This window comes from Capra hircus, chromosome 2, assembly GCF_001704415.2.
Source record: "Capra hircus breed San Clemente chromosome 2, ASM170441v1, whole genome shotgun sequence".
NCBI lineage: Eukaryota > Metazoa > Chordata > Mammalia > Artiodactyla > Bovidae > Capra > Capra hircus.
The window spans coordinates 13,222,350-13,510,707 of NC_030809.1; the positions used below are offsets into that span (position 1 = coordinate 13,222,350).

At 44.3% G+C, this 288,358-nt stretch overlaps 2 protein-coding genes across 14 annotated transcripts; both read right to left on the reverse strand.

Annotated features, from left to right (window-relative positions):
• On the reverse strand, positions 45,175-83,815 carry SDC3 (syndecan 3). Its single transcript, XM_018057257.1, has 5 exons — positions 83,663-83,815; positions 55,142-55,259; positions 52,749-53,362; positions 50,192-50,483; positions 45,175-49,245 (listed from the first exon to the last, which is right to left on the reverse strand). The coding sequence occupies exons 1-5, from the start codon at positions 83,798-83,800 to the stop codon at positions 49,079-49,081; spliced, it is 1,329 nt and encodes a 442-aa protein (XP_017912746.1). The 5' UTR covers positions 83,801-83,815; the 3' UTR covers positions 45,175-49,078.
• PUM1 (pumilio RNA binding family member 1) lies at positions 97,007-220,236 on the reverse strand. Of its 13 annotated transcripts, none has more exons than XM_018057310.1 (22): positions 220,012-220,236; positions 215,531-215,904; positions 185,342-185,410; positions 166,846-166,954; positions 165,699-165,877; positions 155,646-155,812; positions 153,386-153,656; positions 143,730-143,823; positions 142,253-142,354; positions 138,452-138,603; positions 133,628-133,766; positions 132,238-132,381; positions 131,028-131,324; positions 129,713-129,949; positions 118,402-118,669; positions 115,920-116,049; positions 113,945-114,079; positions 110,702-110,839; positions 107,809-107,934; positions 106,597-106,718; positions 101,978-102,170; positions 97,007-98,876 (listed from the first exon to the last, which is right to left on the reverse strand). In XM_018057310.1, exons 2-22 carry the CDS (start codon positions 215,891-215,893, stop codon positions 98,745-98,747), a joined length of 3,567 nt encoding a protein of 1,188 aa, XP_017912799.1. In that variant the 5' UTR covers positions 215,894-215,904; positions 220,012-220,236; the 3' UTR covers positions 97,007-98,744. The 13 variants fall into 13 exon arrangements, with proteins under 13 accessions (XP_017912799.1, XP_005676799.1, XP_017912763.1 ...); XM_005676742.2 differs by having other exon boundaries at positions 131,028-131,243; positions 142,253-142,357; positions 219,939-220,166; XM_018057274.1 differs by having other exon boundaries at positions 142,253-142,357; positions 220,012-220,165.

Sequence of the window (288,358 nt, forward strand, 5' to 3'; positions counted from 1 at the left end):
GGCACTCTCACATGCCATGTTGTTGTTGTTTAGTCGTTAAGCTTTATCCAATTTTTTTGTGACCCTCATGGACTGCAGCCTATAGGCTCCTCTGTCCATAGGATTTCCCAGGCAAGAATACTGGCGTGGGCTGCCATTTCCTTCTCCAGAAGATCTTCCCAGTTCAGGGGTTGAACTCACACCTCCTGCATCGGCAGGCAGGTTCTTTACCACTGAGCCACCAGGGAAGCCCCACACATACCAGGCACTATCCTAAATACTTCACATCTAATAATTCATTTAATCCCCATAGCAACCCCATGAGCGGGGTAATAGCATTATTTGGCATTTACATTTCTGTCTAATTGATACAAAGTAAGCTGGGTCACTTGTTGAGGGTCAAACAGCCAGAAAGTGATGGAGAGGGATTTGAAATTCTCAGGCTCCTCACTCCTAACACTGGGCCATAGAGAATTAATTTTTGTGAAGGCTTCCCTGGTGGTTCAGTGGATAAAGGGTCTGCCTACAATGCGGGAGACCTAGGTTCGATCCCTGGGTCAGGAAGATCCCCTGAAGGAAATGGCAACCCACTCCAGTACTCTTGCCTGGAAAATCCCATGGACTGAGAAGCCTGGTAGGCTGCAGTCCATGGGGTCGCAAAGAGCCGGACACGACTTAGCGACTTTCCTTTCCTACTTGGGGAGGAAACCAATTTTGCATCTTCTTTATGCCCTGGAAGACTTTCAGGGACACTGGACCAAATGTGATGTGAGGCAGACTTGTAAATATCTGGCGTTGGCTTACCTTTCCCAAAGTACATTTGCAGGCTTTCTCATATTGCAATGGCAGCTCTCACTACCACCCTTTCCCCAACCCATACTCCAATCAAATAAATTACTTTGCAATTTAATCCAATTAAACCGACATTTATTAAGTGCCTTCCTGTGCCAGCAGCCAGGCTACAGCCTGGGGACACAGGTTTGCTGAGGCTCTGAGGCCCTGAGAAGAAGCAGCGCGTGTGTCCAAGGGCGATTTCAAGGCAGAGCCAGCAACTCCATCCACTGCTCTGGCCTTGAGCTGAGCAAGGAGCAGGGAGGGGAACGTGGTGATAAGGCTCTGAAATAGTGGGCTTTCCTCCCTCGGAAACCCACAGGCCAGGGGTAAACAGGGCCTCTGAGGGCTTCAGGAGAAGAGACTCCGTTTGGCAGCTCCCCTGTTTGGCAGAACCAGGGAAGAGGTGTGAATATCCAGGCTTAGGGCAAGAAGAAGCTGCTGCTCACACCTGGATTTTGACTCAGTATAGCTCCATCGGTAAAGCCTGCAATACAGGAGACCCGGGTTCGATTCCTGGGTCAGGAAGATCCCCTGGTGAAGGAAATGGCAACCCACTCCAGTATTCCTGCCTGGAAAATCCCATGGACAGAGGAGCCTGGCGGGCTACAGTCCATGGGGTCGCAAGAGTCAAACACGTCGCAAGAGTCGGACACGACTTAGCGACTAAATCACCACTACCACCACCTTCCCACCTCTAGCTAGGTGTCTTTCCTACTAAAGAAGACAATTGCTCCAGGCAACATGGAAGGGCCTACCAGGGGTCTAACTTTCCAACAAGACCCTGATCTTTTATCTCCAGGTGAGGTCATACACGCAATCTCAGGATCTTTGTCTGTTCATAATGTTAATTTGTAAATAACTATGGTAATTAACCACCATCTTTGTTGCCCTATTTTGGGCACATCTTCATCTTTTTAAAACCATATCCAGAAGCCTCAAAAAGAGAAGTAGTCCAAGCCTCTCTTCATCTCTGACAGGCTCTGCAGACAGACTGAGGGACAATCGCTCAGAGAGGAAGAGTGACTTGCCTAAGGTCATGCAGCAAGCCAGTGTCAGAGTCCAGACCAGAATTCAGGCCTCTTGACCCCTACCCAGATCTCTCCAAGTTCTAAAGGTCACCCTTACCTGACAAACCTGCTCTTACGTGTCCCAGCCCTCAAGTGGCCTCAGTAGCCACCATTATGCTGGTCACCCTCGCCCAGACCTCTCCACAGACCGCCCCACCTGGACATCTCACAAGCACCTCAGGCTCCGTGGCTCCAACTCTACGTTAACCACCTTTGCCTTGAAATCGTTCCCCACCTGTGACCCTCTTCTCCCATCCTCAGCCACTCAAGATAGAAGCATGGGTGTTACCCTGGGCACCTCCCTCTCCATCACCCTCACAGCCTCTAAGGAGCCAGCAAGGCCCGTCCGTACTGCCCGTCTTCTCCGTCTCTTGAACTGACCCAATTTTCCCATTCCCTTCACTGCCACACGAACTCCGGTCTCTTCCTTTCGCCCCTCATCTATCAGAACAACCTCTCCCCCTCCAGTTTGTGCTTTCCTTCAACAAAAGCTGGAGCGCCTACTGAGGGGTGGCACTGTCAGCCCTGGACATCCTGTGCTGGGATTCAGGGACAGACGAGATCCCGGCTGCCAGCGAAACTGTAGGGAACCTAACTCTGACCACGCCTCTCCCTGACCCAGATCCCTTGCGTGGCTCTCCATCAGCCCTGGGGGTCAAGCGCAAACTCCCCATCCAGGTATTCACATTCCTGGACCCTCTACCCGCCACAGAACCATCCAGGCTGATCTCCTGCTCTTCTGCCCCACCCAAGGCGATCAACAAACTAGCATCCATTCTCCCAAACAAATCAGCTCAAAAGACACCTCCTCCAGGAAGCTGCCTTGCCTGAGCCCTCACACCTGTCAGAATGAGTTTTCCCCTCCTCTGGAATCCCAGCAAAACCCAAGGTGTATATATATATCTGCCTCCCAGACCCCTGGAACCCAGGGGACCAAGCCAATGCTGGCACAGAGCCTGGCACCAAGAGGCACCCATAGGTTGTGTGGATTAGATGGACTAACATGTAAAACGGGAAGTAAGTAAGTAAGTGAAGTCGCTCAGTCGTGTCCGACTCTTTGCGACCCCATGGACTGTAGCCTACCAGGGTCCTCTGTCCATGGGATTTTCCAGGCAATAGTACTGGAGTGGATTGCCATAGAAAAGTCCAACTATCTTTTTCATTCATTCATTCCAGCGCCTACACACTTGTCTTCTGGAAGCTCCTCCAGTTGTTTAACCTAGTTGTTTAGCCTCCAGTTGTTTAACCTAAATCCCTCTGCTGTAATTACTGAAGTTTATGCCTGTTTCTTCTCTGAGTCTACCCTCTGGGCCCCTCCTTGCTCCATAGCGCAGAGCGTTCAGCCTTCCCCTTGACTGGGTGACTAGTCAGCAAAGAACAAAAATCACTGAAGTACATCAAAGAAAGGCTGGCCTGTGGCCTCACCAGCGTCTCAACACCTGGGCCGGGGCACAGAGCTTTCCAACAGTCTCGGGAAGAATGTGCCTCTGAGATGCGCGAGGCAGGCCTTGCGGTTTGAAGCAGTGAGTCACCTTCTGGCTGCAAGTCAAGGAGCTCTCACTGAGCCCTTGTTTGGAGAAGGCACCAGCCAGCAAGACCGGAGGGAGAGACGGCTGGGGAAGCAGAGATGCCAGGAGACACGGAAATGCGCTCAGAGTCAGGGACCCCAGGGCAGAGACAGAGGGTGAAGAAGGAGCCACCCAGCCCTAAGGGAGACAGACAGACAGAAGGACCCAGACAACCTGAGACAGAAACGATGCGCAGAGAAAGAGCAGAAATTCAGGCTCAGGAAAGGGAGAGGAAGAGTGAGCAAAGGCAGAGCCAGGCAAGGAGGAGAAGGCCTAATCGGAGGACTGAAGCAGAGAGGTCCCAGGGCTCCCCGCGCGCTCTTTCCTCCCCATCTCATCTCCCACCCGCAGCCCTGCCCTGACGAGGACGAGAGCGGAGCCAATGAGCTGCAAGACCTGGGCATTACGTCACCAGAACCAGCTGCCATTGGTTGGCCCAGCCACCGGGGCTGGCTGTTGCTATGACAGCGCAGACTGGCGCTGGGCAGGATTTCTAGGCTGAGGCTCCGGGAGGGAGAGCCCGATTTCTCAGCTCTTTCGAGCCCGTGGCGGGGCGTAGGACTCCCTCATCTCTCCCCCACTCCCCCCCTCTAAACCCGAAGGACCTAAACTCCTCCAGAGGCTCTCATTTACACACACAGCCCGTTGTCGCCTGGCCTCCAGTCGGGGAATTGAGGCATGCATCCTGCAAATAGCGGTGAGCACCATCGCCGGCCAGGTGCCGCCTGGGTTCTGCAGATACAGAGATGAGCACACCTCCATCCGTCCCTCGCGGAGCCCCCAGTCTGAGCAAGCCAGTGGTTCAGCTGAAAATCGCAAGATAGTGTGCTGAGGTCTAAAAGGATGGTGAGCCCTCGACCTGGCAGGCTAGGAAGGCTTCCAGGAGAAAGAGACGCCAAGGTGGCACCTGAAGGAGGAAGGGCGGGGAAGGGAATTCCGAGCAGAGGAAACAGCCTGTACAAAGACTGGGAGGCAAGAGAAAGCAAGGAACACTTGGGGTCCTACAGCAAGAAATTAGATGGTTAGGAGAGGGGGATGATTGAAAAGGAAGAGGAGTTGAGGTAAACAGAGGGCTTGCAAGGAATCTTGGACCATATTCCCAACAGGGTTTGGAGAGGAGAAAGTGAAAGTGAAGTCACTCAGTTGTGTCTGACTCTTTGCGACCCCATGGACTGTAGCCTACCAGACTCCTCCCTCCATGGGATTCTCCAGGCAAGAGTACTGGAGTGGGTTGCCATTTCCTTCTCCAGGGGATCTTCCCGACCCAGGGATCGAACCCGGGTTTCTGGCATTCCAGGCAGACGCTTTAACCTCTGAGCCACCAGGGAAGCCCACTGGAGAGGAGAGATTAGGTTAAGTTGCACCGTAGGAAGATCTTCACACTTGCTGCTGTGTGGAGGGTGGGCTGGAGGGGGATATTGCAAGGACCTGGGAGATGCCTAGCACTCCTGAGTGGAGATTGGGAGAACCAAATCCAGGAGGGAGTGTAAAGGAGGTGGCACCACAGGTCCGGTGACTGAATGGATGTCACCACTGCACTTAGGAAGTTGGGAGGGTTCTCCTGCCTTCCAGCAAGACCATCACTCCCCCTTCCATACAACACTGATATTCTGTGTATGCAGCTTTTTGAGTCATGTGCACTGAGAAGATGTCTGTGTGTTTCCATGTCTGCCCCACCATACACACATCTCCAGACTGTTGTTCACCTCTGTACTCCCAGCACTGGGCACAGAGCCTCATCCCAAGCACAAGTTCATAACCCTGATCCAAACCCCCATCATCCCCCAACCCACGACCTGCCCCTGACCACAGCCCCCAGCCCTTATCCATCCTCCTCACCTTCCATGTACTTCTTTCTTAACTTAGAGTCAAGCTGTAGCCACCAACTACAAGTGCCCTCCCCTATCATGTCTCTCCCTCCTCTCAGCCCCCAGCACAAGAGAAAAGTCTCCTCTCTCTTAGGTCCAGATTGTCAAAGACTGATGGGGCCTATTTTCTGGTTAGCAGGGTCATTATAGTACAATCATAGGGTTGTTATTGAGAATTAAATAAGGTTTGTGCCTGGCACATAGTAACTAGCCAATCAATCAGGTAGTGATGACATTATTATTACGGAGCGTTACAGGAGGATGGAAAGGCTAGGACTCTGACATGCCTCAGCTCTGCACTGGGATATGGGCGTTTGCTTAGCTCATCATGAAGAGATGTTTTGACTCCTCGTGTGTCTCACGTACTCGCTATACACTCTCTTGGGGAAAACACAAGACAAAGCATGATGGTGAGACAAGAATCGTGGATTTTTGTCATGATGCCACGTTAATACCATGAGGTCTCACCTACATCCCTAAAAACATGCTTACAGATGATCTCTTCCAAGTAAGACAGGCTAGCAGCTTCTTAAGTGACAAGAGAATCAATCCATATCTTATAATCAATGACTCTTCCAGATGTCAGGGCTGGTAGTGTCTTTAGTTAAAATCCTCTTGTTCAACCTTTGTGGGATTGTATTGTTGCTGTTGTTTTGGTTTGGTTTCGGTTTTGGCAGGCCACTCTGCTTACAGGATCTTAGTTCCACAACCAGGGATTGAATCTCCTGAATATGGTTCTCCCCATCTCTACTCAGGAGTCCTAGCCATCCCATTGGTCCTTGCAATAGCCCCCTCCAGCCCATCCTCCACACAGTAGCAAGAGGTTCAATCCCTGGCAGGGAAAACGTGGAGTCCTAACCACTGGAAGGCCAAGGAATTCCCAACTTTTGGTTTTAGATATGCAGAAATTGAGGGCTAGAGAAGAGAAGCGGTTGCCTGGAGTTGCACAGTTGAGTTGTGTGGCAGAATCAGGAGATTTTGTAGGTGCCCCAGCTTCTAATCCAGTGCATTTTTCCAACTCTTTTCTGACTTGCAGTTGAAAGGTGGTTAGAACTTTCTCCAGCCCAGGGCACATTTGGGGTCTTCACATACATTACTACTTTAGACGTTAATGACAATCCTGCAAGGTGGATATGATTAGTCTCATTTGAAAGTTTCAGAGAGATCAAGTGACTCACCCAAGACTACACAACTTTACTGAATCGAACCCAGGTCTGTCAGATTCCAAAGCCCACAGTCTTGGCACTACAGTATGCTGTCTCTAGGACCACTCGATAGGGTTTGTTTGGGACTTGTGGCCATCAGAAAGAGTTGCCAACATAATCACTGAAAGAAGAAGAGGTGAACCCCTCTATGTGATAAAAATAAAAGAGGCCCTAGAATCTTTTACATGTTTGTGTCTTATATACCCATCCTGTTTTGCAGAAGCACTCCTTAAAATAATCATATGACTCATGAAGTTACATCCCAGCCTAAGGATCTAGCAGGGGACTACCTGAGAGGCTGATCAAAGACTTGAGCACATTTATATAGCTGAATGAGAGAAGGTTGCCACGCAGGGCCACACAGAGGTTTGCACCTGGGGAAAAGGTACCAGCAAGCTGGAAGGTAGAAGGCAAGCAGGATGGGATAGTAGGTCCTGGAATTCCATTAATTGAGTATTTTGAACTGTTCTTATAGCCCAAGGGAAAAAGGGGTCATCCCTCAATGCCAGGCTTCGGAGTCCTTGTTAGTTGGAAGTGTTTTCATAACCCAGGAGCATCGGAACCTGGTAACAGAAGTGACTGGGATGAAGGCTTAGCAAAGTGCTCATAAAGAAGAATTGAGAGTTTTTATCCAGGATCTCAAAACTGAGTCAAGACAGCACTTACGAAATGGTATATTATCGGGATGACAGCTAGGAGCAGTGGGCAGGGCTGGGGTCTGTTTTAGAAGCACAGTTGACAGGACTTATTGGTGGATACTCTGCATGTGGACTTGAGGAAAAGAGAGGAATCTTGAATGACCATGGCCTTTCAGAAGCAGAGAGCCTGGTTTTCAAGAACAGCTCTCCCACTGAAAACAAATAAAGATGCTTGATAAAAATTTAAAAGCCTCTCCGAAGCAATGATGAACTTGCGAGATCATAAGAAATGAGCAGGGCAACTTGGAGGAAATATAAAAACTCAGAGAGGAAAGTGGTCACAGAAGCCACTTTTGCCCTGAGGACATTGACCAAGAGTAATACAGAGCAGACACAAATAAACAACGTCAAAAATAAAAGAGGGCGGGCCATTCAGTGCGGATGTGACAGACATCAAAAAGAAGAGGACGTGGTGAAAATGCTCCTGCCCGGGACGTTTGAAGTTCTAGGTGAGATGGACAAATCCCTAGAAAAATAGAGCTTCCCCATACAGGCTCAAGAGAAAAAAAGAAAATGTTACAACCACTTTGGAAAAGACTTTGGCTTTTTCTGGGAAAGCCAAAAATAGATACACCCTGTGACCAGCAGTAATAGTTCTAGGTACATACCTTAACCAAATTCATGCATTTATGTATCATAAAAATGTATAAGAGTATTTTTAGAAGCACAGAAGCACGTTCATACCAGCTGAAAACTGAAAACGACCCAAAGATCCATCAAGAGTAAAATGTGGCATGTACATTTTGGTGGAATAATATGTGACAATAAAAATGCATGAACCACAGTTACACACAACGATAGGAAGAGTATTGGAAACATAAGTTTGAAAGGAAGAAAGAAGACACGAAAAAATGTACTCAGGGTGACTCCATCAATATAAAGTTCAAATATAGGGAAAACTAAATTATAATATAAATACATATTTTTTTGTGTGTGTTTACAAGAAACTTTTGAGTACTGGCAGTGTTATTTCTTGGCCAAGATGATAATTTCTTGGGTGTTTATTTGTTAAGTTAGTTTTTTGGGGAGGGTTTTTTTTTTTACATACTTTCTGCTCAAAAGAATGTGGCTAGGCACCTGGATGAATAATGGTGCCAACGTCAGATCTGGAAAGTTTCAGGAGAGGGGATGAAGTGAGAAGATGGAAAATCCATTTTTGCCGTATAAAGGTTAACTTATCCATTGGACATTCAAGAGGTGATCTTGAGTGTGCAATTGATTATAGGATTTCAGAAGAGACCCAACTCTCCATTTTGACTGAATGGAAGAAGATAATTATAATAGACATATCTAACAAAGAACTCACATCCAGACTCATAAAGAAGTTCAACAAATGAAGGAAAAGATAGACCACCTTCTAGAAAAATGGGCAAGACTTGAGCACACTTGGTATTCATGTAAGAAATTGCACAATGGGTAGTTTTATGGGGATAGAGTGAAATGCAGGGCCATGGAACCCCCTTGTTGATTTGAGAGACTGTCACTTCCAGGAAAGGACCGAAGATGCAAGAAATTGAAACCTATAGTTTTGGTTAAGTTCCAGTCCAAAGACAAGAGTTCAGAAAGTCCTGAAGACATGGCCAACAGAACTTTCACTCAAGAAGGAGTCCCACCCATCTGATACCTGAAATGTCCACGATGCTTGGACCTCTACTGGTCTTGAGCATTTCTTACTGGTGTCCCATGGCCCAAACTTCAAGATTTAACCAAATAAAGTCACCCCACCCATGTCATGGACCTGGGTCTCCTAGCAAGTAACCTTAGCTTTAATGCAAAATAATAATGTAGTTAATCTTAACTAGGGTGAGAAATTAAGTTAACTCACATGTTTCTTTTAACATAGTAAGGCAATAAAGAAATGAATCATAGTATCACTACTTTTATAAAGCTGTGTTTACAGTTGTAGTGAATTTTATAATCACTGTTTTGTTTTATGGATGTTCTACTTGGGTTTTTTATGGTGTATGAAATGAATTCTGAGCAACTAATTTTATGTCTGATTAGATTTACAGAAGTTGTTTAAGTGCTTAGGAATAATTTGTTCGTCATATTTGAAAGTCTCCCTTGTCAGGTGTTTGAAGTGTTTGAATCAGATAAATTGAATTCGCAATTGTAGTTTGAAATATCTAAAGGAATTTGCTTAATTAAATGTGTAAATGGTGTTAAAAGTCTATGGGAATTTAGTCTATCAAATGTATGAGTTAATTGAATACGAATCAATGAACAAGTAAATGTGATCTTGCTTTTATACAAAAATTGCTAAGTTCATGAGTAAAATATCAAGATCTGTAAGTTGAAAGAGAAAGTTAAAGAAAGGGCTAGGTTTTAGGATCTATAACTTTAATAAATTGAATTGTGATAGGAATGTAAGTGATTGTAATTATCTCATACTAGCTGAATCCTAACACCTAAATGGCTTACCAAAAAAAAAATTTGTGGTAATTAATACACATGTGTTCCTCACTGCCAGAGCATTTGCACTGTACACAAGTCCAGGTGGGAAAATGTAGTGTGCACTGCAGATGAGTCTCCGCTCTTCTCCCATAGGGATCAGCCTTTTGCCTGATTCTTTTCCATACATTTTCCTTGTTTCTGCCAGACACCTGGGGGTACTCCCAGCCCAAGTCCCATTCAGACAGACTCAAGCATCTTAACCTATCCCTGTACTGGTTATTTACAGAAGGAAACGGCAGCCCACTCCAGTATTCTTGCCTGGAGAATCCCCATGGACAGAGGATCCTGGCAGGCTACAGTCCGTAGGGTCGCAGAGAGTCAGACAGGACTGAGCAACTAAGCACAGCACATGTTCACTGTGGCACCGAAGGAAAACCACAGCCTACACTGTGTATATCAAGGTACACAAACCTACTCCCCATTTGTTCACACACGGTTAAATAATTGGGTAATATTTTAACGATAAAAAGTAGGAAATAACAATTTCTTATTGATTTCAATTTTGTAATGCTTTATTTGAGGAAGACATCCTTGAAAGCTTATTATCTAGGTGTTTAACAGTGCTTCTGAAATATTTGGGTTAATTTATTGGGAGTTTGGATGAGCTGTGAAACTGTCTAGTCTTCTTACAGGGTCAGAGTCCATTGCGTGATGAGATATGCTGTACTTCCCTTCCAGGCAGAGTCCTTCTCGAAGAGAGGAGGCAGCCTTCACGTCTCTCTTGTCACTGGAACGCCTTAGTTTCCCATTTGTGTTTCATCTCTGCACACACACATGCCTGGGGAATCTCTAGAGAGGAGGGCTGGTGTGCCAGGAGGCATTTTCCATCCCTGGGTCCTTGGCCGAGTCACCATATTTATACCAGGAGGACCTCACCTATGCTCCAACGAGATGTTGATGGATGTCATTACAGACACTGAGAAATGACTCAGCTCTCCCCGCACAAAGGACAGGCCTTGGGGCAGCTTTCTGAAGGTCAAGGTTCAGTTCCTAGAATGCTAATATGTGTCCGAGCTGCTGTGAGCATGAGTTGTCATCATCTCTTTTAACCCTTGAGTTTTACAGTGTTGGACCTTGAGGGTCAGAGGAGGAAGTGAGCTTTCCCAGGGCACCGCATTAAGGAGAGTCAGCCCCCAGACGGGCCAGTGCTTGCTCCTCCTCACTGCCTGTGTTGCTTCGTACATTGATTAGATTTCTCTATCCTAGGTGCCATGCTGAAGAGCTTCACACACAGGCTGGGCTGTATGGTTGCCATTTGTCAAATGAGAAAACTGAATACAGACTCAGTAAGCAACTTGCTCAAGGGTCCTAACCTGGTTCTGGCAATACCAAAGCCCCTCTTTGTTCCGATATCCAGATCTGAGCATGCATGCTCGGTCACTTCAGTCCCATCCGACTCTTTGAGACCCTACAGACTATAGCCCGCCAGGCTCCTCTGTCCATGGGATGCTCCAGGCAAGAATACTGGAGTGGGTTGCCATGCCCTCCTCCAGGGGATCTTCCTGGCCCAGGGATAGAACCTGCGTCTCCTACATCTTCTGCACTGCAGGCGAATTCTTTATCCACTGAGCCACCCGGGAAGCCCCTATCCAGATCTACTCGTAACTATGGGCACATGGGCAGATTACCAAGAAAGGACCAACATAATGATGAATGGAGAAGGGCTCGACACTCCAGTTGACAAAAGAGGCTCTGAGGTCCTTTATATCCGAGGGTCAATGCAGGGAACTTGGTTTTAGACTTTTCTCCACTGTAGTAAAATGACTCAATGAGCTTTCATGCTGACCTTGAGGGTGGAGAACTGATTCTTCCAGGGAGTATGAACCATTTCCAAGTTGATTTATGAGGCTTTGCCATCCTCTATCAGGGAGCTATAACCACGGACAGTAGGTGTGATGGGGTCTCCATGTGAATGTGGGGATGCTGAAATATTACGCAGCCTGAATGCCAGCCTCCTCTGCCTCTGAGGAGCCGCCATTGTCTACCCTGAACTGAGAGACGGTCGTCCATATTGAACATTTTCCTTGCCTACTGCTGGAGAAGTCTACAACTACGAACTGGAGGCAACTGTTCTGGACTCAAGAAAACTCTGGAAAATTCAATTCCTTGGCCTGAGAAAACTTCTGTCCATGGCTCTGGAAAACCCTCCATCCTTGGATCTGGAAAGCATTGCTTCTTGGGCACAGAAACGTACCTCAGTACAGGCTCTGAAAAACGTTGGTCCTGACCTTAGGAATGACTCCATTGCTGGCTCTGGAAAGCACACCATCCTAAGCTGTACGGAATACTCCCTTCATGACTGAAAACTACTCTGCCTAGGGCTCTAAAAAACACAGTATCCAAAAATCTAGAAAAATGTTCATCACAAGATCTGGAGAGCTTCCCACTCTAAGTCTGGAGGTCTGAGCAGGATGTTGGTAACCTTAGCAATGGGCTCTTGGTGGGAGAGGGGAGCTACTGTTGGAATACTCCCATCATGGCTGATTTCGAATTAGCAGTTTGACATTGCTGAAAGTGGATTTCGGAGGGGACACTGCAGTCACTTCATACAATCACCAGTAAGAGCCAGCTGCCTTATCCTTCGTTTCTAACCCCGGAGGGCGGAGGGCCATAACTGTAGGGTGTAGAGGACTCTGAGTCACTGGGTGTGGAAGACTTGGAGCCTCAGAGCAGAGAAGACTCGGTCTGGAGTCATCACAGCTCAGGGGTCGGAGAGAATACCAGGCCCTGGATGAAGAGGACGCTAAGCCATGCATGTGGCTAGTCCCTTGTCTCTTGATTTATGGTGTTCCTCCGTCAGGGAACCAGTGATCGTTAACCAAAACCACCCACCTCGGCCAGGCATGATGATAACTACTTGCTTGAGTTGTCTTACAACAGGAGATCCCAGTAAAGAACTCAGTGCCAATGAAAACTAACCGGAAGAATTGAGGAGAGGCCAAAAGGAGGAAAGAGGACAGGATATGTCTTGCCCTAACCTCCCAGAAGCCCTCAGAACTGGAATCCAGCTTGGCTGAGCGACGCCCCCACCACCGGGAAGAATCCTGAGTCACTAGATATGGACCGAGCAAGACGATTGGCCAGAGACCACCTGGAAACTAATCCCTTTATCATGAAGCCTGAGACTGCGAGCCACGTGGCAGAGCAGTTCCCCTGGGCCCCCTCACCCTGCTGCTGCCCACCAGGCACCCCTCCTTCCCAGCAGCCTCTTGCTCTGTCAGTACGTGTGTCTCCTCGGACAATTCGTTTCCAAGTGCTAGACAAGAACCTGCTCTGAAGCTCTGGAAGGGGCCCCTTTCTGCCACCCCTCCCTAAACCAATAATTTCAACTCAAAGATTTAAGGGGACATGATAGGCAAGAAAGTTTTGAAAAGCTGACATTCCTAATGTTCTGATATGTCCTGCCTGCGATTAATACGTACATATTGAAGACGTCTCCTCCTGTCTGTGAGGGCTGGACTTCGATCGTCTGGAAGGTGAGGTCCATTTCAGGTTGTCGCATGGATGGAAATGGTTGTTATTACAGGCCCACAGCTCCGTCTGTGTGAGCAGAGACGTGTGGGACATGGCATGGTGAGTTGAGGGGAGGCTACCAGTGTGAATTTGGAGGTCCTACGATGTTGCATGGACCAGTAACAGGGCCTGTGTACATCGGAGTTGAAGTGTCAGGGGAAGGATTGTTGCTCAGTCGCTCAGTCGTGTCCGACTCTTCGAGACCCCATGGACTGCAACACGCCAGGCTTCCCTGTTCTTCACCATCTCCCCAAGCTTGCTCAGGCTTATGTCCATCGAGTCGATGATGCCATCCAACCATCTAGTCCTCTGTTGTCCCCTTCTTCTCCTGCCTTAAATATTTCCCAGCATCAGGGTCTTTTCTAATGAGTCGGTTTTCGCATCAGGTGGCCAAAGTATTGGAGTTTCAGTTTCAGCATCAGTCCTTTCATTGAATATTTAGGATGGACTGGTTTGATCTCCTTGCAGTCCAAGGGACTCTCAAGAGTCTTCCCCAACACCACAGTTCAAAAGCATCAATTCTTCAGTGCTCAACCTTCTTTATGGTTTAACTCTCACATCCATACATGACCACTGGAAAAACCATAGCTTTGACTAGACAGACCTTTGTCAACAAAGTAATGTCTCTGCTTTTTAATATGCTGTCTAGGTTTGACATAGCTTTTCTTCCAAGGAGCAAGCATTTTATAATTTCATGGCTGCAGTCACCATCTGCAGTGAATTTAGAAACCAAGAAAATAAAGTCTGTCACTGTTTCCATTGTTTCCCCATCTATTTGCCATGAAGTGATGGGACTGGATGCCATGATCTTTGTTTTTTGAATGTTGAGTTTTAAGCCAGCTTTTTCACTCTCTTCTTTCACCTTCATCAAGAGGCTCTTTCATTTCTCTTCACTTCCTGCCTTAAGGGTGGTGCATATCTGAGGTTATTGATATTTCTTCTGAAATCTTGATTCCAGCTTGTGCTTCCTCCAGCCCAGCGTTTCTCATGATGCACTCTGCATAGAAGTTAAGTAAGCAGGGTGACAGTATACAGCCTTGACGTACTCCTTTCCCAATTTGGAACCAGTCCATTGTTCCCATTCTAACTGTTGCTTCTTGACCTGCATGCAGATTTCTCAGGAGGCAGGTTAGGTGGTCTGATATTCCCATCTCTTTCAGAATCTTCCACAGTTTATTGTGATCCACACAGTCAAAGGCTTTGGCATAGTCAATGAAGAAGGAGATAATTTTCTGGAATCCTCTGGCTTTTTCTATGATCCAAGGGATGTTGGCAATTTGATCTTTGGTTCCTCTGCCTTTTCTAAATCCAACTTGAAAATTTGGAATTTCTCAGTTCACATACTATTGAAGCCTAGCTTGGAGAATTTTGAGCATTACTTTGCTAACATGTGAAATAAGTGCAATTTTGTGGTAGTTTGAGCATTCTTTGGCATTGCCTTATTTGAAATTGGAATGAAAACTGACCTTTTCCAGTCCTGTGGCCACTGCTGAGTTTTCTAAATTTGCTGGCATATTGCGTGCAGCACTTTCACTGCATCATCTTTCAGAATTTGAAAAAGCTCAGCTGGAATTCCATCACCTCCACTAGCTTTGTTCGTAGTGATGCTTCCTAAGGCCCACTTGACTTCAGACTCCAAGATGTCTGGCTCTGGGTGAGTGATCACACCATCGTGGTTATGTGGGTCATTAAGATCTTTTTGGTATACTTGTGCGTATTCTTGCCACCTCTTCTTAATATCTTCTGTTTCTGTTAGGTCCATCCATACCAGGGGGAGGAGTGGGCCTGACTAAAAGGTGGGGGGCATCTGTATCAAAGATAAATTCACATCTGCTGATCTTTTGTACAACCCCTGGAGGGCTGGCCAGAGACATTGTCCAATTCAGCAGAGCAAAGACCTGCGCTGGGGTCCAGATGCCCACTCTGTGCTGAGCACAGCGTAGTTCCATCCTGCCTGGTCCAGAAGACACCCTGCCTAGGGACTGTGACAGCCCCCCCCCCCCTCAGCTTTGCACAATGCCTGTCATGAGCTCCAGAAAATGCTCCATCTGTGGTTCTTGAAAGGTCCTGCCTGGTCTCCAGAAAACACTTCTTTTCTTCAGAAGGAGCTCTTCACCAACCCTGACCCCAGCGAACTCCCCACCCCGGCCCTGAGCAAGGCCTGAGGGACAGTCCATCCCTGCCCCCAGAGACCATTTGCTCTCTGACTTTGGAGGGCTCGTCTGACAAATGTAGGAAAAAGCATTTTGTAAAACTAAAAGGCTGTGCCTGGCATGCCGCAGATGCTCCATAAACGTGTGTGGAATGAAGGAGTGGTCCTGGGAGATCTTTGCAAACTGCAATGCACAGCACGATCTTCAGATATTATTCTTACTGTGACTAAATAAAGCACTTATCGGAGGTATTATGGGAAACTCCATATTTCTCCCTAACGAGATCTTTTTCCTGTGAGTTCCCACCAGACGGGTTGCACAGGGCCCAGCTCACAGTGGGCATCAATAAACGTTTGATAGATGAATGGACGCATGGATGGATAAATGAGGGATGTAGGGATGGATGAATCGCCGTGTGGATAATGAGTGAATGGCAAGATGGATGGAGCGGCTGACACATTTGCCTATTCAACAGCCGCCTCCCTCTCCCCTTGTCTTCTTCTTTGCTAAATGAATCCCAATTTTATTCAAGTCTCTGGCAGCTGGGGAGGAGACTGGGGCCCCAGGCAGCGCATCTTGTTTAGTTCAAGGCCATCATGATGATATGTTTTCCCTCGCCAGAGGGTTGTTTAGGAATATCCATGTGATGCAATTCTGACCCAGGAGACGCAAGGGAAAGTCTACTGAGGATCCTCCAGGAAAGTTTTCCTCATTAAAGGAACACAGTTCTCTCTCTGGCCTTTGAACACTGATGAGTGAGGATGAGACGCTGAGAGGTGCTGCGTCCATGAGGAGATCCTGTAGCCATGAGATGATAAGACGGAGGAGGGCAAAAGCCTGACATTCTGAGTACCACAGAGCAAAAACAGAGACACAGCCTGGGTCCTCAGAGCTTCTCACTGAAGCATGAATTAACCCATGAGTGTGTGGTGGTAGACGGGGGTGGTGGATGGATGAACTGAGAGTGGACGAACAGGTAAATGGATGGATGGATGGATGGATGGATTGGTTGCTGAATCAGAAGCCTGATTGAAAATGTTCATGGGAATAGGGATAAATGAGCAGATGGATAGATTGATGGATGGATGGTCATGTATGTTAAAATATAGAAGACCATCAGTAGTATTACTGTCTCCCCTTGAAGAGCACTCATTCCAAGGCACTCCAGGTCAGAACTGGCTGAAAAGAACTGAGCTTTTTCACATTTTCCTCCAGACCCTCAGGACTGCTCCCTGCTTGGTGTGCCTGGGGCCACCTGTCAGGGCCAACACTCACCTTCAGGATCAGTTACTTGTCTGGATGGACTTGTCCCCACCTGACCCTTTTGTGCAGGGTCTTACCCTTGCCAGAGAAATGTTTGGTCTATTAAGAACCTCAGGTGAGTTTGGAAAGCAGCCTGGCACAGTGAACTTGAACAGTCCCAGGTCCAAATGCTGTCCCTACAGCTTATGAGCTGTATGTCCACAGGTCAGCCTCCTAATCCTGCCCTCACTGGCACCAGCCTTCTCATCTCTGACATGGGGAATAACAGCTCTACCACAGGGCTGAGATGTGAAACCGAGATCATGTATGAAAGCACCCAGCACCACCATGCATAGCCCCCAGCAAGTTCTCAAAAACTGCTGAGCCCTCCTGGTTCTTCCAGCCAACTCAGCTGCAGCTGGGTGCTCGTGGATGGTGCCAGGCAGCGGTCAGCACATGAATGCAAAGGAGCCCCAGGCAGGAAGAGCGATCTCTGCCTCTCCATCCATCCTGCTGTGTGAACTGTCTCGAGGAATTGCTCCTTGGAGCCAGCACAGGGATTCCGGAAGGACCAGAGGAAACGGAGCAAGCCCAGATTGCTTCCTCCTTTTCCATGCCACGGATGCGGCCGGGCGTGCCGGTGCCCCAGAGCCTCAGTAACTTGCAGGTTCAGAGCCACGGAGTCTGGCTGAGCAGACTGGGGCGGGGCCAGTGTAAGGTCGCAACCTTCCATCCAGTCACTTCCGGTACCCACTCGTGGACCGACAAATCATCGCAGCAGGGCCAGTAAGTGCTCCCTCACCCTGCACAGGGCGTTGTCCCTGGTTCGTGTCAAGTACTCCAGGAAACCTTTCCTGGTTCACCCCAGGTCAAACCACACGCAGGACCCTGAAATTCTGCATTTACTGAACGTGTCGTACTGTCTTTTCCCATCTGTTTCCCCCCCCTAGCCGGGACGTTCCTTAAGTTTAGAGATGACGTCTCATGGATGTCTGTATCGTGCCCGTGTGTAAAACGGTGCCTGACATGCCGTCAGCCTGTCCATTCTTCCATTTCTGAATGCTTATTCTCGGGCATCGTAATACTCCTCTTTTCTGTGGGCATGTGGGTATGCAGTGATGCTGCCAGTGCCTCAGCTAATCCTTGGTCCTGTACGCTTTTCAGAGCATTTGAACTCTCTCCTCTCATTAGTATGAAGCACTCAAACAGATTGATTCCTAATTCTGGGAATTATTAACTCTGTGTCCTCGGGCAAGTTACTGAACCCCCATGAGCTTTAGTTTCCTTGTCTGTCCTTCATTGACTCAACAAACATTTATGGAGACTCTTCTAGAGGCCTGTCCCAGGTGATGGAAATGCCAACATGAGTCTAAAGTTATCCTGGCCTTTGCAGAGCTCACAGTCCAGGCAAAGAGATGAACAACAGTTCAACCCCCAGGACAGTGAAGATCCCACCAAAGTCTGGGAGTCAAAAGACATATGGTCAGCTGGCCCGACCTGAAGGCTCCAGGAGGAGGTGACATCTTGGTCAAGTCCTGTTTGGAGGATAAAGTGATATCCCATCTGTGATACCCTTAAAGGCTCTCACAGCATGGATGAACGGCTGGCCACAGCATCAAACACAGAGAGGAAGGTGTTGCGTCTCAGCTTCCCTTACTTCCCCGTGAAATGAGCAAGGCAGAGAGTTGCCTCCACTCTGTTCCATAGGAAGAGGCTGGGATCAGGGGAAGGAAGTGAGAGACTCAAAACCCCTTGCAAGCCAGCAGCAGGGCAGGAACCAGACCTCACCCTGCTCATCACTGGGACCAGGGAGGACCTCCCCAGACACCTATGCAGGTTGGTCTTCCCTCTGGTGGTCTCTGGGGTGCCAGTCAGACCCTGGACCATCCCCAACTCCTCGCAGTTCTCCTGAGACACTTCATAACCACACATCATTCTGAGTTTGATAAATAAAGGTAATTGTGGGACAATTACACTCTCTTCTCTTCCAGCATCGTAATTGGAGCAAGATGCGTGATTCTGTCTTGCACATGTTTTTGCCAGGCGTGTCTGAGGCTTTTCATCTGGGCCTCTTCCTGCACCGCAGAAGAGTGATAGCCTGGAAGCCGGCAGGCAGCCCCCCCGTGGCCCCTGACTAATCATCATGGATTAGTCCTGTCACATGCCAGGAGGGCTCCCAGGAAGATCACAGCCTTGTAGCCACTGCCATCAATCACATGGTCATGGTGCTCCCCATGGAGCCTGTGCAAGTGAGACGCTAAAGATCTTTAGGACACTAAAGATCCAAGTTCAAATCCTAGTTCCATTACCAATTTGCTGTGTGACCTTGGACAAATTGCTTATCCTCTCTGAGCTCCAGTTGCCCCAGATGGAAGCGGGATCATCCTTAACACTATCAAATGAAGCAACACATGTGACCACACTCCCTAAAGGACTGACCAGACATCACCTCCGTGCAACCTCCCCTCAGAACTGGCAACAAAAAAACCAGACCAAAAGAAGGAAAAGTGAATGTCGCTCAGTTGTGTCTGACTCTTTGTGATCCCATGGACTATGGCCTGTCAGGCTCCTCTGTCCATGGAATTCTCCAGGCCAGAATACTGGAGTGGGTAGCCTTTCCCTTCTCCAGGGGATCTTCCCAAGCCAGGGATCAAACCCAAGGTCTCCCACATGGCAAGCAGGTTCTTTCACCGTCTGAGCCACCAGGGAAGCCCAAAGATAAGGAAGGACAGACATACAGACGGACAGGCCCTACTCTTAGTATTGGCAGCTCAAAACTGCCCATGGTCATGCAGGCGCACAAAGGAAAAGGAAGTGGAGCTTTCTTGGACTTCTCGCAGATGACCTCACCTCGCACTCCAACACCCATCCCAGTGATGATGGGAGCTGGGGAAGAAGGCAGCAACAGCTCTGTTGTTTTTGGCTTTGTTTTGGTTGCACCCGGTTTTAGCTGCAGCATGTGGAATCTAGTTCCCTGACCAGGGATCAAACCCCAGGCTCCCTGAATTGGAAGCATGGAGGCTTAGCCGTGGGCCCACCACGGAAGTCCTGAGAGGGGCTCTTAATTGGCAAGTTCATCACCAATTAAATATGACTCTGTCTCTCTCTCTCCAGTGTAACACGGTGTCTCTTGCGTTCTCAGTTGCCTTAAGGTGAACGCTCAGCGTTTCGGAATTACCCTTTCCCATCTCACCTTCCAAATAATGGCAGCCGGGTACAGACAAGCAGGGAAAGTTGATAGAACTTCTTGGAGGCAGCAGGGTGGGGTCTCCCATCCAGGTGTTGCCCACCTGGTCCACACTGGCACCCATCAGAGGCCCCTCTTCCTGATCCCCTTGGCACTGGCTGTGGTCCACACTGGCGGTCACCGCTGGTGACAGCACTCATCCAGCAGACCTGGACCTGAACCAGCCTCCACTGCCTGGCCGAAAGCCCCCCCAAACTGCCCCAGTCACAGGGTGTCCTTGGCTGCTGGTCCCTTCTGGGGGGCGCTGTGCTGGGTCTCCATTGCAGCGAGGGCTTCTCTCTGGTTGAGGTGAGCAGCAGCTATGCCCTAGTCACGGTGTGCGGTCTCATTGCAGCGGCTTCTCCTGTTGCTGTTCCCAGGCTCTAGAAAATAGGGTCAGCAGTTGTGACACACAGGCTTAGTTGCTCCGCAGCATGTGGGAGCCTCCTGGACCAGGGATCGAACCCCTGTCTCCTGCGTTGGCAGGCGGATTCTTTACCACTGAGCCACCAGGGAAGACTGTCTGCTGGTCTCTTGATCCTGGGGGCATACTGAAATTCTTGACCCTACTCAGGTCACAGGGACCCGGCAATGCTAGCTCAGCCTTGTCAAACCAGACACTCCCTCCCACCAACGTCGTGTCCCCAGCTCCACAATCCTACCCTCTTCCCCACACTGGATAAGTGGCATAAAGGACGGCCAGCACTGATGTTCTCGGACCCTGGGTTTCTAGTATCTCTGGTTCCATCCTCTCTGTAGGCTGATGCCCAGAAGGGTGGGTCCCTGGGTCTTTCTTTGGGACCCAGGCCCTGTCCCCAGCCCTGACGCTCCTCACCAGGTTCTGTCTTGCCCCTCCTATGATGGCAGATCCTGACTTCCTCTCCTTGTCTGGCAGGAATTCCCGTCTCTTTATCTCCTCCATCCTCCCCACACTCCTCTTGTGATCTCAGAAGCAGCCAGACTGGGCTCTTGATATGCAAAGAGGACTTTGGGGACTTAGAAAGCCTTTCCTCTCTCTCAACAAAGCCTGGCTTTCAAGACCATTATCTGGCTAAGGGCTGCAGGATCCTATTCAGTCAAAAGCTGAACATCAATTCTTCCCTTTTGTGCTCTCCATCCGCAATCCTGTTCCTCTCTAAGACCCTGGAAGCCTCTGGCTGAAAAGGAAGGCCGTCACATAAAAGCAGTGAAGAGACACACGGGTGCATTCACAACACGGTATCGTTCCCATTACACCAGACTCCCCAGGTGTCGGAGCAAAGCAAGTCCATGGAGAGAGATTCCCCCGGCACTCGAGAGCCCCAGAGAGGGCCAAGACTGGCCTCAGGCCACACAGCAAAGGAGAGAGATTCCCCCGCCCACTCGAGAGACCCAGAGAGGGCCAAGACTGGCCTCAGGCCACACAGCGAAGGAGAGAGATTCCCCCGCCCACTCTAGAGACCCAGAGAGGGCCAAGACTGGCTTCAGGCCACACAGCAAAGCCATGGGAGGGCAGGAACTGGAAGCCGTGTACCGAAGCTCTTCCCAGCATGTCTCCTCTGGGGATGGGGGTGCTGGCTCTCTTCCCCTATTGGACACTGTTGTCTGAACACTGTTCAGCCACTCTTGGACACACTCATGATACACCCCCAGCCCCCAGCCCAGGCTCTAGAACACAGTGACTGGGACTTCTCCTCCCTTTCCGCACCCCTGCCCAGTTACATCACTGCCCCCTTTTCCCACTCTGTCACGATTCATCCCTCCCTCCAGGTACATCTGAGGCTCAACTTTGCTTTCCCTGCGGCACCTGCATTCACAGGGATGCTTGCTGTCTGGCACAGAATCATCCTTCCCTGCCAGCCCCTTCCTCCTGGTGAGGTCCAGTGAGGCTTCTTCATACCCATCCTGCTCTTCCCCACTGCTGTTCTCGGCTTCAGTCAAGCATTGTCTCACTGAGTTTCAGATTCCCCATGTTTAAACATTAGAATCTGATGAGATGATGGCCTTCAGACATTTTTACTAGTGGAAAAACAGAGTTGCCCTCTTTTAAGCAAAGAGACGGAACCCTTGCATAGGCCTGGAAATTGAGATAGGTGGATGGATAGGTAGAGGATCAATAGACAGATGACATAGATAGATTAGATAGATAGACAGAAAGGTAGATATCCAATCAGTGGTTTTCTAGGCCCCTTAAAGCACAAAATTTGAAAATCCCTGAACTGGATATTTCTTCAGCGTCCTTCTGACAACTTGATTAGAACTTAAGATTCAGAATCTAAATGCAGGAAGTCAGAACTACACTTAACAGCAAGTAATTAAATTACAAAACTGAACTGGGGTTTAAATCCAAGAGGGTGTTCTTGTTCTCAAGTAACAGGAAGTCCTGAAGAAGGCAATCCCAGGCTGAGAGACGCACCCTCATGCCACTGGGCTCCTAACCTCTCTCTTCTCAGCTTTCCTCAGCGTATGACATTATTCTCAGACACATAGCCTCAGGATGACAAAATGACTACTTCTACTCCAACATCGCTTACTCCTTGGAAGGAAAGTTATGACCAACCTAGATAGCATATTCAAAAGCAGAGACATTACTTTGCCAACAAAGATCCGTCTAGTCAAGGCTATGGTTTTTCCAGTGGTCATGTATGGACGCGAGAGTTGGACTGGGAAGAAAGCTGAGCACCAAAGAATTGATGCTTTTGAACTGTGGTGTTGGAGAAGACTCTTGAGAGTCCCCTGGACTGTAAGGAGATCCAACCAGTCCATGCTGAAGGACTGGGTGTTCTTTGGAAGGACTGATGCTAAAGCTGAAACTCCAATACTTTGGCCACTCATGTGAAGAGTTGACTCATTGGAAAAGACCCTGATGCTGGGAGGGATTGGGGGCAGGAGGAGATGGGGATGACCGAGGATGAGATGGCTGGATGGCATCACTGACTCAATGGACATGAGTTTGGGTGAACTCCAGGAGTTGGTGATGGACAGGGAGGCCTGGCTGCTGCAATTCATGGGGTCGCAAAGAGTCGGACACGACTGAGCGACTGAACTGACTGACTGACTCCAACATCTTGTCTGTGTTCTAAATGGGAAGAAAGGGACCGGCAAAGAGCTAAAGTGAAGTTGCTCAGTTATGTCTGATTCTTTGCAACCCCATGGACTGTAGCCTACCAGGCTCCTCCGTTCATGGGATTTTCCAGGCAAGAGTACTGGAGTGGGTTACCATTTCCTTCTCCAGGGAATCTTCCTGACTCAGGGATCAAACACAGTTCTCCCGCACTGCAGGCAGATGCTTTACCATCTGAGCCACCTGGGAAGCCCATACCAGTTGGGTGATCTCCATTTAAAGACTCTTCTGGAAGCCTCAACCAGTAAATCCACTTAGATTTTATGGGATAGAACTTGTCACATGGCAACCCAATATGCTAGGAAGAATAGGAAAAACTGTTTGGGCTTTTTCCACCTGTGCACACTGCCACCATGAAGAATGCCTGGGTCCTGTGAATACAGATAAAGAGGAAGATGGTAAGCAATTAACTGTCAACCACAAGAGGCCTGGGCCCAGTGCTTGCCTGACATTTACATGTGTGGTTTGGAGCATATCTCTTCACCACTTGAGGCCTCAATTTCCCCATTTCAATGACGAGAGGATTGGGTCAGATGCTATAGGACTCTATCCGGCTCCTATTTTTTGCGCTGTATGCTTGGTTGTGTCCGACTCTTTGCCACCCTGTAGACTATAGCCCGCCAGCCTCCTCTGTCCATGGGATTTCCCAGGCAAGAATTCCGGAGTGGATTGCCATTTCCTCCTCCAGGGGATCTTCCTGACCCAGGGATCAAACCTACATCTCCTTTCTCCTGCATTGCAAGCAGATTCTTTACCACTGAGCCATCGGGGAAGACTTTCATAACAGAAGCCCAGTGCCTGTTGCCTGAGTGTAAATCTTGACGCTACTACCCACTATCAGTATGGCCTGGGGTGCCTCATTGTGCCTACACTGCAGGGGTGTGAGGACTGGATAAGCTCTCATATGTAACATATGCAGCTGAGTCTGAATGAAAGTCGGAGACCAAGATCCATTATCAGCGCAGCAGCTGCTGAGCTCCTGAGAGTCACAGGTCCTGAGTTCCACTCCTGTCTCCCCTGGGAGCTGTGTGTCCTGGGGCGAGTCCCTTCCCCTCTCTGGGCCTCAGCAGCCCATCCTATAAAATGGGGCAACTGGATACTCTCTTGGGCTCCAGCAGCTCTGAGAGTCACTCTCAGAAGCTGCACTGGGCTGTTGATGGTACAGCAAGTCCCTTCCTGGGCAGGGATGGGAGAGAAGATCAGCTGGTTTCCTGTGGTTGGGGCGGTGACCTGGGCAGCCTAAACTTCCTGTTTCCCAGAGGGAATCCAGGGCCAGCCCCTCCCATCACTGGGGCAACCGTCCCTACATCACCTCCCGGTGGGGGGAGCCCTGAGGGTGAGGGAGGGGCCAGCCACAATGGTTCTTTGTCTCCTGCCCTGCCGCCTACCCCCAAGAGCCTCTGGCCCCTCTTCCAGATGAGGAAACTGTGGCATGGAGAGGTGAGGTCACTTACCCAAGGACACGAGGCTGGAGAGAAGGAAGGCTGAGATGAGAACCTGAGTCTTCTGAGACCATGGGCTGGCCCCATCTAGGGCCCTCAGCAACGGCTAGATGCTCCTTCAGACCCACGTCCCCCCCCAGACACAAAGAGCCTGAAGCCTGTAGGCCTGAGGACCTACAATGTGACTCACAGGGCACTCCCTGCGCACAAGGCTCGGGGTCTCCGGCTGGACCCCCTTGTCTGCCTTTAGTCTGCCCATACTGAGCAGCCCTTTGACCCAGCCCTGGGTACACAGGACCCATGCTGTGAGCCCTGGGCACAAAGAACCACAAAACAACGTGATCAGGCCAACATGCCCCTGATCAGGAGCAGCAGTTTTGGAGAAAGGTATCCCCAGGTTCAGACCTTGACCTTGACACTTGCCAGCTATGTGCCTTGGGCTGATGACTTAACCTCTCTGAGTTTCAATCTCCTCATCTGTGAAATGGGGCTGTGTTCATTTCCTACGTTTGCTATAAACAAATTACCACAAACTTGGTGGCTTCAAGCAATGGATATTTATTGTTTCCCAGTTCTGGAGGCCAGAACTCTGATGCCAAGGTGTCGGCAGGACTGGTTCCTTCTTGAGGACCCTGGGGGAGACTCTCTTCCATGCCCCTCTCCCAGCTCCTGGTTGTCGCAGCCCTCCTTGGCCTTCCTCGACCTGTAGCAGCGAAGCTCCAATGGCTGCCTCCACTGTCACATGGCCAGCTTCCCTCTGCGTGTGTATCTGAATTTCTGTCTCTTACAAGTTCACCAGTCATCAGATTACAGCCCCCTCTAATCTAGTCTGACCTCACTGTAATGCGATTACATCTGCAAAGACCCTCTATTCAGATAAGGTAGCAGGGGTTAGGGCCTGAACATGTTTTCCATGGAGACATGATGCGCTCTCCAACAGGGTCCTTGAGAACATACTTGTGTTGCTGGATTGTGGTGCAGATTTTATGAGTAATTCCTACAAAATGCCCACTCCGAGTCAAACCCATAGAAAGTCCTCAAATAGTATATGCTATTAGTATTCTTACTTTGGTTCTCCCATCCAAGCCACAAGCTGCAGCTTTGAAACTGTCTGCCTGGAGCCCAGCACCTGTGGGTCTGAAGTCCTGACTTGTACCTGTCAAATGCCCAGAGTCCGCACCAATAAAGGCCATCTTCTGTTGTACATTTACTGTATGCTACCCACTGTCTACACACAAACTGAGAATCATATCATTCTGTCCTCACAATCATCCTATGAAGCAGCAACTACTTCAATCCCCATTGAAAAAGGCAGAAACAGGCTCAGGGAGGTCAAGTAACTGGCCTGAGGTCACCAAAAGGAAGCTAGCCTCAAACCCAGCAAGTCCAGCTCACTTACCTACCAGCCTTCCTGCCTCCCAAATAGCAGTCCTTGTGCCAAGACCCACCGGCCACCTGCCAACAGCCCATCTGCCTGCCTGGTCCTCCTCTTGTCCTCATGGAAACCTTTCCTGAGCATCTTTCTGGGAGGAGGCGCTCTGCCTGAATCTCTGTCCCTGCCCTCCCACTGCTGAGCCAGCCTGGTTCTGGCTACACCATCGCGCCAGGCCCAGGGCCAGCCGTGTAGCTGGATCTTGAAGGATGGGCTACATTTTAAGTGTTGTAGCCACAGGAGAGGACCATCCAAGTGGGAAAACAGCAGTAGCAAAAGTGTGGAGTCTGAAAGAAGGGAGCATGTGGAGATACGGGGGTGAAGGCTAAACAAAGCGCAGTGGGAGTAAGGTCATGTTGGACCTTGAAAGTCAAGCTAAGGTTTCTGGGTGGGACCTAGCGGTGATGGGGCACCCTGCAGGGTGTGGGAGCAGGGCAGGGCTGGGCTCAGATCAATACTACGGAAACTCCCTCCAGCAGTGGGGGCAGGGTGGGGTGGCAGAGAGGGCCAGGAGGCGGCTGCAGAGAGAAAGTTGTTACCAGTGGTCTGCAGATGAGGGGCACGTGGGCTGATGTTTCCTGCAGGTGGGCCCTCCACCCCTGCCTGGGCACAGCCCCCCACGTGCTGCCTTATCACCAGGATGGGCCCCGCCTGGGTGGTCCTATCTGTCCTCACCAGTCAGGAAGAGAGGGCAGGCATACAGGTGACCTGAGACCAAGGCCACTGCCCCCACTCCTGTCCTGAGCTGAGCCCTTGGAGCAGGACGGTTAACAGTAACAGCTAAAAAACAAAACAAGACTTAACTGAGCCGTTATGTCGACTAATTTGTTTACTCTGACAAGCAGCCCTAGGAAGCAGGTGGCACTGTTATACCCACTTCACAGATGAGAAAAACTGAGGTGGAGAGATTTGTTAAGTAAGTGTTGAAGCTGGACCAGGAGCACACACCCAGGGGATGCTGAAAGTGAGCCAAGCTGGAGGACTAGGAGTTGGGAACAGGGGACAGTGAAGCTATGACATCTGAGGGCTGCTCTCAAAGGCCAAGTAGGCAGGAGAGCATCTCAATGGGGGCCAGTGTGGGGTAGTGACAAGCCAGAGGGTATGCCCTCACCCCTTCACCTGCCACTGAAAACTCGTCTGTGCTCTCCCCATTGCAGGCACAGCCCCCAGCGAGGGGCCCCCAGATGACTGAGATTCTGCTTCTGCTACAGTGAAATGGGGGCTCAAAATATAAATCCACATCAGTGATAAAGAGGAAAGTTACAATTCTTATAAGCCAATCTCGTGCCCTCATACCTGATATCCAATTATTCAACCCATTGTACAGACAAGGCAATTGAGACTAAGTAGTGAAGATAGACTTGGAGGACCTCCAGGCCCCTTGGCTTACTGGGGGCAGTATGAACTGCCAGAGAACTCACGGTTTACTCAGTTCAGTCTGAGTAAACTTGAATGAGCAATGAGGCTTGATGCCTAAACTGGGACTTGAGACTCCCACAGTTCCTGGGTTCAATTTCCACCTCTGCCTCTTGGTTGATTCATGACCTTGAGCAAATTGCCTTTCTGAACCTCAATTTCCATGTCTGCGAAATGAAACTAATAGTCATCTCCTTTGTTACTTTTATCCTACATACATTTATTGAGCATCTAGTGTATGCTAAACACTGTGCTAAGGACTGGGGATCCAACCATGAATAACCCTACTGGAATGTGCCAGGATCCAAAAATAAATGGTGGGCCACTTCCCCTTCTCCCCCCACCCCTGTGGGTGTGCCCCACAGCACCTGACCCATGGCCCTGCACCCATACATATAATCCCACAAATGCCTGTCAGAGTGGTTCTGAGAGGCTGTAAGTGGAGTCAGTGGTGCTCCAGCCATGTCGCCTGAGAAGACAGACGGCTGGGTGAGAATTCCTCTCCCAAGGCCCTATTACCTCTGTGTTTTCCAAAACTGCTGGCCTGCAGGGCCAGTCTGCTGTCCTGATGTCAAAGTGCGGCCATGCGGATGGCCACAGGAGCCACAGGACCAGCTGGCTCTCAGCCACTGCTTGGGCACAAGAAAACATTCCCATCCAGGGAGGAAGCCATTCACTCAGCCTGCCAGGTGAGGCCTTCCAGCCTTTCTTCTGGAGGGCAGCCCCATGTAAAAGCTAACCCCATGGCTAGCTCTAGTGGAGCCAGCCGTGGGCAGGGCCTTACAGGCCTCCAGACAGACATGTGTGTGTGTGTGTGTGTGTGTGCGCGCATGTGAGACTACTGTGTCTGTTTCTATATATCTGTGTCTCTGTGTGAGTTTAACTGCGCCTCTATGTGTGTGTGTGTGCATGTGAGACTACCGTGTCTGTTTCTATATATCTGTGTCTCTGTGTGAGTTTAACTGCGCCTCTATGTGTGTGTGTGTGCATGTGAGACTACCGTGTCTGTTTCTATATATCTGTGTCTCTGTGTGAGTTTAACTGCGCCTCTATGCGTGTGTCTGTACCTCTGTACGAGTCTGTGTTTTTGTGCATGTGTGCATCTCAAATTTACCAAGCCCCAGAGGAAAGTGGGGCCTCAATGGCGGCTGAAGGCCAGATTCTGCAAGACTGATTTCCAGGCCTAGGTTTGCAAGGACATATAGGGCAGGCCTCTACAGAGTCCCTTGGACTGCAAGACTGACCGGTTTCCCAGACTTCCGTGGTCTCAAGAAATTGATCGCTGGAGTCAAAAGGGAACTGAATTCCCAGATTTGATTTTTAAAATATCTTGTGTCATAAACAGTTTTTAGTATCGTAAACAGTTGACTTTATATTTTTAGTGTAGTAACTGTTTAACAAATTTTAAATATAACTGTTTAGAATGTCTGTAAATAAATGGCTGCAGAGATTTTAGAGAACCCTGCTTCTGAGCTACACTAACGCAGCAATACTGCCTCCCCCTCCCTCCATAAATGGCCATTCTTAATTGTTCCCTTTAACAACTATCTATTCATTCTTTTAATCACCTCATTCAAAGTAATTCAGTCCACAGATTTGAGGACCAACTCAGTGACTGCTTCCTTTTTGACCCACTACATGGAAAAGTTTGGAGCAGACTGTGACTTTTCCTAGTTGAGCTGCTTTCCCTGCAGTCTTGGCTCATCTGAGAGGGCAGGGTGAAGAGAGAGCAGCAAGCATGTTGTAATAAATATGGTGAAGGGGGGTTGCCGGGGAGATAAAGGGGACATGATTAAGTTACTTAGGGTTGCTATGTTTTGATTTTTTTTTATTTCCAATTGATATAATCTGTAAATATTAACTAGGGTGGGAAAATGATTTCTTGTCCTGTTTAAAATGTATGTAAATAAATCTGTAATCTTTTCAATCCTAAAGCAAATCAGTCCTGAATATTCATTGGAAGGACTGATGCTGAAGCTGAACCTCCAATACTTTGGCCATATGATGCAAAGAACTGACTCCTTAGAAAAGACCCTGATGCTGGGAAAGATTGAAGGCAGGAGGAGAAGGGAACGAGAAGATGAGATGGTTGGATGGCATCACCAACTCAATGGACATGAGTTTGAGCCAAGCTCCAAGAGTTGGTGATGGACAGGGAGACCTGGCGTGCTGCAGTCCATGGGGTTGCAAAGAGTCAGACACTACTGAGCGATGATCAGGCCTGCTCAGGGTCAGACCTGGGTATCTCTGCCCCATTCTAAGGCATCGACACCTTCTCTGGTCTCCTGGCCTCCTGTTTCTCTTCCTTCCAAACCATCTTATGTTCTGCAGTCAGACAGATCTTCCAAAAATGCAAATCTGACAGTGTCAACCCCATTCCTCCTACCCCCGCCACAACCACGCAGAACTCTGACCAGTCTCTGTGTCCTAGGGCATAATAGCCTTTAGCCTGGCTATTAACTAGGGTATAGGTTTAGCTTTTAAGGCAGAGATGCCAAATAACACTGGCTTGAATAAGAAAGTTTATTTGTCCCTCATAACGTAATCATTCATAAACAGTCCAGTGGCTGGTTGCTTCTGTCTTGTTGTTCTGTTTCTCCTGGGCTGTGCCTTGGTTCATATGGTCCAAGGCGAGACAAGTTCACCTTCTGGCCAATGAGAAGGAGAAAAGGTAGAAGAGAGGGCAGACCACTCTCCTTCAAGGGAACAAACCTAAAACTACCTACTGTACTACTGCTTAATCCTAATTGGCCACGTGAGTCACATGGCTCCCCTAGATGCAAAGGAGGCTGGGAAATGTAGTCTTTATTCCAAGCAGCCATGTCTCATTACTGTGGAAAGAAAGGAGTATGGATATTAGAGGACAGCCAGTCTCTGCTACAGGCTGACATTCAGGGCCTTTCCCAGCAGTTTTATTCAGGGGCTTTGTACTTTTGAGCATGCTGTGAACCTTTGCCCACCTCCCCTTTCCTGCCTCCAATTTTGGAAAATCTTCCCTGACCACCACCGCCCCAGCCTGGATTAAGGGTCTCAGTATCCATTGATCACATGGTGTTGTGTTTAAGGGCCCGTCTCCCACCCTAGACTGTGAGCAACTCCAGGGCAGGGGCGACAACTGATTTAATTCTGTGTCCCCCTGCACAACACCAAGCCTGAAAGGGGATGGGCGTCAGGGAATAGAGGATAAAGGAACGGAGGAGAAGGTGAACCATCTCAACTAGAAATTTCCCATTGATAAATGATTATTGATTGAATGAATGAATGAGCCCGGGTGCACCTGTGTGTTGACATGAGGCTGGTTAGGCAGGCGAGGCTTCCTCAGGAGGAAGCCTCTTCAGGAATGCTCCCCACACCCCTCTGTGACAGCCCAGCTCAGGCTCAGCCTGTATGTCTCACCTAGAATGTCATTTCTGGAGAGAGGTCTTCCCTGACTCATCTCCACTCAAGTGTAAAGCAGTTCCTCCATAAGCTGGCCCATTCCACACCCCACCCCCCTTCCACTTGCCCCTGTCCCGCCATTTGGAGTGCTCAGTCCAACTGTAATTTTTAAATGTGCCCACACTGATTTATCCCCAAGACTGAAAATTCCATAAGGTGACTCCATCTCTCTCACTGTGTCCCCAGGGCCTGGCACAGGGCTGGACGCACAGCAGCCTGTCAGTAAGAGTGATTAGTGAAACTGACCTCAACAAGTATATTTCAGGGGGTTGATATTTGGTCCAAAGGAGGGTCAGTATACAGGTTGTCATGTAAGTGAGCAGGTGGCAGCTTCAGCTGCATGGCTGGTGGCACCAAGGATCTGTGCCCAGGACTAAGCCTGCCTGGAGGGCTAGTGGAGACAAGGAGAAAACTGCCCGCCAGACCCCAGTCACAGAGCCCTGTGCTCAGCCTGCTACACGGGAGAAACAAAGCATTCGGGAGCCCATCTTCTCCTCCACTGCTGGGAGGAGAGGGACCCACTGCGGGCAGAGGACACTGGGGCACGAGTGGCGAGTTACTCAGCTGCTGTGTGCCTCAATTCCCCACCACAGAGGACAATCACAATAGTACCTTCCTCATGAGGTCACTGTGAAGATTAAAGTGTTAACCCACAGACAGTGCCAATCCAGGCAAATCGCTCCTCTGTAAATGTTTGAGAGTCATATAAAGCAGTAATGAAAATACATGTGCTCTGGGCTCAGGCTTGACAGGACCCCCGTTCACCCTCACGGAGCCTCAGTTTTCTCATCCTAAAGCAATGAGCGCCAATACCTGCCCCCCAGAGGCTTGGAGAGAAGCAGTGAGGTAAGAATGTCACCTGTGGGCTTGGCATCACACGCAGCACCAGGGAACCCTTTCCTCTTCCTCCAAGACAGAGAGGGACAGGGCGGAGGACGGGGCAGAGAATGCCTGTCTGCCTCGCCAGCTGGAGGCAGGAGGCCTGGGGAGAGGGGAGGCCGCCTGGTGAATAATCTCATTAATGGTAATCATCACCCTGATGCTTGTTAATATAATAACACTGGGCTCCCAGCCGCTGCTTGGCTTAGAGCTGGCTCCTCAGCGCCTCTCATCTCTGCCTGGCGGGGGCTCCGTAAACACTCATTACACTCCCGTCCCCGGGGAGGCCGCCAGGAGAATCAGCTATTCCAGGCATACAGCTCAACTCTGGGGCTGCAGGCTCTGCTTTTAATAAGCATCATCACCCACACACACACAATTTTGCAACACTTTCCAAGCTCCTCGCTGACCACCAATAATTGCTCACAATGGTTGAGGCTCTTACTGTAGCAATGATAGTGGGTACTCATTAAACACTCCCTGCTTGAAGGGCCCTGGTCTAAGAGCTCCACTTGTATTAACCCATTCAATCTAATGAGCATTCCTGTCATGTCCATTTTGCAGCCGAGGAAACTGAGGTACCTGAAGTAACCTTCAGCCTTGGCGGAACCACTGACCAGTGAGCGGCAAAGCTGGGGCCTGATGCTGTCTTACAGAGTCTTCACTCTTTCAGTCCTCCTGGCAATTCAAATCCTCCTTCTCCTCACTGCACTCATGGGGGAATGGGCTCGGAGAAGTGATGCCATCTGCCCAGGAACACACAGCTAGGACCTGAGGGCCATGGGCTGTCTGACTTCAGTGCCTGCCGTACTGTTCCCCCAGTGTTGAAAGCACAGAAGGAAACCCAGAGATTAAGGGACTTGCCCCAAATCACAGAGGCCTTGCTGCAGAGAGTGAGGGCTAGCTCAAAGCCTGGATTCCTGGCCACCTCTTCTCTGCCTCCCACCCTCAGCCCCACCAAGGAGCCTCTTGCTCAGAGACCCTAATTCAGGCACAGAATCAGCTGGCTCCGACACAAGGGAGCTCAGCATCAGAGGGCCCGAGCCCACGAAGGATTCCCTCCAGGCCACGGTCACTGTGTGTCACCAATAACTTCCTAGCTGTGTGCCCCTGGGGATGTTACATCGCCTCTCCAGACCTGAGTTTCCTCAAAATGGAGACACAGCAGCTCACCCCATCCCTGGGTCAGCTGACACTTAGGGAGCATTTACAATGCTCCAGGACTGGTCTATTCTATGTATTGGCAACGTAATATCTCATTTTATCCCCACTGCAACCCTAAAAGGAAGAGTCTATGATTTTTAAGATTCTGTTATCCTCCAGGATTCTATGGTTCCCATAGGGTCTGTTATGAAAGACTGCTCCTAAAAAGATTCTAAAAAGATTCCATTAGTCTAGGATTCTCAGGTGCTAGAAGGTTCTGTCCGTTGGTCTGTGAATTGTAATGTTAAAGGACTTTATGATTTAGTGATTCGATGAACCTCAAGGGCAAGAGGCAATTTATCACTCATCGGTCAGCACTGAAGTCCATCCCCTGCCCCTGCCCCCTCCCTCCGCTATGACATTAGGGCTAGCCAAGGCAGAGCAACCTGCCTCTATGACAAAACTCAGATCCAAGGCCAGCGAGGACCATGGAGGCTGCCTGAGTGCTTGGGGGCTGGGAGTGGGAGGTGGCTTGCAGACAAAGGGCTCCATGGGCCCGCCTCCACTGCCCTGGCCAGGCCTCTCACACAATGGAACGACCTTTAGAGGCTTCATGCAGCTCGCCCCCTCCCTCAGCTCAGAGGCACCCAGAAATGTAGTTCTCCAATTCAGAGCAGTCCCTTCTGTGCTCAGAAGGGCCCCAGCAAGGAGGTGGGGAGCCAAGGGATCAGAAAGGCAGTCGTTTCTTCTTCCTCTTAGCCAGTCTGACCTCTCTGCCTTTGCTGGTGCCATTCCCCTGCCTGGCCTGCCCCTCTTCCTCTTTAAGAATCCTTCAAGGGTCAACTCAAGCCCCACCTCCTCCAGGAAGACCTGCCTGGTTACTCCCTCTCCAAAGTCCTGTCGCATGGCACTGGGTGCTAATGTGGGACTCAGAGATTCCAGAGCCTCCTTTCCTCTCCAGTCCATCCTCCCTGCTACCACCAGAACGATTTTTCAGGGACACAGGTGACCTTGTCACTCACTTTCTACAGATCTTGACTACTCTCAAGCATGGCACGAAGACCATTGCTAACTCTGGTCCCACCCTTTCTGTCTGACTTCATTTCCTGCCCCAGGTTCCTGCACAGCAAGGCTTAATCAGGTGACATGGGCAGATTTTGTGGGCACCCGGGAAGCCCTTCTGAGGCTGGGGCAACTGGGACCCTGCCTTGATCCCAAGAGACAGATATCGAAGGTCTCCTTCCCCACCTCATTCTGTACACACGCACACATACCCCAAGCTGCCACCAGGGAGCCCACTGGGGTTTGCAGCCTTAGAGCTCATATTAGCACCATGGACAGCACCACGAGCAGGCTGTGGGTGCTACTGAAATCCACCAGCATGCACAGGTGTCCTGGGGCATACATGGATTTCATACAGCAGGCATTTGTTGAGCAGCAGCTGCATGCCCCACACCTGCTAGGTGTTATGGAAAAATCCCAGAGGGAAAGATACTGACTTAACGCTTCACCCAAGAAACGTACAGTCCGGTTGGGGAATTGATTGCCCTGGCACCAACTCTCTCCCTGCAGATTCCCAGAGCCATGGTTACAAATCATAAATCTGATCATATCACTCTCTAAACAACTCCATGTGCGCACACACCCACACCAATGTTTATAGGGTTAATTCCAAGCCATTTAGCATGACATTCAAGGCCCTCTGTGTCCCAGACCCAGCTATTCATCTGCCTTTGCCACCTTCTGTAAACCCAACACTTCAGCCTCACTCGATTTCCATCCATCCCCAAACATCCAGAGTGCTTTTCTGACTCTTTTCCCCACATTCAAGGAGTTTTCCCCTCTTCTTTTCACAGAGAGCTCCTACACAGCCTTCAAAACTCAAAGCAAATATCTCCTCCTCCTAGAAGCCCCAAAGTTAATTGCTCCCTACTCTGTACTTGCATCACCTGCATCACTGAATTCTAACTTACCATGCCATCCCTCACATCAGACAGAATTTAGCTAAATTTGTCCAGGCCAGTTAGAAGGCATTGGCGGTTACCGGAGTGTTATGACTTTCTAGGAACTGTATGAAATTAACCACAATGCCAGTAATACTCCTATGCAACAACTTCAGATTTACTTGGAAGTCTAAAAATAATGTCAAAGCTGTGCTTTTTGTGTCATTTTTTTCACTCTAGGAATCTGTCTGCCTTGTCTTTGAGAAGAGAAAGCATTATTTATCACAGAGCTCCAATGCCCAATAATTGTTAGTCTGTGATTAAATAAACATAGCCTCTAATGAAAGGGCCTCCCAGGTGGCTTAGCGGTAACAAACCACCTGCCAGTGCTGGAGACGTGGGAAACATGGGATCGATCCCTGGGTCGGGAAGACACTCTGGAGGAGAAAATGGCAACCCACTCCAGGATGCTTGCCTGGACAATCCCATGGACAGAGGAGCCTGGAGGGCTATAGTCCATGGGATCGCAAGAGTCTGCCACTTACTGAGCATGCACACACATGTACACAGCCTCTAATGAATCTAACACAGAAATGAGGTCAAGCACTATTCCTTTCACACCGTCAATATTCTAAGGTATCTGATTCCAAGTCTGTCTTCTCCACCCCGCCCTGTGAGTTCCCTGAGGGCCAGGACGGTGTGTCTTTAATTCCATATCCGATACCTAGCACTGTGGCTGGCACAGAGCAGCCATCTATCAATATTGGGTGAATGATTAACAAACTAGAATGAATCGCATGAGCTTGAGTTAAGATTGCCTAGGTTCGAATCCCCATTCTACCATGTGTTAGCTATGTAGCTTTAGACATTTTAAAGAGACCTCAATTTTCTAATCTGGAAAATGGGCATGTTAATAGTATTGCCCTCATGGGATTATTATGAAGGACCAGGCATAGAGCCTGACCAAAAGTAAGGGCCAAATAATGATTCATTATTATTATCACTGCTGTTGGGTTGAATTGCATGCTTTATACTCAAGTTTATTGGAGAATACCATGGAGTTATCCAAGACGAGGTTATGAGCTAATATTTATAAAGCATTTTCTACATGCCATGTATTAACTAAACCTCAGGACTACTCTAAGAGACGGGTACTGTGATACCCCCACTTTACCCCCACAAGGAAACTGAGGCATGAGGGGTTAACCTGCTTGAGATTATATAGCCAAAGGACAGAGAAGTCATTATGTGATGAAGAACAGGGAAGCCTAGCGTGCTGCAGTCCATAGCGTCATAAAGAGTCTGACACAAATGAGCAACTGAACAGCAACCGCACAGAACAGATAAGTAGAGGAGCCAGGATTCAAGCCAGGACGGTGTGGCGTCAGTCCGTTTCTTAACTTACATGCCGCACAGCTACCCTCAAGAAAGCTGGAGGCTGAGCTGGGCCTTGGGGGGCAAGCCACAGGACAGAGCCATCCATGACAGGAAGAAGGACTAAGAACTTTCCCCTTCACACCTTCCTGACAGCCAACCCAGGGACTCTCTTGCAAACTTTCTCTCTGATTGTCTTGCTCATCTGACGACCTCCATCAGGCCCTCCTTTCTCTGGATGCTCCACTTTCCCAGGTCTAAATATTTCTCCCTGGTCTCTCTTCCTCCCCTTTTTAGCCCCAAGGACTAACCATGCCTGGAGAAGGCAATGGCACCCCACTCCAGTACTCTTGCCTGGAAAATCCCATGAACAGAGGAGCCTGGTGAGCTGCAGTCCATGGGGTCGCTAAGAGTCAGACACAATTGAGCAACTTCACTTTCACTTTTCACTTTCATGCATTGGAGGAAGAAATGGCAACCCACTCCAGTGTTCTTTCCTGGAGAATCCCAGGGATGGGGGAGTCTGGTGGGCTGCCATCTACGGGGTCGCACAGAGTTGGACACGACTGAAGCTACTTAGCAGCAGCAGCAGCAACTAACCATGCCTAGGAGTTCCCAGAGTGGGTAACGTTGGAGTAGGGCTTTGAAGGACCCATAGGAGTTTGCCAAAAGGGTAGGTGGTGGGGATGGGTCAAGGTTCATTGTACTATTTTCTTATTTACATCCTCAGCCTTCTCAGAATGCCCATGTGTCAGTTTCCTCCTCTGTAGACATGAGAGTATTCAGAGTACCTACTGCCTCTCGGTTATTACAAAGGTCAAAGCCATTACTCTGCCTGGGCTGTCATAACCAAATACAGAAGACTGAGTTTCCTAGCATAAACAAGAGCATATCGCACACCTGCTGACCTGGGGGGCTCATCGTTCAGTGTCATATCCTTTGCCTTTTCATATTTAATAAACACCTGCATATACTTACTAGGGGCCATTTGCCACTTTTCTAAATGCCACACACTTAAAAGTGCTTAGGTCATGCCCAGCACATGCTAAGTACAATCTACCTGTTCTGCGATTGTTATTACCATGAAGACCATCACCCTTACTGTTGTGCACCTACTGTGTGTCAGTCATTGTATTGAACACTTAGACCTGCCTCCTCTGGATCCCCACAAACTCTGCAGGAGCCTTCACTGTGTTTATTATGCAGAAGAGGAAGCCAAGACTCCAGGACAAGCCAGGAGGAAGCCATTTATTTTCTCACAGCTCTGGAAGGTCCAGCTGACACCCCGGCTGGGTTCTAGCGAGGACTCTCTTTCTGGCTTGCAGATGGCTGCCTTGTCACAGTGCCTCACACGAGCCTTCCCTGTGTGCTTGCAGAGGTGAGCGGGGGCACACACGTTTTCTGGGGTCTCTTCTTATCAGGTAAGGACACCAATCCTTTTGGACCAGGGCCTTACTCTTATGACCTCATTTAATCTTAACTACTTAGAGGCCCAAATACAGTCACTTTCAGGGGTTAGGGCTTCAGCATATGAATTGTACAGAGGGGTGGGGAAACAATTCAGTCCATTGCATTAAATATGCTAATAACACAAAGTTCCGATCAGCTCACTCAGTCGTGTCCAAATCTGTGATGCCATGGACTGCAGCACACCAGATTTCCCTGTCCATCACCACCTCCCAGAGCTTGCTCAAACTCACGTCCATCAAGTCGGTGATGCCATCCAACCATCTCATCCTCTGTCATCCCCTTCTCCTCCTGCATTCAGTCTTTCCCAACATCAGGGTCTTTTCCAATTACTCAGTTCCTCACATTAGAATATAATCAATCTAATTTCAGTATTGACTAGCTGGTGATGTCTATGCATAGAGTCGTCTCTTGTGTTGTTGGAATAGGGTGTTTGCTATGACCAGTGCATTCTCTTGGCAAAACTTGGTTAGACTTTGTCCTGCTTCATTTTGTACTCCAAGGCCAAACTTGCCTGTAACTCCAGGTATCTCTTGACTTCCTACTTTTGCATTCCAGTCCCCTATAATGAAAAAAACATCTTTGGGGGGTGTTAGTTCTAGAAGGTCTTACAGTTCTTCATAGAACCATTCAACTTCAGCTTCTTCAGCATTAGTGACAGGGGCATAGATTTGGATTACTGTGATACTGAATGGTTTGCCTTGGAAATGAACAGAGATCATTCTGTTGTTTTTGAGATTGCACCCAAGTACTGCATTTTGGACTCCTGCTGCCTATGAGGGCTACTCCATTTCTTCTAAGGGACTCTTGCCCACAGCAGTAGATACAATGGTCATCTGAATTAAATTCACACATTCCAGTCCATTTTAGTTCACTGATACCTAAAATGTCGATGTTCACTCTTGCCATCTCCTGTTTGACCACTTCCAATTTACCTTGATTCATGGACCTAACATTCCAGGTTCCTATGCAACATTGTTCTTTACGGCATTGGACTTTATCTCCAACATTAGTCATATCTGCAACTGGGTGTTGCTTTTGCTTTGGCTCCATCTCTTCATTCTTTCTGGAGTTATTTCTCCACTTTTCTCCAGTAGCATATTGCACACCTACTGACCTGTGGGGTTCATCTTTCAGTGTCATATCTTTTTGCCTTTTCATATTTAATAAACACCTGCATATACTTCAGTTCAGTTCAGTTGCTCAGTCATGTCCGACTCTTTGCAGCCCCATGAATCGCAGCACACCAGGCCTCCCTGTTCATCACCATGTCCCGGAGTTCACTTAGACTCATGTCCATCGAGTCCGTCATGCCATCCAGCCATCTCATCCTTGGTTGTCCCCTTCTCCTCCTGCCCCCTATCCCTCCCAGCATCAGAGTTTTTTCCAATGAGTCAACTCTTCACATGAGGTGGCCAAAGTACTGGGGTTTCAGCTTTAGCATCATTCCTTCCAAAGAAATCCCAGGGTTGATCTCCTTCAGAATGGACTGGTTGGATCTCCTTGCAGTCCAAGGGACTCTCAAGAGTCTTCTCCAACACCACAGTTCAAAAGCATCAATTCTTCAGTGCTCAGCGTTCTTCACAGTCCAACTCTCACATCCATACATGACCACTGGAAAAACCATAGCCTTGACTAGTCGGACCTTAGTCGGCAAAGTAATGTCTCTGCTTTTGAATATACTATCTAGGTTGGTCATAACTTTTCTTCCAAGGAGTAAGCGACTTTTAATTTCATGGCTGCAGTCACCATCTGCAGTGATTCTGGAGCCCAGAAAAATAATGTCTGACATTGTCTCCACTGTTTCCCATCTATTTCCCATGAAGTGATGGGACCAGATGCCATGATCTTCGTTTTCTGGATGTTGAGCTTTAAGCCAACTTTTTCGCTCTCCTCTTTCACTTTCATCAAGAGGCTTTTTAGTTCCTCTTCACTTTCTGCCATAAGAGCGGTGTCATCTGCATATCTGAGGTTATTGATATTTCTCCCAGCAGTCTTGATTCCAGCTTGTGTTTCTTCCAGCCCAGCGTTTCTCATGATGTACTCTGCATAGAAGTTAAATAAGCAGAGTGACAATATACAGCCCTGACGTACTCCTTTTCCTATTTGGAACCAGTCTGTTGTCCCATGTCCAGTTCTAACTCTTGCTTCCTGACCTGCATACAGATTTCTCAAGAGGCAGGTTAGGTGGTCTGGTATTCCCATCTCTTTCAGAATTTTCCACAGTTGATTGTGATCCACACAGTCAAAGGCTTTGGCATAGTCAATAAAACAGAAATAGATGTTTTTCTGGAATTCTCTTGCTTTTTCCATGATCCAGCGGATGTTGGCAATTTGAACGTCAGGGAGTTCACGGTTCACGTATTGCTGAAGCCTGGCTTGGAGAATTTTGAGCATTACTTTACTAGCATGTGAGATGAGTGCAATTGTGCAGTAGTTTGAGCATTCTCTGGCTTTGCCTTTCTTTGGGATTGGAATGAAAACTGACCTTTTCCAGTCCCGTGGCCACTGCTGAGTTTTCCAAATTTGCTGGCACATTGAGTGCAGCACTTTCACAGCATCAGCTTTCAGGATTTGAAATAGCTCAATTGGAATTCCGTCACCTCCACTAGGTTTGTTCGTAGTGATGTTTTCTAAGGCCCACTTGACTTCACATTCCAAGATGTCTGGCTCTAGATGAGTGATCACATCATCATGATTATCTGGGTTGTGAAGATCTTTTTTGTACAGTTCTTTCGTGTATTCTTGCCACCTCTTCTTAATATCTTCTGCTTCTGTTAGGTCCACACCATTTCTGTCCTTTATCGAGCCCATCTTTGCATGAAATGTTCCCTTGGTATCTCTAATTTTCTTGAAGAAATCTCTAGTCTTTCCCATTCTGTTGTTTTCCTCTATTTCTTTGCATTGATCGCTGAAGAAGGCTTTCTTATCTCTTCTTGCTATTCTTTGGAACTCTGCATTTAGATGCCTATATCTTTCCTTTTCTCCTTTGCTTTTCACCTCTCTTCTCTTCACAGCTATTTGTAAGGCCTCTCCAGGCAGCCATTTTGCTTTTTTGCATTTCTTTTCCATGGGGATGGTCTTGATCCCTGTCTCCTACACAATGTCACGAACTTCATTCCATAGTTCATCAGGCAATCTATCAGATCTAAACCCTTAAATCTATTTCTCACTTCCACTGTATAATCATAAGGGATTTGATTTAGGTCATACCTGAATGGTCTAGCGGTTTTCCCTACTTTCTTCAATTTAAGTCTGAATTTTGTAATAAGGAGGTCATGATCTGAGCCACAGTCAGCTCCTGGTCTTGTTTTTGTTGACTGTATAGAGCTTCTCCATCTTTGGCTGCATAGAATATAATCAATCTGATTTCAGTGTTGACCATCTGGTGATGTCCATGTGTAGAGTTACTAGGTGCCACTTGCCATTTTTCTAAATGCCACACAATTTTAAAAGTGCTTAGGTCATGCCCAGCACATGGTAAGTGCAATCTACGTGTTCTGTGATTGTTATTACTGTGAAGACCATCACTCTTACTGTTGTCCACCTACTGTGTGTCAGTCATTGTTTTGAACACTTAGACCTGCCTCCTCTTTGGATGCCCACAAACTCTGCAGGGGCCTTCACTGTGTCTATTATGCAGAAGAGGAAGCCAAGACTCTAGGACAAGCCAGAAGGAACTCACTGAGGCTGATGGAGAACCAACTTCTCTCGATTCTCTTTCAGTATTTCCAGCAAGGTATAGTAAAGGTCTAGACTTGGCCTGCACCTTGAAAATGGGGAGATGTGACCAAGTCCAAAGTCCTTCAAAGTGGGAGGAGTCATTCCCAACCATCCCACCTCCTGAGACTGGTGTGGACCATAAGCAAGGCCAAGGATTCCCTGGAGAGTACTTCATGAACTGTAACACCCCACCCATCAGGAAGGGCCACTTCCGTTACTCCCTCTGGCAGAAGGCAAGCACCACTGGAGGAAGCCATAGCTGAAGCCACGTCTCTCATCACAGTTTCATGCAAATTCCTTCATCACAGTCATTCATGAGAGTCGGTTTCCATAAAAGAGGAGGGGGCGGGGCCCCTAAAGGAGCTGGCCATCTGGAAGTGGAGGACACCAGGCCACAGAAAATGTGACATTGCAGGAGTCCAGAGCAGGGATGGGTGAGGGCCAGGGGGCTGGACGTGGAGTCAGAAGAGCCAGCTCTGCATTTCCACGGGGGAGTGTGACCCCTGGCAAGTCTTCATGCCCCCTGGGAATCAATTCCTCTCTTTAGTATTTTATTATGAAGAATTTAACATTTAGAGTTGATGGAATAATATAGTGAGCCCCCTATGCAGCCTGCTACTCAACTTGTACAGTTATCAACTCAAGTCCTGTCTTACATCCTCCATTCTCTCACCCACTCCTCCCCCATATTTTTTCAGCCAATTCCAGACATCTAATCATTTCATCTGCCAAAATTTAGTCCGTTTAAAGATAAAGACTCTTTTTAAAAAACATAACTACAGGGCCATTATCACTTCTAAGAACACTGACAATGATTCCCTTATGACAAATATTCATTCAAGATACAAATTTCCACTTGCCCCATAATTTTTTCTTTTCAAATAGAATTTGTTGAAACAGGATCCGAATCAAGTTCCCACACGATTTGGTTAACATGCCTTTTAGGCTTATCTATAAAGTCCCTCTCCATCTCTTTCTTTCCCTTCCTTACAATTTATTTGTTGAAGAAGCTGGGTCATTTGTCCTATAGAAGTGTCCACAGTGTGGATTCTGCTCACAGGGCCAACGTCTTTATCTGTTAAGCAAGGGGATCATTCTCTCCAAGAACTGAGACTATGTCTGCAAATGGGCTGTGACTCTTGCAAGGCACCCACAGTTGTCATGTGTTAATGTCTCTTTTGAGCCTTTCAATACCCTGTGCTTCTGTTTTTCTGATGATATAGCTGAGATTCAGAGAAGCTTAGTAGCCTGCCCACGCTCACACTGTAGAGGGAGGAAAGGGCGGGTGGAACTGTAAGAACACTGACTCCATGTGGAGACTCAGACTCGAATCCCACTGCACCCTTTAATAGCTTAATGGCCTCAGGTTTCTGTAAACTTGCAGTTTCTTCATTTGCGAAAGAAAAAAAAAAAAAAAAAAACCAACCAGCCAGGAGGCCAGAACTGCATGAGGCTAAAATGAGTTAATATGAGAAGAGCCGGTCTCAGGGTGCCTGGCAGTTGGTGCCTCACGCCATCCCTTCTGCTGTCTGCTCTGGCCCAGCCTCCTTCCTCCCTGCATGCAAATAAGGCCCCCGTGATAAATCTGGACCCTCGGTCTGCCCCAAGCACACCCTTAAGCCAGCAGAGACAGGGTGGGCGGCCCTCGGAAGCTGAGCACGCTCTGTTCTTGGGGCAGCTTGGCAAGCAGCTGTGACCTCTTGGGTTTCAGGAAACAATCAGCTATTCTTCCTCCTTCCCCCTCTGTTTGTTGCTCATCCCTGGACCAGGGGGCCCTGAGAGAAATGCTCCAAGTCTCAGCAACTCCCAGCCCATCTGTACATTCTATGTGGATGATTTCCAGGTGTCAGCCTCAGCTCGAACAAGCCTCAGCCTAAATCATCGTTCACTCCAAAGCTGACACCGATATCTTGATTTCCACCCAGATTCCATGTCATCTATTCATTCAATAGGCAGCAGGCTGGACTCTGCAGATAATGACAATAGTAACGACAGCAACAACAACAATGCGAATAATGGCCCCCAGTTACACAGCACCTACTGTGTGTCGGGCATGATTCTGAGCACCATGCCTTTGAGGCCGGTACTATTACTGTCCCCATTTTACAGGTGAGGAGGCTGAGCACTGTGAGTTGGAATAAGCCACCCAAGGTCCCGGAGCTAGTCGGTGGCAGAGTTAGCATTTGAATAAAGACCGACCGTACAAAGAGGGACTGAAGTCCCGCAGATGGCAGCCACATATGGCAGCCGAACTCCATGCTAGTTGCTTTCAATGTTATCTCATTTAATCCTCACAGGGGTCTCCAAATATCGACCTTATTGTTCACATTTACTCGTAAGGAAACAGGCTCAGAGAGATAGAGCACTGTGCCCAAGTGCACACAGCTGGGTCTTCTTGACCCCAGGATCAGACTCTTTGAGAATACAACATGATGCATGTCACTCGAATTGAAATGAGAAGGTGAGGGGCGCACCTGCCGGAAGGGAGATAATTCTAGACTCAGGGAGGATGGAACCCACTTCCCAAAGCTTCCTGGAGGAGGGAACCACATCAGGAGCTGGGACTTGAATGGTGGCAAACTAACCCCTCACATCATAGCGGGCTTCTAACTGGGGCCCAGTCCTCTGTAAGACCGTCAAGTGACATTGCTGGCTCCTTCACCCCAACCGACAACTGCACCGCCCGAGACTGTCAGGGGCCATGTGGTCAGAGATTCCAAAGTGAAGACTGGGCCTTGGAGCTTTGATCCTGAACTGTCTGGCAGTAAGAGGGATGTTTGGCAGGGGGTGGTTGGAGACGGTGGCTGAGCAGGGAAGACACCCCCTGACCAGCATCATTACATAGTCCTGAGACCCTGGCTATTGGCTCTCTCCCCAGTATGTGTAAGCGCTCCCCACGATGGCACAGGGAGGCACTCAAGGAACTTGAGTGAAGGAAGAAGGTGGGATGGGTAGGATCTTGAACTAAATCCAGGCGCCTCAGCCTCTAACCCACCCCAGAACCATCAGGGCCCCTGTGAACATCCCACTGCAAGAGAAGTAAACCTCTGGAGGACATGCAGAGGGCTCCTTTGGAGGAGGAAAGGTTTTGACCCTGACACTCATGCCTAGGGCTATCTCATGGTGAGGGGGCAGAGCCCCGTGTGCCTCCAGAGAAAGGAAACACAGGAGATGCAGATTTGGGCTAAAAATAAAGGACTTCCCAACAGGCAGAGTGACCTGCTGGTCTCCAGCATGCACCAAGCCCCTGTTATAAGAGGTATGCGGGCAGCGCCAGGGAAATCCCCCAGGAGGTGCTGAAGAAAGGATTTCTACCCTGAGGAGCCCAGGGCTGGCTCTAACACCCTCAGCTCCATGACCCTGCAACCCCAGGAGGCCATCTGGGCTTCCAGAACGCCTCCTGGCCCAGGGTTCTGTTCTATTCCAACGCCATTATGCAAGACCCTGTGAGCTCAGACTGATAGTTCCAGTCCCTCTGCTTAATGTTCCTCCTCTCACAATCCCACTACCTTCCATCTAGGGGGGTGTCATTAATGCTTATCCCATTCCTCAGGTGAGAACACTGAGGCCCAGGCCAAGCTAAGGCTCAGGCTAAGTCAGAATTAGGAAACGTCACCTGGGTTTGAAACCAGGCCCTTCAGAACCTAAAGACATCTCACCTCAGCCGACTGATTCCAATACCCTGCAGTTCCAGGTTTCTCTCCTTGTGGCCTGAAACCAGTCCTTCCCCTGGGGGTCGACCACAGAGCCCCCAACGCCAGCACGTCCTGGCCCCTGCCCAACCGCAGCCCCCATTCAGCCTGGCCGCAGTCAGCTCCGTGGTTTCCTGAACACTCTAAAGCTAGAGCAGCTGTTACCATAATGGTTCCCGCGAGGGGTTGTTGGTCAATTTTCTCTGCTTGCTTCTCAATTTCCTTTACAGGGGGATGTGGCTGAGACCCAAGTGGGGCCACAGACTGCCCCTCCCCAAATGACCTCCATGCTTATCTCACACTCTGACCACAATGCATCATTTCAGCTTAATTTTATTTCCTCTTATAAATGGGCACAGCACGGGAAGTGTTAAAAAAAAAAAAAAAAAGGAAACAAACAGTTCCTTCACAAGGCTGGGACAGGGGAGAGCACCCACAGTGGGGCAGGTGCCTTGGTTTCTTTTTCCAGTCTTTTTCCACCGCTTTTTCCTACTGAGTTTTGGCCATGAACTCGGGACAGGTATGGTTAATAAACAGGTTAGGGGGAAGAGAAGGGGCAGAGAAGGCCTGGGGGAGGGAAGGACAAATTCCCCCCACCCCAGGCTGGGTTCTTGGAGGATCTGTACAGGAGAAAGGACATGGTGGGAGGCAGGGGATGGGGGGTGGACACAGTCTTCAGGGGGCTCTCTGGAGCCACACTGCCTACGAAAAATATTTACATGCATTCACCACGCTGGGGCCACCGCGCTGAGCTGCCTGCTGGGCACCCGGGGGATGCTGGGGCCACGAGCCCTTTGATGGCGACTCTGGGGCCCAGCCTCAGTATCTCTGTAAATCTGTACACAGTTTGTGGACTTCTATTTACAGGCAGGAGGCCTGGGGAAGCAAGTCCAGGGCAGTGGCTGGCAGGAGAAGGAATTCAGGAGCGTCAAGGAGGTGGTGGCCCCTTCTGCCCTGTGACGCAGAGGTGTGTCTGCTCCCTGTGCCCAGGGGCCCAGCCTGGAGGCCTGGACAGATGGCTTTGCCAACCCCAGGTGGGTCTGGCCTGAGCACCCCAAGCCACTGCCCACCGACCTGCCCGGCCTGGGCCCCAGTGATCACCCGTCTGCTTCGTATCGAGGGGACCAACCCTTCCGGGGAGGTACCCCTCTCACCCCCTAGGGAGATAAGAGCCTGGGCTCTAGAAGTCACAGTTGGGGGTGGGGTTGACCCCGGCCCGCCTTGTCCTCTCTGGCAGCTGAGGCCCCAGAGAGGCTGTCAATCACACAAGCCCCTCTTCCTTTGGAATCGGCTGTGTTTTCTGGAAACACTAGGCCCCTGCAGGACACCTCCCCAGGAGCACCAGGGTGCCTGGGGACATATTCGGGCAGGCCCTGCACGCATCACACCCTGTGTCCAGGCAGGGTGAGGCCTGCACTCACAACCAGCTCATCCTTTTCATGGCCTGCTCTTGGATTGCCGTGCTGGACTTGGACTGTTTTTAAACTTCATGAAGATAAAGCCTGGACATTTGTCTCAGGGCCAGGGCTCAATGAATGAAGCCCTCAGTCTCTTCTCTCCAACGCTAAGGATGCAGAAAGAGGCATCGGGTGTCGGGTGGCAAAGCCCTAGGCCCCAGGTTAGAGGCTGGCCCACAGGAGGTGAGAAGTCAGGCCTGCTGGGGTCAGGCTGGACCCATGCAGCCCCTCCGAGCCCACTCCAGTCAACCCAGGCCCTGTTCAGCCGTCCTGTGCTGGACCCTGCCCCCACCCCCCAGGGGCTGTGCAGAGGCCATGCCCACTGCTGGGCCTCCAATCCTGGTCCCACCATCCCTGGATGGTCCAGGTCCTCTCTCCTCCATGCTCCCTGGCTTTCCAGCCTTGGCCTGCCCAGGGGCCTTCTCACCAGAGCTGCTGCCCTAAGACAGCAGCCTGCCAAGGGGCAGAGTAGAGGGAGGGGAGGCTGGGGCCGGCTTTGGTCTCCCTCGTCCCCCCGCCCTTCCGCTCCAGAAACGACTGAGGCCAGGTCACCTCCACCAGAGCCTAGGATGCCTCCCTCTGCTCCTGCCCCGCAAAGACTCGTACCAGGGGGGTTCCTCACAAGCCTCCAGGCCTTGCCAAGGTGGCCTATAGGTCTGAGAGATGGAGCCTCAGCCTGGGAAGACGGTGGAAAAGACAGGCTGCAGGAGCTCCCTGGAACCTCACCCTCACTGCCTCAGGCACCCCCGGCCCTCACCCTTCAGAAGCCTCCTGCCAGCAAGTCTTCAAAAGGGAACAGAAATAAAACTCGGCTTTCTGACTTTAACCGGGGTTGTGGGCAAGGGGTGGAGGGGTGAGCCCCAGCCACCCACGACTCAGACCACATCCCTTGGCTCCAAGACCCCGCTCAAAGCACAGCCCCCATGGGAGATTTGCGACCCCACGTTTAAAATATCTACAGAAGTGGCCCCATTTGAAGGGTAACAAAGAAGAGGGAGGCGAGCTGGAGCCTGGGACACCCCCAACCCCGCCTGTCCTCAGCCCTCAGCCAAGGACAGTGTCTGGATGGACTGTTTCTGCTGCAGCCAGCAGAAACATCAGGTTGTCTGGCCAAATGCATGGGCACAGGTCCACCGGAAGGTCCCCAAGAAGGCCCAGGGGTGGGGCTGAGGGGGGCCTGGTGAGGCCAAAGGGAGAGGGTGCAGAGGCCCCAGGCGCCAGGCCCACCCTCACAGGCACTTTGGAGACTTGTGTCCTGGGAGGCAGAGTCGACCCCCTAGCTCAGAGCAAGAAGAGGAGGGAAGGAGACCAGGAGCCTCACCACATGCCCCCTTCCCACCAGGAGCTTTTGGTCCTGGGAGACCCATGCCCCCTCTCCAGCCCAAGACTGAATTCCAGGAACCAGCCTGCCTTCCTCAGCAAGTGGGGAACTTACCCCCCAACCAAGCCCTTTGCAGGCTTCAGAGGGGAGGGGGCAGGTAGGGTGAAGCCAGGCTCAGCGGGTGTGCAATGCCCTGAGGGGGCTTGTGGCCATGTCCCCCACACTACACTTAATTCCAGGAAAGGCAAGTGTCCAAGCGTGACAGCAGGGCTGTGTGGGTGCGGGTGAGATTGTGCACCCACATGGGATTGTGTCTGATTCACTGGGGTTCGGTGGCAATGTGGTTGGTAAGGGGTCATGAAGGCTGAGCGTGACGGGGCAACTTGGGGACCCAATATGGGCTGATTGTTTCGGCCTAATTGCACCCTCCCCAGTGAGCTTGAAAGCTGGAGGCAACATGTGTGGTGTCAGAGGGTATGTGAGTGGGCAGGAGTAGGGGTGGCGGGATGGCAGAGAGCGAGGCAGGCCGCACTGTTACCATTAGGTTATGATGATTAGTGACTTGCATTGTCATCAGCATTTGGGGCGGGGGGGGGCGGGGAGCACATAAGAAACATATGAGAATAAACATCTTTGGAAGCATGTGTGTGTCTGTGACATATCTGGATTGGTTAGGTGGTCAAGATCACGTGTGATTTTGTCATTGCGTGCTTTTCTGTGTGTAACCATGTGAGAGACGGTGTCTGTGCAGAGTCCACTAGGAAGAAGGAGGTGCAAACCCCTCCTCACCAGTGGCTGCCAGAGCACTCTCAGGAAGCTGGGGCAGACCAGGAAGGGAGTGAAGCCTGTGGGTGCATGTGCACTGAGCAGAGGTGAGGGAAAATGACCCCACAACCCCAGAGAGGCCAGGACAAAACAGGCTGGTGGGTGAGGGGTACCGTCTCACCCAGGCAGAGAGTGAGCCTGGGACAGAAGCAACACGGTGCAGTGTCCCAATGATTGCAAGGGCTGGGCTTGCCAAATGCTTGTCCTGGAAACCAGCCGGAGTGCCTCTCTGCCTCCAAAAGGAAACCTCAGCCAGCCCTGTGGGGCCAGGTTGGGGCTGAAGTCCCACCCCTTTGTCCACCAGCCAATCAGGAGTTCCCTTCCTCCTGTCCATCTGATGTGAGGTCCTAAAGCCCCAAGCTGGTGGTGGGGGGAGGAGTATGTGGAACAAGTGATGAGCTCATAAGGGCACAGTCTGGAGCAGACGGCAGTGCCCCCTGTCCCTTGGGGAAGAGCTGCATGAAGCTGGCAGTCTGGGCAGACCTTGGGAGGGTGGCAGAGATGAAGTGGGGCCAGGATGTCTCCTAGGCCCAGTCCCAGGCCGGGGCTGGGGGTGCCAGGCCAGGGACTGGATATAGGGGTGGCGCTGAGGCTACAGGGAGGCACTCTGGCTCCGCTAGGCGTAGAACTCCTCCTGCTTGTCAGGCTTCTGGTATGTGACGCTCGCCTGCTTGGGCTCCTCCAGCGTGTAGCTGCCCTCATCTTTCTTCTTCATGCGGTAGATGAGCAGAGTGACCAGGAAGGCAGCAAAGAGGGCGCCTACAACCCCGCCCACGATCACAGCTGCGGAGAAAGAGGGCAAAGGTCAAGGCCACAGGAAGGGCAAGACATGCTTAGAGCCTGAGGAAAGGGCAGAGGGTCCTTGCAGGTAGAAGCAAGAGTTGGGAAAGGGCTGGGAATCTCAAACCTGAGACGAGAGTCGGAGTGAAGTCTGGAGTCAATGCTAAAACACCAGCACTGGCTGCCATTGATACTCCTCACTTCAGCCTGGCACTGCTCTAATCATATGAACACATGGAATCTTCATACAGTGCTACTAGGGAGGTGCTGTGCTAAGGTCCTCATTAAATGTAAGATGCCATCAATAAGAAGATGCTCCGGTATTTTATATACCCTTAGGAAAGAAAAAACTCTGCCATCTAAACTAGGACACATCCCAACTGTGGAACAGTTAACATGAACACACATGCGCTGAGACTGGTTAAGAGCAAAATGATAACACCCATTTTGTAGATGAGGAAAAAGCGTGCCTGGAAAGGTGAAGGACCTGCCCAAGGCCACGCTGCTCATAAGTGGGGAACAGGGTTTGAACCACAAATCCAGAGACTCTTCAGGAGAGAAGGCCAAGGGCAGGTCCTCGGGGCTGGTATCAAGGGTGGGAGCAGATCAAACCTAGGATGGGGCCCTAGATTAGGATCCAGGGGATAAGGTCCAGGAGAGGTAAACCAGCATGGCCCAGGGAGGTCAAGGGCAGAGTCTGAGAAGAGGTCAGAGGGTGCTGAGGAAAGTGCGGGAGGTAGGACAAAGTCAGGGCCAGACTCTGGGATCAGAAGGGTCAGAAGAAGAACTAGAGAGTGGGTCCTGGGGTCCCCAAACCCCCAGCATTCCCTTCCTAGGAAACCAGGCTCCTAGTAAACCCACACCCTACCCTCCCTCCTGGGTTCCTAGGGGGAAAACTGAGGCCCCACCAGCTGCCCACTCTGGGCTCCTCCCAGGCCCCAAGTCTCACCTACGAGCACCTCCTTCCGCTCCAGGATGCTCTTCTGGGGCAGCTGAGCCGCCGAGCTGCCTGAGTCGATGGCATTGTCCAGGAGGCCAGGGCCTGGGCGGGCACCCTTGGGCAGCGTCCCGGGCGGAGGTGATGGCTTGGCTGCGGCCCCACCCACAGCCACCACCTCATTGGCTGTGTCTGGCTGTGTGGTCTCTTCCTCTGACAGCTCAAAGTCCCCACTGGGTCCCCCGCTCACTGGCATCTCTGGCTCATCCCGGATGGTGGTCAGGAAGGACTCTGGAGTTGGGGTCTGTAGGGAGGGCAGCATGAGCCCAGGAGCCAGGCCCAGAACCCCCGCCACAGGACAGCCATACACACATGCACACTAGCCCAGTGCCACCACTCCACTTCCCTGGGAGGGCTGACACTCACTACGCACTCACCATGGGCCAGGCACTGTGCTAAGCACATCATGGGCCTTTTCCCCTCACAATATTCCCATTAAGAAGGTATTAGTGCCCCTACATTGCAGAGTAGGAAATAGGCTCAGAAAGGTTAAATGACTTGCCCAAGGACACACAGCTAGTAAGTGGTAGAAGCAGAACTAAAATCCAGATCTGTCCAACTCCAGAATATGTGTCCCTAACCACTACACTACACTACCTCTGTTCTCATCCTGGCCACATCCTGGTCCCCATCCCATCTCTATCCCTTCCTTCTCCAGCTGCCTTTGTAATAATCCTTAGCAGATTACGGTCAGGGACTGTTGTCTGGGGACAGCTGGGTGCAGACTTTAAATACTTGGGCCTGATCCTCAATCCATGTGCCTGGGGCAAGGCTGAGTCCCTTAGCCTGAAGGTCAGTCCAGTAAGTAAGTGTAAGTTGCTCAGTCACGTCCAACTCTTTGCGACCCCATGGACTGCAGCCCACCAGGCTCCTCTGTCCATGAGCTTTTCCAGGCAAGGATACTGGAGTGGGTTGCCATTTCCTTCCTGACCCAGGGATTGAACCCAGGTCTCCTGCACTGCAGGCAGATTCTTTACCAACTGAGCTACAAGGGAAACCAGAGATCGAACACAGGTCTCCCACATTGCAGGAAGATTCTTTACCAGCTGAGCCACAAGAGAAGCCCCAAGGTCAGTCCAAGAGCACCACAAATCTCGATGACTCCCAGCACCTGGAGGCAGGATCCCAACTAGAGCTGGGATCGCAGCAAGGATGGAGCTGCTTCACAGGTGCGCATGGAGACAGTGGGTCCAGTGTCCAGGCCCAGGAAAGGCCATGCACATGCCCAGAGGCTGCACCAACGACCTGCTCTCCGTGCCCCAGCACTGCGTCCCCAGCCTGCCTGGCCAAGCATCTGTGAAACACCAGGTTCCCCTAGCTGCTCAGAGGAGCCTGGAGCAGGGATTGTGTTCCGCTGGGGCTGGCTGGGGATCAGACGGGCTGATGCTGACCCAAAGGCAGCTCCACAGCCTGGGGGGTCCTCCTCGATGAGGCGGATGCAAAGGGCTTTAGTACCCCAGTCAGTGTCACTACATCCACTCCTTGCCCAGCAGCGGCAGCAAGGATCAGGCTACTTCTCCCACTTCCTTGATCCCGTCCCCATCCTGGCATTCCTGGTATCCTCACCCTCTTCCCTGAAACACCGCCCCCATCCATAACACCCCAAACACACACACATACACACCATCCATAACACCCCCCCCACACACACATACACACCCTAGAGCTGACTGCCAGGTTCAAATCCTGACTCTGCCACTGCTGCCTGTGAAGCCTTGGAAGGTGGCCCCACCTTAAGGGAGGGTGGTGGCAATGCCCCTCCCCGGCCCCGTAGGGTAGGCATGAGAGGGCAAAGAGGTGGTGGCACAGCTAAGCGCCTAGCACTGTGCCTCCACCCAGGCAGCCTCCATGAACATGGCCTGCAGTATCCCTCTCCCACCACCCAGCTCTTAATCCCCCTCAGATGGACAACGACAACAACGATGATGACGGTGGTGGTAACAACAAAGTGAAACTTTCTGGGTGTTTAGGATCGCCAGGCACTGCTCTAAGAGCCTTGGCCCTGTTGGGGAAGTTAACTCTCACAACCCTGCGATTTGCATTCTATTCTTTTCTCCTTTTCACAGATAAGGAAACAAAGGTATAAAAAGGATCAGTGACTTCCTGAAGTCGCATGGTGGTAGAAGCATTCCAGTCCTGGCTGTAGAGCTCCGGAGTCTGTGCTTTTAACCAGAACACACAGGCCCTTGGCCCCTGCCCCTTTTAACACTCCCATTCTCCCAGTTCCTTCCTCATTAATGTCTTCATCTAACATCTAAAGACCTAGGCCCGGTCCCTCTTCCATCCCCATCTATCTCGACCTCTGTCCTCACCCTGTGACTTACCCGCAGCCCTGGCCTCATACCTCTCTCAACCTCCCGCTCTGTCTTGCTCACCTCCAGAACCTCCTAGATCTCCATCCCTGTCCAGCTCCATCCTCCTCCCCCCACCTCCACCTCCACCCCCACCCCTGAGCCCTGACCCACCCTCCTCTGCCCTGTGACTCCCTGTCCTTTCCACACCGGCTCACCTGAGCCACCTCCGTGGGTCCTGGGGCGGTGGTCCCCAGGGGCAGGGTGCTCTTCTCAGGGATATCAGGCTTCTGGGTGGTAGCCGGCCTGGGAAGGGCCCTTGGCCTGGAGGTAGCTGTGCTGACCAGCCTGGGCGTTGGGGCCTCTGTGTCCAAGACAGCCACCGTGGTGGGAGGTGAGGGCGCCGCTGGGGTGGTGGCCCGGGCTGTGGCCGCTGTGGTCAGTGGCAGAGGCAGAAGCCTCCGTACGCCGGTGGTCCTTACGACAGAGGTGGTGGCCGCGGACGGGGGCGCCGCAGGGATGCTGGGTGCGGCGGTGGCCACGGTGGCGGGTGCTGTGGCCGCCGTCGGGGGCCCTGTGGCGGTGGCAGTGGTGGTAGCTGTCGGGGTGGAGACGGTGGTGGCTCTCTGGCTGGGCTCTTCTGGCACCTCTGTCACCAGTGGGGGGCTGGTGGCTGGCTCTGGGGTGGGGCGCTCAGAGGGGAGCTCTTCAAACGGGGTGCCCACAGGCTGGATGTCCATGGTGGGCAGCACCGCGGGGGTGGTGGACATTGCCAGGGCAACATCTGGGCTGAACCGCATGGCTGTCTCAATGCCCGACTCCTGCTCAAAGTCTGAGGGGGTGGGGGAGGGGGAGAAGGCGAGAGCTAGGAAGCTGGGTGATTTGAAGGCATGAGGATCCCAGATAAGCAACAGCCATCAAGATGGGAGGCTCCCAACCCTCACCCTTTGCATAATTTTCCCAAGACAAGAGGGAAAGGAGGAAGGCACAGTCTGGTCAAAGCTTACCAGCTGACTGATGGGGCTAGTGATGCTTCCCAACTCCTCTCTGCCTAGCCAAAAATTCTAAGGGACCACCTCTTCCAGGAAGTCTTCCCTGACTATTCCAGCCCACCTAGTCTGGAGCTTTTCTAGCAGACTGATTCTAGGCAGTGGCAACTCAGGCCCTACTGGCTTCAAATCTTGCTGGAGGTTGCAGGCAGGGGAGGGGAGGATGGCTGTGGCATTCTGGGAAGAGTCAGACATGCATACAAGCTACATGAATACCCCCAGAGGCACAAGCAGACAGCAAGAAGGAGAACAAGCCCCTCCCATAGAGGCTGCTTGAGCAATCTGGACTCCAAACCCAGACAGGTGAAGGGAGGGCCTTGGGAGAAAATAAGGAGAGAGAGAGATAAGCCATTCCAGCTCCCAGGGGGGACTGAACCAGGCAGAGGAGGAATGGGGAGGAGCCTGAGAGGTGTGGAAGTAGAGATCCACCTTCAGGATGGATTTTATGAAGATTCTCACGAGATTTATAACTCACGAGAGGCTTAAAGGAATGGGCTAAAGTGAGGAGACTAGAGGCGAGGGGCTGTAGGTGGCCAGCTCCAAAGCACACAGACCCCCACCATTCCATTAGACTCAGCCTGCCCCCTCCAGGGCCCCATTCTCAACACACCCCTTTTTACTACCAGTTGCAGAGCTTCATCTCTGTGCCAGGCCCTGACTCTTAAACGGAAGCCTTCCAGAGGCTCGGCGTGTGTGAGCGGGTGCCAAGTCGCTTCAGTCCTGTCTGACTCTGCGACCCCGTGGACTGTAGCCTGCGAGGCTCCTCTGTCCATGGGATTCTCCAGGCAAGAATACTGAAGGGGGTTGCCGTGCCCTCTTCCGGGGAACCTTCCCCATCCAGGGGTCAAACCAGCCCTTCTTAATGTCTCCTGCACTGGTAGGTAGGTTCTTAACCACTTGCCACCTGGGAAGAGCCCCCAGAGGCTCCGAGAAGAAGGCAAATTTATCACTATTTACAGATAAGAATACAGACTCGGGGGAGGGAAAACGGCTAAAGACAGCACAGCCATTAGGTAGAGAAACTGGGATCCACCTTAGCGTGCCTCGCTTATCTCATGGGGCCTTTCTGGGCGGGACCATGGAACTGGTTTGTCTCAGGCACCACTGGAGGCCCCTCCTGTTTTTCCGTCACTGTCCTGAGCCCGCCCTTGGCCACCTGACCCAAGCTGAGCCAATCAAATGGTCTCTGCTGACTGCACCTGAAAAGTTGACCACCAAGTTCCTCCAAGTGGTCACGACGGTATGAAACCTGGGTTACTGAGAAGCGTCTGTGTTCCTTGGCAGAGGCTGGAGGTCTGCAGGGAGACCCAAACAGTGCAAACAGAGACGCAGAGACAGAGAAACCGGGAGTGCTGGGCTCCTTAAAGCCCCGGTTCCGCCCCGGGGGAGGACAGCCTGCCCTTTACGTGCTTCAGGTCCAGGAGCTGCCCCTCAATGACCTCTCCCTCCCCCAGCCCACGTTTAAGGGAGCCTACCCTATGAAGGCTCCTCTTCCTTGCCATCAAAGCCTCGGATGGGGCACTGCTGACATGATATGTAGGAAAAGGGAAGGGGATACTTACAGCCAGAGCCCGACCCGGAGTAGAGGTCGTCCAGCTCGTCATCGGGGAAGGAGTCGTCATCCCCAGAGCCCTCGAGGTCCACGGGCCTCTCGAAGTTCTCACTGCGCCAGCGCTGGGCCTGAGGAGGGCAGGTTGGGCACAGGGCTCAGCACCTGAGGCCAGCGGCCTGGAAACGCCCAGAGGAGCAACCGGCACTCTCCAAGGCCAAGTGACAGTGGAGGGACAGCATCAGATGTGGCCTCCAGAGGCAAACAGAGAGCCGCGGTAGGCCGGATCACCACTTCCTGCCTTGTCAGGGTGCTGTGGGCACGCAGTGTGCCAATATGTGCTGAGCGCACCTCAAAGCAGCAGGTGCTCAGCACAGGGCAGCCCCATCTGCCCCCTTCCACAGCCTAGAAGACTGAAGCCCCACCGCCCCAGGCCACCAGAGAGCACGTGATGTGACGAGATCCAGACTCTGCTGGGGATGCAGTGGCTCGCACCTCAAAATCCCAAAGGCAGGTCCATTCGTTCCATCAGACAGACAGAGGTATTGGGGAGGGCTGGGGCTCTGGGAGGGAAGAAACTTGGGTAGTGGGGGACGGAGAGAAAGGAGTGGAGTTCCTGGCTCTGGTTTTCCCCAAAACAAATTCAACTCCCCCCGTCTAAACCTCCCTCCAAAGTATTTCATTGCCCAGAGTTAGCTCAGGGCATGGACGCCACTTCTGTCTGCCAACAAGGGTCTCCTGAGGGTCTGGCAGGGTGAGGGGAGTCCAGCCCTCCAGGTCCAAGACTCTTCCCAGAATCAGAACCTGGGAAGGTGGGGTGCTGTGGCTCCTGGACCCAGACCATCCCCCCACCCTGCCCCATTGCAACCCCGGCCTGAGAGCCAGCACTAAGGACATCAAAGACAGGAGCGCAAACCTGGATCCAGACTGAGCCCGGCCACAGTCCCTGCGTCCAGAGAGCTTTCAGAGAAAGATGAGCTGGTGCTCAGCTCTAGAGGGTTATTAGCACCTGGGTCTTAAACAATTGAACTAGACAGAAAAAAAGAAGAAATAGAGCAAGGCATCTCAAGCAGGGGGACCAGAATAGGCAAAGGCTCCAAGGTGAGGAAGTAGAGCCGGTGCCACCAGGGCTGGGTCTGGGGGCCTCATCCAGGGTCCCTCAGAACCCCTGCAGTCCAGGCACCCGGTCCCGGTCTGCTCCTGGAACACGCCTGCCTGGTGTCTCCTGCCTCCTTAACTCATGCTGTTCCCTCCACCTGGAACACTCTTCCCTCCCATCCTCTCATCCTCCAACTTCCCACCAGCTAACTCTCACTCCCCATCCCTTCTTCCGAGAAGCCCTCCTACTTTGAGCTTTCAGAGCATCCATCCAGTGCTTCTGAATTCACCTCTCTCACCACTTGTGAGCTGGGCAGGCATGGGTATATACTTCTTCTGTGACTGTGCCCACCCCCAGTAAACTATACCTTGATGGAGCAGGACCATGTCAGACACACAGTGGGTATCAGCAAGTATCTGGGAAGGAATGGGCTTAGTGTTGGAGGATGCAATTCCTGGGTAGTGGGGATAGGGGGTGGGTGGGTGCAGGACAGGCCAGAGTTCAGTTTGGGGAAGCCCCATCACAGGCTCTCAGGATTCAGCTGGCAACTTTTCCCTTGGAAACTGGTCAGGTTTTATTCTGACTGCACGTCAGTTGTAAAAACAGTACTCAGCAGTTTAGAAGGTCTGACACGGAGTCTGAATACCCCTACTGTTTGACTGACATGGGGAGCCATGGAAGGTATGTTAGCAGGAGAGGGGCTAGCTCAGCATTACGACCTGTGCTCAGCCTCTCACACCTCTGCCCCTGACAGCCCCCTCCTGGAGTTCCTATGGAGCTAGAGAGAGGATCCCGATCCTGGCTTCTGGGCCCCGAGCCTCGACCACCTGCTCTAAAGCCCTACCCAGGCCAGGCAGGGCAGGAGGCCAGGGCGGGGAGCCAGGAGATTCCCCCCAGCATACCCATCACCCTCCCCCCAACACACACACACACACACACACACACACACATACACACACATACACACACACACAGTCTCAAAGTAATGAATTAATCAGTATTTACTTGCTACCAGTGAGTCATGGAGTGGAACAATTAGAGTAATTGCTCCGTGACTAATTGCCGGGTCTTCCCCCGTTTTAGACATTTCAGGAGCTCAGAGCAGCTACCATCCAACCTTCCCCAGTTGCCATCTCTGCTCCCACTTACCAGAGGTATAAATCCCCAGGACCCAAAGGGAAGGTGCTAGGTGGTCCCCCCCCCACCAGCCTCTCTGACCCCAGCTTAGCTGGGGTCCCTTGGAGGTTTTCTGCTCCATTCTTAGGCCAGCAGCCTAAAGCCAGAGACACGCAGCATGATGGGGCCCGAGCAGAGGTGGGGCCCAGACTGTCTCTCCCCCAGAGCATCTTCACTGTCTCTACGTACTTCCACGCAACTCAGGGAAGTTGAAAGCCATTTAGCTGGGAGGAAAGGGCCCAAGAAGTCTGTGGTCTCAGGGGACCCCCAAACTGGGGTAAAGGTGGGGGGCCAAAATAGGGAGTCTTCATGATTCCACAGTGACCAGCACCACACAGCAGCCCCTAACAACCTGCTCCCAGAGAGGCTTGCACAAATTCAAACCGCCCACCCCTGCAACGCCACACAGAGCCTTGAAATGACATACCCAGACACACCCTGACACACTCACCTAAAGGCAGCCAGAGGGAGGGAGCCAGAGGGAGGCAGCCAGAGGGAGGCAGCCAGAGAAAGGCACTGTGTGTTGGCATGCCTTTGGGTGCAAACAGGCACATACATGGAGGGGGTGCAGACACTAAAAGGGGGCACACGCGGTGCAGCTCTGAGGCTCAGAAACAAGTATGGAGCCTCCTGTGAACCTGTCAGCCTCCACTCAGGTAGCTCTCACCTAGATACTATTCATCCCTAGCTCAGTAGCCATCGACATGACAACCGTTACCATGACGACCATTTCCTCCATGCTAAGGACCAGGAGCTCCAGCTCCCCACAGAGATGTGGGGGGGTGGGGGAGGAGGGCGGGAGGTGGGGGGAGCAGGAGAGGGAGAGATCCTAGAAGAACAGAGAGAATGACAGGGAGGGGGAGGGCGAGGCACCGGATGGGGACAGAGATGCAAGGACAGAGGGAAGCCAGGGGTCAGAGGGGCAGGGGCGGGGGTGACAGGGAGGAGGGAGTGGAGGGAGGGCTGGGTGTGCAAGAGAAAGAGAGAGAAGGCAAGAGTGGGAGGCGGAGGGAGAGAATTCTCTCACATCTTAATTTAGCCTCACGCTCATCAGACACAAAGCTGGGGAAGGGGCCACCTCAGTGATTTTCCAAACCTGCATCCAAGAAAACATTCTTTCCAAAAAATGAGCAGCCCCCGGATGGAGTAGAGGGGGTGATGGCCAACAACCAGGCACCCCTGAGTTCACCCCGAGAAACTTAACCCTGGGACACCTGAGACCTGTGGGGTGGGGTGCAGGATTCCATCTTGCCCGCACACCCCCCACGCCTAAGTGCCAGCTGTACCCCTCCCTGGGGGACTAGTGCTCACAGGGCCCTCCCAGGAACGCTATAGGGGTGCTGAAGCTACCAGGGCTGCAGAGAGGAGGGGGGTTGGGGAACAGAACCTGGGAGATAGCAGGGAAAGCCTGAAGTCACAAGTACCAGAGGGGGTGATGACAAACAGCCTTTGACCCCCAAATGACCTATTTGCATAATTCCATGCATAATTAGCATAATAATCTGTACCAATTCCCTTAAAAGAGCACCCAAGTCAAATGCCAGCCTCTCCCAACCCTCACTATGTCCCTTCCAGGTAAACCACACACCCTCCCATGCCTGATAAACATATCCCAAACAAGGGTGCCTGTATGCATACACACCCACACACCCACACACACACACACACACACACACCCACACCCACCCACCCAGCACAGACGCGCACACACAGTCGTGATCCACACTTACTGACCCCAACCTGTGTACCCACAACTCACAGACAACAGCCTAGCACATTCCACCACAGGCTCACCCATTTGCTGCCCCCCAGCTGCACACACACAGACACATAGTTGCCCCCCTCTCCTCACCTAATACACACTCCACACAAGCTCGACAAGATCCACAACCACACGGGTGGCGCACACAGACCCTCCCCACAACCAAGCATTGCTATTCATATTCCCCATGGCAGTGACCCCTTGGACTCTGACCAAACCTCACAACTTGTAAACAACCTTTCTTCACGCTTGCACTCCCCACACACAAACAGCTCACTGCGGAAGCCCCTGCATCTTCTGCTTCCTGCCACCACCTGTCCAGGCCAAGACACCCACCCAGAGGCTCTCCCAGCAGTGGAGGAAACTCCAAGCTAGCTGGGGGAGCTACTGAGGGTCCTCAGGGGGCTCTAGAGACCAGTGCCTACCCTTGTGGAGGCCCCATCCCAGGTCAGGTGCTGGAAGCACTCTAACCTGTGTCACTGGCTTCAACCAGCACCGCCTCCCACGACTTCATTATACCCACTTCACAGATGTAGGTACTGAGCCTCCCACGACTTCATTATACCCACTTCACAGAGGCAGGCACTGAGCCTGGGGTCTAGAACTGAGACATGACCGTGGGTCCTCAGCCTCTGGGTCCTTCCTCCAAACCTTCCAGGTCGCCCCCAATCTGCTGCTCATCTAGAGTTCCTAAACCTGTGACCCACAGCCCCTGAACAACCTCAGCTCAGAACTACCACCCACCCACACCATACACACGCTGGCACATGGCAAACACCCAAATGCTCCCAAATACCCACTGCCTACAAGCTCCACCCATGCGTCCATGAAAAGGCACCCACGGCACCACACATACATGCCCCCACTCAGACAACCAGCTACAGGCCCCTGACACCTGCCTCCACTCCCCTCCACACACGCGCACCATGCACACACCACACACACTTTCCCTCCAGGGTACATACAAGCACACACACGCCAGGTGAGACGTGGCACCTTTCCCAATGGACATACCCCCTGCCATTTTTCCTCACTTCCGCCTTGTCACCATCTTACTTTATGCTGACCTACAGCCTTGACCCACAGAAGTAACTCAGGCTCCCTGCCCCGATGGGACCAGCAGTGACGTGAGCTGCCAGCCACTGGCTCTCTCCACCCCTACCTGATCCTCTCCATAGGGTTTTAGAGCCACTGGGGTGGGTAACTTCCACCACCGTCCCTCTCTAGTGGGGTTGGGAGGAGGGGACGTGTTCAGGCAGAAAAGCAAGGCATCTCCTTCCTGCGGTCCCCAGCCTCCTTCCAAGCCTTCCTTGGAGACCAGAAGTCTAGAATCTCTCATGCCCAGCAACCCCCTACCTGCCCCCCCACCTCATCACGAGCCTGCCCAGAGAAACAGGATAACACAGAGGTTAAACCAGAATGAATCAGCTCCTCCCCTCACTACCCATCGAACATCAGGCAAGCCATTGAATCTCTTGGCACCTCAGTTTTTTCATCTGTAAAATGGGGATGACAACTGCAGTATGTGACTCGCAGGGGTGCTGTGAGGATCAAAGAAGATCATGCATGTAATAGGCTTAAGGACAGGACCCAACACTGGGAGCTGAATAAAGAAATGTAGCTGGGATTATTGCTAGGTGGATGTTAATATTTCCATTATGAATTCTGAAGATTTTATCTCACGTAAGCCTCACTGAACTCCTGAAGGGAGCAGAATCAAGACAGTTACACCCAGGCTGCAGAGGCCACTATTCATGCCCAGAGAGCCTAGGTGGGCTTGCCAAAGCCACACAGCAGGGGAGCGCACAGAGAGAAAAGGAGATGCTGGGGGAGCGGGGAGGAAGGGCGAGCTACAGAGACAGACACACAAATTAGGTCAGCTGGCAGGGGGCCAGGAGCCCAGCACCCTGCGCAGTGCTAATCATGCTGCAGAAACTAAGAATAAAATCAAGTGTAATTAATTCTGCCCGCGCTTCCTTCCCCACATTAGCCAGACTTGGGCTGCCCTCTCCTGTGACTAGAGGGCATGTGAGCAATGGTTGGGGGCCCAACTTTGGGTTCTTGAACCCAAGCTGGACTTGGGTTCAAGCCCAGCTCTGCTTACTTGCTGGGTGACCCTGGGCAAGTTACTCAACCTCTCTGAGCCTCTGTTTGGTTAAATAATACTATATTTTTCATGGAGCTGTTTTGAGAATCAAGTAACATAATGCACCAAAAGCACTCTTGTTGCTCAGCACACAGCTGGCACTTAACCATTTGTTACTATTACTGCGGTACATCCCACAACCCCGACCCCACCTTCAGGCCTGAGTGATCACTAAGTTCACTCTCCCTTCTTACAGAGGCAGACACGGAGGCTCAGAAAGGGGATGAGAGGGTGGTGGGGAATTAGCCTACTACAATGCAGCATTCAGAGGTGAAGCGATCAGTCCAGTGACACACAGTGGGACTTCACACCCGCTCCCGGAAGCAGGGTGGTCTCCGCAGAGCCCTCTAGATCCCCAGAGGCTCCATCCCCACCAGCACCCCACCACCACCCCCCGTCCCCAAAAGGCCCTCAGTCCTGTGAGAACTCAATGCCCCTCACGCTCACCAGCTCCAGCCCGGAGACCCGGAGCGTCACCACAGGAATGTGGGCCAGGGCCAGGCTCTGGGCGGCAGGACAGCCAAGGGGGCAACACAATGGGGAGTCCAGACCCGGGAAGGGGGACACCTCGGCCTCCACCCCGCCACCGTCCACAGCTGCTCTGGCTGGAGACCCAGCAGCCGCCACATTTACTGGCTGCCGGAGGGGTGCGGGGCACAGAGGCTGCGTCGGTGGGAAGGGTCTACGGACCCCAAGTCCCGGGGAGCAGAGGGGCCTGGGGGAGGAGAAGGGGGCACAAGGGCTGAGAAGGCCCCTCTACAAACAACCAGCACAGCCCAGACACACACCCGGTCCCCCACACATCTCCCCACCTCCCTTATTCCAAACACTTGCCCCCAAATCTCCCGCAAGGGTAGCCTAGAGGGCCCCTCTCAGCCAACTGCTCTGCAAAGAGACATTCTGACAGCAGAGTCTCCCCACCCCCCCCAGAGCCGCACTCCATCAGCTCCATCCCCTTCTCCACTACCCACCCCTGCACTCCCAACCATCCTCCCCAGAACCCCCTCCCCACGATGGCAATATTCCTCATCTACACTGGACCAGAGAGTGGGCAGCATCCTGGCTCAGGTGCCCACAGCCTCCCAGACCCAGACAAGCTACCCCCGACCCCCTAACCCCCTACCCCTGTCTCTGCATTTCCAAGTCTCATTTGGAAATGAACCAGGGCTTGGAGCTCTAAGCCGCCTTTCTGATTCAGACACTCTGGGTGCCCAAGAATTCAGCCCTTGGGTCAAAGAGAGCCAGGGCAGTGTTATTTATAAGAGAGAAAGTGGGGAAATAAGCTACTTTCCCAACATCATGGGACTAGTTAAAGAACTTAGGGCACAACCATGACATGGAATATTATGCAGCTCTCAATAACTGTGTTTTCACAAATCCACACTGTCTAATCAGGTTGTTAAAAGGCATAAATGCATAACAAAAGGGTTTTTTTTAACTCATTTCAAAGAATATGCAAGGGCATGGGGAAATGTACACTCTGGTTGTCAGGAGGCAATGCGGCATGACTGTTGATAGGATCATACGAACAGTTCTGTCTCTCAATACCTCGGTGACCTTGGACAGGTACTTAACTCTGTCAGCCTGGTTTTCCTACACAAAGATAATAACCACCTCGTGGGGTTCACTGTAACAGACTTAGGGTGCCCACACATTAATGAATTACTCAGTAAATGTTGGCTGTTAGTACTATGATCATCATTAAGTTTAAAAAATAGGTTAAAGAAAAAATACGTAGAACTTGATCCTGGTAATGAACATTACCAAAAGTTCATTTGGTAATGAACTCAATACCAAAGTGTATTTCTAAACACTGAATTCTACTAAAGGTTCCCAGGGGGCTCTCTCTGGGTGGTGGGATTACAAGTGGTTTTTCATTTCTCACTCAGGATCTGTTTGTATTTTCCAAATTTTCTACAATAAACTCAGAGTACTTTTGTTATTAGAAATAGCATGCTCTGAGTTCCTGTCTGCCGTTCCCTGGATCTCTGAAATTCCTTGCCCCCCGACCCCAGTCATTCTGCCGAGACCCCTGTTGGGGCTGGTCATGAGTTACCAGCAAACAGAGGAACCAGCAGAAAGGAAATGAACACAAAAGCCTCCGAGGGAGCTGGCAGGCTGGTGGCCCAATGCCTACAGAGCTGCGTCTCACTGCAGACTGGCTGGCTTGGCAGGGCCCAGCTCCCTCCCCCGGCATTGACCGGCTGGCAGCCATGGTTGGCTTACAGCGATCAGACATCTCGACCACAGGCCACCCGCCAGCTTCTTGCAACAGCCTAGTTCCCACCCTGCCAGCCCCAGGCCCTCACTGTTGTCGCCTACACCTGAACAGAGGCTGACAGCGCAATCCTGGGAAGAGCAGCCTCCTCCTCAGCCCAGGGCTGGAACGCCCCTGTCACCGCTCCATCCATTAAGCCACCTGCCCTCTAGCGTCACCCTCTCAGCCACCCTGACTCACCCTGCTCAATTATTCCTGTCCCCAAGCTTGTGTCTGAGAGCAGGACCACCCACTGAGGCCCCCAGCTGCCCAGCCCACATGCTCCTCCCACACTGAATCCTTTGTGGATTCCCTCCAGGCCTTGCACGTGCTATTCCTGCTTCCTGGAACACTCTTCCACAGCTCTGCCCAGCCAGCAACTACTTGACCAGCCAGTCAGGACAAGCAGTACTTTTCATGAAGCACCTTCTGGGTACCAGGTACTATTATAGACAGATTCCTGCGAGCCACAGGACAGGGACATGCTCAGCAAGCTCTGGCAGCTCAAATACTGCCTCCCCTTCAAGGCCACCTCCTGCCAACCACCCGCCTGTTCTGAAGTGGGAAGTCCCTTCTTGGGGATCTACCTCCACTGGGTTGTCATTTCCGGGGGCAAGGGGCCACAACCGTCTCCCGTCACTCCAGTGGGCCCCTTCTACCAGACTTCATGGAACCCACTAGGCCACCCTGGGAAGCACATTCTACTGCCTCCATCTACAGATGAGGAGACTGAGGCTGCTAAGCCACCAGTAGGGACACAATGGGATTTTTTTTTCCCCCTGACCCTGAGCAACAGTTATAGCTCCCACAGAGGGTGCATGTGCTTAATATATGCACCTGGCCTCATTTCTCTTCATGAACATCTTACCAGTAGGGATTATGAGCCCCATTTCACAGATGGGCAAACCAAAGTTCAGAGAAGTGAAGCAACTAGCCCAAAGTCACACAGCAACTGGGGCCAAATATGAACCCTGGATTAGTTGGACCTGCACACCTGCTTCCACCCCTCATGAGGAAGTTCCTCAAGGTCAGGGGGAGCAGGGGCGGTGCAGGAAAGCTTCAGAGTCTATAAACCATCCCCCACATCCAGCCCAGCACCCTGCACAAGAACAGACAGACTCGGAATGAGAAGAAATGGAAAGGTAAGTCCTGTTCCCATGACAGGTGACCCAGCTCAGGTGAGCAGCCCCACCCACCACCCCACGACTCACCAGCAGGTGCCCCTGGGTTTGAGTCTCCAGGCTCTGCAACCGACCCTGCCAACAGACTCAGCCCTGGGAGACATCTCCTGGACTGACAGACAAAAACCCATCCTGACTTCCAGAGAGCCCTGGTCAGGTTCCGTCACCTCACTGGGCCTCAGTCTGCCCTCCCACAAAATGGGATGATGAAACCCAATGTACCAAGACTCCAGCTGTGACACACCGAGCAGTTACCAGGCAACTAGTAAGTGCTGGGGCATGAGCCAGTGTCTCTGCTCAAAGCTCCCCTCCTCAGCGTGGCCCTCCCTGACCCCCAGCTCCACCCACTTAACCTCCCCACACATCATCGCTCTCAACACCAGGCTTACTCCTCATGGCCCACCGCAGACTGAAATTAGCTTGTTTATTGACCTCCTTGTCTAATGCCTTGTCTAAGCTCCCCCTTGAAGAGCTCCTGGGGGCAGTGACTGGGACACAGTCAGCCTCCATCAATAGTCATCCACTGAATACTGTGAATGGGATCACCCCTACAGACCCGCTTCACCCACTTTTCTAATTACTATAGGCAGGGCCCTCTCCTCTGGCCTCCGTCTCCTCATCCATAAAACCAGATGGGTGGACAATGTTCTCTCCGATCCCTCCAAAAGCCAACCAGGGCTCCAACTCATCTGGGAGGAGGGAAGAGAGACAGAACTGATCCCAGCTGTTTGTCATAAAATGAATATGCAAATTATATGCAAAACATGCAGGAGAGTAGGTTCCCAGTGGAGCCTGCACTTCTGGTCCCTTCACAACCAGGCGTGGGCTGGGAAGGCTGGAGCATTTACTGAGCGCCCACTAAGCGGCAGGCCCCTTACGGACGGGACCAGGTGGAATGGGCCTCCTTACTCCATAGACTCAAGCCAGTCGACCTGCTGGAAGTGACAGAGAACTCAGCTGGCCAAGTCAGGATGGAGTTGAGGGGAGCAAGGCAGGTGGGATGGGGAGCTGGTAGTGGGGGAGGGACTGGGAAAGCAGAGAGAGACCCCAGTGTGGTGTGTCTGGTCCTCACCCCACAGAATGAGACCTCAGGAAACGCAAGCCCACAGGGCACAGGATGCTTCTGCCCTGTCTTGGGGGCCACCTGAAGCCAGAGGTGGAGGTCGCAGAGACTTGGCCAGCCCTGGGGATCCTCTGGGACTCCAGAAAACCAGACAGACCCTGCCAGTGCCTCCAGCTGTGCAGGGACACACAGCTCTGCCATCCCCCTCAGAGCCACCCCAGGCACACGCTAGGCACACACCACCCACACACATGAAATGTGCCCATGCGGGAGTGAGTGTGCAGCCTCCCAAGGAGTCTAGCTGTGGTCTCCCTCACCCTTCCACTTGCCAGGGTATTTAGAACCAGTGCAAACTCACTCACAGTGGAGATGCAACTCCCCACCCCCAGCCCAGGACGATTCCCCTGGCTTCTGAGCGGTTCCATGGGACAGAAAAAGCTAGGCTCCATATGAGTCATGGGGACCTCAGGGGCCCCCAACACCATTGCCTAGACGAGACACTGAGGCACAGAGCAAGGAGTCAGGAAAAAACAGGAGGAGGCCTGCCTAGGGCACATTTGCCGCCAGGGCCCGCTGTCAGCCCAAGATGACATGCTGTGAGATTCGCCACAGCCCTCACCCTCATCTCCTGGGTCCTAGGAGACAGGCGGGACCTTACCTCACAGTAAGCAGGGGCTTTGAAGCTAGACTGCCTGGATCCAAATCCCAGCACTGGCCCTAGGCAAGAAAGTCTACCTCTCTGAGCCTCGTTCTCTTCTACAAAATAAGCAAAGTGATAGTACCAATCTCAAAGGGTTGGAAAGAATAAATGAAGTGATCCAAACAGACTCTCAGGCTAAAGCCTAGCTACCTCTCGGCTGGCTGACCGTGAGGCAAGGTGCAGGGCCAGAGCCTCAGTTTTCCCATCTGCAGATGGGCCAACAGGAGAGCCCAGAGGTCATGAGAACTGAAGCAAAGGTTCTGACACCGAGTCTGCAGTCAGAACACAAAGATTTCTTTCTCTTTTCATCTGCTCTCAGAGGCCCCGTGATTCCTGACCACCCTCAGCTTCTCCCCTTGATAATCATGGTCTGTCACTAAATGCATGGAGGTTTTTACAGCTATGGTGCTGTTAAATCTTCTAAACAACTCAAGGGATAAATTTTCTTCTCAATTTTGCAGTGAGCACCCTGACTTGTCAAATACCGGTGTTCTATAAATACTGGAGGCATGAATGGAGGCAAGAATAATGTGATCAGAAAGTCAGAAAATAACAAGTAGTGGTGAGGATGTGGAGGAGTTTGAACCCTCACGTACCATGGGTGGCAACGGAAAATGGTTCAGTCACTCTCGAACACTGTCTGGCAGTTCCTCAAAAGGTTAAACATAGAGTTACCACCATATGGCCCAATAATTCGACCCCAAGGGCATATGTTAATACATCCAAGGGAAGTGAAAACATATGTCCACACATTTTAAAAATATCAGCATTATTTGTAACAGCTAAAATGTAGAAATAACCCAAATATCTGTCAACTGACAGAAGAAAAAAAGTGATGTGTCCATATAATGGCATATTATTCAATTAAAAAAGAAGTGAGGTCTTGATACATGCTATCACATGGATGAACCTTGAAAATATTATGCTGAGAGAAAGAAGCCAGTCACAAAAGACCACATGGTATATGATTCCACTAATATTAAACGTCCAGGATAGGCAAATCCACAGAGACAGAAAGCAGATTAGCAATTGCTCAGGATTGGGTGACTGGGGGGAAATAGGGAGTGACTGTTAATAGGTATAGGGCTTCTTTTAGGGGGTAATAAAAATGAATAATATTGGGGGTGGTTGCAAACTGTATATATACTAAAACTCCTTTAATTATATGTTTTAAATGGGTGGATTGTACAGCACATGAGTTAAATCATAATAAAGCTGTTGTTTAAAAGAGAAGAATGAATGTATCATGGCCACTCAGAGAGGGTGAGATACTTGCCCAGGGTCACACAGCAGAGCCTCAACTCAAATGCTCAGATGGCAGAGGAGGTAAGCCTTATCCTGGCTCACCTCCTTACCTCGTTTGCTGCTGCTGCTGCTGCTGAGTCGCTTCAGTCGTGTCCCACTCTGTGCGACCCCAAAGACGGCGGCCCACCAGGCTCCCCCGTCCCTGGGATTCTCCAGGCAAGAACACTGGAGTGGGTTGCCATTTCCTTCTCCAATGCATGAAAGTGAAAAGTAAAAGTGAAGTCACTCAGTCGTGTCCGACTCTTCGAGACCCCATGGACTGCTGCCCACCACGCTCCTCCGCCCATGGGATTTTCCAGGCAAAAGTACTAGAGTGGGGTGCCATCTCCTTCTCCTTACCTTGTTTAGTAAACCCTAACTAAGCCCATGGGATTTTCCAGGCAAGAGTACTAGAGTGGGGTGCCATCTCCTTCTCCTTACCTTGTTTAGTAAACCCTAACTAAGCCCCAGGTTAGCCTCCCTAGCCTCAGCCTCCAAAGGGCAAACACTGATTCTGCAGACCACAAGTGGGAGAGCCCCAGCATAGCAGCTGCCTCCCCCGTGCTTGTCAAAGGCTACTTTGTCAGGTGGGGCCATTGGAAGGGGCAGGCTCAGCCAAGAGTGACCCCAAGAAGGCAGATGGCTCCAAACTCAAGCTGGCTGCCACCTGCGTTGCTAGATCCCAGTGTCCCCAGCTCCAGCCTTTGGCGGTGCCGGGATGTCTCCACTTGGACCCTGTGGGCATGTGGCTGGCCCCTGGCTGCCCTCAGGAGGAGACCTGAGGATACGTCCCTGCCAGGGAAGAGGTTAGGAGGACGGAGGGTCCCAGTGGTGACATGCAGGTGAGTCTGAAGATAAGTCCGTCTGCCCCGCCCCTGTCTGTCTGTCTAGGACCGTGGGAGGACAGATAGGTCGCGGGGCCCACCCCCACGCCCCGCCCCACCCTGCCTGCAGCTCCCAGGCACCCGCCTCCCCCCAGCCCAACTGGCAGCCTCCGAGCCCCAGGCTGGTTTCCACTCCCTATTCGCTGCGCAGAGGCCCGTCTGTCCCAAGGGCTGGGCCTCTGACAGGTGTTCGGCATCCCCCAAACCCCAACCAAGCTGAATCCAAGTTTGAAGCCTGCGCCGCCTGAGTTCCCAGGCTCCGGTTCACCACCTTGCCATCCCTGTTCCTTGTCTGGTCACTGAGAGGGGAGAGGGGGCCCCTCAGGCTCCAGGGCAGGGGGCCACAACAAACCCGGAGGGTGGGGGAAGCCAGGAGCCCCATGGGGATCCCCCCCAGCCCTCTGTCTCAGCTGTGGGCGGAGGGAACCAGAGAAAACCTCAGCGTTCCCCTGTCATCGCCCCAGCATCCTCACCAGTTTCCTACCAGTCCAGGGCATCCTGGTGTCCAGCCAGCCCATCCCCAGGCCCCACCATAGGCTCTGCCCCCATCCTGAGTTCAGATGAAGTCCAAACACCCACAGGGTTTTAGGGACCCTGAGTGCCCAGCCCTCATGAGCCCCACAGTCCAAGGGGGAGACACATCCTCCTCTCACTTAAACATGACTCCCAGACCAAAAACTCCTTCAGCTGACCCATCAACCTGACCCTCTGCAGGCAGGCTCAGAGGCCCTGTTCTGGGCATCTGCCATCAGAGCCCCAATCATACCAACTTGGTTCCCCTCTGCATAGCAGGGGCTCCACCATAAGCAGCCCCACACCAGAGCAAGAGCCCAGGGACACCCAGATGAATGTGTCCAAAAGGTCCAGCCCTGGAGCCAGAACAGACAGAGCCTGTGGGAGAAAAGGACTGGACTGGAAAAGCCAGGCTCAAGATGGACACACGACAGAGAGCTGTTCCCAGGACCAGCTTGCTCCCCAAACCCCAGGTGGCCGTCACCTCTGCAGTGACAGAAGCCTCTCATGACCACTGCCCCCACGATGACCGCTACTGGCCACCAGCTCTGGGTGCAACAACATGCTGGCTGGACTCTGAGCCAAGGAAACCCACATTCTCAAAACCACCCCACAGCTGCCCAAGGTCACCCAGCTGATGAGCGGCCATCAGAGTCTGAAACCAGAACCACCCTTTTTCCACCATTATCACAGCCACCCCTTATAGACTCACACAGACACATCCAAGCGAGGAGGCCAGGCTAGGAGGACTCCGCCTGCACAACCTCGGTGCCCCACTATGGCGCCCTGGTCAGTACGCACGGCCTTCCCTCCCACAGCGCGCTGGGGATAGTCTCACCTCTGAGCTGTGGCCCACGCTGACCCCTCCCAGGGTGCCTGACCTGACTGCGGTTCTCAACAGGAGCACTGCGGACACCGGGGTGGGACAGTTCTCCCGGCCCTGTAGCAGCCCTGACCCCCACCCAGTAAATGCCACCAGCAGCAGCCCCCACTACTGTGACAGCCCAATGTGTCCTCATGTATCTTCGGATGCCCCAGGCACAGACACCTTCGAGGCCCAGCTCAGCCCCCACTTCCTCCCCATCCCACCCTTGTCTCAGTGACCACCTTCCTTCCCACTCAGGACCCCAAATTCAGCATCTCCCGGTTGGGCCTCATTTTCCTGCTTGGTCCAGAAGCACTTCAGCCACAAACAGGGTTCCCAGAGGTCAGAATGCCCAGAAGGCTTCCCACTGAAGCCCCAGCAGGCAGGTGGTTAAATAAAGTGACTGCCTCCCCTGGCCTGACGCAGCTGTCACTCTCCCTGGAGACACACCAGCCACACCCCTGGCTGGCCTCCCCAGCAGGTCTGCACCCCAGGGTTGGTAAATTCCATGTAACCAAGTCTCAGATGGAACCCAAGCTCTGAGCTCTGTGGCATCCCTGGAGGTCAGGCAGAAGACACAGCTCTGCGTCCCCTGCACCCGCCCCCGCCCATGCCTTAATCACCTCTAAGGAGGCCGGCTGACCAGCTGCCCCCTTGGCCTGGGCTCCCTGGACTCTGGGATTAAGAGCTGGGATTAAGGACGGACATATTCCTGGTAGTTCAGAAGCCCAGCAACCCATGTATATACGTGTGTGTGTGTGTGTGTGCGCGCGAGGCATGCAGGCGGCACTTGCAGGGGCATTTGTGGGCAGGCGTGCAGCTGCATTTGTGCGCACACACCTTCAGGTTGTCTTAGGTGGGCTGAGATGCCTGAGATGTGGGCCTAGGTGTGCTCGTGTGAGCACAAGGGCTGTCTCTCTGTGAGTGGCTCATGTGGGGGGAATGTGTATCCCTGTCTCTGAGTGCCTGTGTGTCCACATACAGGGGTCTGTGTCTCCACACGTGTGCGCAGGACAGGTGTGTGCTCTTTCACACACACACAAATGGGTCTGCATGGGCACGTGCTTCTAGCCGTGCATCAATCCCCCCACCCTGAGGTGGCAGAGTGGCTCCTGGGAGACACTGTCTGCTGTCCTCCTGGGAGCTGCTGATACCATGGCCACCCAGGTGTTGGAAGCACGCCCCCTTACAGCCGAGAAAGGGGGCTCCTGATTCCCCCAGCCTCACATCAGAGCCACCAAAACAGCTGATGGCAAAGGAGCAGCCACAAACGGCCTTCCTACCCACGGGGACCCTTGGGCCCCGCGTGTACCAGCACAGACACCAGCACCACGCACACCCACAAACCCAGCCCTTCCCCCGAACCGAAACAGAAATGCGGCCTTAGCTCCACACAGATAGAGGATCACCCTGGGCACAACCACAGCCTTGCAGGCAGCCCCCCAGACACAGACTGGATCTGAGATTGTCCCCAGCGAGTGTTCCAGCTCCCCGCCTCACGGGACAACAGAACTCAGCCAAGCCGGGGCTCAGCTCCCTGGAGGAGACGTTCTGCCTCTCACTGCTGGGGATCCTGAACATCCAAGCTCCGTCTCTAGGCACCACATCTTCATCCAAACAGTGCGACCAGGGGCTCGCTTCCTGTGGCCCTTTGTCCGGGAAACTACGCTTCTGGAGGGGAGGATGAAGGGAACGCGTGGAGGTGTGGGGTTCCTGGGCCCAGAGAGTGAGGAGTAGAGTTGCCCCTCTAGCCCTGACCCTAAACACCCCTCGGCCCCCAAAGACTCCTGTCCCCCTTCAGGTCCTACCCGCCCTGGGTCGCAGTCAGAGAGATGGGAGGCTCCAGGGAGGGAATGAGGCAGAGCCCTCGGGGGAACCAGGGCAGGAGGAGGGAGACAGAAAAGGATGGAGGGTAGGGGAGGTGTGTACAGTGGACCGACGGAGAGACAGAGGAGGCGGTGGGCAGGAGATGGTGGGGGCGGGGAGACAGAGGACAGAGGGGGAGGAGCTCCCGCAACCAAGCCTGAGCCTTGGGTAATGAGGCAGCAGGTGCCCACCGCTCCCCACTGCCAGACCCCACTCGCCTCTTCTCCAGGCTTGGGGGCCACAGGAGTAGGGCGCTGGGGAGACAGGAGGCGGTGTGACAGCAGGGGAGAGCCAGAAGTAAAACAGACTGAGGAGGCTCCAGAAGAGGAGGAAATAACGCAGCAATGTCTGAATTGAGAGAAAGGAAACAAACTAATAAGTGTGAGGCCGACCAGCGAGATGATGTAATGCAGGGGCCGCTGCTGCAACCATGTATCCAGGTGAGGGCTCCAGAGAGGTAAGGCTGGAACCCTGTGGGGAGCCAGACTGTAAAGCTGATGTCACAGAGCTCAGCAGTGAATCCTATCGCCTGTAGAAGAGCGGTGCCTGGGAGGCAGGAGGGAAGGGGCTGAAGAAGGGCTCACTGTGCTTGGGAGCTGGGAGGAGAGGTTGGTAAATGATCCCCAGAGAAGGGGACATCTGTGCTGGGTTTTGGAAGATGAGTAGGAGTTTGCTGGAGAATAACAGTCCATGGAGGGTGAAGAGCGTGTGGGTAGACTGGAAGGCAAGAGAGATAACCTTGTACTCTGTACTCAGGGAATAGCCAGGAGTCTTGGGTGGTAGCGGGGTGTGGGGCAAAAGGATGAGGCTAGAGAAGCACCCTGAGAGCACTGAATAGAATCAGTTTGGCATAGCGGCTTCCCTGCGGCTCAGAGGGTAAAGCCTCTGCCTGCAGTACGGGAGACCCAGGTTCGATTCCTGGGTCGGGAAGATCCCCTGGAGAAGGAAATGGCAACCCACTCCAGTACCCTTGCCTAGGAAATCCCATGGATGGAGAAGCCTGGTAGGCTACAGGCCATGCAGTCGCAAAGAGTCGGACACAACTGAGCGACTTCACTTTCAGTTTCTTGAAGAGGTTAGGAAAGGCTTCCTGGGAGAGGTCAGTGGGAGCTGGGCCTGCAGTCTTCGCACAAAGAGACAGGTAAAGAGAAGGGACATGGTCCTGCCTGGGAGTCAGGGGACATAGTTCTTAGTCCCAGCTCAGCCACAGCCTTGCTGTGTTACTTCACGCAAGTCATTGTACCTCTCTGAGCCTCAACTTCCTTGTAGGTTAAACAAAAAGGTTGAACTGTGCTGTGCTTAGTTGCTCAGTGTGTCCAGCTCTGCGACACCATGGACTGTAGCCCACCAGGCTCCTCTGTCCGTGGGGATTCTCCAGGCAACAATCCGGGAGTGGTTTGCCACGCCCTTCTCCAGAAAGGATGAACTACTAGCTCTCAAAAAAGACCCTCTCAAAAGACCCACGGCAATGAGGTCATTCTCTTGGCCTCAGTTTCCCTTTCAGGACCATGAAAAAGTTGGACAACAGTGTTTCCAAGGCCCTTCCAGCACAAATCGTCTTTAGTCCTCTGATCTTTCCCGAGTCTGGGCTGGCCTCAGCCCACAGCCCAAGCTGAACAGAACACGTGCAACACAGAAGCCCCATACGGAAGCCAAGAGCCCAAAGCCTGGGCCAGGGCTCCCCCACAGCATCCCCCCAGGCTCGCCCAGCAGGACCTGAGCGGCCTTAAATCCATCCTTTCAGGCACCACCCTTCACAGTTCATGGCACACAAGGTAGCCTGCAGCAGCGCTTATGCACCGGATAGACTCTGACACTAGACTGGTGGTGTGGCTTAGTTGCTAAGTCACGTCTGACTCTTGCAACCCCAGGTAGACTGACTGGGTTCAAATCCTAGTAAGTGTGCCACTTCCTGGCTCTGTGATCTTGGGCATGCTTTTTAACCTCTCTGTGCCTCAACTCCCTCTTTTGTAGAATCAAGGTAATAACAGTGTCTCCTTCATAAGCTTGTAAGGATTGAGTGAGCTTTTATACGTAAGACATTAGGCAGCGTATATCGCACACGGCAGGCCCTCAATAGGCATCATTCAGTATTAATACTATCACATCCATGCTCCTGTTGGCATCACATGCCAGCCCTCCAGGGCAGGATGGGGCTGCACCCATTTTACAGACCAATGTCCTCTACCTTGAGGATGGAACCCAATGCCTTGCTTTGGACTAAAGCCCACCTTGTGAGCCACTGGGGTCTCCCATGCCAAGGCACTATGCTGTTCAACTGTTCAGCCCCAAAACATCCTGTGGCACAGGGCCAGGCACCCAGGAGGTGCCCAGTGAATGTCTGTTACATGCAAGAAGCAACACACTCTCCTTAGACACAGCATGCCCTCCAGCAATGGCACCTCCCCTCTCCAAGGGAAATATGTTCCCACTTTCACATATGGCTCCCTTCCCCCAGCTGGGAGTTTCTGCCTTTAACCACATTTCACTTCCCTATTATATCAAGACCTTTCCCACCTCTGAGCCTTTGTCCATCTTGATCCCTCTGCCTATCAATCTACTGCCATCCTTCAAGGCCTGAAACAAAGGACACCTCCTCCAGGGAGCCCTCCCTGGTTCCCTAGAGCCAAAAACCAACTTCTCTTTCCCCTGACTCACTTCCTCAGCCCCTCACCTCACTGGAACCTTCCTGAGGTCAGGGACCAGGCTGAGCCCCCTCAGAGTTCCTAGTCCTCAGCACAAGCCAGACACAGAAGGGACATCAGTAAACAGCAGCTAAAAGTGACTGGCAGGTCAGCAGCAGAGTACGGACAAGACCTCAGGCACTGGACTCCCTGCCCAGGAAACTCTCTGCCCAGGAAACCAGACTCGCAGCCCAGCCCCCAACTGGCCTGGATCATGTCCCAGAGGCTGGGACAGAAGTGCTCAGTGTGATGGGCAAGGAAAGGGCACCTCCTACCCTGGCCCAGGAGGAATAACAGACAGCCCACCTGAAGGAAGCAGGCCTCCTGTCCTCTGCCCAGCCCAGCCGGCCTGCCCTCCCTTCCCAGCTGGGCTACCCCAGGTCAGCTCCTGCCCTCTCTGGCTTCTGGTCTTTCTGAGAGTTCCTCAAATGTGAAGACTGGAAGAGCCACTGGGTCACCCAGCCCAATTTCCCCACTTTACAGATGTGAAAGTAGATGCTGGGGATGGCGGTGGGAGGCAGCACATTGCCCCATAGTCACAGGACATGCCTGAAGCCGGTTCACTCTGAGACACAATCTTAGGGAAAGTATAACCATCAAAACAAGTAAAATACAAGTAACTATTCAGCAGCAGCTTCCTTTTAACTAGCTGCCCCTCCCCCAGCACTGCTCCTCATCCCAGCCTAGTGAATAAGAAGTTACTGGCCCAGGCGACAGAGGAGGAGAAAAGGCGAACTCAAGGAGTCGCGTGCCCAGATTCACACAGCTTCTACAGCAGAGCTGGGATTCAAACCCGTCGGGGAGGGAAGCAGGGCCTCCTCCCTGCTTTTCTTCAATGCCTGCCCTCACACGGACACAAACCTACCAAACAAGGCTCACTGACAAGAGGCAGGACACACACAAGATACCCCTGCACACCCACAGCCCCCAGCACAGGGCCAGGCACACAGCAAGTGCTCAATTCACGTTTGCAGAATGAACAGAGTAGTCCATCAAGAGACAGGCCCCAAGCCTCCTGGGCCTACCCTACCAAACAACAGGGCATCTCGGGAAGCACACTCCTGAAATACATTGCCTAAGCTCTTGGGCCTCTGTGTCACCATCTGTAAAATGGGGTAACAATACCTACTGCATAGTGTCGTGGTAAGAACTGAGATAAAGCATGTTAGGTATGTGGAACTGTGCCTGGTACATCGCATGCGCTCTGTAAGGACTGGCCACTATCGCTATCACCACAGTACCTGGCTCCCCAGCAGCGGAGCAAACTTGAGGGCAGGAACCAGGTAAAACTCAGCAGCGGACACCTCCACGCCACCCTCAATGGCAGCCTGGCCATGAGGAGTCGCAGTAGATGTATGGTGGGTGAGCAAACAGTGGGGACAGACATGGGCGCCTGCTCTAGCCATGGACCCTGGAGAGGGCGGCAGTATCTGGGTTCTGCCAGACACCCCAAGAAGTAAGAACAGCTTTCCCCTGCTCCTAATATAGCTGCCACCCCCACCTCTCCTGGAGCCTTGCCTGCTCAGTCCCCACACGGCCCCCCAAACCCCAGCCCAGGGAGGGAAGACAGGCCTAATGAGCCACCCACAGCCCCCTGGTGCCCGCAGTCGAATTGGCAATCAGCTTGCTGCAATTAGATTTCTGAGATCCTGCTGGTGATTGATTCTAAATTACCCTTATTAAAGTCTGGGCTCGTGAGCAGAGCTTGGAGGGTGGGGGATGGGGGTGGGGAGTTGGGGGGTAGGGCCTGGCTGGCAGCACAAGGTGGTGCAGAGTTCTGGGAGGGCTTGAGTTGAGGCTGACCCCAGAGGGAAGCAAGCCCATGGCCCATCCCAGAAGTGGGGTATAGGCCCTAATCAGTATTATCCCCCACCCCCAACTCCCACCCCTCAGATTTCTCCCCAGCACCCCCAAACCCCCAACCCTCATCACTCATCTTAGAAAACCTTGCTCCTGAAGAAGTGTGATGACCAGGTTGGCAACAGGACAGACAGAATCCAGAGTAGGCTGCAAAGCAACCAAACACCCAGCTTCACCAGCACCCAGGCATGTAAGCCCTGGCCGGTGGCTTGACATCTCCAGGCCTTCTTCTAAAGGGTAGAATGCCACCAGCGTCAGAAGGCTCAGGGAGACCACAGGCTGGAGGATCAGCCCCAATCCTTGGGCAAGGCCCCAGGCCATCTCCAAGCCTGAGGACTCCCATCTGTGAGCCTGGAAGGCAGCCAGGCGGATCGTCTCTTTAGGGCTCTTCCATCCCTGAGGTCCTATGTAAACATCAACAGTCACCAACTCTGGGCCAGGATGTGTGTGATGAATGCAACGCAGCTGAGGGGCTCCCCAGCTGGGAGGAAAGGGAGACAGCCCGGTGTCAGCTTGTTCTGGGAGATACCTCCAATAGCAAGGTCTCTCTGGGGTTCCAGGACTGGAAGGGCCTGAAGAGTCATCAAGTCTGATCTACTACCTCCAGACTGGACCACAGGCTGCCAAAAACAGCTCCAAAGAACCAAAGTCCCGGTGAACTCAGTACCACGAGGCAGCGGAAAGTGCTTCCTCTAATCCGGCCTCAGCCCTGCCTGTTGCAATAGGGAGTTCTGGCCCAAGTTCTCCTTCCTAGGGCAGACCCCACCCCCGGGGCTCTACTTTGGGTCATCCATGATCTCCATCCCCCTCAAAAGCAGTTCCTCAGTGAGACCAAGAAAGGCACAGGAAAAGAGCGAGACCAAAGCAGGTGAGTGGAAGAGACTGCTCTTTGCAGGAGGAGCCCACGTCTTACCCGGCACTTGATTGATCTGTATTTTCTCAAAGAACTCTGAGGCACAGGTACTCTTAGCTCCTTTTAAAGAGGCAGCAACTGAGGCTCAGAGAGGTTAAGTGAACTTGCCAAGCTCACACAGCCAGAAATCGGCAGAAGCAGGATCTCAACCCTGGTCCAGTGGGCTGTGGGGCCCCTGTTTCTTTCACTACTTCAAGCTGCACCCTCGGGTTTGGAGACCGACCCCCTCAAAAAAAGAACCATCATTCAAGGCCCAGGTGGGGACCCAGGGATAGGAAGAAGGCAGACCTCAGGCAGCTGGGGCATGGAGAACATTCTCCACTAGGTATAAAAGGCTGCCACAGGCATTCCCCGCCCTCCAGCCTCTGCAGCCAGGTAGGGAAGGGGCCAGATCACTTGACAGGGGCCACCCTCACCCCATCCCCCAGCCGGGCCCTCAGCCATTGCTGCTCAGACTCCCCCTGTAATCACGGCTTCCTGTTTGGCGCTGAGACTAGGCCTGGTCAGTGGGGGGAGGGGAACGGACGCCCCTCTGGCCAGGGACTGCTCTGGAGGGAAGGAGGGGGGCCGGAAGAGAGGCTGACCCAGCCTCCTGGAATCTTGGGAGGCTGGGAGCCAAGGCAAGAGGAGGGGGTGTCAGTCAACAAATGTTTACTGGGCGGGCGCTGGCCTGATGTTCCTAGGATGCGGTGGAATGTTAGGGGGACAGCAAGACTCGCCAGGTGGTCCAGCCCAGACCCTGTTCTCTGCTTCAGGGGGCAGTTGCAGGGTGAGCAAGGGCCTGGACCCAGTGACAGCTCCTGGCTCCAGCCACCCCGCCTCCCCACCCTATCCCCGACACAAAATCACAGGGCTCCCAGCAGCTGGGCTGGAGCCCAGAACCACAGGGCCTCTGTCCCACCCAGATGTGGTGGCCGCGCCTCAGTGTTCAGACCACAGGCCCCCGCCCGCCCTGTGGCCCCCTGGCGCCTCCCGGCCCATAGGCACACGCTCGGACCCAGCAGGACTCTGCCAGCCTCACTGTCTTCAATGTTTCACCCCAACTCGCCTCCACAGGAGACAACACAGAGCCCCAGTCTGGGCTCCAAAGTTCATAGTTTTGGCTTCCTTCCTTCCTTCACTCATTCAAGTCACTCCATTCTGGGCCAGGCACAGTGCTGGCCGTGGGGGTGCAGCAATGAGCAAGCTAGCCAGAGAGCCTCCCCAAGGTGCTCACGGTCTATCCAGAAAGTGTCTGACGCTTCTCCAGACTGCTGTGTGGCCTCCAAGTCACTCCCTCTCTCTGAGCCTCCGTCACTCCGGCCAGAGGGACCCGTAGGTGTAAGAGGGCCAGGATTCAGCGATGGGGTGATACAGACGTAGATCGGGACTCCACACAACTTTCTAAGAGTCAGAGAGGATCAAAGGCAGGCCCGGTCATCTGTGCAGAGAATCAGCCCCAACACTGGGGGCATCCAGTGGGTGTCCAGGGGGCATGTTCACTTTTTAGACCCTTCTCACCCTGAGGTTCTAAACACTCCCCTCTCCTGGGCCATGTCACATGACTCAGACACAAGCCTCTCCCCCAACCCCCACATCTTGTTGACTGCCTGCAGTTTATGAAGCTCTCCCTTGATTCATCCCCCAAGACCCTCAGAAGAGCTCACTTACGGATCACTGAGCCTTGAGACGTGGTGGGGGAGCAAGAGCTCCAGAGCCAGGCCCTCCCCCACCTACCATCACCCACCGCCAAGGCTACAGCGAGAATTAAAAGAAAAAAGATAGGGGGCATGCCTGGCCCAGAGCCTGGCAAGGAGCAGGCATTCATGAAGCAAGTAAGGTAGGCATAACTGGGGAGTAGGGACGGCTAAAAGGGAAGAACCTTGCCCAGGATCACATGGCAAAAGAGACTGAAATTAGGACTGCAGCCCAGTTCTATTAGCCTGCCCGGCCCTGGCTCAATCCTGCTCTGCCACTTTCCAACTGTGTGACATTGAGCAAGCTGCTTAACCTCTCTGTGCCTCAGTTTTCCCCATCTGCAAAATGGGGGTTCTAACAACTCCTACCTCCAAAGATTATCATGAGGATTAAATGAGCCAATACATACCAAGTGCTCAACGGGCAGGGCTCATTAGCATTAGCTGCTCTTTGTATTATTAAGCCCTCCGAGGTGGGGATGCTACCACCCAAACCAGGGCCTCGGCCCCTGTTCAGCTCACCACCTCCCATCCCCAGCTTCCTCCGTCTGCTCCAGCCTGAAGGAATCCTACTGCAGCCCCCTCTGGAAGGACTCATCCCTTTCCCCTCCCTTTCAGCAGCTCTGGGGGGTGGTCCCAGCTCCACAGGGAAGGGCAGGAGGGAGGCCTACACTCAGCAGGACCTGTGGCTTGGGGGGTGAGGGGAGCTCTGTTTCTACCTTCTCCCCTCCATAATGACCCTCTCACCCACCCACCACTGCCCCGGCATTTTCCAGGTCTCAAGTCCAAAGCTGCCCCTGCCCCAGCACTGCCCTGGGCCCTCCCGGGACCCTACGCCCCAGTACATGGGATGGGACAGCCATTTGTTTTCAAAAACACCCCATGCCAAACCCTATTATGAGGGAACAAGAAACACACTGAATTCACAGCTGGGGGACATTGTGCTGCTCCCCAGGGAGCAGAAGACACCAAGTTACAATCCCAACTCGGCCATGAGAATGATATGAGCCCCCCACGCTCCCCAGTAGCAGTTCTGTGCATCAGTATTGGTCCCCAGTTGACAGGTGAGAAAGCTGAGGGTCAGGGCAGGCTACAGCTTGCCCAGTGTCATATGGCACACAGCTTAGCTTGAAACCTCCTCCTTCAGGAAGCCCTCCCTCGACTCCCTCCTAGAAAGGACCCATCTCTTGAGAGTGCACTGGCAGGCTGTGCTGGGTCTAGCCCAGGAGCTCATCTTCTCGTCACAACACCCCTGTGAGGCTGGCACTGTCACGGTCCCTATTTGACAGACAAGAATGTGGAAAAGGAGAAAGCCCTTACTCAAAGTCTCTGTCCCCAAGTCCCTGCCATCTTGGGTGCTAACAATTACAGATCCCTAAGGTATCCCTGTTGTCAGGGCCTGACCTGGAACCACCCAGGGGTCCCCCATCATTTAAGTTTTACAGTGAGGACAATCTCGCCCTGGCAACTCAGTGTTCACAGCCAACCAGAGCAGCTAGGGGGAGCGGAGTAGGGAGCTCCTGGATGCTTGATATCATGGGGGTGGGGAGTGAGCAGGAACCACCAGGGCTGGGGGCTTCAGAAGAATTCCACGGGCACTTCCCTGGTGGTCCAGGATTAAGAACCACCTGCCAAGGCAGGGGGTAACAGGTTCCATCCCTGATCCAGGAAGATCCCACATGCGGCTAGGCAACTAAGCCCGTGCACCCCAAGGCCTATGTTCCACAACAAGAGAAGCCATGGCAATAATAAGTCCACACACAACGAGAGGGTAGCCCCTGCTCGCTGTAACTAGAGAGAGCCTGCATGAAGCAATGAAAACCCAGTGCAGCCAAAAATAAACAAATAAAAGAATTCCCTGAGTGGTCTCCTCTTCCCATGTCCCCACCCTTCCACTTCCCACACCTACCAGCTCCCAATCACAGAATGACAACCTTGTCAAAGAACAAGAAAAGACCATTTGCCGAGGGTTTACTATGTGCCAGGCACCACGCTAAGAGCTTTACATATTAACCCCATTTGTTCTCCTAGCCTTCCAGTTTTCACAGGCGGAAATGAAAGCGCAGAGAGGTTAAATCGCTTTCTCAAGATCACAAAGCCATGAACTCCCACCACTGGGAATTCACACAAGACTAAGTGATTATCTAAGTCCCTTTCAGCCCTGATCATCCAAAGAACGCAATTTAAAGCTAAAATTTCCAGCATGTCCACACTCTAGGTCTTTCTGGGTAGACTTAAGTATAATACAACAACCGAAGTGACCCTGAAGACAGACGTCCCTCAGAGTCATAGACAGCTGGCTTCTCAGAGACAGGACGCCAGGACACACACACACACTCCCCAGCTCACCACGTGCAGCTTGAATGAGACCTGTTACCCCTACTGAGGTCATCCTAGAAGCTGCCCCGTACATACACACACACACAAGCTCCCTTTCAAGCTGGTGAGCACCTTGGTATCACCCTTCCTGAGTCCTTCCCCTGCCCTGAGTCAGCCACTGCCCATCCCAGTGATGCCCTTGGGGGTCCCCACCACGGAGGCCACTCCTGAAGCCATCCTGATTGGGGCTCTTCTGATCTAACTTCAGTCCCTCCTGATGCAGGCATCACCCTCTTCTTCTGGTGCCGAGCCCCTGGCCCCTGGGCACCACCCATTAACCCTTTGGCTCCCAGGTCAGATGAGTCGATGTCCCTCCTCCTGGAAAGGTGTGAAGCCTGGAGAAGACGGGGCCCCCCTCCGCCACCTCATCTGGAGCCCCGCCCCTCCTCTCCTCCACATCCAGTGCCTCCATCTGAGCCTCCAGACCCGCGACCCTGGGGGTTGGCTTTATCTGCCACCCAGCGCTGGGTCGAAGCCACACCCACTCCACCTGGCCCTCAGACCTGCCTCACAGAGACCTTTAACTTCACGGTGTGCTCACTTCATTCCTTCCACCGCCTCGTGGCGCACAGACCATGAGCCTGGTTTTATGGATGAGGAAAAGTTCTACGAGGGGCGTGAGCTGCCCAGGGCTCACCCAGCTCAGGGTTCCCACTGGGCTGCCGAGTCTAAAGCATGGCGTCGGCACCCCTTTTCATTCATCTAGACATCAAACATTCACCGAGCTCCTCCTGTGGGCCAGCACACACGGCATCTCATTTAATCTCTCAGGAGGGTGTTATTAGCCCCATTCTGCAGAGGGGAAAAATGGAAGCTCAGACAGGTGAGACGAGTTGTCCAAGGTCACACTAGAATCAGGGGTGAGAGCAGGATTGGAACCCAAGGCTACGTGATTTTCAAGTCTCTGATTCCTAAGATGGTCTTCCAGAAGTGTAGCTGAGAAAGGGACCCAGTTACCAGGATGGGTTGGATCTCTGTCCTTCCCAGGGACCTCTTTTCCTCACTCCATCTGGGGGAGACTTGGGGATGAGGCACCCAGCCCACGAGGCCCAGTACTCAGCCTGGCATTCAACACTTCCCCACCCCACCCAACCCAGCTCAAAGCCCTCAGACAGATGGGGAGGACTGAGGAATAGCATGTCTGTCTGAAAAGCCCCTGCCCAACCTCCTCCCATTTCACAGACTGGCCAACTGAGGCCCAAAGAGACTTGAAGGGGCAGAGTAGGCACCTGGGGGGTTGCCTGAAAGGCCTGGGTTCCTCTCACCCTGGGGAATGGGGGGTGCCAGGCATAACTCCTAGAACCAACCAAGGGAACTAGAAGTCTCCCCAGTTCATGGCCAGGCCAGGCTCCAGACACGTGCCGATGGGGAACTCACTTGGGACCTGGGTCCCGCAAGGAGGAGGAGGTGGCCTTTCTTCCTGCTGCCCCTGATGGAGCCAGGACTGAGCCTGCTGCGGTCAAAGAGACACTGAGGGGTCAAGTCATACATGTATACTAACGGCTACCAGCACACGCGCGGCCCTGGAGAGGTGCGTGCTCCATGCACCGGGTCAACCATACACCTGCCTGCACACGCTTGCACACACACACACACCACAGAGGCCTCCCCCCAACACAGTCACCCCCTGCAAGCACACTCAGCATGGCCAACGGTCTCCAGCCCGGCCCCGGGTGCACACAGACACAATGGGTCACCCTGACACGACCACACGCAGGTAGGGCACGGGGCCCCCATCCACAGGGACGGGCTGGTCCTCACGCCTCATCCTTCACGCGTGCACACCCCACGGGTCCCAGCACCCTCCACGGAGCTGGCCACACACGCGGTCATCCTCACCCACCCCCTCAGGTCACCTTCACACAAGTCACCCTCCTCCCCTCCCCCTCCCCGGGCCGCCAGCCCCCCCACACACCGCCCCCGGCCCTCCTGCAACGACCCTCGGAGGGAAAAACCGAAAGCACACCCTTCCCCCCCGCAGGAGGAGGCGACCCCATTCCCTAAAAGTGGCCGCGGTCCGGGCACACCCACGAAGCACCAAGCCACGTCCGCTCAGACCCGAGACACGCCCAGCGCGGCCCCGCGCCCGGACCCCCGCCGGGACCCCAGGCCGCCCTCGGGGAAGGGTCCCCCCGCCGGCGGGAATACTAGCCCCCGGGAGGCACGGGCGGCCAGGCACCGGCTCCCCGCAGGCCGGCGCGGGGCGCGGGAACGGGAGGCACTCACCCCCGCGGCGCGCCCCGCCAGCAGCAGCAGCAGCAGCGGAGGCAGGAGCAGCCCGCGGGCCCCGGGCCCGGCCGCGGCCCCGGCTCCGGCGCCAGCCCCGTGGGCGGCCCCGGCGCGGTGCGGCGGCCCCGGCTTCATGGCGGCGGCGGCGGCGGGCGCCTTTGTTCCCGAGGCGGCGGCGGCGGCGCGGCCCGGCGGCTGGCCCGGCGCGCTCTCGGTCGGGGCTCCGGCTCGGCGGCCCGGCTCCGCCCGGCAGCTCCGCGCCCACGGCCGCCGCGCCCGCAGGAAGCGTGCGCTGCCGCCGGGCCGCCCCCAGCGCGGGGGGCGGGGCGCGGAGGGGCGGGGCCGGCGCTGAGCGCCCCCCCGCCGCCGGGGTCCCTGCGCGCCCCGCGCTCCGCACGCACCCGCCCGCCGCGGGACAGGGGTGCCGAGGAAATCGCGCGAGCGGGGACGGGTCGCCGGCCTCACTGAACCTCGCTCTGGGGACCGGGACCCGCAGCGCGCGCCGCCCCTGGCCGTCGCGGGGCTTGGAGGGGGAAGGACCCCGCGTGGAAGTGCGGGGTACGACCTGGCTCGTCAGAGTCCGTGCAGATGGGTCTCATCTGCTTGGCCGTGGGTACCCTCCTGCTAAGGGTTCACTGACTCTCCCAGGACCCATCAGCCCCTCTAGCCGATCCACAAGAGGGGGCCACAGGTCATCCGAGTTCATTGGGCTTTGATGTCTCCAGGACACGGGTGGGCAGCGGGACCGCAGAGCAGGCCTCAGTCTCCCCTCTGGGCCCCGGGTCACTGGGTGGACAGGCCTGGCCAGGTGCTTCTTCCCCCGCAGCTATGTGACCCCAGGCAGGCGCTGCCAGCTCTCCCAGACTCGGATTCTTCACTGTAGGCTGCAGACCCTTCTGCTCCCAGCGCAGGTGGTGTGAAAAGTATGTCCCAGATGGGGGGGTGTCCCGAGCTGTGGTCATTTTCCCTTGGGTGCTCATCGTGGGTTTCTCTGTGGCTTTTATCTCCGCCTGACGTATGAGGCACTTCGCTTACCCTCTGGGGTCTCCCACCACTACACGAGAGTCCCAGGAGGGCAGCGGCTTGGTCGTCTTGCTCACTGCTCTGTCCCCAGCACTGCTCTGGTGCAGAACAGCGGTTCAGTGCCTATTCGTTGGATCAGTGAATGTGTTTTCCGCTCACTCCCATCCACCTGTTTTGGAGGAAGAAGGGTATAGATATGCAAAATGATAGGATACTGAAAGAGGAACTCCCCAGGTGGGTAGGTGACCAATATGCTACTGGAGCCCTTGGACTGCAAGGAGATCCAACCAGTCCATTCTGAAGATCAACCCTGGGATTTCTTTGGAAGGAATGATGCTAAAGCTGAAACTCCAGTACTTTGGCCACCTCATGAGAAGAGTTGACTCATTGGAAAAGACTCTGATGCTGGGAGGGATTGGGGGCAGGAGGAGAAGATGTATGAGATGATGGATGAGATGGCTGGATGGCATCACCAACTCGATGGACATGAGTTTGAGTGAATTCCGGGAGTTGGTGATGGACAGGGAGGCCTGGCATGCTGCAATTCATGGGGTTGCAAAGAGTCAGACACGACTGAGAGACTGAACTGAACTGAAGCCCCTGGTCCATGCCAAGTACTTAACATGAGTGACCCCATAAAGTAGGTGCTGTCAATATCTCCACTTCCTAGATGGGAAACTGAGGCCTGGAGAGAGAAGATTATTTGCTGGCCCTGGCCGGCTGAAAGTCTCTGCTCCCAGCCTCCCTTTCCCCAGACCCAGTGCAGGGCCTGCGGTCAACAAAGGGGAAATCATTGAGCTGAAACTGGAACAGTTCCCCCCAAGGAACAGGAAACTGAAACCAGGACTGATGGAGCCAGTAGGGGAGAGTGCCGGGTGTGGACCCGAGGAACAGACCCTGGCACCAGCCATGGTTTGGGGTGTGGGATGAATCTGGACTGGTCCTTCCAGGGGCTTGAGAGGAGGGTCAAAGGACAAAGGTCAGCTCAGCATCAAGTGGAGCTTCATTAGGCGTTCCCTGCAAGGGAGCTCACGAGAGCCTCATCCAGATGCCCTTGGACAGAGATCTGAAGAGGAAGGCAGGGCAACTTCAACACTCTGAGATTCAAAAATCCCTAGGACTTCTGAGCTCCCAGCCTCTGGGAATCCCATTGCCAAACCTCTAGGAACTCCGACCATAGGCCCCTTGGGAAGATGGCTGGAGAGGGGCTGACGGCGCCCAGTAGAGGGGGAGCTGGTTCCAGTTGAGGCAGCGCTGCCTGGAGATAAAGAGCTCCGACTCAACTGGGCAAACACTTGGGTTCAGACCTCCATTCTGTCAGCTGTGAGCTGGGTGACTCTGGATGAGTGAGTTTACCCCTCTAAGCCTCAGTTTCCCAACTGTAATGTGGAAAACACGACCACATGGTCACTCACTTATTCATCATCCAAAGATAAAGTGGGTGCCGTGTGTGCCAGGCCCAGGGCCGCGTGCCAGGCTGTAAAGATTAAATGAGCTCTTCTGGCCATTGAACTGGGGGTTCAATAAAGGTGGCTCAATCATGTCCAACTCTTTGCGATCCTATGGACTGTAGCCTACCAGGCTCCTCTGTCCATGGAATTCTCCAGGCAAGAAAACTGGAGTGGATAGCCATTCCCTTCTCCAGGGGACCTTCCTGACCCCATGATCAAACCCTGGTCTCCTGCATTGCAGATGGATTCTTTACCATCTGAGCCACCAGGGTGGCTGAAATGATGCTTATTAAGTAAGGGACCCAGATATAAGGATAGTTACTTCCCAGAGGGGCTGCCACAGGCCCAGGGAACAGACTGGGTCTGAGAAGCCCCCAAAGGGCAGACTTGGAGCCAACAGGGTTAGGGTAGGGCATTTGAGACTCCAGATATCCGCTCTGTATAAGGAGGGACTTTGGAACAGCTGGAACTGGCCACAGATGGCACTGGCTACTCTGAGAAGTAGTGAGCACTCTAGGCAAGTAGACGAGGCTCACAAAACTAGCCATCAGGGAGGCCATTAAGACAGTCCCCATGCACAGAATGGACATGGCCCACCTTTAGGGGTCCCTGCCAGTTCTGAGACTTCTGGAAGCTGTGGCCCTCTTCCCTGACGCCCCAGGGAGGGGGCAGGCTCTTTGGCCTGGGCAGGCCCAGAGCGCCCCCTGCCGCACCTCAAGAGATACTGGTCCCAACCCAAGCTGAGCCGTGTCTGAGCCCGGAAGGTCTCATTCAGCCCCTCACCCCTCCCACCTCCCCAACCTTGCTCTCCTTGGTGTTCACAGCTGCACACACAGCGTTCCAGCGCCTGACGTTCCATGTGGTCAGCACCCCCCTCCCCATGGCTACCTGTGCACTGGACCGCACCCCAGCTTCTCAGGGTCTCCCTTACCTGCGATCACCATCCACACAGGCATCTGCTCCGCCCCACTCGGACAGCACAACTCCCGTGGCCCCTCGGGGGAGCCTTCCTGACTCCCTCAGGTGGGGCTTAACCCCCACCCAGCCCACCCACACCCAAGCCAGCACCCTGGACAAGACCCAAGCTTGCCCTCCCAGCCCTTTCTGTCTCTACTCTCTGTCACTCCCCGCCCCACTCCCACGCCCACCCACCCTAAGTGGAAGGCCTCAGTACCCCCAAAGGACAATGGAGCAGAGCTGATTAGACACCAGGCACGGCTTAAAAATGCACATCGCCTGTAGAGCAGCTTTATCCCCACTTTATAAGGGATGACCCACAGCCCAGAGAAGTTAGGAGATGTGTCCAGGGTCACCCAGCTGGTGAGGGAGAGCTAAGCTCTTGACCCTGCTCTCAACAGTAACACTGCAAAGGCAGGTCCAGAGGTCTGTCAAGGGAGGCATTTGATGAGGGAGATTAAGAGGCGGTGAGGCGATTCGCACCGTCACATGGACACAACCAAGTTGTGAATGCACTCAGAGGAGCCTGGAGACCAGACGACCCGGCTACAGGCGCGCAGAACAGCCAGGCCTCACCACCCACCCCATGCAGGCCTTTCTTTGCCCTAGCCAGGCCGCCTGGCTCCAGTAAGGCAGCAAAAGGGAAGTGGAGGCCTCCCCCGGAATCTCTGAGCTCCAGGCCTGAGTGGCATTTCCAGGCCTGGAACACAGGAGCTGCTCGCCAATCGTTGCCTGACTCCACCTGCTCCCAGAGGTTTGGCTAAACAGACCAGCTTTTTGGAACTCACATTGCCGTGAAATGACGAGAGCCAGGACCTCCTGAGGGCTTGCCCTTCGCCAAACACCATCCAGGACACCTGCCAGCGGCGCCCTCCCTACTCCTCTTGCAGCCCAGGATTCGTGTACCACAAAAACACTTGCCTCCTAGCGTCGTTGCCCAGAGGAGTCTACCAGTGACGCCTGGCACGTGAGGAGCGGAATGCATGGGTTTGCGCCTTCCTTGGTCACCAGTTTCCAGCTGGGGAAACTGGGGCCCTGAGAGGCCTAGGTGACTGGCGCGGGGTTGCACAGCCAGGAAGTTAGGGGGCTGACAGGGGTCCGCTGTGCTCTTCCCTGTGGCCACACAGGGGACTTTGTGATTCTCACCAGCCCTCCAGCTCAAGGCAGTCACAGGTGTGGGAAAAGCAGTCTTTGCCTTGCCTCGGCTTCCCCTGACTCCCCCTGCCGCTCCGCACCTACCTTCTCCCAACATAACTTCCCATCTTGCCCAAGACTCAAGATGGAGCCAGAGCCCGGATTTGCTTCCGAGAAAAGCCCAAATGACAGAAGTCCTGACATGTCATTGACCCCAAAATCAGGAAGTGAAAGAAGGTTCTGGCAAGAAGGCTCCGGGTGGAGCCCACAGAGAGAACTTGGGAAGGCTCGGGCTGTCTGTCTGCTGATCCAGCAAGTAGAAGAGTCACGGGATAAGCTGAGTGGCTGCTGGGAGAGAGTCTGCAGGGCCTGGGTGGGAGCGGGAGGGCTTGGCCCCCATCTGGGGGAAGCCCCCTGCCCGCCAAGGGGCCTGCCTGTGTGAGGGTCTCAGAAGGCCATCCTCGGGCCTTTCCTGAGCCCACCGTGTGCCAGGAACTTGAAGGCACTTCTCCTCAAGATGAAGAGTGGGTGATGCCCCTGGGCACACAGCTGCCAGGCATGGGGCTAGGATTTAAACCCAGGCCTCTCCTAGGTCTGTGAGCTCGGGGGGTGCAAACCAAGGACCCACAGGGTTCTTGGGAGGCCCCTCGGGCAGGTATGGAGGCGGGGGAGGGAAGAGGGGAAGGGAGGAAGTCCAATTCTGTTTCAGATGAGTAACCTAGGAGCCAGAGAGCAGGCCTAGGCTGGTCACCTGAGAGGGGAGAGCAGAGGTCACAGAGACCCCAAGTGGGGCAGGTGGATGCGGAAACCTTGTTTCTGGGTCCATCTGGCCCAGGTGCCAGACCAACCGGGGCCCAGGGGGAGGTGGAAGGGGAGGAGAAATTGTCTAAAACAACAACTGTTCCAGGAGAGAGGCTCTGACCTCAAGCTGGGTGGGGATGAAAACGGGGGTGGACCCAACTCTGTGGGACCCAAATTTATACAGTTTGAGGGGATCATGAATACAAGATTAGGGACTGGCTTTGGAAGGGGGTTGTGCCGGTGAGGGTCCCCAAAGCTTAAGCTTCACGTGTTTTACATTCGTCTGAACAGAAGCCCACAGCCCAGCCAGGTACCCTCAACTGAGTCCAGCAGTCAGCAGAGGAGCCTGGGCAGGGAGGGGTTAACCGCGCTCCTAGGGCTCGGTATCCTGGGGGGAATATAGGAAGGCTTCATGGTGGTGGCACCTCCACTGAACCATGGTGGGCCCACCTCTGAGAGTGGGTGCTCTGAAGTGGTCGCACTCGAGGCTCCGCCCCCCTGAGAGGAGGGCTTCTAAAGTCTTGAGCTCAAGCTGGAGGCTTCCAACGTCATTATGTGTGGATGAGGCCAAGAAGAGTCTGGAGTTTGCTTGCTGCAACCTAGAATGACAATATGTAGGATCTTGAGTTGCTCTCCTCACTTCCCCTCCTTCATCTGCCCATTTCACAGGTTAGAAAACTGAGGCCTGAAAAAGCGGAGGTGACTGATACACAGTCAGCCTGTGGCCGAACCCAGGAGGCTTCATCATCAGCCTTGGGCTTTGCTTTACCCACGCTCCTCTCCTAGACCGATTGCTCTGTGGTTTGCAAAAACTCGAGGTAGGACCAACCCCATAAGAAAGACCTCATTCATGTCCAAGACTCTACCCATGGTGGCCCCTTCTAGCCAGTCCGGGGTCACAGGGCTCGGAAGTGGCTGTTGGGGCGGGGGGAGCACACACCTGCCCTCTTCCCTTTGAGTGGGGAGGGGAGGGAAAGAGGGGACGGGTCAGCAGGAGGAAGAAGAAAAGGAGACCGGAGGAGGGGACACGGGCCCTGCCGTACCAGAAGCCTTTTCACTCACACACCCCCGTTCCTGGGAACAAATTGCACATTTGGAGTCATTTTCCTGGGGAAAAAAAAAAAAAAGCCTCTCTAAAAATATATTTTCTTTCTCACCTCATCCTGGGGCTAGAGCAGCCCAGCTGGGCAACAACCAAAAAACCTGGTGGAGGAGAGTGACCTGGATGGAATTGGAAAAGGGGTGGGTGTGAGGGGAGAGTGAGGTGGACCGAGGGGGCCGGAGACCCTCCTGACCCCACGCCGATGGAAGCGGAGAGAACATGACCGTCACCAGGACACGTCATGCATGTTGTGGGGATTTCCTCTTTGAGACCTCAGAGGCCAGCAAAGCTCGCCCTCAGGTTCCTGAGCCCCTGCAGAGGGCCAAGTAGGCACAGATCTAGGTGCTGAGGGAGCTGCCGTCCCAGGGCTGGAGGTGGGCAAGGAGCAAGGACAGTCAGCCCTCCGCATACGTGGATTCAGCCCACCTCGGATAGAAAATATTCAGGAAAAACAAATTCCAGAAAGTTCCCAAAAAAAACAAACCTGAATTTGCTGCAATCATTTACCTAGCGTTTACATTGCATTAGGTATTGTAAGTGTCAGTCGCTCAGTCGTGCCTGATTCTTTGAGACCCGCATGGACTGCAGCCCACCAGGCTCCTGTGTCCATGAGATTTTCCAGGCAAGGACACTGGAGTGGGTTGCCATTTCCTTCTCCAGGGGATCTTTCCAACCCAGGGATCGAACCCAGGTCTCCTGTACTACAGGTGTATTCTTTACTGACTGAGCTACAAGGGAAGCCCATAAGGAATCTAGAGATGACTTAAGTGTGTGCATGGAAGCATCACGAAGTCGCTCAGTTGTGTCTGACTCTTGCGACCCCAGGGACTGTAGCCTACCAGGCTCCTCCGTCCCTGGGATCCTCCAGGCAGGAATACTGGAGTGGGTTGCCATTTCCTCCTCCATGGAAGCATGGAACTATGCGAATATTTATGCTGTTTCATATAAGGGACTTGAGCCTCAGTGGATGTGGGTATCCACAGGGGTCCTGGAACCCACCCCCCAGGGATGCTGAGAGGTGACTGTAACCGCATTCATGTGGGACTCATGGCTCCCTGCTCCGTTCCTAACCCTCTGTGTGCCCCGAGCAGGTCACTCGTCTCACCCTGGATCTCAGTCCTTTCCTTTCATCTATAAATGGGTCAGATCTGGGAACACCAAACTTAATTCCCAGCTCCCAGCGTGGGGCCCTGGGATGGGGCATGTCAGAGGGCAGAAGCGGGGAGGGTCTTGGGCCCCTGGGCTCTGAGGAGAGGAACTCTGGGTCCAATCCTAGCTCTGCTACTTCCTGGCCAGTGACCTGAGACCACCGCCTTCCCATGGAAGTTGGAGTAACTGCTCCTTCCTCCCAGAGTTGGAGGCAGGTGAACAGGTAACACAGGGCAGCACCCTGCTCAGGGCATTGGCCAATACTGGCCATTATTTTCCAGTCATTCCTGGCTCGGTCCACTCCAGGCCCAAGGGGTGTGGGCCAGGGAACCCTCCTGAGCCTGAGAGACAGAGGCTGACCTAGCCCTGGCACAGGACAGCTGTGGTCTCCGGGGAGTCCCTGGCACAGCCGCACCCCAAGACACATCTCTACCCGGGGCTCCGAGGAGCATCAGGAAGTTTCCTGGAGTCCTCGCAAGGGGGCAGCTGGTAGGGGTGGCGTGGCCAAGCTCTCCAAGGCCAAGACAGAGCAGGGTAGCATGTGCCTCACAGGAGAAATGAGAGAAATGGGCCTTCTGATTTGCCCAGAACCATCCTGGCCTACACCAGTGTTTGCGCTGTGCATTAGTTATCTACAGCTGTGTAACGGATGACCCTCAACACAGCCACTTAAAACAGCGACACGCACTGACTGTCTCACCCAGTTTCTGTGGGTCAGGAGTTCAGCGGCAGCTGAATAGGTGGTTCTGGTTTGGGGGGTCTCCCATGAGACTGCAGTCAGGATGTCATCGAAAGCTAGAAGACGGCTGGAGGCTCTGCTTGCAAGCTGACAAGTGTGACTGATGCGTTAACCCTGGTCAACGGCAGGGGCTCTCAAGTCCCTATTACCAGCCTTGCCACAGAGTGTCTCCTACAAAGTGTCCCAGAGAGAGCAAGCTGGAGCTAGTGTCTTGTGTGGGGGAAGTCACACCCTACCCTTTGCACAATGTCCTATTGTTTGCAGGCAGCCCTCTTCCACGCAGAACACATGAGGATAAGAACATCAGGAAGTGGGGCCACCTGGGAGGCTGTCTCCCCATGAGGTAATAATTCAGTGCAACCACTTTCATGCTTAAAATTGTCCCAGTTTAGAGGATAAATTAGTCACCCTTGTGAAAATTCCAAGGTCTCCAACATAGCAGGGAAAAATAGGGCAATAATAATAATAGTAACAACTCTCATGTGTGGCTTGCATGTGCCCAGCTCTGTGTCGAGTGTTTCCAGAGTGCCCTAGGAGGTGGAAGGACTATTATTCTCCTGCATAAGAGGATAAATGACTCACAGCAGTCCCAGAGGGCTGGTAGAGCTGGGATTTGAAGCTAGGCACCCGTGGGTCATAAAAGGCTCAGAAGTTTTCATTGTATGAAAGCTTTGATGCATAAGCCAGAGGTGTAGCCCCTAGAGAGGCACTAGGGCCCTGGGTCACACTGACAGAGGCTTGGGGCCACCCTTTATTTTGGGGGGCTCCAAAATCACTGTAGATGATGATTTCAGCCATGAAATTAAATGACGCTTCCTCCTTGGAAGGAAAGTTAGACAACCTAGACAGCATATTAAAAAGCAGAGACATTACTCTGCCAACAAAGGTCTGTCTAGTCATGGCTATGATTTTTCCAGTGGTCATGTATGGATGTTAAAGTTGGACTATAAAGAAAGCTGAGCACCGAAGAATTGATGCTTTTGAACTGTGGTGTTGGAGAAGACTCTTGAGAGTCCCTTGGATTGCAAGGAGATCCAACCAGTCCATTCTAAAGGAGATCAGTCCTGGGTGTTCATTGGAAGGACTGATGTTGAAGCTGAAACTCCAATACTTTGGCCACCTCATGCAGAGCTGACTCGTTTGAAGAGACCCTGATGCTGGGAAAGATTGAAGGCAAGAGGAGAAGGGGACCACAGAGGATGAGATGATTGGATGGCATCACCGACTCGATGGACATGAATTTGGGCGGGAGGTGGTGATGGACAGGGAGGCCTGGCTCCTGCAGCCTATGGGCTCACAAAAAGTCGGACACGACTAAGCTGAACTGAACTGAACTGGGGCCACCCTGCTCATAGGACCAGCTCTCTGGCCTCATACCAACCCTGTAAGAGTGGCAGGGCCGGGCTACCATGCCAGGTGACAGTTGGGGAAACAGACTTGCCAGCGGTTACACATGAGTCCAAGGCAAAGCTGTGAGCCAGATACACTGCCGTCCCAAGCCAGAGTGAGGGACTAGCCATCTGCCCAGCAGAAGCTGGGGAGGGAGGGAAGTGGAAAGCTTAGTCTTAGGGCACATGCCAGACTTCAGGTCCCTGGATGGGACTCTTCACTCCTGAGCCCCCCAAGCCAGGGAAAAGCCATCCCAGCCCTCACCCTGGACCCTTGAGCCCTTAGGCCTCTATAAGGCTTTCTTTAGGCAGCAGCACCCTCGTGTGGCTACTGCTAGTAACTACATGAAGCCACAGGTTTCCTCCCTGTAAAAATGCTTCACTCTCTAGCGCCTCCTGCCTGCAACGCTAAGTCCCTTCAGTCCTATCTGACTGCCACCCCGTGGACTACTGTAGCCCGCCAGGCTGCTCTGTCTAGTGCCTCACGCTTCTCCAAAAACTCAACTAGAAAAGAGAGACCAGCTATCCCTGGAGCTGATGGAAGGTGGCAAGAGCAAGATGGCATGGACAGAGGACTGAGCTTGGTTTCAGGAATCTTCAGATAAAATGCCATTTCCTTCTCCAGGGGATCTTCCCAACCCAGGGATTGAACCCAGGTCTCCTACATTGCAGGCAGACGCTTTACTCTCTGGGCCACCAGAAAGAGTAGTCTCCTGGAGAAGGAAGGTGGCAACCTACTCCAGTACTCTTGCCTGGAACATCCCATGGATGAAGAAGCCTGGTAGGCTACAGTCCATGGGTTTGCAAAGACTTCACTTTCACTTTATCTTATTGCCTAAGGCTTTCAAGAGGATCAAAGGCATCCAGATATGAATGTGCTCTGTAACCTGTAAAGCCCGGTGTGATGGAAGGATTCTGCTGTCATCAAAGTGCGATGGAGGGACATGTTGGAGGGACTCATGGTGGAGGTCTAAGAGACCAAGAATGTCGGTCTCCATATGGTTGGCAGCCCAGGACCTCATATCCTTGGATGGACTTGTTAGCAGCTGGTACTGGCAGTTAGTCAAATAAGGAGGTTCAGCCTGCACCCTGAAATGCAATCCTGCAGAGGGAGGGGTCCACCCCAGCCCCAATCCCTCCCAGGAGATGCCAAGGGAGAAAGCTTCAGGCCAAGCATTGGTTTGACCCAAAGACTTGCATCAGAACCCAGCACTCATTTCCATATCTACAAGATGAAAACCACCACATTCCTCGCAGGACTGTTGTGAGAAATGAGAACATGTAAAAACTATCTCTTGGGTGCCTGGTCCAGAGTTAGTTCATGACGAATGACTTTACATCCCCGGTGGCTCACATGGTAAAGAATCTGCCTGTGATGTGGGAGACCCAGTTTCGATCTCTGGGTCAGGGAAGATCCCCTGGAGAAGGGAATGGCTAACCACTCCAGTATTCTTGCCTGGAGAATTCCATAAGCAGGAATTTTGACTCCATGGAGTCAAACGGACACAATTGAGCGACTAACACTTTTAAACTTCTTTACATAATGGACAAGGATTGTTTGATTCACCAAAACCTGTGCACAAACATTTGGAGAAGTGCTATTAAAAGGTAAAAAACAATTATCATTTATTGCACCACTCTGCTAGGCTACATAATTCAGTTCATCCTCACAGCCAACCTTGGACATGAAGTACTGTTTTCCCCAATTTCACAGAGAAGATAATTTGGACTCAGAGAGATGACCCAGTAATAAAGGGCAATTGGGATGAAAACCTGTATTTTTCTGACCACAAAGGCCTCAAAGACACAGGGTTGAAGTTAAGATGGTGGAGGTATCACATTTCCAACCTAGCACCTTGCTTTCTTACCACTAAAAAACACAAAACATTTCTCTCTAAATGCTGAGTAAAAGGAGAGGGGGAAAAAAGTACAAAATCTAAGTATAAATAGTCCAGGTAGAAGAGAACACCTACATGAGTAGCTCTTCAGTTGCAGGCACTTGACATGTTTGTTTTTATTTTCTGCCTGAGTCCTAGCTGCAACACAAGGGGTCCAATCCCCCAACAAGGGATCGAACCTAGGTACCCTGCATTGGGATCATAGTCTTAACCACTGGACCAACAGGGAAGTCCCTTGACATGTTTATTAACAATTCCATCTTACTTCAGCTTCATGAGGTATTACTTCAATCTTAGAGAAAAGGAAACTGAGGATCAGAGGGACAAAATTACCACCTCAAGGTCACAGACTGTAGACTCGGGAGAGAAAGAAATCCAAGCCTCTTGTTTTTGCCTGCTTTGTTCACGGGCTCTGCAAAGGTCCAGTAAAACCATAATTGTCTAAAAGCTGTTAATGTTCCACAATGTAAGAACCACTTCACATACAAGCAATTGATGGCCTTCCATCCATTTCCAGCGAGGAATTCGGTTAAAGATCAGGTAAAGGGACTACCCTGGTGATCCAGTGGTTAAGAATCTGCTTCGCGATGCAGGGGACAGGGGTTCGATCCCTGGCTGAGGAACTAAGATCCCACAGGCCACAGGGCAACTAAGTCCACACACCTCAACTACTGACCCCTTGGGCTGCAATTAGACAAGTCTACGTGCCCCAACAAAAGCTTCTGCGTGCCGCAACTAAGACCCGACACAGCCCAAAAAATATACAAATGCTTAAAAAGTTCAGGTTAGGGTTAGGGAGCCACATTTGAACCCTGGTCTGATTGCAGAGCCACGCTACTCAGAGTCACAGACACCTCCAGCATGCTATCTCTATGGCCTCGGAAGAAGATTCGGGAAAAACTCCATCACAGCTGCTATGGCAAAATCAGGTTCTGGACTTGAACCCTCCACTGTCTCAGTTCCTTTCCCCTCCGTTTCTTCTCAGACCACAGGGGCTGCTAGTGACCGTCCCTCACCCTTGGGAGGGGACCCTGGGAAGTCCCTTTTCCATCTACCCTGAGGCTCCACTTCCAGTGCCCCTGGCTGAGCCCATCCTGTCGTTGCCAACCAAGTTTCAGTGGTGGTTTCCTGCCAAAGCTGCTCCTGGAGCAAAGATGGTGAGGAAGGGGAGGGGGGCATTTCTGGCACAGATGGCGGGTATTTCAGTGAGCTAGAGCCTCCTGAACTCACTGCTGGAAGAGGTCCCCAATGCGATACTAAGTAGAGTGAGCCAGGGACAGGAGCAGCCCAGCCAGGAGAAAGGAGAGGGGACCTCAGGGCCAGGAGGCCTTCCCTACCACCCTGCCTCAGAAAATGAGGAGACATTTAGCTTAGCCAGGAGACATTTATAATCTATTGGATTCTAATACAGGCCCTTTGGGCTCGCAACAGGTGCAGAGCTCAGAGAGTGCAAATGAAGAGAACCAGGCAGATAGCGGGGGTCAGGGCTTTTGAGGATGCTCCCTGTCATGGGCACCCAAGAAGGTGAATTTTCTGATTTTTCAAAAGAAGTTGGACATCGTGATGCATGTGGGATGTCTCTGATAAACCCTCTCACAAAACAAAAACAAAACAGAAAGAAAGAGACACAAACAAGAAAAGGGCTGTCTGCTCTGGGGCACTATATCGGAAAAAATAATAATAGTAATAAAGCACAAACTCAGATTCCAAAGTTCTGTATTTTTCAAAATAAAGATCACACATTGTTTAGAGACAATCTACACAAGAGTTACAAAAAATAGTTGCCCAGGCATAAGCATACACAGGTTTGTTAATTATACACATATGGTTACAAGTGTGCTTGCAAAAAAGTTCATTGGAAATATACACAAGGCTCTGAAAATGTACACCGTGTAGTGTTACAATTCTATATTCAAACAAGGAAAATTGACAGTATGTTACATTCACTTACAAGTAGACAAAATGCAAAATACAGTTCATCTTCTGTACAAAAAGGAAAGGCAATTCACACTTTACAAGGTGAGAGGGGCTCTGATTGTAAGGAAAGTTAGGGCGGGGTTGAACTTTGCACGTCCTTTTGACTGTCACAAAATAAGCAAAACATTACTTTCTTAGGATTAAAAAAAAAAAAAACCACTAGTGTGAACTGAATCATCTTGAATAACATTTAGAAAGGATCTCGCTACTATCTGACTAGGTGACAAATAAAACCAAGCTATTTTTTTTCCTTTTTAAAAGTTAACTAGGCTGTATAAAGAACATTTATTCCTTCAAAAGAAAAAAAAAATTTACTTCTGGTTGAAATTACAATTTACAATATACAACACTATATGCTACGACCATAAAAGGTGTGAATATACACTGAATGCACAGGGCTGGCTAATTTTCTTTTCTTACCAAAAAACGTGTTTATGTTGATTCAAACTTCTCCACATTTACATTACAGGTATACAAATGTACAATTGTACAATCAAAAGTATGTTCGACTACTAGGGTACATTATAGATACAGATTAGACATCAAAACAAGAAAATACTACAAATTTGTATATATGCAAAGTCTACACCAAGTATACACTATATATTTATAGAAGCAAGACCAAAAGCAGAGTTGGATTTTTTTTTTTTCTCATGCTAAATAATCAGATTTTTGCCTTTCAATGTTAACAGAAAAAAATCCAGTAGGCAGTAAACAATCATACCTGCCCGGCCTTGAAAGACATTCTGGGTGCTCACATCTCCTCCTCACAAAACGGACTACACTATTTTCTTCAGCATAATAGTCTCCAAAAAAGGCAATTTTCAGAAGTTTCATAAACTTAATGTCATAAACTGAGGCTTTTGCAACTCTGAAATGATTTTCATTATATATATATATTTATATATATATATTTTTATAAACACTGTTAAATGCCAGTTTGGGGTCATTTAACTAAAATTCAGACTTCTCAGGGTTTTTTTTTTGTTTGTTTTTCTTTTTTACTAAAATGAGGACGTGGGGAAGAGCTATTTGCAAAACTTGCCAGTGAGGCAAATGAGTTAAAAACCTTTTTTCTTTTTTTTTTTTTTTAACTTTTTTGTTAAACCAACCACCCTGAAAGTTTCCACACGTGGAATATAGATACAACATTGAACAAAATATGTGGCCTCCCATGTACACTGGTTACCTATGTACAAGTATCCTATACACCAGTAAAACAACAGGGCAATTAGTCAATTAAAAAAAATAATTAGTACATGTTATGTGTAATAAAATTAAACAAATTTACAAAGGCTTTTCCACTTGTGGATTTGATTCCTTTTTTGGGGAGGAGAGGGTAATCCTGGAGCAACCATTTACCCATTTTTGGATTCTACACTGGAGCATTTCTGGTTGCTGGTTGGATTCACCAGTGGGCCGTGAGTTCAGTGGGAATGAGGGCACGGGGTGACACTGCCTCAGATGATACCATTAGGGGGGCCACAGATGGGCCCCAAGTCAACGCCATTCTTCATGTAGTATTTCTCCAGCTTGGCCAGGATGTGCTTGCCGTAAGTGTACTTGCGAAGAGTCGCGATGTGGGGCCGGATCTACAGAGAAAGCACAGTCTGTTACTCTGGCCGGGGACAGGCTCAGGGGGCTCCAGGGTAACTTGCTCCTGGACACCACGAGGTACCAACAGGTACACAAACGCCACAAGCAACATCTTTCAGTAGCTCAGCCTGAGCACCTGAATTCACAAGCTACACTGACCCAGCAGATGAGGAGAGCAGCTCCTGTCCTGAGCGCTGATGCAGGAAGTGAGGGCTCTGGAGGTCGGACAACCACAGACCACTTCCAGGACAGCGTGTGGAGACTGGCATCCCGTGACACGACCACACCATCCACCGCCGGACGGCAGCCCCTGAGGGAGCCTCTCGGCCCCATGGCTCTCCTGAGCAACAGGGGCTGCTTTCTGGGGACCACGAACCCTTGCCCTCATCACCTGACCCTGCTCTCCAGCTCACAGCGAATCACAGAAAGCTACTAATGATAACAATAAAAACGATTAACACAAGCCAAGAACCGTCCACTTTGAAGCCTCGTAAGAGAGGTGTGATCATCCTCGTTTCACTGACGAAGACATGGAGGCACGGTGGCTAAGTCACTCACCTAAAGTCCGACAGCCCCCACTGTCTGGCTGCTCCTCTCACAGCTCTGCTCCAGCCTCACCCTTCACCTTAGCCCTACGAGCATCTCTTCCGTTCCCCGCTGCCCACCCCCACCCTGGGGCAGACCCATACCCACAAGTCCCGTGCATCCCACACAACTCGGGAGGTGCTTCCTCTCTGGAACCACCTTTCCTTGTTGGTGACCTCACAGAGCCTTCTACAGACCTCAGCTACAACACACTGCGTTCAGAATCATTTGTGGAACCACCAACATGCCACAAAGACAGTGAAGACCCACAATATTGACCTGCTTCCCCATCACAGCTCCCCAGGTACTCACTCAACACAGGACAACATGCCAGGGAAGATAGACACTCTCAAGCCTGAATGTTCCATGCAGACTGGTTTGTCTGTTTAGTTGTGCCCTCAAAGCAAGGAAGGGTCAGGTGGCTCCAGAAACCACTTCTGTAACCCACACAGGACACAGACCCGTATTAGCTTTACACTCTCACCTAGGAGCCAGCCTGGGAACTGCGCACAGTCCTTGGCTTGAACTCTGAGCTTTGGCACCCAGACCATTTGCCCAACCCTCCTAAATAAACTCACTTGCAGAAAGGACACCACACTTCCATTTGGGTTGCAATCACGACCACACACATAGCTGATGCTTTGGTCCTTAGTACTTGAGGCTCCAAACCCCTTGCTTTTGGCAGCTCTGCTTTGGAAACTAAGTGAAATTCAATTCCTTCACCTGTCTGTCCCCAGGCCTGGCCCACTGATGAGGCCAGCCACCTGACCTCTGCATCTGCCTTCTTCAAGACAAACACCAACAATGTGCAACTACAACACCGCTGAGCTCCCTCCTGCACTTGATCTAAAGGGAAGTGGAAAGCAGCCTGTTCCCCTCAATGCTGCCTCTCCCTAAAATGGGTATGCCTAGCTGTGAAAGAGTTCAAGTCAGGCTTTTCAGATTCTTCGGACTCCCCCTCCCCTCTCAACTCCCTCAATCAAACCAGCTGCGAAGCCCCATTCTGTCCACTCTTCTTGAATCTCAAAATCGCCACTCCCCTCCTGGCTTAACTATTTCAACAATCTCCTGTCCAGCCCTCAACTGCCTCCTTTCCTCCAAGGTACTCATCAGCCAGGACCACTATTTGAAACGTAAATGTGATTCTGGCACCACAGTCCTGTCCCACTTAACCTGCTGTGCTTCTCCATTTAAATACGCCGCCTTGCCTCCCACTTCCAAGCCTGCACACACTCGGTTCCCTCCACCTGGAAAGGTGCAGGGCTTTTTTCAAATATTGCTCTCGTAGGGAGCCTTCTCTGTATCCCCATATCAGAAGAGGCACCCTTCCACATTCTCACGGCCCTCCCCAGTATTTCCCCAGCGTCAGTGTAACTGTCTACAACACAGTGCCCTGGTGAAAGGAGAGCACATGTGCTTGTAGGTACCTGGTAAATGAATGAACTCCCAATGTACTCTGTGTCACCTACATTCCCTCCGCCCTCGCCAGCATCTTGACAGGCCCATCTCAGTCCCACAGCGTAAGCACTCTGGACTCCCCAGCCTTCCACTGCCATCGCCAACACCAGCATGGTGTCCCGTTTCGAACTGGAGGTGGTGGGTGCCTCGTCTGGCTCAGAACTTGAGTCCAGAGTAAAGATTCTCATTACCGAACTCTGTTCTCAGAGAGGGCAAGTGGCTCATCACTGCCAGACCACGGTCACCCCCTCCTTCGAGAAGGGCTGGGTGAATTCAGAGCCCAAAGGCTGAGGGCTCCAACGGGCAGAACCCGAGGCTCGAGGTACTGCCTCCCGCAGACACAGTGCGGCCTGCACACCCGCCTGGGGGCTGGCTGGGCTTCCCCAGCCCCGTGGTCTGTGTGGGGCCGGCTGGACCTCCTCCATGACAGCTCTGAGGCCGTGAGCCTCTTCACGCGCTTTCTGTGTCAGCTCCCACTCACAGCACACAACACCTCAGATTTCTGTCCCATTTTTTCCTACCTCCTCTGTAGCCTGGACTTCTCCTCCTACGAAGTCTGCCCTCAAAGGCGTGAGCACAGGCGCTCACGTCACCCTTCCCCACGTGTGCTCTGTGGGCAGTGCTCGGTCTCAGCTATCTGTGTGCTGGCGACTGGCACACAGTGGGCACCAGGTCAGTGTGCCAGACCAGGTGCTGCCTTAGGCGGGAGCTTGTTCAGTAAACGGTGGTGGAATGAACGATAAGAGGGAGGAAAGGAAATAAGGTAAGGAGGTTGATCTGCTAGACTGAGAAGCTGGTCTCCTGGAAGCCAAGAGGTAGAAGCATGGCCTGAGGAACCGGGAGGGGACTCCCCCACAGAGACCGAGTTTAACATTCACACCAGTGAGTTACTGACGGAGGGGCAGCAAACACAGGGACAGTGGCCACTCCAGATAAAAGGGTAAAGAAGTCACAATCCAGTGACAAACTGTGCAAGAAGCAGCAAGATGCCCACCCTCCTTTAGAAGCGAGGGCCAACTCCTCCTCTCTGACTGAGACCTGCACAAACGCCTACCTTGTGCATGACGATCTTCCTCTGAGCTGGCTCTGCCACATCGATCATCTTCTGGACCACGTAGTTGGCATACTGGTCCTTCATCATGGTGTATAAGGCACTGTGGGGACCATCGTTCATGGTGCACACCTCGTCGATAAGCACAGCGCGCTCTGTACGGGAGGCGTGAGTGACACACTTCTCCACAACGTTGCTGTAAGGAGACAAATCCAGGGCCAAACCTTAGCGGGACCTCGTTAGGCTGTGCTTATTTGGCCTGGGCTCTGACCTCAAGGTCAGCAGCAAATGAGGCTTCTTGGAAGATTAATTCCTCATCTGTTTGGCTCTATGAGACCCTATCTTTGCCATCTGTGATCTCCAACGTCAACAATGGCCAAGCACAGGTCATGGAGGGTACCAGACCCAACCATCTAACAGGGGAGGGTAAACCCACGTAAGTAAAGGTTCATACAACTGGTTATGAACTGAAAATAGGTAATGAACATAATTTCAACAGGCATCAACATCTATCAATCTCCTCACCTCTGTGAGCTTAATGGGGCCAAAAACAAGTTTCTCTCACATCTAAATCCCTAGTGCCACACACAGAGCTAGGCAGTTAAGAGAGGCCCTATAGACTTGCTGAGTGAAGGCAGACACAAGGAGAAACCACAGTCATCAGTCAACTACTTCACACTGTCTCTTAAGAACAAGAAGGACCCCTAGGTGTGCCGCATTTCTTAACACTTCACAGATGTCTCAACCTCGGAAAAGAAAAAAAAAAAAAAAAAAAATGCAGTTACTTAAATCAGAGTTCCTCTAAAACCCAGAGGGACTGACTGCAGAAGCTGATTAAATCACATCCAGCCATGCTAAAGGGCACTCCTCACCCAGGAGTGATTGATTACTCATGAATGTTTGCTTCTGGACGTCAGCAGCACTCTGCTTCTGTGCCTCTGTGGGTATGAGGAAGTTGTGTGATGTCTAAGAACAAGAACAATACTTATCCTTTGTTTCTGTATTACTGGAGCCAATACTTGGCAAAGAGAACATCTGGTAAGTGGGCGGCTGAACACTCTGCAACAATTTCATGACTGGGGGAAGAGCTGCTCTGGATCACAGAACACTCAAATAGAAAAGGAACTTTCAAATCTAGCTAATGCAGAAAGCTCTTTTCTGACCATTCTGAAAGATGCCCATTTAGCCTCTGCATGAGAATTTCCAACGATTTGGAAGTGATTCTGGGGCAACTGACCATGTGAGTGACTGGTTCTCTTAAACATTCTTTATATACTAACATAAATGTTCTTCCCTGAAATTTCACCCATTTGTCTTAGTTTTGCCTTCAGCGGCTGAAAAAATGATGTCTATACCTATTCTAGGAACACCAGAAGGCAAGAGATAGTGCCTTCTTTCAAAGGCCAGCCCTATATAATTGAAGAGTCATCACAAATAACCACCACCAAGTCCCTACTCCAGGTCCCTACCCCAAGTCCCTACTTCGATTTTTAAATCAAGAGAGGGTGCTCGTTCCACATCACTCTGAAAGGACCCTCGCCATGTTACCTGGTTCAGCATACTGAGCCTTTATTGCGTACATGCTTTTATTTAGAAAACAAAATTCTCAAGCTAAAATGTTTAAGAACTACTACCATCCTTTCTTCAGACATTGTCTACCAGACATTTCTTCACTCTTTCTTAAGAGAGAGTAAATCAAGTCTGATAATCACATGTAAGACCACAAACAGCCTCTCCCTTCTGACACAGCAGCAGTATGCGAAAACTTTTCCCCTCACGTTCCTCCCACAGCACTCTGCAATTCAGCATGAACTGAAGGTGTGGCGTGTGACAGTGAATCTCCTAATAGACACTGGCTTCTCCCTTAGCAGAAAAGGGAGTTAGGACATTACTAAGCCAGTCACGATATCCAAATGTTCAAGCAAAAAATCATCACTTTTTAGAACTGCCAGGCTGAGCTGCCCTTTCATCCACCCAAGACCAGAGTGGTCAGATTTAGAACAGAATTTTCTACTAAGCTAGGCTGGCAACAGGACACTCATTCTTCTCGGTAGAAGACTGACTCCTTGACAGTAACCTGTCTTTCAAGAAGGTATTATAGGATCACTCACTGATCAGGATCCCACCTGGCCAAAGCCTCCCTGCCACCTTAACACACAATCCATATTGTTCCAGTCTTTAAAGTTTATTCTAGTATTTCTGAAACTGTGGTTCTTAAATTGATGGTGGGTGATAAAATCAACTTAGTGATTTGAGACTAGCTTTGTTTGTTTTTTTTTTTAAATGAAACAGAGTAGTCAGTATCAATTAATTATGGGCAATCTTCAGTTATGTGTGTATGCACGTGCCTATGCATTCAAAGGTAATGGAAAATTTACTTTGTATTCTGGGTTACCATCAAAAATGTCATAAGGTCACTAACTGCTTAATTGGTTTGTTTCTATTCAATTTTCAAATTTACTGGCTCTTTTGTTATCTTTAAGAGTACTGGAGTGGGGTGTCATTGCCTTTTCTAATTCTCTGCTAACATTCATCTTTTCATTTCACTATATACACATTTTCCTTTACATTTTTGAGTGTAATTTAAATGCTTTATAATACTTTAAGTACCTTAAAATATAATATTTTAAAATACTAATTACTTATATAAAATTCATAAAATATATAATTTATAAAATTATAAAATTCATACTTTTATATATACTTTTTCATAATTTTAATACAAACTTATTAATTTTAATTTTTAAAATAATAGTTTTTATATAATTATAAAATTATATACTTTATAAAATGCTTTATAATCCTTCTCTGCTAACTCTAACATCTGGGTGGTACGGAACTACAGTCACTGGGGATTTTTCCATTTTCATTTTTTCTTCTTGAGTATAGGTCACATTTTTCTGTTATCTAGACATGACAAATGATGCACTGTATACCCTGATTTCTGTCGATTCCTAAGAGTATTACTCTCCTAACCCCTTTTTTGGGCATGCAATATCTTTGCTGAAAGCAAACTGCAACCCTCTCCCATGCAGTAAGCAGCAGATGAAACCTCCACTAAATTCTTTCAGCCTTGGTAGGGTTGCCTCGAGTTTGTCCTATGCAGTGTGGTTCAGGAGTGAACCAGATGCTTAGAAAGTTTAAATTTAGGCTTCCCCCTCCTCCCTGGTTCTCTTCCTTTCCAGAATCTCTCCCCTGTCACTCTGCCACTGCCTTCTCAGACCACCAGTGATTTTCTATCCCAACTTAGCCTACAGATTAAAACTTTCCTAATTATAGTCAACAACACCTCTTATAAATTTCAAAGTTACTAACAGACTAGATCTTTAATGGTTCTCAACACAAAAATGATAATTATGTGACATGGTAACAGCTAAAGTTACTGTAGGACTATTACAACATATAAATGTATCAAACCAGCAGGTTGCACACTTAAAACTTGCACAATGTTATGTGTCAATTATGTATCTCCCGATTCTCCCAAAAAGGGAGGTGTGGGAGGAGGAGAAGGAAATATTCCCAATGCAGTGAACCTTCTCTCAAGTATCAACAACCTCCTCTACTCACTTCTGGTTATCGCTCTGCTCCTGGTCACCATCTAATGTCTGCAGGTAGTTTCTGGCATTTTGTCAACAATTTATTAGTTGTTATACATGAGAGAATCGGGCCCAAAATAGCTACTCACTCATTATCAGACCACAACCCTAATACTTAACTATACAAGGGTGAGACATTAAATACACTGAACAAGACAGTAAATAGGACTGTAACCCCAAAAAGAGACCAAAGAGGTTCTGTCTTCTATTCTCCTGACCCTAGCAAAAGTCCATAAAAACTAAAACAAGGTCTAGGAGATGATCCTAATGTGGTTAGGGTGCTGAGACACTGGATCTGGGGTGCTTTTATTTTCTGTCTCTATTTTCCATGCTGTAATAAGATTTCATAAATTAAAAGTGAACAATTTAAAAACATCAAGGCTGTATGAGTCACACCTGCCCTGCAATTTACTTTAAAAACAAGAGAAGAAAGATATTCCAAAAAATACAGAGAACTGTGTTATGCGTAAGATAAGATACACAGACTCCACTCAGATCAGATCATTAACCCTATGGAGGGCCATCAATTTCTTCTTTAATCTCTGCTACTTATAAGTTACTTAAAACATCTTTCACAACCTGGGAATAACTAATACATTTAATTATTGGGCTGGTATGATATGAAGACTTGGTAAGAGATTTTGAAGAATATGAAGGCCTTATACAAAGAAATGGTTACCTTCCTTTTAACTCCAGTATCAATGAGGAAATTAAGTAAAGAACATTTCACAATTCCAAAAAAGTAAATTCCTGAAATACCCAGTTTACCAGAGTACAAAAATGTATGTGCTTTAGAAACAAATTCCCCAGATTTCAACGTGGCTCACTCTAGGGGAGTAAGGAGCCAACTAAGAGACGTCTTATGTTTCATATTTTGCAGTAGAACTCAATACCTATATATTACTTTAAGGAAAATACACATTAAAAAGAAGAAGAAGAAGAAAAAAGTACGACAATTTCTATAGACCTAAAATGCTATTTAATCATTTTTTCTGGAAAACAGTCTGTGTAATTCAAAGCACATACCTTGCAAATTTGTGCTGACTCAACACAAGTACATTGCCTCGAATTTCTGCTACAATTTTACTTTTATCCTCAGGACGACCATGCTCCAATACATGCTGGATTACGTAATTTCCATATTGATCCTGTTTCAAAAACAACAGAAAATTTTTAATTTATTTAAACAAGCTCTATGCTACCTAAATTCTGACATTAATCAACACCTATCTTCCTTTAACACCATGATGGCTTACCTGAATACTAAAGAACACATACGGAATTTTTTTAATGGGTAGGTAGTGACAATTTTTCCCTATCATTACAAAACAGGAACGCATCATTTCTAGACAATGGAATGTTTCTATATATATTTATGCTGAAAGGTCTTAGTCAGGGATTTCAAATAAAGAGCTATTTTTCTAACAAATGTACACGTGGGTCTCTGCACCCATCTTTAACAAAGAAAAGCTGGAAACACTGGCAACACTGAGTTAAATACCGCCACAAGCAGACAATGGAGACACTCATCCCAAGGGAAAGAGGCCTTTAAAGAATAAGTGTGCGAGCAAGGAACTCCAAAGGCACAAATATTTATTTGTAAGATGTAAAAAATTAAGTGCATACAAAGAATACTTTTTTTTTAAAAGTGCCTATGCCAAATATGTCTGCTTCTGGACAGTAGGATTATGGAACATTTCTTGTGTTCTGCTGCTCCTTTCTGCACTTTCAATTTTTTCTACAATGAATATTAATACATTTATAATCTCACATCTCTCAGCAAAACAAGCACCACTCCAAAAATTGCTTTAAGACAACACACTACATGAAGAAAGTGTTCAAACAGTATGATATGGGAGAAAATTTTAGCACAAGCAAGACAAATTTAAAAAACTACAGAAATCAACTAATCCATTTAGTTCATTTGAAAAGATGAAACTGGCAGACTACATGGCCTGCCTAAGTGGCCGCAGAGAGCTTAATCCATGATAGGGCTCTGGCCTTTGACAGTTCCTGGCAGATCTCTTGATGACTCAGAGGTAGATCTCAACTTCAAGGGCAGGGTTCTACTCATCACCCATATTCATAAAAGATGAACCAGGCTGGTATAAATGAAAACTTGCCCAGAATTTCAATGGGCATTTTAAACACATTAACCCCTTCTGGAAAAGCAACCTGTGCTGAGAAAACACGTAAGCCCCCAGGTGCTTGCAGTTAGTCTACCGGCAACTCCACTACCTGTACAAGTTGCTCTGTGTGCTGGTGAAGCTCCTCTAAAATAGGGAGTGTCTGGTCGGGGAGACAGTGCTCCAGGATCCTCTGAATCACTCGGCAGCCATAAGGATGCGTGGACAAAGCAAACACCTAGGGCAAACCAACACAAACAAGAAAACCAAAAATAACAGGTGCCACTTTTAATACTTCAGTATTATTTATATACATTTTCCCATTAATTTTCCCAATGACCTCGAGAGACAGTCATGATTATTCTTGATATACAGAAGAGAAAACCGAAGTGCCTAAGTTTACATAATGTGCCTAAAGTCTTACAGACAGTAAATGACACGGCCAGGATTTTATTTCCTACTCTGACTTCAAGTCCAAATTATTAAGTATGGCATTTAAGTTCTCTCTGCAAATAATAAAGTGTGTATGGACAAATGAGGATAAACTCTATAATTTCTTAAACCCATTCCAAGAATTCACAGATTTATACAATTTCAAAACTAAGAAGGACCTTCCCAAAAAGTTATTTATAAAGGAACAGAGAATTAATTAAGGTCATAGAAAACACAGTTAAAGAGTCCACGGTGTCAAATGATGGCTTTAAAAACAGAGAAAGGGTTTGGACCAAAGCCTGAATGCTTTCACATAACCACAGGATAATGTTCTGAATTGAGTTGGGGTGTTTTCCAGCAAGAAACGATTCCTCTTTCGTTGAGTCTGGAACAAGGGGAACACACAGGCTTCAGATCCAGAGGACCCAGTCTCAACTCTGCCCTTCCTAGCTGAATGACCTGGAGCATCTGCACCTCAAATTTATTGTCAAGAATAATGACAGTAATGATGAGAACACTTAATACGCTCCCTAGTGGCTCAGACGGTAAAGAATGTGTCTGCCATGCAGGAGACCCAGGTTCGATCCTTGGGTTGGGAAGATCCCCTAGAGAAGGAAATGGCTACCTACTCCAGTATTCTTGCCTGGAGAATCCCATGGACAGAGGAGCCTAGGGGGCTACAGTCCATGGAGGGTCTCAGATGTTAAAGTGTCAGCCACAGTACTAGGTGTTTTATACGCAGCTTCATGTGTACAACTGTGCACTTGAGACACTGTACTGTTCTGCTCAATTTTAGCTTTATAAAAATGGTAAACACTCAGTCTAGAACAACTTATTTCATTCAACATAGTGATTCAAGTATTTACATATAATACTATGAGCTTCAATCATTTATTCTGTGTATTTGTAGAGCATAAAGTTGAGAAACATTTTTTTTTTTTGGGGGGGGGGGTCCTAATCCTCTCCTGATAGACATCTAGCTTATTTAATCTTTTCCTATTAGGAGACTAATGCTGCTTTAAACACGTCTAAACATATCTCGTGGTGTACATGACCAAATATTTCATTAGGTATGTACCTATGCCGGGAATGCTGAACTTCAAAAGAGTATGATCCCTGGTTGAGGAACTAAGATTCCACATGTCACGTGGCATGCCCAAAAAAAAAAAAAAAATAAAACAAAAAAAATAAAGAAAATGATCTACTATTTGTGGTCTTATTTTGCATTTTCATGATTACTAATGGGATTACTTTTTCATATTTTCTTCTGTCTATTCAGGCTTTCAGCCCATTTCTGAATTAACTTGTATTATTCTCTTTGATTTTAAGAGTTCTTTATATATGCTGGTTATCAATTCATTGGCATTTTCCATCTTGAAAATATTCCCCCTCATTTGGTGGCTTAATCCGTTTACTTTTTTGTATATTTCAAGCACACACAAAAAAAGGTCTTAAACAGAGGTACTCTTTTATAAATTAACTCAGAAAATCCCAAATAATCCTCAGTTACTGTTTGGGCTTCCCTTGTGGCTCAGCTGGTAAAGAATCCGCCTGCAATGTGGGAGACCTGGGTCTGATCATTGGGTTGGGAAAGGAAAGGCACTCCAGTATTCTGGCCTGGAGAATTCCATGGACTGTATAGTCCATGGGGTCGCAAAGAGTCTGACACAACTGAATGACTTTTACTTTCAGTGTCTGTACTCTACTTAACCATTGTTGTAATTGAGCAAACCGCAAAGCCTAAACAACTCTAAAACCCCATTTTGAGGCAGGCTTTAGCAGTTCACGTGACTATACCTGAAAATTTAACTGATATTTCCAATCTCTCCTCCTTTTCAAAAACAACAACAACAACAAAAGCTGTGGTATGCAAATTATCAACTCTGCTTGGAAGCTGGTGCTAAAAGCACACTGATTCTCATGATATACAATAAACAGGAGAAATCAGAAGCTAGGTCTGGTTGGGTGCCACTTAACAGAGTTCAAAGCAGCCTGATCATTGCCCCATCCAATGCCCCAAAATTAAGAAGCACCTTTGTGTTTTCTTAACATTGGGGGCAGGGGAATGGAGGGGAGGTGGACATGTAGGACATAAGTCAACCCCTGCATTAGAAATGCAGAGTCTTCACCATCGGACCACCAGGGAAGTCCCATACCTTGTTAAAGATATATATAGTCACATATAAGCTGTAAGACTGGTTTTGTTCATCACCTAAATTTTGAAACATGATAAAAACTTTTTACTTAACCAAATGAAAAAATTTACTCTTCAAATATAAGACTTAACCAAATGAAAAAACTTACTCTTCAAATATAAGACTTAACAACTCTGATGATACTATCTCATCCTGACTGATCGGACATCTGCTTTAATGATGGAGAGAAGATCCATGGACAATTAAGGGGAGAGCTAGAGGTGCACAGAGCTAGTACCTAGTAACACTGAAGAGGACTGCTATTTACTGCAGTCTAAAATACACTAAAAGGCCCTGAGAACACTCCCATCGTGTTCTCGGCTCACAATGGAAATACCCATCAACTTGTTTCCCTTGTTTCTTTACTAAGTCACTTACCTGCCCCTTAAACGCATCGATGATAAACTGCAGAGACTGGGGCTGCACACATTCGATGCACTTCTGCACCACGTGATTGCCATTCTGGTCTTTCACACACTTGAGGACGTGGCCATCCAGTTCCCGAACCATTTCATTCTAGTTGAGACAAGGAAAGAAAGCACCACCAGAATCACAGAGAGCAAAAACCTGGACAGTCAACATTGTCCTTGCCAAACACAAAAGCACAGAGCAGGGAATCCATGACAATGAAAGTGGGACAACTCAGCTGTGGCACTCAGACAACCTTGCTAACAAATGAGGACTGGAGTTTTTCCACGTGATAGCAAATTTTCTGTAACAATCACCAGGCTTAAGAAAAGTTCTCTAACTGGCAAAAGACCTCTTAGAGTTCCAAAAAAATGCAGTCAACTTCAAACAGAAAGGAGCCAGTATCGAATCAGCTATACTGTATTAGAGACTATCACATACAATTCACCATTTGTCACCATGACAACCCTGTAAAGTACCCATCACTAAAAATGACAGTAGTTAATCTAGCGTTGACTCTAGCTAGGCAGACCTCTAAGTGTTTAACATGATCTGACTCATGGATCTGCCTGACAATCCTCTGAGGGGCCACTATTACAGATGAGGAAATCAAGGCACAGAAAAATTAGCTGATTTGTTAAAAAGCATAGACCTGGACTTGCCCCAGTTCAAACCCAAGTAATCTGACTCCTGCATGTGACGATACACAGATAACACAGATCATGTCAGCAAATGACTAGTCAATTAAATATTACCCTGCACCCTCTCCTCCACCCATATATATGAATATATGAACATACTCAGTCTGAGAAGGGTTAAAACTACAGACAGTGACTGAATCAGAACTCTAGCCTGAGTCTGTGACTCCAACATGATCTTTCCACCAGGCCAGACTGACTGCATAATCAGCTGGAATAGTACTCTCAGTTAATGAAAAGTGTCCAAAGTCAGGGAAAATACAGGACAAGACCAGACATTATGTGGTGTGTATGTGTGTGTGGGTGACATGGGTACCGAAAAAGAGCCATTGGGATTTTTACTGGACGTCCTCCCGAAACTCGCTGACTCAGGTCTCCTTAAGCTAAATACATGCACAACAGCTGGGCCCTGGTACTTTCTGCCCAATTTCTTTGCTGTATACAATCTCTATATATTAGCTACACAGTGCTGACTCTATATTTATGGTATGGGAGAAGACAGCAAACCAGTTTAAGATGGTGACATTTATGAATACAATTGTCTTAAACCCTTGAGATGTTAAGCATGTAAAGCACTAAAAGATTTTCTAATTAAAGAAATTCAACACTACACTGCCAGGGACTAAACAAGCAACAGATTCAGGACAGTTTGCTGAAGCAACTAATCAAATGTCAGAAAAGAGTAACTTATGAAACATAATTATGAGAATGATAAACACAGGATGATGCCTATATAAAGATAAAACACAGGAACAGTTCTAATAATCAAAATGAAGGGGAAGTGGCTTCCCTAAATATGTTCTTGAGCCCAAAGAGGTAAAAACTCCACTGGAGATCAATTTATTTCACCTAAAATACACTTACATCTGGAAAACACTAAAGGTAGTTTAGACCCAGAACAGGAATCACAGAGAAACCAGATCAGGAAAAGATACTCAGGAATATACAGGGTAGAAAGAACAATGGGGGTCAGGGTACAGGGAAGAGAAGGGAGACATAAACTACTATAATGTAGCCATTGGATCAGAAAACAAACACAAAAATATAGTAAAAATTTTAAAAAGTCAACAATGTATCATATTCGTGGGAGAGGGCACAGATGAGGAAAATACCTGGGAAATCAAAATTTCCTGCTTGATTTCAGTAAGCAGGCATTATGGTCAAGAGAGGGGAAAAAGTTCCATGAAAATTAACAAGGAAAGATTCAGTCATCGCGTTTTCATCCTGGAACATCCCAGGGAAAATTAAAGCTGATAACGATCTGAACATTAGGAGAACACAAACTAGCAGCCTCGCCCCTGCTTCTGACCGCTCACACACAGCATCCTCTTCCTACCGCTGTGCCTCCTGTGCTGGGCACTGGATGGAATGAACTCCCAGCGCGCTGCGTGTCATCTACATTCCCTCCGCGCTCGCCAGCATCTTGACAGGCCCATCTCAGTCCCACAGCGTAAGCACTCTGGACTCCCCAGCCTTCCACTGCCATCGCCAACACCAGCATGGTGTCCTGTTTCGAACTGGAGGTGGTGGGTGCCTCGTCTGGCTCAGAACTTGAGTCCAGAGTAAAGATTCTCATTACCGAACTCTGTTCTCAGAGAGGGCAAGTGGCTCATCACTGCCAGACCACGGTCACCCCCTCCTTCGAGAAGGGCTGGGTGAATTCAGAGCCCAAAGGCTGAGGGCTCCAACGGGCAGAACCCGAGGCTCGAGGTACTGCCTCCCGCAGACACAGTGCGGCCTGCACACCCGCCTGGGGGCTGGCTGGGCTTCCCCAGCCCCGTGGTCTGTGTGGGGCCGGCTGGACCTCCTCCATGACAGCTCTGAGGCCGCGAGCCTCTTCACGCGCTTTCTGTGTCAGCTCCCACTCACAGCACACAACACCTCAGATTTCTGTCCCATTTTTTCCTACCTCCTCTGTAGCCTGGACTTCTCCTCCTACGAAGTCTGCCCTCAAAGGCGTGAGCACAGGCGCTCACGTCACCCTTCCCCACGTGTGCTCTGTGGGCAGTGCTCGGTCTCAGCTATCTGTGTGCTGGCGACTGGCACACAGTGGGCACCAGGTCAGTGTGCCAGACCAGGTGCTGCCTTAGGCGGGAGCTCGTTCAATAAACGGTGGAATGAATGAGTAAGAGGGTGCAAGTGAAGAAAAGGTAAAGAACAAGGTAAATTGAAAAAGTTTTGTTTGTTGGGGTCAGTTGGGGTACAAGAAATTGACTACTTTACTTTCTTCACCTCTTGCCAAATGAAAAACCCACCTCTAAAATCACACCTACTAGAGACTTAATTCTGGTCAAAAGGAAACGTGTTTGAAACCACTGGTTTTAACACAAGACACTTGATCCACTATAAATTTACAAAATTAACTGCACAATTCATGCTTGCCATGCACAGAAGGCAGCCACAAGCACCAAAGGAAAACTGAGAGAACACTAAAGACTGACAAATTTACAAGGTTCACCACATGCACCGTGAAGAAACACCGAACACCAAGAGAAAAGTCAAAGGGGAAACTTACAATTACCTGCTGGTCTGAGGGAATGAACTCAAGAGCTTTCTGGATAACACGGCAGCCATACATCTGCAATGCCAATGACAGGACGTGGCCTCGAATCCGCTCAGCCAAAGCCAGCTTCTGTTCAAGGCTGCCAAACTAGACATAATGTGTGGGTGAACACCATTACTTAGGTAGAAAGAAAGAAACCAGAGAAAGCAAAGCATTCATTATTCTGTATCAACCACTGGCATACCTCTTTTAGCCCTGTCATCTGTGATTAACTAAACCTTTTGTTTATAAACCCTTTGTTTCTTCAAGGCAGTACTTATCAGAATCTGATTAAGAGGAACTCTTTTTAATGTTAAAAACACTTCTCAGATATCCAACTGTAGTAGTTTCTGCTAAGCAAATACCCAATTCCTCAAAGATGCCCTTAACTCATCAATACTATTAAATATACCTATATGCCATTAATTACAAGAGCATTTACATTTATTCTAAAAACAACAGTACAGGTGGAAGACACAGCTTGTTATTAAAGCTTTAGACAATGTCTGAGGGGTATCTGAGGATTTCTTGCAGCAAACCTACGTCACTTTAGGTGTCTGAGTCTGTAAGTTGAAATGAAAGAACTGAAGTTCTCTCATCTTTGTGAAGTTTAAGCCAAAGCACACGTGCACACTCTCTTCTGAATATGCTGTTCTATACTACTCTATTTATACAAGTCAACAGGGTCAGGGGGAAAGTCGGTAAAATCAAGGGGTACGACTGCACAGTGTCAGGTCTTCCTAAAAGAATGTTTCTCCATCCTTGGTTTTTTATTTTCATTTGAATAGCATACGAGACTGACAGAGACTTTATGATTAAGGATGCCCAACCCACTCATTTTCCATACAAGGGAACTCAAGTCCAGGGACATTCTCTAAGTCAGAGAAGTTCTCCAGCTTGTCCCAAATCATACTGCTATAATCAACTGCTCATTTGGCCAGCCTAGCTGTATTAACCTCTGGAGTTGGAGAGCTCTATATTTTTACATATACATGACAAAAATGGCAGTGAAAAGGTATCTGAAAGTCAAAATTGTAACAGTCATTTTTAGGTTGATTCCTTAATCCACAGCTAGAGAATTCACAGTCAAAGAACTTAGATCATGATGAGAAAAGCTGGGAAGATAAAGACTGTGAGTGAGCCACTTTTTAAAAATCTTCACAAAAAAACAAAAAAATAAGACGTAAGAAGATTACAAATTTCTCCTGTTGAGGGACAGGTAATGTGCAGAGTTGCCACGTTTTACCCCTGTACCAAATGTTTCATCTCAATGTTTCACTCCTTTCTGGATTTATAATAGGGTTATTGATACCACGTCTGTGTAGTATATCACAGCTACAATGGTCAGTTTAAAAAAAAAATCTGTGCCTTTCTGACATTTTAGTTTAGAAGAGGAAACAGACATTAATCCAACAATCTCACTGATCCTTTCCAAAGACAATGATAACAAGAGTAGACATTATCCGCATTAACAGGAATAAGGAATCAAGGCTGACGGATCACCCATGTATCAATCCTCATGACTATGGTTTATGATGAAAAACACTAGAGTTGGTGTTCAAAGATAATTCTCTAGGAAACCATTTTTTAAATTTCTTTTTCAGAACTTTATTGCAGTCCTCCTAAAATTATCTGACACAAATTTTTTCCTCCGAACATGACACTTTCAGTGATACTATTTTGGCGATCAGAAATATTGTGCTGGATGCTAAATGAAGAAAGTGGTTCTACAAACACGTTTCTCAAGTACACTAGCATTATCTGCTTGGCTATCTAAACAATGCACTTCTGCTAACGAACTGGAGAAACATTTAATCGTGCTTCAAAAAGACCACTCACACTTCATTTTAAGGACTGGAATGAAATTGCAATTCTAAAAGTAGCTAATGAAAATCAAAATGCTGTGGAGATTCTCTAAAGGCAAAAGACAGAAAGAACAAAAGCTTACTTCAAAGAACTTCTGAATGACGTAATTTCCAAATACATCCACCATCAGCTGGTAAGCGGCCTGCAGGATTTCATTGAAGACAAGTTGGCGTTCGGCTGGTGTGGCACGCTCAAGTTTCAGCTGAATGAATCTGAAGTACAAAGTAAAAAGAGCAATCACAGCATTTTAGGAAGACTTGGAAAATATCTAAAGACTAGCTCAATTTATGTAATTTTTCAGTTCTGAAGCAATATGTATTTGTGTGCATATGCATATACGCACACACACCACTGTTACTTAAATAAATCACTTGAGCTCACTTACTTAAGAATTACTGAAAAGGAAAAAAGTTGTACTGTGAAGTATCCCCTATTTTAACCAAGCTTTTAAAGTATATTTAAGTTTCAGTATATGTCATTACAACAGGACATGTATTTCCGTGTGGGATGGACGGAGAGATGCAAAGTGGGGCAGAAAAAGAGAGAAGAAGGTGAAGGCAAGAAGCACAACATCAGGAGAACTTGGCCAGAAGTTTTCTCTTAGAAACCAGTCCCACATCAATAAACTTAAAAGCCCATGGTCCCTATTTTAGTCTTCAACACACATTCGTATGAAGTACATGTGTAGTACATATTCATTAATGGTGTGGAACAGTAGTCATCTATGCGCAGTATCTTTCTAAAGTAGCAGCTACTCAGTTCGCCTTTTTTAGCCCAGGAGACTTTATTTAAAAAACCATGTTTTTCTCTTAATCTGGACTTTAGGATTTAAATATGAAAAATCCTTGACCACTAGCAAGCTGGTAGAATTTAAAGAGGAGGCAAATTCTTTGGGAGTTGTTTTAGTGGAATCATCAGAGAGAAAGAAACAGGGAGAGAGAAGGCTGGATGATGTCATTAGAACTGCCTTTTCCTGAGGACGCAGGTCCCTTTCTGTGAAGTCCACTGGAACAGGGAGCAGTAACCAAAGCTAAATAATAGCATTTTCTAACCTCTGTGCAGACCCTTACTTCTACAGAAGAGAACAACAAAGGAAAGTGGTGGCAACATCTTATTCTTGAGCCTAAGGATCTAAATTTGCATTTAAACAGTGTCTCTTGGAGAGAAAGATTCTTAACAGTGATTAAAGTAGCAAGTATTGTACACAAGTCTTTGTGTTAGTATTTCTGTTTTTCTTGAACTGTAGACATTCTGTGAGGTTCTCATGAACAAAGGAACAGCAGGCTAATCTTTCAGAAAGGTAAAAAGGTTTGTTTCAGCATGTGATCCAGATTATTGTGGCTCAGTCGCGCAGTTGTGTCCAACTCTTTGAGACCCCATGGACTGCAGCAGCCCAGCCTTCCCTGTCCTTCATCATCTCCAAAGCTTGCTCTAACTCATGTCCATCAAGTCAGTGATGCCATCCAACCACCTTCTCTGTCGTCCCCTTCCTCTCCTGCCTTTAATCTTTCCCAGCATCAGCGTCTTTTCTAAAAACTATTTCCGTATCAGGTGGCCAATGTATTGGAACTTCAGTTTCAGCATCAGTCTTTTTAATGAATAATTCAGGATTGATTTCCTTTAGGATTGACAGGTTTGATCTCCTTGTAGTCCAAGGGAAGGACTCTCAAGGGTCTTCTCCAACACCATAGTTCAAAACCATCAATTCTTTGGCACTCAACTTTCTTTATGGTCCAACTCTCACAGACATGACTAGGAAAAATCATAGCTGTGACTATAGGGTCCTTTGTTAGGAAAGGAATGTCTCTGCTTTTTAATATGCTGTCTAGGTTTGTCATAGTTTTTCTTCCAAAGAGCAAGGGTCTTTTAATTTCATGGCTGCAGCTGCTATCTGCAATGATTTTGGAGCCTCCAAAAATAAAGCCTGTCACTGTTACCATTGTTGCCTCATCTATTTGCCATGACGTGATGGGACTGGATGCCATGATCTTCATTTTTTGAATGCTGAGTTCTAAACCAGCTTTTTCATTCTCTTCTTTCACTTTCATCAAAAGGCTCTTTAGTTCCTCTTTGCTTTCTGCCATAAGGGTGGTGTCATCCGCATATCTGAGATTGCTGACATTTCTCCCAGCAATCCTGATTCCAGCTTGTGCTTCATCCAGCCTGGCATTTTGTGTGATGTACTCTGCATCTAAGTTAAATAAGCAGGGTGACAATATACAGCCTTGACGTGCTCCTTTCCCAACTCTGAACCAGTCTGTTGTTCCATGTCCGGTTCTAACTGTTGCTTCTTAACCTGCATACAGGCTTCAAAGGAGGCAGGTAAGTTGGTCTGGTATTCCCATCTCTTTAAGAACTTTCCACAGATTACTAAATGGCTATTGTCAACCACTTTGTATTTCATGGCTCTTACAGCCTCTAAAATAAATAATAGGAAGTATATCAAAAGGTAAATTTTGTTTCATTAATTTTATAGCAATTTCCTTAGTGTGCACCTTATCTGAGGCATGGAATTTAAGGCATTAGGATTTCGGTTACCTTAAGTGCCAAAGCCAAGTCCTCACCTGGAACCATGCTGGTCTTGGGAAAACTCCATTATGTGCCCAGCAATCTCCCGCAATTGTAAATTGGGATATCGGTTATTTCGAAAATCTTCCAAAAGCCTGCTCCTGCCAGAGGGCATGACATCAGACATTCCATATCGCAAACGGGAGGAGGAAAAAAGGGTGCTGCTGGGGCTGAAGAGGCTGGAGGCACTGCTTGCGCTGCGGTACTTGGCTTCAGCGCCTGGAGCAGCAGAGATGTATCTTCCACTGCCGTTTGTGAGTCCTCCTGTTGGTTACAGAACAGGAGAACTCAAGACTCATTCTTAAGGAACTTTGTTCAAGAGAAGAAAAAGCATCCCATACATGAAATCTTGTATCACCTCTGATTTCTTTTCAATCTGTTGCTTTTGTGTTAAGACTCAATTCTATTAGTGCCATGATTTTTATAAGGCCAGCTCACCAAGTTGGAAGAAACTTTTGCACAAAAATTGAGTGGAGAGTGCTATTAAACACTGATAGGAGACTGCTAGCAATAACGGAGCAAGGGTTAGTGAGTCCCTTCATAATAAGTGAAATGAGGAGGAACATTCCTGCTGTGTGAACCAGGATCAGAAAAGACAAACTGCACAGAGACGAGAGAGGTTTTCCATTCTCATCTCTGTGGAGATTCCTGCCATCAGTGAATAATCCCCACTCCCATCTGAAACCCTTTCTTAAAAAAAGAAAAATGGGGTACCCAGGTTAGTCTGTTTTATATAGTGGGTCCCCCAAAAAAAGTTTTGAAGGCATGATTTTGCCAGTAAATAAAAGTATGAAAATCACTAAGGCAATGCAGGCCAACAATTAGACATAAGGGATAGGAAAAAAAAAAAGGATATATACTTGAAATGGAAGGCTTTCAAGTTCTTCATCAGGAATGGACAGCATCTAACTCCTACTGGAACAGAGCCTGAAGTAATTACAGTAGCAACAACTTTCAGGCCACTAATACTGCCATCTTGACTGCTGACAAAGAAATAATCACTGTGAATCCCCAGACAGAAAAAATAGAGGAAAAACTGAAAAACCTATCAAAAGGTAAAACAGAATTTTAAAAATTATGAGTATCTATTTTCTTTGTTTTTTTTTTTTTTTTAACGATACTGGTGTTTTTTTTTTTAACTTTAGATTGTACTATAAAAAGGATGTGAAGCCTTTTTTTTTGGTTCTTCCCCCATTCCTACATTGCAAAGTAGGTAAGAAATACCATTTAAACCACAAAGAGAGCAGATGAATAACAATCCAGGAACCATGAGAGAAGTCACCCAACATGAACTGCCTGTTAACTACAGAGTTTTTATGACAGTCTGGTCTGGAGTTCAGTGGTAGCTACAAAAGAACACTCAGCTTGGATTTCTCCACAGAATTCTACGGTCCAGTTTCAAAGGTGTGGGTCTCAATGAAAACTGTGGAACCAAAAGGAAATGGCTCACATTGTTAAGTAATTAAATAAAAACTACTTACTGAGCATTTGTCCTATGTCAGCCTCTATGCTAGCAATATTTCATATCCACTTTCTATCAAATTCTTACTGGCATTACGGAAAAGGGAGTTTTAAAAATCCCGTACAAGTAACAGAAAATTAAGGCCCAAAGATATGAAATGCCTCTCCAAAGATACAAAACTCAAATTCACCATGGCCAGAATTTATCACAGAATTCTTAACTCCAGAGTTACAGCTTCGCAACCAACCACACAATACTCCTTTTCAGATAGTTATACAGTTTTCGTTTTCTAAAGGACATTGTTATTCTTGTCAAAATTTCACAATATTTCTTAATCCAAAAGGAAAACATTTCTTTCAGCAAAGGAAGACAGGAGGCTTGTAAGAAAAAAGAACAGTAGACATATGGCTGCTTTTTATTCCATTTCAAAAATAATTCTTTTTTCCCCTAGTCTGAGAAAGGAGACAAACAGGCAAAAAGGAAGTAATAAGACAGGTCAGCAGTACTGAAGAGTGTGATAATACCAAGTAAGGTGGTGAAGAAGGAGGCATGGCATGAATACACAAGGTTTTGAAACAACTCAAAGGTATTTTACAAACCTGGTCACTAACAAAGGCACTCAGTGAAAAGTAACAAATCAACAAAAAAAAACAACCAAACTCCTAAAAGGCATGAGAAACATCCAAATTAACATGGAAGGAAGCCAGATCCTTGGTTTCAAGGCTGAATTGCGGGAACCAACTCTGAGCACAGCCCTATTTCTCTACTTCAGTTACACAAGCCAGCAAATGCACTTATTGTTTAAGCCATTATCAGCTGGATTTTCTGCTACTGTGGCTAAGAGCATATTGACTAATCCATAACATAAAGGGTTGGAGTGAATAATGGGCAGATTTACACATCTGCCCTGAAGTTTTGATTTTTGGCTCTGGTATCCTTGGATGCCAGACAGGATACACAAGCACACACACAGCTGTTATTATTGAGAAGGGAAGTATACAAATCTGAAAAAAAAAGTTTCTGTAGGTGCTATATTATAAATGGCAAATCAACAGTTAATAGGAATATTCTGCTCAGGCCAAATAATTTTCTTTAAACATTAAGCCAATGGTTAAAATTTCTGCTTAAAAAATGTGGTTTCCTGTTGTTTTTGAAAAGGTATCCGGCAAAGAGTAGACCATCATTACTTGTTGACTGCAGTTTCTTTATAGATACATAAAGGTATTTTTCTAGTTCACTACGGTTTACACACCTACATGCACTTATGCCCAAACTTTCATCCCTTGGAGGTGGCCTCTGAGAGTGTTTAACACCTGTTTTAAAAAGAACATTTCATTCAGGCCCTCTAAGGGAGCCTCCTAACAATTCCACAAAGTTTTCAGTAATATTTTGATGGTGGTGGATTTCATAGAGCTGTGTCCTATGACACTTCCACAGAGATCAACAGCTTAAATGTTTTGTGTATATGTAGGTTTCCTGCTTCACATGTAAGGAATGCGGAAGTCACCACTTCACCCTAACAACAAGCAAAAAACTAAACAGTCTGAAAAATCAAAAATTATTCTTGGATCCATAAAAGAGATGAAAATAGAGAAAACCACTGCTACCAAGATCAGAAAGACAGACATACAGGTCATCACGGCTACCCTGACCACGGACTCAAACAGACACACTGCCCAAACCAGTACCAGACTAGGAAATCCTGAACTGTAAACACCAAACTATCAAGTGTTGAAATACGCAACTCTAGCCTACCCAAACTATCCTGTCTCAACAAAGGGAGAAGGAAAAATACTAAGAAACATTTGTGAAGTTGATGGTCCAGAGATACAGGCTCACTAACACAGTGAGACCTAATTGTAAGTCTACAGAACACTCTCCCTTCCCTCACACTTCACCATCACATTACTAAAAACCTACTTATGGCATTTCCTTTCGCTTGATATATCAGGCATGGCTATCAAGGCATAGCAAAAGGCAAAAAAAAAAAAAAAAAATCTGAAGAGTAAGGGCACACATCAGAAACATATATAACAGGGATACCGAAATTTTCAGAATGGGAATTTAAAACAATTACGATTAATATGCTAAGGGCCCTAAAATATACAGCATGCAGGAAGAGATGGGCAATGTAAGCAGAGAGATGGAAATCCTGAGAAAGAACCAAAAAGAAATGCTAGAGATAAAAAGTATTGTAACCGAAATGAAGAACACCTTTGATGGGTTTATTACCAAACTGACTACAGATGAAGAAAGAATCTCTAAGCCAGAGGATCTATCAATAGAGTTGTCAAAATGGACAGAATATCCAAGGATTGTGGGGAAACTATAAAAACTGGAACATACACACAGTGAGGATATCAGAAGGAGAAGAAAGAGAGAAAGGAACAGAGGGAATATCTGAATCAATAATGACTAAGGATTATCTAAATCAATGTCAGACACCAAACTGCAGATCCAGGAAGCACAGGGAACACCAAGCAGGAAAAGAAAGCAAAACATTATACCTCCCAACTATCATCTTCAAATGACATAAAATCAAAGAAAAAATACTGAAAGAAGCCACAAGAAGAAAAAAGTCTTACTTACAGAGAAGCAAAGGAAAGAATTACATCTGACTTCTCCTCAAAAAGCATGCAAGCAAGAAGAGAGAAGAGCATAAGTTTTGAATGAAAGAAACCCACCAACCTAGAATTCCGTATCCTGCAAAATTATCCTTCACAAGTGAAGGAGAAATAAAGACTTTCTCAGCACACAAAAATTGATGGAATTTGTTGCCAACAGATGTGCCTTGCAAAAAATGTCAAAAGCATTCTTCAGAAAGAAGTATAAATAACACAGGCCACAAACTGATCCATATAAAGAAAGGAAGAACCTCAAAAAAAGAATAAGTAAAAGAAAAATTTCTCTTATTCTTAACTGATCTGAGAGACAATAGTTTGCTCCAATAACAGCAACAATGTATTCAATTATGCATGCTTATGTCTACATCATATACATACATATACACACATATGCTTTTTATACAGCTGAAATGAATGACAGTAATTACACAAGGGATAGCAGATAAAGGTTAAGATTATTCTGTGATTATAAAGTCAGTCCTTTTATGGCCATATTTGAAAGTGGACCTTAGTTAACTGTAAATGTATAATGATCCTAGTCAAACCACTGAAAAAGTTGGGGAAAAAAAAAAAAAAGAAGAAGTAGTCTAACTGACAGGCTAAGAAAGGAAATAAAATGGAATCATAAAAAATGCTCAATTAAAACCACAAGAGGCAGGGACTTCCTGGTGGTCCAGTGGCTAAGATTCCACACTCCCAATGCAGGGTGCTTGGGTTCGACCCCTAGTCAGGGAACCAGATCCCACATGCCACAACTAAAGATTCCATGCAGCCAAATAAATAATTTCTTTTCAAAAACCCACAAATGGCAGAAAAAGAATGAAAGACAAACATAGAAACAAAAAATAGAAAACAACAAATATAGTAAACATTAATCCAACTATATCAATAATCACTTTGTCAATGGTCTAAATGTACCAAATAAAGAGACCGTCAGAGTGGGTCAAAAAATGCAATTCAACATATGCTGTCTACAAGAAACTAACTTTAAAAATACACACATACAGATTAAAAGTACCATGCTAAATTAAGAAGTGCTTCAGTTACTTTATCCAAAGGGTTTTCTAGTATGCCAGCCATCCAGGATCCCATCCTCTTGCTATGTGGAATGTTTTCATTCATCTGGTTTTGTTTTCTGTACTCAGAGATTTAGTAGATGACTAAGGGGCAAAACCCTGCTTTCTTTGCCTTTTACAGAAAACTTCCCAAGGCGCTCAACATCTGGTTCTGAATTTAACACAGGCAGAGGCAGTGCTGCTCACAAAAATGTTTATAAAGTAGTTTTCCTCAAACCACTCCTTAATACCATAACCAAGCAACCCTTCATGAAAGTAAGCCTAAGAATAATTGTCTTTAGTGCACAATGCTGAATCCAAACTATGTTAACTTTCACTCGGTTAGTTTTACAGATGACAAGTCACTTCAGAGAACTAGGTAATCAATCACAAAATGCTACATTTCCATTTAGAACAAGAGGCACACATGACTAGTAAACAATCTGAGATTACTACAGGTTCAGTTCCGTTAAGTTCAGTCGCTCAGTCGTGTCCAACTCTTTGTGACCCCATGAATCGCAGCACACCAGGCCTCCCTGTCCATCACCAACTCCCAGAATTCACCCACTCATGTCCATCAAGTCGGTGATGCCATCCAGCCATCTCATCCTCTGTCATCCCCTTCTCCTCCTGCCCCCAATCTCTCCCAGCATCAGGGTCTTTTCCAATGAGTCAACACTTCTCATGAGGTGGCCAAAGTATTGGAGTTTCAGCTTCAGCATTATTCCCTCCAAAGAACAACCAGGACTGATCTCCTCTAGGATGGACTGGTTGGATCTCCTTGCAGTCCAAGGGACTCTCAAGAGTCTTCTTCAACACCATTACTACAGGTTACTGAACAATAAATTGGAAACATCAACTGCAATTCAGGCAGGGCCAGGGAAAATTATTTTGTTTGATCTTTGTTTTTCTTAAAGGATTAGGAATTCTACCATGATAATAAAACTAAATGCTTGCAAGCAACGGACAATCCAGAATAAAACTAGAATTCTATTCACAATAGCATTAAAAAAATAAAATATACTAGATCTAGTTTAACAAAAAGCATGTAAAGACCTGCACACTAAAAATTTCAAAACTTGGGAAAAACTGCACGCAAAAAGATGAACAATCACCTACCTTGTGCAATACACAAAATTAACTCAAAATGGACCAAAGACTTTAAGAGCTAAAAAAAACAAAAATTTTAGAACAAAACATACGAGAACCTCTTTAAGACCCTGAGTTAGGCAAAGATTTCTATACCATAAAGCATGATAAACTGGACCTCATCAAAATTAAAACTATTTTTAAAAAATTTAAAGTTACTACACTTCAAAAACAACCATTTAAACATAAAAAGACAAGCAAAAGATCAGAAACTATGTATATGCAAAACACATGTACATAAAGTCTGATCAAGGACTTGATTCCAGAATCCAGGGCTTCTCAGATGGTGCAGTGGTGAAGAGTCTGCCTGCCAATGCAGGAGACCTAAGAGATGTGTGTTCAGCCCCTGGGTTGGAGAGACCCCCTGAAGCAGGGCAAGGCAACCCACTCCAGTATTCTTGCCTGGAAAACCCCATGGACAGAAGACCTGGTGGGTCCACAGTGTCACAAAGAGCTGGGCACGACTGAAGCAACTTATTAGCACACATCCAGAATATACAAAGAACCCTTACAATTCCACGGAATAAGACAAACAATGCACACCCAACACTGGGCCCAAAAAATGAGTGGCCATTTCACCAAAGATCCACGAATGGTAAGATGCTATGCATTACTGTCATTAGGGAAATGCAAATTAAAACCACAATGACATAACTATTTCATGCCCACTAGAATAGTGATGTTATGTAAGAAAAATAAGAACAAATGTTGGCAAGGATGTAGAGAAATTGGAATCCTCATACACTGCTGGTGGGAATGTAAATGATGAAACTGGAAAAGTTTGAATTTCTCCCAAGTTTAATATAAAACTTTTACATTCAGCAATTCTACTTCTAGAGAAGTGAAAACATGTTTCTATAGGAAAACATATAATAGCCAAAAACTGTAAACAACAAACACCCTTCAATTGTGAAAAGTTAGACAAAAATGTAGCATTATCCAGAAAACAGGATAATTTAGCCAAAAAAGGGGGGGGGGGGGATAAACTACTGACACATACTATATCATGAATAAAATCTCAAAAACCTCTGAAGAAGAAAAAAAAAAAAAGAAGCCAAGCAAAAGGTCACATACTGTATGGTTCCATTTATATCAAATGTTCAGAAAAGACAAATTTAAAAACAGGAAGTAGGACACTCCCTGGCAGTCCAGTGGTTAGGGCTCTGCACTTTCACTGCAGAGGGCACTGGGTTCCATTCCGGGTAGGGTAACTAAGAATCCCTAAGGCTTGAAGCACACACATATCCACCCCCACATGCAAAAAAAGAACACAAACAGAAAGTACATCAGTGTCTGACTGGAGCTAAGGGTGTGAATGGGCTTCCCTGCTGGCTCAGCAGTATACAATCCACCTGCAATGCAGGAGTCATGGGAGACGAGAGTTGGATCCTTAGGTCGGGAAAATCACCTGGAAGAGGCTCGGCAACCCACTCCAGTATTCTTGCCTAGAGAATCTCATGAACAGAGGAGGCTGGTGGGCTAAAATAGGGTCACGAAGAGTAAGACATGACTGAAGTGACTTAGCGCACGCACATATTCAAGGATGTGAATGGGGATTAACATAAATGACTAAGAAAAATCTTACAGAAGGGATGAAAATATTACCAACTTGATTTATGCTAAAGATTGCATAATATAGAAAGTTACTAAAAATAATTGAATTGTATGCTTGAAAGGAGTGGATTTCAAAATATGCAATATACAACTCAATAAAGCTGTTTTTCTGGGACTACCCTGGTGGTACAGTGGCTAAGACTCCACGATTCCAATTGCAGGGGACGTCAGGGAACTAGATCCTACGTGCAGCAATTAAAGAATCCCCATGCCACATCAAAGATAGGAGATCCTGCGTGCCACAACTAAAATCCAGGAACAGCCAAACAAATTAACAGATTTTTTTTAAATAAATTGTTTTTAAAAGTAGAAATCTGATCTTTAAAACAGGTGTGGAAAAAAACAATGAAGAATCTATAGTAGGTACTCAACACATGAATGCTGAATAAATAAGGAGGAATATAATTATTACAGGCAGTGATGTTTTTTCAGAGTATCCTAACACATGTCTGTCTACTGGGAGGAAGTGTGAAAATATACGATAACACTGAGAGGAGAGCCACACTGGGATAACAGAGATACAAGCTGGAGCGTGCATTCAAACACTTATAGCTATGGGGTATCACAAAAGTCATTAAATCATGCTGAGTTTAAGTTTCCCTGTAGAGAGGCATCTGAGTACTTAACACAATGAATGAATGCTTACTTACTATGGTTGTTAGTGACCTGAGAACTGGTAGTTGGTGGCAGCAGTATAGTATTAATAGTAAAAACTACATTAGGAATGGCCCAATATATATTTGGTAAAAAAAAATGTTACATTTCCTTGGTGACAGATGGTAAACAGACTTCTTGTGGTGATCATTTTGTAGTGGTTAAAACTAAAGCATACAAGAACCTTTTTCTCAAGGAAATAGACTGAGGTGAGGCAAAGCACCACCAATCAAGTCACAAAATTCCTCAAGAGTGGCATGTATCATTAAACACTGCACATGCAACAAAGGCAGTCCAATGGAAATGCATACATCTAAAACGCTTATACAAAGTAAAATATTTTTAAAGGGAAGGTATGTCAAAAATAAAACTAGGCAGACAGCAAGAGTCATTAAAATAAGAAATAACTCACAGCAACAGTTCGTTCCTTCTTCACAGGGAAATCATAAATTAAGGAGAAGGATGTATTTTATTAAATTGCTGATATATTGGAAAGAGGAAAGGCACCACGCATGCAAGTAATGTTTCCAGCTCCATTTTCAAACACCTAGAGCCATAGCATTTAGTTCAGAGGCTGATACAGTCCACAGGACAAATCTGGCCTGCCACCTATTTTTGTAAATGAAGTTTTATTGAAAGATAGCTGCACATTTATTTACATTTTGTCTGTGGCTACTTCTGTGCTTCTGTACCAGAGTTGAATATTGACTACGAGACTGACTGACAAGCCTAAGATATCTACTATCTGGCTGTTTACAAAAAAAACTTTTTGTAGATTTCATTTGTTTACTGTTAAGTATATGCTGATACAGTTTAAATGTTTAAACCAAGGAATTAAAGGATAAGAGTTCTGACCCTGATAATGCACTGGTTTAAAAGATATTCTGGGCACATTACATGATAGGATATACCCTGATGCTGCTTTGGAGTCTGTTCAGATATGAGAAGACCTAAGCAAGATTTAATTCCGTTTCCTCACATCTGTATCATAGGCATAATACCATATCTTCCAGAATGGAATGTACAGCACCCAAAACTGTTAATAGTAGCTGGTAATAACTATTCAATAAATGTTAATGCCTTTCATCTACATACTAAGCTGGGGCTTTCATCTCCTCCTTGTAAGTTTACATTAACCCTCATTCTTTAAAGCCAGGCCTCCTGTCACAGAGAGACACTGTTGTGCAATGTACCCTATTCCTTATTTATCTAATATGGACCTGGCAATCTGTAACATCCCTAAAACTTTTCTAAAGTGATGTCCATATATAACATGAGACAGTTTCATAACTATAGTTCTTATCATGTAAAACCTCAAGATATACACACACACTCTCATATGTCTATGTAGAGACATACATAGTTTTGCCTTAGAACTCATTTCTGAAACTCAGAGAGCACTCTTAGTTCTAGAATAATAACTATATTATCCTATCCCCTTTAAGACTTTTGATTTTTATAATCATTTTTCAGTCTTTGTCTTTCCAAATAAAAAAGGACTGATCGTTTTTAATCAGTCCTCATTTCTGAGTTCATAATCTTTCTGGTCAAAAACAAAGAAAGAAAAAAAGAAACAAACAAACAAAAAGATCCATGTAAACTATGGACTTTGGATGATAATGATATGCCAATGTAGGTCCATCAACTGTAACAAAGGTACCACTCTGGTGGGGGACAGTGATAATAGGAGAAGCTATAAATGTGCAGGTCAGAGAGTACAAGGGAAATCTCTATGTTCTCCCCTCAATTTTATTATGAGCCTAAAACTGCTCTAAAAAATATAAGCTTTAACTTGAAACAATAATAAATAGAAGATTTAAAAATCAGAATCCTCTAGCAAAATGGTATTTCCCAGGACAGTCCTGATTCAGGCTTGTCATCACAGATGATTATTAACAACACCCCCATTAGCTCCCCTGAGTGTCCTGGATTGCAGCATGAATTATATGGTCACCACACTTCTATGCCTCAACTTTCTCCATCTAAAAAATAACTCAGCACTTCAAAATACAAACTTAATACAAAACTAGAGGAAGGGAGTGTGTGTACCATCTTCCATCTTGAAAGATTTAAAACTTTGCCACCCAAATTGTTAAAATAAGTTTCTTTTCATTCTTAAAGCTGGCTGCTTAGCAGCCTCTTTTCCCTCGTCATTTTCCAGGATCCAGATGGTAACATTTTTTTAAACCCCATACACAAAGTAAGCTAAACATATAATTGGGAAGGATCTATACTCATTAGCATCCTGTGTAGTTTAAGAATGTATATAGAAATATTTTTTAAAGAATCTGATGAAATTTTTAAAACAAAATGCTTTATGTGAGAAAGTAAGATATTAAACATATACACGGGGAAGGGAAGGGAATCTGAAAAACAAGGCTAAATATTAACTGTGGTGCTATTTCAGTAGTGTTACTAAGTTAATACACTCTTTGTCTCTATTTTCCAGCTTAAAGGAATCTGTACTGTTTACACTGAAAGATTCTCACATGCAGCCAAAGAACAGCCAGAGATGTTCATACTAAAGCTGAAGTGGATATACACGGGATGCACCCAAACTGGGATAAATTCCACACTGCTGTGCTGCCTAGGTACAGCCTAAATAACATGAGGCACTTTAGGAAGGCACAGAACACCCAGGACACCTCTAGGATGAAGGGATTGTCCTTTGCTTACGCAAAGTACTTCTAATGTCATCAGTGGCAAGAGATTTCTAGAGTTCAAGGTGGTGCAGAGTAATGGTTCTTACCCAGGTTTAAGCTTGAAGAGGATCCATGTGAAGAGAGGGAAGGAGGTGGTGTCTGTGAATGTCCTGGTCCCTGACTAGGGAGAGGCATGCCCACGGGTCCAGGAGAGGAGGAAAAGCTAAGGCCGTTATAAAAACTGTGTCCAATGGGGGTCAAGCTGCTCGATGTCCTCTTATAAAGGTCACTGCTGCCAGTCAGGGAGTCACGGCGGGAGCCACTGCCAGTGTTGGAGTTTGCAACTAAAATGGAATTAAAACAATGCAGATAAGAACAGGCCTGTTCTTCGAAGAACAAGCCCAGTGACCTGTTCCTAACACTTTGATCCAGACTCCTTACCACCGCAATTTGTCAGCAGAGACAGCCTAACTGTTCATGTGGCAGTTCTAGGGGCAGGTAGAGTAATAAAGAGGACATGGCTCTGTTAACATGAAACGTTTTTTTCAAACCATCACACGTATGTTAAAGTCTCCTTCCTTTTGTGTCTCATATTATGGGGTAGGGGTGGGTTAAAATCCTCTGATGGCCACACAAGTTATGGGAAAGGTGAAAGAAAATGGGCTAGAAAGAATGCCTTTCATCAACCCAAAGGTTCTGGTAGAAAAATGGAGTAGAAAAAAGATTTGTGAAGGGGGTATTGCCCCACTACACAAGACTTACATGAAAAAGCCTGCTTTCTCAAAGGGTTCAATCAACAGATATTACTAGCCCCCAATTCCAATTTAAGATACTGTCTCTCAAATAAACCCCTCTGTTTTGATCACATTGTCTTACAAACACTGCAATTATTCCAGCACTTTCCTTATTACTTTCCCGCTTTTTTCCTCCCATTAAAACATTTAAAATATCTTAAGTCTTTTTTCCTTCCTCCCACTTTTCCATAATATCCACCTTAATTCTTCTCAAGACTAGAGAAAACTCATGACTCTTTAAGGCCTGCAGGTTGTGGAGTATACCACCCTAAGATTTTTGGTAAGTCCTCCTCCCTCAGTTTTTCATATCCACATTTGTATACTTCCCTCCACATTCTCCCCAATGCCTGCAGAAATCTCCCCCAGATTTTCTAATCCTTAAAAAAAAATGGACTCTTAGAATATAAATAAGTAGCAATGTGTGTGTAAACCTGAAATAGGCCCCAAATGTATAACTTGATTTGAACAGTCCATTATCTCAAAGACGTGTGGAACAGCTGGGTTCCCACGGGACTCAGTCCAGATCTGCCTGTGGTATTTGTCCAGGGTTCCATGCACTGTCAGTAACTCCATAAAGATTGTAAAAAATAATTAAAATTTAGTTTCAGCACATCAGTGTGATTTCTACCTGCTGTTCCAAACCCTCCAAGGGCTGATCCCAGGGTGGCGCCGAGAGAACTGCTACTTCCAAATCCCAAGGATGTGTTGGCAGGCTGGGCGGAGCCCTGGGAGAAGAGGGAGCTGCTCTGTGAATTGCTGCTCAGAGAGTTGTTGCCGTAGAAAGAGCTAGATGCCAGGTTGTTACTGGGCTGCTGCTGGGGCTGGGGCTGGGGCTGCTGAGTTCCTAAAGGGCGAAATGGTCCATTTGTTGTTCCAGCAAGACCACCGGCTGCTCCATTTGCTGAAGCTGCGGCCGCTGCAACAGCTATGTAGAAGAAAGCAAACCATATGGCTATGAAAGAGACTGGCCACATTTCCAAACTGCATTGTTATCCTTTTGAAAACCTTTTAATGTTGCCATATCTTTTCAAAGCAGACACAAATCTTGTAAAGAACTATACAAATCTGTCTTTGATCCCTTCACCTGAAGCTTCTATTAATATTTTTCTACTTCTACTCTCAATTCAAACTCAAAATACCACTGGAGCCAAGTTCACTATGTGGGCAGATTATAAAAAGTCTATAATTTAAGATAGATCACTATGTGGGCAGATTATAAAGAGCCTATAATTTAAGATAGATACGGGTATCAAAAGTACTCATTTCAAATACAACTACTTCCTAAAGCTTCAAGTTCTACAATTACCTACATTAAGGACATTTTCTCTAGAATCGCATACTGAAGCCCTGCAATTCTTAGGACACTTAAGCGTATTTCTCTCCCCTAGATATCCCCACTGTTGTTCCCAAATTTATAATGTATATAATAATACAATATATATATATGACATACATAAAGACTTAAAAATCTATTGCTGCCCTCCCCCGCCATAGCAAGAAACAAAAACAAAACAAATACCAAATTGTCTTAAAATAACGATATGAGTTTCTGTGAAATTAGCCTTGGACTTCTGCCAACAGTGCCATTTTGTGTAAGTAATCCAACTTGCTATGCTCACAGTAGAGCAGGTCCTTGCTGCTAACCAGCTGGTACACACTGTCAACAGAATCAGAATCTATCAAGGTCATCTGCCACTTTTGACTCTTTCTCTTTGAAAAATTACAGGATAGAATTCTTACTCTGAAAATTGTCAAATAAAGTACCTTTCAACACAGTTTAAGAATATCATCCATTCTCCCTTTTAAATCTGAGTGAGTCCACTAAGACATAAGCTCACCTGCTTGTGCAGCTGAGGAACTAATGATGACTGGGGCAGGAGCTACAAGTCGAACAGGAGCTCCAAGACCATTCCTCGCTCCTGCATTCACCACAAGGGCACCGGTTTGGTCATAGTAAGCAGCGGGAGCCAAGACTGGATAACCTAAGAATATTAAGATGACAGATAAGTATATATGAAGCTAACAAATGTTTCCTGGACACCAGCATACTGTAAATAGTTACAAACTCAGCACTAGGGCCAGAAACACCTAGGTTTATAATCCTGGCTTGACCACTTAAGATAGCAGCATAACCCTGAGAGTCTGGGTAGTATCCTCATAAGGTTAATAATAATACCTGACTCACAAAGTTCTTGTAAAGATTAAAAAATGAGTGTGAAAGATGTAGCATGCTACATGGCACAGTAGGGGGTAGTGTAATTTATTATATACCAAGTGTTAGAAAGGGAATTTAGTGGAACAGGGAACAACTGTACTCTTCAAAGTGCTAACCACAGTTATCACCAGCAACCATATACTGACAATTATTTTATGTTTTCTTAACTATACAATTCATATCACATAATCTAAATATAAATATACTGCAAGTGATCAGGGAAACTCTAGACAAGCTTCCATTAACACGTTCTTTCAATACTCTGAGACAGTATCTTCAAATGCTATTGAGCCATAAGATTAATTACAGTTGACTTCATAATAAAACATAAATGCTTAGTAACTAACAACATGCATGATCTAAGTTCAAATTACTCAGTGAATTCATAAATAGATAAGCTGATCTAACTATATGCCAGGGTCAGTAAGAATCCATAAACTTATACTGAGGTCTCAGAAGGACTTGTTTAAAAGGCAAAACCTCAAACTACAGGCAATCCATGCAAAGAATAAGACAAGGAGACAGTAAGCTAAGAATAACATGTATTCAGCATACATATCAATCACAGGTAGACAGCTACAAAGCACCTCTACTGTTTGGGAGAAATTCTAGAAATGTAAGGGGAACATGATCAGAGAATACTAGGAATGTCTTCCTAATAATACTGTTCACAAGTATCAGCCTTGGAGTGATGCTGATACAACCTGGCCACTCCTTTCATTCTTAACACTGAGGGAGAAAACAGACTACCACCAAAGGAAAACAGGTTAATCTAAGCTATGTGTGGAGGTTCACATATTTCCAACATGTAAGATTATGACTGGCTCAGAATACTAGGTGCGCTCATCAACGAACTATGGTCTAAGTGAGGGCAAGTGTATGTCATCCTCGCCAGTCCCCAAATGATGACAAGCCTAAGCAAGTCCAAAGTATTGCCATTTTCCTCTGAATCTCCCCCCCAATAAGCAGACTTTTTCCTCCTCGAGTGACGAGGGACAGCAATGCAGCCTCACCTGGCATGCCTGCAGCCAGTCCCTGTCCAAATGCAAGGGCAGAGTTCACTGCTGCGGCTGCCACTAGTGGATCGGCTTGCTGTCCCTGCTGGTTCTGATTTGGGGTCAAAGGACGCTGGCTGGCTCCTCCACGGAGAACCTGGGAGACAGAAATAAATCAACGTTTTCTTCACTGGAAACATCTAAGACCCAACGCGTGCTTAAGTTAAATCAACTTTAAAAACTGATGATTGTAAACCATTTTTCCAATAATGTTTTTATGTGACATGGATGTTAGGATTAAAAAAAAAATCAATTAATAGCATTTCATAAAAAAAAACAGCATTTCAGATAGTGAAATTTCATTCTACCACTTTTAGTTTAAGAAACATATTACCTTTATAAGAGTTAAAACCATTTAAAAGTTATAATTCAGTCATTAATCAAATACTTAATGCCTAACATCTGGCAGGTATTAGGGATAAAGCAATGAGCAAGACACACAAAGCTCCTGTCTTCTTGGAGTTTTTATTCCAACAAATGGGAGCTAGACAGTAACCCTATAATAGTCAAAAGAAGGTGAAAAAAATTATGCTAGAGTGGATGAGAGGTTTAGATATGATAAACAGGAGTAATTTACCCACATCACCAAATTGTAATATCTGTACTAAAAAAAATAAAAAAAACAAGCAATAAAAAAGGTTGTATTTTCTTTATGGAATATGAGAACAAAATGAAATCAACGTATTTGACTGTAGAAGGCATCATTTTTCCTCATAAATTTCACAGACAGCAATCTAAATCAATGTAAGTATCAGTCAAGAACACTGACATTTCAGTGGAGAATACCTGTTCTGCCACTGTGATAAAGGATCTTTTTCTTTAATTAATGAAAGATAAGATGCTGATAATCATTGTTAAGAATCTATTTCAAAAGATCTACACATGACAGTAAGTAAAAATGCAAAACTGAGTAACAAAGCTAAAATTACCAGTTTATGCATTTTGCAAGGTTTTCAAAGGTGAAGTTCTTATCAGATCATTTTCATTATCACTTTGCTATTTATAAAAGTTACACATGTAATCAAGAGCCCGTGTACAGAGAAACACTACTATCAAATATTTATTAAATGAGTATTTAAAATGAAAGACACTGTCCATATTGGCAAAAAGAGATGTACAGACACTAAATCCACCAAAAGTTTCTCATTTCCTTATCCACAGAAGTAGTGAGAGTAACAGCTGATCATGCAAATTTGTAGAAGTATTAGAATTAATGTCTGCAAGGAACTAAACCTAGTAACCAGGAAACAATCAATAACCAATAGTTAATTCCTACCAAAACATTAGGCAATTTATCTGTGACCGAAAGAACCCTAATGGACTTTATAAGAGATGGAATGCTTCATTCTATATAGACAGAAGACTCAAGAGAAGTTGCACAGACAAGAGTTTGGGCCAAGACTGAGATGCCTCACCAACAATCCGGAAAGGAAAAGTAAACAGCATTTACAGAGATTTGGCAAATACTAATAGTTGAAAATTTTTTTAATTTTAATAGAAGAAGGAAAATAAATGAAAACATCCTTTTCATAGGGCATAATGAATTAGGCTTATGTTTTGTTAGAAGCTGTGTATAAAGTCACAGGACAGGGAAATGGACAAGGTGTCAGAAGAAGGGGGTAGTCCAGACCACTGAGCTCTGTTTTACAATGAAGAGAGCAATGTGTATCCTTTCAGTCAACTCTCTAGAAATCGATGCGGTACCCTTGATGATAAACCAAGTTTTTAAGTCAGCTCCCAATATTCATATTTTAATTTCATAAAGAAATGTCAAGCCTGGGAAACAAATATGTAAATTTTCACAATTAACATTTTACACATCAAATAAAATCAACAAAAATGACTATTTATTTGTAAAATGCTATCCTATGAGTCAGTTTACTATTTTCATGATGTAAAAAGTATTAAATTCTAATTTCTTTTCAAAGGTAGTGACTTTAAATGCAGCATTAAAATTTAATAAGCAAGCAGATGCTCAACAGAGATATCCTAACAATCATTCATCCTTCTATAGTTCATCATACTTGGTAGAATCATCATCTATACAGTCTCCCCTCATCTAGAGGCTTCAGAAGGCATTCTAAACTTTTCTCTCATGATACAACACCCAGCATCAAGCCACCACCAAGATTACCACCATGCCTGAGTTTACCTAATATCCAGAATTTTTTCTTCACCAAGTATTTTGAAATTTTAAAAAAACATTTTTATCAGGTGTCAAAGGAATCTTTGAAAAGAATGAAAAAGGAATCCGAAAAAGGATGGAGTGGCCAAGAGGTCAACTCCAGCAATTAGATTTGGAAAAGAATTAGCATATCTAGAAGGTAACAAACGCTTTCTGATAAAAGGCAAAGGCCAAAAAGGTTAAAAGTTTTAAAATGACCTCTCATTTAAATGACTACAACCAAAGAAGTTCACCAGGAAAATCATATTTTTCTAAAACATCTGAAGTCAGAAATTGGCAAAAATGACACTGGAATGAAAAAATGGATACTTGTCAAAAGATAATTTGAATAACAACTTTTTCACAATACAGTCTGTTATTGTTGGTGACAGAAAACTCAGAAATAATGCAGCTGTCATGCTCAATTTATAGCTAAGGATATATTCAGAGACGTCATGCAACTTGCCTTAGTTGCAACCAGTTAGTGGTAGAACAAAGACCAGATCTCAGGTTTTCTATCACTCTAGATATCACAATATGGTCAGAAGATAGCACAAACTGTGAACTTACACACTTGTGTTCAAATCTTGACAATTTAATACGTGTGTGACCCTGGGCACAGAAATTCCATTCCCTCAATCTTATGCTGGGAAGTCACGTAATCTACTTATTAGAATTAGAATGAAAGAAACTATATAGAGAGCACTTAGCTTTAAACAAAAAGCTTTCAGTAAGATGTACTTATTACTATTTTTCTTATTCAGTCTATTCGAGCTGATCTGAAAACATAGCTATTACTTCAGTCTTCCAAATCCAGGATCTGGCAGCCATTTAAAACACAAAGATCATCACCTGATAAGTACCAACTTTCCACAAAGAGTAGCTATTAAGAAATTCATCTGCACATGGTACTAGAAGTGTACCTACTGTAAAGAAAACCACACATTAACTTCCAAAAAGTCATCTAACTGAAAAAATACTGAGCCAGACAAAACTAGCTAGAATTTCAAGACCTGGTTTTTCTATCAACCTGTGAAATCTAAGAAATTACACACTTTATTAGTGAGAATGATAAAAACCAAACGATTCTTGTTTGGATCATTAACATATGTACATATATGAGCATGGTGTTTTTCCTCAAAATGAAAAAAAAAAAGCTTTAATTTGATGATGCTTATCAAAAGCCTAAATGCTCGTTTTATTTGCTCAAAAATATTTCCATTTCCAGGACATTATACCATGGAAATAATCAAGGATTTATGCAAAGGATATTAAGCTTATTTATAACACCAAAATATTACTAAGTTATAGCAGCAGTTACATAAATATAACAAATAATAATGGACTGGTCAAAATAAAGAATGAGGCACTCTTCGACGGATTTAAAAACAATAAATAATACAGAAGAGTATAATAACAAGATGCAAAGTTGTGTGGACAGCATAATCCCAATTTTATAAGAAATTAATTAAATAGTAAGACTAGAATGACAGATACCAAACATTTATACTGTTTTTTTTTCTGACACAAAGATTTAAGGGATTTATTTTTCCCTTCAAGTAATTCAATTCACAACTTTCAGAAATAAATGGGTATTATTCTAGCAAGCAAGAGAAAATAGCCTAATTTAAAAGACACTCAGTTTTGCAATTAACTATTCCTTTTCTCATCTTGGTTAAAAAGCTTGCTGCTAAGTCACTTCAGTCGTGTCCGACTCTGTGTGACCCCATAGACGGCAGCCCACTAGAGATTCTCCAGGTAAGAACACTGGAGTGGGTTGCCATTTCCTTCTCCAATGCATAAAAGTGAAAAGTGAAAGTGAAGTCACTCAGCCGTGTCCGACTCTTCGCAACCCCATGGACTGCTGCCTGCCAGGCTCCTCTGTCCATGGGATTTTCCAGGCAAGAGTACTGGAGTGGGCTGCCATTGCCTTCTACGGGTTAAAAAGCTTACTCTAAATTAAAAAAGATATAAATAGGTTTAAGATTTATGTCCAATTCAATAGATGTTACTACACATAAAACAGACAATCAAGGACCTACTGATAACACAGGTAACTATATTCAGTATCATGTAATAACCTATAATGAAAAAGAATGTGAGAAATATATAAATATATATGCATATGTGTATATATGTATGTATAACTGAATCACTTTGATGTACACCTGAAACTAATACAATACTGTAAAAAAAACTATACTTTAATTTTTTTTTTTTTTTAATAAAACTGATGCCATAAATAAGCAATCTGAAGAACTAGTACATTCCCTTTGGTAGCAAAATACTTAAAGAGAGAGCCAGAAGTGTTCTGAGAATGGTGCTTAGAACGTAACCAAAGCATCAAAGCAAGAAAACTTCACCATCACTAAACTGGAAAATCCTCTTAAGCAGTATCCCGTGGAATGTCATACCATGATCTCACTTCGTCACGCTGACCAAAGAACAGGTACATAAAAGGCATTCGGTAAAGCACAGGCGAGTCTGTCTGAACTCATATACCACGCAATTCACTCATTCACCACGCACAGTTTCTCTATCAGGAACAACATTACCCTTTAATTATACACAATAACTAATATTCACACTTAGGTGGGGTAAGTTTTGTTGACTTTTACCTGCTGCTGCCCTTGCTGAGCCTGTGGGGTGGTCTGCTGATTAGCAGAATTTGTTGCTGCAGCAGCGGCGGCGGCTTGCTGCTGGAAAAGACTGGCAGGGTAGACTCCCCAGGGAGTAACTCCGTAATACTGGGGAGGGACCACAGCCGGGCCTAAAAATAGCAAGAGAAAGGTAAGAAAAATTTAGTTATTAACAATCAGAGTTTCCAAAGACTATACTTGATTCAGCAGACACTACTGTAAAATATTAATATATTGATTCATTCTAGCTAATCATGAATTCTATTTTTAAAAAACGGAAATTATATGTGATTCCCACACCAAAGTCTCCTAACGTCAGCAATGTACTCCAGGCTTAGAGAAAGAAGCTGGGTAAGGACCAGCATTGGAGATACTGAAAGGGAGTATAAATGATAGAAGCTGGAAGAAACGAAGAACAGATGGAAGAATTGGCCTTGGTCATGAAGGCAAAAGGTATGTTTTCCGCTGAGAAAGAAAAAATCTATATAGGATACATAGAGACAAAGTTTGCTGCTAAAAGGGAAATGGAAAGTCTGTACGCTTAGAGTGATGGAACACAGCAAAAGATGAAGCTGCACCCTGCTTTCAGTCTAAGGATGGCACCTGAAGTGACTGATGGGGACAGGGATCTTGGTGCTTCGTTAACTCCAGAAGCATGAAAATCCATCAGTTATCTGACAACAAAGCCCAGAAACGCCATTGAACTTCCATGGCTCAAATTTGAAGAGGCTTGTTTTTCCCATCTCTATTTTTAATGTCACAAAAAGCATGCAACACAACTACATTTAGATATTGGAATGTGAAATTTTTGTTTTCAAAGCTGAAAACAAACGGAAATGAAAAAAAAAAAAAACAAAAAAAAAAAACCTCGACTTCTCACAGACCTGAGTATTCTATACAAAACTGAGCATTCTGTTTTAACCTCTTTGGCAACAAGCTACTGCAGTCTCTGCCAAACAGAACAAGCAAGACAGAAGTTAACAGAGCTATGCGGACAGCAACCTGGGTGGGGCAGAAATCTAAACCACAGAATTCTCTGAAGCTGGTGGCAAGAAACATCAAGGCTCATTTGTCAACCAAGACAAGGGCACAAAGCCAGCATCTCAAATGTGCGGGAACACATAGCTAATGAGAATTTTCCTAGTTAAAGCACAGTTTCAAATATTTGCAATTTGATTAAATAATAACTGCACTTTTCAGAGAAATTCCATAGACCTGTTTCAAATACATCCATTCTGACATAGTAGCCAATCCTGTAGAAATATGTACTTCATTAAGTCAAAATAAATTGGTTCATGTTTTTGCTTTTCCATTAAATTCTAAAACACAAATAAGTCAAATTATATTACTGTCCAATATTACTATGACATTTCTTTTGAACTCTGACATTTCTAAATTTGACATTTTCTGTATCTGTAGTCTCAGACAAGATCAAGAATCTGTTTATAAAGATGCCCAAGGTCAACCACAGTCCAAAATGGTGCAAAATGAAGGTGCTGTTTAGGAAGGCTATGCCACAGTATGAGTTATTTTTTAATAATAAGCAAATAAGTTAAAAATTTTAAACATGTGGGCATGTTTGGCTCAGGGTGCATCATTAATTGAGCTTGATTCCCTCAGGATGCCTGTTTCAATTTCTGTGGATTAACATTCCACAAGAATATGCAGTTTTAGTTTATAACAGTTTAGTTAACATTTCTGCTCTGTGTGAAAGCACTTAATTCATTTTCAGTTTGGCTCAGATGATAAGTACAAAAGCAAGATTCTCATCATGAAACTATGATCTCAGTGAGGACAACTTCTGTCATCTCTAAGACTGGTTCTTTGTTTCAAATAACATGGTAAGTTAGTCGAGGAAAGTTAGCAAAGGAAAGAAAGTACAAAAAAGATAATTCAAGACAACATGGACACTATATGACAGTGAAGTACATGCATAGGCTTTGAGCTAGATGTGACTTAAATCTCAACTCCAACATTTAAATTATGTGATCTCTACTACATAAGCAATCTACAGAATTAATGTCATTCATATCAAATTACCCATGACATTTTTCACAGACCTGGAACAAATAACCCTAAAATTTATATGGAACCAGAAAAGACCCAAAATTTCCAAAACAACTCTGAGAAAAAGAACCAAGCAGGAGGCACAATCCTGCCAGATTTCAGACAATACTACAAGGCTACAGTAATCAAAACTGCATGGTACTGGCACAAAAACAGACATACAGACACCAGTGGAACAGAAGGGAGAACCTAGAAATAAACCCACCCACCTACAGTCAATTAGTCTTTGACAAAGGAGGCAAAAATATACAATGGAAAAAGGACAGTCTCTTCGCCAAACAGTGCCAGGAAAAGTTGAACAGCCACGTGAAAATAAATGAATTTAGAGCACATTCTCAGACTGTACAAAATGTCTTAAAGACTTAAGATATGACACCATAAAACTCCTAGAAGAGAACACAGGCAAAACATTCTGACATAAATCATACCAATGTTTTCTTAGGTCAGGCTTCCAAATAAACAAAAGGGACAGTCATGTTTATATACACAAGCAAATAAATACAAAGTGGTAAGAAAAAGAGTAAGGACAGGTTAACAAAGGAGCTTTCTAGAGGTGACAGTACCAGCTAAGAAGCTTCCCAGGCAAAGTATGGGGAAAGAGTTTACTCTAGAGGACTAAGGAAACCATAATGTCCAAAGACACAGAGGCCTAAACCAGTGCGGTGTGTGCAGCAAACCAAGATCAACTTAACACTGCTAGAATGTACAGTATGAGGCCCGGGGAGGGCGGGGGGGCCCGCCGGGTAGAAGTGGTACACGTGGAGATGCTCTATAGTCATGGAAAGACTGCTACACAGAGTGGGTCCCAATCCTCAGAATGTCATGGTAGCTCGTTTCAAGTACTAATATCAAGGAACAATCCACCATCACCACCCAAGTAATTTGGAATGACCAGCCATGCTGACGTTACCTGCAGTATACTATATTAGGTAGGTAAGACAGAAATCAATAAACAATTTAAGTAGAAGGGTGACATAGCAAGATTTGTGGTTGAGACTGTTTTCTCAAACAATCTAGGTGGGTGAACGAGGGAGAAAAAGGAAGAAAGCTGGTAAAATATAAGAGAGAACAGCTGTAAAAGTCTAGGTAAAGATTAAAGGATCTGCCATAGTAGGAAGATAGAAGCAAGGGGAGAAATTCCCGAAATATATATGAGCAACTGGTGACTCAGTGAACCAAAACATCTATACAGTAACACAACACTGTAAATGAATTAATTAATTTTAAAAGGAAGTGGCCTAGAGCAGAGGTTCCCAACTCCCAGCCTGCAGTCTGTTAGGCACTAGGCCACACAGCAGGAGGTGAGCAGAAGGCAAGTGAGCCAAGCTTCATCTGCCAGTCACCATCGCTTGCATTACATCCTGAACCACTCAACCCACCACCCAGCTCCTACCCCCCATCATCTATGGAAAAACTGTCTTCCACGAAACTGGTCCCTGATGCCAAAAATGTTAGAGACAAGTGGCCCAAAAGCATTCGCACCAAGCCAAAGAAAAAAGACAGGAGGTAGCAGATTAACCTCATTTTTAAATATGTTCAAGTCTGAGGTTATGGGTGGGCAGAGATAGTTAGCTGGCAGATAGATGGTCCTGGAAATCAGGAGAGAAATATCCACTGGAAACGTGGATTTGTAAGAGTATAAAAAAATGAATGCCCATCAAAGGGACTTTTTTTAGCAGGTGAGAAAACCCCTCATGTGGCAAAACATCTCACCGAGCGTCGCTGCTGCAGCCAATCCAGCTGTGTAGGGGTCCGTCCCTGGGGGTGCAGCACTGATGATATATGGGTTGGGGACGAACGCAGCGGGAGCTAAACCTGCTGAAAACATACCTGTCAGTAAAAACAAACTTGACTAAAACAAACCTACCAAACTCCTACACAGTATGGTTAACCAATCCGTGGGGAGGAGAAAAAAGAAAAGCTACAACAGATTGAGTAAAATGGACTTTCAAAAAGATAATACCTGTACTAAAGATTATGGTGACATCCATCTATCATCTTTTTTAATAACCTCTGCTAAAGATTACAATTAAAACTACTAAGCAGTTTTAAATTCAGCACAATTTCTAAAAGACTAGTGAAATCATAATAGGTTAAAATAAAGTGATTTAAAACAATTTGTAATGGGATGGAGGGAAGTATTTCTTTCCATTTAAACGATTTTCCAGTTCTCCTCAAAGAAAATGTATGCCTATTTATAAAGATGACTATCTGTAAATATAAATTAAATCAGACCCAGGCAAAGGTTTTTATGTCTAGACTTAATATAGATGACCCTTTGACAACACAGGGGAGAGGGGTGCAGACACCTACACAGCCAAAAATTCATGTATAACTTTAAAATCAGCCTCCATAGTCACACTTCAGCACCAACGATCCAACCAAGGATCAAGTAGTACTGCAGACCATATTTATTGAAAAAAATTCATATATAAGTGGACCTGCACAGCTTAATCCCATGTTGTTCAAGGGCCACCTGCATAACTAGGCTAGAAGCAAGTCTTTTCTTCCACAGCATTTCACAATCCATGAGGAGTGATTTTCTATCTATTCAGTCATGTCATTTTAACCACCTCCCTTTATAAAATTTCTACTTGTATAGCACTATTTTGAAGAGACCCCAAAAAGGCTGTGGGAGGGGCGGCGGCGGGGTGGGGGGGGGCAGTGTCAGCAGTAAGACAAAAATATGTTCCATCAGATAAAAAAGATGTTAATATCAAGACATTAACAAGTAAAACAGGTACAGAGCAACTTTAAAAACCAGTGATTATGATAAAACTTTTTAAATTTTTAAACACATGCTACTTGGAAAATAGGTTTACAGGTACTACTTGCCACTTAATAAGATGTGATGTTGAGACATCCATAGTCTATACATGCCCAACAAGCACAAAATTGTTATTTAAGTTCATCCAAACCTACCAAAAGAGCTGATGCTAGTCACTACTACAGCAAATACTTTAAAATCCTGAAACAGCTGGCAGAGCAATAACTGGATACTAAGAAATCTTATGAGTTAGATCTAGAAAAATAAGAGGGTGGCTAAAGACAACTGGATGAGAGTTAGAGGCCGTTTACTCTAAGGTCTGTCAGGACCTTCACAATCAGTCCACACTAGCTGGGTTCCACAGCAGCCACTGTCCTGAGATGGGGCCACCCCTACGAGGGAGCTTCCGGCTCAAGGACTTACCAATGTGGGGTTGATGTGCGGCTGCCAGCGCATACTGCTGCTGCTGAGCGGCTGTCAACTGCTGGACAGCAAGCGCATTGGGTCTTTGGAACAGCTGAGGGAAGAAAAGGGCATGATGAGGTTAGAGAACCAGTCTCATGAAGGAATTTTAAAGCCTCTCTGAATAAAGTTTCCATAAACTCTCGTTCAGACACGATGCTTTTAACAAGAATGTTCTAATGCTCTGCTCCATTCCCTTGGTATCTAGGATGCTTCATACTTCTGTTCTCCCTCTACTGCTCTGGCTCAATTTGGCGAGCCCAGTCCCCATGTGCTGACTACTTACTTCACAGGTATCTGTGCCCTGAGCCATAAACAGACATACAAATGCCCTAACAGCTGTTTCAGGTCTGAGGGCACTGCCTGATCCAGAGCAAGGCAGAAACTAAACAAATATACTACAAATGACTTACCTCACGGCACCGAGTGCTGTCATCTCCCTTCAGTTCTTTTGAGAACTCCACAAACACTCTGAAATAATTATCACCTACTCACATTTTAGACAGGAAAATGGAAAGTTTTCATTTCATCCCCTGGCTGTCTCTTCTGGGGAAAATACTGAATACCTCCCTCAACTAGTGGTTTATAAAAACGGGTAAACTGGACAATGTGCAACTTTCAGGGGCTCCCCAATTTCCTAGGATACCAATCCTTTTACATGTGAGAAATAAAACAACAGAAGTATAGCCGCTACTAACAAAACTTGGATTATGAGCTTAGTTTCCAACAAAAGGAAAGGAATTCAAAGGTCTTGACAATAAGAATATCCTAAGATTCTCTCTTATTACAAAGTCAATCATTGATTTTACAATTATTTTTGAATCAAAACCTGATAGGCACTGTGCAAGGAACGAAGTTTACAACACTAAACAAAATGTTCATACAGTTTAATAGGAATAATACTGGTACAAAGACAGGGGATACCTGATTCTGGATTGCCCTGATATGCCTCCTTCCAAGGAGGTATATCCTGAAGACTTCTTTATTTACTGAAATCAGACTGGGAGAATTTACTGATGGGACTTCCCTACAAAAGACCTTCAACCTACCTCCTCTTTCTACAGGACTTTTCAGTGGTTAGGCTAACATCACTGGATGATATATAACATACCGTGGATCTTGAACTACGGATGTCTTCATAAAGAAACCTGTTTTGGACAGTAGGTGATAATGTCATTCTGATAACTCAGTTTAATTACTGCCACAACTGAACTTTGATTCAGTTGTGGTGAACCTGATTGTTATGATCTGGTTACTTCTGTGCCTCAAGTATAAAAACAGACTGATTTTTAAAAAATTTTTAAAGGTGAATATTCTGAACATACTGACCAACTTCACCTGTTACCTCTTTCTAAATATATATATTTATCTTTCTAAAAACCAGAGTAAAACAAGTCTCTGCTTTCACAGTATGAATGTCAAAAGTAACCATGTAGTACAGGTTTCAAAAATGCTGTATAGTTTTTTTTTTTTTTTAATTTTCAAAGGTTAAAGAAAAGAAAAACTTCATTATAATGCTGGTAAAAAAACAGCTCTATTTCATAAGCACTGATTAAATGTCAAGCATTCAAAAGAAATACAGGACTCTACTGGGAAACATATCAAAACAACTGTTCACTCCAGGAAGGGAGCCAACCAGTACTATTTGGTAACTACAACCTTGTGATCATCGCCAAGTTGGTTTGGTTTCACCTGAAGGAGAGTGCCTCTACTCCTCCTACCAACAGCTCTCCCCAAACCCCTCCCTGCAAGAGGAGCATCCAGGAGGCAGAAAACAAGTAAAATAGTAGAAAGTTGTTTAAAATTTTTTCCAAGACTAAAAACACCTCCTAGTTCCACTAGGTATCTACTATCTATTCAATGGGTCTCTGGAATTTTCCTAGCTTAAAACTTTTTGAAATATTTAACATCTCAGACAATGCTCATGCTAGCCTCTTCCCTCTACCTTTCTTGGCCCTGCTGCAAATAAAATAACTCATTTCACTCAACAAATATTTTTTTGAGCACTATTAGCTAGGCTCTGTGACATGAAGCTAGGAGAATAAGGATACTGTGTTCAAAATGTAACTCTTGAGGTTATCTTGACTTACTAACCAAAAGCAGTACTTTAACACCATTCCAATATGATTTAACTTCACTTCATATGTTTTTAACATTTCATGTAACATTACAGGCATGTACTGTATCTGTAAATATATATATATATACACACACACAGTGTATGAATAAAGGTAACCACTCCACGTAACATTAGTTTGGGGTTCTCACTACTGTGTTACCACACTGAACATCGGGACTAATTAATAATTTTAACTAGAAACATATAGGCCCTATAACTGCTCCCATATATCCTATGTTTGAGAGTTGATTAATGTGTCCATGATTGTGACAAAGAAGGAATTATTTTGAGTGCATTCTGCAGTAAACAATTAAACATAAGTAAGCTTTGCGCAGTGGCAGTATCGTAGCCAATGAGGTTTATCCGAGGCGCGATTATTGCTAATTGTAAACATAAGTAAACTATACATCAACAGCAGACAGATTTGGTCATAGCATAAATTACAGCAATTCTGGCACATTCTCTCATGTAAACAGTCCAATAGTAACTGGAAATATCGGTTATTAAAAAACAAAACTGGGTAACTGGCAAGTGATAGGCTCCAGAGGATCCTAAATAACGCATACAAATGCACTGTTTAGCATTGGGCAAAGTGCTAAACTCTGTCCCTTTCTCACCTCAAAATAAAATGTACTGCCAGGCCTGACTTCTTACAAGTTTAAGGCAACATACCTAGTGGAGAGCGGATAAGCACAGACTCTGGGGCCAGAAAACCTAGACTGGCATCTCAGGTCCACCACTGGCCCTGTGTGCGGGACACCGGGAAGGAAAGTCACTTTGTGCCTCACTCTCTTCCTCTCTCTAAAGAGGGACAATAAAGATCTGTCTAACTCATAAGGTTGTTTGCTAACTATTAAAATCAATACACACAGAAGTCCTCTCTATGTGATACTGTTTCTGATGAATGAGAACACCCCCAAACACAGACACAGCCCTTCTGTGGGCCACCTCTAATAGCGCATCAAATAGCAAGGCAGTCCGGGAAGGGACAAAGCAAGCAGAAGGCGAGACTCTTCCGAGGCAGGTGGCACTGACATATATACACTGTCATGTGTAAAACAGGTAACTACCGGGAAGCTGTTGTATAACACAGGAAGCCCAGCCCGGAGCTCTGTGACGACCTAGAGGGGTGGAATGGGGGGACGGGGGTACTCAACGGGGGGGAGATATATATCTATATCTATATATATAAAACGATGACCTATTTGTGATGATATAAGGCAGACACCACAACATCGTATAGTAAAAAAATTAAAATGCTAATAGCAAACACAACAAACAAAAGTGCTAAAAAGGATGAAAGCAGGAGTGGGAGGAAGAATAACAACTGTGTATCTTTTTACATTGTTTTTATTTTCTGAACCATGTGAATACTTCTACCTACTCAAAAACTAAATGTTAAAAAGTATGTAAAATGGGCCAAAAAAAAGAAGAAAACTTCTGAGCAGTGTTAAAGTCAAAGTCCTGCTAAGTTCATGAGCACCACCTGCTCTGGGTCACAAAGAGGAAAGAAAACCTTTTTTGTTTTTGTTGTTGATAAGTAATTTTAAAACATATACCATGCTAAAAAAAAACTACGAATGCAGTTAAATCTGAAGGTAAGACAGCTCCACACAGAGTTTTATGTTTCTAGAACTAGGCCCAAAGCAAAACGCGAGGAGCTAGGAACTGAAACAAAGGTGTCTGCATAGGTTTTAAGATCTTCAGGAAGTCTGAGCTTCTCGATGTCTTAATTTTCTTATCTATAAAAATGGCTGCCCTACCTGACAAAGCTATTGCCAGAATTCACGGAGAAAAGCCTTTTAAACACTTAGATTACATCAATAGTGGGGCTATAAATTTTAAAGAAAAAATTATATTCTGGAGCTAGTCCTCAGTATATGAAATTTTTGAAAATTTGCTACTGTGTATAGCCTCTAGATCAAAGTTCATTTTTGATCGGGTTATCTGAACAGCTGCAATAGTTAACATATAATTATAATGATTTTTAGTGTAACAGGTACATACAAACTATGCTGCCAAACTTAAAAAATTCACATTTCTTTAGCAGATGAAGAATCTGATTTCAAAATAAATGACTTCTAAATAAGTGAGGAAAACAAAATACAGCCTTCCATCAAGCAAATTATCATCTTTAGAGAAAAATCACATTCTAAAATTTCATCAAAGTCAAAGAACAATAAAGGTATGTTTCAAATGACCTAACTGCTAGCTAAAGTCAGCATTTCAACAGTGACTATACACATGATGTATAAACTCATTCATAAACTGAAGAAAGCCAAGAATTTTAAATACCTATATTAAAACTAGGCAAACTCAGTCTCATAAGAATGACATTTAAATCACTACCACACATTAAAAAGAATGCATGCCAACTTCCTCTGCCATCTGACTAAGGCTTTCAGAGTATTGCTTTGTTAAAAATTCATGCCTAACAGATTAGAGTTTCAGTACACCAGTATGCAATTTTGTAACGCATGCCACATTATTAGCCTATTTTTACACTAACTGAACCCTAAAATAAAGAACATCAACAATTAACCAGATTAACCCACCTGATTATCAACTTAATCTTGTCTGTGGTTCCTGTTACTAGGTTGTAATAAAATGAAGCCTAGCAATAATTTTCTAGAATATATTTAGATGAACAGAGATAATTTCATGGCTATTTACTATGCAAGCATCATAACTCAAAACAGTATGAACGCATTACATATGAACTCTGCACTGTGTTTCCCAGGATTGAAGAGAAGACAATGAGGAGAAAGTCCGGTATCAATGAGCATTTCAAACCACCCTAAATTAAAGGTTTCTAACCCCAGACCTTTGTACCTGAGGCAGGTAAAATTACTGTCATGAAATTTAGCATGTCCTTCAATTATTATTATAGGCAACAAACCACATTAAATTTAGCCACACTTCTGTGATTCGATCACAAATAGCAATCATGTATTTTCATGTTACTTTACAACTGCTAGACATCTCACAATCTTGTTTATGCTCACCATCATGGCCAGTACAACTACCTCTATCTCATGCATCATATGAAAAAGAAGCAAACACTCATCATTCAATTTGCTGTTAAATACAGTTACAGCTATTTTTATATAATTGGCTTCTTTTGTAATCATACTTACACTACACATTTTAAGACAGTATTCTAAGAATTCAGTCTGAGATCTTACCTAACTGCCAAGGGGTTAACGGCATCATAAAGGGAATCCCTGCTATAAATACATCTTAGGTTAAGATGATGGTTTACAGTGATTAGATAAGTAGCTTAGTTATCCGAAACCAAAGTAGCCCTAAAGATAGTCTAATGAACAAAATGAAAAATACTTTCCCTGTATTTTCAGGATGCTCTATATTACGTATCTAAATACAGGCTGATATTAACAGTCTTATGAAACCAACTTATTACCCCAAATGAAATGAAATAGGACACAAGAAGGATTTATTTTGTCAATTATCAAACCAGATCCACTCATAAAATTATCAACATACCCTACCAATTATAGCAAATTAACTCCAAAACTCCCAACTTAAAAAAAAAAATTGATGCCCATTTAAGAAAGCCATGATAAAAGAGCAAAATGTATAGAAAAATACGTGCTAAACTAGATGTGTAGTTCAGTCCTCACAATCATTAATATTGTCTGTACTCAGTCCTGGCTCTCAATGCCTGTGACCTGGACTCAGTAACCAAATCCATCTATTTCTGTTTTCTTTTTATGTGTACTTTCTACTCTTACTAACCTATGACCACACCATCGTCATTTCCATCTCCATAACTCTGTTCTCTTAACTGCAGGAATATACATTCCATCTCTCATTCAAGTTAGGTCTATACAAACTTGGTCCTCAATGAGCCTTCCCCTGGTCTGATAAGGATTCTTGACCAATCAATTTAACACTTAGTCGCTCAACTGTTTCATAACTGTTTTATATACTGTAAGACAGTCTTATTATGAACATTAGCTCTGTTCATTACGGACAAAACCTAAAGTCCCTGCAAGGATACAACAGTCTATAGTTAACTGACTAATATGGACAAAAGAATGTATAAAACTGCTTCTAAGCTAACACCGCACAAAAAAAATAAATCATGTTAATTCAGTCATCACTTCTTAAAATGCTTTGTTAATGCCTGTACGACAGCACAGCGAAGTCGGTAAGACTCACAACACTATCTATGTAACCGCACAAGTCACTTTTTTCAACCTCAACTACCATCCAGGGTGACTATTTCTATTTATCTATTGAACACGTATGTTAATGTCTAATTTTAAGCTCTTAGTTTACTTTTTTCTCCACTGGAGTTTTCATTCTTTTCCTGGTATAAATAAGTCTTGCAAAGCACAGCTCAAGATCTATCTGTTCTGTAAGTCCTTCCTTGCCCAGCAAACAGCATGCTCTCCCTAGGATGTGGGCATAAATAGTCTCATCACGTGTCATCAAGAATTTCCTTACACTATCTAAATGACCAAATGAGCCACAATAACTAAACTGAGAACCATGGGGTTGGGGGGAGTCTGTTCCGTTCATGAGAGACATGCCTGACTACAGGCAACAACAAAAAATAAGAACAGAAGGTTATAATCTGCAGTCCACAGACCTGTGATCTCCCTCACGTTATGCACAAAACTGAGTCTCAAAAGAATCATGTATGTTTTTTGATGTGAGGACTATGGCATTTAATCAGATGGCAAAAGAGGGCTGTGACAATAAAAAGGTTCAATACTGATTCAGGAAATAAATTTCCCGGCTATTAAAAAGGTCCCATTATTCATCTACGATAAACAATCTAGTGGGCTAGACCTAAAGGACTCACACATTAGAATACATGCAAGACCTCAAAGAGTGGCCTCCAGACCTCTCCCAAGGCTAGCTTTCAATCTTAGCTTAGTGAAGTATATTAAACACAGGGGATGTTCTGAGATAATGTAACAGGGGTGTGGAAAAGGTTCCCTGAAAAGTTGGTCCATCAAAGCAAAAGCAGAAGACACAGAGAGATCAAGACCCCATCTTACCCTCTAGGTGATTACCATCTAGCAGAGGATTACCAGACAAGGAGACACCATGATTCTTTCTCTTAGAGGAAGCACAAGGCACTATAGAGACAGAAATGACTACTTTTTGATTTAGAGATCAAGAAAGGTAACCAAAAAAAAAAAGGGGGGGGGGTAATACAGCACTGGACCTTGAAGAATGAGAAACATTTTAACTATTAGAAATGGAAAAAGGAATAAAATCTAATGAAAAGCAAAAGGGTAGAAAGGGATTAGAAGGATAAAGTATAGGAACAAACACCAATTTCCAGTAGAGAAAGGGTTCTTCAATCTTATTAACTATTGGCTTTTATGCAGCAGCCTTTGGGAAGTTAAGGGTCCTGAAGAGTCTTGGGTCAATGATTTCTAGGCATGCTATCAGTACACCCAGTATAAGAATGTGTACAGCCATCTACTCAAAATAGCAAGAATTATGAGCCAATGGGACAAAATAACAATAATCACATCCTATGATAATGGTGTAACTGTGTAACAATGACCCTATCTTACAGCAACCAAGACATGCATGGGAAGGCAGAATTCAACAACAGCTTAACTTGCAAAATAATGGCATTCGCTTCCAAAAACTGCTGAAATGTGATCCATGGTGAAGGCACTCCAGGTTTTATAAGTCTGAGCAGGTGGCGTCTTTGATGTAATTGTGTGAACTATTTGTGGGCATGCAAAAGTACATTTCTGCTCAAGTTCTAATAATTATCCAGTCTCCTCAAAAATTGGTAGAATTACTCTGAAACCCAAGTTCAGTAAATCAAAAGTGAATCCCAACTTTAATTACGAGATAACAATTAAATGACAAGAGAATCAGATTGTCATTCATAAGAGGTTGGAGATAAACACTTCTTAAATAACAAGCCAAGAGTCAGACTGGGTTAGATTGGGAATGGAAGCTAAGCACCAAAAATGGCTGCAGATCTAAGGGTTGCCAGGGGAAGTTTGATGAGACAATAAAAGAAAGAATTCAGATAAAATTTTTTGAGATAACTAGGTTACAAGAACTTGATTAGAAACAGCCTACAAGTAACATACCTCAATTTTGATAGAGAAATTACTACATTAATATTCTAAACTGGACAAGTTGAAGTCTATACAGTAATAGTGTGTCCCTATGTTTGCTGATATGCCACAAAATATCTTTAAGTCGAGTACTTCTTCAGCATCTGAAGTAATTTCTGACTTCATTCAACACTACTATTTTGAGGATTCATTGTGGGGGGAAAAAATGCAAAATTAAAAAAATAAGTAAGTAAGACAAAAAGCACAGAAAGTCAAATTTCCATGGAAAGGTGAGCCTATCTATTGGGAACTACAGGGAGAACAGTGCACACTTAGTTCACACTCTCTAGAAAAAGATTTTGTTAATTACACCTAGTGTATCCAACTGATATGAACACAGAGTGAATGCACATCACACCACCCCTCCAAGGGGTTTGTTTCTGAAACTTCACGTGGCTAACGGTATTATCCAGCTATCTATCAAGCAAAATTCACTTAAAATCAGCCATTTATGACAACTAAAGGGACAGTGTGGTACAATTTGATCTACAAAGACCATAAGCCAAGTTTCCCCATAGATATGTAATTTCTAAACTACAAAATGAGATTTTAACTTTTCAATCCTAGAAATTCATATGTATGCTCCAGACTAAAACTAAGCAGTATCAGAAACAGATGGCCCATCAAATTGCTTGAGGCCACAAAGGAGAACTTGTGGAACTTAACATGAACAGGAAGTTACCTGCCCCCTTTTCATTAATTTGGCTAATTTTCCTTAAAAAAAGAAAAAAATTTAAAAAGAATCTGTAAACTCTAGAGAGAGTCATACACTGCCTTCAAAACCAGAGGCACACATAAAATATACTTCAAGGACTTGCAAATAAAAGAAGGGCCAAATAATTTCACTGCAGATTTTATTTTGAGTGATTTGTGTTTTTCCCCTAATCACATTCTAACTCTTTTGAAAGGTATGACATATGTCTGTTATCTGTAGTAACTCACTTAACTAAAAGACAAGACTAATAAGACATCTGGCACTGGACTCCTGACAGTGTCAGACAACAGAGTCTACTATTTTAAAAACAAAAACCAACAGGCATTATAATCACATTAATCTTCAGTGAGATTAACATTCAAGAGGATTGTGTTACAGGAGGTAACACCACCACACCCCTCCCCAGACCCTGGTAAAAGAGAGGAGTCAAAGAAATTACACAGAGCAGGGTGGTCTCTTGCCAACAAACCTCAGCATGGGAATCATGCTGGAGGGGAAGATGCAAAGGCTTTATAATCCACATCACTGTTGGGTAAATAAGGACTGGCCATCAAAAGCCTAAAATATTGCCACCCTCCTCCCATCCCCCCGTTTTCAGTTACTTGAATAATGTTGCTGCCTGGAGGGAGAGCATAGAGAGTGACAGAGACACACACAGTACCTGTTGTTGAGAATTGTAGTCAAAAAGTCCCACAGTTGCTGCTGCTGAGTCCACAGGTACCTGCGTGCCTGAATAATCAAACTGAAGAGGCTCCATGCCCACATGTTCCATGGGGTCCAAGGGGACACTCTGGGACTCCATGTTGGAGAAATCCTCCACAGGCTTGGCACCATTGGTGCTGGTCAGCTGGGCTAAACCCTCAGAACCATTCTGGTTTGGACCCAGAAGATCCACTTCATTAGCAGAGTTCTGGCAATTACCAGGGGTACGGCTAAACAGAGAAAGTAAAGGGCATTAAACCTTATTTTAAGTGGGGATGGACACTACACCAACCTAAGTTTAAGGACAATGTCCTTAACACAGCTTATTACCAACAGTATTTAAAACTATTTTAAAAAATGACCAGAGACCCTTTATGGTGCTTACACGTTACATCCTATAAAACGACTCTTCTCTTGCTTGCCTTCCCACAACCCACCCCTTAAAATTTACATTAACTGCTATTAATTTACCATCTCTTTTACCAAGGGGCCCAGATGGGAGGAACACTGGATGAACTGAGGGTGGAAATCACTCCCAGGTAGTAAAATACAGGTAGTAAAACATGCCCCCCAAAAGCAACATCCTATTCTTTTAAACAGTCAATAGACAAAGTAGTTTCTAGGGAAAGTTCCACATCTGAGAATAATTCTATTCAAAAATAAATTTTTAATAGGTGAAAAATCTTTGTTTGTATTTCCTAAGTACCACTGGCCAACGATAAAACTGACTCCCCTTTTTCTTTCAAAGAAACCAGAATCAAACCATTACAAAACAGTACAAAATAAATTCACTTTTTAGGATAAGCTCCTGCTAAGGAGTCAACTCTAAGAATTAAAAGTAATATGAGGATGTAATTTATCATCTGAACCAGGACACTCCTAAGAGCAAAAAAGGGCAGTATTAATAAATATCTTGGGACAGAGGTATAAACAAATACTGTCCTGGGCAATCCAGGACACATGATCACCCTATGCAAAAAGACAACAGAACTACCTAATTCTAATTCAGATCAATATTGAATAATATTATATTCTAGTCAGGGAAATATAGCCTGTGACTACATTCTTAGCCTATAAGAAATCCTACAGCTGGTACAAATTAAAGCTCTTGTAGTTCCTCAACACACACACACACACACCCTACTACTACCATCTGCCCTGGAGTCAAATACCACAAAACAAATACCACAAGCTGCTTGAGATTCAGGATGGAGGGATACCCAAACTCATCTTAAAGACCTGAGGCAAGGGTTTATGCTGTGACTCACTTCTTACAAAGACTAATTCTTTACATCCATGAGATGCAAAAATTAAGTTTAGGAAGACTAAACAAATTAAACATTGTTCTAAAAGGAATGACCCCCCCCAACACACACACACAATATTTTAATCTTGGCTTTGCAGATTATTAGGATAAAGGATGTTGTGTGTGTGTGTGTTTAGACACACATTAGCTTTAGACTAAAATTATTAAAAATTAAATTCTCTACTGGACATCAGTGACTGAGGATAAAAATCCTTAGTCAAAATTTAGAAAAAAATTAAAACTCACATACCATCATGTAACAAAGAATACTTGCCAAATGTGGAAGACAAACATGGTATCATTAATACCGTGCATATGAAAATTACAGGGTTAAAACCTGCAAATCAGTTATGACCAGAGATGGAATGAGAGGCCTCCATGGAAGGAATATGATTAAGAACAAGTCACTTGAGCTGTATCTCTGGCTCTTCAAAATGAAGAAAACGATACCTGCCTACCTCAAAGGGAGCTTATGAGTCTCAAGTGAAATAATATTTAACTGATCTCAACTGTTTTTCACTCTTCCTTAATATGCCACAGTAATATGACACACTTCCATTTAGTAACCATGATTTCTCCCAAGATAATGATTTGGGAGAAATCCCAAGGTGCTCATCCAGGTGATTTTGAAATTTGAGAATCAATGAACTGATCTTTATGAAATCATTCTGCAAATTATAGAGCTCCAAAAAAATGGAAAGTCTATTGTTTTGGCAAAACATCAGCTATGGACAGATCTTTAAAAGTTTCACCTTAACAGTTCATACAATTTTTGTGGTATGGCCTACACTAGTCCCAGTTGTTTAAAAAGACACGTAGAGAGGGAAAAAGAAAACTAAAATCAAAATAAAACGAAATCAAAACAAAAACCCATAGTCCCCACTCAAAAATCAGAAGTGTAAAACATACAAACCTAAAATCTTTGACGTCTGCGTCAATCCCATTCTGCACTGGTAAACCATTGGTCTTGTCCATCACATCACCCTCCTCCTTCAAATCTCCTAGCTTATCTCCATCAAACGTACCCTTGTTCTTCTTTTCACCTTTGTCGTTTTCATCACTGTCTGCATCCCTTGGGCCCTGTTTAAAAAATAGCTTCAGCTTCACTAATCATCATCAACTAATAATAGCGGGCAACCACCATGGACACCGGACTACACTAGATGCTAATTAGAACAGGATAGTATCCATGACCTTTCAAGACATTACAATCTAATTAACAGACAACACAGAGGCAGGAACACTGCAGAAAGTCTTGCCAAATGGGGGAGACAGACATACATTTATGTTACAGAGTTTTGGACAGTCTTATCATGCCCAATGTCCCACCACCCCATTTTTTTTCCTTTCTACCCAAAGCCCAACCACAACTTTGTATTTCTTAGTTCCATTTCTCTACTCTAAAATCTAACTCTCTAGAATAAGCACGGTTCCAAATAATCCCCAGGAATTATAGCTAATATTATACTTGGGAAGTATTAAGCCTACAAAATGAATTTCCTACTTCTATTGCCTATGTAAACTCCTCCCTTACTTCTGAATATTGAATTAAGTGTGATCTAACATCATTCCAATTCAATTACTCTATACCCTTCATGTTGGGATATATGCCCTGCCAATTTGAACCACCACCACCCCAATTCCACCCAATGTCTCACTGCTTACTGAAACAATAAATCACTAATCATCCTTAACTTGAATTTTTTAAATCCTTCAAAACATGTTAAATCTAACTGAAATTCTTTCACAAAGAGTACTCTAAGTGTTTAGTTGGCATCCACTGCCTGTCCATACATACCAAGGATTACATGGGAGCATATTAAGGCAAATCATTGATACAACAGAGTTTATCTCTGAAGTACTTCAAACTAAAAAGACTGAAAGACTGGACCTAAATGGACTGATGTGGTGCAAAGCACACCGATGTCCTGTTTTTTAAAGAAATTAAGTCTGTCTCCTCTTACCAACAATCTAAGTTAAGACATGGACTTTTAAAGCAAATGTGTCTTGATTTTCAGAATGAGAAGGTTTAGTATAGTGACTTGACATGGTATAGCAAGCTGTGCAAAACCTTACCCAAGGGTTAAATAATTTTTGCTTTTCTAAGACTAGAGAGAGGTAAGTAATCTTGCCTGTCTCCATCACTGACTTCTGATTTAAGAAAGAAACAAACAGACCTAGACCAAAAGAAAGTTCCTGGTAAAAGGTAAGATCCAATCAAAAGATGATGAGAACTACCGCTCAGCATCTCCAGTCACCACAACCAAATTTCAGTGGGGAGGGTGGGGACCACAAATGGAAGATAAAGCAGCAGACACAGCTGTGAATGGGTTGGGTAGGCCTGCAAATGCAAAATAAAAAGATGCTCTTAAAGTAGTTCTTAGCCACCCTCACACCGGAAGACTAGACACCGGGACACTTGACAATCTTAGACCTTTCAACAACCAATTCAAAGCCCATTTTGCTTTTAAAACCACCCTCTACTCAAAAGTAACACAGAAAAAGAAAGACTTCATGGCTAATACGAATAAAGGAATATAGACCAGAAGGAATTTAGAAAGGATATACCACTTAGTTTCATGTAGCAGCAAGATGGTAAACTACAGTTTTGGCAGCACATGAGATGTAACTTTCACATGTTCAAAGTGTAACACTGATACTGGTTTGAAGAGTAAATGAGAGCTAATTAAGCATGACACTGAGATCCCAAGCCAGACAAAGTATCACAGGATTCTAAAGACAGAAAGAGCTTTCAAAATGTCCAGAAATAAAGGTATGCTCCCTCTTCCTGCAAAGGTAAAACTGACAGAAGCTATGTAGTAATTTTCATATCCCCAGCACTGAATACACTACAGGACAGAAGTTCAAAACATAAGATAAAGAAAACAAAGAAAAAAAGTCCTGCAAAATTGAACTGCTAAAATAAGGATCTTCCCATTCTATTTATCATCAGGTAAGTGTTCAAGAGATGGTAATGAACAAGTCCACCTGAATTAGATACCACTAACATCAATAATTTTTAAAGGTATTTTAGGACTATCCCACCAACACATTTAAATAATCTTCCACAAATCTACAAATCAAGTCACTGGCTCAGGAGCGGCAGGCAGTTCAGTTCCAATTTCTCACGAGGAGTTCAAACAGTTTACAGGAAAAAAATGGTAAGGAAATGCAATAAAGCAGCAGTAGGAATTTTCACCAAGCAAATAATCTGGGTATAGAAGAGGCTCACTCACCAAATCAACATTTTTCATGATCCTTTCTCAGTGACCCTTCACAAGGGCTTGCTGAGAAGCTACTCCCCCTGTAAGCCAACTGCCCTGACCTGAACACTTAGTCACCGATATCTACTTTCTCAATTATACTGCCAAGGGCTAGATTTTCAAAGATGTCCCTGGGATGGGCTGGTTTTTGTCCATGTTATACAGTCTATTTACATAAAATAGTTACCTAGTTTTCTACTCCGACTAGGCTATTAATGCCTCAGCAAAACACAGAACAGGCAGGATGACTTCCATACCTGACTTGGATGGGTTATAGGGGATATTTCTATTAGGCAAAAAATCATGAAGATGAACATTTATGACGTGTACTTTTCTGTACATGGGTCATAAAAAGTTTTAACAAATTCAGTAAATCAACAAAAGCACTAAATTAAACCAGTTGACATGAAGTCTCATTTATGAATGATACCAAGAGCACAAGTGGGAAGCTATCCTGTCTAAAGTCTGCTATTAAAAGAGAATATAGAATACAGAGTTGGGGATCATAAAAATGGTCTCTTGGAAATCTGAGGACCCTAGTGAGAGAATAAGACTATATTTGGGCTGCTCTGTTTTATGGAGTTGTAAAGGTTTTTTTAATGTTTAAGGTAACGTATTCTTTTAGGAAAATACTAACCCAGATTGCACAGAACCTACAGTCTATCTCAACTGTTAACACTTACTGGACTTTGGACAAGTCATTAAACCTGAGTCTGAGTTGTCTTATCTATAAAACAGGGATCATTTTGTTTAAAACAGAGTAATTGTAAACATCAATGAAATGATGTATATGTAAAAGTTTATTATAAAGTAAAAAACACTGTGTACAAGTATGACACTAGTGAAAACTATGCACTGGGAGAGTGTTTCTTATGTAACATTGTGATATTAACATTAAAAATGAAGGCTCCCATTAAGTGGTTTAACTCAAATAAAAGTGTACAGCCAACCGGCCCTCTCAGATACACTGTCCTTTGCACAGTGCAGTGGCTCTATGGTTGGTATCAAACATCACAATCTTTTAAAAATTTGCAAGTGACTGGGCTTTCTCGAGAGATTCTAATTTAACTTGTCTGCAGAAGTTCCCACAAACCTAAGTTTTTCTTCCAATAAGCACTCACAGTTGAGAACCACTATGGTAAGTCGCTTCAGTCGTGTCCGACTCTTTGCGACCCTATGGACTGTAGCCCGCCAGGCTCCTCTGTCCATGGGGTTCTCCAGGCAAGAATACTGGAGTGGGTTGCCATGCCCTCCTCCAGGGGATCGTACCCACCCAGGGATCAAACCCAAGTCTCTTATGTCTCCTGCACTGGCAAGCGGGTTCTTTATCACCAGCGCCACCTGGGTAGCCCAAGAACCACTAAAATTAAGTCCAAATAAGCATCCTAGAGACAGGAGTTACATTTTTCTTTTTTGTCACATACTGCCCAGTGCAAATTAATACTAAAAAGCCTATTAACTAAATGAAATAAAAAACAAAGATGGATTAATAGCATCCTCCTGTTTTAGGCTCTCTCTAGATGAATTTCAATTCAAAACTGTAATCCAAACATAGCCCTCAGACAGTGCTCAAAATGCAAGAAGCCAAGCCCACTCAAAATCCCTAGAGTAGGGCCAAGGAGTGTTCTTGAGAGATCAGATGACAGACCGTAACATTAGAATATGTTCTGTTGCCTCATATCGAAGAACTGAGAGAAGAGCTGAAAACTATGTACTATGGAGATCAGAGTCATTCAGTCTAGATCACCTTTCTCAAAAGTTTCATTTTCTAAAAAAGGGAATGAATATATCAGAGAATATTAATTTGGAATGAAGTCAGAGAAATGAGAACTTAAATTTTCCTGTTACTGCAGAGATTTTACCTCAAAGCTCCATGTGGCAGAAGTCACAGTCAATAAGATAAGTAATTTTTATTTTTTCTCAAAGGACTATTTGTGTATTTGCTTGATAAACCAGTCCAAAAACTAAAATATTGGTTTCCCTGTGTACACTTCTCAATTTTTCACAAAATGCCACCCAAAACCAAAATGTCAACTTTCCTTAAAGTTCAGCAGTTTTGGCTTCACTAGTAATGAAGAAATTTCAAATATCTAAAAAAATGAGTAAAAGTTTGAAATTACTAGTCACGAATTACTTTTAAATTAATATATTAAATATGATACTATTGGGAGAAACTAATAAACAGGACAGTGGAGCATATACTATGGCTAAAAGATGTGAAATTAGAACACTGAATTCAGCTCCCACTGCTTCCCTTCTAAACCCTTCTCCTCACTGACAAATTTTCATAGGGACAACATCTACTTCAAAGGATTGTTTCAGGTATTTAAACAAGGCAATTCATGACTGTGCAATTCCTTTTAAAAGATTCTTAAAAATATTTTATCCAATTTTGCCCACTACCTTTCTCAGACTCAACCAGTCTCACTCACCTCTACTACCCCTAAAGCTTCAAACTTGCTTGATACCTTATGTTTCCCCCCTGGAAAGACTATGGCTTTCATCATTAACCCCTCTGTCCCAGTAACTTTTCTGAAATATCCATACACAATCAAGCCACCAACTAGTGTGTGTGTATGTGTGTGTGTGTGTGTGTGTGAGAGAGAGAGAGAGAGAGAGAGAGAGAGTCAGTCATCTTTGACTCTTCACAACCCTAGGGACTGCAGCCCATTAGTCTCCTCTGTCAATGGGATTTCCCAGGCAAGAATACTGGAGTGGGTTACCATTTCCTCCTCCAAGAGATCTTCCCAACCCAGGGATCGAACCCATGTCTCCTGTGTTGGCAGGCAGATTCTTTAACGTTGAGCCACCAGAGAAGCTCCACCACCTATTATTACATTTCATCAAATCTGAGGCACCATCAATTTATAAGACATATCATCTTATGTGTTGCAAAGAAGGAAACACTGGCAATTAAAACATACTCAATTTCAAAATGAACAGAAGTTGGGAGGTATGCAATTTAAAAACAGTGGAGCATGGAATATACCATGCACTGTGTATATGACACCCAATTCCTGGTGTGCAAAAAAATAAGAAAAGTGTTCCCCTCTGTTGTATTACCACCAAACCCAGCAGGAAAAAGAGATGAAAACCATAAAAGGTTTTCTGAAAGTTGCATGGCTTTTTTTTTTTTTAACTTTTTATTTGGTCAGTGTCTAAAATCTTGTCTAAAAGCTTGACATTGCAAAGCAGAGCACAAAGATTTCTTGTTCAAGGGAAGCTCAAGTCTGAAGGGGCTCCATCCTGAGATAAAAGTTTCTGAATTGAAATCTTCCAATAAAACTATATTATCAGTATTTATGATACTTCAATTGTATATAAATCATCTGTGGGTTGTATAAATCAACTGCAGACTTTGAGTCAATAGTCTGGAGTTGAATCTGAGAGTTGTCATTTCTAATAAGCTCCCAGATGCCAATAATGCTACTGGCCCAAGGACTACGTAACCCAAGATTTTATAAGACTTACAAAGTATTTTCATATATTATATACTACATAGCCATATGAATAAGACTTCCTGCAAATGAAGAAATCAAGGTCCAGTTAAGACTCAAGTCCCTGCATTACATTACACGAAGTTTTTAAACAAAATCTACTGAAACAACACTGACTGCCTGAAACAAATGCACTGGAAACTTGAAAAGCAAGTTATCAAGTTTTGTGATCTAAGTGAATTGCTATGAGTGTGCACGTAACCTCCAGGTCAGAAAGCAGCCAGTCTCTACAAACAAGCAGAAAGGTCTTCCCTATATATATATATATATATATATATTTTTTTTTTTTTTTTCCTAAGAATCTTTCCACCCAATGCCTAAAAACATAGTAAATACATACGACTTTATACCACCCAAAACCATGCTTTGTTTTATTTCGGGGTGTTTGAGCGGGCGGGATAAGGGGATGTCTTTAACCCAGGAATAAAGGAAATAAATCAAATTTAAAAACGTGACTCTGACTTAACTGGTATTCTGAATTTTCCCATTATTCTGAAAACTGCTACCCTGAAGTTTCTGATTCATACTTGGAATACTACCAAAAACTTCCAGTGGGTGCTGAGAACAAAACACTGCTGTCGGATTCTTATCATCAGCATGCAAGCACTCTTATCACAAAAGCCAAAATGACTGAGTCCATTTTTATATTCTAAATGAACTTAAGAAAGGCTCAAGAAAGCTAGACAGGGTTAAATACTTCATTCAAGCTTTAACCATAAAACAACTTTACTGAAAATGGAAAACCAATGTGATTACTTTAGTTCTAAACCCCTTTAACTGAGCAGTTCATTAGAGTCTGGTACTTGATTTGAGATGTACATTCATTATGCCATTAGGGATGATGTTTTTAGCTCTTGGGGGTTTAAAATGGAGCTTCTCTGAGGCTAACCAGGAGAAATGCTGGTATGATCACCTAAAAAGAAAAACATCTGAATGCTCTAATCCATAAACCACCAATGACTACTCTTTAGAAAAACTATATAATGAAAGCAGATATTCTGTCTTCCTTGGTCTCTGAACTCAGCGCTCTAAAAGACAAAATAGATTTTTTCTTCAAAATAAAAAAAGGCTCACCTCTTTCCAGATGTATGCATACCATGACAACCAGAAAGTGATTCAGGTTTCCATGACCACAGCTGTGGTCAAATGTCACCTTAACCAATAGACAGACAGCAAAACCAAGAGAAGCACAAGATCAGCAGGAAACAACCAAAAAGCTGATAAAGCAGGTCACTGATCCCAGTTCTCCATCCACTATAAGATTAGATGTGCCAAAGTGATGGACTGACGTCACTGGTCAGTCTTCCTGTATCGCCATTTAGGTGCAACTTAAGTCAAAATACAGGATAATGTTTCATTACACACAACCTTCCTTCTGAGAAACTGGAATACAGATTTGGAGAATTTTCATTTATCTTTATGCAGACTTCAGAAACTCAGTAAAGCAGATGCTTTTTAGAGAATTCAATTTTCTGACCTCTATCTTGAGGTCTTAGCTTCCCCTGGTAACAATACTACAAAAGAGCTAGAAATCACCTATCTCTCAAGACAAGTAAGGATAGAAGCCACCTTTACAAAATCAAATAAAGATATGGAATACAAAAGACACATCTTCATCACAGATTAACTAATGAAATAATTGTTTAAAAAGGAAAAAATAATAATCGGCCACAGTGTTTTACCTTTCTCCTACTTCTAATTATTTTTCTGCTTCCTACAAACTTCACGGCTTCCCTCATAACTCAGTTGGTAAAGAATCCACCTGCAATGCAGGAGACCCCGGTTTGATTCCCGGGTCGGGAAGATCCACTGGAGAAGGGACAGGCTTCCACTGGATAGTGGATACCCACTCCAGTATTCTTGGGCTTCCCTTGTGGCTCAGCTGGTAAAGAATCCACCTGCAATGCAGGAGACCTGGGTTCAATCCCTGGGTTGAGAAGGGAAAAGCTACCCACTCCAGTATTCTGGCCTGGAGAATTCCATCGACTTTACAGTCCATGGGGTCGCAAAGAGTTGAAGACGACTCAGTGACTTTCACTTTCACAAACTTCACAGTAACCCAGGCACATGTCTGGTGGCTAATGCTCAAGACTTAGAAGCTGTCCAAAAAAAAAAGCAGCTGTCCACACATGATAGAGAATTCATGGCAAGAATCTCAGAGGTTCCAGTGCACCACAGTAATGACTTAGCTATGACTTTTCTCCTAAGTAAATACCTAAACGTTATAGGCAGAAGTTGTGCTTCCCTGATGGCTCAGTGGTGAAGAATCCACCTGCCAATGCAAGAGACTTGCAGGAGATGTGGGTTCAATCCCTGAGTCGGAAAGACTCCCTAGAGAAGGAAATGGCTACCCACGCCAGTATTCTTGCCTGGAAAATCCCATGGACAGAGAAGCCTGGCAGGCTACAGTCCATGGGGTTGAAGAAGAGTCAGATACAACTTACCAACTAAACCACAACATAGGCAGAAGTTAGAAGGCAGCACTTCCTCTGAGCAAAGTGTACTCAAGATGAGCAAAGTGTGAGAGGTAAGAAAAAGAGGTGAGCTGGGGATAAGTTGAAAGAAGGGAAGAAGTAACACCCTTCTTCCCATGAGACAACATGCAAATGATCATTCTGCCTGATCTCATTCCTCACATCCAAAGGGTAGATCTGTTCTTCCCAACAAGCCTCTTAGGAAGGTTCAAATGCAAGCAGTATTTTCCAGTCTGACCTATGAGCCCTGAACCTATGTCTCTGCAGGGTTAAAAGACCCAGAAACTAATTGGGTCAACTTTGGAACAGCTAGTATGCAAGAGTCAAGACAAAAGCCCCAGTTTGGTCCCTTGCTCTTCCTAAATGTTATAAAAATGAATGAGCCTGTTCTGGCTTAATTCCTCAAACCAAACTTCTAGATGTAAAGCTGGGGGAAATTCAAACCAGCCTCTTAAATAAGCTCATTTCACTCCCCCTGCCCCACTCTTTTTTTTCTTTTTTGGTAGAATCAAAAGCTCCAGCCACATGTCAAGTGTCAATGTTCACTGAAGCATTACCTTCGACATGAGTAGAATAAAGTTAACTCCAGGTGGATTCTGCTTACCTTGGAGGCCACCTGTTAACATTTTCCTGACAACCAAGTCAGCAACCATTCATTTAGTGTCCACTAACATGTTGTTGACACTAAATTAGTTTCAAGTGGAACTGGGAAAATAGAACCAAGCCTCGGATACCTAGCAACAGATGTCTAATGATAAAAATACTAACAATAAATGCTACTAAGATAATAGAATGTAAGACAGTTATAAAGGTAAAATTATTAATATGATTTGCGGCAAAGGAGGTCTCTTAAAATGACTGCCAACAGAAGTATTAGCCCAAAAAACTTCAGGGAGACAGTGCTTTGAAAAGGTACTAATCATGTTGAGTCAAGAGAAAAGTAAGGAAGAAAGAGTTAGGGTGCCTTTTGTGATCTTCCTACCTATGACCTGGAATATGAAACCAGTCAAAGAACACAAAATGAGGAAGATTCAAACAGAAATGCATCTTAAGACTTTTAGATCTGTAAAGTCAATGCTATAAGAAAGAACTAGTCTTGAGAAAGGCTATCGAAGATGCTTGAGGAAGACTACTTAAGACTTAAAAAGGGAAGAGGCTACAGAGATGCTGCTTTGGCTAGAATTTAGCATCAGAGAAGTCAATGGTGATGAATCTGAAAAAATTTGCAACACAGAATTAACAGAACTTCTGATTTCCTGATAGACTGGATATGAGAAGCAAAGTTATTCAAAGAGGGCCAATGATCATTTCATAATTAAAGCTTAGCTAGCAAAAACAAGAATGAACCCATGTTATCCGATCCATTTTAAGGACCCTCAGGTATTGGCAAATCACTGCTCTCAGTTCTACTCCCTACTGACATCCGCCTTCAGCTTTGTGTTAATTCCTTCTCTTTTTGTGTGTTTTCTGGAGGACCAATGAACTGAGACCTAGGTTTCAGTTCTTACCTCACATTACTATAAATGAGTCCCAAAAAAACATCCTTTCTCTATTTTTAAAAAGTTTAGTCATATCTCCTGCTGTGTTTGCTGAGATCTAATTGCAATAAAAGTGTTGTTAAAAACTGCAATTAGTGCTGTGAATATCTAAGGAAACTAAACAGGCATGTTTTTCTTTAGGGGGAAGGGGAAAGAGAGAGAGAGATAGGAACAAGTTCCTCAAGCCAACTTACAAATCCTCCTTTTCTTAGACAGGAATCGCCCGGGGATGAGCTCAATACATACTCCACCATGCTAACGCCTAGTCCCCCACTCTCCGACCGTGGGGACAGTACAGAATTGACCTCACTGTTCACATGGAAACTCTGACCAGGTCTTCTCTGCACCATGATTGGCTGGGAAACTGAATGATCTACAAAAAAGATACACAAGCATGATACAGTGCAGCCAGAGGCTCAAACAAATTACGAGCGATGTCTCATGGATAAACCAATGACTGGGAATCAGGAAACCTGCCATGGTAAATTGAGCCAAAATGTCCTACTGTGTTTTCCCTAAGTATAATATTCTACATAAGCTAATGAAACAGAACACACCCTTCATATATCCAGGACAGCAATACAGTAGTTCACATAACTGGTTTATCTAGCTAAGTGGACAAATTAATGTTTACCCCTTTCAAGTAGCAGAATTCTTTTTAATATATTTTATTGGTAATGTCACTAAAAGGAAATGTGAGTTTACTGCCCTTTTTAAAATAACAACATAATCTGATCTTTTCTGATGACCATGGTCATCTGAGGTTCCATTCTTACACTGCGCTGCAACACAGCACATCGGCTTTTGAATGTTCTGACTCCTTCCTCCCCATCATCTGTCATTTCTTTCTGCTGTCAGTGTGGCTGCCTCTTCAAGTTCTCCCCGTCTCTCTCTTCAGGGGTAGTCAGTCAGAAACGCATCCATGCCCAGTGACTTATTTGGCCCCAACCACATTTTTAGATAGAGCACCCCATACACAGTACACAGGGGCAATGGGAGGAGAAAGAAACATGAACTTCAAATGGCAGGCATGGATTTTCCAATTCCGAGTATGCTGACAGCAGTACAGAACAAGAAGTTGTAGCTGAAATTACAGTCATTTCAACTAAGACCATTCCTCTGTGGCTAGCACTTCAGCAAAAATATTGAAGATTTGATTTTGCATTAATTATGTTTTAATAAATTACATCATATAAGCTCCTTCATGGCAATTATACTACAGGACAGGACACTGCTTGACATGCTTATGTCACTGATGTAAAATTCATGACTTGCCAATTGCTGAGGAAAGGAGCTCTAAGACAGGCATAAATCACAGTACAGATGCTAGATCTAGATTACCTGATGTTCCCCAGGCACTGTCTCGCCATTGATCACCCAGGAATATTCCTTTTGGTCCATCTTTGCTGGATTCATCTGTTTCCCAAAACTTTTTACCTGGCAAGAGCTGCTGCAAATTAAAAATAATAGATGCTTTTAAAGAATTCATAAAGGATGAAAGTACAGCAGTCAACACTTTCTTTTAGACAAGGGTACTGAAGATGCTCACGTGCCCTGAAGGTCTTTAATTACAGTGTTCTGACTCTGCAGACTGTCCTCAGAGCACTACTTTATCTTTCGTAAAAGTCACAAAGAGGCCTAATGCAAGCAGGGCTACAGATCAACCCATCACAATAGAGGCTCAGCTTAAACATCTGGAATTATTCACTTAATCTATGCCAAGATTTTTAAGGGGGGAGGGTGCGGGACTCACATTAGACCTATCAGCTAACTGCTCACTAAGAAGATTCTTACTGAAAAAGAAAAGTACCTACAACTACTGAAAAGGCTACTTCTGCCTACATTTACACTAACTGACCCTACAAAGTTACTCAAGCTTGGGCATTAACTCAGACGCCAGCTATGGAACACTAGAGGCAAAATTTACCTCCTTCATACACAGAGATTCTGTTTAAGCAAAACATTTTCAATACCACAAAGAAAAAATTAAAACAAACAAAAATCAACAAAAAAACCACTTCCTAACCACAACATTAACCTATTCCAAGATTTTGGAAAGACAGATCAGTTATTCCCCCATTACTGGAAGGGAAATTAAAATTTCCTAACCTCAGTTAATCTTAAGAATACTTAGTAATGCCATTAAAGTGACTTCACAAAACACTCCATACTTCCTAGAAATGCAGGCATCACTAGCTTTAAATTAGCTTCAACCAAAGAAATGCAAACCACCCTTCAAGCAAAACACAGTACAGTTCTGCACATGATCGAAGCATCAGTGGCCCAAGCTGCAAAGTAAATTTCCACTACTATCCCATTGTGCTTCATCAGCTTTACTCACTAATGAAACGTCCCTCTTATTTATTCTATGTTTTCCCTTCAGCTACTACTAGTCAGACAAGAAACTCAGAAGTTTGAGATAATACTTCATCACTGCTTTTGAGCATAGAAGAACACACCTGAAGAGTTGAATTTCTCAGAGGAAGAGAATAGAAAAGCAGAGAGTACAAAACATTTGCTCTCCTCCTTGATGATTAAGGTTTTACCTTTCCTATGTATAACCGACAACCCAACGGTAAGGAGAAACAGCTCAACTCTGCTCTCACTAAAACGCATCTCAGCTTTCCAATCCAACTTCTGGGTTTCTCAGCATTAATTTATTTGAGTTCTATGAAACTATATGGTAGACATGGGTTACTACCTGAACCAAAGCAGTTTCCCACTTATTTTTCAGGCCCTAACATTGTTTCCTGGTCCAACAAGGTCATGAAAAAAAGACCTATGTTGGTCTGACATTTAATTGCGCAGATGCACTGGTTTACTTGATGATGAGCAGTCATAAGCAGTCAATTCCTAGTGTGCCTCTAGGGTTCATTTTCTCAAAGAAACAAGGACATAGCTGGTCTGTTAACTTGAAGGACAATGAGGACAGGTGGGAGCAAGAGCCCAGACCACAGCTAAGCAACGGAGGCAGGAAGCCCTAGACTAAACAACTTTGATGTGTCCTAGGGCAAAATGCAGGACTGCCCTGGGCCTCATTTTCTTTGTACTAATGAAGGAGATATCTTTCAGGATGCTGTGATGATTAGAGATATTGTAGATATGCACCTAATACAATGTCCACCACAAAGGAGGTTCTCAATAAATGTATTCAGTGGCATTACACCACGGCAAAACAGCTGTAAACCGCAGAAGGGACAGTGAAAATTAACGTGCACTATTCATGCACAACTCAAGAATTCTTGTTTTAAACTTCTCTTTCTTCTCTTAATTTCAAAAATGCCCTCTCATAAGACTACAAATAGAAACAGAATTTCTTTCCCTGTTGGTTAGATCTTTCTCCTTTATTTCGTATGGAGTGTGAGCAAATAAGAGTCTGCATCAACTTCTCTGTGCACCAAAAGAACGTCAGCAGAAGGGACACTTCATCAGTCGGTTAACTTTAGTCTCCCATATTGGAAAGACAGCAAAGGTGATGAAATACATTCATTATACTGCTCATCCCTCTCGACACAAATTTGGAAATCTTTACTCAAAACTCGAGCTTCTCTAAGCACCAGCCTCCATGTGCAAACATAGTCTTTCCATAATTTGTCAAACTGCTTACTGAAAGCAGCAGCCCTGAACTCAAGGCTTCAAAAATGACTTCTACGACCCTGCCTTCTTTCACTGCAGCTTGCCAGGTCGTTATAACATGCAGTGCCAGTAAAAGCAGGTCCACATAAAGCCAGCCATTTTCAGGTCAACTTCTCTCAAAAGGAAACAATAATACAAGAAACTTGTAGAAAGGTACTAAAAAGCAGAGACTGTATTTCAAAGTGGTAACAGATGCAACAAATCTCAAAGGGATACAGTTGTCCCTTGGTATTCATGCAGGACTGGTTCCAGGAGCCTCCTTGGATACCAAAATTCTCAGATGCTCAAGTCCTTTATATAAAATGATGTAGTACAATGCACACAATGTGTACATATTAAAAAATTCAAGACTACAGTCAGATACTAATGGTGTCTCCCACCATGAACAGTATCTATACATATAAATCCTGAAGAGGTGCTAGGAGCAGTCCCAAAGTACTAAAACCCCGTACGATCTGGCAAAGTAGCCAAGAAGATCAATTAACTTATTACTAATAAAAATGGCAGGGAATGAAAAGAAAAGTCTGTAAGAGATAAAGAAAAAGAAAGCAGCAGAGGAAGGCAATAACAAGTCAATTCTCCTAAAGTCTCTGCCTCTAGGTAATCAGTCCCTCATGTGACTCCCCCTCTTCCTTTGACTGTGGGCTGAACCTAGTGACTTGCTCCTAAGCAACAATACAAAGCAAAAATGACTGGAGTGTTGCTTTCAAGACTTAAGAACTGACTTCTATCTTGTTTCTGCTCCTCTCTCACCCTAGTTTTAATAAAACTAGCTGCTATATTGTGAGCTGCCCAATAGAGAGACACATATGGCAAGGAACCAAGAGAGGTCACTGGACATCAATTTGTTAGGGACCGAGGTCCTCAGTCTAACAATCTGCAAGAAACTTGATCCTAATATCAATCACGTGAGTGAGCCTGGAAGCAGTTCCTTCCCCAGTTGGGACTTTGAGATGACTGTAGCCCCAGGTGGGGCTGAAATCATGACTGCAGCTTGTCAGGGACCCTGAAATAGAGAATCTTGCAAAGTCATGACTGGGATCCTGTTTTGAGCCACTAAATTTTGGGGTAATTTAGTAAGCAGCAATAGATAACTAATATAGCCGTGAATATACACAAGGGTTTTCTTACATTTAAAATATCTTTAAGATTTTGTTTTCAAGAAGCAAGTCTTGTTCTACTTCTAATATTTGTTAATTTTGAAAAAATTTCATCTGTTTCACTTTGTCTTATAGCCCTTCTGTAATAAAAAGAAAAAATTACTGGTTTTCTTAAATTCTGCAAAATTAAATGGATTTAGATACGTTAAGCTTACTGAGAATTAGTAGCAATCACAAAACCAGGAGTCATCTAAGATACTGTTTGAACCTGATCATACTAAAAGGAGCTGTAATCTACTGAATATAAAACAAAGTGATAATGAGTATCCAATTATGTCAAATTAAGATTCAAGCCCTCTGAAGATTAACATCATCCATAAGTAAGTGAAGTCGCTCAGTCGTGACCGACTCTTTGCGACCCCATGGACTGCAGCCCACCAGGCTCCTCCATCCAAGGAATTTTCTAGGCAAGAGTACTGGAGTGGGTTGCCATTTCCTTCTCCAGGGGATCTTCCCGACCCAGGGATCAAACCCAGGTCTTCCGCATTGCAGGCAGACGCCGTCTGAGCCACCAGGGAATCCCCAACATCATCCATAGCACAGGCTAAAGCATCCAGGTTCACCAACCTGCAGACCTTCCCTTCTTGCTGCCATCATTCAGTCACTAAGTTGTATCCTTTGAGACCACATGGATTGAAGCATGCCAGGCTGTCCTCCACTATCTCCCAGTTTGCTCAGATTTATATCCATTAATTCCTGTCCATTAAAACTTCACATAAGCCACACCTAAATTCAATCACCAAACATTCAAATGCAACTAGTTTATGAAAAAGATGGTTACTGCTTACCCCATCAAGAACTTGAAAATAAAGACTGCTCTCTGACAGGAACAAAGAACAGATCACAGCAGAAGTTTACAGAATTCAATTTAAAGAAAGATTAAGCAGTAAGAGGATTAAAAGATTTGACAATTCTAAAGGAAGATAAGGGAATTCTGAATTGGTCCAACAAAAGAAAAGGAGAGCCAGGGAGTCAGATGAAGAAGGCAGTATTGTCCAGCACCCAAGTTTAGGGAGAGCCAATAGGATGCACAAACAAGTCTGTCCTTATAAAAGCAATTACCGCATCAGACTAGACAGCAGTGTGCGTACAGTAGCCACTAAAAACATCCAAGTTCCCTGGCTCAGACTCTGCTTACCAAGCAAACTTCTTAAGAGAACTTTGTTTCCGCCTACAGCCAAACATGCTGATCCACTTGAGAACTGCTCTCTCTCTTTATAAATTAGTAAACAGCATTTTAGTTTTCATACGCTCATCTCTTGCAGTTCTAGTTAGTACCGGTCAGTTCTATAATCCAATCAGCTCTAAATTAGTACATCCCCTTTAAGACATACAAATTGAGAACCAGGGTTTGGGAGGCCCTACCATCTGACAACAGCAACACAACAGGCCTTGTACTCTTCCTCGTATGGTCCCATTATGTGGGATTCCTAACTGCCCCTCCAATAGTATCTGTTCTTCAGTCTTTAGAAGAAAAACACATACACTATTTAATACCAGCTTGAACTACAGGTTTGTAAAAGAAAAGACTTAAGAGTAAAGAAATCAAGTAAGCTTACCCATGAAGCTTCTCAAGAAGAAAGTAGAAACCAAGCACCACTGGTTTATAAGCAACGTCAGCTACCTGGGAAACCTCTATAAATTTTGTTTGGAAACACTTAAAAAAAAAAAAAAAAAGATAACACACAAAGCTACACTTGCACAATCGACCATCACATTAACCACTACCAACACCTCTTTAAGCAAAAGTGTTCTAAAAGGCCAAGAGCATCAAAAACCTTCAGGCTTCTTATTTTAAGAAGTAATATCGTGGGTAAAGCACACACAACTACTCTGAAATCATTTTTAAAACCAGACAAATAAAACTGGCTTCATGTTCCAACTGTGTTGAATTTATTCACCTAGGTCTCAGTTTTCTCACTGATAAAATGAACTGTTACAAACACTGAATGTTATAGCATGTAACAACGCAAAACTCAAGAGTAACCAGTCAGAGTTAGCTGTTAATATTATTTAATAACAAAATAGAAACCAACAGACTTCACACTACTAATGGCAAAGCCAGTGAGATACTCCTGTGTATACAGCTCACAAAAGTGAGCACATCACCCAGCCCACTTCAGTGTAAATCCCATAAAATTAAGAGCCCTAACAAAAACACTGCGAGAAGAACCATGATCACAGCTTTGCAGAAACTAAGAGGCAAGCTGATTATTAAGGACTGGATATGTTCGACCATACCACCACTAATACCTGAACAGATAGAAACTCCATTAAGTATGCTGTACTCAAGAGGAATAAAATAGGTAACTACTTACACACTCAACATAAGGTACACAGAGCTATCTCTCAAAGCAAAAATTTGGCTTCTTAAAGAGTACAGGGATGCTACAGCCCCAAAGGCATGACCAGGTTTGATCATCTCATGTGGCAATGCAAACTTCCCACACAAGCTTAGTTTCACTGGAATGTGGCCAATACAGGAATCAAATACCTGACATTTTAACTAGCTGGTAAGATATAGCCCCCTCCAAAATTTTTAATCTCTTGGTAAATATCCTCATTACATTAAAAGAATTTGACATCAACTCAGAGAAAGGGCCACTCAGCACTAATGGCAGTAAAGAAGTACTATTGGTAAACCAATAGCTCTGACTGTGATAACTGTGTAATATTCAGAAAACCATTCTCAAAAATATTAATGCCCTAAGGGGTTTCCTGGCCCTCCATACCACAGAGGGTTGTTGGGAAATGTAGTGAGATAGTTCATAATACTTTATATTATACACATAATAATAACTTCAGCTTTATTACTGAAGTTTTAACACAAAATGGCTTACATATAAAAGAATAAATCAATATCCTTTACAAGGCATAAAGAAAAAGCCTTATACATATATCCATTCACTGTTTGGACAATTCTTTTGGAAAGGATTGTACATTAGGAGTCATGTTCATCTCCTACATTGTTGGTGGAAATGTAAATTGATGCAGCCACTATGGAAAACAATATGAAGATTTCCTTAAAAACTAGAGTTGTCATATGACCCAGCAATTCCACTCCTGGGCATATATCCAAACAAAACGGGGCATAATCCAAAAAGACACATGCACCCCTATGTTCATAAGCACCACGATCATGGAAACAGCCAAGTCATGGAAACAACCTAAATGTCCATAAAGAAGCTGTGATATATACATTCAATGAAAAGAGTAAAATCATACTACCTGCAGCAACATAGATGGGCCTCGACATAACCATACTAAATGAAGTCAGAAAAAGAAAGACAAATACCATATATGTTATCATTTATATGTGGAATCTAAATACGGTAAAAATGAACATATCTATCAAACTACAGACTTACTGATACAGAGAACAGCTGTGTGGTTGCCAAGAATTGAGGCAAAGGTGGGAAAGTAAAGGGTTGGGAGTTTGGGATCAGCAGATGCAAACTGTTACACACATAGGATGGATAAACAAGGTCCTACTGTACAGCACAGGGAACTATATTCAATATCCTGTGATAAACCATAATGGGAAAGAACACGAAAAAGAGTATGGGTACAAGTGAGACTGAACCAGTTCGCTGTTCAGCAGAAATTAACACACAACACTGTAAATCAACTACACTTCAATAAAATTGTTTTAAATAATTAAAAATTTAAAAGCTAGGTTAAAAAAAAGTCATGTTCATTCCTGAGTTTATCAACACTAAATAATTCAAAGGGGTGTGGGGAAGCTTCACATTCAAAGAATAAAAGCAAAACAGCTGGGAGCAAATTAAATGTTCAATAAGGTACAGCTGTATGCAACAATGTAATGTACGCTCACCCAAAATAGCTATCATGACTGTATGTAGTATTTATAAAATAACATTAAATTTTAAAAGCAAAATACAAAATCATACATGTAAAGATTGCTTCTCTTCATGGACCCTTCCCTTTTGGATCAAGATTGGAAAGAAAAATAAAAGCTAAAATAGATGTTTGTTGATATAGTGGGATTATGGATGACTTGTTATACATTTTTATTATGATTTAGAACTGATTTTTAATAAAAACTGAGATAGTGGTACAGAATTCACTACAAATAAATAAAGCATATTCTCTTAGCAGATACATTTCGCTACAACATAATTTCAATGTGACCAAAGTTAGTGGGAATTTTAAGAAAGCTCAGACCACATGCTTCAAATATTTTTAAGCAAGCAGACAGTAACTTCCAGTCCACTTTGAAAACTGTAGCTTAAATACAGAAAGTTGAAAATGTTCAATGGTTAATCACAGGCTTAATCTTTGGTTTAAAAAAACCAAAGAATATGGTGGTTTTGCTTTCAAGTTTAAGGAATATGATCCTCTAGATTCTCACTTCTCACTTATATATATACTAATTAAGGAAGTGTTCTGCCATCAGTTACTCAATACTTCTATGCAAAGATTATTTTTTAATGTTTATAAACATTTTTGCAGTTTCATTTTATTCGTCATAAAAAATTATTGAAAAAAATCAATGTTTGCTATAACTTTTTCCCACATTTCACTACAAGGCAGCATCATAATCTGCTGCTGTTAATTCACTTCAGTCGTGTCGGACTCTGTGCAACCCCATAGATGGCAGCCCACCAGGCTCCATCATCCCTGGGATTCTCCAGCCAAGAACACTAGAGCGGTTGCTATTTCTTTCTCCAATGCATGAAAGGGAAGTCGCTCAGTCGTGTCGGACTCTTCATGACCCCATGGGCTGCAGCCTACCATGCTCCTCTGTCCATGGGATTTTCCAGGCAAGAGTACTGAAGTGGGGTGCCATTGCCTTCTCCGATCATAATCTGACATCTAGCAATTCCTACTTAAAATTTTTAGCCTATATGGCAAGATGACTACTAGTGAAAACAAATTTCCATGTTAATGGTCTCATAACTAAACATCTTTGTTTAACCAATCTAATATATTCCTTTTAAGAAAAGAAAAAAAAAGTTTAATTTTTTTGCATAATTATAACTGTAGTATATTAAATTAACAGATTTTTAAAAAATATTTTTCTGGGGTTATTAAACTCTTATCATAATAAGCACTGCTAATAGTTGTACCTAATGTCCTTTAATAACACTTCCACAACTAATGATGAAGTTACACAAATCACTTAGGCCTGGCCAATATGTGGTAATTTGATCTTCTCTCTCCTATCTAGAAAACCAGTACTGCTTTTCTGACTACTGAAAAAAATAAAAAGTTTAGCATCTGAAGTACTTACAGATTTCAAAAAGTCAACTATTACTTGAACTTACACTGAAATGCACAAACCACAGATGCCACGACTGGAAGTAACAAAAATAGTAAAATAAATAACAAAAAGTCTTTGCCTAGAAGGAAAGATTACAAACCTACCAGGAATCAAAGTGATACAGTTACAAAGCATTTCAAAGTAAGCACACTAACTAGTGTGATGCAGACTGTTAAACTTCACAACCTACAGAGATGAAGAAAGAACAGTACCTGGCACAGGATGGTCAAGGAACGCCTTAAAGGAGGGAGGAGTAGAAAGTGGAAGAGCAAAGGTAGAATTGAAAGCAAGTGGGGCAGGTTGCTGTTGTTCAGTAGCTAAGCTGTGTCTGACTCTATGCAACCCTATGAATCATAGACGTCAGGCTTCTCTGTCCTGGTGCCCACCAATAAAAAAGAAACCTGGCCACCAACTAGAGGGGCAGTAAGGAGAAGGGGACAAAAGAACAATGAGCTAGCTGCCAGTGAGGCTTAGTGGAGCACTGAAGAGCTGGGCTCTAATCCAACAGGCAGCAACAGAAAATAAAATCATAAAAATTCACTTTATAAGATTAACTTAACATCCCTTTATTAAATGGAGTGAGGGAAAGCAAACAGATGCTGGGAAGTCAAGCAAAAAGGTGACTTCAGTAATCTAGCCGTAAAATGATAAAAGAAGGGATCTGTGGAAATGGGAGCAGGGAATGTAATACAAACTGCTGCTTAAATACCTCGCTCAGCTTTCAAGGCATTTTAAATTATTTAATTTCAAAATGGGAGATTCATAGCCCATTATGATGATCAAGAATGAAGTCACTAAGTATACATAAATAAGCCAGTCTACCACTGAAGTTGTCTTAATCAGGAACCTATTCCACAGAGGCAGTTGAGCGCAAAGACCAGAAGACAACAGGATCCAACTATGTAAGAATATGGTGTCACAAGTTTAAATCTACAACTCCAAAGTGTAAAGTTTTAAGGCTGTCCTCAGGATTCACTGCGAGTGAACTAAACTAAAGATAATAAGAATTTGGTAGCTTTGAAATTTTAGGACCACCACAAAATAGAATGAGTTGCAAACAGTTCTTCAACTGAGGACAACTGTTAACATAAAAATGTACGTGGGGACTTCCCTGGCTGTCCAGGGGTTAAGACTCAGGGAACACCGCACAGCTGGGTCAAAGAAAAAAAAATGCAGTCTTCAAGGAAGCACAAAGCTTTCCCAATGTTCTTTACCACACAAAAAATACAACCACTGTTAAAAACTTTATCCTTGAAACTAAACACACTAAAGACATTGGCTGCTCTCATAAACCATGCTCTTTAAAAAAAAAAAAAAAGAAAATCAGAGATACTGTTAGTACCTCTAGCTCCATAATATTTTGTGGTAAATTAACCTGGGGAAAGTTCCACACTAATTCTTTCTCCACTGCACATCCCTTCCTGAAGCTACTGAAAATAAAGTTTTCTTTATACCGTCCCACTTCAAGTTACTGGAATAGAGCCAAAAGAAATTTCTTTTCTCTGATTAACTTCATGAACAGTAAATTATGTTCAGAAAATGAAGAAATGCCCAAGGTGAACAAAAACTTCCAGATGTTCAAGCTGGATTTAGAAAAGGCAGAGAAACCACAGATCAAATTGCCAACATCTACTGGATCACAGAAAAAGCAAGAGAGTTCCAGAAAAACATCTACTTCTGCTTTATTGACTATGACAGAGCCTTTGACTGTGTGGATCACAACAAACTGGAAAATTCTGAAAGAGAAGGGAATACCAGACCACCTGACCTGCCTCCTGAGAAATCTGTGTGCAAGTCAAGAAGCTACAGTTAGAACCAGACATGGAACAAAAGACTGGTTCCACATTGGGAAAGAAGTATGTCAAGGCTGTATATTGTCACCCTGCTTATTTAACTTATATGCAGAGTACATCATGCGAAATGCCGGGCTGGATGAAGCACAAGCTGGAATCAAGATTGCCGGGAGAAATATCAATAACCTTAGATATGCAGACGACACCACCCTTATGGCAGAAAGCAAAGAGAAACTAAAGAGCATCTTGATGAAACTGAAAGGAGAGTGAAAAGGCTGGCTTTAAGACAACATTCACAAAATGAAGAACATGGAATCTGGTCCCATCACTTCATGGCAAATACATGGGGAAACAATGGAAACAGTGAGAGACTTTATCTTCCTGGGCTCCAAAATCACTGCAGATGGTGACTGCAGCCATGAAATTAAAAGACGCTTGCTCCTTGGAAGAAAAGCTATGACAAACCTAGACAGCATATTAAAAAACAAAAACATTACTTTGCTAACAAAGGTCTGTCTAATCAAACCTATGGTTTTTCCGTAGTCATGTATGGATGTTAAGAGTTGGACCATAAAGAAAGCTGAGCACCAAAGAATTGATGCTTTTGAACTGTGGTGTGAGAGAAGACTCTTGGGGGTCCCTTGGACAGCAAGGAGATCAAACCTAAATCAATCTTAAAGGAAATCCATCCTGAATATTCATTGGAAGGACTGATGCTGAAGCTGAAGCTCCAATACTTTGGCCACCTGATGCGAAGAACTGACTCACTGTAAAAGACCCTGATGCTGGGAAAGATTGAGGGCAGGAGGAGAAGGGGATGACAGAGGATGAGATGGTTGGATGGCATCACTGACTCGATGGACATGAATCTGAGCAAGTTCTGGGAGTTGGTGCTGAACAGGGAAGCTGGTGTGCTGCAGTGCATAGGGTCACAGAGTCAGACACAGCTGAGCAACTGAACTGAATTGAACCAGGTTTTTCTGCACAATATAAGGAAAAGCATGTAAGGAAATGACAACGTTATTATCTTGGCCACCTTTAAGTTACCTACTAATAAAGTCATTCGTTTTTATCTAAGTATAAATTACATGGTTTGATCTACAACATAATCATATTAAAGTTATACTAGGTCTAGACTTTAAATAATTATATCAATGATTACTTGCAATAGTACCTGGGAGTCCAGCGCGCAAAAGATAAGCTTCCAGGTCACTTAGGAAATCTGTAATGTGCATGAATAAAACCATGAAAACATCTAGTTTGCTTCATGACCTATTCCCCTCGTACTCCACAAACAGGAAGCAAACAGCTCAATTAAAACAGGATAGAGTCCTCTTCCTCAAGATGGGACCAAACACTCAGTTTGGGACCCACAACTAAGATGGGACCCACACAACCAGTCATCCTCGGGCTAATTTTAACTATTAAACTGACAAGAGAAGTGTCTCAGTATGCCAGTTATGGACAAGTTCCCTCTTTCATATGTTCCTAGAGTGGAAAATGTCATAGATGTGCATGTAACACAGAAAATAAACTATTTCTTCTATACATTTTGCTAAAATGAGGATCACAGAACCCATTAATCAACTAAGTGACAATGAATTAATTTTCGTCTTTTGGGTCCTCACCAGCAAAATAAAAGTAAACAAGAAAGAATTACACACAACATAGTTTAATACAAGTTTGAACAAGAAATATAACAAGAGCAATTCCAATTTTTTGAACACCATTACGTCTGGTTGTATAATGAGGGTATTTCCACGCCACAGCAGATGGCCCAAAGAATGTGTCCTATGCTTACAGCTACATTAAACAAAAGATCCTTTATAATAAAAGCCTTTTATATATAAGATTCAACTTGGATGATAACAGCATTGCTGATATGCTATTCATCTTGTGCACTCTGGTAAAATAATTATTGAATAGTTTGAAAATATAAAGATTTGCAGAACAGACTGAACAAATACTTTTCAGTTTTATCTGTTCCTCATCCTTCCCCTCTTCAGAACCCCACACCCCAGAGGATGGAAAAGTAATATGAATACAGAATACAATCAATATTTACTGAATTGAATTGAGGTCTCCTGAGGTTCCCTGGGGGAATTTCTGAAGTAAAAGGGAAAATAAAGAGGAATTGATACTTTGAAAAAAATATTTACTGGTAAACAATTCATTCAACACAATATTAGGCAGCCACTGTTAGCTAAGTGCATATTAGCTGAAGCCTCTGCCCTCAACAAACTTATGTGCAAGCAAACAGAAAATATTTACACAAATCACATATATAAAATAAATTAGGGCCATAGAAACGATATAAACAAATGACTTGCTACTTGAATTTCCTCTGTAGCTTCTGGTTGGTGAAAGCAAGAACCTTTCATAGGAGAGCTGATAAGCAAAGCCGGATTTTTCAGTACTGGGTAGGCTCTGGACACGCAAAGTAACAGTGGGAAAGCTCAGGATCTACAGTAATAGAAGCTAGGTTTAAACAGCTGGCCTGTGATCATGTTAACCTCTGTAATCCATGTTTGTCCAGACGTCATCGTACTGTAGGACCACTGTGAAAACTGTTAATGTGTATGAAGTGATTAATAAAGTACCTAGAAATGGTATATGTAGATTGCAGCTATTAACATTTCTGAGCCTAATGAAACATAACTTGAAGTCAATCCACATTTTGATATTTCTGATCTTAGCTGGAGTCACTTGACCTTAGAACTCACTTCCCTCATGTAAAAATGGTACTAATAGCTCTCAAAAATTTGTTGGAAGATTCACACAAGAAATGATATCAGTGCCAAAGTGTCTTGAAAAGTCTGAATGTGTTACTGCAGTTAGCTTGCTTTCAAATAAAACATACTGATGTGGATGAAAAAAATAAAAACTGAGAAAAAGGAGGGTAAAAGAAGAGAAATTTAATTAAGACAAACTAAGCAACATGTGGATCAGTTATCTCCTGCTTCAAAGGAGCATGTTTTACTGTATTCAAACATTCCAAGACAGCTCAACAGATACAGTGATAGGTCTGCGCATTCCTCCCAGTACAGGACAGAAGGAAGATACTGGAATGAGTGGGGTTCCACACATGTCTCAAAGTCACAGGACAGACTGGGCACCAGGTTTCAAATGTCACATGCACCCACATTCACAAGGTTAGAAGACACCTTCTTAATCAATCTTCTTTCTCAAAATGCCCAATCCTCATCCCAAAACTATTAAGAGATCCCAGAAACTTCCGAAACAATACTCATATAAAGGTCACTTCTCCTCTACACAATCATTAACAGAACACAAGATAGTTATTAACTTCCTCCAGGTCACTTGGCCTGCCTGGCTATGTTTTCTCTACAGTAACCATTTCATTTTAATAACAAGATGTCAAAAATGCCCAACAATCAAATGGTATTAATACAAACTGAACAGAACTAGGAACCTTTTACCATTCCTCTGCATACTCAAAAGCTGCGTTTTGCGGGGGAAAGGTGTGTTACACTGCTGGGTTGATATTTTTATATTAAGGCACCACAGGCTATATTTATTTTTCCCTCCCTGCTGCAAAAAAGGATCTTGCTAGCAGACAACATATTCCTTTCCAAAATTCAATCCAGTTTAGAGTTAACTGAGTTACTTTTATGGGACTCTACCTGCAAGGAATTTACAGTGTGAGGTTAGCCCCTCTGGGGCTGTGGATCATAGAAGTACTTTTAGCTACCCCAAAGCCTCCCAATTCTGTGAGCTATCAGGCCATGATGAAAGATGTGGACCTGGTGTCCAAATTAGGCTCCTACCTGTCCCAGTTCCCGAATTACCACCCTGTGAGCCCTGATGGACAAACACTTAAGTATCTTATGCAGCTGCAGATGGTGAATGAGTCAGAGACCCCAACGAAAAGTTACAAATCACTACATCACAGTCTAAACACATCTTTAGGATACTCTCTGGCATATCCTAGAAAAAGCAAAACTATTCCTATGTTCTGTCTTTTTAAAGATAGAAATCAGGACAAACTTCAAGGATCTTAAGACTTAAAAGGGTCCTGGAAAACTATCTAGTCCAACATCTGTCTTACCCATGGAAAAAGAGCAAAGTCCAAAGAATATGAGTGTCTGAGGCAAGGCCGGAAGTGGTGATATAAGGGTTCTTCTTGTCCAGTGAGCTGCCATCCCACAAAGCTCTACCTTTCCTTGGGTTTAGAGCTCTTCAAATCACTGCCAAACTCCTTACTCTACAACCCATTCCGCTTTCTCACATTTACGAGCAATTCCTAAGTAATACCTAATGAGAACCTACATCTATGTTTTAAGTATGTCTCACCTTATTCTACTTCCAGGAAACGTGGTAGGATTCATTATTACTCCACATACAAAAGCACTTTCCAGATTTCATTCCTCTTGTTTACAAACTTGTCTATTACCAAGGGTAAGTTTTTTTATGCTTCAGTTTTCTAAAACAAAGATGAAGGGCCACATATCTAAATACATTCTATTTATTCCAGAAATAATCACTATTATTAATGTCCCTGAACACTGTCAAGTAAACAATATGTAAAACATTAAGGAAACTTAAAAAGAAAAGGGTTCCTTGGTTTTCAAAAGGGAGAAAACCAATCATTCAGGATAAAGCGTCTTTTCTGTCAAAGACTTGAAGTACTTTCCAATGAGAACCACTAACCTCTGCAAATCCATCCCTTTCAGGACATAAAGAGTAATAATGCTGTCCTCCTATAAGCAGAGTAAATAAGTCATGCAAGATCATAAGCCAAATAACCATGGGAGAAACAGAGCCCAGAAACATCAGGAGCCCAGAAACATCAGGGCAATGAGCCTTCCTCAGTACTACAAAGATACACTCTTGAATACTCAACTACCAGAAATAATCTATGCCTTTAAACTTTTCAGAACTGAACTTAAAGTTGAATGAAAGGGGCTGCTAACAAGGATAGTACATGAAATATCTGAAAATAATTTGTAGCCCTAAGCCTAACAGATTTTCTTACCTTCCTTTTTATGTGTACTTTTTAGAACAGGAGGCCAAGTAAAGCATTCGTACTGTGTCCTTCAGCTATGAACAGCTGTATTTCAGACAACCAGCAAGGTTTGAAGGTAAAGTTTTAAATAGTCACTTCTGAGAAAGATTTCTAAGAACCACTCTAAATACAGCAAAGTGACTCTAGGAGTCTATCGAACACTGGCTTTGATGAGGGAAAAAAAAATAACAAGAGCTAGGCAGCACTAACTTTACCAGAAATCAATTACTTTGAAAGAAGCCAATTCTCTGAATTCCAAAGATTCATACATTCTTGAACACAGGTATTATTTGCCCTAAGGAGGACTCTCACACAAGCATACAGACACATACAAATACAAATAAAATAACTGCAGCAAAAAAATACTGTGCTTGGCTTAGGCAATTTACTTGAAATTTTAGTGTTTATGTGGTAAAGACTACATTTACACACATCCCCTCCCAGAGATGCTTTATTGTTTAAAGAGAAGGAAATTCAATTACTTTAAACCAATTAGAAACTTTTTTATTACAAAAACTTATTTTCTTCCTTTCTCTTTTGTGTCCATCTCCCTTTTATCTCTACAAAAACATTCTCCCAACCTACCCCTATATGAATCCTAACTAAACTACAGGATATTTCTCAAGTCCTATACCTCCTCCATTCAAGTAATCACAGACTAGTCTTGCCAGTACTGATCACTAACCTCCTCAGAACACGAACCACACACACACACACACAAAAACAGTGCACACTGCCCATCGTCATGTATGTGCATTCCATGCTCAACCAGCTAAACAAAGAGTTCCTCGAATTCAAAAACTTCACTCCATACTTAGTTTGTTCCCTTTGTGCCTGGACACTGGGTTATGCTTTCAAACACTAACTTCAGTTAAGTATCCGTATTTTGGGAGGGAAGTATATTAAACATTTTAAAAAATCCTCCCCCAAATATCTATTGTTATAAAGCTTTCTAAAATGAGATTTTTGCCATCAATTCTAAGTACTGGCTTTATTCACTCTCATGCTTTGGAGAGGAAGCCAGGCCAGAGTTCCAGCTCCATCACTTTCTAGATTTATGACCCTGAGCAATTTAATTCATCTCAGCCTTTTTCTTTATCTGAATAAAAGAACTGTCCTGAGTTATTGATGAGATAATGCATGCAAACCTCTTAACATCTGCCTAATAGGTGGTCAACAAATACTAGTTATTACTACTTTGTTAATAATGAGGAAAGAAGAGTGACACTGCATTACTGTTGGAATGTATATTTTGTTTAGTTACTTACATAAGCCTACACAGAGGTCTGAGGAATTACATACAAACATCAAAAAAAATGACATTTCTAACAAAAGTAAGGAGGGTGTGGTCTGGAGACCTTGGGAGGAAGGGACATTTTGAGAAGAAAAAAAAAAGATTTTTTAAAATATTTTTGTTGTTAATTTAAATAAAATTTACTTTTTGTTCATTGTTCTTTGATTAAAGTTAAGTCTTTAGAGATTTTGAAGTGTTGCTTACAAACAGTAACAGGGTATTATTTTTATTTTGTGTAACTAATTTTAAGACTGGGATTAGATTTTTGGTAGAGTGAACCAGGTTACCATCACAGGAATGGGGAAGCAGATAAATGCAGTTTCCCCACTTATACTTAGTATCAGATACATCTGTTAACTTTCTGTTCAAATTCTGCTCCAGAAATACAGTGAGAAAATCTTTTACTTAATAACCAAACAGGGTTTATTAGTGTGCACTGTTTCAATAATATTAGGCAAGCACCGGAAAACATAAGAACACCTACCAATCCAATCTGCAAACTCTAGAGGAAAAACAAAAACAGGCCACAAGATGACAGGACTTTGACCACAAGATGACTCGGAAGAACCAAGGCAGCAAGATTCTTAGGATCAAAGCACCAAGACTTTAACTAATGCCCAGTCACAACGGTAGTCAATGAATATTTGTTATAAACCAGGAAAGAAAATTATCTTAATTTTGAGTCCTCAGAACCTAGCACAGTGCCTGAATCAAAGAATACTGGCTAAATCATTAATAACAAATGTATTTAATGAATGGTATAAAAGAGAATCCAGCATATACCTATTTTCCCTCCTTTAAAGCATTAAAATAGACATGGGAGGTTTTAAATATTAGATATACAAAAAATAAAACAGGGGAAAAAGAAACTCTCCAGAAACTCTCCAGAAAAACACTCTCCAGGAAAAACTCTCCAGAAAAAAACTGCCTATCACTAAAACACTTATTGTCAACATACAGAAGCACCAGAAATCAGCTGTCCTTGATCTATATTCCTCTTTTAGAATTATGGCAATCTTCACTATCAATATAACAGATGATAGCAAATATTATTTTCTGCAAATTTTAAACATTACACACAAACCAAAATCCTTTTTTCTAAATTCTATCTATGTAATGGGTGACTAGCTCAGGCCTCATACCTCAATCTTCTGGAATTATTTACCAAAATACTCAATTCCTTCTTCACAATGGAACTGCAAACAACATCCTCAAATGCTACAACATCCTCTAAAACTAGGTTATCAACATACTGACTAGCAGCCAATCTAAAAACTCTTTCACTGCAAAAGAACCTAATGACTGAAAAATGAAGCAAAGGTAAGGACATTTGATGCATATAAAACTAAGTTATTTTGTAAAATTTTAACACCTCAATTTCCAACTGACTGGTTAAGACAAATACTGATTAATTTGTGCTTATATTTTGGTTTTATTTTTAACATATTAGGCTAAAGTTAACATTCTCCTTATAATGAGATTGTTTTGGCAAAATTCTGCAATATCCCACTCCTATCATGAGGATGGCAACAAGGAAAAGCAAGCACATACTTCTGGAGACTAGATTCGGACACATTTGATGAGAGACAGCTTCAACCTTCCCTTAAAAACAGACCCACATTTCTGACACACCAATTTACTTACCTCTCCCATCGCTCTTCCCTCCAGAGCAAGTGCTTGAAAATCATGATTCAGTTCATCCATAGAACGTACCTAATGTTTAGAATAGAGGGAAAAGTTTCACATTAGCACCTTGAATTTTACATACACATTAAGTACAACTGAAAAGCTTTTCGATGTTTACTTTCACATATTTACAAGGAAAATAACAATAATCAAGTGACTAAGATTAAACATTCACTTACCTTTAACCATCAGGTTCAGCAATGACCCCTGCGCTTTCTCCCCTCCCAATCCCTCTTGCTTTCAAACATGAAAAACACAGAATCCAGAAAAAGAAAAAGGAAACGGCATCACACGAGTATTACGATAGCTATTGTTCATACATTTTAACTTAGTAAGTAAAGATCAACATGTTGAAGGGCAATAATATATGTAGATGATTATGTGATCTAAACCTTGCTACTGGCTCAAAGACCACAGTGCTTGTCCACAACTGTGAACAGTTAAATATAAATTAGGGGACTCATTTGATCCAAGCTAGTGTGTCTTTGACATACATCAGGGAAAGGCACTACAGACTACATAACTGAGTGCCCTCGACATTTCTCCAAATTGGAAGATCTCTGGGAGCGCCTAGAATCTCAAAACCAGGAGGAAAAAACAGCAAGTATCACAAGAATCCCTTCAAACTTTACCTAATTAAATGTACTACCCACATCATAACAATCTTTCTAGACTTCAACTAACTCATCTTCAAAGTCATTCAGTTCAGTTCAGTTCAAATGCTCAGTCGTGTCTGACTCTTTGCGACCCCATGAATCGCAGCACGCCAGGCCTCCCTGTCTATCATCAACTCCCGGAGTTTACTTAGACTCATGTCCATCAAGTCACTACTAGAAGGTAATATTTAAGAGCAAGAATGAAGTGTGGAATAGATTACACAAAACAGTCATAATTCAAAAACCCTTTCTTGTCCAACAGTCTACTGGACCTCTCAATTATAAGCAAGAAGCCACCTTTGCTAAGGCTAGAGTACAGTCCCTCGTTTATTAAAAAGGAAGGCTTTCCAGCCTATCTAAGAAAGATGGCTGACTGCCTGAAGTGGAACTTTCCCAAACCCCCTCATCTAATCATCACTACCTCCAAATGTACGTGTACAATGTCTAGCACTGGGTGAATGCAAAGAGCCAAACTAGAGCCAGGCAGGGAGAGAGTAGAGTATGGAACATGAACTGGAATAAGCTGGAGGGATCAATGTAAGAATTTTGTTAGTATACTGCCTGTAAACCACCCAATAATCCTAATTCTACCAAGGTGACAGCACATAAAAATACATTCACATTGTTCTGAATTATACATTTTCAAGACTCAATGCTACAAATGATACACTGTGTCACTAAGATGTAACAGCTTTGGGATGCTTGTCAAAAATGTAAATTTATAAAATTCAAAATAGGCTCAATTTAAGCCATGTAAGAACAAAGAGACATAGAGATAAGACTTGTTACTGTAGTAAACAGTTTCAAAGGGCCTTGAAACAGAAGCTAGGGTCACAATACAAGCCATTTACATTATTCAGGTAAGCACACTGAATAAGCTCCTAAACTTCAGGTGGTAAAAATAAGAGAGGAGATGAGGACAGCATCTTAGCTATAAACTCTACAAACAATAGATAAAATCAATTTGAACCTTCAGGACAAATTAACATTTACAAAGCATGTAATTTAAACACGTATAAAGTTCTATATTATTAGTAGCTCTTCCTATGGAATCTATAAACATGCTTTTAACTAGATGCTAGGAGTTTCCCGAAAATCCAAAAACCTACAAATAGTTTTAACCAAGAATGTTGGAATTCTATTTATGTTTCCCAAGAAAAAAGTAGGACTGGCTACAAAAATGAAAAAAAAGGGCTTCCCTGGCGGTCCAGTGGTTAAAAATCCACCTGCCAATGCAGGGACATGGGTTAAATCCCTAGTCCAAGAAGATCCCAAAAGCTGCGGGGCAACCGAGCCTGTGCATCACAACTACTGAAGCCCACGCACCTAGAGCCTGTGCTCTGCAACAGAAGAAGCCACCGCAATGAAATGCCCTTGCGCTGCAGCTAGAGGAGCCCCCAGCCGCTGCAACGAGAAAACGAGAGAAAGCCTGAGTGCAGCAATGAAGACTCAGCATAGTCAAAAAAAATTTTTAATTAACTAAAAAATGAAAAAAGAAAGTGGGAATGGTAAGGAAGGTAGAGAACATGCAATGTGCATATTGATGTCATCATCACAACAATCTCACAGTAATTATTCCTATTTAAGAGATTAGAACTGAGCCTCAGAGAAACTGTTCAGTCAGTTCAGTCGCTCAGTCATGTCCGACTCTTTGCGACCCCATGGACTGCAGCATGACAGGCTTCCCTGTCCATCACCAACTCCCGGAGCTCACTCAAACTCATGTCCATAGAGCTGGTGATGCCATCCAGCCATCTCATCCTCTGTCGTCCCCTTCTCCAGTCCCAAGAACAGTTTCTCTGTCACCCATTGTTAAGCAGGGAAGTGCACTTAGATGGCATTTCCAGGATCTAAATCCAGGTGTTCCAATTTCTGTGCACTGTCCTTTCTATGTCACCAAGCTACAGCCAGGGCAGCCACAGGAAGATGCCACCCCCAAAGAGAAGTGCCTTCAGAGTTTCTGCTAAGGGCTTTGACAAGTGTGTTCTCTCAGTATTCTTGCCTTTCCTTTCCAACTGTCTCTTCCCCCTACCTTCAAAATTTGCCCATCCTGCCCTCACAGCAATTTCCATCCCTTTCTATACTGCCTTCCACCCACTCTTCATTCTCTTAATACCACATTTTATTTGCTGGCTCACTCACTCTCTCGCCTCTCCTGTCTCCCTCTCTTTAGCTCTCTGTTCACCTCAAGCTCTTCCTCTTTTGGAGCGTCTGTCTCTGTCTCCCCTACAAGGTAAACCACCCCTTCTCCTACCTCCTTTAGACAATGAGAATGGAGCTCACTTTCTCAAGTCTGCTTTGCTAGTACAGAAACCATGTGCCCACGGTTAAGTGGACAAGATAAACCAAGCCACTCTCACAGGCGTTTTAACAAGTCAGGTATTTCTTGCTTATAATGGGAGCTGTACTTGGTATGACCATCAGCATGAGGCAGACGCCACATAACTCTTCCCAGAAAACAAAACGAATAATCAGAAGATGCTCAGGAATCAAGAGAAACCAAGTGATGAAAACTCAGATTAATGTAAGAAACCTCATGGGCAGGTTAACAAAGAAACTAAGAAACTTATTCTATTATGAAGGAGAAAAGCTAGCTGTAAATTATAATCAGAGAAAATGCTCCCATCAGGACAGAACTATCTATAAATTCTTGTACAGCTATACTTCCCCCTTTCTCTAGTATTCAGTCTGAGTAATGAGTTAATGTTAGGGTTTCTTTAATTAAAAGTTTACTACTTTGTGGCTCAGCTGGTAAAGAATCCGACTGCAATGCGAGAGACCTGGGTTTGATCCCTGGGATGGGAAGATCCCCTGGAGAAGGGAAAGGCTATCTACTCCAGTATTCTGGCCTGGAGAATTCCATGGACTTTACAGCCCATGGGGTCATGAAGAGTCGGACACAACTGAGAGACTTTCACTTTCAATCTTCACTTTTGCTGAATGTCTATGCTGCTGCTGCTAAGTCGCTTCAGTCGTGTCTGACTCTGTGCGACCCCACAGACGGCAGCCCACCAGGCTCCCCCGTCCCTGGGATTCTCCAGGCAAGAACACTGGAGTGGGTTGCCATTTCCTTCTCCGCTGAAAGTCTATAAGACTTCCTAAATAATTTATTCCCTTTGGTTTCCCAAAACTACTTCCTATTTTTGTCTTTGGGCTACTGGCCAGTTATTCATCTTACACCCATCCAGTTTTTCTACTGCTGCCCCTCCCTATAAAGGCATCTCTTACTCCCTTTTACTAAAGCCACAAAGTAAGACCTTAGGGTCTGACCTACCTCATATCCCTCATCCCACCCAAGAAGGGTCATCTGTATAAACGACCAAGCTTCTGAGTTTCCTTTCCATTTCCCAGATCCCACAACTTTCTTTTGTAAGCCTTCTGTTTCTAACAAGGATCTTGTCCTAACCAAAATCATAATTTCAAAAATTAAGTTGGTGTTTTACCAACATGCTGCTGCTAAGTCACTTCAGTCATGTTCAACTCTGTGCGACCCCGTATACGGCAGCCCAGCAGGTTCCCCCATCCCTGGGATTCTCTAGGCAAGAACACTGGAATGGGCTGCCATTTCCTTCTCCTATGCATGAAAGTAAAAAGCAAAAGTGAAGTCACTCAGTTGTGTCCAACTCTTCACAACCCCATGGACTGCAGCCTACCAGGCTCCTCCATCCATGGGATTTTCCAGGGAAGAGTACAGAGCAAGTTATAAAATCGAAATAGATAACCCAAAATATCTCATTTGGAAAATGAAAAACTAAGCAAATGCATCACTTTATAAATCTTTAAGAATGATATTCAAAACTGCATTTCTTGAGAAGCCCTACTTATCATACCCAACATCTCATACCCTTATCAGAATCAATGAATGATATACACTTCACTATTTCCAACTGTAAAACTGAGGTAGCACTGACTACTTGACACACTTGCTATAAATATTAAATGAAACAACATGTCCAATACTTACTAGGCATGTATTTAACTACATCCACTTCACAGTTTCTTCTCTTTAAGTTACTGGAATGTCTCCACACATCCATCTTTTTTTTCCCATCCTCAGTTTTGGGCATTCCGGGGAGGGGAGCCTCTCTCTCTCTACAGGTCAGCATTGTCATAATCAATATTAGAAGCACCTAGATCACACAAACTCATCTAACTTACTTTCTAAAACCTAGCATTTCAAAGTAAAACTAATTTTTCTCTTCTTGATTCTCAGCCAGATCATCAGAGAAATTTCCATTCTCCATTCTAATCAGTACAGAAACTTCTAAAATATAAAAGTAAAAATCACCACGAGTTAAACCTCAGGTTCGTTCTGTTTTCATTAAAAAAAAAAAAAAAAACCTTCTCAAATTCCTTCATGCCTTGATTTCCATACCACTATGATCTCGTGGTTCTCCTCCTACTTCTCTGCCTCTCTGTTTAGATTTCTGATTTCTGTCTTTCTTTTGGCCAGCCAAGATTACAGTCAAAGAAAACAAAATGTGAAACTTAGACTTGGGTACAAAGTAATCCAAATGTAAGAAATTAATGATCCAAATATGTAACAAATTAGTTTATAAGATTTTTAAGCAGATCTGTATTCAGTTCAGTTCAGTCACTCAGTCATGTCTGACTCTGCGACCCCATGAATCGCAGCATGCCAAGCCTCCCTGTCCATCACCAACTCCCAGAGTTCACCCAAATTCATGTCCATCGAGTCAGTAATGCCATCCAGCCACCTCATCCTGGGTCGTCCCCTTCTCCTCCTGCCCCCAATCCCTCCCAGCATCAGGGTCTTTTCCAATGAGTCAATTATTCGCATGAGGTGGCCTAAGTATTGGAGGTTCAGCTTTAGCATCAGTCCTTCCAATGAATACCCAGGACTGATCTCCGTTAGAAAGGACTGGTTGGATCTCCTTGCAGTCCAAGGGACTCTCAAGAGTCTTTTCCAACAGCACAGTTCAAAAGCATCAACTCTTCGGCACTCAGCCTTCTTCACAGTCCAACTCTCACATCCATACATGACTACTGGAAAAACCACAGCCTTGACTAGACGGACCTTTGTTGGCAAAGTACTGTCTCTGCTTTTGAATATGCTGTCTAGGTTGGTCATAACTTTTCTTCCAAGGAGTAAGCGTCTTTTAGTTTCATGGCTGCAGTCACCATCTGCAGTGATTCTGGAGCCCCAAAAAATGAAGTCTGACACTGTTTCCACTGTTTCCCCATCTACTTCCCATGAAGTGATGGGACCAGATGCCATGATCTTCGTTTTCTGAATGTTGAGCTTTAAGCCAACTTTTTCACTCTCCTCTTTCACTTTCATCAAGAGGCTTTTTAGTTCCTCTTCACTTGCTGCCACAACGGTGGTGTCATCTGCATATCTGAGGTTATTGATACAAATAAAATAGACAAATAAAATTCGCTAAAGATCTGGCAGTTGGAGCTGTCACTTTAGGTGAAGTATAACCTGGTGAATAAGCAGATGGTCAACATAAAGAGAAAAAATGTGCAGGGGAAAAAAAAAATATCAGAGACAAGAGACTATAGAACCCCTATGGAAACAGCCTCCTGGTGCCCCTGAGGCCCATGTATACATTTCCTACTCTGGGATTCGAAGAGAATCCCTGGTGTTCTCTCGTTTAACACCCTGAAATTTTGCTACCTAGAACAGACGTCTATAACTTGAGACTAAAACTGCCCTTACTAGAATATTTATTTCCTCAATCACTGAATCTCAGTTATCAGGCACTTTTCTCCTCCACACCTACCTTTGTTCCCCTAAGGATTTTTGCAAAGGCAAGCCTACATCACAATGGCTCAGTTTCACTAACACAGATCCAGAACAATACAAGCAGAAGATCTGGTGCCAAAAATCATTACAGGAAGGAGATACCAGTGAGAAAGGGCCAAGCAAATGCAGGAGAAACTTGAGCAATGAGAAGAAATGGAATATGAGAATTAACCTAATTTGAATTTAATCATTAAGGGAAAAGGGCTTTGCTGGTGGCTCAGACAGTAAAGAATCTGCCTGCAATTCAGGAGACCTGGGTTCAATCCCTGGGCTGGGAAGACCCCCTGTAGAAGGAAATGGCAATTTACTCCAATATTCTCGCCTTGGAGAATCCCCATGGACAGAGGAGCCTGGCAGGCTACAGTCCATGGGTCACAAAGAGTCAGACATGACTGAGCAACTAAGCACAAAGCACATTAAGGGAAAACACTTAATAAGTCTGTTCTACACCATCTTCTGGTGTAGAATTATATCTGTATTATAAACAATAAAACAATAAATATTTACTGAAACTTATGTTGTGACAGGCCCTGTCCTATAAAAATCCTTTTATGCTGTATGATCTCTTTAATAGTCCTAACAATCTGAAAATGCAAGTACTTTTATCCCAACTTTGTTAAGAAAAACAAAAAGTTATTACATTCCTCTAGTAATACCTAACTATATCAACAGTATTCTTGATTACTGGGAAAAACCAGAAACAAAAAACTCTTTTAGCTCGGGAGAATGCAAACCCTACTACATGATGCTATTTATTCACTGTCAATAACAACACTAAATACTAGTATATTTACTGAATTTTCAAGGCACTGAACTGCGAAATTATTCCAGTTTATAGATGAGGTATAATCTGTCCAAAGTCACAGAGCAGAAAGATCAAAAGTGGAATTCAAATTCAGATCTCTAACTCTTTCACTACCACTTCTATCTTTTCTCATTAAAGACAAGCACAAAGGACACAGAACACCTGGCTTAAACAACTGTTGTTCCAGAAACTGATCACTACACTATTTTTACAGTCCCTTCCATGATACACAGCAGGGTAGGGCAGGAATGAAGTCACCACAGCAGCCAGAATTAGGTCAAAGTTCTGCTTTTCTATTATTATTTATCATTTCAAAACTGCTACTACCTTTGGCAATTAAATACCATTGAAGTTTTAGATCAACTAATGTGTTGATGGCATTCAGACTGGATGGTTAACCAACCAAAAAGATAAACTATCCATTTATCAAAGCAAATCAGTTATCAAAACTGATTTGCTACTGTACTATATCATAATATATACCTCATGCAAATGTCAGCACTTCCTAAACATTAAATGATTTACAAATTGAAAAGAATAAATATTTCAGAAGCAGTTAATGAACCCTATGATACTAGTGACCTTTAAATACAAAAACCTCACAATTTCTGGTTCTTTTTCTTAATTTTACCAATCATGATCAAGTTGAAATCAGTAATGAGAGCAGGCCACCTTAATTAAAGAGAGAAACTAATTAATATGATGAAAGAACCCAAAAAAGTATAAAACTAAAGACAATGATATATCTTTATCTCTGCGTGTCTGGCAACTACCACCCATAGTGATCTATCTGAATGGTATACAGCTGGCTTCCAAAAGAAATAAATTTGACAGCATGCATCAGGTTTTATAAATGTTCACGCCCTTTGTCCCAATAGTTCTACTTCTAGGAATTCATCTGAAGCATACAACCAGAAATATGGGCAAAGATTTGTTAACAAAGAACCTTCAACATGGCTTTGTGTTGGGGAAAGTGGTTTAAAATAAAAAGTTTAAATACAACAGGAATTATTAAATTCCACAGATATTCATTTACAGAATTTTATGCAGCTACTTCAGAGAAGGCAATGGCACCTCACTCCAGTACTCTTGCCTGGAAAATCCCATGGCTGGAGGAGCCTGCTAGGCTGCAATCCGTGGGGTCGCTAAGAGTCGGTCAAGACTGAACGACTTCACTTTCACTTTTTACTTTCATGCACTGGAGAAGGAAATGGCAACCCACTCCAGTGTTCTTGCCTGGAGAATCCCAGGGACAGGGGAGCCTGGTGGGCTGCCATCTATGGGGTCGACAGTCAGACACGACTGAAGCGACTTAGCAGCAGCAGCATGCAGCTACTTAAAACAGTTTTGACATTCTTAGAATACGTTTATGTGTAAAGATTCTATAATAGGCTACAAATCTGTACATATAAAAAAAGAGTATGTATTTCCACAGAGACATGCAGAAAATAAGAAAGTAATATATTCAAATGTTAATTTGTAACTTCTTCAGTAGTTTCTACATTTTCTGTAATACCAATGAAACAACTCAGAAAGAATCTTCTGAAAATAAACTTAACATTCATGAAGTCTTTTATATTACTATCTTTCAAAGTAATAATCCTATTCTAGAAACATCTTAAATAACTAAAAGAAATGAGAGGAAAAAAATAAGCAGTGAGCAAAGGTGCTCATTGTGCACTTATTTTTAACAATACTCAGTATGGTGTACTCAGAAGCTGTTTCTACAGAGACAGGATTCTCCTTCCATGCCATACAAAATAACTGTTATCACAGCTAGTATTTATTGACTGTGTACTAGGTCACAAAGTGCTTTCATTCTCAAACTATGAAATAATTCCTAATTATCCTCCATTACTCACTTTTTTTAATATAGGAGGAAACTGAGGCAGAAAAAGGTTAAATAACTTTTCCAGAGTTACACAGACAAGCTGATTCCAGAGTTTGACTCTGAACCAGTGTCTGGTGTATTAGGGATCAAAATGTTTTGGGGGTACTCCAATTGTTTAGGCAATGAAGTTGCACTAGATGAAAGCCTGCTGGAAACCCAAAAATGGAAAGAGAGATGACTAGATTACCCTATCTCTCAGCTCAAAATCCGAAAATATAACAACCCATACAGCCCATCTCTGGCTAAAACTCGAGGATTCCTCTTTGCTAATACAAGGATAATCAAAAGGAGACAAGGAGTATTGGGACTCCAGAGAAAAAACTACTTAACCAAGGAAAGGAAATCTCAAGATATAAAAGAGAAGACTAAAAATGATCTACCTGTTAAAGGAGAGAATAAATAACAGGTATATAGACAAAAATTCATAGCAAATTTAACATTCACAAAGCAGGAAAGAGTAATAAGCCAAATAATTAATCACGCAAACAAAACTGAGAAGTGAATCTGGAGGAAAAGGACACAGATTCAAATAGAAGACAATTGAAAAAAAAAACCATCAAACATCCATCAACTGATGAATGTATAAACAAAAAAAAATATACATCGTACAAAGGAATATTATTCAGCCATAAAAAAAGAAATGGAGTACAGGGAATTTCCTGGCAGTTCAGTGGTTAGGACTCCACATTTCCATTGCATAGGGCACAAGTTCCATCCCTGGTTGGAGACTAAGATCCCACAAGCCATGCTTGCACAGCAAAAAGAAGGAAGAGAATGAAGTACTGATACATGATATACAATATCCATGAATCTTAAAAATATGCTAAATGAAAGAAGCCGGACGCAAAAGGCCACATATTATATGATCTCACTAATAGGAAATATCCATAATAAATGAGACAAGAATAGGTTTGTGCTTGCCAGGGACTTAGGAAAGGAGGAAATAAACAATGTCTACTAATGAGTACAGGGGTTGTTTGGGGAGTGCTAAGTGTTCCAGTGTTAGAAGCATGATGGTTGCTTAGTACTGTAAACATACTAAAATCCACCAAACTGTAAATTTAAGGATAAATTTTATGATATGTGAATATCTTATAACAATAACACTGTTATTAAAAAATAGGAGATGGCAAACAGTTTCTATAACAGATCAAGAAATAAATAATACAGGCTTTCTGGGCTACATGGCTTCCCCGATGGCTCAGCAGTAAAGAATCCATCTGCAATGCAGGACGCACAAGAGACACAAGGTTAGATCCCTGGGTCTGGACAATTCCCTTGAGAAGGAAATGGCAACCCATTCCAGTATTTCTTGCCTGAAAAATCCCATGGACAGAGGAGCCTGCCAGGCTACAATCGCAAAGGTTGCAAAGAGTTGGACACAAATAGGCACCTGAGCACATAACACTGCGGGCTACACAGGGTTTTTGTCATATATTCTTTGTTTTTCAGTTTCATGCATGCACGCATGCTAAGTTGCTTCAGCCATGTCTGACTCTGTGCAACCCTATGGAATGCAACCTGCCAGGCTCCTCTGTCCATGGGATTCTCCAGGCAAGAACACTCGAGTGGGTTGCCACACCCTCCTCCAGAGGATCCTTTCGACCAAGGGATCGAATCCGTGTCTCTTATGTCTCTTGCATTGGCAGCAGGTTCTTTACCATTAGCGTCACCTGGAAAGCCCTTTTACTTTCAACTACAAACTTGAAAATGTAAAAACCATTGTTAGCTCAAGGCAGCAAGCTAGATTTGGCAGAGGCTACAGTTTGCCAAATCTGGTTTAAAAATAAGTCATTCCTTTTATGTTTATAAGTAATGTGTGCTAAGTTAAATGATCCACAAACTAAGCAAAGATCTCTTATCAAATTTATAAATGGAACTTCCACAAAAGTTATTGGATAAAGGGAACATACAGAAACTAGCAATCAGAACTTAATACTTTTATTAAAAATTAAGATCATATAAAACTAAGAATTAAACGCCACATTAAAAAATAAAGATAGCTGCCCACATGAAAATACACTGAACACCATTAGTCATCAGGTAAACACAGATTTAAATCACAATGAAAGATCGTTACATATGTATCAGAATGGCTAATATAAAGACCCGTAATACCACCAAATGCTAGTAGGGTGCAGAAAAATTGGATTATTCCAACATTACTGGTCTAGAAAACAATTTGGCAGCTTCTTAAAAGACTAAACATGGAACTACCATATTACCCAGCAACTGGACTTCATTCTCATGTTCACACAAAAATTTGTACATGAATGTTCACAGCTTTATTTTTAATAATTAGAAAATGGGATCAACCTTCATGTCTTTCCACAGGTGAAAGCACTGCACCTGCAGCGCATCTACACCACGCACACTATGCAGCAATGAAAAGGAACGGCCCCTCCAGCCGCTTGGGTGGGACTCCAGCAAAGGATGCAGGGCAGGGAAGGCGAGCCCTCAAAGGCTGCATACAGCATGACTCCATTTCTACGTTTCTGAAATGACGAAATTGTGGAAATGGAAGACTGAATTCATTAGTGGCTGGGGGGAGGCCCCTACACCCCTGCAAAGGGAAGGTGGGTGTATTTAAAAAGGGCTACTCAAGGGTTCCTTGTTTAAGAGCTACTTAGTACTTTGTGGTGGTAGGTATATGAACCTAGCAGATCGTAAAATTATACAGAACTTCATACATACACATGCACCCAAATGAGTACAAGTAACCCTGGAGAAATGTGACTAGGACTGGATGGATTTTATCAATGTCAATAAACTAGTGTGATGCTATAGTACACAATGTTACCTGCAAAGGTTATACTGTAAAATGATACCACTAGGGGAAACAGAAAAAAGTATACAAACGATCTCTCTGTATCATTTCTTACAACTACAGGAATCAACAAATAACTAAATCAAAATTATAAATTAAAAAAAGATGACTGCTATGAAGAAATAATGAAGACACAACTTAAAATAATTCCCAAGGAAAAATCTAAAATAATCAAACATATAACCAAAGAACCTTCCTCAAGCTATAAAACTATGCAGATCAAAGGTCTCACCCACCGAGTACACAAAAATCACCTCCTGACCAAACTATCCGAAAGTTGGAGAATTCTGTAAGTATCAGAGCAAGGGGAAAAAACAAAATTTACTCTTGGTTCTCTAAAACACTACCTGCCAAAGTCAGTAAGATCTACTACCTACAGTCCAAAGATTTTATGTCTTGACACAACTGTCCTTCATGTATAAAGGCTACAGGAACACAACATACAAAAGAGGTAATAAAATATGCCACCCACATGCCATCCTCAGCAATTACTACACCAAGCACTCCAGTCAAAATGGATAAGCTGCCATATAACTGTTTAATGATACTGTTGTTTTTGTTTCAGTCACTAAAGCATGTCCAACTCTTGCAACCTCATGAACCGTACCCCGCTTGGCTCCTCTGTCCCTGGGCTTTCCCAGGCAAAAATACTGGAGTGGGTTGAGATTTCCTTCTGCAGGGGGTCTTCCCAACCCAGGGGAACGCACGTCTCCTGCATAAGCAAGTGGATTCTTGACCACTGAGTCACTATGGAAGCCTATTTAATGGAACACTACTAGTTAAAAGGCTCCATTTATTGTTAAACACAACACAGGTTCTCAAATGCAGTATGCTAAGTGAAAGGATGTTTACTTGGGCTTCCCTGGTGGCTCAGCTGGTAAAGAACCCACCTGAATGCAGGAGACCTGGGTCCAATCCCTGGGGTGGGAAGATCCCCTGGACAAGGGAATGGCTACTCTCTCCAGTATTCTGGCCTGAAGAATTCCACGGACTGTGTAGTTCATGGGGTCACAAGAGTCAGACACAGCTGAGCAACTTTCTTTTTTTTAAGTGAAAGAAACCAGATTCAAGAGCTACATACATTTACAGTACATAGATGACATTTTGGAAAAGGCAAAACCACAGGGACAGAAAACAGTTGCTGGGAATGGAAGTACCAGCTGACTATGAAGAGGCTCCAGGGAGACAACAGAAAAAGAATTATAACTCTGCAGCCTTGGAAATGAAAACCACAATCATAGAAAGCTAACATGAAAAGGCAGAGGATCATGCCCTAGATGAAGGAACAAGATAAAGCTCCAGAAAAACAGCTAAATAGAGATAGGCAACATACCAGAAAAAGAATTTCAGAATGATGATATGGATCAGAAGATGATCCAGGATCTTGAAAAAAGAATGGAGAAGATGCAAGAAGTTTACCAAGGACCTAGAAGAACTAGGCTTCCCTGGTGGTTCAGTGGGTAAAATGTCTGCCTACCATGCGGGAGACCTGGGTTCGATCCCTGGGTAGGGAAGATCCCCTGGAGAAGGAAATGGCAACCCACTCCAGTACTCTTGCCTGGAAAATCCCATGGACTGAGAAGCCTGGTAGGCTACAGTCCATGGGGTCGCAAAGAGTCGGACACGACTGAGCGACTTTCCTTTCCTTTCCTAAAAGAACGAAACAACAAACAGAGATGAACAATACAATAACTAAAATGAAAAATACACTAGGAGGAATCAATAACAAATAACTGAGGCAGAAGAACGGATAAATGACCTGGAAGACAGAATGGTGGAAATCACTGTTGTGGAATGGAACAGAGGAAAAGAAATGAAGAGAGCCTAAGAGAACCCTGGGACGACATTAAATGCACCAACATTCTCATTATAGGGATCCCAGAAAGAGGAGAAAAAGGACCCAAGAAAATATTTGAAGACATAATAGCTGAAACCTTCCCTAACATGGGAAGGGAAACAGTTAACCAAATCTAGGAAGTTCAGAGTACCAAGCAGAATTAACCCAAGGATAGGACTTCCCTGGCGGTCCAGTGGTTAAAATCTGATTGCCAATGCAGGGGACACGGGTTCAATCCCTAGTCCAGGGATATTCCACATGCACCACAAGTCCTGAGCCCATGCCCTAGAACCAGAGAGCCACAACTGCTAAAGCCTTCAAGCTCTAAAGCCCAAGACCTGCAGCAACAGAAGCCATCGAGATGAGAAGCCTGAGCACCTCAACAAAGATCCAGCGCACCCAAAAGGAACAGACAATCAGGGGCTTCCTTGGTGGTCCAGTGGTTAAGAACCCACCTTGGGGAACAGATGTGATCCCCGATCAAGGGCTAAGATCCTACTGTGCAGCAACCAAGCCCAGGCGCTGGCACTACTGACTGACTCTGCATGCCAAAATGAAGACCTGACGCAGTCAAATAAGTAAAAAAATTTTTAAAGAAACAATTATCCTTGTTATCAGACAAAAGAAATGATTAACATTTTTTAGGTTCTGAATAAAACAACTAGATGGACATATTACAGAAGATTCTTAGGGCTGAATTGTAGATGGGGGTTGGTTGGTTTTTGGTTTGTTACTTGGGTGTTTTTAGTTTTATGATTTTATAACTATACTTTCTGAAATATTTACAATGATCATTTATTGATTTTTAGAACTCAAAAATACCTACAAGTCATTCTTTTTAATGGGACGGGAAATTTTTGATTTTTAAATCACTGTTCATTAGGATACAGAGAATGAAATTAGGCCACGGAAAGAGTCCTTAGTTCACTAATAATACTGAGAAACAAAATTACAATCATCACCAAAAGAAATGACTTGTTTTAACATATCTGCACCGTTGGTGGATATATGTTTAGATGTAAGGGGAATAAACTCTAGTGCGATAACAAAGCCATTCTATATTAGCAATCAAACATTTCTCAGAGAAACAGTTTCTCAAGTTTGAACAGTTCATTATTACTGCTACAATACAAATAGTTGGCACAGGAAATAAGAGCTCCCTATCTAAAAGGTCTTCCTCCATTCAGCAGTCTTGTCGCTAACCCTCACTCCTCCTGTGTTTCAACATTCTATTGTTTGTAGCACGTAAGGGAATAGAAATTCTCAATGAGTAGTAAGTCTATCCAGATACCTCACAGCAACAGAATTAAAGAGGGCAGCTACCAAGCACATCAAACAGCTCATTCTGGACTTCATGATCCTAAGGGAAAATGTAATACATAAACCTAAAACTGTATCTGTGGGAGAAAATATTTTAATAGACTTCTACCTCCTCTGGATAAAAAAAAGTAGGATATGAAAATGAAAATATCAGTGATTCTTAACCAAGAGACAGAATACAAAGGAGGAGACAGAACTTAATAATCTTTTTAATACATACACTGGTATGTATTTTGTATGGGCTATTTGTTTACAGAATTCTTCCTAATGTTATACAAATAGTAAACCTTCATCTGCTCCTTTTTCAGAACTACTACCTGTTGTTTCTTACCCTGTAATTTGTATTACTGTAAGGTCATGAACCATGGAAGTTTTCCCTGTAAGAGTTGAGAGGGACTTTGAAAGTCAAAGTGAAGTCGCTCAGTCGTGTCCTACTCTTAGTGACCCCATGGTTGTCCATGGGATTTTCCAGGCAAGAGTACTGGAGTGGGTTGCCATTTCCTTCCCCAGAGGATTTTTCCAACCCAGGGATCGAACCTGGATCTCCCAAATTGTAGGCAGACACTTTACCATCTAAGCCAACAGGGAAGTCACGAGAGGGACTTTAGATATAACAAATTTATTAGGTTTTAAACTTGGAGACTGTGGGTGCCCTAGAGTAACGTTTGAAATTGGATTTTAAAAAATCAGAACATATGTTTTGTTTCCTATACTAAAAATGATGGCTATTAGGAAATTTTGAACTATAAAAACAGTAAATCCTCACTGTAAACATTTTGGAAAGTAGGGATAGCAAATTACAAAATGGGGGATTAAGGCTACAGAGAAAATGAAAGCAGGGGAGGGAGACAGTTACAATTTAAACAATACTCACAAAAAGCTTCACTGAGAAGGTAACTTAAACAAAGGACTGGAAGAAGGTAGATGAGCAACTTCTATAGACATTAGAGACAGGGGCACTCAAGCAAATGGAACTGCAAGTCAAAACTCTGGGGGATGGGCTATGAGGGTGATTCTAGAAATAACAAAAATTGCTTTAATGTCAAGCCAAATGCCACTAAAATACAACAAATAGAAGCCTAGACTTAAGCAAAAAGCAGATCATTGGTTGCTGCTGAGATGAACTACAAAGGGCCAACAAAACTTTTGGAGAAGATGGGAACTGTCATTATCTTAATTGTAGTGAAGGTTTCACAGCTGAATACTTTGACATGTCACAACTTAACAAATTATACATTTCAAATGTGTGCATTTTATGTCAGCTATACCTCAATAAAGATTATTTTTTAAAAAACAAAAACTAGCCCTGCAGTAAGAATAAACATATCAATAAAACAAATGAATCAAAACAGATGCATATATGGGAAGAGAATTTATTATAAAGGACGTCTTTCAAACCAATAAATAGTGCTAGAATTAGTAATTAACAACTTGAGGCAAAGTAAAATTACATCACTATTTCCTGCCTACACAATACACAGAAACCCTAAAGATGAAAATATAAAACTATACTAAGATATTCCAAGAAACACAGGAGATTGGGTGAGGGATGATCTAAGAACATACAGATAATGAAATCAAAAAGGACAATAAACACAGCTGGTGGTAGTCGCTCAGTTGTATACTATTCCTTGCAACCCCATGGACTGTAGCCCACCAGGCTTCTCTGTCCATGGAATTCTACAGGAGAGAATACTGGAGTGGGGGGGATCCTCCCAACCCAGGGATCCAACCCAGCTCTTCTGCATTGCAGGCAGACTTTTTTTCTGTCCGAGCCACCAGGGAAGTCCCAAAACACAGTTAAAAGACATATAAAAACAGTTTTATAAATTTAAGAAATTACTACCAAAAAATGTGGACAAAGAATACTCATTAGGTGTTTGCAGAATTTTAAATTGCTACAGTCTACCTGGAAAACAGTGTAGAAATATTTGTATCAAAATATTAAATGCATTCTTCTGTTTGACCTGTCACTTCCACATCTCTGAATATATTCTAAAGAAGTGACTCTGGAATACAAAAACATAACTGCAGTATTGTTTACTATAGCATTATTTAGAATGTCAAAAGTTAAGAACCTAAAATCAAAACTGGGATAAAACAGTCAAATTACTGTTCTTCAATACACACAGAGGTAAAGAATCTGCCTGCCAATTCAGGAGATACAAGAGACAGGGGTTCAATTCCTGGGCCAAAAAGATAGGAAATGGCAACCCACTCTAGTATTCTTGAGCACAGTCGTGTCTTGACTCTTTGGGACCCTTAAAAAAGAAATAGAGGTGTTTACTGACCTGAAAGGAGGACTACAACGTATTAAGGGGAAAAGACTATCATCAGTGTACACATGCCCGGACACACAAAAGTATGTAATATATTTAGAGAGAGCAACTGATCCCATCTGGTTTAAAACCACAATGTATTCATGTATCTGTTTATATATGTGCAGAAAAAGTTTGGAAGGAAATAACCAAACTGTTAAAAGTAGTTAACTCTGAAAACCAGATTACTGACATTTTTTAAAACAAACATGTACTATCAAAAAGTTTTCATTTTAGACAAAGTAGATTAGTGATTGCCTAGGTATGTGGGTGAGGAAGGTGGAAAGTGACTGGTAATAGTTACAGGTTTTCTTTTGCGGGTGATAAAAATATTCACTTTGATTGTCGTGACAGTTGTACAACTCCGAATATACTGAAAACCACTGATTAGTACATTTTAAATGGGTGAAATGTATGGTATGTGAACTATATCTCAATAAAGCTATTCTACTTTAGAACAAAATTTATAACCAAAACATAAAAAAATAATTTGCAATTTAATATTCACACTGCACTTTATACTTAATTGCCAATAGAAACCTTAAAAACCCAAACAGCAACTCTTAAAAAGCTTCAAACAAGAAAAATGAGTCACTAGCTTCCGTGGTGGTTCAGTGAAAAAGAATCCACCTGGCAATGCAGGAGATACAGGTTCCAACCTGTATCCCCTTGAGAAGAAAATGGCAACCCATTCCAGTGTGCTCCAGCGTTCTTGCCTAGGAAATCCTAGGGACAGAGGACCCTGGCAGGGCTACCGTTATAGTCTATGGGCTCGCAAAAGAATTGGATACAACTTAGCAACTAAACAACACAGAAAGTGTTAAGGGCAGCTAACCATTGACAATACAGGGATAAATTACAACCTTCATTCTACCTTTATCAAGATACTACCCTCCTTAAACAATAATAGATAATATTCACTTATGAGAACAGGAATGAACTTTGAAAATGTATTCAGTTGAAACAGTATGGTACCATTTCCCAATATGTGATGCTGATGATGAACAAAAAGTTTCAGTGTTTAACAAATTAAGCAAAGTAAAACTTGTTTCTACAGCCTCCTGTTTGCCTAGCTCTTACCTGGTTTTAAAAACTCCCCTCCACTCCCCCCAAAAAAGCATAAAACCAGAGTTGATAGGAATTACTTTAAGAGCTCTTTAATGCAACTCTGCAATAAATGCTTACTGACTCCTTAGCTTCATGCCAAAAAGCCTCTCAAGTATTCAAGACCCTACATTCTGTTACACCTTACACCTTATCAATTCAAAAATGGTATCGTAACATTCTTCAAAACAAAACTCTCATCAGTCTAAGTCTCTTCAATAAGCCCTGATGACATAATATATTTACTCATCATTTATGAGACACATGCTATTTGCCAGAGGCTGGAGATATAAGGCTGAAAGATTCTTCAAGAAGAACCATCACAGTGGTTTTTAACCAAGCTGTACATAAAGATAACCAGGGAGTGCTTTTTTAAAAGTATAGAAACTCCATCTCATCACTGGATATTTTGATTCAGTGGGTCTGGACTTAAGCCCAAGCGTCTGTTCTGAAACGGATTACTAGCACCCAATGGTGAAGGAAAAAGTAAATATTCAACTCCAATTGAATATTTGGAACTGAAAGCTTTAAAAAGACGTGTACCAAACAATGAGAGCACCAAAAGGGGACACAGCCTATAAGAAAAGAGATGAGGAAGGTTTATCAGAGATTAAAAAAAACTTCAGTTGAAGATGAGACAAGTGGCTAGGTGGATGAGGAAGGAAGGGGATTCCAAGCAGAGAAAACCACATCAATAAAAATAGCACAACTATGTTGAGCAATTGCACAAACTATAAAAATAGCATGTATGTTCAGAAAGTTACAGTACTTCGGTAAAGCTGGAGTGCCAATAAAGCCTAGAGAGGTAAATTAGCTCAAAACACAAAGGGTGTGCACTGTGCCATCCTGAGAAGCTTGAAAGTTAATTAGCCTAAAAGCAACTGGAAAAGCCAAAAACAAAATTTAAGTAAGGAAGCATGCGTGCATGCTGAGTCACTTCAATCATGTCTGACTCTGCCACCCCATGGATTGTAGCCCGCCAAGCTCCTCTGTCCATAGGATTCTCCAGGCAAGAACATTGGAGTAGGTTGCCATGCCCTCCTCCAGGTATCTTTCCGACCCAGGGATCAATCCCCAGTCTCCTGGATTAGCAGATGGGTTCTTTACCACTAGCGCCACCTGGGAAGTCCTGGCAAGGAAGAGACAAAATCAGATTTCCATCTTTAGAAATAACAATTCGGCAGCAACAAAGAAAATAGCCAGAAGGAAGAAAAAAGGGAGAAGGGTGCAGAAAACCAGTCAGAAGACTACTATAAATGGCCCGGCAAGAAATATGAGATCAAACACGGCAATATGAATATAACCTTGGAATTGTCTGAGGCAGGAGGCAAAAATCTAAGGTTCTTAAGTGGCCTGTAATGGAGATACCATACAGAGAAACAAGATACAGGGAATGAAATCACTTGAGTTCAGTTTTGAACCTCATCTGTTTGAACACGCCATTCACTGAGCACCCAAAGTGAAAAGTGAAAGTGAAAGTCGCACAGTCCCACCTGATTCTTTGCAACCCCATGGACTGCATAGTCCATGGAATTCTCCAGGCCAGAAAACTGGAGCGGGTAGCCGTTCCCTTCTCCAGGGGATCTTCCCAACCCAGGGATCAAACCCAGGTCTCCCGCACTGCAGGCAGATCCTTTACCAGCTGAGCCACAAGGGAAGCCCAAGAATACTGGAGTGGGTAACCTATCCCTTCTCCAGGGTATCTTCCAGACCCAGGAATCGAACTGGGGCCTCCTGCATTGCAGGCGGATTCTTTACCAAAAGAGCTATCAGGGAAGCCCACTGAGCACCTATTATGCATCAAGCACTGGGCTCCGATAATTAAACATGCAAACTAAACTTGTACTGGTGTCCCTAAATTATATGTGAGCAACAAGTAGGGCTTAACATGCGTGAAAATGTGTCCAAAAGGCGTGTGTGTATGTGAGAGAGATGGATAAGCTGACTACTCAATCCATGATGCACAACAGTAGGGTCTCCAAACACATTGATTTGATCTAGTGGAAAGAATATGAGCTAATCACCTTAAATATATGTCTTCTATGAGACCTTAAAAAATCGCATCTCATTTTTCTCACCCTGACTTTCCTCATCCATAAAACATAAATAATAATAAACGACACAGGGTTACGGGGGCTTCACATCATATGTAAAAAGGCTAGAATGGTTCTGGCACACAGCGTATGGAGATATGTCAATAAAACTTATGGTACAGAAAGGTACTCAATACCAAAATAAAAATATCTCTAGATCTCACTGGATACACTCAATCTATGCTAACAACCTCAGCACATCACACTCACTAACTTCTTTTTAATTAAAAGAGATAATTAACGTAAAGGAAACCACTGCACTGATGGGGAAAAAAAGTTAAATGGTTTCTAATATCTTTTCCAACACCAAAATTCCACTGGAAACGTATCAATTTACCAATTCGGTTTTCAGTCAGTATGGTAAACCAAACTCTTAACAAAAGGTTTGAAATTTGTCTTTTTCCTCTTTTTAAAATATAAAAATTTCAGGGTCTAAGTTCCCTGGCAGCCCAGTGGTTAGGACTAGACACTTTTACAGCTGTGGGCCTAGGTTCAATCCTTGGTTGGGGAACTAAGATCCTACAATCCACAGAGCAAGGCCAAAAAAGAAAATTCAGAGTTTGAAACTTTGTGAAAATTAAAAACATACAAGACGAAACCAAATTACCTAGAATTTCCACCCACATAAATAAAATTAGTATTTTCCTATATTTCCTCCCAATCCTTTTTCCACCTATGTCACTCTCAATGGATATATACAACTTAAGGCCTATTTTCTAGATAATAAGTTAGTAAGTGAAGGAACCGTATCTACTATAAAATTATTCTCACTTGGTTTGTTTTTGTCACCCAAACACCCAAGAGCCCCATCTTAACACTCATTTCAATACAGAAACCAACAATTCCTTCCTCCCTTCCTTCCTCCCCTTCATTCTCTGAAGAAAGAATGATATATTAATTTCACTGTTTTGTACTTTACTATAAGGCTTCTGACCTGTATAAGTAGTATCTTCCTCATGTGTCCAATTATGGGGAAAATGAACAATCTGAATCAATAAATTCTTAGTAAATTATAAAGAACATTTCTTTAATTAACAACAGATATGGTGCTTCCTCCCTTCATGAAAATATGAATTTCTCTGAAGAAAGAGAAATTCCTTCCTCCCTTCATGAAACTATAAATTTCTCTAGAGAAAGAATGATATATTAATTTCACTGTTTTGTATTTTACTATAAGGCTTCTGACCTGTATAAGTAGCATCTTCCTAATGTGTCCAATTGTGGAGAAAACGAACAATCTGAATCAATAAATTCTTAGCAAATTATAAAGATCATTTTTTAAATTAACAACAGATATAGTGCTTTTAAATACATGCAATAACCAGAATTAAGTCAATGAACCATTCCCTTAATAAAAGACCTTAGGGTAACTTTCTTTAATAGAGATAAATCATTTGTCATTAGTAGATCAATTAACTGTATTATTAATAACATCTAGAGAGCAGAGCTCCCTAAAAACACCTGCTCTTTCTAATTTAAGCATTCTGCTTCCCAGGGTTGTAAACAAGTTTATTTATGCTGTTAACCTGAAAATACTTTCTTCATAGATAAAGAAGAAAGTTGTCGTTAACTACAGTAAAACTTGTCACTTGGAAAAATTCCAAATTCACGGTATAAAGTTGTAGATAAACTAACCTCCAAACTCTATTTCTAAAAAGCACTGGCATCAGTGAAGACACTTGTCTGTATATTAGACTTTTGTGCCTTTAGAACTTTTTAGGTACCCAAAAGAACCAAAAGCATTTATCGACAGAAACTTGTACACAAATGTTAGAAGCAGGACTGTCCTAATAGCCAAAACGTAGAAACCCAAAGGTCTGTCTACTGATAAACGGATCAACAAAATACGGTATATATATCTATTATGTAACAGACTTTTTTTTTTTTTAATAGAGATTTTTCTCTATTGGTGATTACCCATCCGCTCTGGAGGTAAGAGGGAAAGTGAATGTGAAGTCACTCAGTCGTGTCCGACTCTTTGCGACCACATGGACTATAGCCTATCAGGCTCCTCTGTCCATGGGATTTTCCAGGCAAGAGTGCTGGAGTGGATTGCCATTTCCTTCTCCATATGTAACAGACTATTATTTAGCAGTAAAAAGCAATGAGGTACTGATCCATGCTACAAGATAGGTGAACCTTTAAATCATTATGCGGGCAGTCCAGTGGTTAAGGCTCTGCACTCCCAATGCAGGGGCCACAGGTTCGAACATTGTTCAGGGAACTAAGATCCTCAGTGCCACGCAGAGCAGCCACAAAAAAATTTAAGAAAAAAAATCACTTAGAAATTACATAAGTGCTAAATTATGCTAAGCCAGTCACAAAGGGCCACATATCGGATGACTCCATTTACTATATGAAATGTCCCGAAGAGACAAATGCATAGACACAGAAAGTAGACCGGTGGGTGCTTAAGGCTGGAGTGACTGCTACTGGTACAGACCGTAAGGGATACTGAAAATGTTCTAAAACTGATTGTGGTGATGGCTGCACAACTCTGTGAATATACTAAAAACGACCAAATTGCACAGTTTAAATGGATGAATTATATACCAATAAAGCAATTATAAAAAATTGTTAGGGCCCCCAAATTCCACAAATCTAAAAGTTTTCCTAATGTGATTTTCAAAAACACCAAGATACTTTAACCATAAAAGAACACTTACTGAAGAAGGAAAAAAAAAGACAAATTTGAATCTGCTGAATCTTCTGAAATTATTAATATGGCAACTGAAAAAGAATTCTCAAAAAGTATTACAGAAAAAAACATGAACATTCCTCTTCAACTTCAGGTTTTATTGCCAATGCCATGTTTAGCCTTCAGCCTAAGTTCTTCAATCAAATTCCCAAATATTAAATTCACCCAACCTATTGCCAATCACTGACCACCACTTCTCACAATATTCACAGTAGGGAGCAAAAAGGTAGAGAGGCATTCTCCTAAGCTGAAACCACACTCCCATTTACAGCTCTTTACTACATCTAGAAGAGACAGAACGTGAATGTGAAAATTAGGGAAGAAGGGATAAGAAATCCCTCAACAACAACAACAACTCACCCTCGGAGGGAGGGGACATGGGTATATCTATCGCTGACTCTTGTTGAGGTATGACAGAAAACCACAAAATTCTGTAAAGCAAATATCCTTCAATTAAAAAAATAAAGTGGCAAAAAAAGAAACCTCTTACCCTATTCTCAGCACTTACTTTATTGGCATTGTCCTATGTTCCTCTGTGAGTGTTAAGCCATTTCCCAAAAGTGAATAGATTCTATGCAACAGCTAGAATTTTTTAAGTATTCTTTCCAAAATACCAGAAGCATAATTCTGTACTCAGGCTCAGCCTATATACAAAGTATTAAGCAAATGCTGTTGCCCAAGAGAAAACGGATACTTGCACAAAAGATGTGTGTATCTTCTCCAAATACAGAGAGGTAAAATGAAAAACTTTATCACTATATCACTTCATGGTTTACAAAGCACTTCAACCACAACCAAACTGAAATCTGAAACACAGCTCTTCCTAAGTAACTATGTCTTTCTCTCCTGATTCATCCCATTTCCCTCTTTTCTTTGACCACAAGAGCACCCACAGCAAATTCTGTAACCCACCGCTTTGTTGTGTATTTCTAAATTCTACATTTACCTCCTTTATCTTCCTCACATAGCCCTGTTTTCCCACTGCTACATCTCATAAACCTAGTCAAGTACAGATATGAGAGTTGGACCATAAAGAAGGCTGAATGCCAACTAACTGATGCTTTCAAACTGGTGCTAGAGAAGACTCTTGAGAGTCCCCTGGACTGCAAGATCAAACCAGTCAATCTTAAAGGAAATCAACCCTGAATATTCACTGGAAGGACTGATGATGAAAGTGAACCTCCAATACTTAGGCCACCTGATGCGAAGAGCTGACTCACTGGAAAAGCCCCTGATGTTGGGAAAGACTGAAGGCAGGAGAAGGGGACGACAGAGGATGAGATGGTTGGATGGCATCACTGACTCAATGGACATGCGTTTGAGCAAGCTCCAGGAGATAGTGAAGGACAGAGGTCTGGCGTGCTGCAGTCCATGGGATTGCAAGAGTCAGACACCACTAAACAATTAGACAACAACAACGTTTCATTACCACCTATTTTTCCCCCTAATTCCACAACAAAAATCTTTTGAAACAAAACAAAGATATAAACTTCTATAAGGTGCCACCTAGGAGGCACATACAATCAAGTACCACACGGCATTAGAGAAGGGAATCTGAATGTATACTTTTTGTACACTGGAATCTAATCCTTAACACTGGAAAATAATTCTTGAAGTTACAGTCAAAGAAAGCCCGCTGATGAGCCTTTCGACCAAATATAAAATGTTTTAAGTCTCTGTGAACTCCAAATATAATGAAAAAGGCTCCAAGAGTACAAGTGAAAAAGAAAACACTGAAAAATATGAAAGCAACTTTTAACGTATGTTAACTAAGTGCCAATGGCCCAAACGCTGAGGCATCTAAGCCATCTACCCAGAAAGACAAGAGACACATGGTCTAACAAAGTCAAAGAGCAGGGACAATAGAAAAGGATACGCAGATAATGAGGAGGCTCCCGGTATCAGAATATTTGGGCCCCTCCCAATTTAACATAGTATTTATTATATAGTGTAAAGATTAGCTCACAGCCACTGCAGATTAATGGGATGGATGTCAGGATACAACTAGAAAATGGCAATACCAAGTGAAAAAAAAGTGGGGGGAGTTGGTACAGAGTCAACGAGAAGATTTATCCACTGAATTCTGCCTGGCTACCTAGAATTATCTCCCACAAGATTCAGCCACTGAATTCTGTTTGGCTATCTAGAATTATCTCCCACAGCTGCCAATCTATGGTGGGTGGATACTGACACATCCCAGTGCCAAAAGATTACTAACAAAAGCAAGAAAACTTGAGTTGTCCTCTAAATTTCCTTTCTCAAAAAGCAGAGCTTTCTACCTATCTCTACCCCCTTAAAATCCAGTACAGAGGCCACAGTTCAATTGATTGACCTTAAAAATTTTTTCCCTATTTCATCACCCACTTTATCTCACAACAGTTTACAAAGAAAACAGATTTCACAATGAGAGAATAAAATAATTACAAAAAGTCAGACTTAAGGCTGGGCTTTGAATGATGAAACCTTTAATACTATTAAGGAAAGACAGATCTGGTTATAAAAATTATTATTAAAATAAGTATGCAAATTTTTATAGGCAACATTTTTAAATAGTATTATTTACTTAGCGAGATGTGTTTTCATGGGATTTTTTGGTTTTGTTGGCAATGCCCAGGCAGCTTGCAGGATCTTAGCTCCCCAACCAGGAACTGAACTTTGGCCCCTGACACTAAAAGTGCCGAGTCCTAACCACTGGACCATCAGGGAATTCTCTCTAGTATTTTATAACATCTTGATCCATACCCACTGTCTTGTTTACTATGAGTAAATTTTATAGGTCAAAAAAGAAAAAAAAATTCATGGTACTTCTTTCCCTCACTCCCCACCAAAGACCTCAATAAGACCCAAAAATGAGGGCTTTGAAGTTTCTAACTATACCAAATACAATAATATTATGTATTAAAATAAAGGATACTAGGGACTGCCCTGATGATCCAGTGGTTAAGAATCTGCCCTGCAATGCGGGGAAGGCGAGGTTGATACCAGTGTGGGTAACTGTGATCCCACATACTATAGGGCAACTGAGCCCACGCACCACAAAGATCCAGTGCAGCCAAAATTTAAAAATCAGAAATAAATATCAAAAAAAAAGTGATATTTACTATGTTTATATTCTTAAGAAAAAAGACAAATACAGAAAGAACATAATAGAGTTTACACACAACTTTTTAAAATAAACATATAAACAAATCTGAATACCATTCTTCACCTCAAAATATTATAGTTCCTAAATTTAATTTTAAATATCTCAGCTTGCAAGATTTTTAAAGTACTCCATATTACCTTAACACAAGTTCTCAAGCTGCTATGGTTTTAAACTTTTATTTAAAGCGACATCATGCTAATAACCAAGTTTCACAGTTAGAAAAAAAACTTAAATTATTTTTTTAAAGTCACATGTATTTAGGCACAAGTTAAAAAGGGCATCATTAAAAGATGGAACTCAGGGCAATTCCCCGGTGGTCCAGTGGTTAGGACTCTGTGGTTCTACTCCAAGGGACACAGGTTTGATCCCTGGTCAGGGAACTAAGATCCCACATGCCAAGTGGCGTGGACAAAAAAAAAAAGAAAAAAAGATAGAACCCAGACACTAAAAGAATTTCTACATAAAGCAAAAAACCCCTAATTTCAAAGGTTAAAAAAAGTTTAAGTATAAAAAAGTGACTGCTCATAAATGGGAGTAATAATAAGAGAAATGGATATAAAATAAAATACCTGGCCCAATAGCTGGCACTTCCCTCCAATACTGCTGGTGGCATCAGAGCCTGTGATATTCTTTACTTCACCAGCTCACTGATGAAAGCATTCTGCCAATCTGATCTTAAACTTTGTTCCGTTATGCAAAAAGTCTTAAAAAAAAAAAAAAAAAGAAGGGGAAATAGGCCCACAAACAGTAATGGCCCACTGGAACTGCAGAATGTCCTAGCAGCAGAATCACTTTATATTGAGTCACTCTGGCTCAACAGAGACTTTCCTACAATTTCTACATAGAATATACATATGTAAGTAGTTTAAAAAAAAAAATACTTTAGCATCACCGATGGGGGAAGGGGAGGGAAGCCAACATTATTTGTATTCATCTCCTTGTTATCAAATTTATCTCTAAAAATTATGGCCAAGTAGTTCTTTGATCTTAGAATGCGTTCCTCTGGTTTGCTTTAGGTTCTAGGACTAGAAATATTCCCAGCAAGGCGGAAATAAAGAAAGAGCATGGGCATTAGGATCAAACACCTGATTTCAAAACCAGAGTCTACCTGGGAACTAAGCTTCTCAATAAAGGACTTTACCTCCTTCATAAGATTGTTCTGAGGATTAAATACAGGAAATATTTAGTCCAGTGCCTAAAACATAAGATTCTCAACTTCTTTTGCAGTTCCACCTGACAGATCAGACACGGAGGGCAGCAATTCTCTGAAATAGAGCTATGCCTCAACTCTTCAATTATATTACACTCATCATTGCTTCTTGTCCAAGTGGTCACTATCTATTGCCATGTATTTCTAGCGGGAACAGCTAAGCTCTGAGACTCACTGCTTTACTTTATGGTCTTCCCTCACTCAGTCAAGACCAAAACCACCAAGTTATAATAACTCTGACTACAGGAGAGGTAATGTGTAGGTGGTCCACACCGCAACACAGCAGCTACCTAATGCAGTTCCCTGATGCTGTTCATTATATCCAGACCAACAGAACTGTGGATGATAAATGCCAAGTCCAAGTTGAGTCACTGGTTTAGGCCCCCCTAGGTGTGGAACAGGTTTTGCCATTTAACATGAACACTGATTTGCTAACTGACCTGGATAAAATAGGGCTCAGCACTAGACTCCAGAGTATGTCTTCACAGCACAGCACAAGTAGGGTTCCCCCTCCCCCGCCACAGCCAGATTTTAGATCTTGAAACTCTGCCAAGGGCTGACCCACAGTTTGACTTGCCCACCTAGCAAAGTACAAACCAAGCACCTTGATTCTTCTTTCAGTTTTTATCCATCCATCGTGAGGAAAGCCAACACAAGATTTTACAGATTTATAATATAAATTATAATATATACTCTAAAAACCAATGGTCATGATTTTTAAATAATGTTTAACCAAACAAGGCAAAAATTACAGGCATTCCACTTTTGCTCCCTAGACAGATCCCTAGACATATACCATCCAAATTAACCACCTCCTACCTTGGTTTCACCCTACACACAAAGCTACCTACATCTCAAATTCAACATGTGTTCTACGGAACTTAATTACCTTGTCCCCAAACCAGATTCCCCTCTATATTCCTTTTCCTCTATTACTCCATTTTCCCAAGGACCTAAACTTTCAAATTCAATCACCAAATTCTATGCATTTCTCAGTCCTATCCCACCTTTCCACTGCTCACACCAGGGCTATCAGAGTAGTAATCTAGTCTCAGCTCTTACCCACTCCAATCTCTTACTGCCAACTCAACCTTCCAAAAACACCACTGAACAAAAACTACTCCATACAAACACGCTAAAAACCCTGCTGCCTACTGAATTAAATCTTAGCCTGGCACTCAACATCCTTATTTTTGTGACAATGTCCTTTTTCCCCCAGCTTTAAGGCCATAGGATTAGGGCCTCATGCACTCAATAACTTTCTGCTGAAACTCTATCATATGCCAAATTCTAGGAACTAGGAACTAGGATATTGAGATGAATAAAATTTGATCTCCACCTCTGAGACTTTAAGCAAACCGGAAACAAAGTGTTCTAAATAATAGATACATAGTAAGAATGCCCTAAGTGCCCAAGAAGCAGCTCCCTGCACCTCACATTTCTTAGTGTTGCTCACCTACAAATAATAGTTGTTAATGAAGTGGCACTGATACTGATGACTGTTCAAAGCTCTGCGATCAACATGCTAATAACTTGTTAGCTACCAAGATTCCACCTCCTCATTTCTACTACGGTGAAGAACTGTGGTACACCAGCTGTCTGGAAAGGTCAAGGGGAAGCACGACTGAGTGTGCTTGTGCCTGATTTATTTCTGAAGAACAGAAGCACGAGAACCCCTCATAAGAGACGTCAATTCTTTCTGCTAGTCAGTACTCAGGTATTGGCAAAATAAAATAAAACTTCTGCAAATTCAACCTATACCCTATTCCAAAGAATAACCAGATGAAAGCATTCTAACCCTTTCATCACTATCAAGTTAGGAAACACCTTTCAGGCTAAACTCTCTTCTCAGTAAAATATGCTGTGATTCCAGCTATAGTTTTGGATTAGTAAGAATGTTAAAATTAACCAAATGAAACAAGCATTTACAAGAGGACAAAATTGGTAAAAACCTAAAAGCTGCAACCACTCCTTTCTAACACAAAACATAAGATATATCAGTTCCATGTCAAATTTCACTTAAGCAGCCGATTTTTTTTTTATCAACTTCCTTCTACTTTCAACTATAACATTTTAAACACAAAAGTCACCAATACCCAACAGGAATGGCTCTAAAGTATGTATTTAGCCTATAAACAGCTCAAATAGATCTTAAAAGATTATATGTTAAGATGAAAAAAGTATTCTTTGTTTAAAAAGTATACTTAGAAAAGGAATGTGCACATTAGAACAAGCTTAAGTCTTTTTTTCTTTTTTAATGAATTGGTCATTTGCTCTTTAGTACCACCAGAACGATAATCGACTCAGTGACATTACAACAATCATCCTTTAAAACAAGTGACTGCTTAGTTTAGACCAAATGAAATCATTAGCAATTTAGGCTTTTTTAAAGACATTCACTGAAAGCAGATATCCTAAGTGGACAGTGATTATAAAAAGAGTTTCAAAGCTGAAATAGTGAACTTTTTTTTACCTGATGTTCTGCATGAATGTTATCCCCAGTAGGCCATCGATGTTTGCTATTATTATAGCCGCCTCCACCACTTCCTCCTCCCCCAAGCTGCTCACCATGCTGTCTCTGAAAGAAGTAGTCCACCATAGCGTCGTCCTGGGAACGGCCTGCAACTCCTATGGATCCTGGGACAGGGCTGGAGTGTGTCCCAGCTGCAAGAGCCTGATTTGCAGCTGGTTGTGGCTGCGCTTGCGACCCTGTTCCAGATGTCAAAACAACAGGCATGTTGGGATTAGCTGGTTCTTGAGGGTGATGTTTCAGGTGGGGGCTGAAAGAGTCCTGCCAAAGCACTGCTTTTCTCTTCAAGACACATGCAACGCTCATTCCACCAACACCTAAGGACAAACAGGTTACAAATGTTTACAATTTGCATTTCTTAAAACGTAACTCGATATATGCACCAAGACAAACATGTGAGCTCCTTGGCTTTTGCGATCTATCATCTAAAATAATTTCTACCAAGCAGCTAAATGTTTCATGACATATACACAATTCTCTAAACTGAAACCTGTTTTGAAGTTGCTGAGTATGTGTGTATGGAAATAACTGTAGTAGGTGACAGGCACTCTGACAAGAAATCAAGATCAGGACTCAACATGGCAACTTCAGGGAAACTTATGTTGGTACCAAAGGTTAACAGTATGGAATTAGACTTTAATTAACAACTCTTCTACCCAACTTATTTACACCTTAAGCCAACTGTAGTGGATACTTTTTAAAATGAATAAGAGTTTTACAAAATTTCCCTTTACAGCTGGAGCAGACATACACTAATAAACCAAACAAAAATCCAAACCCCATATATAATTAGCAATGACTCAGAATGTCGAAACTTGAAAGGATCCTTTAAAATGTCCGACGTATTCGTAGGATGCTCTCTGAAAAAAAACAATAAGACCCCCTGACTAAGTAAGGACTGCAACAGAACAATGTTCTTAGCCTGAAACTTTTCAGTTAATGCACATGGGAAAGATAAACTCTATTTTCTTACCAATAACTTACAACTGTAACTGTAATCACATCATCTTTCTACTAATATTGTGACTCCTACAGAGACAAACTAAATTCACTCCCCTTGTGTAGAAAGTCTCACTGTTAAAAAAAAAAAAATGCTTCAAAACAATAATAACTGTATGGCAAATATATTGCAGACATTTCCTAGTCATTCCTGTTTTACAGATAAAAACACTAAGGTATAGAGGAAAAGTTATGTGATGTGCCCAAGGCCATTCATCTACTGAGCTGTAGGGATTCAAATCCAAATCTGTACACATCCAAAACAACTATAAACCCCTTGCTACCACACCCCAGTAAACCAAAACAGGTACTATTTCTCACTTGCATCTGCTATTCTTCTCTAGAAGGATCAAACAAAAACCTCCAAAATGTTACTATAAAACACCACTTTCAAGTTTTCTTAAAATCAACAATTAACACTTGTACAAAGCATACAAGTTGTCAGCCTACACGTGCTTAAAAAAAAGTGCTTCAAAATAATTATGTTACCAACTAGAACACACCTGTCCACAGCCACTAGAATCTAATTTGAAGGCTATCAACCTAACAGTCCATTACAAATGGCATATCTCCCTTTAGCCCTACTGTGACAATTCATAAACAGACTCCCAAGATTTATAAGAAATCTTTTAAATTATTTCTCTTTATAGGATAAACATCTTGATAAAGAAGCATTTGCTTCTCACAATTCATGTTTTAAAAGACACAAAGGAATTTTTAATATTTTTCAAAGCCGAATTTGGAAATGCATAGTTTCAGTTAATAATTCCAATCCATCAGAACCTTAACTGGAGTAATCCAGCTTTCTAGACTGCACTTTCTGCTTTCATCAAGTCATGTTTACGCTTAAACACAAAAATCAGAAAGTCATAGTTTACCATCGGTACTAGCACAGTCCTAACCAGCCTAATGCCTTTCTCTTTGATTTTCAAAAGAACTCCCTGCCCTCTCATTAGTAAACAGTAGCCAGTCCCATTCTATTCCACAAGGGACTACAGTCTAGTAGTCTGTGTTGTAGAGCTAACCAGCAGTCCCAAAACTAAAATTTTACCACTAAACTACAACTTCCCTGAGCCTGTTTCCTCATCTAGAAAATGGAAGAAATCCTTCATGACTTACAAATGCTTTTTAATCAAAATAATACATATAAAAGTTTTTAGTAAATTTGAAGTCACATGCTGAGGCCTTGGGAATTTAGTCACCACCAGTTAAAGCAATGGAGCTCCAGCCCCTAAGAAGATTCCTAAAATAGCAAATACAATCTTCTCTGAAATAAGATTTGCCATAATACTTATCTAACGAAGAACTTACATATGAAAAAGGTATTCACCATTGAAATACACCGACCACAACTTCATTCTATCAAGGCAATGGTATGGGGGAGCAGTGGGAGAGTTCCTATGAAAAATGTTCAAACAAAACAATTGGCTTTTGTAAAGCTATCTGTATGCCCTGAGACTTCCTGCTTTACCTAATGAGGCAAGGCAGTTTCTCAAACAAGAGAAAACCTGGCAGAAGGGACATTTTGAAACTGAGCAAATACCTAAGCAATTAACAAGTGTCTTGGGTAGTTCTGAAATATCTTGGCACTTATCAGCATAAAAATTAAGAAATCAGTCATTTAAATACTAAAAAACATTTAAATTGCTGATGCATTTTAAAGAACTCTCAAACCCACTAAAAAGTTATGTGAAGCACTTGAAATGTGACTTTTTTCCCCAAATGATACATTATAAAAATAAGTATTTTTAAGCAACTTTTAAAAGTACTGAATTCTAGTTACTCTTCCATAGTTTTCAAACTGTTTTCACCAAAGTTGTTATTTTTCTTTAGTCTTGTTTTTAATATCACTAACAGGTTTTATTTCAAACAAAGGAACATGATCTAATCTATCCCCCGCTCACCTTTTATTTACAAAATGCTTTGTGGTTTAAAAGGTGTTTATTTTTACCATACTGGAAAAAAAAAAAATCTGTGGTCATAAATTTATTTTAAAGCAGTTCATCTCAACCCAAACTAAACTTCAAACACAACTTCAAAAAGCTGTGGCCTTGAACAAAACGAATCCATTTAGGGCTAAGACAAAAGGAAGAGTTCAAAATCCAGTGTGTATTTCCCAAAACTCCAGATAAAGAATCAAGAGCCCCCAAAAGTGTTTTTTGTAAAGTTAAAACTAGCAATGGGTCAAAATGTTTATTTTGCTTACTAAAACTGCATTGGGAGCCACCTCTGTTTCGGTGAGTCTTGATGTGTTCTTCATAAACAAAAGGCTAAAACTACAAACCTACGGTTTCAGAAGTAACAGACTTTAAAAATAGAACCCCCGCCCCCCCCCCAAAAAAGCTTCATAAAACCCCATTCTTAATCTCTGGCAGAGTAGGAAGTGAACGAACTGTTACAGACAACTAAGAACAGTGTTTTCTCAAGTGGACAACGAAGAGTAACAACCTATCAAGTTATGGGAAGGATAAAACCTTTCCTGGTAATGTTGTGGGGGAGGGGGGCATATGGCGGGGGGTGGGGGAGAGTTACGCGAGCGTATTCCTCACTAGACGTGGGAGTGGTACTGACAAGTATTAACAAACGATTTATGTTTACCAAGAACGTCCGTGAGGACTAAAACTATCTAGTTATTGTGTATCTGTTTATCTACTACAGATGCACGAACCCCTCTTTGAGTTAAGACAGACACGCACCAATACAGACAGGCTCAAAGAGGAAGAACCCACCAAAAACAAGCTCTCACGGAAACAAAAGGCCACAAGTACTCAAGAGCCTAAAAACCGACCTGAAACTTCCTGATCGCCTACTTCTCCACATTTAAGGCTCGCAAAGTTCCCCCATGGTGGATTTCGCCTGCAGACAAGGGCCATGGCTGCTTCTAAAGCGATTTATTGTTCCTCCTGCTTCGGCGCAGGCACGGAAGCTCAAGAAGTCGAAGAAATCCAGGGTGGTACAGAATTACACTTCATGGCCACACACAAGACTCGGGCTTCGCAAACCCATCAAAAAAGCAACCCGAATGGCAACATCAATCTTCAGGGGCCCCCACAGGGCCAAGCAGAAATGTAGAGGCACGTCTATGCCCAGGGCCCGGGCCTAAACCCCCGGCATTTTCCTCGCTTCGACCCCGCTCCCCACCCCCTCCCTCCTTTGATAACAATAGGGGCCTTGCTGCTGACTCCAAAACATGAACGAGGAACAGTGAGTGAGAAGCCTCAGCCAGGGCCCTGGCGGCTTTTCCAAAGCCCTTCTCATACCCGCAACTGCTCTCAAACACCAATACAAAGGGACAATCTGCTCGCTGGGGGTCCGGAGCAGCGTTTGGGGCTAGCGGGGTGCGGATACTCACGGGCGGAGCGGTAGGATGAAGATGGATTTCAGCCCCCCGATCTTCTCTCTCCGGCGCTCTCGCTCCCCCTTACCTTTCACTCCGACAACATGGCGGCCCACTGGGGACTGGGCTGGCGCGGTGCATCATGGGATAGGCTCGGGCCCCGGCTCCGGCGGTGGCAGCTGCATGTGCGGAGAAGGCAGGCTGCTCTGGAACAGGTTGCCTGGTTGCCATGCCAACCCGGGGCCTGTGTGAACTTGGGAAACTCGCTGGCAACACAACCGCTGCGCGCGCGAGTTCCCTACCGCAAGGCAAACGTGCGTCGCCGCCGCGGACAGAAGGCGGAGTCCCGCGGGCAGACACTGGAGCGCCCAGGGTGCGCGGATCGTGGTCCAGCACTTCACGGACCTGGGCCCGAGGGGTCAGAGCAGTGACCTCAGCCGTGGCGCCATCCGCCCCGGCGCCCTCCCAACTTCGCCTCCAGATTATAACGGCCTCCAGGGTTAATGGACGCTTACTCCAAGACTGGCCCGAGAGGTGCTGGGTTCAAACTCCGTTGCCGCAGCGTTCTGGCTCTAGCATTATTTAATCTTCCTGCCTACGTTGCCCCATTTGAAAAATTCAGAGGAAAATGAAAATTGCTACTTAACAGCATTGCCCTGAGGATTAGTGAATAATGTGGTTTAGTAGTCCATTTAATAATGTGAAATGATTAGTACAGTGCCTGAGACTGGTAAACAGGCCCGCTATAGAATTTGCAGGAGTTTGGGAAAGACCCTAATGCCAGGAAAGATTAAAGGCAAAAGGGGAAGAGGGCGGCAGAGGATGAGATGGTTAGATAGCATCATCCACTTAATGGACCTCAATTTGAGCAAACTCGGAGATAGTGGAGGACAGAGTGCTAGTGTGCTACAATCCATGGAATCTCAAAGAGTCGGACTCAGCCACCGAACAGCAACAACAAGCGCTAGATGGAAGTGCAGGACCCCTTGTTCAAAATTGTTAATAAATTTCAAGACAGAGATAGCAGAACATTAACATAAACCAAAGATGCAAAGCCGACTTTGTAAGCACTGATTCAGTGTTAGCTGATGTTCTGTCCAGTTCGGAAAATAGAAATTCGGGCATTTGATGAAAGTGAGTTTTCAAAATCAGTGTTTGATAAAGGGTTAGTCGTTCAGTGGTGTCTGACTCTTTGCAACCCCATACACTGTAACCCACCAGGCTCCTCTTTCCATGGGATTCTCCAGGCAAGAATACTGGAGTGAGTTGTGATTTCCTTCTCCAGGTATTTGATAAGATATAGCTATTATAATTCAAACTAAACCCAAGATGAATCGAAAACATAGGCAAAGCACAACCCTGTAAAAGATCAGAAGAGATTATAAGGGGAGAAAGCTTTTAAATAGAAAGAATGTTTGTAATGAATCAAAATAAATCCCTTTAGAAATTGAAATTTAAACGTCTATATAGTAAGAGTGCCACCATCAATGCATAAATGAGAAAATAGCTTTAAAGTATTGTAACTAGTGGTAGACAAATGGTTGTGAAAGTCGCTCAGTCCTGCCCAACTCTTTGCGACCCCATGGACTGTAGTCCATGGAACTCTCCAGACCAGAATACAGGAGTGGGTAGCCTTTCCCTTCTCCAGGGAATCTTCCCAACCCAGGAATCGAACCCAGGGTTCCCACATTGCAGGTACATTCTTTACCAGGTGAGCCACAATGGTTAATCTTCATGATAAATACTGAAATTCTCTAATCAATTAAAAAAGAGCATTTTGAAAAAAGAGCACAATCCAGATACAGAAAACAAACTTACAGCTACCAAAAGGGAACTGGGAAAGGGATAAATTAGGAGTTTGGGATTAATAGATAGATATTATTATATATAAAACATAATCAACAAGGACCTACTGTATAGCACAAAGAACTATGCTCAATATTTTGTAATAACCTATAGGGGAAAAAATATTAAAAGAGAATATATATATATATAACTGAATTACTGTACTGCACATCTGAAAGTAACACAACATTGTAAATCAACTATACTTGAATTTAGAAAATAAAGAAAGCTGCTACTGCTGCTGCTAAGTCGCTTCAGTCGTGTCCGACTGTGTGCGACCCCCACTAGGCTCCTCTGTCCCTGGGATTCTCCAGGCAAGAACACTGGAGTGGGTTGCCATTTCCTTCTCCAGTGCATAAAAGTGAAAAGTGAAAGTGAAGTCGCTCAGACTCCCAGCGACCCCATGGACTGGAGCCTACCAGGCCCCTCCGTCCATGGGATTTTCCAGGCAAGAGTACCAGAGTGGGGTGCCATTGGGGAGCAATTCAAAACAGACCTGAAATCACTAATGGCTAATAAACACAGAAAAGATAACCTGGGACTGACAAGTGGGGGGTGGGTAGGGATGAAAGGGGACTGCTAGTAAGTATGGATTTCTTTTGGGGGTATTGACAGAAGTTTAAAATTAAACTGTAATGGTGGTTGTACAACTCTGAGAATACACTGAAAACCATTGAACTGTGTGTATATTAAAAGATAAAGTTTATAGTATGTGAAATATATCTCAATAAAGCTACAAAATTGAGAATAAGTAATAAAAAGAAATGCAACTTTAAAATATAATATTTCATCTATTAAATAAACTGGCAAAAATTTAAATAATCACTAAATCCTGTTTTCGCAGGTTGTGAGAAAATCAGCCCTCAAATTGTTTACATTACTTTAATGTTATTTTTATTTAAAAGGGGCTTCCCTGGTAGCTCTAAAAGAGTGAGAATTTTATTTCTGAAAAACAAGATAAGACTTGGAAGTTAAAGATCAGAACTGTGCTACTCCGCAGCTGTGTGACCTTGGATGTATTCCTGGTGTCAGTGCCCTCATTTGCAAAATAAGGGTTTCCATACTTTGGACAGCAAGGAGATCCAATCAGTCCATCCTAAAGGAAATCAGTCCTGAATATTCATTGGAAGGACTGATGCTGAAGCTGAAACTCTAATACCTTGGCCACCTGATGCAAAAAGCTGACTCATTGGAAAAGAGCCTGTTGCTGGGAAAGATTGAAGACAGGAGGAGAAGGGGATCACAGAGGATGAGATGGTTGGATGGCATCACCGATTCGATGGACATGAGTTTGAGTAAATTCAGGGAGTTGGTGATAGGGAGGCATGGTGTGCTGCAGTCCATGGGGTCGCAAAGAGTCTGGCCTGACTGAGTGGCTGAACTGAACTGAACTGATACACACAGGACAATTACAAGAGTTAAATAAACTAATATATATAAAGTGCCTGACATAGAATTAGCATTCACTAAATGTAGCTGTTTTATTGTGGTTGTAGATTCATTTCTGAATCCCCAGAGAGCAACTTAATTTAAAGTACAGGGACTTTGTTCATTAAGCATTTGTTAAATGAATGAATTCAACAGCCATTTAGAGTGATAACTCTCAAATCCAACAACCCTAAAAGCTAATATGTTGTATTCAGAGATCCAACTCTTTAGCCAGGCCAAAAGTTACTTACTTAACTCTCTGAGCCTCTGTTTTTCTCCCATGGAACATAAGGTTAATAAAACATCACTAAGTGTATTTTTTTTTAAGTGTAATAAAGCAGATAAAGCATTTAGCCCTATGGGGCCAGGACAGTGGAATGTGCTGAGTAGCCAAACTAGAAAAACATTTTAAGAGGAGAAAACTTAGGTGACATGAGAAAATTACAAAATTTCCAGAACTTTACCAGGCTGTGAGCTCTGTGATTATATTCTGAGATCCATGATTGACTCAGTTTTAAGCTTTAGCTTTCATTACTCAGAGATTCCATTATCAGTTTGGCCACAGTCATGTGGAACCACACCCCATTTCAGGCCTCTCCTCCATCAAAAGCTATACTCCCAACAGAAAACCAGCCATCCATCCCTGCTTTAAGAAACTGTTTTCAAAGGACCTGAGTTACCCAATATAACCTGAGGTCCCCAAAATAACTCTTATCAGAACATCACCTGCAGCAGACTCATAAGATATCTTATTATTAAATGCTTACCTATGTGCCATGCACTGCAAAACTTTTACATACAGTATTTCATTTAAAAGTCTCCGCATACCTATGACATGGACAACATTATTCCCATTTAAAAATGAGAAAACCGAGACTTGGAATGTTATGGAAACAGATTAGTATTTATCCAAGCAAGTTATCTAAGGTTATTTGCTGAGAGTTGTCTGGTCAGAAGGCTCTTGTTATTTAGTTGCTCCGTTGTGTTCAACTCTTTTGCGCCCCCATGGACTGTAGCCCACCAGGCTCCTCCATCCATGGGATTTCCCAGGCAAGAATCCTGGAGTGGGTTGCCATTTTCTTCTCCAGGGGATCTTCTCTATCCAGGGATTGAATCTGGGTCTCCTGCATTGCAGGCAGATTCCTTACCATTTGAGCCATCAGGGAAGCCCAGAAGATTGTCTTAATCATTCCTAGATCTTGAAATCTTTACAATCCAGCCAATTAAACCCAAGCATAACAGATAATGTAATTTTCAAAATTTTCAAAAACCAAAAATCTAATCAAACTGACCTGGTTGAGGATTAGGGTGGATTTGAGAAGTATGTTAATTTAATCAGTAAAAACCTAATCCAGTCCATTGTAACCTAATTAGACAAAGAGCTCTCAGACAGAAATGTTTAGTAAAGGCCTAAGAACCCCTGGTTCAAGAATTTCAAATGTTACCTCTTCTTTCATATGGAAGCGGTTGTCAAGCTGTGATCTGAAGTTCACTGGTGAGTCAGCAAAACTGGCCCATGATGACAGCTGAGAAAAACTCCTGTCCCAGGAGTAAACAAATGCTGTTCAGTTCCACAAACTTTCATTCTTTCTTATAGTCGATGCTATCGGATGATAAATGTTACAATAATGTGGTATTTGTACACTGAATGTAAAGCACTCTCAAGCAACCTGGGAACACCTCCTATTTTCTGGAAAGATGTTTTGTTATCAGTGCTGATTTGTGTTGCTTTTTCAACTGTGTTACATTTGAGTTTTTGTGTATTTGTAGACTTTCCCTTGGGTGGCACTTCCGCTCATTGTTTTGGTGCTTGGGTATTTGTTACACTGTTAGCATTTCCATTGTAATTTTGTTTCTTAGCAAATCTTGGTTATTAGAGTGCTTTTCCCATAGGAAGGTAGGAGGGAAGGTTTGGGCTGTTCCAGCATTGGTGACTAAGCAATTCCAACCAACTCTCCCACTGAGGAAAACTAGTATAACTGGAAAAATCTGAAAATCTCCTGTTGAAATCATCAAAAAGTTAATGTTAGTGAAGAATTAACTGAGCCAGGATCTGAGAAAGGACAGAAACTGAGGAATGTAAGCCCTACAAATAGAACTACTAGTCTTTCTGAGGTACAGCTAAGAGCCTACCTTGGGTGCTTCCCAGAACAGAGATCAGAGTCCAGAACCTGCTAAGAGAGAAAGCACCTAGCAAACAGCTCTCGCTTGAGACTGGGATCCTAAAGGACTGTACTCTAAAAGCAAATGTACGTAGAGTAGAGAAGGTCTTACAGATTGAAACTCAGCTTCAAAATACCTGAAACCCTGAAATTGTCTGAATGATTCCAGCATGCCAATGCCCAAATACTTGGCAGAAAACAACGTGAATCCTCTGGAACTTGAATTATTTCTATGAACAATTATGCAAATATATTTATTTCACAAACAAAAATAATTAGGTATACTGGAAGACGAGATAACATGAACAAAAACAGCACAACAGCGACACAGTTGAAAGGCATGCCAAAGTACCTCATACTGTAGTCATCACGTTGTTTATCGTGTTCAAGAAGATAAAAGGAAGATTTATAACTCTGGCAGTAAACTGTAAAGTATACACCATACGGATTTTATGACTGACCCAAGGATGGAACCCACATCGCCTGCATTGGCAGGCTAGCTCTTTACCACTGGAGCTACCTGGGAAGCCCACAGAGCTCTATGAGTGAGTAAAGTCGCGCAGTCATGCCGACTCTTTGTGACCCCGTGAACTGAAGCCCACCAGGCTCCTCCGTGCTTGGGATTCTCCAGGCAAGAATACTGGAGTGGGTTGCCATTTCCTTCTCTAGGGGAACTTCCCGACCCAGGGATTGAACCCAGGTCTCCCGCATTGCAGGCAGATGCTTTAACCTCTGAGCCACCAGGGATGTCCAAATTTAACAGACTGTACCCTTCATATATATGTTATACATATGCACTCCTTTATATCTCTCACTGATTAATATAAAAATCAAGAAACCTTTTTTTAAAAACATCAATTCCTCAGTCCACTAGCCTAATGCATTTGAGTTAACCATTTTCTTACAGTTACTTAGAAAGAAAAGGGAGCTAACTCCATCTTTTTTTTGTATTTATTTGAAAATTTTAGATGTATTACTAAACTGTCAAAATTAAAAAGAAATTTGAAATATATTTAAGGGAAACACAATCTAACTTCCTTTTCTGTTTTATTTTGTTGGAATGTATGAGTAACTTAACTGGAGAGGGAAAAAATTCCTCTTGCAGCTATGTTGTCAAAACATTTAAAGTGAGTTCCCATTTCCCATTTAGGATGAAATGATGTAATGTCTGGGATCTGATTCAAAATAATCAGGAGTGGGGGAAGTAAAAGAGCATATAAATAAGGCAAGATAGTACAGGAATTGATCATTGTTAGAGCTGAATGATGACTATATGGGAGTTTTATAACAGTAAGAATAAAAGACCAAAAACAGACATGGTTTTTTAAAATCTTCTTTACTGTAGAAAATTTCAAATACATACAATAAATTAAAAAATAAAATTTAGTCTTAACTACTCTTGGTCTTCTGTTCTTATATATATATTTCAGAATCAGCTTGTCAATCTAATACTATTTGATTTGGATTTAAAATCTATTGAGGAATTTCTCTGGAGGTCAAGTGGTTAAAACCTTGTGCCCCCAATTGCAGGAGGCCTGGGTTTGACCCCTGGTCAGGGAACTAGATTCCACATGGCTCAACTAAAAGATCCTGTGTGACACCACTAAGACCGAGCACAGTAAAATAAATTAGAAATAAATAAAATACATTGAATTTATAGATCAACTTATAGAGCAGTGTCTTTCTGATACTAAGCCTTCCTACTCTAAATATGGGATGTGTCTAACTTTTCAAGGTCTTCTTTGGTATTTGGCAGGGCGTTCCCTGGTGACTCACAGAGTAAAGAGTCTGCCTGCAATGCAGGAGACCAGGGTTCGATTGCTGGATCGGGAAGATCCCTTGGAAAAGGAAATGGTAACCCACTCCAGTATTCTTGTCTGAGAAATCCCATGGGCAGAGGAGCCTGGTGGGCTACAGTCCATGGGGTTGCAAAGAGTCGGACAGAACTGAGCGACTAATACACACTTGGTATTTTTTAGTACAGTTTTATAATTTTGTATATAAAGATCTTATACCTTTTTCATTAGATTTACTCCTCTGTTATAGTTTTGTTGGTATTTTAATGTTTTATTTGTATAATTACATCATATAAACTTGCTGGTCTATAGAATAGTGAATGCCTTCTTAATATTTGTTTTGTGTTCAGTCGCTCAATCGTGTCCCACTCTTTGTGAACCCAGGGACTGCAGCACGCCAGGCTTCTCTGTCCTTCACCATCTCCTGGCGCTTGCTCAAACTCATGTCCATTGAGTCAGTGATGCCATCCAATCATCTCCTCCTCTGTCATCCCCTTCTCCTGCCTTCAATCTTTCCCAGCATCGGGATCTTTTCTAAGAATTTGGCTCTTCACATCAGGTAGCCAAAGTACTGGAGCTTCCGCTTCAGCATCAGTCCTTCTGATGAATATTTAGGATTGATTTCCTTTAGGATTGACTGGTTTGATCTGCAAACTATTTGGTTATTTTGTATACAGACCCTAAAATCAACTACCTTGCAATATTCTTCTATTACTCCTATAACTTGTCTATAGGTTATTGCCTTTTTTAATTAAAATAATCATGCCATCTGAAGATAATGACAATGTTATTTCTTCCTTTTCAATAGTTATGCCCTGAATTTATTTATGTATGTATTCATTTATTTTTGGCTACACTGGATCTTCTTTATTGCCTGAGGGGTTTCTCTAGTTGTGATGAGTGGGGGCTACTCTTCATTTTGGTGTTCAGGATCCTCTTGCTGCAGTGCACAGGCTTTAGCTTTACCAGCTTCAGTAGTTCCACTTCTGGGCTCAGTAGTAGCGGCTGGCAGGCTCTGGAGCATGGGCTTAGTACTTGTGGCACGTGGGCTTAGTTGCTCTGCAGCATGTGGAATTGTCTCTAACCGAGGATCAAACCCATGTCCTCTGCATTCACAGGTAGCTTCTCATCCACTGTACCCCCAGGGAAGTCCACCATGAATTTCTTATTATTTTTCACTGCACTGGCTAGAGCTTCCATCACATCATTGAGGAGAAAGAGTGATAGTTGGCATGCACACCAGGTTTATAACTTTAAAAGGAATGCTTTCCAAGTTTCTACGTTTATGATAACATTTGTTGTGAGTTTTTCTATAGGTACTTTCTTTTGGTTCAGTTCAGTTCAGTTGCTCAGGTGTGTCCAACTCTTTGCAACCCCATGGTCTGCAGCACGCCAGGCTTCCCTGTCCATCACCAACTCCCAGAGCCTATTCAAACTCATGTCCATCGAGTCGGTGATGCCATCCAACCATCTCATCCTCTGTTGTCCCCTTCTCCTCCTGCCTTCAATCTTTCCCAGCATCAGGGTATTTTCCAATGAGTCAGTTCTTTGCATCAGGTGGCCTAAATATTGGAGTTTCAGCTTCAGCATCAGTCCTTCCAGTGAATATTCAGGACTGATTTTTTTTGTTTTGATTACTGTTCTATTTCTAATCTATGTTCAATTTTGTCAAATAATTTTCCTGCATTTATTGAAATGTTCATATGGATGTTTTTCTCCTTAATCTGTTGTAACAGTGACATCTCTAGATAGTCTAACATATATTTATTCCTGTGATAACTACAACCTAGTCATTGTATGTTTCTTTTATTTATTATTGGATATTATTCACTAATATTTTGTTTAGAATCTTTGCAGCTATATTCACAAGTAAAATGGATTTGTAATACCTTTTCCATTTTAACTTTATCTGAAATTAGTATCAGGTTATATTGGCCTCATGGATTTGACAGAAGGTGGGTTTCCCTCTTTATGCTCTGGAAGAAGCTGTTTAAGATGATCTGTGTATAAGAATAATCTGTGGCTTGAAAACTGGCAGAATTTGCCTGTAAAACCATCATGGCCTGGTGATCTCTTTGTTGGAAGCTTCTTACTGCCCCAATGTTTAAAAACCTTTCATTATGAAATACTGATAGATTCACAGAAAGTTGCAAAAACAAAAATGTTCTAGAAGATCCCCTTTACCCTTCACCCAGTTTTCCCCAATGGTAACATCTTGCATAACTATAGTACAGTATCAAAATCAGAAAATTGACCATGGAGCAAGTCACATGACTTATTCAGATTTCACCAGTTTTACACGCACTCATCTGCATGTGTGGTGTATACTTTTATGAAATTTGATCACATGTGTGGATTGGTATAACCACCAACCACCATAGTCAAGAGGCACAGTTATTTCACCTCCACAAGGATCCTTCTTCTCCCCCTTTATTAACCACTCCTCTCCCCTCCATTTCGTCTTTAAAAATTATTTATTTATTTGGCTGCATCAGGTCCTAGGTGTGGCATGTGGGATCTGTAGTTGGGACATTTGAACTCTTAGCTGAGGCATGTAGGATCTAGTTCCCTGATCAGGGATCAAACCCAGCAGCCCAGCACTGTGAGTGTGGAGTCTTAGCCACTGAACCACCAGGAAAATCCCCTGCCCCGCCCCCACCATTTCTAACTTAGGCTACCACTAATCTATTCTTCATCTCTATAATTTTATCTCAAGAATGTTATATTAGTGGGATCATTCACTACGTAACCTTTCAAGGCTCGCTTTTTTCACTCAGTATAATTCCCTTGAGTTCTATCCATGTTGTTGCATGTATCAATGTTCTTTTTTCATTGCTGAATTAAGTAGTATTCAGTGATACAGTTGAACCATTGATTTCAACCTTTGAAGGACATTTTGCCTGTCTCCAGTTTCACTACAAGCCAAACTGCTATAAACCATCATGTACAGATGTTTTGTTTTGTTTTTTGAGCATGATTTTCATTTCTCTGAGATAAACGCTCCAGAGTACAATTGGAAGCACTGCAAGGTTACTTGTCTTTGAGTTTCCCTTGAGTCAATTTTAGATGTTACATTTTCTAGAAAGTTGTTCATTTCATGTTGATTTGGAAATTTATTGGCATAAGTTTACAATAGTTTTCTCTTACTACTTTTCTTAAAAAATATTTTATTTATTTGTTTTTGGCTCCCCTAGGTCTTTGTTACTGCCCACAGGCTTTCTCTAGGTGCGGCAAGCAGGGGCTACTCTCTGGAAGCGATGCACAGGTTTCTCTCTGTGATGCTTCTCTTGTTGCGGAGCTTGGGCTCTGAGGCACAGGCCTCATTGCCCTGGAGGCATGTGGGCTCTTCTTTGATTGAGGATCAAACCTGTGTCCCCTGCATTGGCAGGTAGCTTCTAATCACTGGGCTACCATGGAAGTCCTCTTATTATCTTTTAAATCTATGTCTTCCCTGTAGTTATAGCCCCTTTATTATCTTTGCTTGGTGCGTGCTCCATCCCTTCATTTGTGTCCCCTCTTTGCAACCTTATGGACTGTAGCCCACCAGGCTCCTCTGTCCATGGGATTCTCCAGGCAAGAATACTGGACTGGGTTGCCATGCCCTCCTCCAGGGGATCTTTGTGACCCAGGGGTAGAAATTGTGTCTCCTGCAATTACAGGTGGATTCTTTACCCACTGAGCCACCTAGGAAGCCCTTTATTATTTATATTATTTACTTGTGCTTTTCTTTTTATTCTCATTCTGGAGATGGAAATGGCAATCCACTCCAATATTCTTGCCTGGAAAATTCCGTGGATTGAGGAGCCTGGTGGGCTACAGTCCATGGGGTCGCAAAGAGTCAGATACAACTGAGTGTCTTCACTATCACTTCACTTTTTATTCTCATTAAACCTCACTCTGTTAGTTTTGGGAAAAGAAAAACATTTTTTTCTTTCTCTTTTCCATCTGGAATCATGGAGGGTGCAGAAAAGGAGAAAAGATTCCCGGTGTATCACAAGTCTTTAAGAGTGAAGGAATTTTACAGAGCTGCATCTAAGAAAGAAGTTCACAGATCAAGCATCTAAACGAAGTTTGCCCAAAAAAGTGCTTTGAAAGGCAAAGAGGAAGCTTACCTACAAAAAAGTTGATCACTATTACAAGGAATATAGGCAGATGTATAGACTGAGACTTGAATGGTTACGGTGACAGGAAAGTTGGCAACCTCTATCTGCCTGTGAAACCCAATTTTGTCATCAGAATCAGGGATATCAGTGGTGAGCTCAAAGGGCTGGAAGGAGTTGCAGGTTCTTTGCCTTTACCAGATCTTTGATAGCACAATCTTTGAGCTCGACAAGGATTATGGAACCATGTATTGCCTGAGGGTACCAGAACTTGAAGTCATTAAAGAATTGATCTATAAATGTGAACTATGGAAAAATCTACAAGAAGTGGGAGCTTTCCTGGTAGTCCAGTGGTTAAGACTCCACACTCCTGGGTTCGATGGAAACTAGATCCTACATGCCACAACAAAGAGCTCATGTGCTACAACTAAGACCTGGCTCAGCCAAATAAAAAGATAGATAAGTATTTTTTTTTAATCTAAAAATAATAAATGCTGGAGAGGGTGTTGAGAAAAGGGAACCCTCCTACACTGTAGGTGGGAAGTTAAATTGGTACAGCTAGTATGGAAAACAGTATGGAGATTACTTAAAAAATTAAAAATAGAGCTAATATATGTTCCAGCAATCCCACTCCTGGGCAGATATCAAAAGAAAATCACAATTCAAAAGGATACACGTTAAAAAAAAAAAAAAAAAGGATACACGTACATCGATGTTCACTGCAGCACTATTTACAATAGCCATAACATGGATGCAACCTAAATGTCCACTGATGGAGGAATAGATAAACAAGATATGGTATATATATACAACAGAATATTACTCAGCTATAAAAAAGAATGAAATGATGCCCTTTACAGCGACATGGATGGACCTAAAAATTGTCATACTGAATGAAGAGAAAGACAAATATCATATGATACTGCTTATATGTGGAATCTTACCCCCAAAAAATGGTATAAATGAACCTATTTACAAAATAGCAATTGAGTCCTAGATGTAGAAAACAAACTTACAGGAAATTCCCTGGGAGTCCAGTGGTTAAGAATCTATGCTCCAAATGCAAGGGGTGCAGCTTCTATCCCTGGTCTAAGTACTAAGATCCCATATGCTTTGGGGCACAGCCTCTCCCCCCCCAAAATCAAACCACTTATTATTACCATGGGGTAAAGAGGAAGTGGGAGGGATAAATTGGGAGATTGGGATTGACATATACACCCCAAAAGTGAAAATGTTAGTTATTCAGTCCTGTCTAACTCTTTGTGACCCCATGGACTGTAGCCCACCAGGCTCCTCTTTCCAAGGAATTATCCAGGCAAGAATAGTAGAGTGAGTTGCCATTCCCTTCTCCAGAGGATCTTCCCAACCCAGGGATTGAATCTAGATCTTCTGCATTGCAGGCAGATTTTTTACCACCTGAATGACCAGGGAACCCCCATATATATCTATTATATATATATATGACTAACACCTAACTTAGTCATAGATGAGCAAGATGACTAACAAGAACATACTGCATAGCACAGGGAATTCTATTTAATACTCTGTAATGACCTATATGGGAACAAAATCTAAAAAGAGTGGATATATGTATAATTGAATCACTTTTGTGTACAGAAGAAACTAACAAAACATTGTAAATCAACTGTACTCCAATTTTAAAATTTAATTAAGAAAAGAAACACAATCCCATTCTCACAAATTAAATTCAAACACTAAAAGGACTTCCCTGGTGGCTCAGATGGTAAAGCGTCTGTCTACAATGCGGAAGACCCGGGTTCGATCCCTGGGTCGGGAAGATCCCCTGGAGAAGGAAATGGCAATCCACTCCAGTACTATTGCCTGGAAAATCCCATGGACAGAGGAGCCTGGTAGGCTACAGTCCATAGGGTCACAAAGAGTCGGACACGACTGTGCGACTTCACTCACTCACTCAAAAGTTACTATTTTAAAAATATTATTGAAATTTACAATAATACTTAATTATAATTTCAAAGATTAATTAAATGATTGTCCATGAAGGAAAAGGAAGGCAAATGGGGTTGGAAACAAGGGAAAGAGAGATGTTATTCTGGCAGCCGTGGAAGTTGTTTTTCAGTCACTTAGTTGTGTCTGATTCTTTGAGACCCCATGGAATGAAGCATGCCAGGCTTGCCTGTCCTTCAACATCTCCCAGAATTTGCTCAAACTCATGTCCATTGAGTGGGTGATGCCATCCAACCATCTCATCCTCTGTCTCCCCCTTCTCCTCCTGCCCTCAATCTTTCCCAGTATCAGGGTCTTTTCCAATGAATGTGCTCTTCATGTCAGGTGGCCAAAGTATTAGAGCTTCAGCATCAATCCTTCTAATGAATATTCAGGGTTCATTTCCCTTAGGATTGACTGGTTTGATCTCCTTGCTATCCAAGGGACTCTCAAGAGTCTTCTCTAGCATCACAGTTCGAAAACACTAATTCTTTGGTGCTCAGCCATGTTTATGGTCTAACTCTCACACCTGTACATGACTACTGGAAAAACCATAGCTTTGACTATACAGACCTTTGTCAGCAAGTGATATATCTGCTTTTTAATATGCTGTCTAGGTTTGTCATAGCTTTTCTTCCAAGGAGCAAGTGTCTTTTAATTTCATGGGTGCAGTCACCATCTGCAGTGATTTTGGAGCCCCACAAAATAAAGTCTGTCACTGTTTCCATTTTTCCACATCTATTTGCCATGAAGTGATGGGACCAGATGCCATGATCTTCATTTTTTGAATGTTAACTCAGCTTTTTCGCTCTCCTCTCACCTTCTTTACTTCCCCTTCACTTTCTGGCATTAGAGTGGTGTCATCTGCATATCTGAAGTTATTGATATTTTCCCTGCAATGCTGATTCCAGCTTGAGTTTCATTCAGCCCAGCATTTTGCATAATGTACTCTTCATATAAGTTAAATAAGCAGGGTGACAGTAAACAGCCTTGCCGTACTCCTTTCACAATTTTGAACCAGTCCATTGTTCCATGTCTGGTTCTAACTGTTGCTTCCTGACCTGCATACAGGCTTCTCAGGTGGCAGGTCAGGTGGTCTGATATTCCCATCACTTTAAGAATTTTCCATAGTTTGCTGTGATCCACACAGTCAAAGGCTTTTGCATAGTCAATGAAGCAAAAGTTTCTCTGGAATTCCCTTGCTTTTTCTATGATCCAGCAGATGTTGGCAACTTGATCTCTGGTTCCTTTGCCTTTTCTAAACCCAGATTGTACATGTGGAAGTTCTCAGTTCACTTCCCTGATAGCTCAGTTGGTAAAGAATCCGCCCTCAATGCAGGAGACCCTGGTTTGATTCCTGGGTCAGGAAGACCCCCTGGAGAAGGGATAGACTATCCACTCCAGTATTCTTGGGCTTCCCTGGTGGCTCAGCTGGTGAAGAATCTGCCTTAAGTGTGAAAGACCTGGGTTGGAAAGATCCTCCGCAGAAGGGAAAGGCTACCCCCTCCAGTACTCTGGCCTGGAGAATTCCATGGACTTTACAAAGAGTCACAAAGAATCAGACATAACTGAGTGACTTTCACTTTCACTTTCAGAGAGAAAAGTGATAAAAATAAAGGAAAAATAAAACATAGATTGGATGGTCAACACCAAAATCAGATTGAGTATATTCTTTGCAGCCAAAGATGGAGAATCTCTATACAGTCAACAAAAACAAGACCGGGAGCTGACTGTGGCTCAGATCATGAACTCCTTATTGCCAAATTCAGACTTAAGTTGAAGAAAGTAGGGAAAACTGCTAGACCATTCAGCTATGACCTAAATCAAATCCCTTATGATTATACAGTGGAAGTGAGAAATAGATTTAAGGGTCTAGATCTGATAGATAGAGTGCCTGATGAACTATGGACGGAGGTTCATGACATTGTACAGGAGACAGGGATCAAGACCATTCCCATGGAAAAGAAATGCAAAAAAGCAAAATGGCTGTCTGGGGAGGCCTTACAAATAGCTGTGAAGAGAAGAGAGGTGAAAAGCAAAGGAGAAAAGGAAAGATATAGGCATCTAAATGCAGAGTTCCAAAGAATAGCAAGAAGAGATAAGAAAGCCTTCTTCAGCGATCAATGCAAAGAAATAGAGGAAAACAACAGAATGGGAAAGACTAGAGATTTCTTCAAGAAAATTAGAGATACCAAGGGAACATTTCATGCAAAGATGGGCTCGATAAAGGACAGAAATGGTGTGGACCTAACAGAAGCAGAAGATATTAAGAAGAGGTGGCAAGAATACACAGAAGAACTATACAAAAAAGATCTTCATGACCCAGATGGTCATGATGATGTGATCACTAATCTAGAGCCAGACATCTTGGAATGTGAAGTCAAGTGGGCCTTAGAAAGCATCACTACGAACAAAGCTAGTGGAGGTGATGGAATTCCAGTTGAGCTGTTTCAAATCCTGAAAGATGATGCTGTGAAAGTGCTGCACTCAATATGTCAGCAAGTTTGGAAAACTCAGCAGTGGCCACAGGACAGGAAAAGGTCAGTTTTCATTCCAATCCCAAAGAAAGGCAATGCAAAAGAATGCTCAAACTACCGCACAATTGCACTCATCTCACATGCTAGTAGAGTAATGCGCAAAATTCTCCAAGTCAGACTTCAGCATTACATGAACCGTCAACTTCCTGATGTTCAAGCTGGTTTTAGAAAAGGCAGAGGAACCAGGGATCAAATTGCCAACATCCGCTGGATCATGGAAAAAGCAAGAGAGTTCCAGAAAAACATCTATTTCTGCTTTATTGACTATGCCAAAGCCTTTGACTGTGTGGATCACAATAAACTGTGGAAAATTCTGAAAGAGATGGGAATACCAGACCACCTGACCTGCCTCCTGAGAAACCTCTATTCAGGTCAGGAAGCAACAGTTAGAACTGGACATGGAACAACAGACTGGTTCCAAATAGGAAAAGGAGTATGTCAAGGCTGTATATTGTCACCCTGCTTATTTAACTTCTATGCAGAGTACATCATGAGAAATGCTGGACTGGAAGAAACACAAGCTGGAATCAAGATTGCCGGGAGAAATACCAATAACCTCAGAGATGCAGATGACACTACCCTTATGGCAGAAAGTGAAGAGGAGCTAAAATCCTCCTGATGAAAGTGAAAGAGGAGAGTGAAAAAGTTGGCTTAAAGCTCAACATTCAGAAAACGAAGATCATGGCATCCGGTTCCATCACTTCATGGGAAATAGATGGGGAAACAGTAGAAACAGTGTCAGACTTTATTTTGGGGGGCTCCAAAATCACTGCAGATGGTGACTGCAGCCATGAAATTAAAAGACGCTTACTCCTTGGAAGAAAAGTTATGACCAACCTAGATAGTATATTCAAAAGCAGAGACATTACTTTGCCAACAAAGTTCTATCTAGTCAAAGTCTTGGTTTTTCCAGTAGTCATGTATGGATGTGAGAGTTGGACTATAAAGAAAGCTGGGCACCAAAGAATTGATGTTTTGGAACTGGGGTGTTGGAGAAGACTCTTAAGAGTCCCTTGGACTGCAAAGAGATCAAACCAGTCTATCCTAAAGGAAATCAATCCTGAATATTCACTGGAAGGACTGATGCTGAAGCTGAAATTCCAATACTTTGGCCACCTGATGCGAAGAGCTGACTCATTTGAAAAGACCCTGATGCTGAGAAAGATTGAAGACAGGAGGAGAAGGGGATGACAGATGATGAGATGGTTGGATGGCATCACTGACTCAGTGGACACAAGTTTCAGCAAGCTCCAGGAGTTGGTGATGGACAGGGAAGCCTGGCATGCTGCAGTCCATGGGGTTGCAAAGAGTCGGACATGCGTGACTGAGTGACTGAACTGAACTGAAAATAAGAGCACCTAAGTATGCTGGGGGTTGGGGGAGGGCATAGACTTAGGAATCTAAAAAGTGTCCTCAGGGTAGGTAAGCCAGGTTGAGAAGGTAACATGAGAAAAAACACTTGAGGGGTATCTGGGAGAGGGGAAGAAGTCCACAAACAGAGAAAAGAGATGGGAGGTAGATGATGTAGAGCCCTGGAAACTAAGAGAAATAAGTGTTTCGAGGAGGAGGAAGGAATTTAACCAAATGAAGGTCATTGATGACCTTGACCGAGCAGTTTAATTGGAATCGTGAGGTCAAAAACTAGATTGGAGTAGGATTAAAAGAGAATAAGGGGGAGTTCCCTGGTGTCCCAGAGGTTAAGAATCCGTCTACCAATGGAGAGGACATGATCCAGTCTCTGGTGAGGGAAATAAGATTCCACATGCCACGGGGCAATTAATAAGCCCACTAGTCGCAACTACTGAAGCCACTGCCCACAACTAGAGAGAAGCCTATACGCTGCAGTGAAGCTCAACCGAAGATACTGCATGCTGCAAGGAAGATCCTACAGGCCACAACTGAGACCTGACACAGCCAAATAAATAAATACTTAAAACATAAAATAAACAAACTCTGCTTTTCTTTGACTCCATTGTTTGAAAAAAAGAAAGAAAGTATTCATTTGAAAAAAAGAAAGAAAGGAAAGTATCCTATTGGTATCAGTGGCCTGGCCAAAGGTGATACGTTTTATCTTACGGTTCACACGGTCTGCTATTACCATCTGCTACTATGTTTCTGTATCGTGAGGTTATTGTTGAGTTTCCAACTAAACTTACTAGTACTTTTATAGAATGACACAAATTGTTATGTAATAACTAGCGTGAATCTACCATGAAAAATCCACAAAGCATTACACAAATTAAAGATTATTATATAATGACTTGCTAATCATATCAATTGTTTATGAGCTGCCCTAGAAATTCCATTACTACAAATATTATACACTGTTAAAGTTTATTAGTATATAACACTGATAATAAAGTGTTATTTGGCTTCCCAGGTGGGCCTAGTGGTAAAGAACCCCAAAACCCCTCAAAACTAAGAATGCATTAAACCAAATATACTTGCTGCCTATCAGGTACCTGACCACAGAACTTACCATGTTACAGATATAATAATAGATTCTAGAATGCAATGTATATTCTAGTAAATTTCAACTTTTAACTGCATTTGCTCAGGGCTAACATAGTGTTTCAGAGAAGGCAATGGCACCCCACTCCAGTACTCTTGCCTAGAAAATCCCATGGATGGAGGAGCCTGGTGGGCTGCAGTCCATGGGGTTGCTAACAGTCAGACACGACTGAGCGACTTCCTTTTCACTTTTCACTTTCATGCACTGGAGAAGGAAATGGCAACCCACTCCAGTGTTCTTGCCTAGAGAATCCCAGGGATGGGGGAGTCTGGCGGGCTGCCGTCTATGGGGTCGCACAGAGTCGGACACGACTGAAGTGACTTACCAGCAGCAATATGGTGTTTAGGGAAAATATTTTAAATAAACTATATCATGGCATCTGGTCCCATCACTTCATGGGAAATAGATGGGGAAACAGTAGAAACAGTGTCAGACTTTATTTTGGGGGGCTCCAAAATCACTGCAGATGGTGACTGCAGCCATGAAATTAAAAGACGCTTACTCCTTGGAAGAAAAGTTATGACCAACCTAGATAGTATATTCAAAAGCAGAGACATTACTTTGCCAACTAAGGTCCATCTAGTCAAGGCTATGGTTTTTCCTGTGGTCATGTATGGATGTGAGAGTTGGACTGTGAAGAAGGCTGAGCGCTGAAGAATTGAGGCGTTTGAACTGTGGCGTTGTAGAAGACTCTTGAGAGCCCCTTGGACTGCAAGGAGATCCAACCAGTCCTTTCTGAAGGAGATCAGACCTGGGATTTCTTTGGAAGGAATGATGCTAAAGCTGAAACTCCAGTACTTTGGCCACCTCATGCGAAGAGTTGACTCACTGGAAAAGACTCTGATGTTGGGAGGGATTGGGGGCAGGAGGAGAAGGGGACGACCGAGGATGAGATGGCTGGATGGCATCACAGACTCGATGGACGTGAGTCTGAGTGAACTCCGGGAGATGGTGATGGACAGGGAGGCCTGGCGGGCTGCGATTCATGGGGTCGCAAAGAGTCGGATACGACTGAGCGACTGAACTGAACTGGAACCAAACTTTAATATAAATAATAGCCTTAAAAGCATTGAAAAAAAAATTAAGATGCTCTTTGTCTAAAACAGGAAGCAAGATTTATGAAAAATGAATTATTGATGCCAAATTACAGAATTTCAACATTGCTGCCATTACCCATGTAGTAGAAAATGCTAAGAAAAAGGAGGAAGATTCATTTTATTGTGATTGCCAAGAACCAAAATTAAGTTTCAAATTATTTCAATTTATTTTGCTATACTCAACCCACTAATAACTTCCTTAAAAGAAAGACTTATGATACTGAAAGACTATCATGCCCTTTTCAAAATGTTCTAATCCAGATAACATATATAACTTGAAAAACGTGATAAATGTGGGCTACTGCAACTCTGCAAAAATTATAATTGAAATCAACTTTATACATAAAAGAAGACTTTGATGGGACATTAGTGTATTAAAAACCAAACATCCTAGACTTCCCTGGAGGTATGTTAGTGTTAGTTGCTCAGTCGTGCCTGACTCTTTGCAACCCCATGGACTGCAGCCCACCAGGCTCCTCTGTCCATGAGATTTTCCAGGCAAGGATACTGGAGTGGGGTGCCATTTCCTTCTCCAGGGGGTCTTCCCAACCCAGGGATCGAACCCGGGTCTTCTGCACTGCAGGCAGATTCTTTACCGACTGAGCTACAAGGGAAGCCCCTCCTGGAGGTATAGTGGATAAGAAATCTGCCTGTCAATGCAGGGGACATGGGTTTGGTCCCTGGTCCGAGAAGATTCCACATGCCTTGGGCAACTAATCCCAGGGTGGCCACAACTACTGAAGTCCACAAGCTTAGAGCTTGTGTTCCACATCAGGAGAAACCACTGTATCGAAGAGCAGCCCTGCTCTCCACAACTAGAGAAAGCCTGCACACAGCAAAGAAGACTCAGTACAGCTAAAAATAAATAAATAATTTTTTTAAAAGAGTTGAATTAGTGTCACGCAAAAAAAAAAAAAAAAAATCAAGAGTATGGGGAAGGTTAAATTAGGAGTTTGGGATTAGCAAATACAGTCTGCTGCTGCTGCCGCTGCTGCTGCTAAATCGCTTCAGTCGTGTCCAATTCTGTGCGACCCCATAGACAGGGGCCCACTGTCTCTGGGATTCTCCAGGCAAGAACACTGGAGTAGTTGCCATTTCCTTCTCCAATGCATGAAAGTGAAAAGCTAAAGTGAAGTTGCTCAGTCGTGCCCGACTCTTAGCGACCCCATGGACTGCAGGCTACCAGGCTCCTCCGTCCATGGGATTTTCCAGGCAAGAGTACTGGAGTGGGGTGCCATTGCCTTCTCCGAGAATCTTGCTTTTTCTTTATTTTTATTAATACTTTTTGATTTTTCGTTTTTGGCCGCTTGGCACATAGAATCTTAGTCCTCTGACCACAGGTTGAACACCTTGCTTGAAAGTACCAAGTCTTAACCGCTAGACTTCCCTGGTGGGGTTAAGACTTGGTACTTTCAAGCAAGGTGCATGAGTTCTACCCGTGGTCAGAGAACTAAGATTCCACGTGCCAAGTGGCCAAAAACGAAAAATTATTGATAAAAATAAAGAAAAAGCAAGATTCTAATGGGAACTACTGTGCTCCCTATAGCACAGGGAACATATTCAACATACTGCAATAAACCATAATTTAAAAGAATATGGAAAAGAATATATATGTGCATGTACCTATATGTAGACATATGTATTTTGGGAAAGATTGAAGGCAAAGGAAAAAAATATATGCATTATACACCAGACACTAAAACAGCATTGTAAATCAATTATGCTTCAATTAAAAAATAAAATAAATCAGAGCTTTGTTTTGCATTTCCAAATAACAGTGCTGTTATAATACAGAATATTCTTTTTTTAATGGGGGTTCTGCTGCTTTCCCTTCCTTTTCCTTTCCCACCTCTTTCCCTTCCATTCCTGGGGCATCCTCACAGAGTCCCTCATTTTTCCCCTCGTCTTGCAGGCTAAGAGTTCTTGGAAGTCCAGGACCTCAGCTACCCTCCCCCCACCACCCCCGACTCCCCGGCGGCTTAGGGGATGGGGGCGGGAAGTGGGGAACGGACTGGGAGGGCGCTGGTTAATGTTAAATGAGAGAGTGAATGGATACATCTTAAAGGGAGAGAGAAAGGAAAGAAGGGGCTACCCTCTGCCCTCTGGGGACCTTTCGGCGGAGTCAGGGAGCCCAGATGGAGTCTCTGGTCCTCTTATCGCTCATAGAACATTTCCCCACAGCTGCAGAGGCACCACCTGATACCACTCCCTGCCCGGAGCGCCATTCCAGCCCCGGCTTCCTGGTAAACCTCCCCCAGCGCAGCGCCCTCGACTCCTTTCTCCGTGCGGGAGGGGGGCCGGGAGTGAGCGGTCCAAGTCTTCAGGGACCCAGGTACGCAGTGACAGGTGTGGGGGGGGGGGTTAGGGGGGTGACTGTGTCCCAGCCGGGGTGGGGTGGGGGCGTGTAAATAAACGTTACAGATGTCCTGTAACCCGAAGAGAAGAAACAGTTAACAGAAAGGTTCGCTAGCACCTGGTGCCGGGGACCCGCTGCATTTTCCTTTCGTGTTTGCCATTCCGCTCTGTCTACAAGTATTACCTTTTACAAGGAAAAACAAAGCCAGAATAAATATTGCTTTCCAAGGTGTCTTTTTGTGGTTGTGTTTTTGAATTTTGTGGTTTACTATTCTTTATTTTTAGTTGGGTGAAGCCAGGCTCCTTTCCCCAGGGCACACAGAGACTCTGCACACAAACCCCAGGAATTGAAATTGTAAGTGGGTGGAAGGGACTGGGAGAGGAGCCAGGCCCTGGAGAGGGCCAGGGGTGGAAAGTCTTCGAGTATGAACAGGGGCAGATCCTGACACTATTAGGTGCCCTCTGGATCGCTGCCCCAGTGCAGGCTCTGTGCGCCCTTCCATACCCCTCAGCTTGGCCACACTAGTGGGGCGAGATGGGGAAGGGGAACCCAGGGCAGCCCAGGGGAAGCCTTGGGTTTTTATCACATTCCCTCTGTGACCTCTCTTCTTAAAAAAGAACAATGTCACATCTGCTCTTTTTCTGTAAACATCTTTTAAAACTTTGAAAAACCAAAATATTTTTAACATGTGATCTTCAAAGCAACTTCTGGGATGGAGCTATCTCTTACTTCTTTCACCCTTTGGCTGCTGGCACTATAGGGTCTCTGGGAGTGGAAGTGTTGCAGGAAGGGGGACCCCCTCCCAGGGCGTGAAACTGGGCTGTTGTCTAACACTCAGAAATGAATTGTCCAAGGAGACACATATGCTGACAAAGCAAGAGATTTTATTGGGAAAGGGTCCTCGGGTGGAGGGCAATAGAGTAAGGGAACCCAGGAGAACTGCTCTGCCTCGTGGCTCACAGTCTGGTGATGGAATTAGTTTCCGGGTTGTCTTCAGCCAGTCATTCTGACTGAGTCCTTCCTGGCGGTGCACGCCTTGTTCAGCCAAGATGGATGCCAGCGAGAAGGATTCTGGGAGGTGGTGGAACATGTGGTGTCTCCTTTTGACCTTTCCCCAGCACTTCTGGTTGGTGGTGGCTTATTAGTTCCATTTTCCTTACCAGGACTTCCTGTCATAAAACAACTCATGCAAATAGTTACTATGGTGCCTGGCCAGGGTGGGCGGTTTCAGTCAGTGTGCTTCCCCTAACAGAGGAGGGGTAGGTCTGGGCCTGACCCTTGGAGTTCCCGCCAGGTCTGCCTCCCTCCACTGGAGTCTAAGAGGAAAGCGTTCCCTCAGGCCAAGAAAGAAATGAGTCCCCACAAGACACCTGACCCCTCAAGACCCTCCCAGGGACTTGCACAAATTCCTTTCACAACCAGCATAAAAATTCTGGGGATTTTGGGGTGCTAAGAGCTTTCCTTCTGGTTTTCCTAAGGCTATTTCCTGCTTAAGAAAACCACAGCTGTCCTCAACAGCTGAAGAAACACTGGGGAGATCTAGAAAGAACTTCTCCCAACTCTACTCAGAGTCCAAGTGAAAGCTTGGCTCCCCAAGCAGGGCTGACTGGAAGGACCAGCAGGCTGGTGAACACTCAGACGGTGCAGCCAGGCCATCGGAGGTGGGCTAGAACCCCTGATGGCGCACCTCAGTTTCTTCATCCAGGCCTTGCACTACAGGCTTGATACAAATTAATTCAGGTCATCCTCACCACAACCCTGTGAGGCAGATGCTATTAATATTATTATTATATTGTATGCTGTGCTAAGTCGCTGCTTCCCTAGGGACTGTAGCCTGCTGGGCTCCTCTGTCCATGGGATTTTCTAGGCAAGAACACTGGAGTGGATTGCCATGCCGTCCTCCAGGGCATCTTCCTGAACCAGGGGTCAAATCCATGTCTTTTGCCTCTCCTGCATGGCAAGCAGGTTCTTTACCACTAGCACCACCGTTTAAAAAAATATATTTATTTGGCTGTGTGGAGTCTTAGTGGTAGCATGGGAACTCTTAGTTGCAGCATGTGAGATATAGTTCCCTGACCAAGGGTTGAACCCAGGCCTCCTGTGTTGGGACCTCAGAGCCTTAGCCACTGGACCACCAAAAAAGTCCCAGCTATTATCTTTCATTTTAAGGAGGACCCCACAGTGGAGAAAGTTGCTAAGACCATACAGTGAGAAGAGAGTATAGCTGGAGCTTGAACCCAGTCAGTTTGGAATCACTAAACTCCACTGCAGCTCTTTGTGGATCTTTATCTCAGAGAATCTCTTTAAGGAGGCAGGAATGTGAAATGGTTCCCTGAGACTTCATGAACTCTCAGTCAACACTGTATCACCAACACTTCCCTGGTGGTCCAGTGGCTAAGACTCCGTGCTCCCAATGCTGGGGGGCCTGGGTTCAATCACTGGTCAGGGAACTAGATCCTTCATGCTGTAACTAAGACTCCATGAAGTCAAAAAATAAAAATTAAAAAAAATACAGCCCATTATCATGGATTGTCTTATCCAGGCCATTCGGAGGCAGTCACAGCCTTGGCCTTGTCTATATACACAAATGTGCTAAAGTCCTTAGGTACTTAAAAAAAAAAAATCATACTGAATTTAAAAGAAGGAAAAGGAAGAGGAGGAGAAGAAAGAGAAACAGGAGAAGGAAAGAAGGTAGAAGAGGGGGAAAAACAACCAGACTCTGATGATTTAGGCAGACTACTGAATTTCTCTCTTTAGTGCTTTTGCTTTAAAAGAGCAAATACTTTAAATACTTTGGCTGCCTGATGAGAAGAGCCAGCTCATTAGAAAAGAACCTGATGAAGGGAAAGATTGAAGGCAGGAGGAGAAGGGGATGACAGAGGACAAGAATGCTCCAGGAGATGGTGAAGGACAGGGAAGCCTGGCGTGCTGCAGTCCATGGGGGCACAAAGAATCAGACATGATTGAGCAACTGAACAGCAACAAAAAGGGGCTTCCCAGGTGGCTCAGTGGTAAAGAATCCACCTGCCAATGCAGGAGACCCAGATTCAGTCCCTAGGTTGGGAAGATCCCCTGGAGAAGGAAATGGCAATCCACACCAGTATTCTTGCCTGGAGAATCCCATGGACAGAAGAGCCTGGAGGGCTACAGCTCCTGGGGTTGCAAAAAGTAGGATACGACTTAATGACTGAGCACACAAAATGAAAAATAAATAAGTAAAAGAGCACTTACATTCATTAATTTTTCCTTATTGTTCTAAAGGTTATACTTGTCATATCTGCTCATTACAAACATTTCAAACAAAACCCAAGAAGTCACAGCCATTATGGAAAATGCTACAGAGATTCCACAAAAAATTTAAAAATAGAACTCGGACATGGAGCAACGGACTGGTTCAAAATTGGGAAAGGAGTATGTCAAGGCTGTTTATTGTCACCCTGCTTATTTAACTTTTATGCAGAATACATTATGCAAAATGCCAGGCTGGATGAAGCTCAAGCTGGAATCAAGATTGCCGGGAGAAATATCAATAACCTCAGATATGCAGATGATACCACCCTAATGGCAGAAATTGAAGAGAAACTAAAGAGCTTCATGATGAAGGTGAAAGAGGAGAGTGAAAAAGCTGGCTTAAAACTCAACATTCAGAAAACGAAGATCATGGCATCTGGTCCCATCATTTCATGGCAAATAGATGGGGAAACAACAACAGAAACAGTGACAGATTTTATTTTCTTGGGCTCCAAAGTCACTCGCTGCAGACAGTGACTGCAGCCATGAAATTAAAGACATTTGCTCCTTGGAAGAAAAACTATGACAAACCTAGACAGCATATTAAAAAGCAGAGACATCATTTCGCCAACAAAGGTCTGTGTAGTCAAATCTATGGTTTTTCCAGTAGTCATGTGGGAGGTGGACCATAAAGAAGGCTAAGCCCCAAAGAATTGATGCTTTCAAACTATGGTGCCAGAGAAGACTCTTGAGAATCCCTTGACCAGCAAGGAGATTAAAACCAGTCAATCCTAAAGGAAATCAACCCTGAATATTTACCGGAAGGACTGATGGTGAAGCTGAAGCCCTACTACTTTGGCCACCTGATGCGAAGAGCTGACTCATTGGGAAAGACCTTGATGCTGGGAAAGATTGAAGGCAGGAGGAGAAGGGGACGACAGAGGATGAGATGGTTGGATGGCATCATTGACTCAATGGATACAAGTTTGAGCAAGATAGTGAAGGACAGGGAAGCCTCGTGCTGTACTGCATGGGGTTGCAAAGAGTTGAACACGACTGAGCAACTGAACAACAAAACCCTATGATCCAGCAATCCCACTCCTGAATATATATTAGAGGGAAATGAAATTGGAATCTTTTTTTTTTTTTTTTTACTTTATTTTACTTTACAATACTGTATTGGTTTTGCCATACATTGACATGAATCCGCTACGGGTGTACATGAGTTCCCAAACATGAACCCCCCTCCCACCTCCCACCCCATATCATCTCTCTGGATCATCCCTGTGCACCACCCCCAAGCATCCTGCATCCTGCATCGAACATAGCCTGGCGATTCGTTTCTTACGTGATAGTATACATGTTTCAATGCCATTCTCCCAAATCATCCCACCCTTGAAATCAGAATCTTGAAGAGATATCTATACTCTCATGTTCACTGCAGTCTTATTTACAACAGCCAAGATATGGAAGGAACCCAAGAGTTCATTGACAAATGGATAAAAAAGATATTGTATATATACAAAGGACTACTATTCAGCAATGAGAATGAACGAAATCCTGCCATTTGCTACAGTCTGGATAAAGCTGGAAGATATTATGCTTAGTCAAACAAGGCAGATAGGGAAAGATAAATACTGTATCATCTCACTTACATATGGACTCTTAAAAAAAAGTGGAACTCATAGAAGCAGAATGGTGGTTTCCATGGGCTGGAGGGATGAGTGAATTGGGCAGAGGCTGGCCAAAGGGTACACCATTACATTATGTAGAATGATGACCACAACTTAATACTCCTGTATTGAGCCCTGTCAATTCACTGAAAGTAAGCTCCAGGTGTCCCCATCACACATATGAAAAAGATAACTGTGAGAGGAGGTGATATGTCAATTAGCTTGACTATGTATATGTAGTCATCATTTCACTATGTGTCTCAATCACCACATTGTATGCCTTAAATATATTTGTGTATAGCTTTTAATTTAAAATATATAAACAGATAAAAAAAAACCCAAAATCAAACATGGAGATCCTCTCTGCTCATATCTGTTGTTGTACAACTCATTTTTCTCCCTCAATGAAATATCATAAACTATACGTTCAACTCTACTGCATTCTTTTTACCAGCTACATAATATTTCATAGTATATATATATATATATATATATATATATATATATATATTTAATGGATCCTTTCTTACTCATTTTAGTTCAGTCGCTCAGTCACGTCTGACTCTTTGCAGCCCCATGGACTGCAGCATGCCAGGCTTCCCTGTCCATCACCATCTCCCAGAACTTGCTCAAACTCATGTCCATTGAGTTGGTGATGCCATCCAACCTTCTTATCCTCTGTCATCCCCTTCTCCTCCTGCCCTCAATCTTTCCCAGCTTCAGGGTCTTTTCTAGTGAGTCAGCTCTTTGCATCACATGGCCAAAGTATTGGAGTTTCAGTTTAGCATCAGTCCTTCCAGTGACTATTCAGGATTGATTTCCTTTAGGCTGGACTGGTTGGATCTCCTTGCAGTCCAAGGGACTCTCAAGAGTCTTCTCCAACACTACACTTCAAGAGCATCAATTCTTCGGCACTCAGCTTTCTTAATGGTCCAACCCTCACATCCATACATGACTTCTGGAAAAACCATAGCCTTGACTAGAAAGACCTTTGTTGGCAAAGTAATGTCTCTACTTTTTAATATGCTGTTTAGGTTGGTCATAGCTTTTCTTCCAAGAAGCAAGCGTCTTTTTATTTCATGGCTGCAGTCACCATCTGCAGTGACTTCGGAGCTCAACAAAATAAAGTCTCACACTGTTTCCATTGTTTCCCCATCTATTTGCCATGAATTGACGGAATCAGATGCCATGATCTTAATTTTCTGAATGTCGAGAAAGCCAGTTTAAGCCAGCTTTTTCACTCTCCTCTTTCTTTTCTTTCTTTTTTTTTTCTCACTCTCCTCTTTCAATTTCATCAAGAGGCTATTTAGTTCTTCTTCACTTTCTGCCATAAGGGTGGTGTCATCTGCATGCCTGAGGTTATTGATATTTCTCCCGGCAACTTTGATTCCAGCTTGTGCTTCTTCCAGCCCAGCGTTTCTCATGATGTATTCTTCATATAAGTTAAATAAGCTGGGTGACAATATACAGCCTTGACATACTCCTTTCCCTATTTGGAACCAGTCCATTGTTCCATGTCCTTTCTTATTGGAGAACAGTTATTCTGTATGTAATTTCCTTATCACTATTTCATATAATCTTCAATAAATATTTTTATAGAAATATCTTTGTCTTCTTATGAAAGTATTGTTCAGTAGATTTCCAGAATAGGATTTCTGCACCTAGAGAAATATGAATGCATAATTCATGCTTTTGGCCTTCCCTCGCAGCTCAGTTGGTAAAGAATCTGCCTGCAATGCAGGAGACCTGGGTTTGACCCTTTGATCGGGAAGATTCCCTAGAGAAGGAAATGGCAACGCACTCCAGTATCCTTCCCTGGAGAATCCCTTGGACAGAGGAGCCTGGCAGTCTGCAATTCATGGGCTCACAAAGAGTCGGACATGACTTAGCAACTAAACCACCAACCAATTCATGTTTTTCTTGAGTGAGTTAAATATTTATCAAAGGCTTATTATGCCATACACTCTTTCTGGTGCTGGGAACACAACAGTGGGTATGATGAACTAGGTCTTTGCCTTCAAAGAGCTTACATTTTTGGGAGTGGGGGGAGGAAGGCAAGAAAGAAAATAATTCAAATGTTAAGACCCAGCTCTCCAAAATGATTGTCTAATTTCAAAATCCATTAGTAAAATATAAGGATACACAAATTCATACAAACACTTCATCACCAACACAGGCTATCACGAAACTTTTTTAATTTTGTCATTCTGATAGATGAAAAAATTGTATTCTTTTGTTGGATTTTTATAGCTTTGCATAGGATGGATTCCAAAGCTCTCTTAATGTTTCAGCCCTTTCTCTTGTGAATTGCCTATGTGTATTCTTTATTTTTCTATTAAATTGTCTATTTATAGATGTTCTGTGCTCACAGTATGTTTATCAGTTATATATGTTATAAATATTTTCTCCCAATCTGCCATCTGTATTTTAACTTATTTTTGGATTCTTCTGCAGTACATAACTTTAGATTTTTTTTCTAATCAAATTCGTCACTCTTTTATGTCATGATTTCTGGGGTTTTTTGACCATTTGGAACACCTTTCTCAGCCTTATGTTATAAACTCATTGCTGTTCAGTCACTAAGTCATGTCTCACACTTTGACCCCATGGACTGTGCACGCCAGGCTCCTCTGTCCTCCACTATGTTACAAACTTACTCACCTATCTTTTTTTTTTTTTTTCGCCCTGAGCTTTAACAGTTGTAGGTTTAATATTTAAATCTTCAAGAGCACTGAACTCCATCTGAGAATCCAGCAGCTATCTGAGAACTATCCTTCTGAATCATGAATGACCTGGTGGCCCTGAGTTCTCTGCTACAGAAGTTGACAAATACTGAGCCATCCTTAAACAAAAAACTCTTTTCTGTATAGTCCTGCAAACAAATCACTGTGAACTGTGGGAAAGCGCCTTTCCAGTCTGTGCTCCAGCAAGCTCTACTAATTCATAAAACCTACCCTTTGTTCTGGGTACTGGCTTCTCCCAGTGTCTCCATCACCCTTAACTGGCAATTAGTTCACACTCCCTGCCTGGCCTGTCACCTGTACACAGCACTCTGCCCCCACTACAGCCAATGCCTCCCACCCTCGTTCAATGACTCCCACTGGGAACTTTGGTAGAACTCCAATCCCACAAGCCCTAACATGCTCCCTAAATAATTGTTGAATAATTACGTACACAAACAAGTGCCTATTGAGTCCTTACAACATGTACTTAGCTTAAATATATATGCCTTATTCATTCCTGCATACTTTTGTACTTACAAAACAACACAGGATTATTATGAAATATTTGCAATTATAGAAGTTTACATAATACGCATGTCCTACGAGACATAATCCTATCCCCTAGTGATAACTAATCAAGTATTATTTTGAATTCTTGGAACAGCTGTGCAAAATAGGTTTTATGGTCCCCATTTTCCAGATGAAAAAAGGGAAGCCCAGAGAGGTGAAGTTAACCAGGATCATAGAGCTGGTAAATTGGTAGGTTGAGTCAGGATTGACAAAAGCAGCAGTCTGGCCCCAGAGCATTTGCTCCTCTCACTGAGACCTATTCTTATACCCACCGATTAGCAAATGAAAGATCCTGGAGACTTTTATGGAATTAAATGGAATAATGGATGCCATGCAGCCAGCAATTCCTGGGAACCACAGGACTGCTAGAAGTGGCAGGGGCTCCTGATAGTTTCTCATGGACTTGCCACTTTAAACAATTTTTTAAATTAATTAATTTATGTATATGACTGCTCCGGGTCTTAGTTGTGGCATGTAAACTCTTAGTTGCTTCCTGGGGGATCTAGTTCTCTGACTATGTGTCGAATCCAGAACCCCTGCATTGGGAGCATGTAGCATTAGCCATTGGACCTCTAGGGAAGTCCCTGGACTTGCCACTTTTGATCTCCTAGGAATTCTGATGTTCTGGTATTTGGTATGTACATAACCCAGGATCACACATGGTATTCTCTGGAAGAACCAGGTCTTGGCTACCTATTCACCAGGAGAAGAGTTAATAGCCATAGACCACTGCGTGAGAATGGAAAGCATCCTAGACAAGGTTCAGGAGACTGAAGTCCTAATCCTGGCTCTGCCACACACTTGCTGTGTGACTTTAGGCAAGTTACTTTATCTCTCTGTGTTTCTGAGTTCGGGTTTTCAAATTGGAGATAATTAAATTTACCATCACTGAGTCACAGGGTTATTGGGAGGTGATGGGCATAGGGGACGCAGAGGTAAAGAACCCACCTGCCAGTGCAGGAGACGCAAGAGACACGGGTTTGATCCCTGGGTCAGGAAGACCTCCTTGAAGAGGAAATGGCAACCCACTCCAGTATTCTTGCCTAGAAAATTCCATGGACAGAGGAGTCTGATGTGATAGAGTCCATGGGGTTCCAAAGACATGACTGAGCAACTGAGCTCGCACTCTACAAGGGGCATAAAACTGGGAGTTTTGGAGGACCTCCTACCCTTAAAGCCCCTTGTGCTTCCTTCTCTCTTTGTACTTATCATTCTGTATTGGAAATATCTTTTTGCCAGTCTGGCATCTCTGAGAGGAAAAGGGGGATCAATTACATATGAATAAATATATCAATGTCAAGTCCTATGTGTATGTTTGGTTTGCTCTACAACAATGTGGTTAAGCTTGCAAACTCTGGATACGGATTGCCTTGATTCACATTCCAGCTCCACTACTTAATAATTGTGTGAATCAGGCAAATTACTTTACCCCTCTAGAGCTCTCTTGGTGCCCTCATATGCAAAAAAAAGGATAAAGATAGCACATAACTCATCTTTAAACAACTCATCCTGTTGGTGTGAAGATTAATTGAGCCAGTGTGTGAAGTGTGTTGAGAAGAGGTCAACCAACTACAACTCACAGGTTACTTCTTTTTACAAAACTCACTAGCTTAAAGAAGTTTTTACATTTAAAAAATTTTATTGGAATATAGGTGATTTACAAGGTTATATTAGTTTCTGCTGTATAACAAAGTGAATCACTTATACATATACCTGTATCCACGCTCTTTTAGATTCTTTTTCCATACACGTCCTTACAGAGGTTTTTCCGAAATTTTTAATTTCATAAAAAATTAGTGGAAATTTGTTTTCTGTCTTGTTATATACATCCCTATGTGATAGTGTTAATTTTGGCTCTTTACCTGAAAATCTTCAAGTGTTTAGTATCTGAAACTTAACAGAAAAAGTTTGCTAATGCTTGGTTCAGTCTTAATTCCTGACCCCTAGCAAGAGTTCAGTGAATGATAAGTATTTAATACAATGGGAAGAGATAAATACTTTGGTATCCCTTTTCACAGACGGTGAAATTGAAGTTTAGAGATGGAAGTGACCCTGGCCACTTCGATGATTCTTGCAACATTGCTCTGGGATGTGTGGGACACTGTGAAAGTACCTTGGGGACTACCCATATAGGTACCTCCTTAGTCATTGGGAATCATGTTGGAAAAGACATGGAGATTTCCTGGCCTCAGAACAGGAGGTGAGGCACAAATTCCCTTCACTTGTAGATTTCCCCTCAAACTGTCTGGGGATTCTAGCAACCCAGCACCATCTGCTCACCATACATTCATAAAAAAAGTATTTGTGAGAAACTCTGGGCTTCTCTTTCCCCGCTGGGGCTGCAAGTGGAACAGGTAGGCGCTGGTGGGCTCCTGTCCATGGCCTCAGACTGCAGCTGAGAATTGGACACAAAACTGTGCTGGAGGGTAACGGAGGGTGAATGCTGAGAACAGCTAGAGAAACACAAGATCTGGATGCATGCCGACCCCGAAAAGAGGTTTGTGTGCCCATGAAGTTGAAGGCTGTTTCCTGGTGAACTGGGCATCGCAAATCTGTACTGGTTTGAAAGTTCAGGGTTTGGAGTCAGGCTGACCCGGATTTGAATTCCAGCTTCAGCTGTTATCTATGTGGCCTTTAGCCAACCGCTTCCTCCGCCTGGGCTTGGAGGCAGAAGTGACCTTAACAATCATTCACACTGAATCCTTCAGTTTGCAGTTGAGAAACTATGTCTGCCTAAAATTCATATGTTGAAGTCAACCCAGAGTATCTCAAAATGTGGCCTTATTTAGACATTGGGCCTTTACAGCGATAATCAAGTTAGATGAGGTCATTTGTATGGGCTCCAATCCAATGCGACGAAAGGAGGAAATTTGGAAGCAGACATGCGCACTGAAAAACACTATATGAAGATGAAAGAGGAAATTGGGTGATGATTCTACATGCCAAATACCATCAAAGACTGCCTGCAAGCCACTAGAAGCTGGGAGAAGTGAACTGAAAGTCTTAGTCGTGTCCGCCTCTTTGTGACCCCATGGACTACACAGCCCATGGACATCTCTAGGCCATGTGGGAAGCCTTTCCCTTCTCCAGGGGATCTTCTCAACCCAGGGATTGAACCCAGGTCTCCCGCATTGCAGGCGGACTCTTTACCAGCTGAGCCACAGGGAAGCCCAGAAGCTGGGGGAGAGGCGTGAGACAGATTCTTCCTCAGAGTCCCAAGAAGGAAGTGATGCTGTGGACATTTTGATCTTAGACTTCTAGCCTCCAAGACTGTGAGAAAATAAATATCTGCTGTTTAAATCAAATGGTCTGGGACTTCCCTGGTGGTTCAAGGATTAAGACTCCATGCTTCCAGGGCAAGGGGGTGCAGGTTTAATCCCTGTTTGGAGAACTAAGATCCCACATGCCATTTGGTGTGGCCAAAAAAGAATAATAATGATGATAAATAATTAAAATAAGTGAATCAGCTGGTCTGTGGTGCTTTGTCATAGCAGCCCTAGTAAACTACTACACAAACTGAAGCCAGGAGTCCTGTATTCTGTAGACCTGTAGAATTAGCTGTGTGGCAACACTTAATCCTATCTTAAGATCAATTTCCTATTTTATAAATTGAGATCAGGATCTTACCAATTCAACAAATATTTTGGTCTCCTCTGTGTTCCAAGCTCTGGGAACTCAGAAGTAAATAAAACCCTGTTCCCGCCCTTGGAGAAATCACAATGCGGGCACAGGAGTGCAAATTTGTTGCAATTTATAGTGTAGAAAAAGATTATCAGCAGGTTGATAGAAACCAGCTTAGAGTACAGTGGGAGGGGAGAAGGAAATGTTAATCCTCCCTGGGAGGTACACATGTTCTGGGTATTGAAAGGCAGGTTGGTGTTCACCAGGCTGACAAGGCAAGGCAGGAGTCGTGGGTAAGGCATTCTAGGCAGAAGGAACAGCTTGGGCAGAAAGCCAAGGGCATGAAACAACAAGATGAGTTTGGGAATTGTAAGTTATCCAGTAGTGTCAGTGCTCCAGCAAAGATGGGAAGTAAGGCTGCCCCTGAGTCGATGGAGTAGACCTGGGGTCACATTGCCTCCTACCAGGCATCCAGTGTGATCTTGGGCAGGTTAATTAACTACCCTGGATCTCAGCTTACTCATTTATTCATCTATCCGGCTGTGACACACCTGCTCTGTGCTGAGCGCTGTGTGCAGATGCTCATATTACTACAGCAAACAGGGAATCCAGCTGATGGGTTCTTGCATCAACGGAGCTTAAAACCAACTGGGAAAGAGAGTATAAAACAGATGGTGTATGTATGTTTTTTTCCCCTTTGAGGTTAAATTTTTTCACTGAAGTATAGTTGATTCACAATGCCATATTAGTTTCAGGTGTCCAGCACCATGCTTCAATGATACATATTCTTTTCCCTTATAGGTTATTACAACATATTAAGTATACCTCCTTGTGCTATATAGTAGATCCTTGTTTGTCACCTAAAAACAACCAATGCTTATTAGGATTAGGTTTAGCTGTAAAGGCAACTAAGCCCAAACTGTGTCTAGGTGGTGGTTCAGGATTCATATGTCATTCTATTGTCAAGACATAGATTTTTTCCTATTTTTGTGGCTCCACCATGCTGGGTCTATAATCTCAAGGTGCAAGGAAGCCAGATCTAGGGACTTCCCTCGTGGTCCAGTACACAGGGGGCCCGGGATTTGATCCCTGGTGAGGGAACTAGATACCACACAAGAACTTAGTTCTTGTGAACTAAGAATTCACAAGCCACAACTAAGATCCAGCGCAGCCAAGTAAAGAAATAAAAATAAATATTAAAAAAAAAAAAAAGCCAGATCTATACTCCGGGAAGGAATTAAAAATAAATGAAAGGCGCCTGAGCATCACAAAGAGTTCCTTAATAAGAGTTATACTTAGGGCTCTTAAGAATAGAGAACTTCCACCTCCATCCCATTGGCCAGAGCTCTGTTATATGGCCATACTAGATAGATGCAAATAATTTTGGAAATGCAGTCTTTATTCTGTGGTTTTTGTGCCCAGTTGAATGCTCAGAATTCAATCATCACAGAAGAAGGAAAGAATACAGGCTCTGCCATGCAAGTGTAACAGGAAATCATGTGGAAAATTTTAGATTGGAGTAGACTAGATTTGGAGACTTGCCCCCAAACTGGGGCAAAGGTGCTAAGTGCCTCAAATTCTAAAAAGAACCACAGTAATTGGGGAACCTCCAGATAGGGCCAACTTCCGGTGTATGAACTCTGCAATCTCAGAGGGCCTTGTCCTTCCAAGGGCCCAGGCTTGGTTAATGCTCTGCTGTCATCATCCTGACATTCTTAATCATTCCACCTTTGAATGCGTGTTTTGTATGAGAAACCTGAGGGGAAGACGGAGCACGCACAGGAGAGGAGTAGATAAGCACGTGTGTCTGGCATTCCTCACCGCCCCCATTTACAAATTGTGTTCACAGTTGTGTACCACAGGTGACCAATGGACCTGTGATATATGGGAATTCAGTGGGACTCAGCCAGTGCAAGGTAATCGGGTTACTTCTATGGCTGAGTAAGCTGGAACTCTCCTACTCCTGACAAGCCAAGGGTCCTGTTCCAACCAGAACTTGCTTGGACTAAAGAAATAAGGTGATGGCTTTCTGAGAAACACAGATGATCAGGGCACCCTACCATTTCCTTTCTTATCCATGTTGCTTGACTTCCCTGGTGGCTCAGACGGTAAAGCCTCTGTCTACAATGCGGGAGATCCAGGTTCGAGCCCTGGGTTGGGAAGATCCCCTGGAGAAGGAAATGGCAATCCACTCCAGTACTATTGCCTGGAAAATCCCATGGACAGAGGAGCCTGGCAGGCTGCAGTCTATGGGGTCACAAAGAGTCGGACACGACTGAGAGACTTCACTTCACTTCCCTTCGTTAGCTGCTGCTGCTGCTGCTAAGTCGCTTCAGTCATGTCCCCCTGAAAATGACAAGAGGAGAGGGGGAAGACAGGCAATTCATAGTTTATTTTCATTCCTTATTCATCAGTATTTCATATGATTAACTTTTAGTAGTACTACTTCTTATTCAGATTAATACTATTATTATATATAATATATATTATTTTTCTATTTCATTTCCTCCATTATTCATCAGTAAACCAAAGGTAGACAGTGTTGATAGAATACAAACACATCCAGAAGAGAAATAAAAGCAAATTAGTTAGTTCAATATAGTGTTTCCATTATTCTGGTAAAATCAAAATACATAGGTATGTACAAACTATAAAATGCAAATTGTATAAGTCTGATGAGTTTGCATGAGTTAAATTGCTCTTATATTTGCATTTAAAAGCAGAATTTAACAGAAAATGTAAAAATATAAGATATATAAGCATATAAAATAAAAAGAATGAAAATTCATGCAAACAACTTATCATTTTAATTTTTTACTTAAATGATGCTAAATAGCAAATGAAAAACACCTTGATGAGTCAAGAAAAAGACCACACATTATTAGCATTATGCTTTCAAGGTGCATTTATGCTATTTTCTCTATCAGTACTTTGTTCTGATAGCTTACCACGTGAATGATGTCAGATTCACGAGCTCCAAAGATTTAGCTTCAGGACCAGGGACCAGGCTTGATCACTCAAGAGCTTTTAGGTAGCAGAGTTTTATTAAAGTATAGAAAGGGGCAGAGAAAGCTTCTGACATAGACATCAGAAGAGGGACAGAGGGTCCTCCTTAGCAAGGAGTCTTAGCAAGCGAGCTATATACTTTTTCAATTGGTTATTACAGCAAATCCAAAGAATGTTTCAAGGTTGTAAGGGTCTTACCAGACCCACTCCTACAGTATACATTTTAAGATAACAGGATTAGAACTAACAATAGAAAGATCTTACCAGACCCACTCACACAGTATACATTTTAAGATAACAGGATCCGTCAGAAGATTCTTAAGAAGGAGAAACATGTCAAGTAGGATATATAAGTGGAAGTGAAGGTGTTCAGTTGTGTCCAACTTTTTGCAGCCCCATGGACTGTAGCCCACCAGGCCCCTCTGTCCATGGAATTTTTCAGGCAAGAGTACTGGAGTGGGTTGCCATTGGGATCTGCCTGACCCAGGGATCGAACCTGGGTCTCCCACATTGCAGGCAGACGCTTTACCATCTGAGCCATCGGGGAAGCCCCAAAGCAGGATACATAGTTGTTATATAATCCTTAGTACAGAGTTGTCTTGTTGTGCAATCATCAGCTCTGGTCTTAAAGAAAAAAACGTTTTATGTGATTAAGAGGAAGGAATGGAGAAAAGAAGTTTGCCCTTTTCTCCTTCTCAAGAGCCCCAAACCCCTTTCTCCTCCTCGGGGACCCCAGACTTCTAATCAACCTATCTAAGAAGTAACTCTCTCAGTTCCTTTTTATTGCAGAATAAAATTTCATTGTGTGGATACGCAACATTTTATTTATCCACTTTTCAGTTGATGGAGTTTTGGGTTTTTTCCACTTTTGGGAAGTCATGAATAAGCATTTGTATGTATATGTATAAACATTCGTGCACAACTTTTTGGATGGATATATATTATCAATTTTTTTGAATATACACCTAGAAGTGGCATTGCTGGGTCATATGGTAGCTCTTACAGTTTGAGGAACTGCCAAGCTCTCTTCCAAAGCAGTTGCACCATTTCACATTCCTATTAGCAATGTATGAGAATCCTAATTTTTGCACATCCTAGCCAACGCTTGTCATTATTGTTTATTCTTATGATTATCACTATCCTAGTGGTGTTGGCTAATCTTTTCTGTAGAGATCAGGCAGTTACTCAGATCTGATGATGTAGTATAAAAGCAGCCATAGATGATACAGAATGAATGATGTGACTATTTAAAAAAAAAAAAACTTTATTTACAAAAACAAGGATTTGGCCCAGAGGCTAGTGTTTGCGATCCCTGCTGAAAATTATTGTAGTGTGTCAAACTGGACACATATTTAATATCTGAAAGTGACTGAGAATTTGTGGACTCTGACCTATATGTCATATTATTAAGGGCTTTATTACTCAGTTGGGGGTAAACATGGAAGAAATAATGAATTATCCTATTTGTTACACCGGTAATGACAATGAAATGACATAAATGCTATGGAAACTCATCATATAAGTGCCTAACCTAATTCAGGACAAGGATGAAATTATGGGGATGGGGGAAGTGATCTGGAGGCTGAAGCCTGAAGAGTGAGTGACAGGTGGTTACAGGAAGAGGAAAGTGAAAGTGAAAGTCACTTAGCTGTATCTGACTCTTTGCGACCCCATGGACTATACAGTCCATGGAATTCTCCAGGCCAGAATACTGGCGTGGGTAACCACTCCCTTCTCCAGGGGATCTTCCCAACCCAGAGATCAAACCCAGGTCTTCCACACTGCAGGCAGATTCTTTACCAGCTGAGCCACCAGGGAAAGTAGAAGACTAATCAGGTAGAGAAAACCCAGTAGCAAGAACTAAACTCAGTAGCAAGATTAATAAGTTTGAAGGAAAAGAGAAAATTTCAGAGTTGCTTGAACCCAATGTGCAAGGCAAGATGAGAGAGACATAGGGAGCTCGGTGTTAAAGTCCCTTATAAACTAAGCTAAGGAAACTTAGAAGAAAAAATAAATAAGCTAAGGAAACTTGAGTTTGAGGGTAACAGGAAGCCATTAAAAGATTTAAGATTTAAGAGCTATATTTCAAAAACTCTTGCTGTACACTTTCACCTATAAAATGGAAAAGTTAATACCTACTTCCTAGTGTTGCTGTGGCAATGAAATGCAATTATGCTCATAAACTGCTTAGCACAATGCCTAATAGGAAATACACAGTAAAATTGTTATCTGTAGCAGGAATAATAGAAGCGACACATAAATCAGATGTGATTAGATACTTAGGGAGCAAATCAGAAGTAACAAACGTGGCCTCAGAGCATGCTTTCTTTTGCCAGAATGGTATTTTAAACGTTCAACATTTAGTTGCTAACATTTTTTAAAATTTTATTTATTTTTGGCCACAGTGGGTCTTCATCGCTACTTAAGTGCTACTCTCTAGTTGCAGTGGGCAGGCTTCTCATTGTGATCATGGGGCACAAGCTACAGGGCGTGTGGGCCTCTGTGGTTGTGGTGTCAGGGCTCAGTAGTTTTGGCAACTGGGCTTAGCTACCCCTTGGCATGCGGAATATTCCCAGACCAAAGATTGAGCCTGTGCTCCCTGAATTGACAGGCTGGTTCTTAACCAATGGACCACCAGGGAAGTCCAGTTGTTAACATTTAAATCTGGATTTTTTTACATACATTTTAGAGTTCCAGTTTCTCTTGAATATCAGAAGACCTGGCAACTTTGGTTACGTATCCAGACGGCAGAGATCTGAAGAGCTGTCTGATGGCAACTGTCCAGCTAAGAGGCACAAACTCTCAAATTTCCCCAGTCCCCACCTGGCCCACTTCATCCATTGATGATATCCACCTAAATCCTCCAGGCATTTTAATCTGAGGATCAGGGAATAAATTAACCATGTGACTGAGAATTTTAAAAGCAACCAAAACTTTTGGTTGCTTTTAAACCAACCAACCAGTTAACCAAAGCAACCAGTTACCCGATGCCAGGTAACTGGGGGTGATCTCAAGCACCAAGCTCATCAGTTGCATTAGAGCCTATTTGCAAAAAAGCTTAAGGAATGGTGGGGGTCCTAAGCCTAGAGCAGAGAGATATAAATTGACTATGTCCTATTTTAGAAATGCTTTGGTTACTGGTAATGGAGGCAAATTTCAGTTCGCTGAAGCAGTAAAGGGAATTCTATGAAAAGGTGCCCAGAGAGGCTATGGTTCAAGATGGCAGCATAACCCTTGCATTATGTTCTGTCTGGAAACCCAATTAAAATAATAGATAAATATTTAGAAATTATATATCAGCATCTTAAAAAATAATAAAGGAGATTCATTCAATAGTCAACTGGAAGTTTCAACAAATTTCAGGATGATGGCCTATGGATGGCAAAGAGTTGATGGAGGAAGTATATCCCAGAAAGCAGCAAATCAGAAAATGCAGAGAGAGGGTTGCAGGACAAGAGAGCATCAATATTCCTGGCAGAATTCTAGAAGGGTTCCTGACTGGGAAATGAGAATTGGGACAAAAGGTTAGCTTCCAGAAATGGGCTCTAAATGTAGGTACTAGTTAAATGTCCCACCCAAAGACTATTCCACCTCCCAGAATGAAAGGCTATAATGGAGGACTCCTCTCTAAAGCAACTGAATTGTCTCTGGAGACCATAAAGACAGCTGGAGAAGTAGCTACTGCCCCAATAAATCTCTCCTCCAGGGGTCCTCCAGTGCCATGATGGCCCCTCCCACTCCTCCAGAAAGGAGGCTTCAGTCAGAAAGCCTCAGGCAAGTTCAAGCAAGTCCTTTCCTTTCCATTGCCTTTTTCTTAGAAGTGCAAATGAGTCAGAACTGCCAGGCATTTGACGAAAGCCTGCTGAATGCAAACGTGAAAGAGGAAGGCCAAGATAAAAACACACGGGAAAAAAAGATCACAGAGGTAGCAAAGATAATTTAGGGACCGTAGTTAGTATCCTTGGAAAACTTTGATGTTATTGTGAGCCATTAAACAGCAACAGCATGCTTTTTAAAAATAAACAGAATAAGACTTCTTGGAATTAATAATATGGTTAAGCTTCAAAAAACAAGGCAGCAGAAGAATTTTAAATAAAATGTCTCAGAATGTAGAACTGAGAAGACAGGAGAACATTTGAGAACGGACCCAATAATAAATAGAAAACTTGAATCACTAATCAATCGTTAAGAAGAGATCAAAGAGTAACTAAAGCTCTACTATTATTTTTTAAAGGTATGAGGTCAGATGTTTGATGAGGAACAGGTTATTTAAGTGATCTCAAAGTAATGTTCTGTAAATATTTACTAATTTTTAAGAGAAAAAATAATAACTTTGCAGTGAATAAACTTGGAGGACACCAACTTATCAAATCCTCAAAGGTAACATCACCATGACTGGGACAGCTGAGTTTATCAGGGTGCTATGCCCTGAGAAAGACACAGCTGGGACTTCCCTGGTGGTCCAGTGGTTAAGAATCTGCCTTGCAACACAGGGGACTCAGATTCTATCCCTTGTCGGGGAACGAAGATCTCACAGGCTGCAGAGCAGCTAAGTCTGTGTGCCACAACTACTGAGCCTGGGCACTCTGGAGCCCACGAGCTGAAACTAGAGAGCCCACGGGTCACAAGGAAAGATCTGCAGGACGCAATGAAGATCCTGCTTACTGCAACTAAGGCTCGATGCAGCCAAATAAATAATAAGATAATAAATAAATATTAAAACAGGGCACAGTTCACTTTTGTGGTATTCCTGCTAAAAAGGCATAACTTGAAGCCAGTCATGAGGAAACATCAGACAAAACCATCTGAAGGATATTCTACAAGATAACTGGCATGGACTTTTCCAAAATGCCAAGGTCAACATAATAAAGGAAGTTTTAATCTGAAAACATAATATTTCAGATTAAAAGAGATTAAAGATGGGGCAATTAAAAGCAACTCATGCTCTTGGATTAGATCTTGGCCCTGAGGAAAAAGATAGCTCTTAGGGCAAAAATGGAAACAGTGACAGACTTTATTTTCTTGAGCTCCAAAATCACTGTGGACAGTGACTGCAGCCATGAAATTAAAAGACTCTTGCTCCTTGGAAGAAAGGTTAATGCAAACCTAGACAGCATATTAAAAAGCAGAGACATCACTTTGCTGACAAAGGTATAGTCAACGTATGGTGTTTCCAGTTGTAATGTATGGATATGAGGTGGTGATTTAGTTGCTAAGTTGTGTCCGGCTCTTGTGACCCCATGGACTGTAGCCTGCCAGGCTCCTCTGTCCATGGGATTCTGCAGGCAAGACTACTGGAGTGGGTTGCCCTTTCTTTGTCAAGGGGACCTTCCCAACCCAGGAATCAAACCCAGGTTTCCTGCATTGCAGGCAGATCCTTTACGGACTGAGCTATAGATATGAAAGTTGGACCATAAAGAAGGCTGAATGCTGAAGAATTGATGCTTGCAAAGTGTGGTGCTGGAGAACTCTTGAGAGTCCCTTGGCTAGCAAGGAAATCAAACCAGTCAATCCTAGAGGAAATCAGTCCTGAATATTCAATGGAAGGACTGATGTTGAAGCAGAAGCTCAACTACTTTGGCCACCTGATGCGAAGAGCCAACTCACTGGTAAAGACTGATGCTGGAAAAGATTGAGGGAAGGAGGAGAAAGGGGCAACCGAGGATGAGATGGTTGGATGGCATCACTGACTCAATGGACATGAGTTTGAGCAAACTCCAGGAGATAGTGAAGGACAGGGAAACCTAGGGTGCTGTAGTCCACAGGGTTGCAAAGAGTTGGACACGACTGAGCAACTTAACAAAAACAACCAAGTGCATTATTGCAACAATTGATAAAATTTGAATATGGATTATATATTAGGTAATAGATATGCACTAATAGTAAATTTCCTGATTTTTATAATTGTACTGTGGTTATATAAGAGAATGTCATTGTTTTACATGTGGGAATATAAGAAAGACAGAGAGAGAAAGGATGAGAGTATTATGTAGGGTAAAATGCAAATAATTATTGAATATGAAATTCCTTATTTTTTTATTTTTGTCAAGTATAAGATTATATCAAAATAAATTTAAAATCACATAAAAAGATGTCAGATTATTTCACAGCTGAGTTCTCTCTAATCATTAAAAATCAAGTGTATCTAAGGTTATCTTAGATCACAAAATTGAATGCTTTACAATTTATTTACATGAAAATAGAATAACTTTACCACGTCAACTTGATAAAAAGCATGCAAAACTGCATACCAAATCACATTATATAGATGTAAAATTTCTTAATAAAACTTTGGAAATTCAAATTCAGCAACATACTAAGAAAATAATGCACTATAGCCAAATAGACTTAATTCCGAGTATATGAATGCATTAACTATGGGGAACTATACTGATATAAATTAAAGAAGAAAACCCATATGATTATATGAATTGATGCTGAAAAGGCATTAGCACTCACCCTTAATAAAAACTCTTGAGTAAAATATGAGGAAATGAAGTGACAGTAGCAGTTTTACTTCCCTTGTGAAGCCGCAAGGGCTTCCCTTGTGGCTCAGCTGGTAAAGAATCTGCCTGCAATGGGTTGGGAAGATTCCCTGGAGAAGGGAAAGGCTACCTACTTCCAGGGTTGCAAAGAGTCAGATATGACTGAGCAACTTTCACTTCATTTTCAGTTTTACTTATAATAGCCAAATATTCATCAATGGGAGATCTGAAAAATGAATATTTTGGGCTTCCCTGGTGGCTCAGTGGTAAAGAACCCACCTGCCAATGCAGGAGACGCAAGAGACTCTTCTTCAATCCCTGGGTCGGAAAGTTCCCCTGGAGAAGGAAATAGTAACCCACCTCAGTATTCTTGCCTGGGAAATCACAACATAGAGCAATGAAAAAGGAAGTGAAAGTTGCTCAGTCGTGTCTGACTATTTGTGACCCTATGGACTACAGGGTCCATGGAATTCTCCAGGCCAGAATACTGGAGTGGGTAGCATTTCCCTTCTCCAGGTTATCTTCCCAATCGAACCAGGGTCTCCTGCATTGCAGGCAGATTCTTTATTAACTGAGCTATGAGGGAAGCCCAACGAAAAAGCATCAGCTCTCATTGTACACAATAACATAGGTGAACTTCATGGATACAATATTGAGGGAAAGAAGCAAGATGTCAGAGTACATACTCTTGGTTACATTTATACGAAATTTAAAAATAGGCAATGGGACTTCCCTGGCAGTTCTGTGGCGAAGACTCCACACTCCCAATGCAGACGACCAAGGTTCAGGTCCTGGTCAGGGAACTAGATCCTACATGACGTAATTAAGAGTTTGTATGCTGCAACGAAGATCAAAGATCCTGACTGCTGCAGCACAGCCAGACAGAAGAATAAATAAATAAATAAAATATTTTTAAAAAATAGACAAAATGGCTCTCCCATGATAGAAACAGGAGGGATATTGCCAGGAGGGGCAAGAGAGAAGCTTCTAGGGTGCTGGAAATGTTCTCTAACTTTGATCTAAGAGATGGTTACATGGGTATGTTCATTTCTAAAATTTAAGGAGATTCACATTTAAGATTTGTGCAATGTATTATAGCTATACTATACCTCACTAATTCCTTTAAATATGGATAATTAAAACTACTTTGGGCTCCCTGGTGGTCCAGTGTTTAAGAACCCACCTTGCAATGCAAGAGACAACAGTTCCATCCTTAGTCCAGACACCACCTGCCGCGGAGCAACTAAGCCTGCGTGCCACAACCGCTAAGCCCACTCGCTGCAACTGCTGAAACCTGCACACCTGGGGTCAGTACTCTAGCAACAAAAGAAGCCACCGCAATAAGAAGCCTGCGCGCAGCAAGCAAGTGTGACCCTTCTTTGCTACAACTAGAAAAAGCCCGGGCAGCAACAAAGACTCACCACAGCCAAAAGACAAATTAATCTTTTTTTTTTTTTTTTTTAGAAAACTACTTAAGTATGATTTTTTTAAAAGCTCAACAATTCATTTACCAAATATCAACAGCAAACATCATTCTAAATAGTTGAACTATAAAACCATTTTCATCAAAATTGGGAAAAGATTGAGATATCTGCTTACATGTTATTACTCAACAATGTTTCCAGAGGTTTTATCAAATTAGACAAGAAAATGAAGTACCCAGTATAAATATTGGAAAAGAAAGTATGAAATTGTTATTTCCAGATTCCTCGAAGCCTCCACCCCACCCCTTTGGTTCCTTTCATGCAAAATATCTCAAAATAATTATCTAATCTTACCGCCTCCACTTTTTCTCCCGTTTTCTCTTACATGTACTAATCAGGCTTTTGTCCCCATTCCGCCACTGAAACAAGGTCAGTTTTGATCTTCACGTTGCCAAACCTAACATTAGATCTCAGTCCCCTTTACTTGCCAAATAAATAGCTTCTGACTCAGTCAAACAGTTTGTCCTCCCAGGAGCCCTTTTTTCATTTGGTTATTGGAGCACCATACTCCTGGTCCTCCTACAGCTCTGCCTTCTCCATCTCTGTATTTTTTGCTGAATCTTCTTCCCTTTTCCAGCCTCTGCTGTTGGCATTCCCCAGGATACGGTCCTTGTATCCCTTCATCTATTCAATGTGTTCATTTTTGGCCGTGCTGGGTCTTCAAGGCTTTGTGAGGTTTCTCCAGCTGCGGCTGTCTGGGGCTGCTCCTCCTTGGGCTTCTCTTGTGGCGTTCTAGGCACTTGGGCTCAGTAGTTGTGGTGTACAGGCTCCGGTGCTCCTCAGCACGTGGGATCTTCCCGGACCGGGGATCGAACCTGTGTCTCCTGCAACAGCAGGTGGACCATTCCAATGGTCCTTAACCACTGGACCACCAGGGAAGCCCGAGAATGTGAATTTTAAATTTAAAATTGTCATTTACACACACTCTTTTGTGCACCCGTCAATGCATCCAACAGAAATACAGGCACAATTAAAGGACAGATACACAAGAATGTGAATTACAATATTGTTCGTAAAGTCAAAAACAAAACAAACCCAATAAAACCTAAAAACAACCTGCATTCCACTGACAGGGGAATGCTTGAATAAGTTGTGACATATTACCAGCCTGGAATATTTTGCAGCCGTTAAAAGAAAAAAATGAGTTAATTCTATTCATTGACAAGCAAGATCTCCACGTTGAATTTCAGGTTGCAAAAAAAGAAATTGAATGGAAATGTACATAATATAATCCTACTGTTGATATGAAAGTTACAAAAAACATAAATATGCAAAATAATTGTGTGAGGGTATACATGAATATATCCATCTATGTATTTCCTCATGCTCACACAATGTTCAGAATGTTACAATTGATTATCTTTGACAGGAGAGAGGAGAGAAGAGTCAGGAAAAACATTTTAACTGGTCAAACAAAGACAATAATGTTATTGTTCTTGAACAAGTATGAGAAATACATTCATAACAAAAATGAAGGAACAATCTAATTGTTGGCATCAGGGGTTTGGTTAAATTAACAATGGAATGGAAAGTCCTCCAGAAAAATAAACGATAGCTATTAATATTAGGAACAGCGCTGTACATGTATATTTACATGCCCAATGTGTCAGGCGAAAAGAACAGTCTACATAGAGCATGTACACAGTCAGATCTCTTCCATTCACGTATTTGTGAGTAAATAAAAGGCAGCCTGAATGAATCACGGCAAGCTCTCCCCATGTCTGCCTTAATTTCATTTACTTGTATTTTCTAATTTTTCTAAATTAAACTTCAAATCTTAGAGGAAAAGGACAGGTGAGTTTGGAAGGATGAACAGTATCTCACTATGAGGGATTCCAGAAAGAGAAGAGAGAAGATATGTTAGTCCTTCAGACATGGCCTAGTAACACTGACCCTGGAAGAGAGAGGTCAGTGTTTCAATCTGATCATTCCTGGATTGCAAATTTCCTTCCCTCCTCCTGTCTCCATCCAGACACCGAATTGGAGAGGCAGCCCCCCTGTTAGGCCACAAAGGATACTACCTTCACACACACACATAAACACATAACTAATAAAAGTCACTCCTGGAATTCTTCCCTGGACAGCTCAGTCCCTAGGTGATTGTCTGTGTTCTTCCAGGCTGAGAAGCATGCAGCAACTTTAAAACAGCAGCTCCTCTTGCTAGACCAAAAATTAAGGTCTATCTCACCACGCAGGCTTCTACATTATTAACAACTAACAGACCATTAAAGCCTGCCTGGTCCTGTCCTTCCCTAACCCCTTCCCAGGCCTAGAAGAATCAGATATCCTGAGCTAGATATGCTATCAGGACCCTAATTTCATGTGCCAGGCCTTGCTGCTCCCTTTATTTACAGAGGATCAACCTAAATCTCCAGTCTGAGTGGCAAGTTCAAGGTGGCTCATCTCAGGGGCTCCAAAACTCAGATCAGACCTGGTCTCCTGTGCCTTTTCTACTCCACTGGTATTTTAAAAAGCTTCTGTGAGAATTCCCTGGTAATTCAGTGGTTAGGACTCTGCCCTTCCTCTGCAAGGGGCTTGGGTTCAATCCCTGGTCAAGGAACTAAGATCCTACAAGCCACAAGGAGCCTCCAAAAAAAAGAAAGAAAGAAAGAAAAGAAAAAAAGACTTATGTGACCTTGGATAATTCTGCACAGAAAAAGGTGGCCAGGGTGATGGATGTCCCCAGTGGTGTGCTGGCTGGTGCACAACAGTAAGCTCTCTGGGGAGAAAAGACAGCTCTGATTTGTAACATTTGCCGATTTCCTTGGCATAAATCCTCTCACTGTAGCTGATTTTGCCATCCGCCTGAAAACTGAAGAGCTCTTGGATTCCACCATATCACAATAAACTCAGCCCTCTCCCCAGGGGACCTAGAGTTCCTAGGGTTCTGACACCTTCTAGGTCAAGTCTTGCTCTATCTCACCTCAGCATGGCCCTGTTGTTTTCTTTTTTTTCAAGTCATTTATAAGGATTAATGTTGAGGCAAGGTGGGCAGAAGAGGACAGAAACTTGAAAGTCCGGTAGCTTCAGTTTCCTATCAATTAAGCAGCCTCACTTCACTTGGCCTCCAGTTGCCTCACCTGTAAAATCAAGATAATGATATTTGACAAATTTGTCGTGAAAAATGAATGAGATGATACTCATAAACTGCTTGACAGTCAATATGACTTTTTTCTGTACATTACCACGAACAACTGCTCATGACAATTTCTGCTACCTGCAGAAATCAGAACAGCAAACCCCTCGTAAGCTTTATTATCATGGATGCACCAGTTGCACGGGATAAGAGTGGGGAGATTAACAGAGAAACCCATGAGGGACCTTTATAGGTGGTGAAAATATTCTTTACCCTGAGAAGCCTGTGTGCTACAGCAGTATATTCCTTTGTCAAACCTCATCCAACTGTACACTTACAATCTGAGGATATCATTCTATGGAAATTTTACCTCTTTTAAAAAATGAAAAAAAAAATTGGTAAGGGGACACGATTATAGATTCCAAGTGACTTTATTTTTAAATATTGTTTATTTAACTTTTGGCCGTGTTGGGTCTTCCTTGCTGTGCGAGGGCTTTCTCTAACTGCGGCGAGCGGGGTCTAGTCTCTAGTTGCGGCGTCAGGCTTCTCATCTCAGCGACTTCTCTTGTTTAGGAGCGCAGGTTCTAGGATGTATGGCTTAGTAGCTGCGGTGCATGAGCTTGATTACGCCACGGCATGGGGGGTCTTCCCAGACCAGGGATTGAACCCATGTTCCCCGCACTGGCAGATGGATTCTTTACCTCTGAACCACCAGGGAAGTCCCCAGATGACTTCAAAAAGCATATAAATCAGCAAATGGATGAGAAAGAGTTGGGCGAAAAGGCTTATTTATCAGGACAGGCCAAAACCCCCCACGTGGCTCAGCCCAGAGATGGCCTGAACTCTCTCCAGCATGGAGGCGGCTACTAATCACAGAGACAATAGGGGTTTTGGACTAAGGGAAGGGTACTATGTGTCAGGAATCGTTACACACCAGCTAACATATTTCCAGCAAAGCACTGCTCAACCCAGGCAACATGACTCAGCTGAAAAATCTCACCCGGCCAGAGTTGGCTGTTGGACCAAGTTTATTGGACCAACACAGTAATTGACCCAAGCATGCGTTTGAATACTATGAAGCAACACCCTTGTGCTTCCTAGATTCCTACAGCCATTGCCTTGTGTAATGTGCTGAATTCAATCCTCCCTAACCCATTGGAATCTGTGATCTCACTGGAGACCATTGCCAAGAAACCAAAGGCTTAGCAAGCCCAAAGAAAACCTGTCTCTCAGTATCAACAAAAAGGGAAAAAGGAAGAAGAAAGATGTGGGGGACATTCTCTCAAACAGAAGGCAGTAAGATCTCTGATCTATTTGTATTCTTTCCTAGAAAAAAAAAAAAAAAGAGAGAGAGAGAGAGAGAGAAAAGAAAAAGCACCACAAATAAGCCAGACAACAGCAGTTACTTCAAAACGAAAACTGTGTAGGTAGTAAGACCAACAGAACTTCCCTGTTCTATCATTCAGAAGATAGATGCTTGGCCTGAGATGCTAGCAGATACAAATCCTTCATGCTGTGCTCCCATTTCATTTACACTGATTTTAATCTGGATATCAAAAGATGTGCAAAAGAATTCAGTATTCAGATTCAGCTTATAGAGCACTATTTACAATAGCCAAGACATGGAAGCAACCTAAGTGTTCATCAACAGACAAATGGATAAGGAAGATAAGGTACATATACAATACAATGCTATTTGGCCATTAAAAAAACCTGAAATATTGCCATTTGCAGTAACATGGACAGACTTAGAGGTTATCATACTAAGTGAAGTAAGACAGACAGAGAAAAACAAATTTTATATGCCATCCCTTATATGTGGCCTCTAAAAAAAAATGGTGCAATAAACTTATTTACAAAACAAAAACAGACTCACAGACATAGAAAACCAACTTACAGTTTTCTGAAGTTCCTTTCTGAGAAAGGAAGGGGGAGGGCTAAATTAGGAGTTTGGGATTAACATACATAATACTATATATAAAATAGAAAATAACGATGATTAACTATATAGCACAAGAACTAATATTCAATGTCTTGTTATAGCCTATAGTGGGAAAGAATCTGAAAAAAAAATGTATATATATATATATATATATATATATATAACTGAATTGCTTTGCTATATACCAGAAACTAATGTTGTAAATCAACTATACTTCAATTTAAAACAAAATTCAGCTTTTACAGTCTAAGTGTCCATCACAGATAAAGATGTGGTGGTGTGTGTATATATATATATATATATATATATATAATGGAATACTACTCAGTCATAAAAAAAGAAGGAAATTTTGCCATTTGCAGCAACATGGATGGACCCAGAGGGTATTATGCTAAAGTGAAATAAGTCACCCAGAGAAAGACAAATACTGGATGATATCAGTTATACGTGGAATCTAAAAAACACAGCAAACTAGTGAGGATAACAAAAAGGAATTAGACTCACAGAGGTAGAAGAACAAACCAGAGGTCACCAGTAGGAATGGGAAGCGGAAGGGACACTATAAGGGGTAGGACATTAAGAAGTACGAACTATAATGTGTAAAACAAGCTACAAGCATACATTGTACCACACAGGGAATATACCCAATATTTTATAATAAGTGGGGTATAACATTTAAAAATTGTGAGTCACTATATTGTACCCTGTAACTTATATAATATTGTACATCAACTATATTTTCAATTTTTAAGTAAGGAAAAAAGATTCAGCTTTTGAAACAGTAATGTGAAAAAAAAAAAGAGTAATGTGGTTTACTTAGTTTTCTCCACTGAGTGGCCAATTAATATAGAAGTATCTAAACATCTCAATATACTGAATGCAAAATCTTTTTTACAATAAAGAATAAAGGAGGGGACTCCCCTGGTGGCCCAGGGGCTAAGACTCTGCACTTCCAGTGAAAGGGGCCTGGGTCTGACCCCTGGTCTGGGAATTAGATCTCACATGTCACAACTAACAGCAAAGATCCCAAGTGCCACAGCTAAGATCAGGTGCAGCCAAATAAGTAAATAAATCTCCAAAAAAAGAGAAAAGAATAAAGGGGCAATTGGTTGCTTCTCTTTTCAACCATAAGAGTAACATGTTTATACTGTTTCTCTGTTTTTCTGGGAAAATAATTTTTAAAATTATATAATATTAATTAAATTACATACCGTTAATTTTGGGGGAAGTATCTCAACAAGGGTTTTTGTGTGGACTGATGTCCTCCCCCAAATGCCTACATTTTTCACTCTAGGACGTAGTCTGTGATGCTCTATAGCTGTAAAATGAAACTCTGAATAAAAACAACTTGACTAACAAATTAGGTATCACAGAATATAAATACACAACTGCCTTTAAAATAAGACACTTATACACAATTTGGCTACATATACTGAATTTATTTTGTTGATGAATATATTTCAGTTTATCTATTTAAAAAATAAGCCAGATAGAATTTTCAATGAAAGTGAAAGTGTTACTCGCTCAGTCTTGTCCTACTCTTGTGACCCCATGGACTGTAGCCTGCCAGGCTCCTCTGTCCATGGGATTCTCCAGGCAAGAATACTGGAGTGAGTTGTCCTTCTCCGGGGGATCTTCCTAACCCAGGGACTGAACCCAGGTCTCCTGCATTGCAGGTAGATTCTTTACCATTTGAGCTACCCAGGAACCCCAGAATTTTCAACAGTCAATCTTGATAGAAAAATCTATCAAGTAACATTGAGGAAAATGTTTGTAAATACTGCTTTTATTTTTCTTTTGAAAGAACATGCGTGCGAGAGTTATGATTTACGTTAGAAACTGACACCATAATATGAATGCTTGAATAAATACCAAAGCTGCTTGGCTTTTCTCCAGGGGCAAAATTCAAATATATCTTGTGTTATCAGAGGTTGCTCAGCTAAAGAAATGTGTGTGTTGCAATCCACTTCTCAGTTTTTCTTTCTGTCCAAATATGCCTTAATGAATAACAAGCCAAAGTACAGCGGAAGGAACGAAACACGGCCCATGACGCTGCGGAGCATTCTCTGTCACTAGGAAACAGAAATACAGCACGCGTACCTGGAAAAAAAGAGTCTCTGGGCACAAATGGCAGTCATAATTAGTAAACAGGAGTAGCAATAAAAAGCCTTTACATGGATAGGGTCGCAGGTTAAGGGTGTCTTGGAAAGTAATTTACTTTGATGAAGGAGGATCTTTGTTCCTGGTGAAAGCAGTTGGGACTGGCTCGCTCTCAGGGCCCTCTGACCTCAGAGCTATTGAGTGTAATCTGAGCCATCTTGTCATCATTATGGTGCTGGATTCCTAAGTGAAGCAACGGGTGCTGCCTGTTTATGCAAGGTGGCCAGGCATGGGGTGGGGCGAGTGCGGAGACTCAGAGGCTGAGGGGTTAACTTCCCTATGTACAAAATGGCCCATCTCACCCTTACTTCGCTTGGGCTAAAAAAAATCAAAAGAACATTCATAAGCTGATTGTTAGTCCTTTGCCTTGGAAAAATTGTTCTACTTCCTAATATATTACAAACAGTATCAATGGTTAAAATACAAATGCTAGAAAAAATTGTTTACATTTTATTTATTTATTTTGGCTGTGCCAGATCTTGGTGCGGCACGTGGGATATGCTATCTGCATTGTGGCATGTGACGGATCTTTAGCTGTGACATGCGACTCTTAGTTGCAGCCCGTGGGGTCTATGTCCCTGAACAGGGATCGAACCCTAGCTCTCTGCATTGGGAGCATGGAGTCTTAGCCACTGGACCACCAGGGAAGTCCCGCCAAGAGTTTTTGAATTTTTTTGGTGAGCAGCATTTTCCGTCCATACTTTAAAAAATTTAATTCACTGTCAGTTTTTCAAAATGGACAAGACTTTTAAAAAGATTGCAACTACATTTTTCTTTTAGCATTTGTTTCTTTATGAAGCTCTCTATATTGCCACATTCTAATATTAATATCACATTCTTTTCAAAATTTTGTAGACTGTATGAACGGTTGCTAGATTCTGAAGCAGTCTTCATTGCTCTGTTACAACACAATCAAATTTCAGGAAAACAAGTAAAGATAATATTAAGAAGTTGACCCAGAAAAAAGAGATGAAGGAAAACAAATTAAGAGCGATGGAGGCCAGATTGAAAGCATCTAACAGGCAATCCAGGGGTTGAGAACAAGGTGGATGGCAAAGAGGCAATACTGGAAGAAATAGGGCTGAGGATTTTTTCCAGAAAAGAAAAAAGACATGAGTCTTCAGGTTGGAAATGCTCAAATACTGAGCAGCTTCAATAAAAATAACCCAGCCAACTGATAGTGGTTACCTCTGAAAGGGTTGAGATTGGCTCGAGGCTTGAAGCAGATTTTAGCCTTAGCTATAAAGCATGCATTTTTCATAAGGAGACAGCATCTGTGTATTTCATATGCAGCCAGGAACTATTTTTTAAAAACCTAGCCACACTGAAATGGTGAGTTTCTTACTGGGAGGCCAATCACTGGGGAGTTGGGGAGAGGAGTCTTGAGTGAGCCGCCCCACCTGGGGTGTCTGCCCTGGAGATGCCAATGCCTAGGGGAGGAGACAGAGTCACGGAAAAGTACTCTGTGGAAACTCTCAAAATAGATGGAGACATCAACGGCTGGCAGCAGCAGCTCCTGTTCACGGTATGCGGGTGGTGATGCCAGGTGGTTAACAAGCAGTAACTGATCCAAATCTCACTCCACTCCAGCAAGACTGGGCTATCACGATTTCCATGTTAGAGATAAGGAACCTAAGGCTTCGAAAGATTAAGGTGCTTGCTTGAGAATAAGTTTATACATTAGCAATCACCAGAGCCAACACTTATTGAATGCTTACTACAAAGCATGCACTAAGAACTTGTCATATGCACGTATTAATTCATTTAATCGTAACAACTCAGTAAGGCAGTGCTAGCCTATTCCACTTAACAGATGAAAAAAATGAAGCCCAGATGTGTTAAGACCCTTATCGAAGCAAGTAGGTGGTAGAACTGAGATTTGAACCTCATCTCAAAGCCTATGCTGTTAATTTCATAATATTTTACATAGGTGCTGAGGACACAGAGAAGGCTAGGAAATAATCTGCACTTTTCAATCCCTAGGTTGGGAAGATCCCCTGGAGAAGGGAACAGCTACCCACTCCAGTATTCTAGCCTATAGAATTCCATGAACTGTATGGTCCATGGGGTCGCAAAGAGTCAGACACGACTGAGCGACTTTCACTTTCACTTTAAGGACAAGGGGTTCAGGAAGGAGCAAGGAAGAACACTTTTGAGTGGGTCTTGAAGGGTAAATATAATAGGATTTTGCCCTAAAGCCACATGGCACAACAACAACAACAAAAAGTATATCCTTGTGAAACAAGAGGGAAGGGGACAAGGTACAACCTTTAAAAGAACGACATAGCTGTTGAAGACACACCATAAACTGGTTAGTACTAACTAGGTCCAAGATACTGGACGAGTCAACTTCCCCTAGACCTTGAGCCTCAGTATACGCTCATTGTAACACATCAGCAAGCTAAATGACACCCCCTCTGGCACCATGACAGTTCCAGGGCTGACCATAAAAGGCCAAAAAGTGGGCAGTGGCCCAGTTCCTGGAAATCTCCACCACGAAATAGTTGGAATAATCCTCCTATTCATAGCCTATGAAATTACCCAGCCCATAAACACTAACCACCCTGTATTTGGGGCCTCTCACCTTCTGAGACGGCCCACACTCTGTGGAGTTTCTTCCAAGGCTGCTCTCATTTTTTGAGATGGACCCCTTGCCCTGCCACCACTCTCCCCTTTCGAGGCAGACTGGGTTCTGTCTGTGGAATGTGCATCTCTCTAAATACATCCCCTTTTTACCTATCACTTTGTCTCTCACTAAATTCTTTCTGCAATGAGACAAAGAAACAGCTTTAAGTTCTGAGGTGCATGATTTCAACTAAAAGACCGTAGGTTCAGGAATTCCCTGGCAGTCCAGTGGTTGGGACTTGGCACTTTCACTGAGGTTGAGAGTGGGGGGAGCCTGGCTTCAGTCCCTGGGAAGAGCCGGCACTGTTGCCGTTTTTTAGTCACTAAGTCATGCTCGACTCTTTGTGATCCCATGGACTGTAGCCCACCAGACTCCTCTGTCCATGGGATTTCCCAGGCAAGAATACTGGAGTGGGTTGCCACTTCCTTCTCCAGGGGATCTTCCCGACTCAGGCATCAAACCCGCGTCTCTTGCAAGTCTCCTTTGGCGGGTGGATTCTTGACCACTGAGCCACCAGGGAAGCCCAAGATTCCACAAGCCCTTCCCCCAAGAGAAAGTGGGTTCAAGTCTCAATCTGGGTTCTGTCCAGGTCTGAATTCCATAAATTCAAGCCCCAATCTAAGCTGTAAGGTTTCACTTGTGTGTCATGCTTTTTACATAGTCAGTATCCTTTGCTTAACAAGATTTAACACCACAATCAGACTCTGTGCATGCACGTGGAAAACTTGTTTTTCTCTCTGAAATCTTGTAACATCATTTTTTCCCCCTATTGTTCTGAAATTTCCTGCCAATGTAACATGGCATGGACTGATTTTCATCTAATTTTCTGGGAACTCAATGGACCTCACTATGGTAACTAGTTCTTCAGAGTTCCTGAATTGTTTCTTTGAGGATTTCCTCTCCTCTGATTTCCTCTTTTCTTTCTGGAACTCTTGAAATTCAGATATTAGACCTTCTAGAGTAGCCCTCTAGCTTTCTGATAATTTCTTCTGTTCTATTTTCCATCTCTCTGTCATTTAGCTCTACTTTTTTTGACATTCCATAATGTTAGAACACCTCTTCTGTTCTAACAAACTTTCACTGGTATTGTCATTATTTTCATTCCAAGAGCTGTTTTACATGTGTGAACAACATCATTTGACATACACACACACACATACACAAAGGTTTGAATTTTTAAGAGCATCTCTGCGTGCAAAGTAAAGAACAAAATTCTTTTTGTGAGATTGGTTTTCATAGTATCAGGTCCAGCTTAAAAGGCAGTTTCAACTTCACACAATTAATGGCTGAAACCAAGATGCTTTACCTTCCCCTGTGGCTCAGGAGGGAAGAATGCGCCTGTAATGCAGGAGACGTGGGATCCAACCCTGGGTCAGGAAGATCCCCTGAAGAAGGAAATGGCAACCCACTCCAGTATTCTTGCCTGGGAAATCCCATGGATGGAAGAACCTGATGGGCTACAGTCCATGGAGTCACAAAGAGTCGAACACGACTAAGTGACTAAACAACAACAAGAAGATGCCTTTATGCAATGGCCCAAGTGCTAATTTTACTGGCTTGCATGAAATTAGTGAAAACTGCCTTTTGGATCAAAGGAAACACCACATTTGGACGCAAAAGGAAATGGGAAAGGTGTCACTTTAGGCTAATGCTACGCCATTAACTGGCACACTGACAATATGTCAGATGATTTAGCATTTATCAGAAAAATGTTAAATACACTAAAGCTTTCATTGTAGACTGATGATCATACAGACTGTAGTAATTGTGTTTATGTGGTACCAGTTAGAATCCACAAAGAGAAAAGTCTGATAGAATCTCTGAGGTTTCAAGGCAATTTGCTGGATATGAAATATTCAAAGTGGTAATAAATACTTTGAAAGACATGAGTTATTTTGGAAACACTGGGTGAATCTGAGTGCTGATGGTCAGGCAGGAAACCTGCAGCTCTACAGTAGGAATTCCTTCTGGGAAACCTGCAAGTCAGGTAATACTTGTCTTATCGGTAAAAAAAACTTTCCTGTATGGGCTTGTAGAAATTTGCCTATAGATCTGAATTCCACATTAAATGAGGTTAGCGGAAATGATGAATATAAGTACTATAAACTGCTATAAACTCTTCTGTTTAGGAGCAGAATACCACTTCTGAGATTGCATATCAAAATACATGATTTCCAGGGACAAGTTTATAGCTCAAAGAAAGACTTTTTTTGTGTGAATAATTCTCAGTTTTTAGATTTGTCAAAGGTTATTATAATCTTTGTAGAAGGTTTTTATTCGTTTCACTTTTTTGATAATCTGGTTGATTTTAATTAAAAATTGCAAAGATGGCTTCAAGCTAGTTAACCAGCATTGGTGAAAATGTTCATAAAGTCAAGGCAAAATTCACCTTTGGGAAACTGAGATTGAAAGCAATATATAGGTGGTATGTGAAATAGGAGAAGGGTCTGACAGTCTAACTCTTCTCAAACAGAATTTCAACAAGGCTCTAGTTCCCAGCCCTGCGATCACTTCTGAGTCAGAACCATCGGTTCCACATCTCCTGAGTGTCAAGAGGATGCCGCAGTGAAGTTAGGTGACTTCTTAGCTGTGCCCTGGCTGGTTTAGAGTCAGCTCAATCGCCTTTCTTCTCACTTTAGTTAGAGGAAACCCATATTAAAGTGTGTGTACAGTCTGCCATATTTAACTGGAAATAGTGATTTTGAAGCTTAAACAATCAATTGATTGATTCCTGATTTAGCGGCAGCGGGTCTTTGAGGCACCCGGGCTTAGCTGCCTCAGGGCATGTGGGATCTCAGTTCCCTGACCAAGGGTTAAACCCGTGTCCCTTGAATTGGAAGGTGGACTGTTAACCACCGCACCACCAGAGAAGTCCCTCAAAATATTTTTTAAACCAGAAAAAAAATTTTTTTTTTCCAGAGAGAAATCACATCACAGTCCAACTTATGAAGGAGAAAAAGTGGAGTTCCTTTACTTGGAGTAGGAACAAAGCTGTTTCCGCATGGGATTTTTCCGTATTTCTGAATTCCTTACTCCCCAGACCAAGGTTTCACTGGATTCAACTAATCAGCGGAAATAATGTGATTTTTCTGAGCCAGGCGCTGTGCTAATTCCTGGGGCTACAGATGCAGCACTCATGTGGGTCTTTTCACCCTTGCAGTTGTCCTTTTTTTTGGCTGCACTGTGCAGCTTGCGGGGGAAGAAGGGGATGGCACCCCACTCCAGTACTCTTGCCTGGAAAATCCCATGGACGGAGGAGCCTGGTGGGCTGCAATCCATCGGGTCGCTAAGAGTCGGACACGACTGAGCGACTTCACTTTCACTTTTCACTTTCATGCATTGCAGAAAGAAATGGCAACCCACTCCAGTGCTCTTGCCTGGAGAATCCCAGGGACGGGGGAGCTTGGTGGGCCGCTGTCTATGTGGTCGCACAGAGTCGGACACGACTGAAGCGACTTACCAGCAGCAGCAGCAGTGCAGCGTGCGGGATCTTAGCAAGGATTGAACGCAGTCCCCAACAGCGAAACAGTGAAAGGGCAAGTCCTGTCATGACATTCCTCTGCTCTCAACTTCCCAGTGGCTTTTCTCATTCACAAGGTCCTACCGATGTGGCCCCGATGGCTTCTAAAGCTTACTTCCACCCTGGGGCCTCTGTCTGGATTATTCTTCTCCCAGGGACCACTCTCCTCTTTCAGAGCTTTGCTCCAACATCACTTTCTCTCTGTCTTTTTAAAGAGTTTATTTTTCATTTTATTTGGCTGCAACGGTTCTTAGTTGTGGCAGGTGGGATCTAGGTCCCCAATCAGGGATTAAACCAGGCCCCCTGCATTGGGAGCTCAGAGTCTAGCCACTGAACAACCAGGGATGTTCCCAACATCACCTTCTTGGTGAAGACTTTTCTGGATGCCTTAACCAGCATTTCAGTTCTTGCCCTGATAGTTCCCACTTCCCAGATTTATTAATTTTTTCTTCTTACCTCTGAGCATCACCTATTTTTCCTTTTCTTATTCATTTTGCTTACTATCTCTCCCCCACTAAAATGTACCCTCCAAGAGAGCATGGATTTCTACCTTCATGGTTCACTGATATACCTCTAGCACAGGGAACCATGCCTGACACATTGTGTTGCTCAATAAATATTTATCAGATCAAAAAGTCTGGTCCCTCTTTATTCTCAGTAGCTGGTCTTCTCCCCTGTCACCTTTTCTTCCTCCTCTTCCTCTTCTTCCATCTTGCTTCTGGAAGTAAACTGCTGGGTTCTTTCTGGAGCTCTGTGATAAATTTCAGCCCAAGGACTCGGCCTGACCCAGTTTGGGTCAGCTGTGGAGCCATGGACCAATTAGCTATGGTTAAGGAGGTAGGATCATATTCACTTCCTTGTCTGTGGTAGGGGTCAGTTCCCAGAAAATCAGGGCTGGACACATGGCCCAAAATGTCTCTGTGAATGGGAAGAAGCAACAGAAAATTTATCTAGAAAGCAGAAGCTGCCATACCCAATTTTTTCTTTTTTTAAGGCAGAAAAATAAAAACTGAAAAAACACCAAAAATCAACTTTGTGTTTTTGGATTCCTTTTACATTGGTGGCAAAAATGCCAGTCAGGTTTTCTGCCACGCTGAACTTCCCTGCTGACTTCAGCTGCCCTGGTTCCCACAGTCTTTCTGCTGCTGTCTCGGCCGGAGAGGAATGGCGGGGATGGATCCTCGGTCCAAGAGAAAACAATTCTTCTGTTGTGTTGAACCAAGGGAGACGCTTTCCTAGGAACTTGAGCAAAGAGACCCACAAGCCGTGATCAGCTGGTGGTGGGCTCCAGGGTAGAAAGGCCCTGATGTGGAGCACGTCCTTGGTGGGTCCAGGGGCCCCTGAAGTGTGGTGGCAAAGTGGGGAGCCTGAAGGGATGGGAGGGCAGCAACTCCCTGTGAGTGCTTGTCGCTGGTCTGTGGAGAGGACTGGCCCCCAGGGTGGGGGTTAACAACAAAGCAGAGGCAAGAGACAGCCTTGCCTCAGGGAGAGGGGGACGGAGAGAAGCTGTCTGCTGACATCCAGTTCCTCGTCTCCCTCACTCGGCAGTCACTCACGTCACTCACGGAGCGTCTCTTCCTGGCCAGGTCTGTGCTAGTCCCTGGGGCTGTGAGTGAACAAGACAGAAGGGGCCTGCCCTGTGGAGCTTGCACTCTTGTGGGGCAGAAAAACGTGAAACAGAGACTCAAGTGGCTAATCAGTTCATTCATCAGAAGTGTAATCACTGATGTGAATTGTTGGCAAAACAAACTGCTTATGAGTGCCCCAAAGGTAAAACACAGAGTGTTGTGGGATGTCACTCAGCCTGGGGCCCCGCGGAGGGCTTTTCTGTTGGGACCTCACAGATAAGTAGGAGTTAGCTAGGCAAAGAGGGAAGGGGAAGAATAGTCTAGAAAGAAGAGATGGGCTGTGCAAAGGCCCTGAGGCAGTCGAGAGCAGGGCACATTCTAGCAACAGAGGGGAGTCTGTTGTGACTGGAGTGTCGCACACGAGGGGAGGCAAGTATGGGATGAGACGGAAGTGGTAGGCAAGGCCGTATCAGGTCACCCCGGTAGCCAGGGACAGAGCTTGGATTTTACTCCTCCACATGCAGTGGGAAGCACTACTTCAAGCTCTAAGCAGGGCTCATGTTGCAGGCAGTTCAGGAAGGTCACCCTGGAGTCTAGATGTGCTGACACGGCTAAACATTCAAGACAGACCTCTAAAGAAAAAAGGCAGGTTGCCAAATGCAGCCAAATGAGTGATCCCATTTATGAAAAAACGAGCAAATAGTCTGAGTGAAAACACATAGTCAAAGGTCGGACAGGACACCCGTATCCTCAACAGCACCATTTGCCCTCTCATGGAGCAGTGGACTTGGGACTTAATGAAGTTAATCCTTGCTCTGTGCCCAGTTTTGTTTGAATTTTACAGTGATGGTAAGGTAAGTGTCTCTATTCCTTGTTTAATTCAATAAATGAATGAATGAATCTTGTTTTAATAAAAGCAAAGAAACAGGTGAGCTTTTCTAGAAGCAGATTCCAAAATAAAGATTCTTCAACAAGTGATTCATTACCAGGAGAAACTGGTTAAGGGAACAAAGGAACTGGTCAGGGAAGAGGAAGAGGACAAACAAGGATGTGATTTCAGACAGCATTTTGAAGGGGGTGCAGCACCTGCCTGAGCCCAGCGGGAACTGTGGACTGGAAGTACAGCCTCTGAGTTGTCTGGGCCAGAGGCAAGGGAGCCAGGCTGCCTCTCCCATTCTGGTCAGCCATGCCCACAGGGTAAAGCTGTGGAGTACGGAGTCAGGGCTGGAATTTAAACTCCCAGATACTTCTAGCTCTCTGGAGGGCAAAGCAGCTCCAGAAGCTATGTCCAGGTTCCCAAGGAAGGCCCTCCGGCACGGGCCATTGAAAACTCTTATCACCAGCACCCAGACCAGGGGAGACGGACACAGGAGAGGATCTGTGGGAATCTGGATTAAACATCAACATTGCCCACTGCAACATTTTAAAAAATTGTGTTTTTGTGTGTGTTTTTAAATATTAATTTATTCATTTGGCTTCGCCAGGTCTTAGTTGTGGCACGTGAGATCTAGTTCCCTGACCAGGGGTCAAACCAGACCCCCTGTACTGGGAGCACAGTCTTAGCTGCTGGGCCACCAGAGAAGTCCCCCTTAAAATTGCTTTTTAATAGGCAATATGTGCATGAAGTATTTTCACAGAACTATTCTGTACACATACAAGCTCATATATAAGTATATATTTCCTATCCTCCTTAAAAAAAACAAAACAAATAGTAGCATGCTCTGTGTATTGTTTACTTTCCTTATTTCACATCTTGGAGATGGCATGATGCCGGTACATTGTATACACACCTCATTCATTTTGGGCTTCCTGCCACTGCAGGAGATTCAGGAAACATGAGTTCAATCCCTCGGTTGGGAAGATACCCTGGAGAAGAAAATGGCAAGCCATTCCAGTATTCTTGCTTGGAGAATCCCATGGACAGAGGAGCCTGGTGGGTTATAGTCCATGGGGTCGAGAAGAGTCGGATGCAACTGAGCAACTGAACACATTCATATCAGTGACTTATACCTGGGTCTTTACTATAACAAAACTGCAACGCATATTCTTTACATATGTCTCCATGTACACATAGATCCGTAGGTGAGATTTGTTATAGAATTGTTTGATCCAGAGTTATATGCAGTTAAATTTCTAAAATATATATTAGCAAATTGCCTTCCATAGGTTTGATAACTCAATTACACTCTCATTCATTATGAAAATTCTCACAGGTCATTTATCTCTTTTTCTTGAAGTTGCTAAACTAAATCTTGGACTGCTGGAGGTCTTCATACTACCTAGAGATTCTATAAGACAAGAGGAATGGAAGGCATCCTTTGAGCTCCTGGATCCAGCCATACCTGAAACTAATAATGTTATATTTTGAATCTAATCTCACTTTTCTTCAGTTTATTTGATCTAAGTTTCTGCCCCTTTCAAGAGTCCTATCTTATTTCACAGCCTCCAATACTGACACACGTGCTCCTTGAGTCTCACATATATGAAGATACTTTCAGGTGTAACTCAGGGTCAATGACAAAGCTTTGACAAACCTAGACAGTATCTTTAAAAGCAGAGACATTACTTTGCTGACAAAGGTCCATCTAGTCAAAGCTATGGTTTTTGCAGTAGTCATGTATGGATGTGAAAGTTGGACTATAAAGAAAGCTAAGTGACGAAGAATTGATGGTTTTGAACTGTGCTGTTGGAGAAGACTCTTGAGAGCCCCTTGGACTGCAAGGAGATCAAATCAGTTCATCCTAAAGGAAATCAGTCCTGAATATTCATTGGAAGGGCTGATGCTGAAGCTGAAACTCCAATACCTTGGCACCTGATGTGAAGAACTGACTCGTTAGAAAAGACCCTGATGCTGGGAAAGACTGAAGGCAGGAGGAGAAAGGGTCGACAAAGGACGAAATGGTTGGATGGCATTACCGACTCGGTGGACATGAGTTTGAGCAAGCTCTGGGAGTGATGGACAGGGAAGCCAGGCATGCTGCAGTGCATGGGATCACAAAGAGTTGGACATGACAGAGTGACTGAACTGAACTGAACAGGGTCAATACTAAGAACTTGCTTGAGAACACTGGTATGTCATTAATTTTGCATAGGTAACTTTGGGGAGTCATGTAAATAGGTGGATGGGACTCTGACCCCTTGAGGATGCCTTTGGAGTATGAGGCCTCCCCCTGAATCATGGCACTAAAAGACCTTGAATCCTCTTTCAAGGCAGAGCAAAAGGAACCGAGTGCCATTCAGGAAGGTGATATTAGGCAGAGGGGAGGGGAAGGGCAGAGTTTACAATCAGTGTCCTGTAGGGTTAATTGCACAAGCTTCAGAGTTAATGACTCTGTATAAATCCCATCTCTACCTCTTAATCTCTGTGTAGCCCTGGGCAGTTCACTCTTCCTCTCTAAACCTCAGTTTTCTCAGCTGCAAAATTGGGCTAATAATAGCGCCAATTCCATAGATTTGTTTTCAGGATTAATGAAATAATACACATAAGCTAAGACTCACTTCATTTCGAAGTGTTAGAACACAAATCAAATTATCTTTATTCATAAAAGAGAATTTATTGGCTCATATAACTGAAAAATACAGGAGGAACAGCTTCAGGCATAGCTGAATCCAGGGTCTCAAGTGATGTCACCAAAAACAGCTCTCTAGTCTCTGCTTTCTTTTGCTCTGGCTCCATTTCCAAATGAGCCATGCCAAATCACTCTATTTTTCACAACTACTACTCTAGTCCAAACCACCATTGTTTCTACCCTAGCGACTATAACAGCCTCCCAACTGGTCTCTCTTCTTCCAATATTCCTATCCTTCACTCCTGGTCTCAACTCTACTGGATGCTCTTTAAAGAGCATGAATCAGATTTCATGACATCTCTGCCTAAAACCTTCCAAAAAATTCTTGGACTAAAATCCAAACCCTTCTCTAAGTCCCATCAGACCTTCAAGGCTGGCCTCTGCCTGAACCCCTGAACTCATCTCCTGCTTCCTTTCTCTCTCACTTTACTGCACTGGCCTTCTTCCCATTGTTTCTCATGCTGGGGGTGTTCCCTCTGCCAAGAACTTACCCCTGTGTCTTGCTCCCTAAATTAATTCACAACTCAATTCCCTTGATCTCAACTGTCCAGGCTTCTGTCCTTACAATTCCAAGTCAAGTAAGAAAAACACAGAGCTCTCTTGCACAACAGTTTGTACACAAGTCCAAGGCTGGTTTTCATCGGCCCAAATTGCACTCTGGGCACATCCCTGAACCAGTCACTGTTGCCAAAGGGCTGAGATGACCTGATTGGTTAGGCTTGAGTCGCATGGCCACCTGGAGCTAATGCAAGTGTGGGCTGCCCATGGAGGAAGGCAGTTCCCAGAGAAAAATTGAGGTCATGTTACCAGAAGGGTGAAGTGATGCTCTGTTGTTGTTCAGTAGCCAAGTCGTGTCCAACTCTTTGCAACCCCATGGACTGCAGCACGCCAGGCTTCCCTGTCCCTCACTATCTCCCATCCATCTCAATGGACGTGGACTTGGGCAAACTCAGGGAGAAGTGATGCTAGGCAGCCAAAACAACAGATGTCTCTTTTCTGTGTGTTCATAAGTGCCTGACAAATAAGTGTTTGGGGGAAAAAAGAAAAAAGCCAGCTTGCGTTGCAGACAAAACTCCTCTGGGATCTTCTTCATCAATATTCATTCATTTAACAAATTTTTATTGAATCACTCAATTCCAGGCTCTGTCCTAAGGGACTCTGCTACTCTCTTAAATCAAAATGTGATAATATAATAGATTATATGACTTGTCTAGAACAGTCCCGGGCATTCATTCAACAATATTTATTGGGCTGTTATTAACTTTGGAGAGGAGCTCAGATCACAGCTGTGAACACCATAGGTGGTCCCTCTCCTCCTGGGGTTTATATTCTAATGAAAAAAAAAAAAAAAAGACATATAGCCAAAGAGAACATTTAATCTCAATGGAAGTGCATGCCATTCTTTTTTTTTCTTTTTAGCACATTCTTTTATTATTATTATTAAATTAATATATTTAATTGGAAGCTAATTAGTTTACAATATTGTAGTGGTTTTGCCATACATTGACATGAATCCCCCATGGGTGTACATCTGTTCCCCATCTTGAACCCCCCTCCCACCTCCCTCCCCATCCCATCCCTTAGGGTCATCCCAGTGCACCGGCCCTGAGTGCCCTGTCTTATGCATCAAACCTGGATGGGTGATCTATTTCACATATGATAATATACATGTTTCAATGCTATTCTCTCAAATCATCCCATCCTCGCCTTCTCTCACAGAGTCCAAAAGTCTGTTCTTTATATCTCTGTCTCTTTTGCTGTCTCAAATATAGGGCCATAGTTACCATCTTTCTAAATTCTAAAACCCTGTATATGGAATTTACAAGGTTAATATACTGTATTGATGTTTTTTTTTTCTGACTTACTTCACTCTGTATAATAGGCTCCAGTTTCATCCACCTCATTAGAATTGATTCAAATGCATTCTTTTTAATAGCTGAGTAATATTCCATTGCATACATGTACCTCAGCTTTCTTATTCATTTTTCTGCCAGTGGACGTCTAGGTTGCCTCCCTGTCCTAGCTATTCTAAACAGTGCTGTGATGAACATTGGGGTACATGTGTCTCTTTTAATTCTGATTTCCTCAGTGTGTATGCCCAGCAGTAGGATTACTGGGTCATATGGCAGTTCTATTTCCAGTTTTTTAAGGAATCTCCACACTGTTCTCCATAGTAGCTGTACTAGTTTGCATTCCCACCAACAGTGGTAGAGGGTTCCCTTTTCTCTGCACCGTCTCTAGTATTTATTGTTTGTAGACTTTTTGATAGCAGCCATTCTGACTGGTGTGAGATGGTACCTCATTGTGGTTTTGATTTGCATTTCTCTGTAAATGAGTGATGTTGAGGATCTTTTCATGTAGGACAAGCCATTCTTAAGGCTGACACTTTCTAGGGAGAAAAAAGGAGTGACCTGAGCCTTTTCTTTGCTGACGAGCCTTTCGAATTTTTGGAACTATGTACTTGTATTAATCATTTAAAAATATTGATCCATTATTTTCAAAAATGAATGCTATGGATTTCCCTGGTGATCAAGTGGTTAAGAATCTGCTTGCTAATGCAGGGGACATGGGTTCAACCCCTGGTCTGGGAAGATTCCACTTGCCACAGGGAAATAAGCCTGTGTCACAACTACTGAGTCCACTCACCTCGAGCCAGTGCTCCATAACGAAAGAAGCCACTGCAATGAAAAGCAACGAGGAGCTAGCTCACTGCAACTAGATAACGCCTAAGGGCAGCAATGAAGATCCAGGGCAGCCCCCCCTCCAAAATTAATAATTAATTAATTAAAATTTTCAAAAAAGCAATGCCATAAGGAGATACATTGCACCACTTTCACAAAAGTGAAATGACTGGCAGTGCCAAATGCTCAGGAGCACGTGGAAGAACCAGAAGTCTCTTACATTGCTGATAAGAATGTAAAATATTATAACCACTGTAGAGAACTATTTGGCAGTTTCTTATAAAATTAAACCTACAACAACCTTATGACCCAGAAATTCCTCTTCTAAGAAATAAAAAAAAAGCAGGTCCACAAAAAATTGTGATGTTCATAGCTTAATAATTGCCACAAACTGAAAACAACCCCGAAGACCATCAACAGAGAAGCAAATAAACAAAGCATGCTATGGCTGTGTAATGAAATACTACTCATCAATGAAAAGAAACAAATTAGTAGTCACACAATATATCTGAATCTCAAGAAGAATACGCTGAATGAAAGAAGTCAGACTCAGAAAAGTCATACTGTATGCTTTAACTTATATGAAGTTCTAGAACTGGCAAACCTTATCCAGGTTAATTGTAGTAGGAACAGTGGTTGTGGGCGGTGACAGATGCTATTCACTGGGAAGGGAACTTCCTGAGTTCTCTGTCTCCACAGTGTTCTCTGTCTTGATAGAGGTGTAAGTTACAGAGATGTTTCCATTTTGTCAAAACTCATGGAACTGCGTGTTTAAGTTCTGTCTGTGCATTTCATTCACCGTAAATTATACCTCAATTTAAAAAGAAAGTAGTTGCAAGTATTTGAATTGAGGAAGCTACTGCCTACTACGGAAATGTGTGACAGGGTAACTCCAGGAGCTTGTAGGTGTGTAAGAGCGATCAGGGAAGGCCCCTCCTGAGAAAGTGAGGTTTCAAAGACCTGAGGAAGGTGAGAAGAAATGAAGGAGGTGAACTCAACACACATACGTCCGCTTTTATCAGTGGAGCCCTTCCAAAGCCAAGTATCTAACATTCGTTTTGTGTCTGCAGCTTCCATAATTGTGTTTTCGCAGTTAATCTCCCAAGTGTTGCTTCAACATCAGCCTTCTGGCTCCCATTGTACAAATGAGCAAACTGAGGGCTTCCCTGGTGGCTCAGCGGTAAAGAATCCTCCTGCCAATGCAGGCGAGGCCGGTAGGATCCCTGGCTGGGGAAGAGCCCCTGGAGAAGGAAAGGCAACACAGTATTCTTTCCTGGGAAACTCCATGGACAGAGGAGCCTGGTGGGCTACAGTTCATGGGGTCGCAAAGAGTGGGACACAACTTAGCGACTACACAACAACAAACCTGAGGTACACACCAACAACCAGGACGTGGTGGGAGCCAGGTTCTAGGGCTGCATATTGGCTATCACGGTTCTCAAACAGGAACCGTGAACTCCAGGTTGGGAGGGCAGGAGCAAAGGAATGTTCTCTGAACAAAATAAGGGCTGGGCGGGCGCGACGCACCTCTCATCTCCCCAGGCGCCAATCTCCAATTCTGCTGGGAGAGTGGGGTGGGGGTGGGGGCGCCAAGGTCTGGTTCCATTCCGCTGAGTCAGCGCCTCCCAGGACCCGGGGGGGTTGGCTCTAGAACAAAGGGAAATCAGTGGGGCTGAGAGGCGGGGCGCAAGCCTTGGGAGGAGCAGGGCGGAGGCGGGGGGCGGGGCTCAAATCCGGGGAAAGGGGCGGGGCTCGGAGGGGCCCAGAGTCAGGAAGAGGTGCTCCCCGAGGGGTGGGGCTGGAGGCGGGGCCCGAGCTCAGGGAGTGTCAGTCCAGGAGGGACCAAGGGGTGGGAGGCGTCAGGCTGGAGGGGGAGCAGTGGGCGGACCGAGGATCCCAGAGCGCCCGCGGCCCAGAAGTTTCCAGGAAGCCGCTCGCTCTGCAGCCCCACCTGCTGGTCTCCGCCAGACCCCGCCGGGCCTGTGGATCAGCAGGTCTGATCCACCGAGCTCTGGAGGAAATCCTTTGTCTGCATTCTCTTCTGTAGCGTGACCACGGCCTTTCTTGTTTCTCAGGGTCTTTGAAAAGTGGATTGGGAGGATGGAAGTGAAAAGGAAGGCTTGTTGTCAGCCTGTCCACCAACGCACATTTTGAATACTTGCTAGGAAGAATTGTATTAATAGCTGTACTAATAACTTCACACGCAGTTTCCACTTTTCCACACACCAATACATAGAATAGGTGGTATTATCATCCTATTTTACAGCTGAGAAGACTGAGGCTGAGAAGCATTGATGTGGCTTGCCCGGATTAGCACAGCTAGTAGGCGGTAGAAGCACTTCAACCTGGGGTCTGACTTAGTATTTTGGGAGTCTTTCTTACCCTGAAGCCGGTGCTTTGAACCACTGTTTAATTTCTGCCTAATTATTTTATTCACTAATTTATTCACTTTGATTTCATTCAAAAAATAGTTCTTGATCACCTACTCTGTGCTTGGTCATATATTGAGTATTAGGTATGCAGTGCCGAGTTTACAGTTTGTACACAAATAAGGCTTAAAGTGTAATCGGAAAACAGTGAACAGTTGATGACAAACGAATTACCCAGTTAAAACTGTGGTATGTACTTTGGTGGGAAAGTACGGGGAACTATAAGAAAGATGTTTTCTGGGAGATGAGGGTCTGTGATGTGTCACAGACGCT

Coding starts and splice junctions, on each gene's coding strand:
- PUM1 (XM_018057274.1), bottom strand. CDS start 215,893: ATGAGCGTTGCATGTGTCTTGAAGAGAAAAGCAGTGCTTTGGCAGGAC. Junction 165,878..166,845: donor CAGTGCCTGGGGAACATCAG/GTAATCTAGATC, acceptor TCTTTTTTGTAG/ATCATTCAGTTTCCCAGCCA. Junction 129,950..131,027: donor TGGAGGGTTTGGAACAGCAG/GTAGAAATCACA, acceptor ATTCCATTTTAG/TTGCAAACTCCAACACTGGC.
- SDC3 (XM_018057257.1), bottom strand. CDS start 83,800: ATGAAGCCGGGGCCGCCGCACCGCGCCGGGGCCGCCCACGGGGCTGGC. Junction 50,484..52,748: donor GACCCACGGAGGTGGCTCAG/GTGAGCCGGTGT, acceptor CCCTCCCTACAG/ACCCCAACTCCAGAGTCCTT. Junction 49,246..50,191: donor GCGGAAGGAGGTGCTCGTAG/GTGAGACTTGGG, acceptor CTTTCTCCGCAG/CTGTGATCGTGGGCGGGGTT.